This window comes from Pieris napi, chromosome 16 (assembly GCF_905475465.1).
Source record: "Pieris napi chromosome 16, ilPieNapi1.2, whole genome shotgun sequence".
NCBI lineage: Eukaryota > Metazoa > Arthropoda > Insecta > Lepidoptera > Pieridae > Pieris > Pieris napi.
Window position 1 is genome coordinate 4,011,286 of NC_062249.1, and position 231,482 is coordinate 4,242,767.

At 33.6% G+C, this 231,482-nt stretch overlaps 1 protein-coding gene across 1 annotated transcript; it reads left to right on the top strand.

Annotated features, from left to right (window-relative positions):
* Positions 1-1,382: 1,382 nt before the first annotated feature.
* LOC125057396 lies at positions 1,383-158,598 on the top strand. The gene is made up of 7 exons (XM_047661063.1): positions 1,383-1,573; positions 145,693-145,907; positions 147,039-147,174; positions 150,517-150,650; positions 155,916-156,109; positions 156,525-156,670; positions 157,595-158,598. Exons 1-7 carry the CDS (start codon positions 1,516-1,518, stop codon positions 157,660-157,662), a joined length of 951 nt encoding a protein of 316 aa, XP_047517019.1. The 5' UTR covers positions 1,383-1,515; the 3' UTR covers positions 157,663-158,598.
* Positions 158,599-231,482: the final 72,884 nt, after the last annotated feature.

Sequence of the window (231,482 nt, forward strand, 5' to 3'; positions counted from 1 at the left end):
ACATTTTGATATAACCAAGAGAAAAGGAATTTTTAGAACCTAGTTTTCTAATGGGTAGATATGTCAGACCTGCACTTGCTACGGCGTTTATATGCCTCTCTTGCTTCCAGCACTATCAAATACTACATTTACGACATTATTACCTTTTCAAGCAGATTTTGATTGATCCAGAAACATACAAGCAGGTCTACTAACCCCGACCTACCATCTACACTCGCCACACGAGAGAAATATAATGACAGGAAATGATACTTTATTGACGTTAACAATTACAAAGCCGCGAAATGAATGATTATATTCAGTTTAGATGCGTCTTAGCGCATGCTTAGGAATGTCAAAAACGTTTACAAAACTCGCGAAAGAGCAAAACTACGCCATCCGTTCGCAAAACTACCAGGAGGCCTTGTTCTGGGAAGAACGGGCGGGTATTTCTTTCTTAATAAAAATAAATAAATCAGTGGCGCTACAACTTTTTTAGGTCTGTGCCTCAGATTTCTGTATCTGTTTCATGATCATTTTTTTATCTAATCGGCAAGTAGGTGATCATCCTCCTGTGCCGGACACACGCCCTTGGCTTTTTGGGTCTAAGGAAAGCCGGTTTCACGATGTTTTCCTTCACCATTCGAGCGAGTGCGAGTTTCGGAAACTCGAACCTACGACCTCAGGGATGAGAGTCGCACACTGAAGCCACTTGGCCAACACTCATCGATACTTCTTACTAATATTGACGAGAAAAGAGGTGGCTGGCTATCGAAAAAACTGCCTTGTCGTTCTTATTAGAATGTTGCTAACACAACAGCATCAGGAAATTATTACGTTGTTTTAAAGATAAATAAGCAAAATGTTTTATTACTTTAGTTTGATAAAATATCTAGTCTTTTATACTTAACTATACTACGAAATTGACCCATTAAACATCCAATTAGTAACAAATACTATACTAGAAGGTTTTGAATCTCTGGAGAATGTCGCACATTCTAACGAACTGTTCGCTGCACACGGCGCTAACTTTATTATACGAAATAATGCATCGACTCGCTCATAATGAGCACACACGAGCTACGCTAATACACTGCTCTAATAAGGCTTTTATAGGCTGTTTCTAATAGAGTGAGTTTTTAGTAAAATTGTGATGGTACTGAACACTATACTTGTTTTGTTGTCAGTGTTGAGTCTTATATAATACACAAAAATGTTAAATGGTTTACAGACATTAAGATAGACAATTGTGTAAAAATAATAGTCTGTTCAGGTAAATGTGAATATTTATTTATATTCTAGCCGCTAAAAGTATGTGTCAGCAAGCAGTCTTCAAATGCTGGCTGCGGGCTACAAGCTACGGTCTACGCGTTGTCTACGAGCTACGGCAGTCGCGGCCGAACGAGCGTAGCGCGTAGACGCTATTGTACTGGTTACGTTTGCATTATTTCGTAATAAATTTGTAACAATACTCAGCTGTTTCGTGTAACTGTCGTGTTTTGTGGAACCGTATTGTTGTTTAGTGTTGTTTCAGTAATGATCAAGATGAAAAGGATTTGTCACCTCATATTTCGTCTGCTATTTTTACTTGATGGTGAGAATTAGTCGTTAAACATTATAATTAAAATATTTATATTTAGATAAAAAAACTAATATATGTTTAGGAAAGTATTCTATATTTCACTTATGAACGTCAATAAAGAATGTCAAAGTAATCAAATAATATTCTAATATAAACGATTCCAAACCTATTAAATAAATTACATTAAAAAGGTCGGGTTTAAAAGAATAGATACAACAGATACAATAGATATAACATATTCAATAATTTATTATATGTTATATATAGTCTATATGTTGTAAATGATATACTCACGATCTACAATGCATGAAACCAGTTCAGTGTTTTGTGTATAAATTGTTACCTATATAATAACTAATCTTAAAATAAGAACACTAGATTATTTTTTTCTTCATAAAACATAAAATGTGAATCACAAAGAGGCGCGATTATTTGTTCTGTACTTACAAGCAATTTCGTTTAATATAGGAAGGGTGAGATTCTTTCCTGGAATCTATAATGTTATGCGATCCTATGTTAGAATTTTAATACAAGATTCACAGGCTTGAATATTTATAGTGATTATCATTAATTATTTATCGCAGATTATGACCACTAGGAATAACCTTGAAATTATTCAATCATATTTCTGGAAAACGTAATGTTTTACATTTCAAATTACAAGTATAGAAATTTTAGATTTTAGTGACTTAATTCAAATTCAAATTCAAATTCAAAAATCATTTATTCACGTAGGTAACACAATGTACACTTGTGATGCGTCATTAAAGAAATACATATTAATGCTTCTAATTTTACATTTACTGCCAGTTCTCAAATCAAGGGCGTAGAACGGAAGAGAAGAACTGGCAATAAACTCTCCGCCGCTCTTTTTTAATCGCCAGGTTTTTTTTTTTTTTTACACAACGTTTGTAAGGAGCTGCAACCATTACACCATGTTCCACATGACATCTTAAGTAATTAATAATAATAACATAAATTAAAAACAAAGACTTGTCCCCTATCAGCAGGGGGGGAATATTTTAAGATCATTTGTTAAAACGTTATTATTATTATTATTCACATCAGATATGTTGCTTTAAGTATGCTATAATATGGAACAAAAATATTCCATTTATATGAAACCAATTGGTATGAGCCACACGAACGGCGGTCGCAATAGGGGTTTTAAATTATTGCTATTTTGGTGACGTTCAGAAGTAGTGTAAATTTAATTTGTATTCCTGTTAATGGCGTGTTAATTCCGCGCAAACCAATTCAATAATTTTAATTAAAATTGAACGCTTGTAAGTTCTTGCTACAATTAACAATTTCAGCAACAATTTTGTCTGAATTATGAAAAGTGAGTTGAACCCTTTTCAGTTGAATTTTAAAGAATGCAAAGTTTCGCAAACGAATTTAAGAACTGCAAGAGCGCGCTCCCGTCAGTTTAAATATTTTTATGAATATTAAAGAAGTTATATTCTTGTACTTTTAGCTCGGAGTGAGCTCTATAATGTTAAGTTGAGCCACAAAATGTCTTACGTTTAATGAAATCCCGGAGAATGTACTTTTATAAATCTAAATGCTTAGAACTCTTTCGTTATCACATGTAGTTAACAAAAATATAACAGCTACATATAAACATTAAACAAAAATTAATGCTAAATATCACTGAATAGTCATTAATAATATGCGATAATAGAAGTTAAAACGTAAACGTTCATAGGTATAAAGTCGTATAAAGTCCTTGGTAAGTAATTAAAATTAAAAACACAAAACATAGTGCCAATATAGAATCGTGAAGTAATAGCTATGTATTACTTCACTCTATTTTAATCGATACCAGTAGATAGCATAGTAGTGTTGGTCTAGTCAGCTTGTAACTCTTTCCTTAGATCGTAGGGCGTAACCCCGGCTGTGTCGCAATGGACTTTCCTTCTATGAGTGCATTTAACAATAGCTTAAACGGTGAAGGGAATCATCGTGAGGTAATTGGCATGCCTTAGACCACAAGAGTCGACGGCGTGTGTCAGGCACAGAAGGCTAATCACCTAATTGCTTGTTAGAAAAAATGCTTGTAGCCCTACTGTTTTTTTAGTAGGTAACCTATGAAATAATATAACTATAGAAAAATACTACACTTATTCATAAAAAAATATGTCTAATTGCAACGTTTTATTGTACTCATCTAACTTACATTAAAAAGACTAAAGACTACGTTAGTTTGAGTATTTATTTTATTTAAACTACGTTACCTTATACAAAACATACATATAAAAAATCAGGTTGAATAAGTTATTAGGCAACGGGCGGTCTTATCGCTAACAAGCGATTTCTCCCAGGCAATCCAGGTATGGAACCATAAAAAAAATCATCTACAGAGGGTACAAGAAGTGCACAAATAAGTAACAAAAAGAGCATGTAACATATTTTAGTTATAGTCAGTATAACTAAAATAAAGTAAAATCTAATTAATAATAATAATATAAACAAAACTGTAAAAGCTAATTCAATGGTTAATCAGTCACAATTAATAAATATGTATCTAATTACGAGGCAGAAGAGTATTAGTAGACTGAATTAGTTTTTATAAAAAGGGGACTAGTTCTAATTTTGTATAATTAAGTTTAAACTCCGTCCAGATTACGTAGCATATTTCCACTCGTAGTTGATTTAAAATCCTTTATGTTATGATAAATTAAAACGTGTCCATTTTAAACCCTTAAGTGTCCCGACTGCCCGGGTAGAGCTCGGGTCGCGTGGACATTTACAAATGAAACGAATCCACGTTTATTATACTTTCATTTCCTCCCGACAGCTAAACAGAACCGGTTCCACTCGAACTTTATTTATTAACGCGCTACGTTAAACTGCCCAGAGTTTGTTACAACTGTGTGTTAGTGGCATGCCATTATGCCAGTACTATACAGTAGTGGGATTTGTTTCCTTTCTTTCTAGTTCATTGAATGAACGAAATAATCACAAAATGAGTGATTATTTCAAATAAACTTTTTAAAGGCATTGTGAATGAAGAAATTTGCTTCTTAAAAATGAAATATATATTGAGAATATTCTGGCAGAATGACCAGCGCTGTGGAACTTTTTGCTCCTCAGCATAATGCTGAGCCAGGGCCAATTACAACCACAGTACACACACATTGCACACTAGAAGCGAATCGAATGGCAAAAGGGAATTTTTAATTTGAATTTTTAATTTTTATTGTTTTTGATGTCATATTTTTTTTTTCTTTAAGTATTGTTATTTTGTGTGTTTATGTGTGTGTGTTTTCGTTTGTAATAAATGTTATATCTATGTATATGTCAAAAAAATTGGGGCCTAATTTTATGTATAGCGTAATTTTAGCTATTCGACAACTCCCTCCTATAATGACTTCTATATAGAACCCTATATTTAAAAAAAAATATATAATTTCTCCAAGCCTATCATTGCCGTCATTTATTCTGTTAAATGTTAGTTATATGAATTAAATCATAAACTAAATTGTCGGCTTCCTTCGACCGTATAGCCACAGTGAAAATATGAATAATTTAAGCAGTTCAATTATACAAATATTTATTACAAATCATCGTACAACGCAACACTAACATAATAGACAAACACAAAGTTGTGTATGTTACGTTAATTTATGTATTCCTCTATACGAGAACGCTTTACACAAACAATTCATATAGAACTCACAAAACTAATTAAGAGTAAGTAATAATACATATTTAGTGTTAAAGTTATTTCCTCAAATTTTGTGATTTTGCGTTTTAGCAAACTCCATGCTAAGTGTCTTACAATTCTGAGGCCGGCTTTCAAAGCCCGCATGTCCACCATAGTTTAAACCATGGTTTAAATAAAGCCGGACCAAAAACCAGCACGGTCCGCAAAAATCGATGACGTAGGTTAGCCACGGAAGGCTGATCATTTACTTGTGTATGAAGAAAAAAGATCAAGGAATAGAGATCTGAGGCTAACTCCAAGAGGTTTTCCGTCGTCATGAGTGTTGGCGAACCTTAGAGACATGATGTGTAGAACACTTAGAGAATATTGTGCTAAACAATAAAATGAACATTACTTCAACCAATATTCATATTAAGATTACCCTTGTAATTTTGATTCCTAACGGGAAAATCTTATTTATATAAAAAAAGTGTTTTTCAAAAAAAATATTCTACGTACGAAAAAACGACTCTAAGAATAGAAAAAACTAAAATGTTGACGATTTTTTGTGACGGTGTGCGCGCCCATCGTAAAAATTTACTCCCACCATTTTTCCCTAACGCGCTAAACGAAGTACTACTTCAAAAATGTGAAATATATTTTTATCAAATATCGAGAGACAATGCACTATATAACATTAGTCTCCTAACTTCCAAGAGTTTGATTACTCATAAAAAACCCTATTTACTAATACATAATAATACACTTTACAACTATCGGCTGTAATGTAATATAGAGGCAATCGATATCGAAGAGTTGTTAGAGCGAACAATAACAGCATTATGTTCTCGCAAACTGTTAAGATAATTTCCCTGCGGACTCCAGCGATGTTTGTAAAACTTAACATAAAATATTGCTCTATATCTTATTGGTTTTACATAGAGTTGACATGTTCTGATTAAGTTATGCCGGGTGAGGTCGGCCTCGGCGGTAATCTATAGTAGCATCCAAAACATTTGCGATATACATATTTTATTGACATCGGGTCGCGGAGATGTTGATAAAAAGCCGTGTAGAAGTTTATAATATCTTGATAATCGGGTTCATTGCGTTGTCTGTCTGTCGCATCTGTCTGACGTATCTTATTAACACAAGTAAGTATGAAATAAATCAAACAATGCTACACAATGCTTATTCTAAAGGTTTGCTTAGTATGCAAAGCTGGTTGCCATTTTCACCTTCCATTTCGATTTTATTTTTTTAGAATCCATTAAAAATGACTCAATTAACCTTTGGATTAGCTTTTACAATTTTGTTTATACATATTTTTATTTATTATTATTTTTTCTTTAGACTTTACTTTATTTTAGTTAAAGTTACATGTTATTTTGAGTATTTTGTAAATATTTATGCACTTCTTGTACTTTAGTCTTTACCCTGTAGGTACTGTAGGGTTGGCTGGAAGAAATCGCTTGTTCGCGATAAGGCCGCCCGTTGCCTTTATAACTTATGTAACCTTTTATTTTTTATACTCGTATGTATGTTTTTGTATAAGGTGACGAAGTGTAAATAAATAAATAATTTCGAAGATACTAAGAAATATGTTTAACTAAACACCTTTTAAACTCCTTATCCAGATTATAATAAAGACAAATCAAACGTATTAAAACAAAATATTTTAAAATTATTTTACATTTTGAGTGCACTAAGTTGAAATATTGGTATAAAATTTCAATTCTGTTTTATGACATGTAAATATTTATATAAAAATCTTCACAATAGACGAGAGCAATCTCTATTGTCTATGTCCTAACTAAATGGGGTATAGGGTAGATGCATTATTGCGTGTACTTAGTTATTTACATTTATATAGACAAATAAGTCCAATTAAAAAAATACAAATCAACTACTTATACAAAGATCTACTAGCCCATACAAATGTAATATATTAAACTAGGAAGCTCTGATAAGAGTTATTGTGTCTCTTGTGTCCGTCACCACTAAGTTGCCAACACTCGGAACTTGCTATTCTCAGAAACTGTGTCGACGTGACTTCAACAATTTTCTAGACTGTGGTGTTTTAAACTCTTTTGTAAAGTTTTGTTCTAGGAATCTAAACGTAATTATAAAAACCTACTATGGTCATACTACAATGTCAAACGTCAAAGTTAGTTATAGTCTGTGGAACGCGAGTTTTGACGTCATTCATAAATATGGCATCGGTTAATTAGATTTAAGTTATTCATTAGGAATTAAACACTCTAAGTGTTTCAATAACAGTTTCCTTAACTTGTTTTTAAAATTAGAATAGCTTGTATAATAAATGGTACATAGATAAATCAATACACGCTAATCTTCTGAAGATTTATAGTTTAGTTAGTTAATAGTATGTCCGGATATAGAGATGTGACGTAACAAATAGTATCCGTCGTCCGGATATGAATAAGTGACATTTACAAACTCACCGAGTTAGTATTATAATGTTAAGAAATTTCGATTGCAGACAAAAGTATTTTGCTAATAATATTCCGTATTTTCATGTAACAAAAGCGTTTCACTTTGTATGCTTAATTATTTTAAGTATAACAAATTATGAAATTAAGAATTATGTATTCTAGGGTAGTGGATAATGCAAAATAGACAAATTGAAAGAACCTTCAGTCAACAATGTACTAACTTTGCGTGCCGCCATTTTATTTGCCTATATGCAAACTCTATGGATTATTATTGTTTAATCTCACAATACAGACGTCGTGTGATTACATTCCAATACGGTTAATATATAAACGTAGTCTATGTCTACGGCATGTTAGGCATAATGTAATTAAAGGCAATACAAAAAATAATAATTGTACAAATAACAAAATACTATTATGCTTTTTGAAATACAGTACATATCTATATATATATAAAAGAAAGTCGTGTTTGTTACAACACTTATAACTCGAGAACCGCTGTACCGATTGCCATGGTTTTTGATTTGTTGGATTTGTTTCCGTCCCGAATAGCAGAATAAGCAATAAAATATCGGATAAGTTATCGAATAACAATAAATAAATAAATTAATTTTATGAATGCAAAAACCATATGGTGCCATCTGTTGATCAAACTACGCATCATTTTACGTCGAATTCGTGTCAGTTCAAGAAATTCCGATCTTGAGGTGAATGAGGAGATGCATAACCATGCTTTGATCCTGATCAAAAGATGTTGGATATCAGAAAGTGCTTAACATGCAGTATCGCCATATTGACGCTAGAGAGAAGATGCCTAATGTGTAAAACTGCCATTCTTCTTTCGCAATGGCAAGCAATAAAACATTTCTGTATTTGCAAAAAAGTTGTATTAATGTAATACTTAACAATAAAATCCTAAAATAAGTTAAATTAAAGTAACAACGATATTATAAGGTTGTAGGGCGGAACGAAGTTAGCCAGGTCAGCTAGTACACAAATAGTTCATGAAATGAAAATTTGCATTAGAAAGAGTGTTATAAATTTATCAGTTTATTTGTAAGGAGAGGTTCCCGAATTACTGCCTTGCGATTCTGTAACTCACTTTTCGAACTCACACAGCGGTTTTTACAGCGGCGGTCCCGCTCAAAACAGTCGTAAAGCAGTCATTTTACGATTTGGCATTCTGATAAGGTCCCTCCTTGTAATTTATTGTTTATGTGTGTGAGTTCGAAAAGTGAGTTACAGAATCGCAAGGCTGAACTTGTTTTAAGAATCGGCAAGACGCTTTTTTAATTTAGAAGTAATTAATTAAAATGATGTTTCTATTAATATATGCGTGCAAAGGCAACTGCAATTTGTTTTCAGAGATAAATTTTAATACAAAAAATGATACTGAATATGATGGCTATATTGGCTCATGTACGAATAACTCCAGGCGGTGTCAGCCGTCACCCGATTCAGTGAACTGGAACCCGCGTGACGTCTCCATCTCTTGTCTCTGGACACCCCACCTTGACAATAAGTTTGTCTATAACAGTAGTCAGAAATACAACTGGAATAGGATTTGTTGACATGTATCATACCTTTAGTTTGTAATCTTACCGTCTATAGAAAGAAGATGCTTTGCTTTTGGTGCTTATAATTTATCTAAATAAAGAATTTGATTTTTTCTGTGTAGAAGAAGACAAAAAGAGAATTATTTTTTTTAAGGGTCAGGAGCCTCACCTGATGTTAAGTAATACCGCCGCCCATAGACACTTTCAATGCCAGAGAGCTCGCGAGTGCGTTTTCAGCCTTTTAAGAATTGGTACGCTCTTTTCTTGAAGGATCCTAAGTCGAATTGGTTCGAAAATACTTCAGGGCAGGGCTTCTTGGGCAGTGTGTAATATTATAAAGTAAAAAAGGAAATAGGTATATCTCTAAAGCTTCAGGTGGTGTGTAGAATTGTTAAATGAGGGTTAAGAGTTGGTAAGAATCTAAGAAACTTTGCTGAGTAATTACAAGAACAAACGAGAGACGAGTTGAGGGAATCATTAATTATACTTGTTTATGAACAAAGTACAACATACGTTACTATTTGATATACAGTTTTATAATAATAAATAACCGGTCCTCATAAAAGCGAGTTGTCCTAAGCCAAATAAGTCATAGAACACATATATCATCATGATTTTCAAAATGAAATTTTAAATATCGAAGTGAGCACCGAATTTCTACTAGTGTCTGACTAGTGTTCAGTGTTTTTATTATTTTTTAACTCTCTCAAAATCTGTGAAATATGATTTTATTTTTATTTTTGGCACAATTGCAAATACTAAGTATGGTAGGTAATTATCTATGTAATCTATCTTTATATATATAATTCTTCTGTGAGTGTGTATGTCACTGAACTTCTCTCAAACGACTGGACCGATTTTGATGAAATTTTTTGTGTGTGTTCAAGGGGATCTGAGAATGGTTTAGATACACAATTCAGCCCGCCAGATGGCGCTGCAGTCGGTACTTTCATACTTTGCTTTACTAATCGCTTGAAATATCATGCAGGACAACGTCTGTCGGGTCCACTAGTATATTTATAAATATAGTACTTACTACTAACGTAACTACTAATAATGTAACATAATCACATATGTTAGGTAACAATATAGTAGGTACATAAGGATACAATTATTGCTAATTATTGCTTTGTAAACTAAAGCTAATACCTACACAATTACTGTAACTAGACTCTTGTTATTTGGTATAATGGTTGGAGATTCATAAAATGACCTCAACAAATTTCTTATATAATAACTTTCCAACCACTCAAATAATAGTTCTATAGAAAAATATTGTATGTAATTGGTATCGAATAAAATGTTATATATATTTTTATTTACTACATTCATACATATACATCCTCAGCCCACCGACCGCATCTGTTTATATTAACACTATAATCTGTGTCCCGGAATTTTGTGCTGTTTTGACAAACAAATAGTGTGATTTAGAAAGTTTAAGTTTTTCTTTGCGGTGTGACTTGACTGAAACTCAACGATGTTGAAGCGGTCGCAATCTTGTCAAAATATATGATTTTACCGAGGGGAGTTATGGAATTTAATTTTCATTTCAGTCGATATACTAAAATTAAAAATATTACTAAAAACAAAAGCCGTCAAACGATCACTTAGACTGAAAGTATCACTGGTGAAATCGAGTTTAAGGTCTTGATATCGGAAACGCTGCTACAAAGCTCACTTTACATACAAAAGGGAACATCTTTCTATTCTCTTAACCGATTCAGAACACAACATTATTTTCATGCAAATCTGACCATCACAAGTATAGGGCATACTTGAAATTTTCCCTATGAATGTGAAAATTTCTATAAATATTCATACTCGTTCGGATAAGATTGCATTGAAATAGTACAAGTTGTGCTACGCCATCTTGTAAGCGTCTAAAGACTTTAGCTGTCACTCTGCTGTGAAAAATTTTCAAATTTAGTTTGTACATAATATTATTATTTGATGGTAAAAAAATTAGACTAATAAAGCTAATTAAGTAAATATTAAATAAAGCTTTTTTATTACAGTACTAACTATAACTATTAAAAGGAACTAGGTACGGGGAAGTTCCCCGTAATAGACGCACACGCGAAATAAACAAGCGACGGGGAATTCCCTGTTCCGTTCGATAGTCGCGCATGGAGTTTATTGATCTCAGGAATTCCAACATTATGATTGGACTTTTTTAAAAATCAGATATTTTTTTAATTAAAAATATCACTTATTGTTTTCAGTCGGGAGTGGGGGCTGCAGGACTAATGCCCTTAAGTAGATCCGCCCCTGCCGGCATGTCTTAAATCAAAAAATACTTAAGTTACAAAAAGCCTATCAAAAACAAAAAAAAATTCAACAATTCTTACTGTAATCCGTGAATTTTGAAATAAACAATTTGATTTAAGAATAAGATGGGTTGAAGTGTTACCATTAATGAAACAAATTCAATTTGTCGAAGGGTTTATGTTAATTTGTAAAATACTTTTAAATACTATCTATTCAATTATTATTCATTTCAATATTATTAAGTAAATTAAGTATCTGACTGTTCGTATACTTAAATTAGAATGATAAAATGTACTTCTATTTAAAGGCTTACTTATAATTAGTGTATTTTTATAGGTTTAACTCGTTCTATATGCTCGTTATATATTATATATAGCCTATGACTATCCTTGAAAAATGGACTATCCAGTACGATCAAAATCTTAAATTTCAAAGTCAAAATCGTTGATATAGGTAAAACAATGTACACTTAGGAACGTCAAAAAAGAAATACATATTAAATGCTTCTAATTTTACATTTACTGCCAGTTCTCAAATCAAGGGCGTAGAACGGAAGAGATGACCTGGCAATAAACTCTCCACCACTCTTTAATCACCAAGGTTTTTGTTTTACACAATGTTTGTAAGGAACTGCAACCATTCAAGTCTGCGATTAATTAAGTTAAACAAAACAACTCAGATTTATATTTTATATTGATATACTTGATATTGACCATCTGTTCTCAGGTTTGCTAGGAATATATTAATAAAGAATATTAGTTAATTCTTATAGTAATCTGCTATATCAATATCGCCTCTGCAACAAACGCTGATTGTGAGTCTCGATAACTCTGTGACGTGTACCACAACAACATAGTTATAATATATCCTTTGTCATCGATACTAACAAACAAGAAACCTAATATATTCAGCGATATTTGATCCCGCTATCGTTTCAATTTAACAGGACGTAAAGGCCATTGTACATCGGCCTTATTTTAAAACGTGGATAGTAACGTGTTTGTTACCATGGTTACCAGTTCTACATTAACATCTCATTAAATCCGTTAACAAAGAAGCACAGATTTTATAATACGGCTGGGGTCCTCTCTCATTTATAAAATACTCCTGCATTTATGGTTGTTTATAATTCCTTAATTGTTTTTATGTTGGTGAAAGTAAATTTGCTTTAACTATGTGCTAGATGACGTTGCTTGGCTCATTCTAAATATAGAAACATTGTACGTTGTGATACGGTCAAATATTATGTCCGGTACTTTTCAGGTCTTTTAAGTGTTAATGCAATAAAGGCGTAGAATAGCGAAATATGTTGTATTCAATTTATAATGTATTAAGAACTTTTTTCTCATTACAAAAAAAATATTTTTATTTACATGAGAAAATTTACGAACGAGATACACGTCGCCATCAGCCGTCCTAATTTTAGTCTACTAGGCTCATTCTGATATGTATCTTTAATGCCCTTTTGAATTGGTTAAACGCGCTTATATTACGATTTTTAGACGGTAATTGATTAAATAATTATTATTAAGGAATTAAGCGGGCCATAGACGGACCGCATGTTGCAGTCAAGACCGACTGCGGTTTGCTCAGGAACTGCTCGAGCGGTCCGTGTATTGCGAATATGAATTTAGTATGGAAACTGCAGATCGCCGTAACCAAAAATAATTTATTCCAGTGAATTAATCTAAAATGAATTTTATTTATGGTTTAAAATTAAAGTGTGATAATACAATTTATGTCAGTAAAACTGTTGTTTAATAAATAACATTGAATCAATATTGTCGCTATAATCTAATCCACTAAAATTGTATTAAACAAGTGTATTTGAGGGCTACAATCGTCTGCGCAAATACGACCGAGATTAGAAAATAAATCAAACTCTAAGAACACTCAAGAGGTTGTAAAGAACCGAAGAATCGACAACAAATACGAGAGATTGAAGACAAACAGTAGAGCCCGGAGGAAGCAACAGTCTACAAGAGGCAGCCCTCCGTACTCGAGTAGAGGAGTGCTCTTGGGACAATGACTACTTCATCTGTACCATCACGACAATATAAGGAATTTAAACAATTCATTATCTCGCGAGAGCTTTAGTCCCTACGTTTCTTTCATTTGGGTGCGTTGTATATAAGAACGCATATAACGCAGTCCCTTTCATATACACTACATATACACTTGTCGTTCAGTCACAGAAAAATAATAAAAGAATATTATAAGCCCTGCGATTCTGTAACTCACTTTTCGAACTCACACAGCGGTTTTCACATCGGCGGTCGCTCTCAAATCAGTCGTGAAGCAGTCATTTTATGATTTGGCATTCTGAAAAGGTTGGAGCCTGTAGTTTATTGTTTATCAGAATGCCAAATCATAAAATGACTGCTTCACGACTGATTTGAGAGCGACCGCCGATGTGAAAACCGCTGTGTGTGTTCGAAAAGTGAGTTACAGAATCGCAGGGCTGGATTCAGATCATCCGTCTTATTAGGCCAAAAACATCACGTCAGACTTGTAAAACGTCTTTGTTTTCTCTTCGTAGACAGATCTTTGGAAAACACTCATAAAATACATATTAAAGGTAGGTGTTTCAATAAAGTACAAATATTTATCTGTGTATAAATAAAATGACGATGTTATTAATAATGGATAACGATTGAAAAATTCTGAATGCCTGAATGCTTCATATTTAATTGATTTTATATTAAAATATTTTACGTACTGCAATCAGAACGTTCGACTTCATGCAGAGGGGATATGTACGCCCTACGGTACCTACGAACAAAGACCTCCTTTTGCCCCTCTTAAATAACACTGAATGTAATAAGCGCAAGTGAAATCAATGGTAATCTTGTCAAGTTGACGGGTTTAAGGCGATTAAACGTTTATTTGTAACATTAATCTCGGCCGTAGCCGACGGACTGAGTGTAAATCAGTGCGCAAAGTGTGCTATTAGTTTAGCTTTTAGCAAATGAGCGAGCGAGGGATTACCGGCCCTCCGTACTCCGCAAACACTGTGCCCTCTTTAGATGAACGACCTCTCTTCAGAGCAATTAAGAATTTCGGAAGAAAAGCTTGCTAAATGATAATGGAAAATATTAATTAAACAATTAATGTTCAGGACTACAAGATATCGGCATATTTGTTTTATGTGTAGGTTCATTATATTCAGTATAACGTCATCTTTGCACTGCCTGCAAATGATTTGCAATATTTGATGTACGTAGAAACAATATTCAATATCGATACTTGAACACTAGCGGGTATAGCACATACAGATTTATTTAAAGATATGACACAGATTTTATTTAATAATATATTTATTTATTTACAGTTAGTTGCATTACAATATAAAAATTTAACATAATTAAATGTAAAGGAGGGCAACTGGCGGCCTTATCGTAATCTCTTCCAGGCAACCACTGTGAGGAAAGGAAAAAAAATGTATTAAATTAGATAAGGTAGGCAAGAAGTGCTAAAATACACATTACATATTGTTATTAAGAAAAAAAAGAAACTAAACAGGAACAAAAAACAAACTAAACTAATAAAGGATACATGAAAAATAAAAAGTGCACATGAATATAATGAATGAATAGTTAGTCACAAATTAATTTAATAGTCGATAATTTTTTAACTGGATTAGGGTAAATTACATTACGAGTATATATAGAACTAAAACTACACTTAATTAACTGTTGCCTAATAAGTTTATGAGTGAAAAAATTTCTCTGCTACCCCAGTTTTAATTTTCTACTCGACATATATCAAATATCAACCATTACTGATGCTGTCTGTGTCTGTGGTCTGTGCAATGTACTCGTTACATTGAGATGTGTCACAAATCCAATTAATGCGCAGGATGATAGACATGTCCTCACTTATAATTGTCCACCTGTGAGTCGGTCATCGTGTATACAGTTACAGGGAATTGTGCGCTGGGGACTGGCGACTGCATAGGGTATAGGGTACATGGGATGGGAAATAGAGGTCAGTCGCTAAGTGAGTTATCGCCAGAGTTACGCTAAGCACCAACTGACATCTCCCTCGCTGCATTCACCTATTTCCACTCTCGGTTTTTGTTTTTCAGTTCTGCGTCGAATCTTGTTAGCGTTCACGGAGTTTTGCCTTTCCGATTTTTCCGGTTACCGGCTGTTTTAAATAGGCTTTATGAAATTAATTAACGAAGCATTAATAAATCAGTGGCGCTACAACTTTTTTGAGGTTTTTTAGGCCACAGATTTCTGTATCTGTTTCATGATCATTTTCTAATCTAATTTGCAAGTAGGTGATCAGCCTTCTGTGCCTGACACACGCGTGTGCGTCTAAGGCAAGCCGGTTTCCTCACAATGTTTTCCTTCACCGTTCGAGCTAATGTTAAATATTGGGACGAAAGTCCATTGGTGAACAGCCAGGCATCGAACCTACGTCGAATCTAGAGTCGCACGCTAAAGCTACTAGGCCAACACTGCTGTATCGTACATTAATATGGGTATATTTTTATGAATTAACAAGTTTTAAATAAATAATTAGTTAGCTACAAGTGAAGGCGTTTTACTAGTCATTCAATTGAGTTATGCGCCGAAGACCTCGAAGTTTGTATCTCAATTTAAAATGTTTTTTTTTTTTTTTTTTTTTTAAACAATTCACACCAATTGACCTAGTGCCCCATGCTAAGCTGGTGAAGCTTGTGTTATGGGTACTAGGCAACGGATATACATACATATTATAGATAGATAGACATATAAATACATATTTAAACACCCAAGAAATAAATTAAGAAATAAAATAAATTAATTAACTTAATTTATTCAATTAAGTTAATAGAGCCTTTAAAAGATTCTCCCCTCTTTAATATTCGATTAGCTACTGTTGATACCATTCCATTATTCGTTATAAGTATTACCTTTTAGATCTTTACCTGAGCTTATATAACAAACAGTATGTTTGCCTCTTCACACATTTCCATAAAACATGTGTTGGTTATCATTGTGAGAGGCTAGTGCCTATAATTGGACTATAGACCATGGTAACAGGTCATCAGCTTTCCATCTCGGCTAGAAAAAAATCCAGTCGCACAGTTTGAACAAAAGAGATTCGCATGAATATTAAAGATACTCTTGCCAATATATTTTTTTGTTACTAAGATAATCTTGGATGGAGAAAGCAAGAGCAGATCCAAATGGGAAGTTCAGGAGGAGGCATTTACCCAAAGAAGTGGCCTTATTATTAATATAATCTTTTGTCACTCAAAAATTAACCCAAAAACAAAAGCTAACTTATGTATAGTTTTTAAGCCTTTCATCTAGTATAAAACTAAACAAAGCCTATTAATATACTCGTACTCATGTCAATTTACCAACCTTAACTGAGCACTAAGATTGTTAGGTATAATCTTGACAAAATCCCAAACAAGGAAACCTAAGGAATACGATATGAGCTCTATTGTAGCGAGTGACACGGTGACGTCACGACACGAGCCACGTGTCGGAGGGACAGCCGGCACGATGAATAGCGGCGCCAACGTGACTGCCATTAGATTTGTTTTATGACAATTGACAACGCGTGACGGATTTATTTACGAGAGCTTAGAAAGGTTTTGTTTTATTGCGAGAGGTGAGGTCTCAATGTAATATTTAGATTGCGAGCTGGCGAGAATCACTGTGCAATTGTTTCTTGTTGGTAGCTTGTGAATATTATATGTGTTGGATAGCTACAATTGCTTATTTATTCGCAGATCTAACTAGTATGCATGTTTTTACAAGTGTACATTTTGATCATATATATTTTACAATATATATTAATTATATTTAAAGCATGCAAATACAGTGGTCTAGGCTCTGAATATGATTTTGTACCTTTCGGTGTCGAGACCCTTGGTCCGTGGGGTCCTAGCGCTATAAGGCTTTAGCTTAAGAATAGCTGGCAGCTACCTCGGACAAAGATTTAGTCCAGCTATTCAAAGGGGGAACGCTGCTAGTATCTTCGGAACCTTGCCTAAAGGGACTCCTCTAAATAATATATTTTGAAGATTAGTTATTGTTTTTCTATTATTTTTGTTATTTGTAATATATTAATGAAGTTATTTTATATTATACGTTAACCATGCCTGATTTCTTGTTAAACATATTAAAAGATTACCTATAAACATTAACAGGGAAACACAGAAATGAAGTTGCCTTGTCCACTATTAGAACGGGAATCAATATTCTTAAAATACTTGGTTCTACTAATTTAATTGATATAAGAAATAGAAAAATATTACACGATTTAATCCTCACTAGCTCTCAGTGGCTATACACTTCATAGAACCTTATAAAAGTTTGGTCGCGTTAGCAGGAAAAATAAATAATAATGTTAATAAAAGCGTTCAAATGATTTAGACATATCGACAAAACAATTACGTGTCAATGATTGTGGTGGAGAGGTGCTGAGATGAGGGTCTGATCGAGTTACGCTGCGCCTGAGTGACAGCTCTCTGCTAGAGATGTACGTGACGGAGTACTTAACTTGTAAAGATCTATTAGCTACAAAGTAATGAAGAGTATATTAGGAATACAGTTTTATATAAGGATATATAATAGAAATGATACGGAAAATAGCGGTTCTTTTCTATAATAGTGTGATTTTATAAATGAATTGATGCATTACTTAAGATAGCGCGAACATTCAGTTAACGCTTTTCTGTCTTGTTTTAAGATTGAAGTTATTAAAGTTGCACAAAGCGCAAAGTTGACGCAAGCATATTTAATTTTTAAAGTCCAATTATAATCTCTCTCTTTAATATATAAGTTAATCATCCACTCGGGTAGTTTTTGTCAGTGGTCTGTAAACGTAAAATTAAGTGAAGTTTAATGTCATAAAGACAGTAATTTGACTTTGAATTTTATGTGGGGACTGATGAATTGTGAATAAAAGTTTGAATTTATCGTTAATTTAACCAAAATGGATAACTTCGCCAAAGCTCATCTAGCGGAAGTCAACTAAATTATCATGAATTAGTGAAGACAAACCCTTTCTCGAGAGATCCCTCGCGTTGTGATAACGGCGCCAGTATAACGTTATCGTTACGACGCAACCGTTAAAATAACGATGTTAGGCCTCGCTCATATACTGCGTCGACTTGGCTCGGGGCTAACGAATTAAATTTGAATAATTCCGCAAATTTTGGATATTCAGACTCCGTGATGTGACATTACTTATTAGTTATTACTATATAAGGAGATTCCCATACGTAGTTTATTTTAATTAATGTATTATAAAGGGTTCGGATGTTTGAAAGCTTTTAAATTGGGTCGTTATTTTGCGTAGATCATTTTAACTATATTATTTGTGTCAGATATTTGCGCTATGCTGATGGTACTTAAAGTATAGTAACGCATAGCTAGAAACTCGTGAACAACGTGAATTGGTCAAATCAATGATAAGTTTATGACGTCATATCATACTAATACTTTTGTTTAATTATGATGTGAGGACACTAAGTTTGAATAACGAATGTTTTCGGTTTCATGAGGAAGGTAATTTTTATTTGCTATATATTTATTCATTATGTTGTTTTATTAATTTATACCAGTATATTTTTAGCTTGATACATTTAATTACTATGAGTGATACCAAGTATTATACTGCCTCTTGCACTAGTGGGTACACAAAATTAGCGAGTCGGTATTCCGACGGCGGATGCTCTAAGTTTCGTTATTTAAACTTTACCCTCGTCTGTCTCGAATTAACTCTTTCATACACCTCGTTCAGTGTACATAAAACTTTGCCTTGGCTAATTATTGTTGTTGACTGTTCTTTATCACTGTTCTCTAATTATTTATATAGTTTCTTACTCTCATCTATATATATTAAGTTCACGAAGTTTCGTTATCTACCGCGCCATTTCATCGCAGCCAATAGACACCCATTTTAGTGGGTGCGTTGCCGGCCTTTGAGGGAGGAGTACACTCGAATTTAAAACATTTGGAGGTCGTATCTCTGAGGGAAGACCCCCACCGGGAGTCGATTCCACAGTTCGCTAGTTCGCAAAAGAAAATGCCTTGTGAAACGGACTGTGGAAGACCTCCAACCATCAAGATGATGTTGGTGAAATTTAGAGCTCGTACGGCTCGTACGGTGTTGAAAAGAGGCAGGAGGGATCAACCCAAACAGTTCTTCCGAACACTCTCCGTAGTATAGGTACTTTGTAAAAAACGCAGAGACGCAATGTCTCTGCGTAGCGAGAGAGAATCAAAAATCTTTATTAGTTTAGTTTGTTTGTTTGTTCCTGTTTAGTTTCTTTTTTCTTTTTTAATAACTGTATGTATATGTATTTATGTACTTCTTGCCTACCTTATCTAATTTAATACTTTTTTTTTCTCACAGTGGTTGCCTGGAAGAGATCGCTCGAAAGCGATAAGGCCGCCAGTTGCCTTTCCTTTACATGTAATTATGTTACATTTTTATATAATGCAACAAAATGTAAATAAATAAATACTTTATAATGTATGTTGTGTACGTTGAACGTAAGCTAGCTGCAATAAATAAAAAATACCGTTCATTGTTAAGTCGTTTTAATATCCATTTATGGAGAATAATATTGAGGAAGAATAAAACTAACTTTACTGGGTAGTCGGAACTTGTGAGCACGGTAAGCGTGGCAGATATAATTATACCCCTTATTCATACAAAATAAATAAGTCTAATTGCTTTCTTTCAACTTAGTACTCATTTGTCTTTTTCTTTCAAATTGTATTTACACTATCATGAAAAGAGATAGATGAGGGCTTTTTCAAGTAATTTTCCTTACCTAAATAATATTGGAAAGAAGTTTATACGAAACGCTTTTTCTACCCGACATACCTTAAATAATAAAAACTTCATGACAAATAGGTTGTGACAAAATTTATCTATCGCTAGTCCCCACACTGTAGTCCCTGTGTTGTGGGTAACTAGATAACGATTAATACGTGGTACATGTTTTTATAACAAGTATTTTTAGTGTTACAACTAATCAAACACAAGTCTTATAAGACATTAATTATGTGTGAGTGTGTGTAGCTGAGAGTTGTTATTAGTTATTAACTATCTTATCTTATGTTAATTTTACTTAACGCATTGATTTTGACAACATTCTGGTGAAAATTTATAAAAAATTGCATAGTGTCCGCTTAATTGATGGCTTTTCAACTCCGCTACTATATTCTGTTTTCTTTTAAAAATAGGATTTGGCCACCGACGTCGTTGTCTCTTTTTTCCTTTTTATCAGTATTATAATAGCTAATGATGCAGCAATTATAATCAAAGCTAGTGTCGACCGACATCTTCGAAAATACTAAGCCAGTAAACGGAGCTGTAAGCGCGTAAATAAATTGTTATAACTTTTGTTACTTTGTCCTCTAGTGTGGGCTGTGTCAGTGTTAGTTTTTGGAACCTCAATAGATAGATAGATTAGAGTTTTAAAAATTACCTAACAAAAACATTCTATTGGGAGATACCAAAACATAAACATGACCTAATAAAACCCTTCTACAGTATTATCTACTGATCTATGCAGTTAATGGCGAACCGTATTTCTGATTCAGTATCACAACGATTACTCGCCGTAAACAGGTTATTAGTAAAGTTTTGGGATCTAAAGTTGGTTTCCGCTCACGTGTTGGAACACGTCCAGAGTTGTTAGTCCACGGTCTATCTGCTGATTAGCTGCGAAAGGATTCTGCTTAATTGATTAGTTTCATCGTGTTGCCAGCTCCAAATTAAAGGACTTATCAAATTAAGTGAGTACGAAAAATTGCTTCGTTATTGAATAAAAACTGATAGTGAATTTTCTTTTAGGTTTTGTATCAAAAATCGTGAGGTTTTACATTATTATTTTAAATACGTATTTAAGATGTATTTATTTATTTTATTTATTTATTTATGCACCAACAAAGTAGACACTGATACAAGCATGTAACACAAACACAAGCCAAGTGCTACCCCAATTATAGGCGCATACATTCTAAATTTTTATACATTAAAAAAAAGAAAAAATTAAATCAAGATAAAATAAAATGTATGCATGTTAATAATACCGTGGACTGTGAACAAATACATCGATACTGACCCAACTCCGCATACAGACTGTCCTATGCCGACAACATATTATATCATATTTCGACCAATGTGCAGAGGCGATTAGAACTTGGAGAAACTGATCGTGGTTGGTAACACAGAAGGCAAAAGATCACATTGCAGTTCACCAAACAGGTGGACCGATCAAGTTTTCAAGGTTTCTCGGCGCTGGACAGAAACCGATGGAAACAGATTTTCCGCTCCAGATGCTTCCATGCTGACCACGACGCTTAGAGATGAACTACCGACTGAAGAGAGAGATTTTAATCACATTTAAACATAAGAACTCCTTAAGTATTCGCGAAACATATGTGAGTAGAACATGTTTTTTTTACTTTAAGTTATTATTTATGCTATCTTAGCATATTTACTATCGATATTCTAGAAAACAGCAGGGAATATTAGAGGTAAGTGGAGGAAGCTTGGAAGGAATCCTTCGGGTTGGCGTCCTATTTCCTAACCATTGACATAAAATATCATTTGAAAGGCCAACAAATTAACTTCTTAATGAAACATTCACAGATATAATTTGAAGCTTATACGGCATTCCGTTAATTTCGTAGAAAAAACAGCGAGGAAACGAAAATATTGAAAGAGTTTTCCCCAAGTTGACGTGATAACGTTTCTCTTTAATGAAGATTTTAATAGAACTTCGTCGCTAGTTTAATCAGATCGTGGCGGTAAAAAAGCTTAATTAACGAGTGAGATAACCGATCTGCGACCGCGGAGGGTTGGAGAGAGGTTTATCAAAAAATTCAATCGCTGTCGGGTGTGGCGCCAATATATCACGTGGTAGATTGAGATCGGCGCCGATTTGCAGTGTCCAAATAAATAATAATACGGCGCTGGCACATCGTATTTTTCGTTTAGATTGTAAATATAGTTAGTATATTGTCATTGGTTAAACATCTCACTGATCACGACTAATTTCAAACAAATTGTTAGTAATATTGCTAGTTAGCTTAACTTAACTTATAGCAAATGTTAGTTGTTTGATTATAATGTTCCCATCTACATGGAACCAACAACAGAGCTGATGTAGCTGAAAGAGCTAAAGCAAACACTAGGCTCCGAATATGATTTTGACCCATTCGGTGTCGGATCCTTGGTCCGTGGGGACCTAGCGCTATAAGGCTTTTTAAGGAAATAGCAAAAAGGTTAGTCGACATCACAGGTGACCGAAGAGCTGGCAGCTGCCTCGGACAAAGAATTAGTCTTGCTATTCAAAGGGGAAACGCTAGTTGGTTAGTTGTTGTTTTCAATAAGATAATCACATAATCTAAGCAGTGGTTGTCAGATATCGTACATTGATTTGACGGATGACACTTGACATTGCCATATGTGGTAATATGTTCGTCGCCTGTGGATATGGACTCCTCTTGGATGAAGGCTCGAACCCTATCCAGATGTCTCATTTGCCAATAGGCTGCTAGTCTTTTCCTGCTATTTCTATCATGTTATCAGCGAGTCGAGTTAAGTATTAATGATTTTTGCAATTAAATGCGTTAGAAGATTTTAGCGTGAACTCTTTTGTAACCATCACTTAGCACCCCGATTTAGATTGTTACAATTCTGAATGTGATAAGTAAACATTGCGTCTCTTTGCGTTTTTTACAAAGTTTATTACGGAGAGTGTTCGGAAGAATTGTTTGGGTTGATCCCTCCTGCCTCTTTTCCACACCGTACGAGCCGAACGACCTCTAAATTTCACCAGCATCATCTTGATGGTTGGAGGTCTTCCACAGTCCGTTTCACAAGGCATTTTCTTTTGCGAACTAGCGAACTGTGGAATCGGCTCCCGGGGGGGGGGTCTTCCCTCAGAGATACGACCTCCAAATGTTCAAAAAGCGAATCTAGTCCTCCCTCAAAGGCCGGCAACGCACCCACTAAAAATGGGTATCTATGGGCTGCGTAGAATGCCCTTTTTGGTCGTCCCGCAAGCTCGTTTGCCCCCCTATTATAAAAAAAAACATAGGGTGAAGGAAATAGCGATATGACAAATAAAGTTGGTGTCGAAATATGTCTGCCCCATTCCCCGTCATTTTCATGTAACTGAAAATGCAGTGCTACATTACCTGACTATGTTAGCATACAATTTATAGACTGTTAATAATTAATAATTGACGTTATATTGAAAAAGCACTGAATGTTTTCTGATTCCTGTAATTACAAACTATTCAAACTTTATACGGTAATTATTCTGGGAAAGTTCGTTGTAACTCTCTCGATAAACATGAGCAGCGTAAACAATGCCTGTTATTCCCGTACAGGGCCGAGTGAAATCAATCCGAATCCACCTTTAGGTATATCAATGGTCTACACTCGCCTTACTGGTAGAAATGTACACGATATGCACATTGCTTAATTTAATTTCGAATGGTAAGCTGTATATACTAGTCGGCCAACGTTTGTTTTGCTGTGAATATTATTTCTAGGAAACATTTTTTTGAGTTCAATAAAAATATCTATCAATATTAAAAAATAGGGGTTGATCGTAGAGGGGTGAAAATTAATTTATAGGTTATACGTATTTTGTATGATGTATCATAAAAAAATAAAAATAAAAAAAATTGTCAAAAAAATAAAAATATAATTTTGTGGAGTAGATATTAGACGATGCATAAAAAAATTCATAAGAATCGGTCGAGCCGTTTCGGAGGATTTTAGGAACGAACATTGTGACACGAGAATTTTATATATTAGATGACTTAGAAAGTAAACTTTTAAAGACAACCTCGTGACTTGGCACGGACATCAACATAATAGTTTAAGATTGTAAACCTAATTAATATGCTTCGTTAAAAATTTTAATCTGGTTAAATTTTAGTAGTTGATTTTCAGCTTATAATATTATTATTGTAATGAATGTCGACGCTTCGTTGGACATTTAATTAGTAACCTATTTATGTTCTATCGTTACATAAATTTCTATTGTATTGTTTTAAAATAAATATATATCCATTAGTATTTCCACTAGTACTCAGAGTCAAGATTTATTAGGAACTATGACTCTTTCAAAAATGTTATAGGAATTCAAATCAAAAGTATTACAGTAAAGTAAAGAATTGTAAGTCAATTTTATGTTAAAGATCAAGTATCACGTGTTCATTCAGTTCTGCCCTGCGATTCTGTAACTCACTTCACGAACTCACACAGCGGTTTTCGCATCGGCGGTCTCTCTCAAATCAGTCGTGAAGCAGTCATTTTATGATTTGGCATTATGAAAAGGTGGGAGCTTGTACTTTATTGTTTATCAGAATGCCAAATCATAAAATTACGTGAAGTGAGTTACAGAATCGCAGGGCTGTCTTGTCCTGTTCAGTCATTGTACGAAAGGTAACTCGAAGAATAATTATTTCTTAAGACTACTTAACAAACTTTCTTGGTTTCCTTATTTGAATCATAATAATAGTATTTTTAAATCTAATGTTTAATTTTTATAAAATATATGCTGGACATTTTTAATAATGGCAATATTTTATTAGTATTCGTCCACAAGACTAGGCTCACTTTCTTGCAATGTGATGGCTACCGATAACATTGTCTCTTAGTCGAACCAGCCATTAATTTATTTATACTGTCCCCTTTACTTATTGAAGTTATACCTATTTTGGCGCGTTAGGGAAAAATGATGAGAGTAAATTTTTACGATGCGCGTGCACACCGTCCCAAAAGACCGACCCTGAATATCTGTTCAAACGTCGATAAAACAGTCTGAGCCGCTAGTTGGCGCTTGCTCTGTTTTATCGACAAGTTGCATTGTCTGTCATGGCGTAGAGTTGTTTAGAGTCGTGTATATTTAAACCAAAATAATGATTTATATACGAGAAAACCCGTTCCAATTATAATAAACATAGTGTTTACTGTAAAATTTTATGACTAGTACATATTATATCGCTTCAATTGAAAATTCAATTATCAAATACATTAAAATGGACAAGAAAAATGCAATTCGAAGAGGGAAACGTCCCTCTAAAGTAATTGAAGAAAATTATAACGCCAAAGAACTATAACTTCTAACGCGGTAAATAAGTACACACACGTTTTATTACTTATTTATTAATAATATTCTGTCAACCTGATAGTCATTGGAATAAGGAGGTAATTATTACTTACAGAAATAATTAAATCAAAAGTCGTTTCCATTCCCCGGCGTACACAAACTGTATATTATTTCATTATTCCGCCACGACCGCACTGAATATTATTTAATGAATCAGCTGTGCTACATGTTAAAATATTTCTCTGTAATTATTTTAAGATCAAGCGATATTTTCACCGTTTAATATTGCCGTTTCCAATAATTAGAGCTATAACTCAGCGCGATTATTCAAATTTAATAAAATTAAATAAATAGAATAGTTCTAAAGGCAACCAGCATAAACATATATATTATATTAGTTTTATATTTTAAATATGTTTAATTAACATAATGTGTCGTAACATAAGCAGTCCGAACATTCTAGTTTATTATTATAACTTAAACAAAATCTGAGCATGTTTTAGAAAATATTACTACTCCCTTTTAAATAAACGCGTTCTTTCTTGTTTTGTTCGGTTATATGTTCCATTTTCCAATGTTGCATCATCCCATGCATTTTTCAGATTTTTGATTGTTACAAAAAAATTAAAACGTAATATGAATATATACAAAATAAAATAAAAATACCAGCAGTTTTTGTATATAAAAAAAAATACTAGCAAAGATTAGGATCTAAATATAGCATAAAAGATTACATATTATCTGTCACGTATGAATTTATAAATCGTCTCATTACGAGAAATAGGTAAAAAATTGCTGCGTTTTTTATCAGTACGAAAAGGAGAAAAAATATTGCTTCCTTATTTCTGCTTTCAATGTGATGTCGAAAGTACAAAATATTTCACATTATTTTCATTCAACATTTTAATGAGGGACGGCCGGCATCAATAACACGGAAATTTTTACTCATTAAATTAACAACAATAATTTTCATTACGAAACAATTATTCGTAAATGACGCGTGTAATGGAGCCTACGGTATAATTTTTATTTTTCCGGGATAATAAAAGCCTTTTTTCGTTTCGGCCTGAGATGGCTATCTCTTTCATTGATAATTTCAATCATAGTGTTCATTCAGGCATGTCTATTTCCTTGCTATGTTTTCGTCTACCATTACAATATGTATCCTTTCTACTAATACTAATAGCACACATTAAAAATCTATTTCTCTACCGGGACTCGAATGCACGACCATGTTGTGATTTCGCTCTATCATTAGGCTAAACGGATTTAATTTTTTCTTTAATTATGACAGCTTTCTTAGTTCGTTAGTTATTCGTACGTCTTCATACTACGAACCTGTCAGGCACGGACACGAACAAAACATGGACTTCTATACACATTGGAACATTTTATCTGCGTTACCAAAAGTTGTGTAATGGGTTCAATGGATGGTGGCCGTAGCATCTGCCTATCCGATGATTTTTATATGCAGATATATTTGTCGGAGCAATGGCGCTGGTATCAGCTGCCATTTTCATTATAATTTCATAATATCACAGTCAGATTAGTTCAAAACTGTTATATGGTATATTTTATTTACCAATATTAGTAGATCTACAAATTAGCGACCATTGAATAGTCGTTAGTTTATAGATTTAGCAACATTGATTTACTGTGACGTTATTAATTAATAATGACAATGGCAGCTGACACTAACACCATTGCTTCAAGATAAATAATAAAGACTATTAAATGACCACAAACTATCAAATAGTCGTTAATTTGTAGATCTAATAATATTGGTAAATAAAATAAACCATATTATAATAGTCAAATTAGTTTTGAACTAATTTGACTGTGATATTATTAAATTATAATGAAAATAGCAGCTGATACCAGCGCCATTGCTCCGACATATACATTATGCGTATATATTACAACAATTAGAACGTGTTACAAAAGTGCGTGCCTACGATCGACTATATCATCTTTGTCTAACACGGTCCTAGAACGGCCGTGGCATGACTCTGTGCATTGTGAAAACTCCGTAAGGGCTAAAACTTCCAGCAATAGTCGAAATTTAAACAAATAACATTAAGTTTCTAATCCTAGATTAATTAATAAGGCAGTGAAAACAATATTTCGTAGAGATTGAGTAATATGTATGCATTTAAAGGACTCGTAACTAAGCAATCGTGATTAGTTAGAAGTGGAATCTAGTTTGCGCCAAACAGGGACGGCTGTGGCTGTAAAAATGAATTAGTAAACTGACTGCAGAGCTCGGGTGCCAACACGCCTATATACTTTGATATGTAATAGTGTCCCAGATTGGATAAGCCGTTTATACAGTGCTCCTAATACGTAGAAATATTTGTGCGATAATAGACTACGTATTTTTTTTCGAGTATCGAACAATTATATGCAATTCTGTAATGCAAAGTTGAACTTACCTACCTAACTGCTAGTAGTGGAGAAGAGAAGCGCGTGACAGAGTGGAGAATGGGGGACTATGAGATACACCAAAGCACGTGATACGTTTAGGACCAAGGAAAAATGCGATTCAATTTAATCGCTAAACTGAACTATATCCCAACTAAATCAAACATTGATAATACTAATTATTATATACGAATGCGATAAACCCAATTAAAAAACTTAATCTTCGTGTTTTAAGTCTATCTAGTCTTTACACTCCTTTAGGAAGACCGTGAGTTTGTATAAAAAACTTAATAGATAATTCAAATATCTATATATAATCGCTTACGTCGAAGTTATTGGAGGACAGAGGCTTTCAAAGTTTATACAAGCAGTTAATGATCCCCCTGATTACACGTGCTTTCAAACTTATCATACAGACCTCCAATTTGTGTCGAAACTTTGCGAAGCCTTTGTGCTACTTAGAACCAATTGAGAATAAATAAGTGCCTTGTGTTTGTTGGCGTTGGAAAAAAAAGTATTTATTTCAATACATTTATTTACGAAAGTGTTCTGCGGAAGCAGTGTTAGCCTAGTGGCTTCATCGTGTGGACCAATGGACTTTCTTTCTATGTGCGCATTTAACATTCGCTCGAACCGTAAAGGAAAAAAACGTGAGGAAACCGACTTGTCTTAGACCCAAAAAGTCGATGGCGTGTGTCAGGCACAGGAGGCTGATCACCTTAGTGCCTATTAGATTGAAAAAAATGCGTAAATGCGTACAAAGTACACATGTCAGAAGTGAATCTTCTTTGTAAATTAATTATTGAGTAATTAAGCTGCCCAAATCTCATAATTTAATTCTGCTAGTCGTTCTATATTAATGATTGATACTAAGGCTAATTAAAAACCCGAACTGAAATTAGTTGTTGTTATGTATATAGAAATACCAACATTAATTAATATGGTAACAATTACCAAATAATATAACAAATTCATTATTATCATAATTGCTAACTTATGTCCACATTTTCTAAAATAGCCAACTGGGTCTTATCAAAACAGGTCTTGTTTCTGTGCCCTTATAAAAATAACCAACAAAAATAATGGTAATTTAGTTACTTAATAAAATAATAATGATATTGATATGTATCGGTCTCAATCGCTCTCTCCCTTTTCTTCGACAAAAACGCTGCACATATTCGTGACGTTCCGTAAAAATTTTACGCTCATGCGCCTTAAGAAGTTTCACTTCCTGAAGCAGATTCAGAAATCTGAGGCCCAGACCTAAGGAGGTTGTAGTGCCACTGATTTATTAAATTTTTCTGCGGAAGCGAATAAATCAAACATTTTTTAAAATTAATACGCATAATTTCTGTTCTTTTAAATAAACGAACAGATTCGAGCTTTAACGTTTCTGCTATGGACTTATTTTTAACGAATCAAAGAAAATTTATCATACGATGGATAGTAAAGGCAATTTAAGCTGTTAAATTATTATAATAACAAGTAATAAAGGTTTCATTTCAAAAATCCTTATTAGTAAATTAGGTTAGACTTAAATTACTTATTAGTCTTAAGTAAGGCTAGATTGTAATGTGCCATGATGTCTTAGTAAAGACACATGTATATAAAAAAATAATTCATATGCGTAAAGAGAATTTCGTAAATAAAAGAAAAATTGCGGTTGTCGATCATTGTCAGCGGGTTTAGTAAATCACTTATTATTGACAGGCCTTGAGAGATCCTTGGGGATTTTATCTCGTTATATACCAGTATATATAACGTTATATACAGTCGCTATAAGCGCTATCTAATTACATCGAATCCTCTTCGTTAAACTGAGTATTTAAATAAAAACATTGTTATAACAGAACAGTCCTTAGAATCAATTAGTGAAAGTAAAATTAGTTGTGAATTCTTGGACTGATATTAGGTTTCCCCTCCCCCATACCCCCTGGTGGGAGATCTAAAAGGGGCGCAGGTTATTTTGCTAAGTGTTTGCTGGTTTCAATTGAAGAGATCGTTGTTTAGATTATAAAACGCCTGAGCAAATTTATACGGTGATTGTAATATCATTAAAATGTCATTGAAAACAATTGTGAAAACAAGTACTAGTACTGCGCTGGTACTTTGTTACTTTCAATGCGATGCCGATGTTTTTGTATTGAATTCTGATGTTCTCTCAACAGCCGTAGTCGAAATCGCAGTTTTTGGATCATAAAGGCACCGATACTGTCACTGGCCGAACCGGTCACAAGTTCACTCTAAATTACGAATACGAAATTCCACCCGTATCACGTCGATTTCCATCGTTCCACAACTGAGCGTTTTTTTGAGGCAGTTTTTGCCGCGCACCGCCACTATGTGGAACCAGCTGCCCACTGAAGTATTTCCGAACCAATTCGACTTAGGAAAAGAGCGTACCAATTTTTAAAAGGCCGTTGACACACTCGCCAGCCCTCTGGCATTGAGAATGTCCATGGGTAGTATCACTTAACATCAGGTGAGCCTCCTGCCCGTTTGTTCTATAAAAATTGTGACAGAATAGCAAATTCTGCGCATTTAACAAATCTTACATACTTTCTTGAGTTTATATTCCAACCAATATGAGATTATGTTAGCAATTACTATCGTAATACAAATAATTAAGTTGTATGACGACAAGCATGTAGGTAATACGTAGGACAAACGTACTTCTTTAATTTTGTCACTTGTATTATGATTGACCTAATATTGCATATACATGCTAGTATTTAAATAATTTGTTATGATTATGGGATGGTAAAGAAAGTTCCCGTAGGCCTTTTTAATTATCGAGATAAAATGAGTTTTAATAAATAAAAAATTGTTTCACAATGGAAACTCCAATTCAGAGAGAAAATACCACTTACATTACTTATTTAATATATAATTACAATTTCTGTAAACAGCTTTAACAATTTTAATTCGAACTCGATACAAAGTAAAAACTAAAATTAAAGTGAAGCGAGGTGTAGCGACGTCCAGCTAAAACAAAGAAGACACGTAAATTGGAAACTTTTCGTTTCGCCCGATCGCGCTACGTACGAATAACATTGGTTTTTAGTTTGACTACAACACTTGTTAAAATATTTATTTTGTTTTCTGCCTACCGATTTCGGGAGAAGCGAAAATTTTAGAGTAAAATTCACAGACTAAACACATCTGAATACAAATTGGTATTGCCAGATGATGGTTTCTTTTTAATTTAAAAAAATTGGTTATGGCGTAAAACTGTTTCAGATTTCTATATGGATTTTATTTTTTTTGTGCAAGTGTTACCAAACAGAAAACTAAAGCCCAGATCTAAAAGATGATCACTGTCTTGGTTTAGGTAGGTGATCATCCTATTATGTCTGCGACGGCAACAGCGTTTTTAGTTTTTCTCTCGATACTTTTCTTCATCCTGTCAGCAAGTATACATTGTAGACTCTTGCTCTTCGTAGTCTTAATTAAAGCACCAGCTCTGGGGTCACCGGTACTATCTACCAGGCGCCAACCACCAATAGATTGGTAATATTAAATAATTTATTCAGATTTGTGTACATTACGAAACAATTTTATTTAAAAAACCGTCTTCATTCAGCACTTTTCTGCGGTTTCCTCTTCATTTACTGAGTTCAGTCGTGCGGCAAGGCTGACCAATATTCGCTTTTGGTACGTGATTTATATGGCTTTAAATGAATATAATCATTTAGTAGCACATTTGTCTACTAAGGTACAGTTCGTTTATTCAATACCTGACATTTTGGGATCCGGAAAACAATTGCTGACTTGAAGGGCACAGAATATTCCTTAGTTCCATATAAAGAACAGTCTCTATACTATAGTTTCCAAAGTTGATGATTAAATAAATAATAGTTTAAAAAAACTAAAAAACACGCTTTTAAAGCACATCAAACTAAAAAGTGAAAAATAATTCCTAATTTAGGCTGAAAATGGTAATGAACAAAAAATACTGGTATTATTGTGAAAAAGCGTGGGTTGCTCTATAGACGAAAAATATGGCACAAATTTTTTGATTATTGCATTGTCATCGATCTTTGACAGGTGCGCAAAATTTTAATAAAATCTGTCCGTTTAAAGTGGGTCAAAATCGAGTCCGAAGGAGTCGGTTACATACATACATACAGGTGAAGCTAATATAAAGCGTGTAAAAAGACGTTCTTCTGTGTTACGTGAAAGATGTTAGGTACTAACAAACAGTCCCGTTTTTAATATTACAATCGTTAATCATTACGAACTTAGATCAGACATTCTACGTCACATTTCTAGGTCGGTTTTATTGATTTCTTTTGAAGGCACATACATATACATTATACATACTGAGTTTAGTAGGTATTTTGTATAGCAAATATAGGCATGAAACAAAAATATAAAGCAATATTAAAGTTGTATCGACAGTAACAGCTGGGCAATCCCACATGACGCTTAATTAAACAGTTAGAATATAATTAAACTCAAACAAATGCAGTTAACTGTGTGTAAAACAACCAAATGTTCGGATAATGCCCCTTCACTCGGGCCTGACCGTCATAAAGAAGGCTCGCGGCTTCACCCGGGTTTAGGTCTCGTTTCCACTATACATTATATCCTAAATAGATTTTTGAAGTTATACTTCTTTAGGCGCGTTATGAAAAATTTATGAGAGTGAGCGCGCGCACCGTGACACAAAATTAACAGAATGAAGTTGCCCACGGAAGATGCTACGGCATTGGACATAATTTAAAAATAACATTCGAATAATAATAGAATTTATGTTACACTTAATGTAAGAGAATAATAATAAATATTTATTGATTTAATTTTTCAAATGTAAACTGAACTTAATTGACTATAATGACTCCTTTTCCAGTCTTTGATTATTTAATTGTAATTAATTATTTGCATGCAATCAAAAGCTATTTTTAATAATGCCAAAGAAGTATAACTTCTTACGCGCGTACATAAGTACACGCACCCTATTTTAAAGCTTTTATCCTTTCTTTCTCCGCCTTTGACATCAGGCTTTCACTGTTTGGAGTATAATAATAATTTATTTGTTGCAAGAATACTGAACATGGTATAAAAATGTGTAAGGTACAATCTTAAGTTCGCATATTCTGCCACACACAATGCGCCCAAATTTGTCTTAAGGAATTTTACATTTTACATTATTAATTAAAGTCAATTCTTATATTATTTATGCATCTATTACAAGCTTTTATCATAGATAAGGGTTTACACGATGGAACAAATAGATTTATATTTCCTTACAATAAGCGAGCGAACAAGATTGGCATTTTACTGTGGGCGAATATTATTATGTATTTTCTATAGTCTAAAATTCATTTAATGTTTTTGGCGTACATCTTATTAAATAATTATTAATAAACGTAGGGATTTTACGTAAGAAAACAGGTTTTAGCGATATATGTTACGATAAGGTTTTTTTTTAATAATAGTATAATAAATTACTAGGAATTATTTCGCTACGGCGATTCGGCTACGTTCGTAGCTTAAGCATCGCTGACATCCTGGAATTTGGGGCTAACGCGAGTGATCCTAACAGCCGGATCAAATAGTTCTCTCAGTGCTCGGGGCATAGGGCGGGGCGTCCGCGGTTCAGAAATAATCAACGCAAACTATGGCAATTGCGACCGCTCACCTAATTGAAACCCGCCTAACCGGCTAACCGAATACCCGGGTTCACCCTAATGAACGTGTTTTTGTTTCTTTTCCACTATAATCAAATTTCGCGTATTTTGCCTAGGTTTCTGATTAAGGAACAACGTGCATTCCTTGTAAAATGTAGCTAAGAATAATTATTTAAAGCAGACTGTAGAAGTGTAGATCACAAGAACAAAAAATGTTGGATAGTTATAAAACAAGAAATGCAAAATGAAAATAAAAGTTTCTATGGTAGGCAATGTCTAAAATTCCCAGATAATTATCTGATAATCTCAAAAAGACAAGTTAATCGATTAACTGTCGCCCTTTTATATTGGTCTTCATGATCATTTTTAAATGTAATAGGCAATTAGGTGATCAGCCTTCAGTGCCTGAAACACGCCGTCGACTTTTTGGTTCTAAGACATGTCGGTTTCCTCACGATGTTTTCCTTCACCGTTCGAGCAAATGTTAAATGCGCACATAGAAAGAAAGTCCATTGGTGCACAGCCAGGGATCGAACCTACAACCTCAGGTATGAAAGTAGCACGGTGAAACCACTATGCCAACACTGCTCTATCACATATAACAGTAATAAAAAGTGCCCCTGGGTCAGCGCACACACCTGCACATTGTAATAATCGACGCTATGGTCATTCGTAGCTGGCCAGCGTAGCCGACATAGCTGATAAACATTTTATAATTATCCCGTTTTAATAATATATTTTTTGCTTTTTATTAAGCTAAAAGAACTATACTCTAGTTCTTTTTCTATCCATCCAATTAAATTATTATGAATAAATCAATTTAAAATGCTCTAATTTGACGAACTGTGGACCGTTTAAATGTTAAGAATCCCCTTTTATTAATTTTATCTATAAATAAATATCTATGATTAGTTTGAATTAATTTCTCTATAATCTAATCTAATGAACATCCAACTAGGCAACAATAACTCATCAACTCATATAATTCAACGAATAGTATTTAAGCGGTGAGGTCATAATAACAGTGAACTGCATTCGAGCCAGCTCCAGGGATGTTCAGGAAGTAATAAATCAAACTGGTACCTCACACCTCCCTATTGTTGGATTAAATGTTTAACTTATGTTGTATTTATATCGATAGATTTATTAATATTAAAAAGTATTTCATTTTTGACGTGAAACTGAGGGTAATTTTTTTTCGGATGAAACGCAATAATAATAATATTAGGATCACGAATATGTGCAGCGTTTTTGTCGAAGAAAAGGGAGAGAGCGATTAAGATAGATTGAGAGAGAGTGAGAAGAGCGCAATACCTTATATAAATTCTATTTTTAAAATAAAAATTTCGTATAGAGAATTTATAAAATATTAGAGTATTTTATATTTTATGCAAAATAATTTATTGAAATCTCAATCTTCAATTAATGTACACACTAAAGGTCGTTAACGAATGTAAAAGCCTCCCGGAGCTGTGTCGTAAACAAGAAACAAGAGAAAAGGTGGTGTCTCCCCATCTTTTCTTAAAAAAACATTCATTAATCGCAATTGTTCACTATGTATAACATCACCTGTTTTCCTGAGTATGTTCCTATATTTTATTCCAATTCATAATATATAAGCTATGGAAGAAAGCTCCAAGTATCGGTATGCTTTTAGTAGACTAATAATTTCTGTGCATCTACGATTCTTGCCAACTTGCCGGGCACTAACCATTAAAAAACCAAACATACACACATTGAGATAAATATTTGGCTACAGTTTGCTTCGTTTACTTTTTAAAGCGTATATTTCACGTCAATCTTCTTAAAAGGCCGGCAACGCACTCGCGAGCCCTCTGGCATTGAGTGTCCATGGGCGGCGGTATCACTTAACATCAGGTGAGCCTCCTGCCCGTTTGCCCCGTTCTATAAAAAAAAAAAAATTAACGATATTTGCACTTCGATAGTTTTGCACACCCCTAGGGAGCATAAACTTTAGACACTCAGAATAATTATTACACTTCATGATGAATATGAACTACGCGATTAATAGTTGAAAACTTTCCGACTGTTATTCTATTACTATAGCTAATTAAGTTTTCCACTGACTTTAATACAATATTAAATTCCTTCTTGATAAGTTTATTAATTTATGGTACTAAATTATTTTTAATCATTATTATTTTATTTTTTTTGTAATTTAAGTCTTACCTTATTTACTTAAGAAAGTGTCCAATACTACTTACATTCTCAATTAAGGGGAAGACACTCTGTTCTTTTGTCTTTCTGCTTCCTGAGTGTTTTTCTATATTTCATTCAAATTTTAATATGATAATTCATAAGCTATCGAAGAACAGATCGATCGCACCACAGAGAATATATATAAATGTACAATTTTTTTTTCACTTACCTAACGCACTCACAGTAATTCACAAATTACAACGGTTTTGTCCTTTTCAATCTTCTCACTTGGCCCGAGATATCAAGAAGTTGAATAGCCTCGACATTTACGTGTATAAATAAAAATAAAAATATCATTAGTTCATATAGGTAGCTCAATTAATGAACGACGGTAATAATTAATGCTTCTAAATTTCCATTTACTGCCAGTTCTCTAATCAAGGGCGTAGAACTGATGAGAACTAGTAACTCTCCGTCATTCTTTTAAAACAAGTTTATTATTATGCACTACTATTATTTATCTAATGGCGCCAATATAGGAGATAAAAAGTACTGAACCATTAAATGAGCATTATTAGTACAGAAAAGTCCCAAACCGTATTTATATTTAAAAAATAACACCGGATAATAAATAATAGATAACACAAAATTTTATTTTGGTAATTGATTTAGTTTTTTTGTTTGTTCAACAACAACAACAATTACCGTTAACAAAATACTCCCCAATCCGGCTGGTCCCCGTGGGGAAAGCGATCGTCACCCCCATTACATATGAAAAAAGGCGATCTACGTCTCAACAATTAAAATTATGCACTTTTAACGTAAGATCCCAAAACAAGATAATTAGATCTGAACAATGCATTGAGAAAAATCTTAAAAAAAGAGAAATGGAAAAATATGGAGGAGGCTTTTATCGTAAAAGGTTGTTTTTTAGGGTACCTTTTACTAGACCACTAAAAAAACTAACACAACTAATACTCATATTAAGAAATATTAACTAACCACTGTTTGTATGGATTCATTAATAAATCTCTAATAATAATAAAAATTGTTTTCGCCTTTAAATTCACTAAAATAAACCACCAAACAGGGATTTGTAAAATACACTAAAACTCTCTAAGGCTGTATTTTAAATTTTTCTAAAAATAAGGCAGAATGCATTAGCAACAGATTATCATTTCAATTGCTTTTGTATTTGATCAACCGCTAGCTTCCGTTGGTTGAAATTCGTTAAATTTTCAGGAATTTACATAGAAACGTGGCTTCATGTTGTTATACGGGACAGGAAGCTCGGGAATAATTCAGTGGTTTGTCCCAGGTTGGGCCATTGTGCGCTCACTTGATACATCGGAGTGATATATGACAGCGTACTCTATTATGTTTAAACGCTATCGAGAATTGCTTTTGGTTCAGCAACTCAGAGTTAGTAATTAAGCGTTAGTTTAACCATTTAGCAAAGATTTAAAATACTCTACGTCGTATGTCGTGACTAATTGGATATTAAATATTGTAGCCAAGTTCATTTTAAACGGTATTTTTAAAGTGAAAGTTCTTTAGTGCGCCTAAAAAGGTAATATTTTTACGGAACGTCACGAAGATGTGCAGCGTTTTTGTCGAAGAAAAGGGAGATAGAGATTGCGACCGATTGAGAGAGAGTGAGAAGGGTGAATTACCTTATAGAAATTCTATTTTTAAAATTAAAATTTCGTAAAGAGAATTTTGAAATATTAGTATAAATATATATATTTTATGCAAAAAATTTATTGAAATCTCAAATGACGAATTGTAAATTAAAATGCCACGTGTTTTTTTATCGAAGAAATGTATTTAAAAAAAAATTGTATTTGTATTAATTTAATTTATATTAAAACACTTTTAATATTTTAATGACAATTAAAGTCATTAAATTCCTAACATATTTTCCTTTTTTCCCCCCTATAAGTCTCGGAAATCTAAGGTTTTAGATTTGTATAAATATGAACAACACCTAAAACTTTTTTTAAAATAATAAACATTAAAAAATTGTTTTACCACAATACTTACAAATATTTATATCAAGTTTTCAAAAGTGTGTTTTACGACTTATGAATTTTTTTTAGCAGTTAGATATTTACTATTAAAAATTTAGAGAACTTTCTAGACGTTTAAAGTTCTTAATAATAATTAATTAACTTCTCTCAATGTGTAAAATATATTAAAAGTAATAACGTTTAATAAACTGTCAATTTTATAATTTTATTAATTAGAAAATCTTAAGAAATAGCTAATTTAAAATCCAATTTTCAATCAAATTCTTCTTTAAATCTGTCAAAGATTTATAAATTAGTTTATTCGCATTCAATTATTTTTACTAAAGGTCTTGGCTCGACGCCAAGCTTCGTAGTACGTCAACATTTTTTTATTTCAAATATTTAGATCCTGTTAAAATAAATTTGCTTTTACATTTGCTTACCCTTGTCTTAGTCCTTTGGCGGGACAAAGACTGTGTAAAACTCAATTGACTCTGCATTGTATCTATGCATTGTAATATTATTCTTATTTTTAACATTTAATTTTATTTTATTTACTATACACCCTTACACACGTTTTTCATTACTCATACTGCTAACTTTAATATTATTATTTTCTACTTAGTATTATTATTGTTTTTTTTAAATTATGTCAAACAATTGTAAATTTATAATAATACATAACTTTAATCCGGTAAAAGCTTTTTTCTTTAAATATTATTATTGTTCTTTTATTATTATTTTTCTTTGCTACTGATGCGCAAACTAGCTGCTGTGGTCTCAGGCAGAATGACCAGCGCTGTGAAACTTTTTGCTTCTCAGCATAATGCTGAACCAGGGCCAATTACAACCACAGTACACACACATTGCACACTTGAAGCGAATGGCAAAAGGGAATTTTTAATTTTAATTTTTATTGTTTTTGATATGTCTTATTTTATTTTTTCTTTGAGTATTGTTATTTTGTGTGTTTATGTGTGTGTGTTTTCGTATGTAATAAATGTTATGTCTATGTATATGTATCGACAATCAATGTCTACTAAGTCTCTGTTCTACATTCTACCATTCTATGTCTACCCATGAGTAAAACGGGCAGTAAACCAACTCTTCAATTACAGCCATAACAGTTTAAACAAAAAATGGGCTAGTTTTATGCCACAACGCCAATGTTCGGTAAGTTTGGTGTGCAACAAAAAAGCGCTTATAAAGTGTTTTGAAGCGCTTTATGGTGTGTACCGAGATAAAAGTATTATTTGCAGCGAGCGCTGAATTACCGCGATACGCTGGAAATTTGAAAATTTACTCAGAGGTACATTTGCATAAAAAGAGTTGCGAATGAAACAAGATAACGTCAGATTTGTTTTACGCTAAATATTATGTAAATCTGTTGAAAATACAAGTGAAAAAAAAACCGGGCGCGAAGCGAAAATTGTATTCGTTTTTTATGATTTATGGCTCGTCATTTTTGAGTTTATGAATTTGTCAATAGTTACTCAGGCTTTATAAGATTATAATTTTTGATGCTTTCACTACGTATAGCTTTTAATTATTCATATAAAGGCTTTTAACGTTATTTCCAATGATTCGTATTTATGGTTGGCTTTAGTATAACAAAAGTTACACAAATAAGTTATTAGAATAATTTATCTGCTATTCTGTATAATTAGTAAAAAAATTGTAGGGGTTTAAAAGAAATTAATAGGAATGGAGGAATGAACTAAAATTTTAGTTGTCTTGTTAAAATTTATAGCATATTTAAATATACAAATAGTATCTGTTGTTATATGTTTTCTAACATACTATAATTTTAGCAAAATGCTCATCAGAGTCGAAGACAGTTTCATCAAAAATTCGTATACTATATAGTTGACTACTACTTATGTAGTAACATACATGAAATCTATTCGAACGAATTATTTCGTGTTTCCTTTTAATTACAAATTCCCACGGAGCGTTGCTTCAGTTGTTCAAACTGTTTGTGTTATTATTCTATTACGTTAACTATATTTTGATTTTACATTATTCATACAAACATATTCAACAACTTATGGACATAAACGTCAAAAGATAACAAAATATAGAAATCTTTAGAAAAGTAGAACTAATAGCCGAAGGCGCTCATTTGTCCATACTATAAGTAGTTAACTTAGGCTTTTCAATCATTTATATAGTTCATACATTTGCTGTTCAATTTTTATTGTTCTTAAAACCATATATTTTCGATTGGGATCAAACCCAGTAACGCTGGCAGAGCTAGATCAGCCCTGCGATTCTGTAACTCACTTTTCGAACTCACACAGCGGTTTTCACAGAGGCGGTCGCCTGAAACTGATTTCTTTAAATTGAATTAACTACCAGTGCCAGACTTCCACGGTTATTCTAATGAAGTTACACAGCTCATGCATCCATTTGCCTAGATCCAACTTACAAATAATATTTTAACTTGAACCAATGGTTCACAAGCTCAGTGAAACAAACTCTTTAACTTTATTATTTACACTAATCTAATATATAAAATCTCGTGTCGCGGTGTTTGTGGTTAAACTCCTCCGAAACGTCTTGACCGATTCTTATGAAATTTTGTGTGCATATTGAATATAACTGAGAATCGGACAACATCTATTTTTCATCCCCCTAAATGTTAAGGGTAGTCCTAATTTTTTTTTATTTTTTTATTTTTATGATACAGCATTAAATAATACATACAACCCCTTATTTTCACCCCTCTACGATCAACCCCTATTTTTTATTATAAATGATAAATATAAGCTGTAGAATCTAAAAACTCGAAACTATCGACAATTGAGCAAAGTGTATGTAGTTTTATATAATAAATAACAAAAAAGTCCAGGATACCATATGTCTAACTATTACATATGTATTATATACGAGAGTGTAAGTATAAATATGTCTCATCTGTGAGCAAAAAATAACAAAAGCTCACATTCTCGTTTTAGAAGCTTCCTTAAAAATCTTATTATGTATTCCATTAAAGCCTAATGGAAACGGATTACTTATATAAAGCTTCTTACAATATATTTCACTTCTCCACTGATATGCAACTTCACGTCCTTTATCAATATATCCACGTAACGGTTCATAGCTGTTACCTACTGCGGCACAGTAAATAGAGGTTACATAAAAATAGATAATAAATTATGATAATAAAATATAAAATATATAGATAATACGATATATATTAGATCACTTAGTCCGTCTTTTTCATCACCTGATTCTATTGTACTCGTAATTTAAAAAAAAGGCTGCGTGTACTTATGTACGCGCGTAAGAAGTTATACTTCCTTGGCTTTCTTTATTTTTTTAAATATTAAATAATTAATAATAAATATTGAACGTTAATAATTTAATAATATTTAATATTTAGTATATTATTCAATTATTAATTAATATTAATTATTATTATTATTTATTATTTTACTATATTATTCATTCAATTTAATAACTAGGTATGTTTCATAACCTTTTAACGAAGTGACAATAGGTGTTTGCAATGCTTGCTAAATTTCTTTGAAAAAATAATTAAAACTCATTTGTTTAAAAGGTACTACTACAAAGGTCATTCAAAATTCTTGGCATAGCTGCTAACTTCACGCATATTCTATTTCTTTTTACTTGTAGATTGTCTTATTCCCATCTCGCTCGCGCCGGCTATAATCATACTGATAATGTTGTATCTCAGGTGCGCGCGCATCGTAAAATTTCACTCTCACCAATTTTTCATAACGCGCCTAAAGTAGTATAACTTCAAAAGACACAAATTGTGAAGAATCTCCATTTGTTCAATCCTACTTGTTTAGAATGACAAACAAAATTATGTTCTCGTTCTCCACATGACAAAGTTTAAAACCTACGAGTATCAATCGAAAAGTTTAGCATGAAGTGATGTGTGGGGGCGATTCTTAATTAGCCGAGTTATCTAACCTTAATACCTCGAGTTTGGGCTGATTTAATTAATTTTCCATTGACTTGTTAACGCTTGAATAATTGTCGCAGCTGACAACTTTGCGGGTTTACGACGTACAATTTATTATTTATTACGAAATTGTTGATGATATTACTGAAACTGGGATTTATTATTTTAGGCTAAAAAAATCTCAAATAATCCTAAAGAAACAAAGCTAGTCTGCTATTTCAATTGTCCAAAAAATATACATTAGAGGCGGAGAACTATATTTTAATATGTAGTTGTTTTCAGTGTATACTCATGTAGAATGTACCTAAAATATTATTGCAATCATTGACCTGTGTTCGAAATTAGAAATTTATGTTTTCGAATTTTATATATTCCTAGAATGACCTACTTTTGATTAGTTTGTATTATGCTCTAACAAAATTATAGATGAATTTAAAACCATTTCTGTTAATAATTTTTACTAGATAGAATAGTAACCAGAGTAAGAGACAGGACCGAGTATATTATTAACAAAATTTCACGAGGAATCATTGTAATTAAAATAATGTTTTAGGAACAATCTAAAGCAAGCAAAAAACGCAATATGTACTGTGATTTATTGATACTTTTAATTGTCATTTGAAGGAAGGAACTCATTGATTCAGACATGCAGTTATAACTTATTATTATTTTAATAGGGTGTAGTCATCTTATCTTTATTGTCTAAGTAATATTATGTTCTAATACTACTAATCTAGTACACACATATAAATATGGCTCGACAAATAACACAATAGTGACATTATGGTTAATATAAAGTGAAGATTATTCACTATAGCGTAATTGTTATTAGCACACATTATAGTGGAGTGAATGGCACGCTAATCACCGAGTTGGGGAACTCTCACCTCATAAATACACAAATTATCTGAAAAGCTTGTTTCCATTGAATTACCGGTAAAATCATCGACAATTTCCCGCTTAACCTCTGTTGTTTTTATGCAAATAGCCAATTTGCGTTTCGCCTTTGTCCATTTTGTACTTATGCCGTTATTCAAAACAGCGAATGTTTGGGCTCGGTCCCTTTATAGTGGCCTGTTTTCAGTTTTATTTTCTTTTGTCTGTGATACGGCCTCACCTGTTTTTCTGAAAGCTTTTGCCGTCACTCATTGGAGTTTTCATTTCGATAGTTTTTGCTGTTCAGAATCAATTTTTTTATTGTTCTCACTGAATTTATTTAGGTCATATTTGATGGCCTAGAGAGTTTTCATAGTTGTCAACTTTCACTTCAACGAATCCTCACGTCCATTCTCTTAACACAATTTGAATGCTCAAAATAACTGTGTGATTTGTCGCCAATATTATATATATATAGTAAATTGAGCGCGTTTCTAGTTGAGTTCCGAAGCAGTAAAGATATCGGTAGATTATAAACAGGAAAAGTCGTCGTATCAAAGTGATTTAAGAACAATGGCGCGGAAAATGCGCGGGAACGCGGAAACTACGACGGAGTTGTGGAGTTATGACGAAAGTTGCGGATGTTTAGATGTCACTACGAGAAATGCTTTTAGTGCTAACGAAAATATTGCTTATTTTCGTGTTATATTCCGTACGAGATAGTGTTACCAGCTTTATTTACTGGCTTATTTATTTTAGCGGCGGAGCCGGGATTGCGGTACTTGCCGCTACAATTCGGCAATTGTTTTTATCTTGCTTATCTGGAAATAAATCTCTCTTTAAGCTTATCGTTAGTTTTATTACTGCGAGACAGTAATTTGCAGGCTTACACTGGCTGGCGTATAAGGTTATGTAGAAATAAAAGGCTGCAAAAATGTCTAAGGGTAAAGAATATTCTTGAGGAATATTATAATTTAACTTAATCCTCTCAGTACAAAGGAGAAAATGGTGCCTCGATTAAATCACCTAGTCTAGACTTTAGAATTGCATAAGAAGATTATTACTTGCACTTTGTTATAACGCAATTGATATTTATATACGTAAATAAATGCGTGAATATTTTATTTTGTACTCTATATATCAACAATAAAATTTATGACGCTGCAACCTTTTTAGGTCTGGGCCTCAGATTTCTGTATGTTAGAGTGAGATTTCTGTGTGGTGATGGGCCTTCTGTGCCTGACGCACGGTTTCCTCACGATGTTTTCCTTCACCGTTAGAGTGAATATTACATGCGCTTATAGAAAGAAAGTCCATTGGTGCACAGCCGGGGCCCCAACCTACGACCTCAGGGGTGAGAGTTGCACGCTAAAGCCACTAGGCCAACACTGCTCTGTATAGCCAACAATAATTATAGTAATAGTACTCTTCAAAATAATTATGCGTAAAAACTAACTTCTATATAACACTCTAGTGATACTATTTTAATTATTGTTTGTCTTATTTTAAAGTAAAGAAAACTCAAGTTAAAACAGTTGCATTAAACTGATTTTCGACTTTATAAAACGGTTATTAATAACCGCTAATATAAATAAGGTTGCTGTCAATTTCCTTAAACACATAAATTGTGTGTATCGAAACAAGGTGTTTTGGAAGTTATGAAATCACCTCCAACTTGTAATTAATGTCATGGGTGAAATGCTAATTCACTCGGAGGTTTCACAGCAAGCTTAAACACGCACACCAAGTTGTGTAGAGCTTTAGTTGTGACGTCTGACGGACTTGCTTTGCCTGAGTTCAGTATCAAACGGTATTTTAGTAACCGTACTTTGAATATTAAACTTATATTATGAGTGAATAAGTCGGTGTTAGCAGAGTCATGCATTTGAACTCCGACTGTGTACCAATGGCTATTTTTAATTGCTAATGTAGTAAATGCGCACATCCTTCTTCATCTTGTACGAACCGAAATTCGAAGTGTGTCGGCTTAATAAAAAAAAGTGCGTGCGTACAAAGTACACATGTCAGAAGTGAAACTTCTTTGTAAATTAATTATTGAGTAATTAAGCTGCCCAAATCCCATAATTTAATTTTGCCAGTCTTTCTATATTAATTAATGATACAAAGGCTAGTTAAAAACCAGAACAAAAATTTGTTATGTATATAGAAATACCACCATAAATATGGTAACAATTATTACCAAATAATATAACAAATTCATTATTATCATAATTGCTAACTTATGTCCACATTTTCTAAAATAGCCAACTGGGTCTTGGAAAATAAGGTCTTGGTTCTGTGCCCTTATAAAAATACAAAACCAACAAAAAAAAAAATGGTAATTTATTTACTTAATAAAATAATAATGATATTAATATGTTTTAAAAACACCATCGGTGTTCAAGTCTCAATCTCTCTACCTTTTCTTCAACAAAAACGCTGCACATCTTCGTGACGTTCTGTAAATTTTTTACCCTCATGCGCCTAAAGAAGTTTCTGGAGTGAAATAGGACAGCTATCGAAGGAAAATTCATACTAAAAATGAGGCAACCCATTGTTGTTCAACTGAGTTTAGCTAAAATCAATAATTTCTCGTTCATGAGCTGTTTCACCTCATTATGTATTAATTACATGTTCACAATGAACGACACATTACATATTCGTATAATTATAATATTGTGTCGCGATCTCTCATATGTTATTAAAGCTCTAATATCGTTTGTGTCAAGCGATAATTAATCATTTTATATTATATTAGTATAGGAAATAATTTAAACTCGAAATAGATCCTGTATTAGTAGTTTTAAATTACTTCCTAATGTTTACAAATATTCGAATATTTTCCTTTCAGAATAGTTGACTATTTTTATTATTCAAACACATATATATTCTGTAGGAGAAATAAAACAGTAAAACAAATGTACTTTTACGGGATCAAATACATTTTTAATAGAAAAGTAAAAAGTACTTATTATTAATCTTATTTCATATTGGCTGGTGTTTTATTTTGTTGACTATTATGTCAGTTAGTTAAATCATATTTAATAATATACTATTAGTATATATAAGTAATATGTCTTAATTCTTATTTTATACTTAGTAATCATACGAATTTGGCGTTTAATATTTTTTATATTACCATTTTTCAACTATTAAGAAACGGTTATCGGCCTAGCGATCCAAAATAACAAAAAATGATATTAGACTTCTTTTGTCCGCTTTATGAATTCGGTCGAATATTTCTGTCACGTCGCTCGAAAAGGGGAGAAAATCTCGCAAAAATATATTCGCCTTTAGAATAATACTTTTTTATTGTTCGGGGTGGAATAAACAACGCAAAACAAAGGCTACCCCTGACGTGATAAGTGTTAGAATCTTTGAGATTCGCTCACTTAATAAATTGTATTTGGATTCGGAGTGTTTCTGTGGAATTTCAGTTTTTTGATGTTGACTTTCTCAATGAGTTTGTTAACGAAGGCTTTTATTCTCTAGCTAAAGCCAAGAATACCAGTGTTACCCCCTAAATGAACATTGTGAATTCAGCCACGGTTCGCGTTACCTCTTTTAAAAACGTGTTAGATTTTATTAAATACATAATGATGATCGAGTCAAAATTGGTTCTAAGTATCGACTCTAAATCTTACTTTCTCGATCGGTTCGTGAAGTATACGTCTATACAATAATATCAGGTAACAACTCGAACGCACCATTTATTTATTGCACGTAATAAAATTTAAAAGAAGCGCTTAGCTCTTATATTTTACCCTTATACTTAATATATACTTACACTTATCAATTAAAAAAGGGGGTTGTTCAAACACATATAACTCGAGAACAACTGGTTAATGGTTTGGATTACTTAGAATAGCAGAAAAAAAAATTAATATTCACAAAACTTTTCGTGGGTTTCGTAACTGTCAAACATTGAATATTCATCCCGTCGATACAGTACTCTTCCTTCAAAAGAACTTATTTAAATTAAGGTTTCGAATCGAAATGATATATCCAAAATATTCGGATAATGGCGTTCAGACGCTTACTTCTTTTTGTTTTAATTTCTGAATAAAGTAATGAAGTTTATATTCATTGCACTACTTTCATAAAATCGAATATAAGAAATAGTAACACGACATTCATTGGCTGTTTGGCTATACGAAACTCGCTGGGTCAGCTAGTTAAGATAAAATTAGGTAACATATTTACTTACTTTGTACGTATTGACATATAATATGTTTATATCATTGCGATAATAGCCCTAAATGTAGCCAAATCTCTGGCCTTGACATTTTGTATTAGCTTTGGCAAATTTCCTAGGCCAATATGTTTACTGTCGGCTTTATTCCACAAATGTCAAATAACTAACATAATCTCCGCTACTAACAAAATAAACACATTATCTCATTTAACAACATAAAACCTTTTCTTATGTAACGCTTATTTCTTATTGATATCACTCTCATACATTGAGTCTTTTTATTGAATTGTTTGGTAAAATATATATGTTTTAATGTTCTATTTTTAGTAAATACTAAAAATGGAACCTTAAAATATATATATTTTTATATTTTTGTAATATTGTTATAGCAATAGAATTTATGATTAGATGTAATCATCTAATTTATTAGTGAAGAGGGCAGGACAACATTCTCAGAGAGTTATTACTTTCCCATTAAATTATAGCTAATTTTAGATATATCTAAGGAAAAGTATTACAATAAATATATAAAATATTATACCCGATTAGTCGATGAAAGTGAAATCTATTAATCATCCCATTCGGTCAAAATAAGTAACTTATTTTTATGTTATTAAAACTAAACTTTAGTTTTAATAAAAACAATGAAGTTATTAAAACAAAAGCTGTTCTATTTATTATAATCCATAATTATTTTTTATGCTCATATTTTGTTGTAAATATATAAATTTGCTTAATTATTTCAATGTATTTTTTCAGGTAAGTACGTGACCGCGTGGGTAAGTGCTTTTTTACTATGATTATTGACATTAATGTGACAGGCTAAATGAAGAGTGTGCATTTTTGTTTACGTACTATATTCTTAGTTATAGCTTTATATATATTCTATATTCTATAGAATAGCCACTGTTGAACTGCGTAGGAGTTAACTTAATATAAAAACAGACTTATCGAAATCGACCACGCCAGAAATCACGGATGCTAAGTATGACAAAGCTTAATTGTAATTAAGGGTTGATAAAGGGCAATAAAACATTCCATTAATTACTTGATTCACTACAAATCACTTCTTTTACTTCACTGATTATAAATAACTACTTGAAAGACCATGCCCATACGCAAGTGCTACAGCTAGTTTAGTTAAATTAGGAGCATGTTCGACGTAAATTCGTAAATAATACCGCGGGTATGTTCAGACTCTTAAGAACATGTTTATATTATATTAATTTAATTAAGTAAATATAAAAGCTAACACTTGATGAAAACGACAAAATACGACAGTGAGTAGTGGTAGGTAACATTCAGAGTCTTTACGGAAGTCTGACTTCCGTATAAATAGATTTGACATAGTTCGCGCTAAGTTTCGTTTCTGAATGTAATAATTCTTGAAAGGCCGGCAACGCACTTGCGAGCCTTCTGGCAGTGTGAGTGTCCATGGGCACTTAACATCAGGTGAGCCTCCTGCCCGTTTGCCTCCTATTACATAAAAAAAAGATAAGAGTTAAATTACTTCGAATTGCTAAATAATTTTTGAATATTGTATGCCGAATTAGCTGACTAAAAACTGCCAATAAAAATAAAAATTAAGCGTAATATATAGTAGTAGTCAAAACACAAAAAAACACAAAACCTTGGTTTTTAATCGCTGAAATAATAATAAATATATTATACTATGTTATGCTACACACATTTTCTATTACGGTTAAACAAAAACAAAATTGTTATTTTGTTGTTATGAGATAAAAATATTAGATTTAATTAAAATATATAAAGCTTTTTATCTCATTCAAAAATTTAGAAGTTAATTCTGACATTCAGTGCATTTCAAAAGGCGAAGTTAGAGCGTGAAAATGAAAAGTTTGTGTGTGGAAATAAGGTTTGTGGTTCTTTGAAGACTCCAAAGCAGAGAACTAGTTAGTTTGCTTCAGTGGTTTTTTAGTCATTAGCTGAATTATAAGCTATATTATACGATATATATGCCGAATAAAAATCTACTCGTTCTTTGCTGCTCTTAGGAAATGTGCACTTGCCAATATTTATCTAGCCTTGCATACATTTTATTCACTGGGACCAATGTTTAGTGGTAAATACCGGGACTGTTTCTGCCAATAAATTTGATAACTCATCCTTTATGTCTTAACGTCCATGCTCTATGTTTAAATCTCTGGATCAGCTGACTATGCTGGGAACGATATCCTCTATATTACCATGTTATTGATCCTATTTTATTTATTTAACTGTTTATTAACCTTTACAGCTTTTAAAAAAATATAATTTTTAAAATTTTAAATGTAGCCCTTCTTACACCATATATATGACTAAGATTGATGTAATTTGTTGAGGTGTGTGTAAATGTGCAATGCATGTGCGTGCGTTTTTGGTTGGTAATCGATGTCTGTCGTTCTACAAGTGAGCGTTTGACGCATATTGCGCACCACCGATATGTGGAACCATTGGCACGTCGAGATATTTCCGAATCAACAGGACTGAATCCTAGAAATGTTGTCATACAAATTCTTTAAATGTAAATAATAAATAAATACCCGCAACCGGAGTTCGTGGGCGTGGAGCGTATATAAATATATATATAAAAAACGCGTTGAGAAATAATATAGATAGTCGAGATTCCGCGTACGTCTTATTTATTTATAAGTTTAAAAAACAAATTTTATACACTTACACATAAATTATATTAGAACATAAGCAAGCTAGCAAGGGAAAAAATGAAATAAGCAACCACAAAATATATATAAAAATGAATCCCTATTTCCCTTGGTCACGGCATCACGCGGGAACGGCTGGACCGATTTCGCTAATTCTTTTTTTGTCGTGTTTGTTATTGTCAGGAGAAAGTTCTTTAGAAAGAAAAAAAATTAAGATATAATAATTGCGCGGAAAATATAAGAATACTTTACCACCATATTAAGTAATCTTGACTTTTGTTACGATGGCAATTTTTTTTTTAGTGCATAGCGCTTTTACAATTCTAACTTTTTTGATGTAACCTTATGGCGATTGACATAACATTGACATAATGCGAGCTGCAAATATCGTCGAAGAGGATGTAAGAAAAATGAATATCGTTTAAAAGAAATGCTTCGGTCGGAGTTATCAATTATTATACCAATTCATAATCAATATTCATAGGTAAGACAGGACGACGACTGTCGGGTCAGCTACTAATAACTAAAACTTAATAGAAACTTAAACATCATTAAGAGCATGAGAAACAAAGTTATGGTAAGTTGGAAGATTGTTGTAAAATATATCATACTCGTATATCAATATTTTCACCAATGTTAGTAATTAGGCTGTAAGAGCGTGATAGCCTATTCAATGGACCATTAAAAGTAGCAGATAAGCGAGCCGTAGGTACTTATAGAAGACGTTTCGTTCTATTAGATAAGTTATACTGGTCTCCTCGAACAAGTGCCGTTATGTTCAAATAAATAAACACCAATACCTTTCGATTATCAGACCATGATACTATGTCCGTTGTCCGTTGTCCGCAGGGTAACTGCTGAAAAACTTTAATGACTTGTTATTGAAAATAATTAAAAAGCTAGCGAACTTATTACAATGTTATTATATCCTGGTAGAGCGAAATATTCTATAAAGATAAAACCGAAAAAATAAACGAAGAAAATTCAGTTTCTTTAGACTGTTAGAATGTTTAAAACAAAAAGTTTCCAGGCGAAGGATACGAAAGGACCTTATTATTTCTTTGTGCGAGTTCATTAGCTGAGACTTAAATAAATACGAGACTTGAGACACGATGGAGACATTCAGAGGGACTTCGTTAATCATTTCAATGTGGTTTTTTGGTTTTTCGTTTCTACCTTTACATTTTACGTTTGGTTTTTATTATATACTTGCGACGTGGACCGCGTGAAATTCAATTCCTACCCTAGTACGACAAATTGAAGGATCTTTGCTTCTAATACTATGTAAATAATAAATGCTTAAGGATAGGCTCGTGTTATGTAATAAAAAGTAAGTATATACCATATAACCTTACTTTGTGTGGTGTGGTTAAGTGCCTTTCATCTCTATGGACGTGTGTTCACTGGCTGGGCACCAATGGATTTTGCTTACTATATGCGTAATTAAAACTTGCTTAAACAGTGAAGAAACCAGCATGTCTTAAACCTCGACATGTTTCAGAAACAGAGTGCTACGTAGCACTCTGTGATCTGTATAAAATATGACAACAGTTCTGCAAAAATGTCGCCCTTACACACACGAAAGTACGCTGACAATTAATTAAAATAATAAAGCATTCTCCTCTTACAAAACCCGCGGCATTACAGCGTGAAGCGACACATAAACCTTAAACAGAGCGTTAAGTCTTCCATAAACTATTTCATTAGGCGGCGCTTAAGTTAATCTTGTCTTAGCGCGTTACCGGAGAGAAGGGTGAAGGGCGGGAAATTTCAATTTAACTCATGTGGGTTCCTTAAAAGCTTTCTAAATTGTTCTAGACGGCCCGTGCTTACACTTTATGCAATTAAACCGCCAGATACAACCTCACCACACCTACTAGATATTTAGTCATAAGAAAATTTTGTTCAGAATGTTATTTAATTTGTGATTCTAGATTTAATTAGTTAGGATGTAATGTTTTCCATTATTCTTTTATTTTATATCCAAAATATGCTTCCCTGGAACAGATTACGTATTAGCGTTTCGACCTTTGCCCTTCTCTTTGTTCAAACTTAATTGTTTTGTACTTTTTAACAACGCATTGTTTTGAGAACATACTTCTACTAAAAAACTTTGAATTATTAGAAGTAGTACATAAATTAAAACGCGTTTTGAGCTTTGTAATGTATTTTTGAAGTTATACTTTTTTAGGCGCGTTATGAAAATTTTTATTAGTGAAATTTTACGATGCGCGCGCGCCGTGACACAACATTAACAGAATGAAGTTGCCTACTGAAGATGCTACGGCATTGGACATAATTTAAAAACAACATTCGAATAATAATAGAATTAATGACTCCTTTCCCAGTCTTTGATTATTTAATTGTAATTAATTATTTGCATGCAATCAAAAACTATTTTTAATAATGCCAAAGAAGTATAACTTCTTACGCGCGTACATAAGTACACGCACCCTATTTTGTATCAATTCATGAAAAATACGTAACATTATATTCAAAAAAAGCAAACCTGGCCGAGTTTCTTGGGTCTCTACTCGTAGGTAGTTTGTTTACTTGTTTTTGTGATCATTAATATGTTTCGGTTAAAGTTTGTATCTCTTATATCCAGGAGAGACTGTGAACTAACTTAAGAGACTAAAGAGAGAACTTAATATCCATCCATTTAAAGTACAAATGATAAAAATTATAGATAGAATATATTTATAAGATAGATATTAAATAAATGTAGTGCCTGTATACTATAATAATGAAGTTAGTGAGTGTGAGTGAGGGCTAAAAGCTCGAATAATTATCTCTTAAAAGCTCCTCAGTGATAAATTAATTTACTCAGAACGCGACGAAAAACTTCGTCGACACAAACGAAGCGTGACATTAATATTTTCGACGCGTACATATATATTTCTTTCAATAAATCTTAAAAGCCTTCAATAACTAAGTTATTTTGACTATAAAGGAGAAAATTAGACATTTTCCAATAAAATCAATTTGTAACCTTTAATTAGGTGCAATTTATATAAAACCTATGAAATTTTAATAAATTATTAGCTGTTAATGTGAGAATCGATACGCTCCATGGAATCCGTTTATGTTTGTATAACACTTGAAATTTTTTATATGATTTTGTTTTATGTACGATTTTACTATGTTATGGCGTAGGCATGAATTACCTCATGGCCAAATATGTCTGAATTTCATATAAATAAAAATTTCTGGAGTCCATGGGCCATTTGCACTTTAATATAAGTGACCACCTACAAAAACTTGCTCTTGAATGTCTAAATAAAATAAATTAATATTATATTATATATTATATAAAGATCAGGTAGAGTGGAAGAGTGGTTCCCTGGAACAGATCGCAGTTGCCCTCTTTTTCATTTAATTATGTCAATTGTATTATATTTCTGTATGCAACGAAGTGTAAATAATTAAATAAAAATCTAAACCAATGCAATGTTTTCAACTGAGAATTTATAAGTTATTTAAGCAATTCCCTTTATGTATCCGCCAAGTCCTTTTAATTGTTTCTGTAAGTCACGTTAGCAAATAGCTTAAAAATTATCTTACAACTTGTAATAATCTTATTCGCAGACACATCTAGATTACTTAAAGCTAATTTATTCAACGGTACTACTTCAATGGATTTTTATTCCTGTAGCACGTGAAAGTGTCGTCGCACCATCCGCATATCGGAATCGTAATATACTGTATATACGTTAATAATAAATTGGCGGATTATTTGTACATTATATAATTATATATATATTTTTGATATGAGTTTATCATTAAGAAGAAAAAATATCAGGTAATAAGCCCAAATGCATTGACTTTATAACGTTTTTCTTAAATTTCTTTATCTATGAGCGTTATGTTTGTGCTAAAAAGAAATTTAATATTTTCTCGCCGTTATTGAAGACGCCCTTAAGTTACCGACCAGATTGCGCGTAAAGCTTAGACGTATTTTAATTAATATTTTCTTTTTTACGTGTAAATAAAATAAAACTTTTAAGGTTATAAACGAGGAATTATAAATATATTGCGTCCATCCTGAACTATTTACAGCACTTGTGGTAAGCGCAAGACAATGGCATCAGCAGTAACTATATATATCCGAAGCGTACAACGAATAATATGTGAAAATATACAACAGTACATATTTTAAGTAGTATGATGTTCCTTATATGGGCTTGAGAAAATTAGTTAGATCCCCAATTAAAGTTCAACAAGAGCCTCGTGGTATTAATTTAAAGCCTGGCCAGTTTTGACTATGTTAAGCTAATTTAAGCTATATATATATATATATATATAGGAATTATAATGTCAATGTAGGACAAATAATACGTTCTCTTTGATGTTATTTTTCATTGAAAAGCTTTCAAAAAACCACATTTCATAATATTATCGGGTAAGCAGATTTGGAAGTCCCTTCGCTTGTTTACCCTGAGGCTAATGAGGAGCGACAAACTTGGGAATAAGGATGATTTTAACTTACCTGTTTCTGGCTTCCTTTCTTCCCCTCTTAATTGTATTGACTTGAACGTAGCATTAAATTTAAAATATCTCTAAGCAGATTATTTAAATCGTTTTGGAAATCAAGATACACTGTCACAAACCAGCGGAGTATGGCAGTGGCGTAACTATACCATCTGGGGCCCGTGGGAAATCTTCTTTCGTGGCAATTCTTTTGATGGGGCCCTATCAGTAAAAATCAAAAACTTCGAGATTTTCAGCGTACTCAATCACACGTTGTATATGTTCGACTAATGGCCATAGGCCTCCTCTCTTTGGCGAGAGGGATCTGGTCTGTAGTCCCCACGCTAGCCCAATGCTTATTGAAGACTTCACATACTTCTATAGAACATAATATGTCTAGGGCAGGGGCCCTCTTGGGTCAGGGGCCCGTGGCATTTTGCCAGCCCTGCCACCCTATTGTTACGCCACTGAAGTATGGGATTTAAAAAATATATATAATATATATTTCATTAAATAGTTCTACATAATTGTTCATCCATGGCGTCTAAATAATATTTATACTTTAACTGAGATCACAGGAAAATTTCTGTGTGGATATAGATGCACTCTTTGTTCCATATTTGTCATAGTCCGATGACACGGATGTCAGACACGACAATGCTAATCCATTATTAATTATGAAATGGTTAGCTTGCTGTTTTATTTAAAGTTAATTTACATTTGCATATATTTTTAGCAATATTTATATAAAACTAGCAAACCCGGCGAACTCCGTTTCGCCACCTTGGCTTCGTTTTATGTAACATTTCGTTCGGTGATCCCGCTTTTCTGTTGAAATTTTCTTTGCTATACCTATACCTCACGGAGCTCGAGACCTTTCCAACGAATGAAAAACCGTGGAAATCGGTTCGTCCATTCTTGAGTTATAGCGTCAGGAAGGAAAACCCGACTTATTTTTATTTATATAAAATTATATGAAATATGAATAAAGTAGTTATAACCCTCTCTGTTTACGAGAATAGTGTTATCGTACAATGTTATATTCAAAAGGACGCGATGTTTACGTCTAAGAGGGCAACCCACGTTATTTGTTGACGTCAAGCGCTAAGTGGTGTCAAAGGGACGGTAATAAATAAATCAATGTCTGCCAAATGCCACACATTAGATCTATTAGCTTATGTTTGACTGATTTTTAGTTTGCGTTTGATTCGGACTCATTGTTTGTGGACTCAGTTACCGCACTTTGACTCTCAATAGGTCCGTTGTTCGTAGCGTCGGACTCATTTAAAGCTGATTGCAGAATTAAAAAAAAATAGTTTCACTGCGAAATTTGGAAGAGTCCAAAACTGCTATAACCACTAAAAGACGAAGGCAGTAACTAAGTTAAAGGTTAAATTGAGTATTAGATAAGTTACCTAATACTCAATTTCTAAATTAAGATATGATGTCTCTTAAAAAATCTCTCTCACCACATTTATTAGTGGTATTCTTTAAAACACGCTTCCAATATGGTTTTTATAATTTTAGTTTGATAGTAGTTATTTAATTATTTGCTAGGTAATATCTGTGTACGTCAAATAAAATAAGTAATAATAAGTATTGCAATACAGCGTACACTGACACAGGAACCTTTTAAAATTTGTTTTAATTTTATTTTATAAAGTTTTAATTATTTTTATTATTACTATGTAGGTTAAGAAAATTGCAAATACTGTATATTTGATTGCTATGTTTAGGTTTTAATAAACGGTAATATAGATTTAAATTAAAAATTAACTGCATACTAACTACACTGAGTTAGCTATCGTGTCGCTGGTTTATAGATCAGCTTTGCGTGTTGTTCCCATGAGAATGTAAGTGCGTGCTCCTATTTCACCATGCTTGCTGCTGATAGAGGACAAATCTTTGTTTTTAATTTATTTTATTATTATTAATTACTCAAGATGTCATGTGAAACATGGTGTAATGGTTGCAACTCCTTACCAACGTTGTGTAAAACAAAAAACTTGGCGATTAAAAAGAGTGGCGGAGAGTTTCTACGCCCTACGCCCTTGATTAGAACTGGCAGTAAATGTAAAAATTAGAAGCATTTCTTATATATTTATTTTTTGACGTTCATCATTCACATTGATACCTATATGAATAAATGATTTTGAATTGAATTGAATTGATAATAAAACTTAATCATTCAAATCCTATACTTTTAACTAAAGTTCTCTTTCATCACGTTCTGTCAAATCGTGTCAACGCTGTGATGAAAAGAGACAAGCATTCTAAAACGGTGCAATTAGAGTGATTTAGATTTTGTGAACAGTGGAACATTCCCTTAGAATCCGATTGCCAAATCTTGGACTACGTGCCTAAGTGGATATTAATCGTTAGAGGTGAGATAGTATCGTGATGGATGTCCGACTGTCTGCCCCTGATCGATGTACCTCTACACTAACAACTCTGATTTATTGCTCAATGTTTTTACTTCACCTACAATTCACTATTACACCTGTTCTTAATTACTCCTGAGATTTGTGAGATAATCAACCGACCGATCTTTAGTATAAAAAGAAATAATGATCATTTTTATCCTACTCCAAAAAACCTTCAGGGTATACATACAAGTTGTAGATATTTTTTTGTATATTGACAAATTCAAAACACTTTTAATAAAGAAATTTTATTTAATCGATTAGTTAGGAATATGTTATAAATATAGAAGAGAATCGGGTTTTTATAATGTAGCTTTATCAGTTCGTTTACTATTAAAAATAGGCGGTTTAAATAAAATATTTTGTAAAGTACAGTATAATAATTCGATATAAGTCTTGAAAGCGTGCTCTTTTATTCATAAGAACTAAATCAGTTTTATTATATTGAGAGAAAGCGACCGAATTAAAACAGTTCAATAAGACTAATTTAGCTTTCAGATTTAGATTTAAAAAATAAAGCATTCAATTTTTATAAAATTAATAACTTTATTATTTTATTAGTATAAAAGAAAATTAAAATAACCAAGAGTACCTACATACTAATACATTAATCTTTTAACTAGTTTAAAATACAATTAAAATAAACAAAACAACATTAGAAACAACATAGCATATGAATGAGGGTGAAATTCCAAAATTATAAGCAACATTAAAACAGCTCTGTTTTTCTTCTTAAAAAAAAACTATTCTATATAACATATTTATATAACTAATTTATTAAATTTACTATTGGTTTATAGTTTTTTAGGACAACGTAGGTACATGTTTTGTGTGTTTCTATCATCTGTTATTGGCTTGACTCCTTTTCTTCAGTAATTATACAATATTTAAAATAATTGAAAATGAAGGCTGCTTAACAATTTCGATTCTAAATAAAACGAATTTTAGCGGGATTTTAAGACAAAATAGTAATTTTATTAAGATAAAAGCATGAAATACAGAGTGGCGTTTCATCTGGGTTTATCCGCTAAGCCGGTAATTGTGGCACGCGGGCGGGCGGCGCATTAGGCGAAGGGCGGGCTGCGGAAGGTTCACAGACTCTGTTACCCCACGTATTAATTATTCCGACACGCGATGATTTCCCATTTTATTTTAATATGTCATCCCGTTTTTGTTTTTAAAATAAGCGTAAGAAACGGATATTGATCCGAGTTATCTATTCAATCATAATCTAACCTATATCAATGGGTTAGGTATCTATATGTTAAATGGTAATTTAACCTATGAAATTAGTTTTTACGTGTACAATTAGTTGCATCTAAGCACTAACAGGATACAAGGTTATGAGGTTCGGTGACTAAAAATACGCATATTTTGTCTAGCGTGATCAATTATAGAAATATAAAATTATTTGGGAATGACAAATATACAACATGGAATATTTAAGTCAAAACCATCATACAAATATAATGTGAGAGTAGACGAAGAAAGAGAAAACTACTAACAGATTTTCGCATTTACATTGATAAATGTCAAAATTCGATCTGTCGAATTGAAAGATATTTTACAAAAACGATCCATCGATCGGTTATTGAAAAGTATTTTATGAGAAATGGATTTAAATATCAATCTCTAGTAGTTAAAAATTGGATTGGGATTGAGTATAGAATGCGGCCTAGGTATATATAAGTGAAGGTCTATGACTAAAAGGCAAAGTATTATACTACTATGGAGCTATTTCACCGTTTTAGGTAGCATTTCAATAAATTAACTCTAATTGTGAGAGAGAATGGCGAACGTTGCTACAGCAGTATTGCATTGGTTGTGGTTAACGGAGATTTGTGCTCACCTGAGAGATAGACTTTGCTATGGCAATATATTAAAGCTAATTACCTTGAATAAAACAAATCTTTTTGAATAAAAATAACATAGGAGACAATTGTTTGTTGAAATTGCGTTGTTTTTTCCTGTTTATATTTAAGAAGCATTAATTAAATTATTTGCTGAAAACGAGAAATGACGAACGCAATTGTAGTTAACAATGTTTGATTACTAATTACCGAATTTAAAAACAAGAAGGTTAGTGTTTTTATATGCCCATGTGTAATTGTGTCTCAACAAATTTTAATATTTAAGGTATCACAGGATTCAGATCCCTTGCGAAATAGTCACATCAAAGTAGATGAATTATGATTATTATAATTTAATAACTCTTACGCACAACGGACCTAATGAGTCCACCAACCAACTAAATTACTCTAATTGTTCTCTATTAGCTAAGTTATAATTGTTTCTCTTTCAGTCAAATCCTGTTTTTTGACGTGATAAAACCACAGAGAGATGGGTAATTTATTTTTATTTTTATTTACTGGTAGTTTTTTGGATCTGAATTTACTCATTACCAAATATCTTAAATAGAACTAAGTATAGCCATATATATATAAATGGTACGCAATAATCAACAGCCTAACATATTAAACCAATGGAAAATCGATCAAAATCTGATAAATTATTATAACACACGAAAAACCCACACTCAATAGCTAGTGATGTGAAGTATGAAATTTTAATGAGGTGAGCCGTTGATTAAATAATAATCCATTATTTCGTAATACGTTGTTTGGTACAGACACCAACGTGATTTTAATCATTAAAACTTTATAATTAACATTCTATTCTATCTGCCTCTTTACTCTGTAAAATCTATATGAATTGAATCAAATTAGCTGGAAATGGAGTATCATTCTAAAAATTATATTATGAGGGAATGAGCCAAGTAGAACCGGCATAGTTTACCACTGCATCGAAATAGTGAAGGAGGGCCTGCTACAGCTGAAAGCCAGCAATTGGCGGGAGGTGGAATAGGACAGGGAGTGCTGGAAGACTCTTATTTCGGAGACCAAGACACTTTTTGTGTCGTGGAGCCTGCTGAGTGAGTGAGTGAGTGGCATTAGGATGAAACGACGACGTCAATCTATGGCTGACTAGACTTGGATTTTTTTTAAAAAATAAAATATGTTTATTATGGAACATAAGATACATGTATCACTTATTACAACGTGGTACAAAATGTTAATATTAAAATCAGAATCACTATTGCGCAACTTATTCTGGAGCCACCACTACCGTGACGTTCCACCTAGACGTATGGCAAGAGCTTTTTAAGACGCTTTACGGAACCAGCTGCCATTCCAGGTACTTCACCACCGTTACTACTTAGGGGCCTTCACGAGGAACTTGCAAACCACCTGGTGTTGAGGTAGCCTGCTTGTTTCCTCCTGTCCCATTTAAAAAGGGACATCTATTATTTATTAAAACACTAAAACTAAGAAAAGAGAATGCAATTTATAAAAAAAAAACAAGAAACCCTAAAAGAAGCTGTTGATTGTGTGCGAAGTCCAAAAGTAATTACCACAATAAGGCAGTAATGAGCAGTTGAATTTTCCGGCAATTACCGCCTCCGACCGGCCGGCACTGATCCTCCCGGCAGACAACCCTTCACGGAAATGTTTTTCTATCAGCCGATGGAAACTGATGGACCGATTTAATTAAATAGAAGCTCGAGACGAAAATCTAATTATTTTAAGTTGATTTCTTTATATTCCTATATTATATTTTATAATAAATCTTCACGCCTTTTTCCCGAAGGCAAAAAGAGAGAAGAGAGACTATTTTGTTGGTAGGCCCCCGGTTTTCCGTGCTACGGTCCTAACATATCAATCAATCTAAAAAATAAAATAAAAAAAAAGTTGTTTAAGGGTGGTCCTTGTTACTTAGCGATATAAAAATAGTAAACGACCTATTCTTTGTCTATATTAATAAAATAGAATCGCAAAATACGCCTGGAAAAATGCCGCAATTTTTGTTTAATATTCCTTGAACTATGAGGAGGTTTGGAGAGAAAAATATGAAAATATAAAATTTTTGGTTTATTTAGTACGTAGGTTTTTAATCCGGAAAAACTAACAATCTCTATGGGTAGCATAGCAACATGTTCCATATGTTGATATGTAGCTTCTAACAAGGTAGGCTAAGTAAAATTTAAAATTATTGTGAAACAAAGTACTCGGCCAGTACTTGATAAAAATTGGTCACGCCGTTTCAGCAGAGTTCGACAAACACACGAAAACGTTATATTTATGACAGTGCAATGGCGCTGGTATCAGCTGCCAATTTCATTATTTAGTAACTTCAAAGTGAAATTAGTACAAATCAGTTAAGATCTACAAAAAACAGACTATTTGATAGTCTGTAGTAATAATTTTGTCTTTGTTACTTATGTTGAAGCAATGGTGTTAGTGTCAGCTGCCATTGTCATTATCATTTAATAACGTCAAAGTCAAATTAGTGCAAAACCGTTAATACGAATGGTTTATTTCCAAACGACTATTCAATGGTCAATAATAATAATGACTATTACATTACTACATGCTATCAAATAGTCTGTTTTTGTTGATCTTAACTGATTTAACTAATTTGACTTTGAAGTTACTAAATAATGAAAATGGCAGCTGATACCAGCGCCATTGCTCCGACATTTATTATCTGACTGTAGTATTTTAAGCATTTTCAGTACTAAGTTTTGTGGACTAAAATACAGGCTCCGCTAAGCTTATTTTGGTTTCTCGTAATTGATGCCAATTATAACAAGACGCTAGATAGACAACATCGCCTCAAATTGTTTTGCTTGTAAGAGCAATTACTTTTAGTCTAGACTTGATTATATTTCTAAAAGAAAATGAAGTATATACTAAAGTTTTTGTTGGAAGTTAAAACCTCAGATAAACATATTGAGTGGCGCTGGACAGAAACCGGTGGAAACAGATAGTCCGCTCCAGATACTTCCTTGCTGACCACGAGGCTCTGACATGATATGACGATGAAAGAGAGAGAGTATAGATGGCATTAAAGCTCTTGAATAATTTAAATAAAACAATTTTAATTCATCTACAAGTTTGGGAGCGTTCAAGTATTACGTAATGTATTTTGGTAGGGGGGGGGGGGGGGGGGGTCCTTTTGTGAAACGTTACGATGCGGGGCGGGGATTAAATTACGCGTTATTGTTAATATTTTTTTCGACTTACACCACATTATAGTAACTAAAGAGTCACTAGGTGGTCCCGAAACGTTTTACTATACTTGGGTACAGTACTGTACTTGGGTACTGAAAAACGTTACGACGAGTTACATGGGGGGGGGGTCAATAATCTCCAAAAAATGCGTTACGTAATACTTGAACGCTCCCTTTCACAAATTAGAAATATCACAATTATTAACCCTAGCATCGTGTTGTAGTGATATAGCCGTTTTTTTCCTTACTTCCCCAATTCTGTTAATGGCTCGGTACAAACGCGTGTGCTTGCCCTCATATTGTTTGTCAATAAATATCTTATCTGTATACCTTTATGTTTTAATAACTCAACCATACGAGCTCGTACAAATATAACTACAGTTAAAATCTGTTATAACGGACATCGACGGGACTACTTATATTTGGTCGTAAAAACTAATAGTCGTAACAGCCGATGACGTTGTTATTAAGTACATAATACATAGAATTCAGCCGGGACCTTTGCTTTTGTTCAATATAACCGGTTTGTTGTTCTTAACGAAGTCTTCGTAAACGGTTTTGACTGTACTGTTTTGTTGTAATTGTCAGTACTATTTTCAAAATATAACCTTTTTTTGGATAACCGAGAAGGATATGCTATTTTCGCATTCCCCGCAGTTCAATATGGGAATGTATACGAAGATATTATGTGGGATTTGATTCACAAATCTTTGGGTCCATCCCGCCTTGCCGCGTAAGGTGACTCGCGTGGTGAATTTCGAAATCTACAAGCACCAAGTATATAAACCTTAACTACATACGATAGCTATTAAAATAGCACCATCATATTATTTATATTGTATTCTTCAAAATGCTTAGAAAGTATAGATATAATTACCGCTAGCGATGACATAGAGGCAGAAACGCTAACGGCGTTACAACGGTGTCGTTAGAACGTCACGAGCTCGATGTGTGGCGAAGCGTAATAATTACACGAGCTTACACTCAATACGCATGTTGCCGTTAGAGTGAATACTTATTTATTGAAAGAAGAATTTATTTTAAATTAAATTCATAAAATTCTTGTAAATTCATGAATATAGGAAGTTTCCCTATATCTAGGTTACTTCTTGTTTTGTAAGCTTTGATTTGCTTCCTCTAATTACCATTTATTTATTCTTAATTTTATTAACGCGTGTAAGCCCAAAACTTGTTTTAAGTAATGAAACTATATCAATTATTCTATATCTATATTGGTATTATTCCTTTTTAACATTCAATAATACCAATTACAAAAATTAAGTTACAACAACAGAAAACAGAGTTTTACACCAACTATTACATAACATATTCATCCGAACATAATATAATATTAAAAATAATTCTACAAATATAAATAAGGCGGCTTGTTTCGACATCCATAATTCATGTTATTGCTGTCAAAACTTTTATGTTTGTCTGAAGGAAGCAGCGAAGCGACGTCGTTATTCTATGCTTTTATTCTTTAAGTTTCTCTTAATATTCTTTAGGAATTATATTTTGAAATAAATTGACTTGTGTTTGTTAAATAAAGGCTACACAATCGATAGAGTGTTGGCCTAGTAGCTAAGTTCGTAAGAGCAGTGTTGGTCTAGTGGCTTCAGCGTGCGACTCTCACACCTGAGGTCGTACGTTCGATCCCCGGCTGTGCACCAACGGACTTTCTTTCTATCCTGGGTTGAATGCCTTGTGCGACCACCGGGGAATTCAATGCGGTGCCAGATGTCATTCATTCAGAATGGATGTGTCGGGCACTGCAGGCGATATGGAGGGCCTAGGAGGAAATTTTAGTAGGTCGGGTTTCTCCCTTCTGGTTAGCAGAGGGATAAGAGATAACCATCCCCACAGTCCCCGCGGTAGTGATTGCATACGCCCGCGGGCCTGCATTTGTGCATTTTAACCTCCTTTATAAAAATAAAAATAAAGTAGCTAAGTTCGTAGGTTCGCTCTTGGGCTGTGACTTTAGTGTATGCGCATTTAATACTCACCCGTAAGAAAAAAATACCGATGAAACCTTTAGACCCAAAAAGTCGCGTGTATCAGACACAGAAGGCTGATCACCAACTTGCCTATTAGAAAAAACAAACGATCACGAAACAGATACAAAAATTTACAAGCTACAAGATGAATAGTGAAACTAAGTTTTTATATATTATAAAGATTGATGTATATGTCCATAATATCAATTATCGAAAGATTGTTTAAGCTGTTTTCTTAATAATATTGTGATATTTTATTTTTGTAACGGACCTAAAACTTGAGAATGACAACTGATTTGGCTAATTATGATCTTGAAATATTTGTTGAAGTTTAGGGTAGGTTTAAACGGTGGGAATAATAAGTAAAAATACTTAAATCGATAACTGAATTTTCCACTAAAAACTGTTCATAGCTAGGAAATATTGTTTTTGTCTGTTTAGAAATAAGAGATTGTCAATTAGTTGTCATACATTAACACGCCTTCATAAATTTGTGTTTATAGTATTTTGGCATGACTCTGAGGTTCCAAAAACTAACACAGACAAAGCGCACGCTTATAACAACTGTCAACTTCACTAATATAGTCCGGTCAATTTAGACATCCAAGGTTACAGTAATTCGCACTTGGCTGAATATTGGTAGGATTGCTCAATACACTATTATAAAGGAAATGTGAAAAGTCCTCATCGATCCGGCACGTGCAAAAAAATTTACTCCGGGTCAAAGATCACAAAAATGGGTTTTTCGCGATTTTCAGCAAAATGGTAAGTTTTATCATAAAATTAGTTAGACAATAATTGTAGATCAGATAATTATCTATAAAAAATGTCCGAATACTTTTTTCCTAAGAGCCACCGTTTTTGAGATATAACGATTCAAAAAGTTGAAAGAGTTCGTCATCGTCGAGAAATCGTCATAATATGCACACGTTTCCACGCCACCTTTGAGGTAGTGTACTTAGTGCTTTTTTTTACTGTGGTTTCCCCGGTAGGCCTATTCCACTGATCTTTTATGATTATGTTTAATTTGAAACTATTGAATAACTGTAGATATTGACAAGGTTTGAAAATGATGAAAGGGGTGTAAATTACAAAAAATAAGAAAATTTATACGTCTGAATCTAAATCATCATTAACTTCTGCTTTCTCTTGTTCTTGTTCTTCTTCTCTTCCTTCTCCTTCTTCTTCTTCTTCTTTATCTTCTTCATTCTGGGTGTTAATAAATTGTCCCAATAATGACACATCGCATGTCTCTTCGTCAACATCAAATGAATCTTCAATTGTTGGCAATTCAACATTGGAGCATGACCGGCCTTGACAGTTAGTACATGCTACAGAACAAAACAGTCCAACTTTTTTTGCAACCACATTTAGCACTACATCCCTTTTTACAGTTGCAAAAAATGGTGTTTAGTAGTTTTTCTGGTGCAGGTGGAAGTAAAGTCTGAACTGGCTGTAATGATTGTCGACCAACTTCCAACCACAGTCTTTTCCAACAGCACGAAATAGGTTAGAAAAAATAGGTTACAATAAACACGTGTTTTCACTCCAGATCGATGTTGCTGAAGGTTACACTGGCGTAGAAAATAAAGGACTGGTTTTTTTTTATCCGAAATTTTCATATTTTATATGTGTAAGTCACACTGACCGATAGAACGATATTTTTGCTTGTATTACGGCCTCAGTGATGTATATACGTGGTGTACTTATACATAATATGACGATTACAACTCTTTTAACTTTTTAATCGTGATATCTCAAAAACGGTGGCTCTTAGGAAAAAAAGTATTTAGACATTTTTTATAGATAATTATCTGATCTACAATTTTTGTCTAAACTAATTTTATGATAAAACTTACAATTTTGCTGAAAATCGCGAAAAACCCATTTTTGTGATCTTTGAACCGGAGTAATTTTTTTTGCACGTGCCGGATCGATGAGGACTTTTCACATTTCCTTTATAATAGTGTATTGAGCAATCCTACCAATATTCAGCCAAGTGCGAATTATTGTAACCTTACCCCTATTTTTTAGTCTAATTTGACCGGATTAAATAAGGTATTACGACTTGTTTCATTAAAAGTAACACTAAGAATACTTTTTTTTAAATTGTTTTAAACATGCATCATGTACCACGGAATAATTGTAATCTAGTTACCCACAACACAAGGGACTAGCGATTGATGAATTTTATCAAAACAATTTTTCAAAAAGGTTTTATTGTCTTTGGCCTGTTTTAAAATTTTGACACAAATATATGTAGGTGATACGAAGTTCACCGAGTCATCCAGTAACTAATAAAAATCACAGTTCTGTTTCGAAAGACTATTTGAACGTAACTCAAGTATATCTGTTGTCTTATTAAAATCTCATGGTTAATTATGATTAGAATACGTGTAAAAAATATTAGTTTTATTAATTTATTTTCATCTCTATATTTTTCAATACTCTATTGTATATTCATACTTTATTGTGCGTAGGTACCCGACAAAAGTTTTTCCTCCCCAGTTTTTCCTTAGGGTACATTTAAACCCTTTTCTTATCGCTCGTCACTTTCATAACTTCTAGGTATAGTGAAATGTGTCAGTATGACAGACTAAGTTATCCATCAATATTACAGAAGTTTGCTTAACTTATTTGCCAAGTATTGCTGAATTATATGAATCCTGAAGTATTAATTATTTTATTTGAATTATTTTTATTAAACTTGGGAAAACTGCTGAAACTTGGAAATGTTGAAATATATCTGATTTAATAAATAGAAAACGTGTGTTTACTTACACGCGTTAGAAGTTATACTTCTTTGGCATAACAAGATGAAAATCTTTTCAAAAATTTTATCTTTCGCCTTATTTTACGTTTGCAGAAAAAACGACAATAACAATAAAAAAAGTTTACTCTCATCATTTTTCCCTAACGCGCCAAGTACTTCAAAAATAATTCCAATTGATTATTACGTTCAGAGGAATTTACGTACGAAATTTAATAAAGCTTTGCCTAAATAAATCAACATACTCAAAAATGATGAACCTCCTTTTTCGAATTCAGTTAAAAATATTTTATATGCACAACTTTCATAGTGCTAGCAAAAACGCTTTACGCTTTAAAAATTCACAAAAACAGAATATTGAGAGAATCTCTTACAATATGCAATATGCTAAAATGTTGTAAAATATGAAAGCGGAAGTAATCGCATGCAAGGCCATGTATCCCGTATGTACATACAATACATGACATTCCTAAATCATGTGAGGCATTCCCGCTGAGAGCGAGTCCACAGAGCAATGTATATTGTACACAAGTGGCACAGAGCAATGCGGAGCTCGCACAGAGACTGCATTCGTTTGCCAAGTAGCACTCAGAATTATAGTTCTAATTATAGCGAGGAAGTGTTATGTCACAGAACATAACACGAACAAATTGAAAATAATAATATTCGAATGGTTGCTTGCGAAAATGCTTACCCGAAAGGGCACGACGAGCATAACTGTCGTGATTTGTATAGCTTTTAAACCATTGATATACAAAAAACCCAAGATGCACAGTCTCGAATAAAAGTAACGCTCGAAAGTGTCCCGAACATTTTTTAAACTGATTTTTTTATTGTTAAGTAAAATCTTTTTAGAACTTTCGTTTCATAATTTTATTTTTCTTAGCGGTTTTAAATAATGTAAGTAAGTTACTGATAAAAATAATAATGATTTTGTTTCATTTATAATAGCTGTGTGAATAATGTAGAAAGAACAAGCTATAATATGTTAATTATATTTTTATATAATAAATAGTAAGTATTACTTACGTTAACAAATTTTAGGAAAATGTCTGTTAGGGTACAGAATCGAGACAGCGTTAAGTATGAGACCCGTTTGTCAAAAACGAACTGGCTTTTGACACACGGGAGTACACACTTAGTTCGTGCTAAGTCTCGTTTCTTCACCTTCACCTTAACTTCAACCTTAAATAATCCATAAGTTGTGTAAAAATTTAACGGCTAATTCCCTTCGCTATTAAGTATTTTTGTCCACTAACATTGCCTTCATAGCATTCACCACTGTATGTTCATGCACTGCTTTGAATAACATTATAACCCGTTAATTATAACGATTCACGTTATAATCGTTAGAAGTTAGTGTTGTAGCGCGGCGTGCGTCATGAAGGCATTTTAGCGTAACATGCTGAATAATATAGCCCTGTTTGCCCAAACAGCTTTGTTGCAAAGTGTGTTTTACATACAATATTAATAAAATGGACACTATGAAGTGAATGTGTTTATTACAAGATGACTTTTTGTTATATAAGTTTTTAAATAGGCTCTTTGACAAAATAATAAAAACATGTTCAGATTATTTCTTATTGAACCTATTCAAATTGTTATTTGGAATTCTGTAAAGTAATAATTTTAAATAGCCCGCCAAAACGCTTCTTTAGACAAGATGGCGTCGCACCAGTCCCTACGACGTTGCATGATTGTAAGCATGTTAACAAACCTCTACTTAATTATTATTCGTAAATTACACAGCTACACATAATATACGAGTATATTTCCACCGGAAACGGTCTCCGACAATATTAAACAAGCTGGTATAAGGAATAGACATGCGAAGACATAATCATGCTACGTCAATTGATTATCTATGGATTTTTCTGTACATCGACAATTACAATTTATTTTACATGCTTTATGCAGATTACTCTCAATAACACTTCAAATAGCCCATTAAGTACAATATAGTACCTATGCATTGTTTTTAGATTATTTAATAAGTGTTCACTATAATTTAAATAGCACCACGGAGGCAAATTTTTTGTGATTTCAACTGTGATATTACGCTTCATCGCAATACATGCAACTAATAGGTGCGACATGTAATAAAAAAACCTGCATACAGCACGGAATATTATTTTTTTTATTTACACGCGTTTCTGGCTGGATAAAACCATAATGATTGAGTGACAGCCCTGCGTGACAAATCCAATATAGAGCCGACACCCGACTTCGGCTGACACAAATTGAACCGCGCTCGTTAGGGCCTTGGGGGAGGTTCTTTTTTACCGTTTCAACTCTGATTTGAAATTCAAAAGTGTACCGCTGTTACGGATTCACAGGCGTCCTTTGAATGGCTCGTGTTTGTGTTGGTGGCTTTATCATTCCACTTTGTGCCTGCTGTATCTCTATCTTGTTGAACGATGCTTTTGGTAACACAGTTTTTCCGTAATTTATTAAAGGGTTCATATGTTGCACTTTTTAGATAGGTAAGGTTTTTTAATACATTCATATTTATCACCCAATATTTTGGGGAGTCCTGAGTCAACGGGATGCTTTAAATAATAGAGGATCTTATTGTCACTCTATATTACTCAGTCAACAAAAGGATAAATGCTAATTTATTAATTGCTATTAATGCTATGAATATAAATGCTTAAGGGAGTGCCTGCGTCCCGCTATACTTTCGGGGCATAACTCCGACGATTTAGGTAATCCCCACGTTTATAAAACTAAGAAATCATGAGCGAAAATGCATGAGTGATGAATTCGTGAACCTCCGGCGTTTGATCATACGAGCCTGCCAGCCTGGGTTTTAAGTACTTGTTGCTGTCGAAATTTGATCCCAGGTACTCTGCCATGGACGTTAAACACTAAGCCAGAAGCCGCTACAACACTGTTTTATTAATTAAAAAGATATGATACTACAAAAGGCGATTATATTCATTGCGACAAGATACTTACAATTGTTCCACGTGCCTCGTACGAACACGAATTACCTGCTTAATTCTCGAATGTTTCGGGTTTTATCTAACTATGACACTAATTATGAGGATTTTGATATTTTCCACCTCACCATAGAGGATGTGAGGAATATTAGAATAGAAGATATAATTAGAAGAATATTTGAAGAGGCGAGACTATGACTTTGTTTAGCAGTAACAATTTCGATTATTCACTTATAATACCACAAGAGCGTCATGACGACTATATTAATTGTTTGCAACGAACCTATCGGGAAATACCCGATAATTTTGAAGCTCGTGTGGTATTCGGGGGATTATTTTTCCGACCCAAATGTCGGCCAATACAATTGCACCATGAGACGAAATGTACAGTTAACAAATAAGAATTTCATAATGAATAAAACAACTACTTAATACTTTTCTTGAAGCAACGACCAGAGAAAATTTTCACAAAAAAATTTCAGTATAATACCATGTAGGTTGTACCACGTGACGTCGAATGGTGCAATTCTATTGGCCGATATTTGGGTCGGAAAAATAATCCTTGAAATATTAAATATTAATTTTCGTTTGTTTAATGTCAAATTTCAGTTTTCTTTAATTTATTTTCTTTTTGTATCAAGTCAAGTCAAAGTCAAAAATCATTTATTCATGTAGGTAACAAAATGCTTTTAATTTTACATTTACTGCCAGTTCTCAAATCAAGGGTGTAGAACGAAAGAGAAGAGCTGGCAATAAACTCTCCGCCACTCTTTTTAATCGCCAAGTTTTTTGTTATACACAACGTTTGTAAGGAGCTGCAACCATTACACTATGTTCCACATGACATCCTAAGTAATAAATAATAATAAAATGAATTAAAAACAAAGATTTGTCCTCTATCAGCAGGAGGCATAGTGAAATAGAAGCACGCACTTACATTCTCGTGGGAACAACACGCGAATACATAGTCGAAACAACTAACCTCACCGCATACACGAATTCAAGTACGACCAATTAATGTACTCACTTGTTTTCTGTTTCAAATATGTTGTTTATCTATGTAATCTGTTTTCGCTTTGTATATTGTTTCATAATTTGACGACTCATTGGTCTAGTGGTTAGTACCCCTGACTGCGAATCCATGGGTCCCGGGTTCGATCCCCGGCTGAGGCGAACATCGATGTGATGAGCATTTGGTGTTGTTCTTAGGTCTTGGGTGTTTAAATATGTATTTATATGTATATCTATCTATAATATGTATGTATATCCGTTGCCTAGTACCCATAACACAAGCTCACCAGCTTAGCATGGGACTAGGTCAATTGGTGTGAATTGTCTTTAAAAAAAAATTATGTAAGCTATAAGATTAATAAATAAATAAATATTTAAGCCTGTCCAATCCTCATAATATAGTAAACATGGAAATTTTAATTTGTTAAAATGCAACTGTGTTAGCGATTACACCTAACCATATAAAGCTAGTTCTTTAATACATTCAAGTCGATGTATTGGATCTCCAATAGTCTTAAAACGAGTTGTTCGACATTTGTACATATGTGGTCTTGTATTTTGCCTCGCTATTTTCGCAATACCCGTGGAGTGTAATAAGTTTAGACACTTTGTCGAGTGGTGACGTCACAAACACTCCACTCACGAGAGAGCTATTCTTGCTCCACGCTATATCTTGGATACTTTAACGAAAGCAGCCACGTCAAAATGCAACTCCAAAATAGTTTTCTGCCAACCGTATGTACATTGTCTTGAAATTAAAATTTTATGAAAGAGATTTTCATATTAACTCTCTATGTCTAAGCGTTTTACTATCTATTTCTTTATTTATTTATATGAAACCTTTTCGCTAACAAACTTCACATTTGTACGATGATTCTAACGGTTATACTTAATGATAATATACTGACTTTTTTGGACACATCACACAACGCAAACCTATATAAAGGGTATTTCAACAAGAAGTTTGTTTTTCAATTGTGGCAACACCGAGAACGTGATAGTTTTGACATTTAGTTTTTGGCGGTATTCGTAGCAGGTGCTTTGGCAATTATTACAATGAATTCAATTTCGCTCGAAAATCGCATTAAAATAATTCAAATCCACTATAAAAATGGTGGTTCTGTTAAAGTTACATTTCGTAAAATTCGTGATATTTTCGGCCAGCATAATCGTCCTTCTGAGACCGCTGTTAAGAATTTGGTCGCGAAATTTGAGTCGACAGGCTCGGTACAAAATGTGCCAACACCAACACGTGTTCGACCGGGAGCCACAGTGTTGAAGAAGATCAAAATTTGTCAATTTCACGACGTTCTCAACAATTGGGGTTATCCAAAAGCACAACATGGCGAATTTTGCGAAAGGATTTGGCTTTGAAGCCTTACAAGATTCAACTAGTGCAGGAATTAAAGCTGATCGACCATTCAAATCGCCGCAGATTCGCTCAGTTCATTCAGGAACAACCTGCTGGTTTTTCTGAAAAAATCATTTTTTCAGACGAAGCCCATTTTCATTTGTCAGGGTACGTCAACAAGCAAAATTGTCGCATTTGGGCTTCTGAAAATCCTAAAGCAATTATTGAGAAGGCTTTGCATACTCAACGTGTTACTGTGTGGTGCACTATGTGGTCTGGAGGCGTGATTGGGCCGTTTTTTTTCGAAGATGAGGCTGGAAATGCGGTAACAGTCAATGGATCACGGTATCGCGAGATGTTAACCACTAAATTTTGGCCTATTATTGATGACATGGATATCACTGAAATGTGGTTTCAACAGGACGGTGCCACATGTCACACAGCCAATGAAACGATCAATTTATTGCAAACCAAATTTCCCGAGCGCATAATTTCGCGAAATTCAGCTGTTAAGTGGCCAGCCAGATCGTGTGATTTAACACCACTGGATTATTTTTTGTGGGGCTATGTTAAAGACAGAGTCTATACGGAGCCAATCGAATCGATTGCAGCCTTAAAACTCAAAATCCGTGATGTCATTAACGAAATAGACCCTCCATTTTGCCAAAAAGTGATTAAAAATTTTGATGAAAGAATCAACATCTGTCAGCGTGGTCGTGGTGGACATTTGCCAGATATCATTTTTCATTCATAATTGCCAAACTTTTCTCTTTGTAATACAATAAAAATTTTATTCATTTTCCTCTAAATTCTTTGTTTTATTTTGTTTTAGAAAACAAAGTTCTTGTTGAAAAATATATTTATATATATATATATATATAAAGATGTCGATAGCGTATCTGTGTAATGTGTTTTTGTACTCATTTACTATACTATAAGATTTAATAGGAGAAGACATTGCCATCTCCTACTGTGTGTACTGCACCGGAAGTTTTTGAGCGTAACATGCCGTTGAGGTCCCGGTAGAATGCGAGAGCGTCCCCAGAGCCTGTAACGCGGCTTTGTAGGAATAACTCGTGGTGGTTTTATTGGGTATTTGTCACCCAGTCTCGGTATTGCAGAAATTCTGGTGTGGGTCGAGTCCACTACAAAATTCGGAGGCAGGGGATGCGTTTCCACTTTAGATTTAAAATAAATATATACTCTATAGATTTGAAAATTACTGTTATAAATATAAGTTAATATTTTTCACGCAAGTGTACTCAAAGTTCCGTAGCGCCGTCACGCGTTGTACTCGCCGATAGCTACTAATGTAACACTTTACATTTACACTACTATACACTTATGTGCATTTACAAATAGTGTCTCAACAAATTTTAATACAAAGAATATGCTTTGTAATTTATTGTTCTATGAACGTTTTTTGTATGGGTTCGTTTTTTCGGTTTTCTAAGTGGCTTTAATCTGTTTATAAACATATTAGATGTATGTTTGGAAATTTTGTGAGCCCTACTTGGGGTTTGACCCATTTTATGTTTAGTATGTTTAGTTCTAGTAGTTATCTAAATAGGAAAATAGGTGGAAGAATAATTGTTTCGCTGACAATTAATACTTTGATCTGACAGTTGTTTCACAGTGCAATATCAACTTAAATTATGAATTACAATGAGTTATTTCTAACTAAAAGGGTTACACTGACCCTTTAATATAGGAGTAGCATTTGATAAATAAATTAGCAGGAATTTCATGTCTCTAATGTCCCAATAGCAACAACCTTCCAAAACCTATGTGACCTTGGTCCAAACACTCGCATATCTTAAGGCTAAATCAAACACTGAACATAGATATCTTCGCCCAGACCTATTATCAAAAATATCATCTTTCATTTAAAAAGCAACTTTAATTTCTGGTATTAGGTTCTATTTTGGAGCATCCGGTAAAAGATAGTCTTGCTTCAATAGAGTTTGCGTTTTACTACGTCAAAATAAAGTAGGGTTTCGTATAATATCTCGTAAAGGGTGTGTTGTGGGCTCGCTGAGAACGTCCTCTAAGAAATAAAAGTTGGAGAACTATCATTCGGTGTAATTATTTATTATACTTGTACAATTATTTTGTACTAAGTAGATAAATAATTTTATCAATGGTATCACTACCAAAAAATTAAAATGGAAATTAACATTGAATAATATTAAATAGTCGAGAGCATGTGTCATCTGTATGTATATATATTTATTATTATTATTTATTTGTTCAGACAAAATAATCCATTATTATGTTAGTATAAACTTACAGACTAGTCTTAGTAAATTATTATTAAAAATCTAAACATAAAACTCATGACAAAGTCTATGCATACACTCGACGAGTGTGCGCACAAAATGCCTCATGATAGGAGAAGACAGGTCATCTCCCACAGTCTTCAAGATGCTGTTCTGACCGCTCCGTATCAACAGAGATCTGCCCTGCGATTCTGTAACTCACTTCACGAACTCACACAGCGGTTTTCGCATCGGCGGTCGCTCTCAAATCAGTCGTGAAGCAGTCATTTTATGATTTGGCATTCTGGAAAGGTGGGAGCTTGTAGTTTATTGTTTATCAGAATGCCAAATCATAAAATGACTGCTTCACGACTGATTTGAGAGCGACCGCCGATGCAAAAACCGCCGTGTGAGTTCGTGAAGTGAGTTACAGAATTGCAGGGCTGGTTTTAATTGTAATAATAGCCCAAAAATCATTTGTACGGACTTGGGTGAACATCTCCGAAGCAATTAGCAAGAGCATCCTGAAAGCATTATTGTATTGAACACGCATGGCATTATAGGAGAGTGTCAGGCATAAAATGGGATACTCATAAAAATTGTATCACCGTTTGATTTACGATGTAAGTTTTCACCATACGACCAAGATAAATCTAAAAAATCTAAGCATGCGGGATTTGAATTCATGACCAGAGAGTGAAAGATCGAATGCTTGATCACTAGGCTAACAATGCCTGCAAATTATAAAAATGGTTCGATCCATATTATTCCAGAAAGTAAAAACGTGTATCGCGTTTCGTTATCTTAGATTTCATCGCAAGTTGTGCCAATACTAAGCCCTCGTAAGGTATCTATCGAAGTGAAAATACCCTAAAAAACTTTCTTCACGCAACGCTTAAACAAGGAATCCTAAAATGGTGTCTAGTGCACCTTCTCTTTTAACTATACATCCTCATTTATTATGTGTAATAAAAAGAATTATTTTCTTTCTTTTTAATTAATTAATGAATAGAATAAAATATTGGTGACAAAATACACCTATACTTAGTTATCAAGTTATACTGTTTTGGCTTATAATATGTATTCCATTAATATTTCGTTGTGTCTTTAATTTAAACTAGCTGTAGGAGCACAAAATAAATGAAGATAAACAACGAAACACTAAACGGTTTGCAGGGTCGGATTTACCCCCGGGGCCTTTACAAAAGAGGGGTCCCCACAATAGAAAATGTTTTAAATTCCGACTAGTAAACAACTTTTCGTTTGATATATTTTTATATTTTTGATAAATACTAAAATAATCTACTTGGTCTCACAATAAATTATTGATTGAAAAACTCGACTGCAAAAAGTTGTTGATTTTTTGTGTAAAATAATTTGGGGCCAGGGGCCTCCACTCGTTTGTTGCCCCGACGCCTCCAGACTTCTAAATCCGGCCCTGACTGTTTGATCAGGGAAATATGATAATTTAATTATTATTTGTATCTTTAACTGGAAACTAACTCAAATTGATAACGATCAAACTTCGAAGAAAATTTAGTTATTCATTTAATTAATGTTGAGGTGTTTCTGAACGAATACTAATTATTGTTTCTCAAGAAATATGCGTACCGAATATTAAATGTTTTTTTAGAAGTTTTTTGTTGCCAGTATTGGTGTTATAAAACATGCGATGAGTCTCTTGCGTACAAGAAGTCCGAACTGACCTTTAAATAAATAATAATCGCAATGATATTCTTAAGTTTTAAAATTATTAATTACTATGTAGAGCATTTTATATTTGTGTGTTACATTTAATTATTTATTAATAATGTTAATAAGTTATTCGATACAGATTTTGGTCAAGAAATTTCAGATTCCGGACAGTAGTTGTCATCATGTTATCTCTATATATATAAAATTATCGTGTCACAATGTTCAATCCCATACTACTCCGAAACGGCTCGACCGATTCTTATGAAATTTTTTAAGCATATTCAGTAAGTCTGAGAATCAGCTAATATCTATCTTTCAAACCCCTTACTGATAAGGGGTGTCTACCCCAATTTTTTTTATTTTTTGGATAAATTATTATTTTTTTACTATGTGACATTAATATATATTATACAACCCTTCATTTTCACTCCTCTACGATCAACCCCTATTTCTATTATAGTAGATAGTTATTTTATTGAACTAAAAAATGTTTCCTAGAAATAATATACATGGCAAAACGACGTTTAATTATATATTTTATTATACGTAACTTATTATACGTATCTTTGTGTGTTCTCCTCTTATAATTCATACGCAAATCAATCATTATATATACAATCTCTTGAAATCGACCAATTAATCAAAATAAAGCGCTACAAAACGGTATAGGATTGACAATATTTAAATTTGCAGCTAAATGCTTCAAAATTATTTATTAAAGTAACAAATTGCACAACAGTTGTGTTCGCTGTAAAATATCCATTTTAATCAGGAAAAAATACTGGTGCAGGCAAAAATGTTTCGGTCACAAAAGCGTATTTCGAATGGCTTTCAATAAGTAAAGCTTCGAACTATCACGGTTCGGAAAAACCGACCTGTTCACACCTCGCTGCTAGGGTTGTCACTCCAATGTTAATATTTATTTCAAGTCAGTTCTTCCAATTCAGTGACCTAACAAGAATTTCAACGCGAATAAAGAAATGTGCACGGTGTTATGTTATGGTCTTACGACGGCATATAATATATAAAGCAAGGAAAACATATGGGGCAATAAAAGTATGATATTATTAGACGAGGTTGAATGGTATAGGATAGGGTGGGAAAAATCTAAATGGCGACATTTAGGGGTTACCTCGTTACTTAAAAAAAAAAATTATAGGTTTAGAGGTCGTATATAGTACTACTTTCTAAGCTTTAAATTAATATGTGGTGTAAGTGTAAGTCTACTCGTTAATATACCTCGTGTTCGGTTAACCCATAATTTTTAAGTTTAACATTTACAAGTAGTAGCCAGCCCTATCGTCTATTCCGCGACCCCCGCGTAAGTCCCCCAGTTGGCCGACGCCCGTAAAGTAAACTGAAAAATTTGCGCCAACCCGAGTGGCCAGTGAAGATTTATTTAAAAACAAATTCGAGTGAGTGCTAGCAAATAGAAATTGTGTGTGGAACTCGTTCATATCGAAACATACATACAACTTTTATTCTCGCTAAAATGTGTCCAAACATATATTGCTTTAATACGATTATCAAACTAATAATATCAGCTTTGACTCCTAATCAACTAAGGTAAAATGAATGAATAAAATTTTGTGGATGACCAACTCGCAAAAATAAAGAACATATTAACAAATCTTTTTTTTGTCAAACAAATCAAATTCTTAATTTGGTATATGTACTTACTGTATGTAATATATGACATTTAAAAAAAACTCTTTTTTAACGGATTGAAGCTATGTATTATTATAAAATTATAATTATTTTACATGATTTTAAAGTTTTCCCGATGTTTCGCGTGCTTTACAGTTTAGAATAATACATAGCTTCAATCCGTTATATATGATATACATATATATGATTGGACAATTCACACCAATTGACCTAGTCCCATGCTAAGCTGGTGAAGCTTGTGTTATGGGTACTAGGCAACGGATATACATACATATTATAGATAGACATATAAATACATATTTAAACACCCAAGACCCAAGCACAACACCAAATGCTCATCACATCGTTGTCTTAGCCAGGGATCGAACCCGGGACCAATGGATTCGCAGTCAGGGGTACTAACCACTAGACCAATGAGCCGACAAAAAGGTGTTTTCTTAAAATGTGTAAAAGTTATGTTAATAAAAGACAATAATATATGACATATAACGCATTGAGGTATTTCCGAACGAATAGGTTCCTAGTCCCCAGTAAAGTAAAAGTAATACACGGCCAAATTGATATGATGAGTTGCGTATTTAGTATTTCTGTGAAGTGACCCGTGTAAGGGGGGTTGGGGGTGGGAGGAGGTCGGCCGCGGAAGAGTTGTTCCAAAACAAATCCCTCTGAGTGCAAGCAAATAGATTCAGCCGAGTTTATTTATATTGGGTGCTACAGTTTAACTAGAGTTGTTTATTTTATCAATATTTATCATATGTTCAAAATTCAATTTGATATTTGGGAATCACTGTTTATCTAAAAAGTCAAATATTTTATTTCAATTAGGCCTATTAAAAAGGCACCTTTGAAAGGCCAATTTACAATTACGATATTTTTAAAAAATACTCTAGTTGCCCCTTCCAAATGAGAAATTCCATAGTTACTCTTTTAAAATAGTTTTTACAATATTTTGTATACATTGATTTGATAATTATACCTATGTGAAGACCATGTACCTAGAATAAAAAAACCTAATGTACTAAAATAAAATAGGCGCATGGTGTTATAAAAACAATGTAGTAGATAACTATATTATTATGTAAAGTTGGTGCTCACATATTTACAAAAAATGCAGTGTTGGCCTAGTGGCTTCAGAGTACAACTCTTAGTCGCAGGTTCGCAGGTTCGGTCCCCGGCTGTGCATCAATGGTTGACGACTCATTGGTCTAGTGGTTAGTACCCCTGACTGCGAATCCATGGGTCCCGGGTTCGATCCCCGGCTGAGACGAACATCGATGTGATGAGCATTTGGTGTTGTACTTAGGTCTTGGGTGTTTAAATATGTATTTATATGTCTATCTATCTATAATATGTATGTATATCCGTTGTCTAGTACCCATAACACAAGCTTCACCAGCTTTTCATGGGATTAAGTCAATTAGTGTGAATTGTCTTTAAAAAAAAAAGGACTTTCTGTCTTTTCGCGCTTTTAACGCTCGAACGGTGAAGGAAAAACATCGTGAAAAAACCGGCTTGCCTTAAACCCAAAAAGTCGATGGCGTGTGTCAGGCACAGGAGGCTGATCACCTACTTATATAAGTCAAAATCAGATTGTGAACCAAATACAGGAATCTGAGGCCCAGACCTAAAAAGGTTGCAGCGCCACTGATTTATTTAATTATTTTATACTACTACCTACTACCAAATATAATTAACAGCTAATATTTGAACGTCAGTTGATATAGAAAAATAGCAACGGAGTTAATATTTACACTTATAAGCTAAGGACGATAAATGGTGCTATAATCACCATACACACAGCCTTTATAAGGATTACTCTAAGGAGATTTCGGCCCCCAGTCAAGGGTATAAAGGTATAATCGCCCACGCGGACCACGAGTTAAGCGGATGTTCCGTTCATTTTAATTTGTTGGCGTCATTGATTCTATTTGTATTTCCTTCACAAAATTTAATTGCCAGGGTTTGCACAGTTTTAAGATTGATATTACACGTTTTACCACCAGGCTCACGAATATAATGTCCCACTATGTGGAACCAGCAGCCCACTGATGTATTTCCGAACCAATTCGTCTTAGAGTCCTTCAAGGGCGTACCAATTTTTAAAAGGCCGGCAACGCACTTGCGAGCATTCTGGCAATGTGAGTGTCCATGGACAGTAACATCAGATGAGCCTCCTGCCCGTTTGCCTTATTACCTACATAAAAAAATAAAAAACAAAAGCAATCACTGTAAAGATCATAATAATATAAAAGCAATATAGTTTTGTCCAGTTTTTGTCTCACGTTTTAAGTGACAAAGGGACAATTGCGGATTGTAGATAGAGAATCGCATTTGAAGCCGTATATTCTATCCCACACAGTCATGTGCCACCACTGACCGCTTTGTCCGCAAAATGTATTATAAGCGAGCCATTGTTTCACTATAGTACTCAACTAGTTTTACACAAAACGATTACGACTAGCGATTTACTTTTAACGATTTCAGACCAGAATATTTGTGGAAAGATTAGAACGAATGCTAGAGGAATAAATATTGTAAGATTAAGTTTGTAACAGATTAATTATGTTTTTTGTATATGCAGTAGTAACTTTAAATGTTTTGTTGTTAAATGTTCTGGCAGTTCCCTTGTTTTTGCGCACACCAATTGTCAATGCTACTCACGGTATTGAGATGGCTAGCATGATAAAAAGCTTGAATATTTATTGAACTGATTCTTTAAGTGAGTTTTTATTACCCGCGTAAATTTAACTCAAAATTTATTGTGGGCTGACAATAAACAGTATATTATTTCGGAAACCTTTAAAAATACAAAATACCAGGAACTATTTTTTTTCTTTCTGTAAACTTTATCACATTACATTACTTGTTTGAAGTAAGTTTAATTGTGTGTTACTGTCGCTGTCGTTGGAGAAATTTCATTTTATAGAAGAGCATGTTCTGTGCTTCATCTTGTATTAATTGTCAGCTTGAGTTAAATTAAAAGTGCAGTCAGAGCTATACTTTTCCTATATATATCCTTCACAACATATGTATGTAGGTTACAAGGACATAAACACTGTCAAAATTTGATTTATTTCAAAGCTATAGTAAAGAATGCAATAGTAAAGTTTATAAATATTGCAATGCAACATATCTTAACTAACTTATCGTGTCGTGTGGTATAAAGAGTTGTACTACAATCGACACGTCGAGATAGCGAGATGTGCACAAAGGGCTGTTACGGCCAACAAGTAACAATAACTTCACAAAAACCTCACTAAACGAGCTCTCTGTTGCCCCTACATTTGCTCATCCACAATAGATTTTGTAAATCGAGTACAGACTGTTTCATAATAATTTATCTAAACGTATTCAATATTATATTAAATTAGTCACAATTTATACTAGAGGTTTAGTATTAGTAACTAAAGTTGCTATGACATTGTAGAGTACTATTATCCACCGAGGTGCTGAAAAAAAAGAGGGGAAAAAAGTTCAATATTATTTTTTTGTGTATGTGCTTTCTTCCAAACGATCATAGCTAAACCGATCTGGATGATTGGGGACTTTCAAAAATTAGACTAAGGGTATTAATATCCCGTATATAAAGAAAAATATATAGTATAAATATTATAATGTAATCGGTGGACTGAAAAGTTCGTAGGCTGATATACATTGGCTACTTGTGTTCAATTAATATGATTTTTAGTTAGCCTTATTCAATAGGCACCAATGGACTTGCTCCCTATGTGCGAATTTAAAATTTGCTCGAACGGTGAAGGAAAACATCGTGAGGAAACCGACATGTCTTAGACCCAAAAAGTCGACCGCGTGTGTCAGGCACTGGAGGCTGATCACCTACTTAGATTTGAAAATGATCATGAAACAGATTCAGAAATCAGAGGCCAAGATTTAAGAGGTTGTAGCGCCACTGATTTCTTTTTATTAATACAAGACAAGAACATTGTTATTTTATACTTTAAGTGCAGTTTGGAGTCGGTTCTATTACTTAAGGAATTTATTAGTAGTGAACAATTCCGGACTTTATTAGAGCTATCTCGATCAGCAAGCAAAATGCCACATTTCAGAATCATGGGGATTAAGTACGATTCCGCTTCCGCAAACATACTTCTAATCTCAAGTACAATAGCAAAACTGAAAGTATTGATTACAGAGTGTATTCTACGCCTTCTGGTTAAATCAGGCCTACATGCACGTGTTGAATGATTGGAATTAAGTGTTGAATGTATGTCTAACACAGATTATCATTGAAAACCAGCTTATTTTATGTCATTGACTTTTTAATGTGTTCACCTATAAAATTTAGAGTTTTATTGTGTATTTTTTTAATATAACTGTTATATAAAAAAAAAATAAAAAAAATACATAAAATTAAATGCGAAAAAATGAGACGAAGAACAAAACATGCCTTATATTCTGCCCTAAAACAGAAGTGGCAATGAGCGGGGCATATAGCAAGATACACACATAATAGGTGGACCTTAAAGACAACTGTATGGAAAGGACCAAGAGGAAGAAGGAGAAAAAAGGAGGAAGAGGTTGCCCAAAAAAGGTTGATAGAAGAAATAAATAGAAGCGGTAGCAGGAAACGAATGGAGAAAGAGAGCCATAGACAGATTCAATTGGAAAAAGCTGGAGGAGGCCTTTACCCGTGACGGGGTTCTGATCGACGGTACTGAAGAAAGCTAGGATATAGGGTAACAAGCAAAAGAAAAAAAATATATAAAAATGTGAAATAATCTAAGATGTATATTATATTCTTTTTGTCTTGATTGGAAATAAAACGGGCATTATTATTATTAATATAACTGTTATATAATTTAACTTACATATATTAAGTCCACAAACGTGTATTAATAAACTTTGTTATATAATTTTTTGCCATGATTGTTTTAAGTCTGTCTATTATAAAACATCAAGAATACCGAAGAAGTTATTATGTATGATTTTTAATTTCGTATCTGTGTTTATTCAATTACATTGAGAGGTCGTCGAATAAATTTCGCATCAGTACTTTAATTATTCTTCATTAGTCTGGAACAATTAGTTGTAAACAGGTCTTGTTTGCTGATCCTCTTTGACGTTTACCATCTTGTATATGTGTATACTGTATATTGGGTGCAATTGATTGTGTTGGTCGTCTTTGTTGCCCTAATTGCATAACTTTGAAGCCCTATTAGAGTTTAGGACATTATTAAGCTGGGTACAATATACAATGCATATAAATTGTATAATGCACATAACACTTCTAATTTCGTAATCTTTATATATATAATTCTACTGTAGGTCACTGAACTCCTCTTAAACGGCTGGACCGATTTGAATGATTTTTTTTGTATGCGTTTAGGTGGCGCCCTGGATAGTTTAGATACACAATCAGCCCGGCAGATGGCGCTGCAGTCGGTACTTTCATATTTTGTTTAATATCCTAATCGCTTGAAATATCATGTAGGACAACGTCTATCGGGTCCGCTAGTGATTACCGCAAAAGCTTTCAAAAATAATTATCTTTGTATAGTTATATTTTAAAATCTTTATAGTTAAACATTTTAGTTAGGGTACGCCTTGGTTCGGTTCGTAGTCGGAGAGAAAATTATTATGAATTCTGTAAAGTTCTCCGCATCTGGTAGGTTTTAGTGGAATGATAGATCTTACATGGATTCGATGAAAGATTTATCAATGACGTTACAACCTTTTAGTTCTGGGTGGGGATATCTGTATATGTTCCGTGATCATTTGTTTTTTCTAATAGACAAGTGATCCTCCTTCTGTGTCTGACAGTTGACTTTTTGGGTCTAAGTCATACCCGGATTCCTCACGATGATTTCCTTCATCGTATGAGTAAGTATTATATACGCACATAGACATAAAGTCTATTGATCCACTGCCGGGGATAGAACCTATGACCCCTGCTATTACGATGAGATATAGTTTGGCAATTTCATTGTCGGTCGTACGAAAATTGCCTTGATCGAGGTCTAAGCAGGCTAAAACAGCTGTAAAGCACGCGAAACGTCGGATAAATTTAAAATTATGTCAAATAGTTGTAAATTTATAATAATACATAACTTTAATCCGGTAAAAAGCATTTTTCTTTTAAAACAGTTTTTTCAAAGATTTAAACAATAAAATCCAATAAGTATTTATGACATAAAATGAGTTAAGCGAAAGTTGTGTGAGTTCCAGGCAAATTAAATAAAGTCTATTAAAGCTCTAACTCGTTTAGTGAGGTTACATCACCTCGCAACTGGCTTTTGGAAAACTACTCCATGAGACAGAAGATCACGGTACTGCGATACTTTATTTATTTACAAAAAACTAAATCTTAGCATAACAGGTGATCTTAAACAACAACAATGCATATCCTATAATTTTTTTTACACACGGTATACAAAAAAATTAATTTTAATTAAAAAAAAAACCATTTAATTTTTAATTTTCTTTTTAATAATTTTTTAAAAGTCTAAATTACAAGTTAATGATATTGAAAAAAATACAAGTACCCCTTCCAAAAGGTAGTTTTGTATTGAGAATAATGGTCAAGAAACTCCATACTTACTCTTTTAAAACAATAATTTGTATACATTGATTTGATAATTGATATGTGAAGGCACTATCAAATAGTAGAACTTTTGTTAGTTCACTTAACGGACAATAAAAAAGGTCACTTAACCTATGTCATTCGTTGACGTTGTTAAGTCCTAGCTACCACCTAAATACGCTACTTAGGTAGAAATTGATTTGTTAAACTTCTGAGAAATGGTTTGGCAGTGGACTATCAAAAGTGTTTAAGTATAAAATTATCCGCGAAAATAGAGGACGCCGTGAGCCATTTCTGCCAAAACCCTCCATCTTTTAGTCGATATACAACTTTTTCTACAGCTGTGATACTTTTTTGACATTCAACACCTTTTGTCTTCAGTCACCGTGACCACGCACGCTGTAAAGCACGCGAAACGTCGGTTAAATTTAAAATTATGTTAAATAATTGTAAATTTATAATAATACATAACTTTAATCTGGTTAAGTGTTTTCTTTAAATATAAAATTATCTACAAGTAAATATTACGTTATAAATTTACAAACCTGTAAAATAATGTCTTAAAGTTCCAAACTCTCAACATCGTTATATAAAATAACTCAGTCTGAGCAATGGTGGATTTACAAACTATGTTCTGAAAGCTAAAAACTTCGTATTTATACTTCACAAAACAGAGCTCATTCAGTAATGAATTCCACGAACTGGCGAAGGCATTAGTACGGTTCTTGTTGCTGACGTCACATCCGACGTTTGCACCAATTGACAATCAGAATGAGCGGGAAAATGCGCCGCCAACCGTATAGTCAGTTAGGTGCTTTACACCAACATTCAAAAAGAGATTCCAACGCGGTTTTCTGTATATTACGGCTTGTCTATTGCAGAATGTTTTTATCAAAGTAACCACTTTGATGTTGGTAGTAAAATGAAATAAATAGTTCTTAGTTATATATTATATTTGGTGTAAAAACTTTTCTCTCTGATTGTTTTCGTTTCGCTTTTGTTTTGATTGTATTTTTTTAACCTCTTTGATCTGTAAGGAGTTTAAAGGAATTTGTTCTGTGATGTAACCCTTCAGGCACTAAGGTTAAACAATTTAGTGTTTTTTTGTGTAGATAATTTTAGTTTATTCATAATATCATAATAAATAAAAAAAAATAAAAAAAGACTAGTAAAGGTCAAAATATATTTTAGGACCCAATAACAGATTTTTATGTACATCTTATATACAGAGATTTTGTTTCTGTTTAAAGTAAAGTTCATAAGTTAATCAAGAATCAACAAAAATTAATTGTAATATTTTAGTAACAGAGGGTCTATTACGATAGGAGATAAAAAAACAGCAGCGGTTCCTTTTAAAGTCTGAACCTCAGATTTCTGTATTTGTTTTTCATATAGGCTAGTGTCCGATCGGCTCTATGTGCCTGAAACATGTGATCTTCGTGGGACTTTTTGAGTCGACGATGTTTCCTTTACGGTCCGAGTGTTAAATGCGCACAGAGTCCATTGGTGCACAACGGGCATTCAAACCTACGACCACAAGGATGAACGTAACACGCTGCCACTGCTCAAGTATAGAAATAGACACATTTGTCTATGAAGTATGGTATAATATCCTTCTCAAGAATAAACCTAAAGATTCATTGATTGTGTATCACACTGAATATACAAATTCCCAAACTCACCACAGAGTAACACCGGACAAACATCGTGATTAGTTAAACCGAGCCAGGCGGTCAAATTCATTTGCCCTCGTAAAAAAACAACAAATGGACAACGGAATGGCAGCCCCGGCCTGGAATGAAACAGCAGTAAATTTATTGGTGTCCAACTGTCAGCCCCTATTGATCCCGACAATTTATTGCACCTAATAGATAGCTGACTCGTGTATCTGTCTGTTCTGTCACGATTGCATCACGGATTGCTTTGTCAGATGAGTTATGTTAAGAATGTCATCTTTGTTATAATCGTTATTAGGGTCTGTTTTACAATGTATGGATAAAGTACCAAATAGCTATGCAACACATAAATTAATTGGAATATAAATTGTGCTATTTGACATTCATCGGACTCATAACTTATGATGGACTTTATGTGACGAATAGCGCTATCTGACAGTCGTGAAACGCAACAATAGTGTTTATCCTACCAGTAAGTAATAAATAGCTAATTTGGAACTTATGTAGAACTTATCCGTACATTGTGAAACAGGCCCTTAGTGTCCTAAGTCTCATCTCACCGTCCGCTGAAACGGTTGTTCAGAACACCCATTAACTAGAACGATTTGAGGAATAGATTTATATAATATAATACTACTCTATTCTATTATATACTATTCTATTATACTATATTTCACTCGCGTAGATACTGATCTCATGGTAGTGGAAAGTTTTTTTTTACTTAGATTAGATACACAATTATATTCATAATCTCATCAATATACAGATTTTACTTTACATATTCATATTTAATACATTTTTAAATTCGTAACATCATTTACGCAGAGTTTCCAACATTCGTAAATTTAAAAATACTGAACAGGTATTGAAAAATTCCTGATTTCAAGTAGGTAATGGAATATTTTTTTAATAGTCCAGGAATTTTTAGCTTGATTATTATAAATTGTTAAAAATAAAAACAAATATTCGAAATGTAAAACTTTCTCGTATAATATTAGAAAAGAGATTTATTTGTAGAACTTTAGAGACAACACAACATTTGACGTAGTTTTGTCTTGTGGAAGTAAAATAATTTCATGTTTTGGAGTTCCGACTCGGGATCGGCCAACATATCTACTATACATAATATATACATAACATACTATAGCCCATGGGTTATTATTTTTGTAGAACTTGATAGATACGTTCTATAATATGTACTGTACAACATTTTTTTGTTCTATCATCAATAGTTTCCACAGCGCACGCGATGACGGATTTTTTAAGGATATTTTTTTGACACCTTGGGACATATTATTGCATTTTAATTAGGGATCTCTATTTTTTTGAAATCGTTCCAGTAGTTTTTATGTGAAAACATTACAAGCATACATACAAAAACACAAATGTTTCCTCTTTATAACATTAGTATTTTAGAAGTTATTAGCGATTAGCGAACCCTACAGTTGTTGTCCGGTACACACAAATATATTAAGAAATCGAATAGTAAATTTAAACCATTCTCAAATCCACTTGAACTTACAAAAAAAATCAATTAAATCGATTTGAGCCGTTCAGGAGGAGTTTACAGATAGTATTATTAAACAATATTATCAATTTTAGGTGGTTTCATAGCTAGCTTAGCGCAAATTACGAAACTGAACGAAAATGTTAAATGAAAAATCTTAGTTCTGTTAATTGCAAAACTAAGCTTTTCATAACAACAATTCCAATCATTAAATACTTTGTAGATACACTGTAATAGTAATATTTTTTATTATCATAAATGTATTACTTATATATAAGAATGTTTTCAGTGAACCATAAACTGAAACTAACATATCTCAAGCCCGTAGACGTTTAAATAGGAAGCAATAACGAAATCGTGTGTTAGCATCGGGCGTTAATGGACGGACCCTCCGCTCCATAGCTAACACCTGTTGAAGCCTTTATACACGACATATGGTATGGTAGAAATATAGCTATATTACGATGGGATTATACTCCCGTACAAGACGATAAAACTAACCTAATGCACCATTTTTTGACTATCGTTCCCAAAGAAACGATGAACAACCTTTTCGTAGCATAATGCATAATATTCTTTTAAGATAAATAAGTCGGAGGAGTAGGTAATCGCGTCTTATGGATTCTTTATTTTCTTATTCTTTATTAACTTAGTAACTCACGATTCTTATTTATGTTTGAATTATAATTCCCTTAAGTATATTTTAACAGCGTCCTTAATGTTTTATTAATAAAGAAAGTATAATTAGCATTCATTAATTTAATGTCTAATTATAGTGAAAAGATTAGTTTTTAAAAAACTGTGAAACGTGAAATGAAATAAAAAATGCTTAATATTCGTGCAAATACTACTAATAATAATCTTGATATTAAAATTAAAAACTAAGTTAATAGCTTGTAAAGTAATAGAGGAACGATTAAGTGAATTAGCAACAAAGTTTGGGAGCGATTGCGATACAACAAGAGAACAACAAAACAACAATATCAATGAAACATCATTTGCATATCGAACTCAATTTGCCGGCGACACTTCCATTCCGTTATACTTAAAGCTCAAAGTGCGGTACAAATCAGTGAGGACAGCGATGTATAATTAAAATGTTTAAATTTAAATTGAACATAGTTAAACCACTAGAGTCAGAGCAACAGTTTCAATTTGTACTTCGTGCATGGATCTAAGTTAAGTACAATACAAAAATGGTATCGCAATTCCTTGCAGTACTTCCTAAGATTAGCTTTTTCAAACAAACAGACAAAAAATCACTTAAAAATACCTGAATTCTGGCGGATTCAGATTCAAACGGGTTGGGCAGAGATTTCAATAGAGTTTAAAGTTTATTCAACTTAGGGAAAATAAAGTGCTAATGCTAATAAATAAATTAAAATATTACAAACACTATTGCAGTTTTAAATTTAAAGTAAGTAGGTAGTTAAATTGCTTGAGATTTGAGATTAGTATGCCAAAAAAAAATTAATTCCATCAATTGAAATTTTTATTTATTACACGATAGTATAAACCTTTAGTTCTTTAAAAATAAGTGTAAAATATTCTCTATGAACTATTACCAGCTGACTTTGCTGAAACAAAATCGTTCCATTTCCGTAGAACCATTACCATAACGTATAACTTGGGCCACTCAGTTGGGGTCGGGAAGAGAATCGAACAAAGTTGAGCCGAGTTCAGACAAAAGCTCTGTATTGGAGTTTGAAGATGTCTTTTATCTTCACTGCGATAACCGAGCTAATAGTTTGTACTTGCGACGCTCATTGTACGCTTAGATACTAAGTAAATTTATTCATTGGTGAATTGATTGGAGTAGCAAAAAGTCTATAGTCTATAGACTAGTCAAGGATAAATTACAAAATAGTTTAAAAATATATGCTTGTAGCAAAGCGCTTGCAGATATTTATCAACAAATATACGTTCTTGGTGAGGAATGCGTCTGATTGAATACTGGGAAAACTTTAAGATTATTGTAAGAACTTGGTATTTATAATCTACTGGACAAATAAATATATATAGATAATAATTTTATTTGATACGATTATTTATATAAAAATATTCCTCTATATACGGCACACTCAAAGAAAGAATAAACAACACAAGAGATAATAAAAATGCCTACAGTCAAATAGCAAATTGTTTTGCCCAACTATAGAAATACATAACATATGGTAATAACACATAAGCAAATTGCCAAAATCGATCAAAACTCGCGTAAAAGACTTTTTGAAAAATTCCAATCAATTTCAGAATTACTCAGCATTGTTTTATTTTTTTTATTTTTTTTTATTTTTTTTATTTAGTTATCAAGCTTACGACATCACACACAGTCCTAAATTTACTAATTATTGTACAAAATCTTACATCTAAAATGTGTGAAAATTAATGCAAGCATAAGTTTCTCAAAAAAAAAAAGAAATAGAAATTAAAAAAAAAATACAACTAAAACACACACGACAATACAAGCACCCATTAAAATAAAATAATATTTTTAACATAAACATAAAATAAAATGTTAACAAATTTCATTAAAATGAAATTTGTTGGTACTAAGCAGAAAAAAAGAAAAATCATCAGAAAAACAGCGAAATTAGGTTCGAGAGATATTGTTTGCTACTTTGTCAAGTGACATCGTCTATTTCTTTATATAAAAACCCATTAATATTGTATTAGTGATGGCTAAACGAAATCCGAAATGTTACATTAAAAGTAAATTAACGTTAAAAGCTTTCCGAAAGTATTGGGATTGAGGCCCTGTAATAACATTGAGAGATAAATATTTGCTTCATTTAACAAAGAAACCAAAAAATAAGCCACTTGTACTACAATAAGGATTTGTATAAATAGAATATTTCCTATCCGAAAATAACTTAATACTACTGGATTATTAATTATGCTCATTATGAAAGTTGTTTGCAACACTCGTTCTTATATACTAACGACCACTTCTAATGAATGTGTATCCAAAATACCAGTATATTTAGTATTTACGTCTACTATTATACTATGTAGTTGTACTTATTACTAATTTTTATATATTACTAGCTGTCCCCGCGAACTTCTTTCTTGTTTCTGTGATTTTACTTAGCCTACCTTTTTAGTACATACCAACTTGTAACATTTTGCTATGCTACCTCAGAGACTGTTCGGTTTTCTGGAATTAAAACTTTTTAGGTTTTTCTGTGAATTTTTCATTAAATAAACCTCAGAGTTCAAGTCAAAAGATTTTAATTAAAAATAGGGGTTGATCGTAGAGGGGTCAAAGTTAAGGGTTCTATGTATTTTGTATGCTGTATCATAAAAAAATAAAAACAAAAAAATATCTAAAAAATAAAAATAAAAATTTAGGGTAGGGCTCACCCTTAACATTTAGGGGTTTGAAAGATAGATAGTAGCCAATTCTCAGACTTACTGAATATGCACAAAAATAAGAAAAACAAGAATCGGTCGAGCCGTTTCGGAGGATTATGGCAACGAACATTGTGACACGAGAATTTTAAATATTAGATTGTGAAAACAGTACTTACAGTATATACATATCGTAGCATTTAAAACAGATGTTTGTGATATTTTATATATTTATTGTATACATAATAAGAAATAAAAAAAGAAGATTACAACAGTATGGTCGAAACAAAAGCTGTACAAAGTTTTTCTGTCCACCAGGACGTCGAGTAGAACCTTAGAATAAGTGGTTAATGTATTTTTATGCTAGATTGTTATAGTGAATTTGTTTATTTGAGCAGCGTTGGTTTCAACATGCGATTCTCATACCTGAGGTCGTAGGTTCGATCCCCGGCCATGCACCAATCATAGCGTTCTGTTTATGTGCGCATTTAACACTTGCTCATACCCAAAAGGCTTGCCTATTAAGGAATAAATTATCACGAAACAGTTTGAGAATTCTGAGGACTGAACGTTGTATAGCTTTTGGTTGTTGTTTTGTGTTTGATAGAATACGCTAATCTTATTAACTGCAAAAAATGTAGATATAATTTTTATATCAGAGTACGTTTATTAAAAGTAAAGTAAAAGTAAAAAATCATTTAATCACATAGGTAACATAATGTACACTTATGACTTGTCAGTAAAGAAATACATATTAATGCTTCTAATTTTACATTTACTGCCAGTTCTCAAATCAAGGGCGTAGAACGGGAGAGAAGAACTGGCTATTAACTCCCCGCCACTCTTTTTAATCGCCATTTTTTTTGTTTTACAAAATGTTTATAAGGAGCTGCAACCATTACACCATGTCCCATGTGATATTTTAAGTAATTAATAATAATAACATAAATTAAAAACAAAGATTTGTCCTCTATCAGCAGAAAGCATGGTGAAATAGGAGCACGCACTTACATTCTCGTGGGAACAACACGCAAACACATAGTCGAAATAACCAACATCACCGCATACACGAATTTAAGTACGACCAGTCACTATTGAGGTAGGTTATGCAGTATCACACTATGATCTATTTAAAGCGAGTAAACGGGGCGGTATGCGGGCTACAGCTTATGATGTATTATTCGAAAGCCCTGGATTTTACCCAGCGACATTTTTAGCGGTTTACATTAAAACCAAACCTGTTAGCATTGTTTTATTTTGTAACAGTATTTTTCGTCCATAGTAGACTGATTGTAACCACGTCTGTGCATTCTAAAAGAAAATCTTTGCCGGATATCAAACCTAGTACGTCCGAATACCCGTTTACTTCAACCCACGGTTCTGTCATAAGTATTTATTCATATGTAAGGCGCTTTTCTTCAAAGAAAACCCTTAAACCATTGAATTACGAAGTCACTTAATTTGTTTAAAAGGATCCATGTTTTTGAGAATTACCGAGTTCTCTGTTTTTGTAGCAAAGTGAAGATGAAAGCTTGTCAAAGGGTGTCAGATTTCGCGTTTATTCGCTCCAGAACACACATGTAATGAACTCAAGATTACTCGAAATTATTTTACTTTCAGTTAATTTTATGGTTATTATATACTTCAGGAATGACTTTAATATAATATAAAGTATATACTTTTGGTTTGGCAGCTCCTTGTAGAAACATACTTGACACACAAATTTGTCAAACACCAGGTTCTTTATTAAAGCGGTAATTATGTATTAACAAGTGTTCAATGTTTCTAAACTACTATTTTCTAGAGACTTGAACAAGTTCTTTATTTAAATAAATATTAATTCTATATTTGAACCACCACCTCTTATCATCAAACTATGCTCGACTGAGTTCTAGTCTCGAACGAATCAAAAATTCTAAATTCAAAAATAATTTTAGAATTTAGAAAACCCATTATCATAAAACCTTATGAAAGTCACTGTTCAGATTTTTCTTGAACTCTAACCTGAACTGCTGTGTCAAGCTCACGTGGATGTTCTAATTCGAAATCGAAATTTTAATGGCTAAAGGTGCGAGATAGACCGCCTTGCTCACGAGGGTAATTTTATTTTTGTGTGAAGTAGTATTTATAACATATAAATTTCTCGCTTACTCTAAACGTGGCGAAGACTCTTTCAAACCCTTAATTATCGTGGTGCTTGATAGCTTTGAGATAATACCACCATCTTGATCCTACCCGTAGGGCTCCGTCTGTTACCTAAGGTCTCTTGGTGCAGACATCCATTACTTATATTTTCACAATTTATTAGCTACATCTGTAGGGTTTAGGGATCCGTAAAGTTGTTAGGTCTCACCCTCTAATATATTTAGTTATCTAGTGTAGCTTGCTTATACATATACTATGCTAATACTCTTGACATTTATTACATATAAATTTAAATACACATTTCACAGTCTAGTGGCTGGCAAGCTGTACAATCACTTATATAATTTAAATGCTGTTCGACAACGCACTTTTATCTAATGAAGTTTACTGAAGTTAAGTTAATTTAATTAGCATTATTGAGACTTAAGGCACAACCAATTACTAATAATAACGATAAAGTCTAAATATAGTACCATAGAATATTATCGACCGCGCTATTCGACCTCAAGAAGTATAGAATCTAAAACAATGCAGACATAACAAGCAAAGTTCAGTTAATTAAAGTGAACGATCGCGAAAACAGCAGACTCTCTCCACGCCTCGCTACTTCTTTATAATTACTATCTATCTCTATTATATACTGTGAAACTAATTGTGAAGTTTTGCTCCCTACGTCGCTGGATACTTAACTAGCAGATAATAACTACCACTTCTACGTTTCTTATCTTATAAATTGGTGTATGTAAGATTCTTATACAAAAATCATATATTATTACGAATATTTAGGCACAATATTAAATACATAGACACAGAAATTAAATGACAATATTTTTATTTATTTTATTTTATTTATTTACACTTCGTTGCAATAAAAATAAAAGAAACACAAATAACACAATACATAAAAATTATAAGGGATGCAACGGGCGGCCTTATCGCTAATAAGAGATCTCTTCCAGGCAACCCTAGTTAAAGAGAAAAATTAAAAAAAGAAACATGATGAGTGCGAGAAGTGCAGAACCAAATGTTATATAAAAAAATATGAATGTGATCTTAATTAAAGTGGGTTTAAATTTGAATTTCTGTTTAAATGCAAAGTCATTTATAAATCACTATACAATAAATAAACAAATTTAAAATCGCAAATCCGCTCAGCCCATAAAGGAATCGCCTAATGGCACAAAATGTATTTATTTACCTCCGCCGAGCATAGAACCTGCGATAAACACTTCAGTGTACGCTGTTTATTTGATTTATACTTGAGTTTCAAGTAAGTTTTAAATGCATTGCTCAGGTAGTTTGTGGAAAATATGGAGATTTCACGAACTTCCGGCAGCTACTGTTTATCATATTTTTGATAGTCTGAACAATGTTATTGTTTTGAATCCTATATTATGTCATGAAGCAAGTTTCAGCTAAGACGTGCATATGTTAACGTAAAATTGTAAACACCGTTAGATTGTAATCTATCTCGCGAGATTATAAACTGTCGAAATATTGTGAACCTCAGCGTACTGCTTACAATTTAACGTATTATTATTCGGTAGATTGTACTTCACTAACTTAGTTATCATTCAAACTTCTTTGGTCAATTACAGATTAATTTTCTTCCCAACAATTTCATATAACTACCGAATAATAATACGCTAATTTGTAAGCAGTTCGTTGAGGTTCACAATCTTTCGACAGTTTACAATCTCGCGAGATAGATTACAATCTAACGGTTTTTACAATTTTACAGTGACACATATACTCAATATTGTCTCCAATTTTACTTCCTTTATTCCCATTTGAACGGGTACTTTTTAATGGAACTGTTAACCGTTGCTTCGACACTAATTGAACGTCCATTATCAGATGATATATGTTTTATCACATACATTGAAGGTGAAGTGTTATAATTTTGTAAAATTTAATGACATATTTGTTTTTGCTAACCATAAATCAACAATTATTTGCGGTAGATTACTGTAAACAAATTACCGTTTTAATATAGTTGAAAAATTAATAAAGATAGCTCAGAATGATATTAAAGGTTAAAACAAAAAATCATGAGAATGAAGGTTTCAATATATAGGTATATATAGTTTTATTTATTTTCACATTAGCTGTAGCTTATATTAGAGTAACTAGGCAAATAGCAGTTTTTTCCATTATTGGCACCATAGCTTAGAACATTTATTTCTTTATTTCGTAATCCTACAGCTAACAAAAATTATATATAATATCAAGCAATTACACTTAATATATAGCCAGAGATGGAATACATAATATTTACTTACAAAAAGGTTCAAAAATTTACAAACTGTGTGTTCCCAACAATCAAAATTATTCAATAAATTTAACTAAGTGGTACCTAATTTGGCTATGTCGTGTGATGGTGGGGGCAAGTAGGTACAAGGTATTATGATTAGTGATTATCATTACTTACAATTACTTGAATGAACGCGGTCCCGATATCAATTTCGGAGTTTTCAAAGTCAAGTATGAAACCAAGCATAAGCAGGTAACTTGAATATACTGATCTCCCGTAGCAATATAGTGCACTGGGCTCTTCACTCAAGAAGCCAGCCAGCCACCACCACCGAGTATGTGTTCTTGTATCTTAAGTTCCCCTTCAAATGCCACCGGATCGGTCCCATAGCAAACTCAAACTCAAAATATCTTTATTCATGTAGGTAAACAAGTACACTTATGAATTGTCAAGTTAAATTAATTATAAATTTACATTTACTACGAGTTCGCAAGTCAAGGGCGTAGAGCGGGTAAGACGAACTGGCAAGAAACTTTCCGCCACTCTTTTAATCGCCATGTATTGTCATACAAATTGTTTGAACTGGAGCAAATCAATCCCAAGGATTAGGATCATTTAAGTATTCCTCAAATTTATAAAAAGCTTTATTGATTAATTTTCGTTTATATATATTATTTCGGCTTTGAATTTATTTAGTGATAATTCTCTAATTTCGCTTGGGAGTTTGTTGTAAAAACGAATACAATAATTGTTAGTTGCGATAATAGCCAACGATATACGGATAGGTGAAATAACGAATAGTCGCGAATAAACGATGCATACGTTTAGCAAGAAGGTTACGTAAGCTGTATAAAAAGCGATAAAGCCAGCTGCGAAGAAGTCCGTAAAGTAATCACAATTTCAGCGGTACTAGAGAGAAGCGAACACGTAAAGAAAACCGCGCTTTGCATCGCCAATGCCGTATCCTAAGCAAATAAACATCGACACTATCTATTTCTAAATTAAACTCGAATAAAACCCAGCTACAGAACATTCCGCCAGAGGGAAAATTCGAATTGACTTTTTCTAATATATTTTTGACGGATTGAAGAAATATTCCTTTTCAATGCCAAATATCTTTTCATAGCAAGAAAAATATTTAATAAACTTTATTATGTACGTTATTACTTTATATTTTCATTTAATGTTTTTTTTGCTTGAATTAATATTATTATAGAAACGGTCTTCTAGGCGCTAAATTTGCCCGACTTCAAAAAGGGGGAGGACATCAAAAGGTTTACCGTTTGTCGAAATTGTTTTTGTAATGTCCACGATTACTCAAAGAAGCATGGACCTAATTGGAACTTTTTGTTTAAAAAGGTCCACCACGGTGTTGGGATTTGATCATGGTAACTCGGAAAAAAGCGTTATTTTTTTATTAATAGGTTTTCGTATCTTTCTAGTGCTTCGCTTGTACTCATGCTTCAAGAAAAGCACAATTTTGCTGGATATTAACTGAAAATAGACACACATATAAAATTCGTTGTTGCAATACCTGCTTTTTGCGCATTTTAAAGTCGGTTATTTACAGGAAGGAATTTCGTATATTTGAATAAGACGTTACAAAGTTGTGAGAACCTGTTTGTAAGTACAGATACAAACGGTGCAATCTAGTTCGAAGCTTTTATAGCAATTCTTGCAAGGATTTGATGTAAGCGTTTTAAAAGTAATTCTGTATTCGAATGGAAATTTAGCTTAAGAAAAGTTGACTGAAAGGCAACGCATGTTTAATTTAACAAGATAATAACTCTTCTATTGAACTCTGATTTTTATCGACCTAAGCTTAATTTATTCTTAACTGCAGTCACACGGGAGCATATGCCGCTGCCCAATGAAAATGAGGACAAAGTAACATCATCTTTATCTAGAATCTGAATTAATTTATTAAATAAAAAAATCTATCTGGATTTGGAAATATTAAATTTTCTGTATAATGTAAAATGCGTGATTAAACTTTGTGTTGTTATGTGTGATCGATAATTAATATTTCAGATATAAGTATATTAGGTATGTCTTGGTGCTTTGAAAAGGTGCGTACAGACTATATATAGGACAATATGTTATACAACATGTTTCAGATAATGTGGACACTGAATGTTATAAAACATGTTATTGATATGTATGCTAGGACGAACCCGGCATCTACGTTTTTTTTTGTTTTTCTTTCGTTATTTAAAATGGTTTTATAACATTGTTATATTGCATTGTTATTCTAATGTGTACAGTATTGTTTTATGTTATAATGTTGAATAACAAGGTTACATAATGTGGACGTGTTATAAAACACAAGTTATACAATATGTTACATAGTCTGTACGCACCCTAAGGTATTTGCACTATGTTTATGACAAATACATGACATTTGACATTTATCTAGTCAACGACAATATTAAATTTAATGTTGTAACGTTTAGCGGGAATGTTTACTGATAATTTAGGGGCCGTTATGAGGAAAAACTCTATCTTTTATACCCTATTGTGACTTCGTTATTCATAAACACAAATATTTTATTTTATGGAAAGTTCTTTTGTCTCTAACTGTCAAATCGTGTCGTCAATTGTAATTGTAATTAAGCTTAATACTGAAAATGAAGACAATAACTCTCTTGTGTAACAATATTTTCCTTTTCTAGATAAGTGCATCAGCTTTCAGACAATTTGCAGTTAAGTGCGCGTCGAAAGAGAAATATTTCACGAGAGCTCTCCGACGGAGATGCCATTAGTGACCTCTCTGGACACATGTCACATATTAACGTGAAGTATTATTTTATTAAAGAGTTGTAGACTATTTTTTGGATATAAACCTTCAATGGTTTGTTACACTATGTAAAGACAATAAAAAAAATATGTGAACAATTACCGTATGTATATGTCACCGGAATATAACAAAATCCGCAAGTTTATAAATTTCCTAGGAAATAAGTAAGCGATAACCAAACGCCATGTGCGCTCTGATTGGTTGAATAAGTCACCTAACCTAACCGTTAAGAATCTTACGATTGTATATTCGTTAGTTTATACATTTACCACGAGACTTCGCAAATTAATAAATTGGTACAAAATGTGGGCGTAAAATAATATAATTTACCTCTCGTTTAGAATCCTGCGAAAGTTAAATAAATTTCCTAAGAAATTTAAAAACTTGCGGATTTTATTATTTTACGGTGACATATATAAAGAATACGCAATCTGTGACTATTAATAGATAGTTTAGAATTGTGATAGCAATTTTTTTTCATAAGTTTTTTTGTACAAACAGGATAGCTGCGGTTGAAAAAAATAAAAATAATATCAACCGTTTGGCGACTCTTCACTTCTTTAAACTTTGTACTTACAGATGACTTGCAGGGGCCCAGTTGGTCCTTTTCGAATCGGCCATAATGGGTTGTGGCACAATAACTAGTAAAACTCTTAAATCTACGTTTTTTCTTTCAGTTTTCTGAATAAGGGTAACATTTAAACTAAAGTTTCATTACAATAATTGAAATCGATACCACAAATGAACTTAGTGTTCAGTATCCAGCCCCCTTCCCACCCTCATACTTCCGGCGACTGGCACCTTGGCTCTCGCCACAAAAATTGTTATTCCGCACAAGATTGGAGACAGGCCAATTTATTCTGTAACGAAGTGAACTCCGTATGAGCCTCCGCCGTTAGTCCCAATGTCGTATAAGACAAAAGAGATGCTGATGTCTTTTGTTTTATTTTAAGATTCCCTCTTATATTGATGACCACAGCAGAACAACTAATTATTTGTTAATTTTAATTTATAAGAATAAGAAAAGCAACTAGTGTGTCTATATGACTATCTAATCTGTGTTTCGCGCGATAGCTTGGCCGTGGCGCGTCATCTGTCATTCTAATTTTTTTTGCGTAAGTTTTTTGTAGCCTAGAACAAAAAGGAAGTATGTTGATCCTATATTTTGTCACCCCAGTCTCTTCTTTTGTCAATATTTTTTAGCAGTAGTAATAAGTATTAACTTTTTTAAAATAAAATTATCATTTATCATGATTATGGTTTATGCTTTTTTAATACTAAATAACTTATAAAACGTTTAGAACACCCATAAAAATAATTAGGGATGTTGATTATGGATATGGGATAGGTATAGTAGTCGGAGAATAGAACAAACAAAACAACAAATTAGGATAACTTTATTCAATTATTTGTGATACTGAAATGAAACTGAAAATGTACTGAAAATATAGGAGAATTCAAAACATCACATTGTTAGCTTCCTTTACGATTCTGATATTCTTATAAATTCATACTAAAGAATAATAGATAGAACGGTGCATCTGTTAGTTATCCTAGAACCAAGCAGGATTCTGTGTTGAATCTATATTAATATACGTTTGTCTAATAGATTTAGACAGCCAGTTGCCCTCTTAATCCTTTAATTATGTCAATTATATTATTTTTGCAACGGAATGATAATAAATAAGAGAAATAAATATTTTATTTATCTATAAATCATTTGAACCGATTTTCATACAAAGGTTGTTGGAACAGTTCGTTCCCAATCGGATATAACCGGATATGACAGGGACCGGAAGGAACACTTTTTATATAATAATTTACAATCATGGTATTTTCAATTTACAAAGATGGTATTTTCAGTGGTTATAAAGCAATCAAAGAATGTTATATGATGCTTTTGTAATCAAGAATTATCATTCATTAATATAAAAAAAGGGTATAATCTTGACCTAAGCATTTTGTTAATGTTAATAAAAAAATCTATTAATAAAATACGCCGTTTATACAGTTTTATTTATAGACGTTTCCATCGTTTTTCTATAATATTTTTTATGAATTTTTCTAGAAGCAATTCTTCAAAAGACCGCTATTAAAGATATACGAAATTACTCGATAAAAGGTGAATTACTCCATATGAAGTGCCATCCATCAGGATCAAATTGATTGATCCCCATTTGATATTATGCCGATCGCACAGAAATAACAAGCTAAAAGGCCGTCGTACACATTGAAATAGATTTGTTAAGCCGCGCACGAGTTTGTGTGAATATGAATAGGTCTTTATTTTGTGTATTCTAAGCTTATAATCAATAAATCTAGCTCCGCCCACAAGGCAGTTCTAAAACTTTATAATAAAGTTGTTTTTAACTTGATTATTATTATTATTTTTAATAGAAATGGGGCACACGGGCAGGATCTGATGTTAAGTGATATCGCCGCCCATGGACACTCAATGACAAGGCGCGAGTGCGTTGCCGGTCCTTTATGAATTGGTACGCTCTTTTCTTTAAGGACCCTAAGTCGAATTGGTTCGGAAATACTTCAGTGGCCAGCTGGTTCCACATGTATTTCAGACAGTACACATATTAAAAACAAAAGCAAAACTAATTAAGGATTCCAATTTACTTACGATACAACTAAAATACATTTCGTTATAATATACCTTACATAGTGTGATGAATGTATACCGTATTTATTTTTCTAAAAAGTATTATATAGTATAGTAAGTGTAATAATAACGGAATGGAAAACCGAGCTTACGAGAATTTAGCTTCATTGTAAACTTTACCTTTTGAAATTCCATTAAAAGCATGCATGTCTTCATGTAGAAGATTTATTGTTAATATGTAAAATCATACCAGTTCTACATGTTTTAATCTATTACATGTTCTAATTTTCTTGATAAATATTTCAATCAAACCATCTGAGATTTCGAAATGAAAAAAGCCAATATAGCCACATCGTTGTAATCTGAGTTCATAAATATCCGGCTATTGTACTGAGGCAGATTGCTTGTTAGAGAAAAATATAAGGAAATGTCAACGTTAAGGGGCAGTCTGCGGCGATCTCCGGGAAATAATACGGGATTCGATGTCAGTTCCCGATCAATAGAATACGTAATATCGCTGGCTTATTGGGTAAGAAATCACACTGTTTGCTATTTATATATTGGTTACCACAAATAAGGTTCTATTATAATTGCGACTGAGTCACGTCCAATATTTCATTAAGGAATATATACTGAAAACTTTAATATTCCTTTCGTTCTTTGTCTCTAGGGCGCTAAAAATCTTTATGGTATGTTCTCTTTGTATTCGCTAACTATTGCTGTGATTTCGATGGCACCTCGGTCTACGCCGAACTATTATACTATTCACATACGCAATGCATCGCGGATTTAACTGATGCATTTAGACACTGATCTATGAATGACTGCTAAAGTGAATCACTTTTAATAATATTATTGACAAAGAAAATTGAGGTCTAGTCCCATACAGGTTCGTGTGCTATTGAAAAAAATTAATTTGATATAAAATGATATAATATAAGTCTTTCCACCAACTTCGATTTTGTTCCCTTTGGAGTGGAAACTCTTGGGCTGTGGGATTCAAGTGCATAGGCGCTAATTAAAGATTTAAGTTGGCGCCGGAGTGCCGGTGACCTCAGAACTGGTGCTTTCCTAAATGAATAAGTATCGCAATACAGTGAGGAAATTCTGCCAGCGTTATACCCCATATGGACCAAACTTTTAAAATTTGTTTCAATTTTCTATTTATTAATTTTTAATTATATATTTTGATTATTATTAAGAAAATTGTAATACCTAAATATTAAGTTTTCATTACGATAATAATAAATTATATAAAATACACCGACATTTTCCTACAAGTTTTAACTATTTTAAAAACCCGCTTAGAGTAATGTAATGTATATTCCAGCACCGTTCCACATAATTAGCGAAACAAAAAGCGATTTTGGTAAAAAAACTTGAAATAAATAGCGGTATTTCCTAGAAGTTCCGGCAAGTTGCGCGTCCATTCGACCGGATTTATGTGCTTGCCCGGTTTTTAATAAAACCCAACAAATGTTCGCGCTGCGCGATCGATTGTATGCCCTTTTCATTCGGCCGCTATTAATGACTTAATGGAATCCGTTAAACGAATTTCCTACTCCATTGACACCATTATCAGCTTATATTATTTTCGTACGATTGCAAGTGTTTTAATTATTGCTATTTGTTATTCCTGTTGTATCTTTAAGGAGGAAGTTTGTCTTAGTAAATACTTATGCGGACTGTTTATCAAGGATAATTTGGTTTAGGTTTGTATGTAAAAACTTTGGCCGTTAATGCATAATTTATATTAATTTTTTTTCAATCACACGATCGGATAAAAACTAATAGTTTACCGTACTGCAATGGTTTATTATACAGATGTAATTAATGATGACATAAATACAGAACATATGTGTTGGGAAATTACATGATTTTTGAACGGCCGGCAACGTACTTGCGAGCCTTCTGGTAATGTGAGTCATGGGCGACGGTATCACTTAACATCAGGTGAGCCTCCTGCACGTTTGCCACCTATTACATTAAAAAAGTGAAAAAAGTGACAACAATGTAAAATGTTCAGTAGTCAATTACACAAATAATAATCATATAAAATAACCAATGGCGCTACAATCTTCTAGGTCTTTCTTTTTTCTGTATCGGATTCGTGATCATTAATATTTCTTAGTAGACAGGAAGGCCGTCTATGTCTGAGCCTTCTATGCCTGGACCGTCAGCCTCTTTGGGCTCTAAAGCATGCTGTTTTCACGACGTTTTCCTTTGCCGTACGAGCGAATGTTGAATGTGCAAGGCCGAAAGGCCAATGGTGCACAGCCAACGAGTATGATCTCAGGGATGTGAATTGCACGCTGAAACCACTAAACATAAAGCAAAACAAAAATGTAATATAAGTATTACCGTAATTCAAATTACTTTGTTTTGTTATCCGCAAGCTATGTTTATGCTTGCTTTGTTTTGGTTTTTTTATTTATGTTTTCTTGCAAATAAATTATTTATTATTATTATTATGTCGTGGAAACGAAACGAGTATAAAATTTAAAACAATGCTCGTTCTAACGACGACGTTAAATAAATCAAGATCGATGAAAACAAAACTAATAAAAACGAAATCCTCTTTTCATCTTAATCATTCAGGCCAAAACTTTTCTCTACGGCTTTTCAAAATTCCAATTTTACACACTGTAAATAAAAAGTGATATTCAAATTTACAGCTTTACCTGAAAACTTTCGCTGGAGCAAAAGCTTTAATAACATTCTCAGAGCACACTGCTAATTGGCAACATAGATTTTTAAGTTGACACTTAGCTGTAGATATAGTTCTACGAAGTAAGATTTAGTTAATTAGTGTTTGTTGGGAACACAGAAATATTCACAACAACATTGTAAGAAATTCGTATTTTCTTGTGTGCCTTCGGACTAACGATTTGACGGCAGTATGCGGTTTGAATTTCTGAGAAAAGAAATTCAATCATACTAAATTTACAAGCTCACTTTTTGAGCAAAATTTAAAACAAAACGATGACGCATTTACCTTGAATCTAATTGGTCCACAGATCTGTATGAGTTTTAGTAATGACAATGTCCATGTGCCTGAAAGACGTAACCGTCGGTGGTTACGAGGATATAACTGTTAGTTATACATTTGTATAAAAATTTGATACAAAACTAAAGTATTTTACAAATAAAATAATAATATGTATAATTTTTATCGCAAAATCTATAGGCACCTCATCCCCTTGCAGCTAACATATATGCCATCCATTGAACATTACAGTCTTGGTAACATCGAATTAAACACATTTCTATATAAATATTATTTGTCTAAGTAGATCCAAAAATGCGTATATATCCAATTTGGTCTGTTCATTAAGTCACCATAACCATTTTGCTTTGACAGGTTTACCTTTAAGGAAATTTATGGAAGTTTGTCCATAAAATACACATAAAATACACAAACACTTACAAAATGAAGCACGTGCTTGAGAGCGTAAATCGATAATTTCACTCAAATTTTATCTCCAATAAATTACATACCGATGACTACATTTTCAAGTCGGAATAAAACACAAAGTTTAGTTCGAATGTTTTATCTTTCAAAGACCACAAGTATTGCTTACGAAGTCAAGAGTCTCTTTTCTATTTTAAAAATCACGTTAAAAATTTACCATTTCCCGGTAAGACAACATGGTTCGTTGTAAGGAATAAAATATTATTTCAAAGCGAACCTGCGAAAAAGTGAACCTTTCACGAGTTTGCAACTAGGAATACTTTACAATACTGAGTTAGGAAAACCATATTCTACGAGAAAACTTTGCAATTACTTAGTATATTTAATTAAGAGAATATTGAAGACAGATGGAATATTATTGAAGACTTTTATAATATACAGTCTATCTGTGTAACATAAAAAATAATTAGTAATCTACTACTCATATTTGGTAACATTTTGGTTGTGTTGTGTAGAAGTAAAATATTGTATTTTTCGTACTTTTAGAAATTCACCTTATAATCATTATAGTACCTACAATATATATAATTTTAAATAACACTTCATATTATTTATTGGTTGGCTATCTTAATTCGTCAAATAGAAAAGAAATTCATTTATACCTAATTAAATTAAATTAGTAATGATATACTTTTTTGAAAATTAACAATTTTAAAAATTGGACAATTTTAACATCGTACTTTCTTATGGCGAATGCTACACGCTCGATATTTATCGTGATATTTATCTTGTATTTTTTTAGTATACTACACACTCGATACGAATCGCGTCAGTACGACGGTAAATTTCATTGAGTACACTCGTACGTTTCGTATTATAATAATGAGTAACAATATTAAGAAAGCTTGCGTTGCTATTATATTAGCGATAGCATTGAAAAAACGTATAAAGCGAAAGAAATGGGCGAAACATTGGTTTCAAGATAGAGAAAAATATACACATCTGAATTTATTAAATCAAATTCGGGAATACCAAGAAATGGACGACTATGACAATTATTTTCGCATGGCCGATGCTCGCTTTGAACATCTGCTGGAATTGATTACACCATATTTGATTAAAAAAAATACACTAATGAGAAAGGCTATTACTGTGAGGGAAAAGCTAGCTCTTACTTTACATTATCTATCAACAGGGAGATATTTTAAAAATATGAGATTTGCAGGAATAATGTCATCTGAATCTGTGAGTCAAGCAATCATAATACTTCTTTAATCCCAAGACTTTGGATTGTATACATTTTCAGCTGCAGCACCCGATCGCTTCGAATCTGTTATTTTTTTAAATTCTTTTCTATAGTTCGATTTTAATGAATTGATCTTGGCAATCATGTCTTTAGCTGTCGCGCCTGGTTTAATTTTCTTAAAAATTTGAAGCAGCTGCTCATACGCATTCACCCTTTTCACTTTATTAATTATGTTTGCATTTGAGCTGTCCCATATCTCAGGTAGTGTTTCTAATACAAGTATAAATTCTTTCAAGTGTTTTTGGTCGTTTGTTTGAAGTGCGGCGGGCGCCGACTCAATATGCGCGTCCTCTTCCATCGCTGGCAGAATTAATTGTGACGCGATAAATATCGACCAGAGACTAGACGCTCGATATTTATCGTGATATTTGGATCGTGATCCAGAATCACGATGTGTAGTACAGGCGCATCACGATACGTGATACGGATCGCTGGATTTCTAGAAATCTAAAAATCCACGATCCGTATCAATTATCGTCGATAAATATCGAGCGTCTAGTAGTAGTCTCTGGTCGATATTTATTGCGTCACAATTAATTCTGCCAGCGATGGAAGAGGACGCGCATATTGAGTCGGCGCCCGCCGCACTTCAAACAAACGACCAAAAACACTTGAAAGAATTTATACTTGTATTAGAAACACTACCTGAGATATGGGACAGCTCAAATGCAAACATAATTAATAAAGTGAAAAGGGCGAATGCGTATGAGCAGCTGCTTGAAATTTTTAAGAAAATTAAACCAGGCGCGACAGCTAAAGACGTGATTGCATAGATCAATTCATTAAAATCGAACTATAGAAATGAATTTAAAAAAATAACAGATTCGAAGCGATCGGGTGCTGCAGCGGAAAATGTATACAATCCAAAGTCTTGGGTATTTCATATGCTGAAATTTTTGAATAAAAATGAAAAGCCGATTGATAGTCGTCCATTTCTTGGTATTCCCGAATTTGATTTAATAAATTCAGATGTGTATATTTTTCTCTATCTTGAAACCAATGTTTCGCCCATTTCTTTCGCTTTATACGTTTTTTCAATGCTATCGCTAATATAATAGCAACGCAAGCTTTCTTAATATTGTTACTCATTATTATAATACGAAACGTACGAGTGTACTCAATGAAATTTACCGTCGTACTGACGCGATTCGTATCGAGTGTGTAGTATACTAAAAAAATACAAGATAAATATCACGATAAATATCGAGCGTGTAGCATTCGCCTATGAAAATTACTTAAGATTTACTGTAAATATGAAATGCTTTTATTTCGCAGGTCTAGAGTCTGTGGACAATAAAAAAAGGGTGCGTGTACTTATGTACGCGCGTAAGAAGTTATACTTCTTTGGCATTATTAAAAATAGTTTTTGATTGCATGCAAATAATTAATTACAATTAAATAATCAAAGACTGGAAAAGGAGTCATTATAGTCAATAAAGTTCAGTTTACATTTGAAAAATTAAATAAATAAATATTTATTATTATTCTCTTACATTAAGTGTAACATAAATTCAATTATTATTCGAATGTTGTTTTTAAAATTATGTCCAATGCCGTAGCATCTTCCGTGGGCAACTTCATTCTGTTAATTTTGTGTCACGGTGCGCGCGCATCGTAAAATTTCACTCACATCAATTTTTCATAACGCGCCTAAAGAAGTATAACTTCAAAAATATAACGACAGTCCTGTAAACGTCAATCTACATCTCAGTCAACCCACGCTCGCACTACGGTGACATCTCACCATTTCTCAAATTTATGTTTTTTGCATTTTGTATGCCTTAAATAACATTATTATTAAGCGAATAAAAACATTTAAAAATTAAAAAATACTTCTAAATTAACAAATATAACTAAGTATAAGACTAATGTTAACCTTTTATGAAATAAAAAAAAAACAAAATTAAAATGAAATCAAAATCAATCTATTAGTAAGTATGGTTTCGTCTCATTCTGACAAATTGACTTTTCGCAATTATTCAATTAGACTAGTTAAGTTTCCATAAATAAGCAGCTCCTCAGAAACATTTAATAAAACAAAAAAAATAGCGATTAAAAAGAGTGGCGGAGAGTTTATTGCCAGTTCTTCTCTCCCGTTCTACGCCCTTGATTTGAGAACTGGCAGTAAAGGTAAAATTAGAAGCATTAATATGTACTGCCGAGTCATAAGTGTAAATTTAATATGTTAAATGATTTTTTACTTTACTTTAAGGAAAAAAATAAAAGATTCCATATTTGACTTTAAATACTTAACAATGGAAAGCTAAGTGTTGATTAGCCTTAGAATTAGAGGCAAAGTAGCAAGCCGGTGTCGAGACATTATCATTTGAAGGCGGCTTAGCGCTCCCGCGGGAAATTATAAACTAACAGCTTCCACACTGTATAATTAACTCTTGAGATACTTACAATAATATTGAAATCTATTTTATAAAGAAAAAAAGGATTGTGTGGTTTTATAAAACCACGGTAAAAGTGAAACTTTTTTTCACAATATAGACATTTAACTAAAAATTTTTGGAATAATATTCATTAAGGGTATAAAAATCGCTTTATCAATCTTAATTTTATACTTGGAAAATTGATAATGATAATGGGAAATAATAAAAGTAGACTAAATCTCCAACTAATATTTTTATTGGACTGTATCTTAGAGAGTTCGACATACATAATACTTTACAATTATTTAGATTATATACACATATTAAATAATTATCTTTATATACACTACACGGTCAGCTGCTGCGAACTATAGGCGCCGCCATATTGGCCTTGGCTGCTATGACGAGCGCCTTTCACTTTATCCCTACTCCGCGGCCGACCGTCACGCGACATGCAACACACAGACGAAAAAGTTTGAGGCGATGTCATAAAAGTTTCACTTTAAAAACATTTCGTATTAATTGGTTGTCAACATTGATTTTTTCCTCGATCTTCGGCAAGCCTTCGTGCCTGTATGGACCTTGATTTGGTCCAGCGAATACGATATCTCAAGGTCTCGTGTCTTCCACTCTACTGATCACCAGTGGTTATGGTATCTCTATATCATCAAAGGCATTCTTCTACTTTCAGATGCTAGCGGAATTGCGCGCCGTATAAATAGAGAACACTATTGTTGCTAAAGATGTGTGAATGAACTTTGAACTTTGTTGAAAAGCTAGAAAGTAGCGTTCATTTCAAAGCTCTTATTGTATTTTATTGATGCGACGGCTTTATCGAATAATTGTTACAGCCAATTGTTCCATTGATAAGCAAATTTTAGCTTTATTGCTCGATGATAAAGTCTTTTGTAACGCATCGCCTGAAACCAAAACAAAACATTTCTTTATACTAAAGTAACTTAGTTCATTTTATTTTTTAAGTTATGTAATTTTTAATACTCTTAAGTATGTAAGTAAAATTATTGTTCGGCATGTAATAATATGCTGGAAAAGTGGAAAGTCTAAATGTGCAAGCCATACGCTCCGGAGGGATCCAAGTCACATTGCCAAGGAAGCCAAAGCCAAGCGACTGGAAGGCAAAAAGAAACGCAGCCGCCCAAAACAGACCTGGCAACGAAGCATCATTGCAGAGGTGAAGTAAACTGGAATGACATGGAGTGAAATTAAAAGTTGCCCAGGTACGATCAGGCTGGTCTTCTAAGCTGGATGCCCTATGCCCTACTTAGGAGATATAGGTATGCAAATAAAATAAATATGTCGAACTTACTGTTCGTTTATTAAGTTAATGTAATTAACCTACAACTATTAAAATTTAAATATTCAAAATGGCGAACAAGAGCCTGCTATTAACATGAGAAACAATGTTATGCCCTAATTATTATTGGCCATAATTAATGTACATAGTTTACAAGTCGCGACCGCAAGGCTCCACTTATATAATCTAATATTATGTGTTCAGTAACTACTACAGTAGTTTTGAGAATAACGCTCGGATCATAATCAAAATACCTTCCTAATTAGAACGAGAAGTGGATTGTACTGTAGATAATGTTTCTCGAAAATGCACTTTCTATTGGATATCCGGTTATTGAATCCGGGTGTGTAAGTGTTTAATTAGAAGAAGCTTCATAAAGTAGTTAGCACATACTTTTACAGGACTACAATTATTGCAAAAAAGGAGGGTAGGCAATAACATACTCTTGACGTATCTCGGATAATTTATGTTTTTTTTAATTCTAATAATAGTTAAATTCGAGCAGTGTTAAATGCGCACACAGAAAGAAAGTTCATTGGCGCATAGCCGGGGATCGAACATACGACCTCAGGGATGAGAGTCGCACGCTGAAGCTACTAGGCCAACACTGCTTACACAAACAGCGCGCGACAAAAACTGCCTTAAAACACGCTCAGTTGAGTCATTAAATAGCAGACGTGAGCATACAACCCGAGTATTAGGCAATGATAGTGATTTTCGTTAATATAAGTTCGAGCTCTGTTCTAGTAATCCCGACAGATTAAATTATATTCAAGTTTCAGTTTAATTTCGCATAGAGATTATGCTAATATTGGATTCGGAGTGATTCTCATTATCATTAGTAGATATTCAATTATGTGTCTGTCTGGCGAGTTGGCCGTCGGATGCTAACGTATGCGTGCCAATGCGGGTTCTGGCATATCGCCAGGTAGCGTGATACGTTTTGTTACAGAAATCGTTTGAACGTGGATTATTGTTAATATAAACAGAATGATACTTAGCTATCTTAATTTATCCGTACACGAACACGTTCTACAAGCATTCATTAATCTATTTCTCTGACAATCGATTGTGTATACGATGTTAGTTCTAAAATGTTCAAGATAACCAATTAAAATACTCACTCACCTAACAAAGGTAACGAAAATACTACCGTAATAATTATGACTGTCAGAAAACTAGGCAAATTAATTTTAATTAATCAAAACACGCTCCGTGACCTTCGTTCGTTTTAACCTATTTAAGACAATACGGAACGGAGAAAAACACCTTTTGTGTTTTCAAAAGGGGATTTCAAAGAATTCCGTCAAATTCCGAGAATTAAACACGTGCTGGCGTATAATTAAAACGGAATTCCTAAACAAGACGTCATTATGCGATTGTTCACAAGTCGGCTGCGCGAACAATGCCATGTGTGTTCGGGGTTCAGGGCTGACACACGATTATAAAGGTACACTTTTAAAATTTCTGAAAACGAATTTCCTTTCACAATTCAGCTTTTAGATTCAAATTTTTTTCTTAAACTCATTCTAAGAATTATTGTTATTGTAAACTGTGCGGCATGTCCTGCAGGGCATAAAATATATTTATAGAATATGCTAATTCTTAGTATATCTTGTTTAGCACCTTAAACTTGAGAATTAAAAACTTTTAGGGATTTTCGATTAAATATTTAAGAAAACAGATAACGTTGTGAATATTTTTGTTATTAATTACTTTCCTCGCCTGGTAGTGAAATGAACTTTCTACCGAACTTTTTAAAGCCTTCAAAGATAATTTATTGAGGTCATGACTTTATACGCTTTTGGTAAAAAATCAAGGAAATTAAAGGTTTAATTCAAATAAGTTTTTATACTTTAAAATAGGCACGTGGCGAAAACCATGGCGCAGGAATATTTTTTACATACATTTTTACGAGGTAGATAATCCATTTAACAAAAGGCATGTAAGGTATCAAATCTACCACATTTGGTAAATACATACAATTGGAGAAACAGACACAGACAGACACAGAGACGGTAAATAATATATATATGTTGTTTGTAATTCTTCCTAGAAAGATATTAGAGCGACTCATGGCCACGTGTAATACCTTTTCAGAATCCCTATTAAATGCGCCAAAATTTGTAGCATAGGGTCACTTTTCGGTGGAGTAATTTTTTTTCACAGTGGTGGTTAGTCCAAAGTAAAAATTTATATCGTATCACTTAATATTATCTTGAATACACTCAATAAACAACTATAAATAGTATGTCTAACGCAAGAACTCATCAGTACCAATCTAGTGGATATTATGAGAAAGATACAGGATGTAGATATTTTCGAATTTTAAGAGGAATTAGTAAAAAAAAGTCAATTTTCATATAAAAACCAAAATAAATCATAACTCTGCAGGGGTTGACCTTAGAGACCTCCCGTAGAACAATTTTTTGCCGCTGATGACCTCATCTATCCCCTATTTGCGTTTGATCCACGACTTTTTCGCCACCCTGTATATGTAAATTAAGTCTTGTGTATGTCAATTGTGTGTCAATATATTTCTTGAAATTCTATAAATTGTTAAATCTAAAGATTCAATCAGGTGACGTTTAGTTTGCTTATTTATTAATTTATATTTTTTTATTTAATTACAATAATAAAATAAGACCTTGGCGGTTTAAAAGTGGGCCGTAGAGTTTATTGCCAGTTCTTCCCGTTCGTTCTACGTCCTTGATTTGAGAACTGGCAGTAAATGTAAATTTAAAAGCATATTGTTTTCTGTCATAAGTATACCTAGATTAATTGATATTTTGATTTAGTTGGAATAAATCTTATTATGTGAGTTTATGAAGTATCTTGGCTTGAAACTCTGCGCATTGGCATTTTTATAACAAAGATAATTTTTTGCGGCTTGATCCCTTGGCGTTGCGTAGAGATGTGGGATCTCGCTGAATCTTCTACCGCATTTACCATGGAGGGTGTTCAGAGAGTTGTTCGGACTAATACCAGCAGCTGAGTTTCATCATCGGAAGTCAAGGCAGAATACAAAATACCATCTGTATCACCTCGACGTCCATCGTTCCACAACTCAGCGTTTCATAAGGCAATTTCTGCCGCGCACCACTACTATGTGGAACCAGCTACCCACTCAAGTATTTCCGAACCAATTCGACTTAGGGTACTTCAAGAAAAGAGCGTACCATTTTTTAAAAGGCCGTCAGCGCGCTGCCTTCTAGCAGTGTCCATGTGCGGCGGTATCACTTAACATCAGCTGAGCCTCTTGCCCGCCTGCCCCTTGTAACATAAAAAAAAAATAAAAAAACTTAAAGGATATACACCAGCGTGCAATGCAGTATTATTTAGCCACGACTTTTAAATAACAGAATGGTGTGATTACAATTCCGTTTAGTAATTCCTAGTGTACCCGTGAAAGCGGGTCAGCTGTCAGCCCTAATGAGAAAGCGTCCCTTTGATCGCAGGCTTCGATCAAGCAATTTTCCGGCCACAAATTCACAATCAATCGGTGACAATGCCCTGAGGCGGTACGTTTTTCATTTCGAGAACCCTAATAAATGTTCTAACGCTCATTGAACTCGACAAATCAACGAATTTCAACGAAATTACGAGTACTGTTAGGGCTTTATTTTACGCCGCAATTTTTATTTGGTAATTATGGAGGGGGAAAGTATCCATGGAGAACATCTTGTTTTTACAGATCAAATAAATAAAATAAATCAGGCCTCAGATTTCTGTATCTATTTCATGATCATTTGTTAATCTAATAGGCAAGTAGGTGATCAACCTCCTGTGACGCTCGCCGTCGACTTTTTGGGTCTAAGGCAAGCCGGTTTCCTCACGATGTTTTTTTCACCGTTCGAACGAATGTTAAATGCGCACATAGAAAGAAAGTCCATTGGTGCACAGCTTGGGATCAAACCTACTACCTCAGGTATGAGAGTCGCACGCTAAAGCCATGAGGCCAACACTGCTCTATAAAACTGTTTTTTTAGATTGGGCTAACATAACTAAAATTTTTTTAATTATGTATTAATTTATATGTTTCCTTTTGATACAGCAGTTATCGTTGCAAGAGTAGAATATATTTGAACAGTGTTGATCATTACTCAGCGTGCGATTGAGCCTAAAATCCTGCTTTCGAACGACTGTACTATTTTACTTTATTTGTCCACAATGCTCATATAGTGAATGAAACCGGTCATCAACCCAAACGTAAACGAAGTGTGTCAGGGAGGACAAAATTCACATGCGTAACTCCGAGCGGCTGAAAGAAGGATCCTTACTTTAATATTATCATAATACATATAAAAAAATTAAAAAAGTGTGTGCGTACAAAGTACATAATACACATGTCAGAAGTGAAACTTCTTTGTAAATTAATTATTACTAAGGTAAAAGCCCTAATAGATGAGCATGTACCAGTACATGATCACTCCATGTATTTGTATATCTACATTCACACTGTTTACACACTGTATACGTGCTAATGATAAAAGAATCTGCGATAACTGCACAAGACGTTATGCGACAGAATTGCCATCTAAAGTTCTATGTAACTACTAAACGAATACATCAACCAATAGCGTGTATTTTTTCTCGATCTCCCTTACTCTCTCTCTCAATCTTTCTCACTACAGATCTCTCCCACCTCTTGCTCCATGGCACTGTGCGTGATGCGACGTTCGCTCTATCTCGCTCACTCTCTCGATCTTTCTCACTTGCTTGCACCCTACTCTCTATCCATGGCTATTTGCTTCATGCTACGTTCGCTCTTTCTTACTCTCTCTCAATCGCTCTTAATCGCTCTCCCCCTTTTCTTCGACAAAAACGCTGCTCATCTTCCTGACGCTAATATTATTATTATTACGTTTCATCCGTAAAAAAATTGCGCCTCATGCGCCTAAAGAAGTTTCACTTCAAAAACGAATTAAGAGATTCATTGGAACTAATTAGCACTGACAAAGCACAATTCTCATCGTCATGTTCATAATGAAATAAAACCTTAAGGTTGTATTTATATACATTACTTACCCTTTTATATCTTAGCATTCAAAGCCCGTGTCTGACTTAAGTCCCAGGGTACCTCTGTGATTCTGTTAAGGGAAATTTATATTTAGAATACCGAAGAAAACTAACTCCTACGAGTAACTCTATAATATAGAGAAATGAACAATGCATTTTATAACTATTGCAAAGGATTTTAATAGTACAAAGTTTGTTTCTATAACAACGAAGAAATAAAAATATGTTGACTACTATAAATATTGGACATATTTTATTAATTTGTATTTATATAACTAAGTTTCTTTTGTCTAATACGTACTCCCCAAAAGACATGCAACACGCAGCCTGGGTTTTTATTGGAGTTGTCTCAATTGCATATTTCTGTAAAGGCGAGGTATCATTTTTCAATCTAATAGGCAAGTAGGTAGTCAACTTCCAGTGCCTTCACTTCTTCACTTCACACACGCCGTCAACATTTTGGGTCTGAGACGTGTCGGTTTCCTCACGATGTTTTCCTTCACCGTTCGAGCGAATGTTAAATGCGCACATAGAAAGAAAGTCCATTGGTGCACAGCCGGGGATTGAACCTACGACCTCAGGGATGAGAGTCGCACGCTGAAGCCACAAGGCCAACACTGTTATATTTCATAAAACAAGGTATTGGTGATAACTCACACTCACACAAAATCTAAATATATAAGGAACACGACCACGCACGCTGTAAAGCACGCGAAACGTCGGATAAATTTAAAATTATGTTAAATAGTTGTAAATTTATAATAATACATAACTTCAATCCGGTCAAAATAGTGTTTTATTTAAATGAGTTATGTTAATCAAAGACAATACTATATAAGGAACATAAAGGGTTCATTCCGAATTCGTAAAAATATTATTAGGTAAACCAATTTAAAATTAATAAACACTATTCGTTCAGGTTGAGGTACATTCGCGAATAAAATGGCTGCACTTTAGATTCAGGCCGTGGAGAGCACGCCAATATTATTATCGTATTTTCCTTACGACTGTACTCAGATGCCAAATGGTTGTAACGTTGAGATGGTCACGAAGAAATCATTATTTAAGCTTTTACTTAAAGTGTTTGCAATTTAATATTTTTACTCTTCATGATTGTTCCATTTATTTTATACTGTTACATGACTTAATATTCTTTAATATCTAGTATTCGCAGGCTACTAATCTCTTCATTCTTTCTCTATCCTTCACAATTGAACAGAAAGAGACCTGATTATCATTTGTCACGAGTACTATACATTTAAATAAAACTTCCTTTACTTGATCGTGTCAAAGTGTATTATTGCACCAAAATAGCTTTGTAAACTGTGTTCCCAGAAACAACAATAATTATAGGTAACTAGCGGACCCGACAAACGTTGTCCTACATGATATTTCAAGCTATTAGGATATTAAACAAAGTATGAAAGTACCGGCTGCAGCGCCATCTTTCGAGCTGATTTGTCCATCCAAGGCGCCACCCAAACGCATACAAGAAAAAATCATTCAAATCGGTCCAGCCGTTTTAAGAGGAGTTCAGTGACATACACACGTACAGTAGAATTATATATATATAAAGATAATCACGTATACGTTCTTACCGACGCTCTACCGTTACAAAATTTCACTTACGATCATATGAATTCAAAATAAAAATAAAATAAAGTTTATCCTATACTTTTAAGTCCAATAATAAAAAGTAAACAAGAAACATAACTATTCTTCCCCCATGCGCAGTCGGCGATGCCCAAACTAAGTTCCCAAGGGTGTGGAGTTATAGTGTAAGTTACTCGGAATATTTCACGTTGAGCGAACACGTTCTAATTTGCGAGATTCTTATTAAGTTTTCATCGAGTTTGTGGAAGTCTCGCTTTTGCTTCGTGGTCATGCTTTGTTTTAATTTAAACTTTTTTAGGTCTATTCAAAGTGGTTTGTAAGTGCCCTAGTTGTTTAAGTCTCACCAGGTCGTTCAAATCTCGGTGCCAATGGATTTTTCTTTCTACGATGCATGATCGTACGTGAGCCGTCGTCAAATATTGTCTAAATGTATCAGGCGCAAAAGGCTAATTGCCTAAAAGAGAAAATCAAAGATCAGATGCCATCAAATACCAAGATAAGTGTGAGCTATTGGATTAGTTTCATTTCTAAAATATAAGTTAAATTAGCCAATATTCAAATGAGACAATCAAACATGTTAATAGAAAATAAACAAAAAAAAGAGTTGTCCAATTAATATAGTTATATATTTTATCATTTCTTTAAATTAGTTAATCTAATTGAGAATATTTCTTTACAGAAAAGGAATTCCGCTTAATAATTTTGTTATAAAAGAAGTTAAAGATGTTCCATGCTGCGATTCTGAGGTATTTCTCAAAAATGCTCCGAAATAAGGCGACTCACGTTGCGTTACTCTGTCTGTTAAGATTTACTCACTGTACCCGAATACAATGTATATAATTATAAAATACTAAGTAGCCGTGTTATTTGATGATGATTAAATGCTATTTAGCAAAGTATTAAACGTTTCGTTACGTGTAAAATATATTGTATGGAAAATCTTAGTTTTGCGCGTAAACGCCAGCCAAAACCATTATCACGAAGATTTAGGAATGGTATCCAAGTATCTCCAGGTATCTTTGTCATGGGTGAGTTGCATCCAGCTCGAGCCAGCCGTTTTGGTAATGTCATCCGCCCATCTCGTGAGCGGTGGTCATGGTCCATCGATCGTCTGACAGGCTTTCTACATGCCCAACTAAACATACTGATACTCTATTCTCGAGGATACGTATGCATAGAGACGTAAGCCTATATTTTCAATTCACAGAATGTATTCTATGAATTGAATGTTTATTTCAGCGAAGATATCTCCGAGAAGTCGTTTTCATAAGAAACGATAATGCATCCGATCGTTAGAGTTTCAAAAAGAAACCAAACAAAGCCCTTACCTACACAACAATTGCGCACAATGGCGTGAACAATGTAGCGATAGAAGATATCGATCATCACAGTGGGTAAGGCCGGCATTGTTATTCTGGCGACAGCTGAACTCAGCGCGACACCTCCACAAAGAAATGCTTGTGAATTCACTCGCGATCCTTATTTTATTGTAAATCTGTGACCGCACTGCCGAACGGCTAAAGCCGAGTCATACACGAGGGCTTTGTGCCTTATATTCGCCAAAATTCCAATACGATACTTTGTTATGAGATTTATGAAAATGTTATGTGTATAGGTTTCGGTAATATTGACCATATATAAGACCATATATATCTACTAGAAAATATAGGATTAAATATGCCTAAGGGCTTAGGCTATTAAACAAAACACTTTTATCATGCAACAAATCTATGACAAAAGCATTTGTTGGTACTGAGTATTATTAACTATAAGTAAAAGGATTGTGGATTTATAATTATTAAAATACCTACATACCACCAAGAAAAGAAAAAGAAATTAAATATTCAGTATGTAAAGGGCCTTAAAAAGCTGATCTCACAGAATTGAAAACACAGCCTATATCCGAGTAATTTCAATGAATGAAAAGTTTAAAACGCACGAATCAGCCCAGATTGAAATTAAATTTTTATGTCGCGAGTGCTTCGTGGGATTTTGATTGATTTTTTGAAGAACGTATTGCACTTATGATGTTTTGTGGTTTTTCTATAATTATTTTCATTTTTCTTGGAACAGGAAATGGAGTCTCAACTGTTGGTTAATTACACCGCCGAGATGAACATTCAGATTTGAATTGATAAACTATTAAATTAATACAATTGATCGGAAATACTAGGTAATACGAATAAAACAAAACAAACAATAAAATTATTATCTTCAACAGTTTTAAATATTTATTTATGTGTCATGAAATATTCATACTTAAAAATCAAAAATAAATAGATTTTGAAAAAGAAAATGGAAATCACATAAAATAAAGAAATATATATGTCGTAGTGAGAGGGAAATGGATTTAAGAGAAGACAGTCAAAGGAGTGAGGAACTAGGGCGGCACCTAAATAATGGTGTTGCAAGTTCAAAGATTACGCGAGGAGAAAGGAAGGTAGAAAGTGAAGGGTAGAAACTGATAATGAACGATAGGAATATTGTCGTCTGACAGCAGGAAGGCAAAGACTGGGAACGATTGTTGACAAAGCAACAAACGATAACTTGAACTCAAAAGCGCGACCTTAAAATAATATTGTTGGCATCAGCTGTTTAATTTCGACATTAGAGTCTACTTTTGAAAGGCTTCTGATTAGTTTGACAGCCTGTATTTATAGCAACTCGAATTTAAGTTTCGTAAATTTGTTGAACTCGTTCCGCGACCGAACCCAAATCGACTACAGAGTCAAATGGCAGTAGTAGGAACGAGTGTCAAAGATTACTTTAATATTTATTGTCATCAAGTTACAAATGTTTAAAGTTATGATGAATTACTTTTAATAATTACAACTGTGTAGTCATTATTATTATAGACTATTTAATTAATTTATAGATCTAGCAACATTGACATATCAAATAAACCACTAGTATTAACGGTTTTGAACTAATCTGACTTTGTTGTTATTAAATTATAATGGCAATGGCAGCTGACACTAACGCCATTGCTCTGACATTAGTAATAATGACTGACGTTACTATTTCTACAGACTATCAAATGTGATATTGTAGATCTAGTAATATTCGAAAATCGAATAACCCACAAATATTAACGGTTATCAACTGATAAGACTTTGTTGTTGTTAATTTACGAGCTCTGTCACATATTATGACAATGGCAGCTGATACCAACGCCATCGCTCCGACATATTTGTTAGCAAAACAGCACAAAAAGCAACATTAAATCTATGGTAATGGTTATGTTGATGTTCGTTTCACTACTGAGCGTTTTAGTTCACTTTTTAGCAGACACCATCCTTATGTGGAACAAGCTGCTCATGAAAGTGTTTGCGAACTAATTTGTCTTAGGGTGCTTTAAGGAAATTAACAATTAAAAAGCTGGTAACACTCTTTCACCTGACAATGTGTATGGGCGGTGATATAAGTCCCATTTTCCCCGTGTTCTAAAAATGTATAATATAAATCACAGCCACTCTCTATCTTATTTTAAATACGTCGCTCATTTTCCATACAAAATGTCGCACGTGGATTTAATAAGGCAAAATAAAGAACTTTTACTTATTCTATATATTAAAATCTTGAGACGTCTTTTGAATAGCATATTAATACAAATATTATATACAAATAATTGATATTAAAATACCGTCCTAACTTTTTCGCCCGTCACTGCGAATCAATTATAACTTTATTTGAATTTTTAATATCATCAAATGTTTATTCATAAACGTGCTGAAAAGACTTTGATGACACTTAAAATATATGGAAATAATATTTTAATTCATTTATGTTTTTAAGTTATTCTTACCAAATATAAAGTTTGTTTTCTCTCCCGTAGATCATTTATCGTTTGTTTTTAATCTAGTAAAGTAGGATCATGTGTCGTCTCCATTTAGCTAGGTTGCCTTTTTTATGATACATTTATTTGCTACCATATACGCACGTTTCCCATATAATATTCTGCTTCCACTCAAGCAAATTACATTTGATTATACAAACTTAATTAATATCTCAAACTTCATTATTTTTCAAAATATATGTCATATGTAAAAGAACTCACTCATATCATTTTACTGTTGTTAACTTGTTCGGCTTGATTCTCTGTATCTACGCATCGCGTGTCTCTATGCTAGGTTTCTGAGGAGTTTTTTGGTTTGATCCCTGCTGCCTCTTTTCCTCATCGTACGAGCCGTATTAACTCCAGATTTCATCAGCATCTTTTTTATGATACATTTATTAGCTACAATATACGCATGTTTCTTATATAATATTCTGCTTCCACTCAAGCAAATTACATTTACTTATACAAACTTAAACAAAATCTCAAATTAATTTTTTTTCGCATCGTCATGATAGCTGGAAGTCTTACACGATAAGGCATTTTCTATTGCAAACTTGTGAACTGTGGATTTGACTACTGACATTAAACATTTGTTTAAAAAGAGACCATCCTCGTCAAAGGCCGGCAACGCATACACGAAAAAGGGTGTCCATGGGCGGCGTTGATTCCTCATTATGCCCCGGCTAGTTTGCCTTCCAAACAAAAATGTTTCTTCTCAAATAGTGTTAAAACCAAACTGTTCTCTTTCAACTAAGATTAGCGATTACAATGAACTGAAGTTTTTATAGAGTACTGAAACGATACGGAGATAACAATAACGATAGACCGGAGAGGATCATAAAATTAATTAGCAACCGCTTCCCGCTCCGCTAATTGCTTGTAATATTTTCATTAATTACCCTTTATATCCCTCCTTACTACTGAGTTATGTTTAATACGCGCCCTACATTGTTATTATCTCAACAAGAAAGTTATTATTAAAGTAAAATTAACGTGCTCGTAGACAATTATTGTACAAAGAAAATATACTATTGAATTTGATATAAAAACTGCTATCAGAATTTTAAAAATGTAGTTTTGTGTTACCATACCACTTCGGTCACATGTCACTCCTATTTGACCAACCTAAAGTCTTTAACAATGAAACGTCAACAAAAATTGTATTTTACATGTTTGTTATCTGAAGTAGTATATACTAAACAATCTGAATATCTGTACAAAAAGCTCTGGCGTAGTAATGTCAACAAGAACAAAGTTAGGAGTACTCACGAGCTCGCCATTCCCCAGCATCGGACGGCATCATTTCGTGGGAGTTTTAAATATAGTGCGACGAAATGTTGAAATAATATCCCTCCTCAGTTGAAAAATCAACTAAAATCAAATTTTGTCGCAGTTATAAAGTACATCTCAACAAAAATCCTAGGATATCTAGTTTTTTAATCCGCCCAAAAATATTTATTTATCTATTTCTTCACCATTATTTTTTTATTTACTTTTACACCAGACTTCTTCACTTACAGAGTTAATTTTTACTATTATTATTATGTCTATGTCTAAAATTCATTATGATAATTAGGGCATTTTTATACGGGTAAAGTTTTTCTTTGTCTGATCGCGTTAACAGATTTTATGAAGATTTTTAGGATTTTGACTGCTTTTTTGTACGGGTTTTTAATCAGGTAACAGCCTTGCGATTCTGTAACTCACTTTTCGAACTCTCACAGCGGTTTTCGCATCGGCGGTCGCGCTCATATCAGTCGTGAGGCAGTCATTTTACGATTTGGCATTCTGATAAACAATAAACTACAAGCTCCCACCTTATCGCAGGGCCGAAACAAAACTTATATCACTGTGGTCACAATAAGCTCAAGATGTAACTGTATTTTATAGCCTATCTCATGAGCGCAGTAGGATCACCCGGCTGACGAATGTTTAACTTGCCCTTATAAGAAAAGTTTATCTTCCAACCTGTATAGGACTGTTTGTTTCCATGGGGTATATTTATCAAAATTTTGATGAAGAATAATTAATTAAAGCCACTTTAAGATGAGAAAACATGATCGTGTAGTGTTTTATGAGAATTTTCTTTATAATTTTAATTAAACCGTAAAACTTGGGTAAGATCGAATCTACCTCGGCTTTACGATGTCTCCGGCGTAAAATTGTTTATGTGTTATCTCCGCAGAGTTTTATGTCCGAATGTTGAGGCGGAAATGTTTTAAAATTCGTTTTTGATGGTCCTTTAATACCTATATTGATCTTTTTTATGACTGTTAAGTTTGACTGTATATCGAATACTTTTTATTTTAGGAGGGTTATATCATATATTCTTGTGGAAAGAAGCCTTCGAATTTCTCCTGTTTTCTCAATTTATATATTTCTATAAAGGTATAATGGAACGGTGTTAGCCTACTGGCTTCAGTGTGCGACTCTCATCCCTGAGGTCGTAATGGACTTTCTTTATATGTGCGCTAACATTCACTCGAACGGTGTAAGAAAACATCGCGCGGAAACCAGCTTGCCTGATGCCGGCTAATCACCTACTTGCCTCTTAGGTTAACAAATTATTATGAAACAGATACAGATATCTGAGGGCCAGACCAAAAAAGGTTGCTGCGCCACTGATTTATTTATTTTCTCAATTAGAACATAAGTAATCCCATGAGTAGTAATTATAACCTAAATCATAGATATTAACTCCAGCGTCGCTCCTGTGCACATTCATTGGTAATAAAATAAACTTCATTAACTGCCATAATTATTAATTAATTTTTGGCTTGTCTAGAAGTTTTGTTGTGTCGGATTATGTTCTTCTTATTCATTAACACGAATCATTAGAGGAGTAGTTTTACATATTAATTACACAAGCAAAATATAGAGCAGTTTAGAGTTTTAGACTTGTCCCAAATATAAGTTATGAGGCTTTATTGCATAATGAATGGCCGGGACCCGCGTCAATCAGCGTCAGCCGTCCAGACTGCCATCGCCTGTATCAGTGTAATTGTTTAACTGAGGTGCCAGCCCTTCGTCAAGCTGTAATGAATATAAAACGTCAGGTGAACTCAATGATCTGCCATTTAATAGGCAGTATAATATTTGAAGGGTATTTATGAAATACACAGTTTTGCACCTTCCTAAGTTGTATAATACAGGCTGCAAACTACTTAAAGCAGTGTTGGTCTAGTGTTTGAGTTTGGGAGCATTTAAAACGTTCACTGCGGCAAGTAAAATAATAATATTTCATCAGGTGCGGCGGCGGGCCAAAATGCGCCCCCAATGATATTTCCGCCGGTGCGTGGCAGGTCTTTCTAGACCCAACAGCACTAGGATAGATTAAATTGCTATAACTTTGTGGAAACATAATGTATAAATTTTTTTTTAATATTGTTAGAATGACCTTGAACCCAACTTCCTTAGGTTTGATTCGCCCCGGGATCTGGCAAACAGGAAATGAGAAATAAAGCAGGAAAAGCGGCAGGCCGATATCGACCTGAACCGCACTAGAATATATTTTTAGTAGTGATGGGACAGAGAAATATCGAAAATAAAACAGAATTGTCGTAAACTCAACTCAAACTCAAACTCAAAATATCTTTATTCAAGTGGGTAACCAACTACACTTTTGAATCGTCAAGTTAAATTAATCGTAAATTTACATTTACTACTAAAGGAACTGAAAAATTTATTTATTTACTTATATATACCTGTCTTGGAAACAGAAATACTTTTTATTTTTCTTAGTGGAAAATATTTCTTCACTGCTGTCACTATCACTGTCAATAACTGCAAGGCGAATTACTCTATTTTCCAAAATTTGTATTTTTCTTGTATTGCTTGCCATCGTTGATAATATCGAACGCTATGTTAGATCAGTTAGATAGCACAACACTAACTGGTCGGGCGCGCGCTCTGTGCGGTATCGGGTCGCCAGCTGCCTGTTGGGTGGGCGGGCTGAAATAGGCCCACTGCCGCACTCAGCGGATGCAAAGCAGCGTCAGTGCGTGGTAGGTCGATAAAAGCCTGCCGTTATGTTTTGATGGGGAAAACCTACAATTTTGACCGCAAGATGAAATATATATTTGTCCCTGTCGAATTTTTACAAACACCTGAGATAATCGTTACGCACCAGCGAGAGGGACATAGATTTCTTCGTCCGCACCAGCGGAAATACCGCGGCAGGCTGATATCGGCCTGTTACGCAGTGAACGTGTTAACACGTGCTCGTACAAGGAAAAATGGTAAGGTAATCGTCTGGTACACAACCTGAAATTAATTATCCACATTGCCATTTAAAAAATTTTCAAAATCATTTATTCATATAGGTAACACAATGTACACTTATGACGTCAAAAAAGAAATATATATTAAATGCTTCTAATTTTACATTTACTGTCAATTCACAAATCAAGGGCGTAGAACGGAAGAGAAGATCTGGCAAAAACTCTCCGCCACTCTTTTTAATCGCCAAGTTTTTTTTGTTTTACACAACGTTTGTAAGGATCTGCAACAATTACACCGTATTCCACATGACATCTTAAGTAATTACTTATTGATTAATAATAATAATAAAATAAATTAAAAACGAAGATTTGTCCTATATCAGAGGGGGCAAGGTGAAATAGGAGCACTCACTTACATTCGCGTGGGAACAACACGTAAATACATAGTCGAAATAACTAACATCACCGCATGCACGAATTCAAGTCCGACCAGCCATCACAAGTAGCACCCGTTCACGAGTATGACGCATGGCCAACCATAAAACAAATGATAACGAAACAGATAACAACATCTGAGAACAATGCCAAGGGTGGTTGCACCCCTAGTATTTTTGGAGTACAATTTTTATGAAAGTATTATTTTTACAATCTACATCTAAAATCGTTATCTGTATCCCCTATCGGTTTGACTAAATACTACGCTTTAGGGCCTAAATCATAAAAAGTTATATTGACATAAAAATAGTTATTATTCTATAGTGTTAGGCTATATATGGACACAATGCCGTATCAATAATGGAGGCAACCTGGCAAATAAAATATACAATAGCACACAGCCACAGCCGTCACCATGTGATTTAATAATATAAAATAGCTCTTCTTTTGGGGTGAAAAATGCCTAATATATATAAAATTCTCGTGTCACAATGTTCGTTCCCATACCACTCCGTAACGGCTCGACCGATTCTTATGAAATTTTATATTCATATTCAGTAAGTCTGAGAATCGGCTACTATCTATTTTTGAAACCCCTAAGTGATAAGATAAATTTAATTTTTAATTTTTTGTTTTATTTTTATTTTTTTATGATACAGCATACAAAAATACATACAACCCCTAATTTACACCCCTCTACGATCGACCCGTATTTTTTATTATAGTATATAGTTTAATTTAACTAAAAAATGTTTCCTAGAATACATAGCAAAATAAACTTTTACCGGGTCAGCTAGTATTTATATAAAAAATCTTAGTTTTAAGTGTGATCGTATTCTAGGTGCGATATTTTTTCATTTATTCGTATCCGTGTCAATCTGATAGCTTATACCCATAGATTTTCTATAGATTTGTATTACTAAACGAATTCTATTCGATTAATGGCCCATTTCCATCCATTTAGGTCCAAATACGTCAACGTACTCACGAACGTACGTACGTTGAATACAAAAACTTACTGTCACTCTTGTATTAGATATTAGTAGACTACGATTTAGTTCAATATTCGTTGCAACATTGGGGCCGTGCAATCTCCGGGATTAGAAGTTACAGAGTATCGACGGTGGTCACTACAAAACTTGATTGCTCAGTCAATACATGAAAGCAATCAAACTCTTCCGTGGGGGTGATGCCACCCCCTGGCTAGGCCCCGTCAGGTAGCGACACTTGTCTTCAATTATCTGAAGTGGAACGGATTAACCTGCACTGGAATCAATTAGAGCTTGTCCATTGATCTTGGATTAATGGAATTTTAAATTTTATTTGATTGCCTCGCGACTTAATCGAGGGCAGAGGTAACTTTGTTTTAATTTTTTTCTTTAATGAAATTGGGTCATGTTTATGAGTTCAGAGTTTTTTTTTCGGAGTTATAAAGGAAATTTGGAGTCATTAAATTATGGTTTGCTTGTAGCCTTTATTTATTTATTGGCACAAGAATTAAATCTATAACAACTTTAAGCAAAGAAAAGCATGGTGCAATGGGCGGCCTTACCACTACTAAGCAATCTCTTTAATGCTAATTAAAGAAAACAATAAAAAAAAGAAAAAAAAAGTTAAAACACGCAGCAGTGCGAAACTTAAATAATACAGACAACTATTAAACTAACTTATAAACTTAACAAAACTGGAAAATACAAAATACAAAATTATAGTTAAAAACATGATTATAAAAGTTATTAAAAACTATGACAGCGACACCAAGTTATACAGATCAAGACGCAACTGACAGGAAGTGCTTATATATCAGAATTTTAAATGACGATAGTGAAGAATGCGAACGTATATAATCTGGCAGGGAATTCTAAAGCTTTAAAATGTTATATACATTTCCTAAAATAGTAAAAATTATTTCTTTAATAATAAAATTACAAATAAAAAATTTGCATTTTAATCTAATGCACGCCAAACATACTCTGTTGATCTTTTGTTTAGGATTTGGTATTTTAAACCTTTACCTTAAATAAAATAACTACACCATAATATTTCTTCTTATGCATTACCAATGGAACAATTTTACGATTCACAAAGTTACAGTACAACTTCTTACGAGAATAGTAACAATAAAAGCAATATAAATGTTTCATCTTCCATAACATTACAATGTAAATCATATTTTCTTTGCATTAAAATATGCAAATCCAACAAAGAGATTCCGCTAAAGTAAACGCAGCGAGAGCCGAGTTAGCGCTCTCATTTCCTTTTAGCTAATTGAATGTGTTACAGAGGACAATGAAGCTTAGGACTTAACCCCCAAAAGGAAGCCGCGGGTTGCGAACAAGGCTTTCAATTTTATAATTATACAAAAGAAAAACTCTATGTTTACGACTTTAAAACTATCGGTAATAATCTAAATTACATTAAAAGGATACAGTTTCAATCAAATATACAGTACCTACATAGTAATAATAAAAATTGTTAAAAATTAATATAAAGAAAATTAAAACAAATTTAAAAAGTTTGGTCCCTGTGGCAGCTCCTTTAACGCTGGCAGCGTTTCCCGACTGTATTGCGATACTTATTCGTTGAGCGATGAAAGCACCAGCTCTGCGGCTTTAAATTGTAAATACTGTATATTTGATTCTTATGCTTACTATTAAACAATATATTAATACTAAATGTACCAATTTTCAGAGAACTGTATGCAGTATTACAAAACTTAAAAATAAAACCTGCCCAATCAAAACCGTCCCGACTGCATTCGACATTCAAAATTTCAAAGCAGTATTCGTTACGCAAACGCCTAGTATTCTGACGAGCGACAAACGTCACGCGGCGTTACTTAACACGTGGCACGCGGCCAAAACGACCCCCGCTAACTTAAAAATGGCAAGTTTGGAGCCATAAATTGCCACATAGTTCCACATTTCACTGCGCCTCCGAGTACATTTCGGGGTTATAATGTACCCGCTTTTTCTGTTTTTTCGTTTGAGGTTTCCAATTCAAATGCAAAGCTTTTGTCCAGAATACTTTAAAACAAGTGCTGGTAAAATAGAGGTTTTGCGTTGGTGTAAAGCGATAGCATTTTATAACTGAAAAGACCGTTCTAGTATTAAAATGGTTTCGAATAAAAAAGGGACTTCTGTTCTCTTTTATTCGCTAGTTACAAGTTTAGTGTTCAAATACAATCCAGGTAATATTACGTAGTTATCATATTTTTGCTACAATTGAAACATTGGAACATTGCAGGTAATCAATATGAAAGTTTGTATTGAAAATAGTGGATACTGTAAATTCAATGACGTGAGATCACGATAAGTTTTCATATTCAGAGGCAAAGCCGCGCTGATTGGGAAAGATTAAAATGTTACAGTTCACACAATTTGTTCTGATTGAATGTAAACTTCGTTAATATTTTAAGTGCTGCGTGTTTCAATTTTTGGCAGATACCAATTAAAAAGTTTTCATATAAAGTTCGAGTTTTGAGAGTATATGTAACGGTGCCTCACGGAAACTGCTATTTTATATTTTATTTTTAAAATGTGACTGTTTTAATAACGCTTTTGGAATTGATTGGCTAAACTTTGTGTAAAAATCGATAAGGTTATTTTTGAACTTTGTTCAAAAAAGGTTGCGCGAATATATACATTAAACAGCCTTATAAAGGTAATAGAAGTATTTAATAAAACACGAGTTTATACAGAAACTATTGTTCTACCAAGTCGTAGGAGATCTTGGATTTTGACAAACAGGAGTCATTGTTCTCGCTTTGACTTATATGACATGTACGAGAGTGGACGAAGACGGACAGCTAAAACTAAAAATAATGTAAATGTATAGTATAGTCATCAAAGCATACATATCTAATATATAAAATTCTCGTGTCACAGTTTTCGTTGCCATACTCCTCCGAAACGGCTTGACCGATTTTGATGAAATTTTTTGTGCTTATCCGGTATCTATGAGAATCGGCCAACATCTATTTTTCATCCCCCTAAATGTTGAGGGTAGTCCACCCCTAAACATTTATTTTTTATTTTTAGATATCTTTTTCTGTTTTTTATTTTTTTATGATACAGCATTAAAAAATACAAACAAGCCCTAACTTTCACCCCTCTACAATCAACCCCATTTTTTTTAGTATAAATGATATACATGGCAAAACAACGTTTGCCCGGTCAGCTAGTCTTATATATATAAAATTCTCGTGTCGCGGTGTTTGTGGTTAAACTCCTCTGAAACGGCTTGACCGATTCTCATGAAATTTTGTGTGCACATTGGGTATAACTGAGAATCGGACAACATCTATTTTTCATCGCCCTAAATGTTAAGGGTAGTCCACCGCTAATTTTTTTTTATGATACAGCATTAAAAATACATACAACCCCTAATTTTCACCCCTCTACGATGAACCCCTATTTTTTATTATAAATGATATACATGGCAAAACAACGTTTGACGTTTGCCCGATCAGCTAGTATATTTTATAAGAATAAAAGCTTAAGGGCGTACCTGTATAGGGCCTGGCATACGCCTTCAACTTTTGGGTCTAAGACAAACCAGTTTCCTCACGATGTTTTCCTTCAGCGTTCGAACGAATGTTAAATGCGCACATACTCGTAGACAGAAAGTCCATTGGTGCACAGCTGGGGATAGAACCTACAACCTCAGGGATGAGATTCGAGAGACGCTGAAGCCAATAGGCCAACACTCTCTTTTTTCTAGGATAGGCAGTATTTTTTTAATTATTCTTGGTACTTCATTCATGGTATTTAACAAACGATTACAATTTTCTTTAGTTAGGTACCGCGGGTATTTTACCTACCTAAATCAAAATACTTCTTTTTTTAAACAGATTCTCTAAAAAATTAAATATTTTATATATGTAAATATTGAACGTTGTAACATAAAAGTGCGGTATAAAATATAAACAATAACGGAGGGCGCTCTGCCGACGAGAGCTCTCGAGCCGCAATCAAAACTTGCACAACTTCGCATTTTGTGGTTCGCTCAACATCCTGACAGAGTTGCTAAAGAAAATTCATAAGGCTGTTATGAATTTTCTGCCTTTTGACTTGAGAGCCGCTAACTTTTAAGTACATTTGTTTTAAATTTTACCTTCAATATTACCTTATATAAATAATAGATAATATCTAGATATAGATAATATATCTTTTTTCAATGAACATTTATTTAAGTAACCTTAGTCAACGATTGCTTAAAACATTACACTGGTTTAACAAAAACTAAAATATTGGATGTAATTAAATATACCCACTACTGCTTCATAAAAATAAATCAGTGGCTCGAAAACCTTTTTAGGTCTGGGCCTCAGATCGGTATCTGTTTTATGATCATTTATCAATATAATAGGCAAGCAGGTGATCAGCCTCCTATGCATGACACACGCTGTTGACTTTTTGGGTCTAAGGCTAGCCTCTAAGGTTTCCTCACGATGATTTCCTTCACTGTTCGTGCGAATGATAAATGCGCACATAGAAAGTCCATTGGTGCACAGCCGGGGATGAGAATCGCACGCCGAAGCCACCAAGCCAACACTGCTATACTTTATTAAATGGTATTTCACTATCTTTGAAGTTCCCACTAGTTTTCAAATATGTACTTAAACTAATTAAAATTACTGTATTGGAAATATATTTTATTTTGTTTCGAAATTCATAACAACCTTGGAATTGTGTAGACAATTTAAAAAAAAAAAGTGTTCAATTGAATTCATAATGGATACATGAAATTCTGACAGAGCGAGAGCATGCGAATTTGCTATCAAAGGACATGGATACAAATCGAATACGTTCGAGTTCATATTTTACACATACTATAAAATTCGTATGAAACTTGTATGTTGCATAGATTTAGTTATAAAATGTAATATTTAAAAAAGTAATATAATCGAGAGATATGTAAAGAAAAATTTCCTTTATAGTAACTCTATAGTAACAAAAATACTCTTCTAATAAAAGACATCGCCAGATGGTAACAACTCTTGTCGAAGGGAAAAATTTATTGAATTCCATCACAATGTAAAATCAATTCTACTCTCATATCGTAAAGTCTGATTTCCAATATTGGTCAAGTATAACATTTACCAATGAGTTACATAAATTTAGACCGTAACACCTTGTAACAGGGTCGTATTTTGATATAGAATAGAAATAGGTCGGGTTAAAGGAACGGTTTAAAGGATGAAGTATTGAGTTGGAAGTAGATATATTTTGAGGCGTGCGATTTGAACGGAGCAGTGAGATTAGTATAGGGTTTCTTGGAGCTTTGCGTCTAATCATTGTTATTATAACTGGTGAAAGGGATTTTCATAATAAATAATAGATTATAATTGAGCTTATCGAATGTGTAATGAAACTCATGTTTTCGTAAGACCTTTTTTTTGTGCGGTTTCTTTTCCACAATTAGACCGCGGACCAACCAATGTAATTAACCTAAGCTAATGCAAACAAAACCCTTCCTGAAGCTTTCTTGCCCTGTCTTGGAAAACTGCAGGCTTATTGTTTATGCTCATTCTTAATTTGAGTCCATTTGTGTATACTCTCACTCCAAAATGACGTTATTCAGTCCGATAACATAATTTGTTTAAAAAATTTATTTGTTTAGTTTTCCGAAGGTACATGTTTCCTAATAAAACAGCGTATCGCTACGGTAAAGCATCCTTGAAGTTTTTAATCAATATCAGCCGGAATTTGCTTAGACGCCGGGAATTTAATCTTTCCTTTGAAGTCTTGCGCTTTTTAGCATTACAAAGAAACCGATCACTTAATGCTTACGAAAAACGAATAGTGGTAACACTATCACCCTTATTGACAGTTGAAGAGCAATCGACTTATCCGCCATTTTAATGTTATAAATTATACTAAGAGTCTGTTTCACAATGTACGAATAAGTTCTACATAAGTTCGAAACCAGCTAATTATTACTTATTGGTAGGATAAACACTATTGTTGCGTTTCACGACTGTCAGATAGCGCTATTCGTCACATAAAGTCCATCATAAGTTATCAGTCCATCTTTCAAATAATTTATGTCGCATAGTTATTTGATACTTTATCCATAACAGACCCTAAGTTTAGCTGATCTAGATAAGAACCTACGGACTACTGCGACCGCTTAGCCTTAAGTGCCTTTATGGATGGACCGATCAAGTGAAAGACTCATTCTCTTTAAAGCTCTACTAAGCTGTACTAATAAGAGAGGCGCTGGACAGAAACCGGTGAAAACAGATTGTCCGCTCCATATGTTTCCTTGCTGATACAAAGCTACCGACTGTAGAGAGTGAGAGATAAGGACCATGAGGCTAGTGGATCGGGTTCTATTCCCATCGAATTTAAATTATGATAGTATTTCTTAAATTTTGTTTTTAATTGATAATTTCTTCTCAATTATGGTGGGTTAATAATGACGTGTCACAGTCGTATGTGAAAGACTAAAGGTGGTAATTGTGCTTCAGAATTAGGTACCTTTTGGCCGTTTGGTTGAATACTGAAAGCGACCCCAAATATTCAACGCGATAAAACTTAAAAAATCTGAATATGTCGTTTCATGTCAACATAGTCAAATCAGACGATTGAAGAATAATTTAAATCATATCAATATATAAGATAAAGGCATATACATTTTATAATTTTCTCTCAGGTGAAACAAGAATGACTTTCCACAGTATATGCGAGCTGTCAGCGACACACGCTACATCTATTGTACGGGTTATTGCTTTCTGATCACATTCTTAAACAGTTTTCTTTCAACAACACTTCAAAAGACTCAATTGACATTCTGGATGATTACTTCTATACACTACAGTCACTTGTCATAAAGGTTTCAAAGAAAATTTGATATTCAATCTTCAGACAACGGGAACATAAAGATTTACAGGAAGGATGGCGTACTATATTAAAACATATATCCGTGGGGATGAAAATAATAAATGAAAAACATATTATGGATAGTTAAGTTCTGTATATTATAACAACCATAATTATTGACATTTATATGTGCTTTGACCCTATATAGATCAAACACTTAATGCACAATAATTCACTAGTATCATTACTAATTCTACTACTTTCGTTTGATCTTGGCATGAAGATCTCAATAGCTTCAATTACCTAGTAATTATTTTGCTTTTAATAATAAAAAGGGGAAGATTTCGTGTATTTTAGTTAGTATAAATCCTACATTATTTTAGATTGCCTGTGATAGAATTTATGTATTACTCTCCTAATTTTACTAATGAATGCATATATTTTATTCAATTCCAACTAACTCTAACATTAATAATGTAATGTGGTTTAGCGTAGCTATTATTTAAACCTGCTATAATCGCAAAACGATGTTAGTTTAACAATTAACGATTTGGTTTTAATGAAAATGTGCAGTAATCTACACTAATGCATAACTAATTACTGTACACAATGAGTACAGTTTAATTTTTCTCAAAGCCTTGGGGCAGGTAATTATACCTCTGTTCTACTTTATCGGTATTATGTGCACCCTACTTGTTAGTGACGGATAATTGCGGTCGGATACTCTACGAACAACGAGACGTAAAATTTTGTGATTGAACCTCTTTGTAATATGACCTTAGTTAACGCCTTAACCAAAATAAATAAATCAGTGGCGCTACAAGCTTTTGGTGTCTGGGTCTCAGACTTCTATACCTGTTTCATGATCATTTGTCAATCTAAAAGGCAGGTAGGTGATCAGCCTCCTGTGACTGACACACCGTCGACTATTTGGGTCTAAGGAAAGCCGGATTCCTTACGATGATTTCCTTCACCGTTCGAGCGAATGTTAAATGTGCACAAAGAAAGAAAATCCTTTGGTGCACAGCCAGGAATCGAACCTAAGGCATGAGAATCGCACGCTGAAGCCACTAGGCCAAAGCTTTTAAATAAAACAGTTTCAACGGATAAACGACAATTTATTACATTATTTACATAACTACTAGTAAGATCGTTAAAACAATGTTTCCAACCAGTGAATTATATTTAGATAGACATTAGATAGTGTTAGTGCACGTCAATGTCAAGTAGTAATTAGTAATATGCAGAAGAAATTAAAAAGAACAAGAGCAGTGTCTTTACCTTAATACAACCTAATTAAGGATGTTTCGGTCAAGATTCAATTCATGAAAAAAAAAACATTTTTTTAATGCTTTACAGCAATTTTGGTCAGAGTGGGACCCTAACACAGGTCTGAAGAGAAATGATAGATGCAAGTACTTCAGTAATGAGAGTTTACGAATGGAGATTACAAGGAATTGCAAAGAAGATACTGTTATATGATAGCATAAAAGTACATTATCAAAGAAACGTAAATTAATATGAAATAAGTGTAGGCACACAAACGTCGACTAATTTCTTTCATAAACATTGAAAGAAAGACCTTAAACTTATTTTTTAGGTGTCAAAACAAAATTATCATGTTAATGATTTTTAAATTAACCATCAATAAGTTACAAAACTAAAAATCTTGATTAAAACCATTGTTTCCTAGAAATTAGTACCGATTTGAAAAATAATTTTCCTAACTCATCAACAAATGAATTTAAAAATCGTACTCGCAATTTGAAGCTGTAAAGTGAATTGTATGAAACGTTTCGTAAAGGTTTCCTTTTTTCTTGTCGGTTCGCTGCGAAGCGATAATATTTTGTTTTTTTTAATGTCACCATTTCTTTTCAACTATCTTTGCCATTCTAAGTACCACTTCAATGGCCACTCGCTTATTAAAAAGGTGTGCGTAAGCTCAAAAGAAGTCATTTATTTTGCCAATCAATGCGAACATAAAAGAGTTATTTGCTCATTTTAACACCGTATTTAAAAAATTGCAGGAAATTTTTCTCTATCGAATGAATGAGCTATATTTATTGGAATTAATATTTTGCCGCATTTCGCGTCGAGTTCCCGTTCAAAATGTTTATTCTGAATAAGTGAATGGCAAATAGTGAATATATTTGTTAGTTCGCTCAATGAAGCTTTGAAAATCTATATAAAATGTTTTAGATGAATGAACACAGAGAAAAGAAGGTTTAACGCAGTATATTATATAGCGTGTGATAAAGTATGTATCAAATATAGGATTGGCCTACTCTATACTTTTCCTTTTTGAAAATTGGATTATTCTAATATTCAATAGACGTCGATGGATTGAGTGTGAACAGAAACTGATTATAATTTGATCTATTGTTACTCGCGTATGTGATAAAGCTTAGTCGTAAATAGTACATATTGTATTTACTTTTGATTTGTAGCTAAAGGAATGTTATGAATTCTTTGTATTTTTTATCCAATGCTCCATGCATAACTAATAGACGGAAACCTTGATATAGTTAATAGACAAATAGGTAATCAGCCTTGTGCGTCTAACAAACCCCGTAGACTTTTGGGTCTAAGATGTTCCGGTTGTCTAACGTTGTGTTTACCGTATGAGAAACGCCCATATCATAGCCAGGATTCAAAAGCATTATTTCAGGGTCTAGACCTCGGACTAGCTCAAACTGCTGTACTACTGGATTATTATTAGATTTAAAAAGCAATTAAAACGTTGCTCAATACTTGTAAAGGCATTAGCACAAAGCAAGCTGTTATCAAACTGACGATCCGTGGATTATAATCTATGTTCGAGAGGGCGAATCTCTAGTATCAGCTTAACGCGTAACCATATTAATTATCCGTAAAACCGATATATTATATAATCGATGTGTTTGTTGTGTACCTGTCAATCTGTCTGTTTGTATGGCGCGTTAGCTCCCAATTAACGCTCGCGGCTAATTACCACTGATTATCGGATGCCGCCTGCTAACCTTATTAGACAGATATTACTTCAATATTGACGTTTCTAATACATTTGATTATTCACGCGTATTATAAACGGTTTAAGGTTTGACGGGATTAGATTAACATTACGCAATTTTAGCAATTATAAATAAACCTCAAATAGCAATAGAATATTTAAGCATTATCCTCGTCACGTTCAAAATAATTAAGCGTCATTAATGAATAATTTAGTTTTGTAGTAAGTTTATAAATTACATTTTTAATTAAAATTTGATTAAACGTCACACGCATTTCGTGATGTTTTTACTTTTACTAATAAAAAAATAAATTTTCAGGAGAATTTTATAATATCAGTAACTCTTCGTTTTAACGAATACTAAATATCACTTATTCTGGACTTTAGAATAAGTGATATTTAGTATTGAATAATTAAATTAAAAAAGTAAATATATTGATTTCAAAATCGTCGACTTGACATCCTTTTTTCTTTCAATATTCTTTACTCACGGTTCCTAGGCTAACGAATAAAATACTAAAACCATTTCCGCAAAAAAAACTTGCTTCGAAAATGTCAGCATTCGCAATTACCCCGATAAGGCCAGCCTCTGATTGTGCTGAGTCAGCGTCCTCCACTCGCGATCCTATCTCAACTACGAGCTACACTAGTTAATGAACCGACGATTACCACTTCAAACTCTTCTTGGCTTTAATCTGATCAGATTGCTAGTGATAGCGGGCAACGTTTCTTATCCTTTTCTTAGACTTTTATTTTAAAATTGGAATTTGTAAGCTGCTTTCTATCTTTATTCTTTTATTTATTTTTAGCTGTCATTTGTTTTATGAACGTCTACCAGTCTTGATGGTCCCTTGGTATCTTTTCTTCGTTTGTAATTTCATATTTAAATTCAATTAAATTTTAAACTTCAAAAAGCTTTATTATCCAGCAACCCTACTATTGAGCTGTGGCAAGATGGGCCACTTTTTAAAACTAATATATCAACATCGTATGAAATAAAAGATAAGTCATCTCGATTGATCAGTTGATCAGTGTTGGCGTAGTGGCTTCAGCGTGCGACTATCATCCCTGAGGTCGTAGGTTCCATCCCCAGCTGTGGATGCCCACCAACGGTGAAGGAAAACATCGTGAGGAAACCGGCTTGACTTAGACCCAAAAAGTCAACGGCGTGCGTCAGGCACAGAAGGCTGATCACCTACTTGCCTATTCAATTACTAAATGATCATGAAACAGATTCAGAAATCTGAGGCCCAGACGATCATTTTAAATGTATGCAAGCTATTTTCAATAAAGATTCGAATTGATATAGGTATAAACACCATAATAACATATTTTGATATATTCTAGAGCAGTAACCACTACAACTACACTTTGTTGTATGAGATAGATAACACAAGGATTGTATTAATATAAATTTTGTAATTTTGATTTCAAATCATATATATCCTCAAATATTTAACTTTCACGTGAGGGTAATCGCTAAACTCAATCAAATCTGAGCATTAAGATCTTAGTTAATTGACTTGACGTTGTATGTAATCTAATTTGAACCTTATAACTGTGTCGTTAGCTCTGAAGTTGAGTTATTAAGTTATGATGTAAAATTTGGTTGGTACAGTAGATAGAATTGCAGTGGTAAAATTATTGACACAAGTCGAACTCATTTATGCATATAGAACATACATGAGTGCTTGTGAAACTCAATCTTAATATATATAAATTACGTGTCACCTTGTTTGTCCGCTATGGACTCCTAAACTACCGAACCGATATCACTCAAATTTGCACACCGTGTGCAGTTTGATCTAACTTACTATATAAATACAATATGCATAGTTATATTCTGCAAGTTCTACTATTTTATTAGGACATTTTTTTTTTAAATTTAATACTCAATTAATATTTTTTTGGTTTCACCATTTTTATTCAAATCTAAACTGTGGATTTGCCATAGTCACTAGTCTGTGGCAAGACAAGGGTTCAAATTTGCGTTAGTCTCGATGATGTGTGGCGGATTTCATTAAAACTATGGAATTAAGTGGGATACGACGGTAACACAAATATTGGAGCGAGTTTAATCCCAGGAATTTTAATGGAAAGATTTCTCAACACACCGTATGTTACTGGAATATCTTGGAGAATGAAATTATTACAGCAGTGTTATGTTAATTATGTTGTGGTGCGTAAGAATTTATGGTAGAGAGAAATGTTCAGTATAATGTCTATGTCATAAATTTAATAATTACCTACTTTAAAAAGTAGGTTGATGAGGCAAGCAGGTAATCACTGAAGTTTAGTCTGACATGCTGTGTGTATAACAATTATACGTTTGTTTGAAGTCAGCTAACAATAGCAGGAGCAGGTATGGGCCTAAAATTTTGAACCCAGTGTCGTGAGTTTGAGTCAATCAAAATCAAAATACGTTTATTCAATTTAGATGCGTCTTAGGGCATGCTTATGAATGTCAAAAACGTTTACAAAATTCGCGAAAGAGCAAGACTACGCCATCCGTTCGCAAAACTACCAGGAGAACTTGTTCTGAGAAGAACGCGCAAGAAACTCAGCAAGTTTTACCCTCCCTCTACATTACAATTATTTAAAAAAAAATGTCATAATCTACAACGAGTCCTAGGTGTATGAGGTTAGAATTTAGATTTATATAAAACCAACGTACCTTTGACTCAAAAATGGCGTATGATAGGTACAGCTAATAGACTATAAAGAAAAGTGAACAGATTAGAAATTGAATTATTCTTATTTCCATTAAATATTAATAAGTATGTAAATAGCACAAAAAAATAAACTTGGTACATCACTTACAAAACCTCACATGATTTTGTATTAAAACCGCAATGTAATAAAGCTCAGGGCAACACAAAAAGGATCAGAACGCTGATTTTATGCGGGAAAAGTTATTATTTATTAAAACCGGCGTAAAGGATACACTCATAAAAGCGAAGATGAATGCTGACACAACCGGCACATAATAATATCCGTGTGACGTTGCGCGGGGACACGCTGTATAACAAGCACACATTACTCATAATGCGAGTTTATTTTTACAGCGAAAGAATGTTGACATATTATGGAGCGTTTTTTATATCACAAAAAAAATAAACCTTAGGAGCTGTATGTACTCTAAACAATTCTGCGAGAAATTTTGACGTTGCTTTATTTCGGTTGATCGGTCGGCGAAATTCAGAGTCGCAAAAAAAAAGTGAATTTAATTACAATATTTCAGGCATCTATTCTTCATTTTAAGTCTAAACATGAAACATTGTCTACACATGCTTCTAAATTTTACAGTTAAAAATTGTTATGAAAACAGTCTGTAAGTAGGTAGTACTTTTAGACTTTGTGTACCTTAACCTGCTCGTTTGGTCCTCCACCCTACTGAAAAAATACCAATATCATGATATTGTATTATTTTTTCATTGTTAATATACGTACAAACACTTAAAGAGATGAGGTTTTAACTGCAGCATTGTCCTCACATTTACCTCGCCACAATGAGTCATGCTTATTCGTAGCCCAAATATTACAATAATAATAAATAATTGTTAAACTCGACGGCTGTTCGTCCCACTTACTCACTTTTATTTAGTTTAACGAGTTTCTTTTGTTCGCGCTAAACGTTTTTAAGTCCTTTAAATTACTAGTGTTTGTTCAGTTTGGCCTACTTGCTGCTTTTTGTGCGTTGCCGTGGAAATAAATGCCTTGGATGAAATGTTTGTCACATTTCGGTGACACGTTTTGAATAATGATAGTGACTTACGAGTGTAAAATATTAGTTCAAAATTCTATTATAAATCTCGACAAATACTAAAAAGTTTGATCAAGCGCGGTTAGTGTCACCTGGTCGAAATTGAAAAATCCTTCTTGGTTATGGTGTTAGATTGTTTATTTATAATTCATGAATATATTACCGCAGATAATCGCGGGGCATAGAAAGTTAGAAATATGTTATTTCGAATAGTAATCGAAAACCATCTCTCATCCAGAAACATTAAATGTGTAATAGTATCAACATATCTCAGGACATATAAAATATTTAAGGGATTAAGCAAATAAAGAACCGCAAAGCTTTTGTAAAGTTTATACGCTATATATTTATAAAAATATCAAAGGTAAAGCTTTTGTGTATTGAGATTTAAGCTTTCGTAGCCACTTCTTCCGTGTACTACGCCGTAGACGTTTCATAAAACGGGCTACGCGAGCAGCTAGTGAGATTTTTGGGTCAACAAATTCTTAAAAGATTTTTACCTAAACCGATTGCTTTATTTATTCAAAAACGTTATTATAATAAACACAAAATTGTATTTTCTAATGACGTCATTTTTCAGAAAATATTCATATAGCGACTCTCTAAGTTTCTTGTTTATCTATCACTCATGCAAAAGCAGGTAAATTGTAACAAAAACTCGGCGTTGCTCAAGAATGCCAAACATATTGGTGGACATTATGAACGCATTCCCTTATTGCCCCTGCTCGTTATTCTGATGGGAACCACTCACGCACACTTATACAATTAGGGCTGCCATTTTGCTAAATATTCCATACTAATAGGGAAGAAAATGAAAAAAGTTTAGAATTATTATGAAGTTAGCTTTTTATGAATAATATTGCTTAGTTGCTCGATAGAATAGACTTTATAGATCCGTTATTTATTAAGTCTATCTATCTGGACTTTTCATATTGTTTTTGGTCCACTCTAGTTCTACACATTTAAATAAAACTTCTTTAAAAAAGTATTATACTATTTACATATCACGACTGTTTAAGTGCTTTTCAGAAATAAGCAGACTTAACTCAAATAAGTAACTAGTTATTTATATTTTAAACTAGCAATGCCCAGTGGCTTCACTCGCGTAAATACTGATCTCGTGGTTGTGGAAACTCTACTTAGTCGAACTATACATAATATACTCGTATTTTTGTTAACATAAAAGTTGTATTATTATATTTAAATACGTAATATCATTAGTCCATTTAAAAATACTCAACAGGTATTTAAAAATTCTTGATTTGAAGTAGGTAATGAAATATTTTTTTTAATAAGTCCAGGTTTTGCTTGATTATCATAAATTTTTAAATAATTTTTGCACGCCTTGTGTTATATTATTGAAATTTTATTAGGGATCACTATTTTTTTGAAAATGTAATATAGCCTATCAGTCAGTCAGTCAGTCAGTGAAGATGCAGCTTTCTTATGGTGAAAGAATTTTTGAAATCGTTCCAGTAGCTTTTGTGTCAAAACATTAATAAACATACATACAAAAACACAAATGTTTCCTCTTTATTTTATAAGAAGTAAGGGCCGATTATTATTAATATATTTGGTATAAATTGCAAAAAATATGGAATACTGAATGATAAATTGATTTAAATTAATAGCAATTTAGAGGTAGTAACCCTATTAGAATGCTATTTGCAAGAAACATCAGAACTAACTAGCATCATCTAGACATCAGTAGATAGCTGAGTCAGTGTCGTGATGCGCGGAACTTATCGGAAAATACTTGGGTTTATTGCCCATTCACCTGCTCGCAGTGATTTCGCTAATCTTTCACGAATCACTTACCATGCTATTACTTTAATATTCTTACTAATATCTGCACGTTGGTCTTTTATTATCTGCAATATGTCAGTTTGAGCTTCCCGTTTGAACTGATTCTACGGACCTTTGTTATTACAAACTACTACTGACTATCTTTATATATATGTTAACGTAAAATTGTAAACACCGTTAGATTGTAATCTATCTCGCGAGATTATAAACTGTCGAAAGATTGTGAACCTCAGCTTACTGCTTACAATTTAACGTATTATTATTCGGTAGATTGTACTACACTAACTTAGTTATCATTCAAACTTCTTTGGTCAATTACAGATTACTATTTTAATTTCCAACAATTTCATATAACTACCGAATAATAATACGTTAAATTGTAAGCAGTTCGTCGAGGTTCACAATCTTTCGACAGTTTACAATCTCGCGAGATATATTACAATCTAACGGTGTTTACAATTTTACGGTGACATATATAATTCTTCTGTGAGTGTGTATGTCACTGAACTTCTCTCAAACGACTGGACTTTTGATGAAATTTTTTGTGTGTGTTCAAGGGGATCTGAGAATGGTTTAGATTCACAAATCAGCCCGCCAGATGGCGCTGCAGTCGGCACTTTCATACTTTATTTTACTAATTGCTTGAAATATCATGCAGGACAACGTCTGTCGGGTCCACTAGTATTATATATGAGAGTTCAACTACTGGCGACACAATAATTGTTTTGGCTTGTTAAATTAATGTGAAGAGATGTATTAATTAAATTTTAAAGTTCGCAATATAGGTCTCTTAAGCTAATAAAACACTTGCTATCTTGAGAACCTGTGCGTACCCCAGTATAGAATATCATCAACATAAGATGTTACATTTGTGTCACAATGGCCAGAGTTGTAAGTAGGGCGCGTCGAGTGGGACTCGATTCCGGGCAATTTGGCGCACGTATCCAAACCAAATGACATCGATTTCACTCATTTTATATCGAGGCATTATGAACGATTTCGTTTTTATGCGGAGTGATATGAGAGCTAATGGTTTCATGTGGATCATTATGCTATTCGAGTTTAAGAAACGTTATATTGAGTATAATTTACAGAGGTGAATGCTTCATTTGAAGGAGACTGAAAATATTAAAAATGCTTCTGTATTTTTTTTAAATACGTTATGATAGCATAGCTTATACATTGATAAATATTTGTTACAATATTCTCATATGTCAATGTAATTGATGTTAGTTTTCAACACTTAAGATACATACTTCACTGTATTATATATTTGTATATAATTAATAATCATTTTTTACTAAATCAGACAAGAAACACTACAATGATATATAAATAAGGAAAGGTATAAAAACATATATTTGATTACTGAAATAGTAAACATATAATTATTAAATTATTTATTATCATCTAATTATTTATTTACACAAATATATAGATTCAATTAAAATACTTCAATATTTAGTATTTGGCGTTAGAATCGAGTTAAAAAATTAAAAACTATATAATAATTCAAATCAAGAAACGGTTCTAGTAATGTATGCATTTAACATTACTATATTAGTATGACTACGTACTTGACGTTACTATGATCGTTTTACTGAAGGGTTTAAGGTGATGTCGTTTTAGGAACACAATATCCTAAAACTCACCTATTCACGTCTAAATGAGTGAAATACCGAAGCTTCACCAAGCTCTCGTTAACAAACGAATCTGACACAGTATTATAATAACAGGTCGTGTACTGTCATCTACAGGCCTTTGATAATTTGTCACAGAATTACTGCCTCTAGTCCTATGAGATAGGGTGTGTTATGGATTGTAGGTGGAGATATTGGTGTATGCGGTGAGAAGGCGTGCATAATTTGCTAAGTGTCGGTGCGACACGTCCCTTGTGGCCGAAGCCGATATTAAATCCTTTGTGACTAAATCGTGCTGGATCCGAATGTAATTATAGTTCGTGTGGCTCAAAGTGTTTTCTTAGGTGATTGGGTTTGATACATGCGGAGTGCTTCAAAGTGACTAAAAATGTCATACTTTAGTTGGTCACCTCTACAAGGCTGAAGTTCCACTTCATATGGAATACTGCTCAAATCTCTGAGCCATTACTCCCAAGTACCAGCTTCTTCCATTTGAATAAATTTTTATTTATATTTATTATAGGCAATGAAGTATACTTCATTGCCATAATACACATAATTAAACATATAGAAAAAATGACAAAAAGTAAGTAAGGGAACGTTCAAGTATTACGTAACGCAATTTTTGGAGATTATTGACCCCCTCCCCATGTAACTCGCCGTAACGTTTTTCAGTACCCTAGTACAGTACTGTACTCAAGTATAGTAAAACGGTTCGTGACCACCTTGTGTCTCGTTAGTTACTATTATGTGGTGTAAGTCGAAAATAATATTAACAATAACGCGTAATTCCATCCCCGCCCCGCATCGTAACATTTTACAAAAGGACCAAAATATGTTACGTAATACTTGAACACTCCCTAAAGTACCATGAGTTATTAGGCAACGGGCGGCCTTATCGCTAACAAGCGATTTCTTCCAGGCAACCCTCTTACCCTAAATTCAGTGACTGGCTTGTCGATTGTCAATCTATAATGTACCTATTACTGATCGGCTTGATTCAATCCACGCGTGAGCGTAGTAATGCGTTTTCACAATGTGTACTATGAAGACTTTTCTGAAGAGTTGGAATCCCTCATAAAGACACATCACACATAACTATGCTTCAGTTCTATGAATCAATACTATTAAAAAAAAACATTTAATCACATAGGTAACATAATGTACACTTATGACTTGTCAGTAAAGAAATACATATTTATGCTTCTAACTTTACATTTACTGCCAGTTCTCAAATCAAGGGCGTAGAAAGGGAGAGAAGAACTGGCAATAAACTCTCCGCCACTCTTTTTAATCGCCATTTTTTTGTTTTACAAAATGTTTGTAAGGAGCTGCAACCATTACACCATGTCCCATGTAACATTTTAAGTAATTAATAATAATAACATAAATTAAAAACAAAGATTTGTCCTCTACCAGCAGGAGGCATGGTGAAATAGGAGCACGCACTTACATTCTCGTGGAAACAACACGCAAACACATAGTCGAAATAACCAACATCACCGCATACACGAATTCAAGTACGATCAGTCACCATATGGTTATATATACAACCTGGTATGAAATATCCGCAGTGAAATTCCCAACGGATATTTTTCCTGCTATTATTAAAACTGCACAATAATGTAGGCTTAAAAAAGTCTTGTCTGGCAAATATTATGAAAGTTTACAAGACAACAGTCCCTTGGGTATATAATCCCGGAAATGGCAACGAAAAAAGGCTTTCGTGGAGAAATCTTAATGCTACGCTCTGCCGGAAACAATATTTCAGCTGCCTGGGACATAACTGACAGGTCTTGTATTAAATTTGATCTGTCTGATAAACTACTTCCTTATATAAAGATGCATTTTTATATTTTAAATGTATTAAAAATATTAAATTAAATTTTAAAATGCTTTATTTAAATAAACAAATTATACAATAAAGGTTTTTTTTGTAATGTGTTTCATATTTAAAGAAAAAACTTTTTACCGGATTAAAGTTATGTATTATTATAAATTTACAATTATTTAACATAATTTTAAATTTATCCGACCTTTCGCGTGCTTTACAGCGTGCGTGGTCACGGTGACTGAAGACAAAAGATGTTGAATGTCAAAAAGTATCACAGCTGCAGAGAAAGTTGCATTATCTGTATTTATTTCCCCGGAGTTGGTATCGACTAAAAGATGGAGGGTTTTGGCAAAAATGGCTCACGGTGTCCTCTATTTTCGCGGATTGTTATATGTAATACATAACTTCAATCCTCATCCCTGAGGTCGTAGGTTCGATCCTGGGTTGTGCACCAATGGACTTTCTTTCTATGTGCGAATTTAACATCGCTCGAACGGTGAAGGAAAACATCGGGAGGAAACCGGCTTGTCTTAGACCCAAACAGTCAACGGCGTGCGTCAGGCACAGAAGGCTGATCACCTAATTGCCTATACATATATATATATATATATATATTACCAAATGATCATAAAACAGATACAGAAATCTGAGGCCCAGACCTAAAAGTTTGTAGCGCCATTATTTTTTTTGTTTAGATAATATTTCTATTGAATTTCAGTAATGGCATAATCAGCTATATTCCTTTGTGTATTATGAGGACCATCTCAAATTCCTTGGAACATATTGCGTGTGATAACATAATAGAATGTGCTAATAATAATCAACTAATTAGTATGTGGCCATTGTGATATCGCGTTTTGTCTACATATAATCAAATATATTGGATACGCTTACAAATATAAAATCATTAGCATTAATGTTGAAAAGTAAATCGTACCTTTATACCTTTTTTTTTACACTCGGGCCCTTAACTCAAACCTATCTATGGGCTGTCAATTATTCTCTATTAACTTTGCCTGTACATACTCTTATATATATATACGTAGATTGTGACTTGAGCTACAAATCGCAATCAATTGCCTATGGTAAAAATTATAGACATATTTCATATTAATATATATTTTGACTATTATATGTTAATCTGCAGGAAATACAAGGGAAACACACAGCCATTTCCGTTTCATGTACTAAGCAAATAATTTTTCCTAACACAATCACCGTAACATTTAAACCGTGAAGTAAATGTTACACCAGTGTTAATATGGGTAATACTAAATTATATAAGGCTCTAGTTTACTGAACAATGACTGTGACAAATAAAATGTAACAAATCCGTGATATTAGTCGCGTCGACCCGCGTCACCGCGACGCAAGACAGGCGGCCGCAGGGCAACTAATCGTACCGCACCTGTGTTCACTCTTTGAGTTTTGTATAAATAATACAGGTAACATTTTGTTAAAATTGCTTTAAAAATTTCTAAAAAGGGGATTTTATTTAATAACGGAGACTTACGCTTGTATACTTTAAAGCTTTATTATTTTAGTAGACAAAGTTATCAGCCTTGCGATTCTGTAACTCAATTTTCGAACTCTCACAGCGGTTTTGGCATTCTGATAAGGAGGGAGCTTGTAGTTTAGTGTTTATCAGAATGCCAAATCGTAAAATGACTGCTTTACGACTGATTTGAGCGCGTCCCCCGCTGCGAAAACCGCTGTGAGAGTTCGAAAAGTGAGTTACAGAATCGCAAGGCTGATAACTTTGTCTACTAAAATGAATTTAACTAATAATTAAACTTGAAATAGAAATTGTATATCTATTTTTTCTGTAAATACGCTTATAAAATTAAGACTAATTTAGAAATAATAATTGAGAGTGCCTTGTTGAAAATAAAGCTTTACTATGACACTAATGCGATATATTAGTAATAAATACTAAAATTCGGTAATGTTTAATTATGCTAAATATTAAACTCCCAGCATTACATTTAATTAATTTACGTACTAACCTAAATAATAAACAAACAGTATTAGTGCAACTTTCACAGCGATCAGCGAAATTCAGTAGTCTTACCACGATATTCAAAATATCCGACTTTAGCGCTACGGAGACTGAAAGAACCATATCAAACTTTGTTTGTTGGCAGGTGACATATAGGTTCATTGTTTGGGGCCAATTAACTATTAACAAATTTCTGAGACAGATATTTTTTGTATCTCTTGTATCTCTAGATAAAACTCAATTCGCAGATTTTCATAATCTTATCGTCATTCCAGGTGGCGTGTGGTCCTTAAGAAACTTGTCAATTTCGGTCCCTCGTGCAGTCCTGTCTGGCGAGGGTCAGTCGGCGGTCCTACAATGCTCTTATGACCTGGAGGGTGCTGCCCTTTACTCCATACGGTGGTACCGGGCGGAGATAGAGTTCTACAGATACGTCCCGAGAGAGATGCCACCGTATATGATCTTCCCGCTGCCCGGAGCGTCGGTTGATGTAAGTTTTCGTACCTGCTTGAGCGAAATAGTTTTTAGTAATATTAAAGAACTTCTTCAAGTTTAAAAAGTATAATATTTAGAAGATATCGTTTTATATATAGAAACTAGCTGACCCGGCAAACGTTGTTTTGCCATGTATATTATTTCTATGTATACATTTTTAGTTCAATAAAAATAACTATCTATAATTATAAAAAATAGGGGTTGATCGTAGAAGGGTGAAAATTATGGGTTTTATGTATTTTTGTATGCTGTATCATAAAAAATTAAAACAAAAATATTTGTCTAAGAAATATATTTTTTTTGAGGTGATCACTCACAATCACTTCGGGGTATAGATAGATAGTAACCGATTCTCAGAGTTAGTGAATATGCATAAAAAATTTCATAAGAATCGGTCGAGTCTTTCGGAGGAATATGGGAACGAACATTGTGACATGAGAATTTTATACATAGAGTTTTATGTTACCTCTCTCTAGTATGTTAGTATGATATAATGGTTACAGGTGCTTACAAACAAATCGTAAATCCTTAAAAACAGTGACACAGTCTTTATTGGCAGTTCTATTCATCCGTTCACGTCCTTGATTTGTGAACTAGCAGTAAATTTAGAAGCACAGATTGTTTCTGACGTTCATAAGTGTATATTAAGTTACCCACAGTACAATGGTTTTTTGATTAGATTTAATTTAGTTACACTTAAAGAGTGCGTTTATCGACCCTGGGGTCGTGGGTTCAGATCCCTGCTCTGCACAATTAACACTCATGATGACACCTTGACAACGTGTGTAACAAAGAACGCCTATTGACTACTGGCCTCGAAGAAAATGATTTAGTAGAACCATGTAGAGTTATAGCGCCACTTTATTATCAACCTTAAAAAGGACGTGTACCTATAGTAAAGATGTGTCTGCCTCAATATATCTATGTAGGTTCACATTATAGTAATTCGTAATAGGGCTATTCGTACTACTTTAAATATAAGCAAATGTTGGTTACATTTGTTTATATTTAAAGTAGTACTTTGCTCTATAATACCTCTACAGTACCTCTAATAATGTCAGCTTCTTTTTAGTAATGTAGAAGAAATTCTTTTACTGAAAATTACAGCTGATATATTTTTCTGCAGCTAGCTCAGTCTGATCACCAACAAGTCCGAATCGTGAACCTGAACCGGCGACTAAGTGGTGACTACCAGTGCGAGGTGTCCGCTGACGCACCACTCTTTCATACTGACATACGATCTGCACCATTAACTGTTGTTGGTACGTATTTATAGTAAAATTAAATTAACTGTTATATGTTATTTTGTCCTTTATTATTGTCCTTTTCATTGACTACATATGTTTTAATTGCTTTGTTTTGTTCCATTATTTATGTCTAAGGTATTGTACATATTATGTAGTTTTGCATTTCTTGTTCTCGCCTTATTTTTTTTCCTTAAAGTGGTAGCCTGGAAGAGATCGCTCGAAAGCGATGAGGCCGCCAGTTGCCCTCAAATAAATAAGTCCATTCATAACCAACTAGACATAGTAACTTGTGCTTAAAACGGGTGCTTGTATTTTTTCGCCATATTGCCAGGAGAGAACGGGATAGGATCTCAACAAACTACTAATGGTAGTAAGGATGATGGCAGGAGAAGTCGAGGTTTGGACCTGGCCAAATAAAGACAATTATGGGTCTCAAAACCGTAATGATCTGATCCAAGACATGTGGATGCAAATCGATGTATCGTTATTTTATTTTTATTTAGTTATCTTAAAAAAAATTATAATAATATAATAGATAGTGTTGGACGGTTCCAATTTGAGGGAACTGGGCTCTGGAGGGGCTATTTTAAAACACTGAGTTCATGGTTAATAATATTACAAACATTATACTATTACACATTTATAATGATTTATGTTTATAAAACCCTAGGATGTTTCACTGTCCGCGTCTAGAAGAGAAGTAAATTTTCGTAACAGAAAACAATCATCTGTTTAACATTTTTTTTTAAATTGAGTAAAGATTACGGAATTTGAAAAATAATTTCTTCACATGGCAAGTGTTGCCTGCCATTACTTATACATTCAACTCCAACGATTAGGTGAAAAATAAGTGTTCATTACTAAAGACTACGAAGAATAAATTAAATATGTGGTAGTAGAAATGTGGGTGTAGGTACTGTAACTCACTCAATATTAAATAACGTGTTATTCGTTTAATAGGTTTTTCATATAACATAATCTATTCGGTAGATAGCAAGTGATTTCGAATACTCGATAATGCTTTTATTTTCACAATTCATTTCATAAGTATTTCAAGTTAATTGGTAACAAAATGCTACCCGTATATAATTACAGAGATTTTATATTACTGTATATAATGGTTATTTGTCTGTAATTTGAGCATTAAAAACCATATTGGCTTATTGAACCAATGCAGCATGGCATTCATAATTCAGTTAACCACAGAATTTAGTAAACGCTTGCAATACTTCAAACTCAGACTGAATGGTAATTCAACGGTAGTGCTTTGTTCTGAACGGAAATTTCTTTTTTGTTGGCTGAGATAAATTACGTGATATATCAGGGGTTTAAAAAGCTGTATTTTAAAGATTTTCATTTGGAATCTGTTAACTTTCATTTAATAATCGATTGGTTCAATAATCTATAAGAACAAGCTTTATCCAAACTGAGAATATGTTTTATTTAATAATTTATACTTTATTACCTTATTCAAAAACATACACATAACAAAAATAAAAAACAGGTTACAAAAGTTATAAGGCAACGGGCGGCCTTATCGCTAAGAAGCGATTACTTCCAGGCAACCCTAAAGTGGGACAATGAAAAATAAACACCTACAGAGGGTAAAGTAATTCAAAAATTATTAACAAAAAAAAACAAAAAAACTCAAAATAACACGTTACTATATCTAAAATAAAATAAAGTAAAATCTAAAGATAAAATAACAGTAATAATAAATAAAAATATGTAAAAACTAAAATTTAAAATACAATCAAAAGGTTAACAGAGTCACAATAATTAATACATATCAGCAGATATGTTTTAGTTTTAAGGAAAATTATGTATATTGCGTTACTTTAATGGTATTCCATAGTCAATGCCATAGGGAGACAGCAAGACAATCTAACGGGTGGTGTCTGGGGTTACACTTCTATATTTGTTTTTTTTAAACGTAAATTGGATTGTGAGCAGTGTTGGCCTCGTAGCTTGAGCGTACGATTCTCATCCCTGAGGTCGGAGGTTTGATCCCCGACTGTGCACCTATGGACTTTCTTTCTATGTGCGCATTTAACATTCGCTAGAACGGTGAAGGAAAACATCGCGAGGAAACCGATTTGCTGGTGTGTCCGGCACATGAGGCCGATCACCTACTAGTCTATTAGATTGACGAATGATTATGAAACAGATACAGAAATCTTAGGCCCAGACATTAATAGGTTGTAGCGCCACTGATTGATTTTTATTTAAATTGGATTGTAAATAAAGGCTCTGTTTCATTTTATTTATTATCTGTGCATTGTAAAGTTCGTGGGTACTCTATGAAATACTCTTTACGTTATTCGGTACAATAACATCAAAATATTTTTTTTTAATTTGCCGTTTTCAAAAGTATTTGAGTAATTCTTTTTACAAATGTTAACTAAGTATTAGCTTATTAAAAAACATGTAATCTTTTCCTTATAAATGGATGTCATATTAATTGATAGTCTGTCAACACAACAAATATTCGTAGTCTAACATAATGCCTGTATAATTTTCCAATAGAGTCGAGAATTTCAGCATTGAGAACGGTCGGTGAGAAAGTGCTGAGTCAGCATTACGTCACGGAAACTGTTATTACTTGATATGAAAACTTTAGTGCCGCACGCGCACTAAACTCAGTTGCAGGATGCAAACAGTCTGTTTGCCCTAATTTGGCCTTGTTTAAATAGGCTGTGTGTTTTGGACGCTAAATCCAGTTGTAATTTTGAGTTTGAACTCTGCAAATTACGTATTAAATCGGCAATTACCTTGCAAATGTTTCATTTTGCAAAATGGAATTGTACCATAGGACTTCCATTTAATATATATATAAGGAATATTATTAAGGATTTTTTCTAAATGAAAACACAAAATTGTTTCTCTGAAATACAAAGTATTTATTTTATTTATCACACTTTATAATATAATGCACTTATGTTCTAACTATAATAATTATTCTTACCTGAAATACAAAGAAACGACATTTAATGTTCACTTATCCTTTAATCTATCTTTTTACACTATAATCCACTAAATTATTTACACGTCATCCGCCATTTTATCGCGTGTCACTCCGACGCGTCAAATTTAAATTAATGAAATATCATTCCATTACATATATATGTCTAGTTTAAATAAATATAGAAAAAATAAACTATTTAAATAGTTTGGTTTTAAAAAACCGGCAACGAACCGTGATTTATAAAACAACTCGGCCCGTGCCACGTCGAAGGCTGGGTTATGTGACTAATTTTAAACCTTTTTTAAATAGACTGAAAAAACGTAATTACTTACTCTCTTCATAGCAATAAAATATTAGGGTTAATTCATTTATTTATTGGTTTTTACTACCAGATCCGCCGTTTCGGGCGCCTCGGATCACAGTTGCACAAAGAAGCTACTCCCGAGGTGACATCATTCGTGCCAACTGCACCGTTGATGAAGCATATCCTGCTCCCAACATCACGTGGATACTTGATGACCATAAGGTAACTAATATTATAAATGTACTGAGAAAAAATATGTTTTTATGCGTGTCTTTATTTATACTTTTTTATTTTTTTTAAATCACATCGGCTCACCTGATGTTAAGTGAAACTGCCGCCCATGGACACTTACATTGCCAGAAGGTTCGCAAGTGCGTTGCCGGCCTTTTAAGAATTGGTTCGATCTTATCTTGAAGGACCCTAAGTTGAATTGCTTCGAAAATACTTCAGTGGGCAGCTGGTTCCACATAGTTGTGGTGCGCGGAAAAACTGCCTTAAGAATACATAAAATACCTTAGACAAATTTATTGTAACGACTTGTGTAGAATTTATTCAGATTATTATATTATATATATATTATTATATTATTATTATATTTAATCATTATTAAAGATTTAACGTACTCAAGCATCGTGCAGGTCATAACCATACGGTGTTATTAAAAGAACATTCGCCAACTCGCTGTATACCCCAGGGTTGCTGGGAGTATAAGGTACCCGAGGCGCGAATACATTTCACTTACTTACAAATTGCTTAAGCTTAACAGTATTCTTATTTAGTCGTAATACCTTTGAATATTGTACTGTTCCAGTAGCAGGTTTGCTAAATTAAATTATCCGACAAAATATTAAGTGATAACTTATAGGTATGTTAACTAAAGCTGGCGGCTTCAACACATTTACACTTTGTGCTTGTGTAGTGTCTGTAAATAAGCGCGAGACGTGATGTCAAACTGAAATACAATCATAAATACATCATGAATAGACTGTCCGTCTCTCTCGCGCTCGGTCAAGCTTATGAGTATAAAAGAGACAGTTATTGTTTTTCTTATGCTACTGCTTATGTTGATCTTTACTGTACATGTTGACCTTTTTTCAAACATTACCTGGGCTATCTCGTGAAATGGTGCACAATGTTTTTAATTATTTTAAGCATCTTAATAAAAAACAGTCTAATGAAAAAATGTTATATTTAATTTGACATCAGATGCGACTGGGGTTTCTAAGAGGAGTATTGAAAGAATAGTTAGTGAAGTAAAAGTGAAGTGTGTTAAGCTAGATGGAGCTTATGTCGAAAAATGAAAAACTATTTACACAAACTACTCTTTTACGTTCTTGGTCGGGCTTAGAACTTTTGGATCCACCCTCGTATGCACATAATATTTATATGTATTTGACACATTTTTATTTATTTACAACCCACCCAACCTTACTAAAACCAGAGTAGACTAAAATATATAGCTTGGCAAAAAAGTCATATTTTTAAACATACTGTATAGTGAAATTGCATTAGTATGAGTACTGTGAACGCGCCAGCTTTCGATAACCGACCTATACATAGGAAAGCTTTGACTTGACATTAAATATTATGAATGTAAGCGGATGATCACCTGGTGATTTAATGTTATTATATTTAATTTAAGTAACTGTATACAAAAATATAGTTGTTGGGTAGTAGACTTACATTTTTGCCCGGAAATGTTGCATATATATATTCTAATGATTGTTGATATAAGAGTTTCCTTCGATTATGATTGGTCAAATGGAAGGACGGGTTATGTCGATTGAATTAGACAAATCATTATTTTATTAAAATGACATTGTTTAATCTTTTATTTTGCATTCTAAATCTTATAATACTTATATTATTAATTATTTATATTAATTTTTATTAAGAACGCTTTTCACATCAGGTATTCGACATAAATAATATTGAAATACTAATATTAGTAACAGAGTGCCGACGCTTTTCGACGTTATTTCAAGTCATCGATTCCAACGATTTTGACAGTTGGCACTTTAAATTAACAGCTTTTGATTTTACAAATATAGTAAACGTATTTTATTTGACCAACCTATAAATGTTTCATATATTCTGGAACATTCTTTCTGCAAGAAACATTTTTCTGTTTACACATAAACCCTAAATGAAAAGACAAAAATATGTTCATTATATTTATGTTCGCTAAACGTTCACAATTCTAGTGATTATTGCGCCCTCGCAATAAGCGGTACTTCATCAAACGATTCGACCTCTTGTTATACGAGGAAAACAAAATAAATATCGTAAACAATTGCTTTATGTTTTGAAAACTTACGCGTAATCCCAAAAGAGATTCAAGAATCCATATTTCTCAAAACAAAATCTCATAAGCGAGTGAAAAAGGGATAATAGTTTATCATCGGTTATGCTTTCATAAATTTATTTTCCAGCTTTTGAGTCTGCGGTGGATTTACAGACAATCTAAGATTTCCCCAGAGGGCTCGCTCATGCAAAGGGTTTCATTTTTACTTCTGCTTAAGAATTATTATTCATAATATTTCAAGTCCAGTAACTCTTATTGACGATTGTAATCATACTTTATTATGATGTAACCGGCCCAAAATTATTGATGATAATTACATTAACGTTTGAATAAAGTCATAATCAAAATGCTTCATTAATTTATATCACATATATCTTTTGAACGCGTGCCATGCTTAAAATTGTGACTTTTTAAATTGTATTTCTTATTATTTTGTATAGCATCGCAATTCATGAATGAGTGAGATTGGCTTTTTGTTCATTTTATTAAGGTTTAAGGATTCAAATTTTTTCATAAGATTTGGTTCTGCTGCTATTCCCCATCATACTTATTTTTCTTAGTTTATTTTCCTTACTAGTATTACTTGGAAGAGATCGCTTGTTAGCGATAAGGCCGCCCATTGCAAACCTTATAATTTTTATGTATTATGCTATTTGTTTTTCTATAAATGTAACGTAGTGTAAATAAATAAACCCACGTACAGGCTATTCAAGAACGCACCCCTATCTGTGAAGGCCAATAAACTCATTCTATTATCTATCACACATAAAGTAAAGATACTGTAACTGGTTATATTTTTGTAAAATAATACCGAGAGATAAATCAACAGGATGAGAGTAATAGTAAAATACTGGACAAAAACGAACTATTATAAATACCATTTAACATTAAGTTAAACGTTCTTCAAAATGCGATCAGAATGCCATTCGGTGCAGTTTGATTAAAACGCCTTAGTTAATATTCGCAACGCGGCAGATTCTGTAGAATTGCTATTTAAATAAGAACCAAACTTGAGATGAAACTCACAATTCGCTACACTTAATTATATTCGAAGATTTTCCATTCAAGAGGGTTTTGTAAAGCGGTCATTACTTCTGTCTACGTAATCAGAAACTACAGCTTATTGTAATGAGTAGGTATTTAATGTTTAAACAAAAGATCAGTTAAATAGTATTGTTTTTAAATAGTTTACACATAACATGTTTTTAACCTGAAATTTTACTACCGAAGTAAGCCTCTGAAACAACGCTATCTCCGCCGCTCTTGCCAATGAATCACTTGGAGCTTGCGATTAATTTCCAGAATGTCTTTAAAGAGATATCTGGTCGGTGAACAGTCGATATTTCGTGAAATGCAAATTTTTACTAACAGAAATACTTTGACAAACCGTACCGTATTCCAAAATCAGGACACGATATTTAACAGTAACTGTCTATAATATTCTGTGTCTATGCTAATATCTTTTGATTCGCGAACAACTTATGATTGTTCATGAATTTTAAATACCCTGTTTTCGAATCGAATACATTAGTCATTCCGAGTTTCTCGTTATTGTTGAAAGTTTCAGACGTTTTCATTTCACAGTTTTTATCAAGCGACTTATTTAGAACACAATTACTCACTAAAAGTACTTTAAAAATACTCAGTTTGCTTTTCATTAACTTACTTTTTGAAGCGAACTTTTACAAACATCGCTTGAATAAGGCCTTAATGGAAAATTCAATTAAATTAAGAATAGCTGGAAAAAAACTGACCTAAAGCACCCCGATTACAGCTTGTACTAGTAAATACAAGTTTTTTAAAAGATAATTCACATATTTTGCAAGATATTTTATATTCAATATGGCGGAGCAATGGCCGTTACTCTCAGCTGTTATTGTCTTTATACGTCACAAGGGCTTATAAGTTAACATCGTCAAAGTCAAGACACGACATGTTCAAAGCTGTTAATTTCGACCTAGTTTATTTCGATAGTAAATAGTAATACTGACTTCATAATAATAATTATTATTAAAAGTAATTAGTTATTAAAATTAGTAAGTAATAGTAAATCTTAGATACTTAAAGACAATATTAAATAATAATTTGAAACTCGTTCCGTCGACCACCGTTCATCTATGGTTTAGGTTTGGTTTAGGGTTGGATTTAGTCGCGAACCAGGTAAAAATTGTTTATCACAAATTCGGCATGGTGCGGTCCTCAAAAACGTTTATTCGGCTGAACTAAAACAGCTCGAGCTGAAGCTGTCAAGATCCTTCAGGCAAACGGCGAGAATTCACAAAATAAATGCTGTCTTCAGTACAAACCAAAGTCTTTACAAAGTCACCTATAAAACCGAATTGAAATGAGGCCAACAATCTAATTAAATATTTAAGTTGGCATCTGATAGATAGTACCGGTGCCCTAGAGCTGGTGCTTTCAGAGGAAATGCTGCCAGCGTTAAAAGTACACTGCTACAGGGACCAAACTATTTAAATTTGTTTTAATTTTCTTTTTATTAATTTTTAATTTGTATCATTACTATGTGGGTTAAGAAAATTGTAAATACTGAATATTTGATTGGTTTATTAAATCATTCCAATAAATATTTAATAAAATAATCTGCAGTTTGTTTTTGATAACACTCAAGGCTGGTCTTTGTTCAGGTTCTCGTGTGTTTTGTCAATAATATAATCGGTTCCGGTCCCTGCCCTCCAGTCATTCATTGTCAGTTTCTGCCTTTAACCTATCTGTTCTTCTCGCTGATAGTCATCTCTTGCATGCTTGATGATTTGACTTGATTCTACGCTGTGTTATCCTCTCATTCCGTCACATACCAATTCATGCACATGAATATGGAGTTGTTCTAATTGCCTTAGTCTTATCAATATATATGTTATAGGTTGGTGGGCTCAGTTTCCGCACCTAGACTCATAATTGGTCCGTTGTGCGTAAATTCCTGGCTTATTTAGCCAGCCAAGCTCTTTCCAGAAGCACAGTCTCCTGGGCACTTCACAGGCTTCACGGAGCGACCTCACTGCTCCAAGAATTTCTGCACATTGTTTAGCCACAGCCTCGCATTCCAGGACTACGTGGGTGACTGATTCCTCTGCGCTGAAATAGCCTCTGCACAAGGGACTATCAATATATGATAACCATCTCTAGGATTTTCATCATAAGAAGGTGTATTTTAAACATTTCAGATAGCAGAGACCATATCATGGCGATCATCAGAAAATGACTTCAAGGAACGGGGAGCCTTTAGCCATCTGGAGCTGACGCTATTGGAAAACCAGCAGTACCAGGTGGGATTGACGTACACCAGCGCGGGCCTGCATCGGGTGTATCAGGACCATGCCGTATATGGACAGCAGAACGAGGATCTAAATGTTGTCAGGTTAGGACTTTCATAGTGATTTTAAAATAATATTATGACAATAACAGTGAGCCCAAAGTTAACGGTTCTTCATTTATCGGAATTTGTTACTTTTTAAAGTTACAAATATAAAATTAAATACGAAAATGTAATGTCTTTAACAATAATAATTTTACTGACTTCAAAGAACACGAAGTTCTAAATTCATCGGGATCTTTACTTTTCCAGGATAAATTAATTGAAAGAATAATTATTAACTGAATTTAGAGAGTTACCTAAAAGTATATACAATATAAACAATATTTTCGCTATTACAAAGACAAAATGAAGCAAAAATTATTAATTTTTCTTTAGCTACAGTATGTTAGTGATTTTGCTTAATATAGAATAAACCAATACTATAGCTTACTTTGAATTGAAAAATTTTATGCAATAGATACACATTGGTACCTCCGGATAGCAGTCAGTTCACATTGGGATGTGTGGCAACTATTTTTGACATCTATGCACGACAGAGCGAGCCCGTCTATATTAAGGAAGACACTCCCCATCCCGCTTCAGTCACGGGAGAGGACTCCTCAGGTAGGTTTTTGAAGGTATATAAAAGAAGAAAGTAGAAATTAAAGAGAATATGTTTTTCTTAAATAATTTTGAATTTATCGAGAAAAAATATTAAACCTAAGAATGATACAATTAAAACTAGAGGACAACCATACATAAAATAAACCCTCAACAATTAAAAATTGATCCTTGTGGCATGATAATAAATTATATTAGATAAAATAACAATATGAAAAGAAAAGCAATTCGATGAAAAGCCGCTATCGGTTTTATAAAGCTATATCAAGATCAGATAACCATGATGTTTGTAGAGTCACACTCAGAAAAGGTTTTATAACAAGCATTCTTGCCTTACTAATACCTTTTTATTATGGAGGGCCCGTAATAGCCTACACAGGCACGCGATCAGCCAGATTTGTGGCCGAGAAGCTGGGGAGCGGGGAGTTTTCAATCCCCCTGTCCTAAAAAGGGACTCTATTTGCTTTATGCTTAAACTAGGGGCTTGGCATCTCCCTCCGGGCACGGGCGACAACTACTCCGGAAACATCCTCATGTTATTTATGGCCATCGTAGACCGCTGGCCGACGGGACCAGTGTCACCTCTTGTGCTATTCTTCTTACTGACATATTTGACAATTCTATGGCAGATTTTTTCTAGCTGCAATCTGTGCTCGAGCAACACGTCGTGCCAGTCACTATCGCTTTAGACTATTTTTGATTATAATTAAAATATAATGTACTACTCATATTTGTGTTGTCTATGCTGTCTACTAACAATCGAATTTCAAATTTTTTTAATTATTATTTTCCTTCCTCCTTTGTGCCTTCTACATATACACGACACTGGCGAAGTACCTTGTGCCCAGTTGGCACAAATAAAAGCCATTAAAAAAAATAAAAAGAAATATAATGAAGACATAATTTTGTTTGTCATATTTTTTACAGGTGCCAAAATTACGAGCAGCCTCCTAGTAACATCTCTTTGGACCATGCTATTGGTGCAAGCGTTATGATTACTGCATCCATGAAGAAACTCAGTCGATTTCATGTTGTGATAGTTGTACGACCGTGAAGCAAACCTTTATAATCATTCCCAAGTACAGCGTCATTCGAAAATTAACATTTTAAACATTTTTGAACTGATGAAAGTAAATTAAGTTGAATAATTTGAAAATCAATTTGTTAAAATGTTTGTCGGTATTAGTACGACGCTGTACAATTTGTGCCAAACTATTATTGTTAAGTTTATTATGGCCATAATTTAATTGGCTATGAGAAAAGTCCAGTTTAAAATAGATTCTCGTTTTCATACTCGAAAATAAATTCGCAAACAAAATGTGATAATAATAGAAAATATAAATCACAATGAACAGTAGCAACTAACTTAGATCGTTAATATTTTTTAAAATTCTTTGTTTTAATAGGATTAGAAGCCAATTAAGTCATTTTGATATTACGCAACACTTTAAAAATTCATACAGACACAATAAAATTAATACTTGTAAAAAACGGGTTTTAAAGTTTAGTCGTTAAAGGGAGGACATTAAAGTAAGAGAAAAGATCACAAAAAGGATAAATTGTGTTATCGTTGAAACTACCACAATAGAGAAAAAAAAGTATATTATAGTTAAAGTATATGGTCCTTAATAAAAACCAGAAGGCAGATCTTAAGTGCTTATCAAAATAATATTTGATTTAAAACTTGTTTGACGAGTATAAATTAAACGATTATTACCACGCCTCCAAATAAAGATTTTTCATTTACGCAGTTAAAATAACAGAGCTTATGTCATTACGTACATTATTAATTTACAATAAAACGTTTGTAAATGAATTTGTACTCCATTTAACGCTTTGCCACCTGTTTTACATTAAAGCTTTCTTGTAAATAACATGTGGTATCTTCAGTGTTTTTGCTGTTTGTAAGGGTATACGGTCAAATAGTTCATGTTTTGTACGAATCTCAGGTTCTGCTAAGTAGAAATAAAAGAAACATAACCTCATTTTAAATTAATTTCATTTTGGAAAATAATACGTGTATGTTTCGCCAAAGTTGTACGTGATCTTCTATATTTCATACTCAGAGTCGTTCATTAAATATATTTAATACATGGATAAATATAAGTCATCTTATCTATGAAATTTATGCTCGATTAGTTAAGAAGGCAGTAATCTTTTTAGCTTCCAACTGGATCCACTGAAGCTACACAATAAACCGTAACTCAGAGTACCGCATTAAAATACATACTCATTTAACTTTTGTTTCATAGATGTAGCATAAATATAGTCTATCGATGTCGTTATATGGATTTTCAATATTAAGTTCTATCACTTCAAGTAAGTTCATCCAAAGGCGATTGTGAATAGCAACGATTTAGATTTGTCAGTAGCAATTTAACAGTGTTGCCAAGTATTTTCATATCTAATTTTTCTATTAGAATGCCCGTTTTTTTAAATTAGAATGCCCGATATAAAGCAAATGATTGAAGCTGAAATCTCCTCAGCCAGGAATGCATTTATAAGAAAATATTAATATGGACAATATTGTTGAAATGTCAATTTACGTAAACCCTGTCGCCAGTGTACTAGATAAGATATGTATTTAAATGTTATTAAATAATATACTATATGTGAATATGTAAATAAATTAGTTACTCAAGATTTTGTTTTATTTCAACCCAAATGTTTTATTTAAAAATTTACCGATTGAAAAATATAGTTTTTGACTTCATATTGTCTCTGGTGCATTACCAAAGACAATGATGGATGGATGGATGAATATGACAGAGGTCTATAAATAAACTTCTTTAGTCTTTCTAAATTTTCTCGCTGACTACGATTGTTACTCGACACATCGACCGACTTAAATCATTTAATAATTAAATATATAAATATTGAATCATATCATATTTGGTGAGACAATGTTTTTATTATAATATTTGACATATTAATAGTAAACCTAAACTATAAATATAAAACATTAAATCGATAGCCAATGTGCAGAAGCTAATAAAAATGCAAAGTGAACGAGAGAAAGCTTCAACTCATGTTTCATACTTTATGAAAAGCTCTATTTATTGCAGTAATGGCTTTTTATATTTCTCTGTCTTCAGTCAGAATCATCTGGCGCGGACTGTTCCACCGGTTTCTGTCCTGCGCCTCTCTTATTACAGTGCACAGTTTTGAAGACGATGAGTTGTTCTTGAAAGGTCCATCTGGTTGGTGAACGGCCTCGTGATCTTTGCCTTCTGTGTTACCAACCACGATCAATATCTCTAAGTCCTCATCACCTCTGTAGGTGAATGAACAGTCATTGTATGGTCTTAATATGAGATAATTCGTTGTCGGCAAATGGTAGACAGGTGAGTCCATATGCGGAGCTGGGTAAAGATCGATGTATTGGCAGTCAACGGTATTCTTAACTTTCGCCTTCAGCACCACATCTCAAAGGCATCAATTCTTTGCCTTTCTCGAGCCAGGATAGTTCACGTGTTTACTCCATACAGGAAAATAGGGAAATATACTGGAGCCCATATTCATCTGATTTTGGTTTTGATACCAATTCCTATTTTCTTTCAGATGTTGCTCAAATGTGTCATGGCATCTTTAGATAACTTTAGATAACTAACCGATTTCCCTTTTTACCTCGGGGACAGTGCTGCCGATGATAGACATTTAGAACTTGGTCAAGAAAATAAATTATAACAGAAGTATGCATTAAGGTTCTTCTTCTTCTTGAAGTGCCTCTCCACTACTGGAGGTTGGCGGTCAGCTCGTCATACTCTTATTTTCGCCAAGTCTTATTTTTCGCCAAGCGCATCAGCTGTTCTACGCTGGCCACTGCCGTCCATTCTCTAATTTTGCGGAGCCACGACTTCCTCCTTCTGCCAGCGCGTCTTTTCCCCTCTACCTTGCCCATCATGATAACTTGAAGAAGTCGTTTGTATTAAGGTTACAAATATGCATACCTTAATATTTTTCTTTTCTTAACTCTCTGAGTAAGATTCAAAGTCGAGATGTTTTAAAATCATTCTTAGTACCGTTTCATTAATTTTAAACTATATTCATTTTGTAACCAATAGTATATTTAAAAAGATAACTACTTTTTGTAAAAATAACCACCTAAAAGCTCCATCTAAGGAAACACATTTGACAAAAGTCAACGATTTTCCACACGTAATGGTAAGTCTATCTAAGAAAGCAATTTCTAAAACTTCCGAAAGCCTATAAAATAAATCTCCTCGAAACTAACCAAATAATCCTAATTTGTCCAAATTGAAAACTCGCAACTCCAATAAAACGTATACATCCGAGACTAGTGCTGCCTCCTGGCGACGCTCCAACACTTCACACGTAACGACTACCTCATCTCTACGATACATAAATAACTAAGCATTTGAAGAAAATTCAATATTCTAAGCTGAATTAGAAACTTGAATTTAGTGGCGAATTAAAAGCACAGGAAAATCTAATAAATATTTATAAAAAATATATACTTTGCGTAAAGTATACGTACACAAAAGAGTTTATAAAAACTGAAGTATTTATAGGAGTGTAGTTAAGTCAGCACGCAATTCACACGTTCGATTTTATAAACTATTCAGTCTTATGTCATATCAAAAAATATGAGCTCCTTCAACCAATCAAACAAGGCAAAGTGGCAGGTAAAAGGAGACCTGGCCGCAGACACACGCACGTCTTTCTTGAAAAACTTAAGACAATGGTTTGGTCAAAGCACCAAGTTTTCTTTAGAAGTGCGGCATCCAACATTGAAGTAGTCATGATGATCGTCGATAGTCGGCACTATAAGAAGAAGAAACTATTCAAAATTATGGCTCCAAATATCAGTACAATCCTACTGCTACTAGGTATATCTACTGTCCACTATAATGTTTACATAATTTGGATTAACCTTGAATCAATACAGAGCAGTGTAGGCCTAGTGGCTTATGAGTGTGACTCATTCCTGAAGTCGTAGATTCGATTACCGGTTGCACCAATGGACTTTCTGTGTCTGTATGCAGCGCATTTAACATTCGCTCGAACGATGAAGGAGTTTTCATCGTGAGGAAACCAAAAAGTCCATACCCAAAAAGTCGACGGCGTGTGTCAGGCACAGGAGGCTGACCACCTACTTGCCTTTTAGATTGAAATGGTGAAACAGATATAGAAATCTGAGGCCCAGACCTAAAAAGGTTGTAGCGCCACTGATTTATTTATTTTATTTTGTTGAATCAATACAAGGGTTACAATAAGCATATTTAACATGAGAAAGTGTCCAATAACACTACCTACAGTCTCTATTAAGGGACACTCTGTTCTCATAAAAAAAATGTTCCTAATTAATGAAAATATATTTATTTATTTTTTAATTATTGAAAAAAAATGAGCTTAATTGCCGATTTTTTAACGAAACTATTGATTCGCTTAATTCATGCGGCACGCTTTCGGTGTCCACCCTTCCTCCCTCATTTATCTATTCGGTGGTTTAACCTACATCTTGTATAAACATACTAAATCTGTGTCTATAAACCCTCTCATAACTTATGTGTACAACATTGGCACAAAAGTTCATTAACTAGAGTATATTCACAACATCACTTAGCGAATAAACCAAGCTAACGGTCGCCATTTATATTTGTTAAACGATACATTCGTATTGCGTGAACATTCGGACACGACAAATCGCCTTATTCATGTAATATTTCATTTTATTTTTATTACGGATGAATGTGTGATGTACTTTTTCGATGTCTCTGACCATAGTGACTGTCATAGACAAAAACAAAACGTTGCATGTGAAGGCGATCCCACTGGCATATTCTTATTATTATTATTAAGCCTTTATTGCTTAGGGGGCGTCCATAAATTACGTGAGGTGTTTAAGGGGGGGAGGAGGTCGAGCCAAATCTCATTTAATCTTACGTTGGAGAGAGGGGGGATCTCGGCAAATATCACGCATTATTTTCTGATTAAAAAATTTTTTTAGGAAAACGGTTGACCCTAAAGACCATCTCTGCAACTTCCCACTAACTCCATACCTAAACGCTCAACATTTCACTAATTTTGTTTTAGTCGAAAATAAAAGCACGAAGAAATTTTTTTTTTCTTTTTACAATAACAATCCAACGCGTTTACTTAAGAAACCCACATTTTGAGAAATCTCACGTGAGATTGGGGTTTGGGGGAGGGGGGTGAATAAAATCTCACGACATCTCACCAGGGGGGGAGGGAGCTACAGAAAATTTAAAAAAACACCTCACGTAATTTATGGACGCCCCCTTACACCCAGTATAATATATTAACACTTATTTAAGTAAGATAACCTAAAAACTAATACTACCTCAACTTAATCTAATACATCATATGACCCGTTTTTGGTAATCAGTGTGTCCTGTGACACATAGACCTCTTCCAGCTACTTCCATTATTTTCGGATATTAGCTCTTCTTGTTCAAGTTGTGCCTCCCATTCTCTTTATATTATCAGCCCATCTCTCCCCCTGTCTTCCTCTTTTCCTTTTTCCATCACGTGGTCATTCTGTAATAATTTGTCAATTTCTACTTGCATATAAGGAATCATAGTTAATTCAATAAAATCAGCTAAAATCAGAGGACAAGTACTATAAAGAGTAAGCAGTAGTAATTCTGTAACGGTCACAATCTGCTGCAACTGTTTATTTTAAACAGTTCTCATATGTTAAGCATAACTCCAGACTTGAAGGCACATAAAACGTCCTAATCTAATAAAGTAAATAATATTTCTCCATCTCCCGTCTCCCTACACACAATTCAGTGAGTACAGTATTTTTATGACGCCATTGAATAGATAGTAGCCGAGATAAATAAAAGGGTTAACAAGCGTGACATTTATGAAGAAAATCCAATAAAATATCGAAATTGAAATCGCTAGGCCGTGATCCTAACTGAGCCGAATCGATAACTGCACCATAAATGTGTCGAAACACTCACTTTGTATTGGCAAAATTCAATCTTCGCATTCTATATTTCATTCATAGTTACGTGTGTATAGTCCGGTAAATTTAGACATCCAAGGTTACAGTAATTCGCACTTGGCTGAATATTGGTAGGATTGCTCAATACACTATTATAAAGGAAATGTGAAAAGTCCTCATCGATCCGGCACGTGCAAAAAAATTTACTGCGGGTCAAAGATCACAAAAATGGGTTTTTCGCGATTTTCAGCAAAATTGTAAGTTTTATCATAAAATTAGTCTAGACAAAAATTGTAGATCATCTATAAAAAATGTCCAAATACTTTTTTCCTAAGAGCCACCGTTTTTGAGATATAACGATTCAAAAAGTTGAAAGGGGTGTAATCGTCATGATATGCACACGTTTCCACGCCACCTTTGAGGTACTTAGCGCTTTTTTTTAATGTGGTTTCCCCGGTAGGCCTATTCCACTGATCTTTTATGATTCTGTTTAATTTGAAACTATTGAATAACTGTAGATATTGACAAGGGTTGAAAATGATGAAAGGGGTGTAAATTACAAAAAATAAGAAAATTTATCCGTCCGAATCTAAATCATCATTAACTTCTGCTTTCTCTTGTTCTTGTTCTTCTTCTCTTCCTTCTCCTTCTTCTCCTTCTTCTTCTTCTTCTTTATCTTCTTCATTCTGGGTGTTAATAAATTGTCCCAATAATGACATATCGCATGTCTCTTCGTCAACATCAAATGAATCTTCAATTGTTGGCAATTCAACATTGGAGCATGACCGGCTTTGACAGTTAGTACATGCTACAGAACAAAACAGTCCAACTTTTTTTGCAACCACATTTAGCACTACATCCCTTTTTACAGTTTCAAAAAATGGTGTTTAGTAGTTTTTCTGGTGCAGGTGGAAGTAAAGTCTGAACTGGCTCTAATGAATTGTCGACCAACTTCCAACCCCAGTCTTTTCCAACAGCACGAAATAGGTTAGAAAAAATAGGTTACAATAAACACGTGTTTTCACTCCAGAGCGATGTTGCTGAAGGTTACACTGGCGTAGAAAATAAAGGACTGGGTTTTTTTTACCCGAAATTTTCATATTTTATATGTGTAAGTCACACTGACCGATAGAACGATATTTTTGCTTGTATTACGGCTTCAGTGATGGTGCTTCAGTACGTGGTGTACTTATACATATTATGACGATTACAACTCTTTTAACTTTTTGAATCGTGATATCTCAAAAACGGAGGCTCTTAGGAAAAAAAGTATCTAGACATTTTTTATAGATAATTATCTGAACTACAATTTTTGTCTAAACTAATTTTATGATAAAACTTACAATTTTGCTGAAAATCGCGAAAAACCCATTTTTGTGATCTTTGAACCGGAGTAAATTTTTTTGCACGTGCCGGATCGATGAGGACTTTTCACATTTCCTTTATAATAGTGTATTGAGCAATCCTACCAATATTCAGCCAAGTGCGAATTATTGTAACCTTACCCCTATTTTTTAGTCTAATTTGACCGGATTAGTAAAGTTAATGACATTTCGTAATGTAGCAGGTGAATTTCGTTAATCTTTTATCAAAAAAGATTTTAGTAACTATGTTTAAAGTAAAATAATCAATCAATTTTCCTTCTTTAAACTTCCCATACTATTGAGTATCTGATGACGGGCATCTCCTGCAATAGTACCCTCAGTACTACTCAGTAGCAAATAATGAGGCAGTTCGTCATACTGGTAGTGAAAAGTGTACGCGTAGGCTGTTTATTTATATGAGCCAGTAATTACTACTTAAAAATTTATTCTAATATCTTCAACATTTAAATATAACATTTTAATGTTATTTATTTATTTTTATTATTAGTAATTACTAACCAAAATGTATATAGTAATTAATTATGTGATTTGTTTTAATATCTAATACCAGTGGCACTACAATGTTAGATCTGGGCCCCAGATTTCTGTATCTGTTTCAAGATCATATGTCAATCTAATAGGAAAGTAGGTGATCAGTCTCCTGTGAACAAACGACGTCGACTTTTTGGGTGTAAAGGCCGATTTACATTATATTAGTGTTTAGGAGAGTGCTTTTGGATAGGACTTTAGTTGAAACATGTAAACGCTACTTGTTTTAGTAAACGCTACGCTAAAGAACTTGCCTTTCAAGTTGTACTAAAGCACTCTCCTAAACACTAATATAATGTAAATCGGCCTTAAGGCAAGTCGGTTTCCTTCACCATTCGAGCGAATGTTAAATGCGCACATAAACAGAAAGTCCATTGCATAGTCGGGGATCGAACCTACGGCCTCAAAGATGAGAGTCGCACGCTGAAGTCACTAAGCCAACACTGCTTTAATATATATACATAAATAAATAGCTTCAGAAAAAAAGCATACAAATTAAGAACTTTGGGTAATTTCGATGAATACAAAACATCTGATTTGACTTCATCTTCAAACTCAATGTTTAATGCATTGTGTCCGCAATCAATATTCTACAAAAGAAAAATCAACAGTCTGAAAGTACACGAAACAAATTTAAATTTCATGAATGAAACAATATCGGGAGTGCGCGCCATTAGCCCAGGGTTCGATTCCCATTGGCAATACGCCAGACGCGCTGACAACTATACTTAGCTCGTGTAACAACCAGCGAACTCACCAAGATTTTAACTTGAGAAATTGGTTTCAATAACGATACACCGGATCCTTATTCTAGTTATTATGGTTTTAACTAAGCGATTACCATATTTAACTATTTGTTATTAGCGTTAGTTTTAAAGACATTTATTCTCATAACAGACAATAGTCACTTACATGAGAACTTATATACTAATGATACAATTTATCACGTCGTGGGTAATCGAAGAGCTCCAAGGATGAATTAGTAGTAGAAGTAGAACTTTCATTTATGTAGATAACTGGGATCACTCAAGAGATGGTCTTTTAGTCGTAATTTAAATATTGAGAGCGTTTACATGCCTCTTTATAGTGGTAAGTATGTTCAATAAGAGATCGTGAGGCTTCAATTCCTAGGTGGAGCTAAAAATACGTCACTAAACGACAAAATTTGGAAGTTTAGAAGTTGCCGGTGTTTGAACGCTTTGATTCGCATGAGCACGTAAACAACGTTATACAGTCTTGCGCCTGCTCTGGTGATACTGCGCTCCTGTTAAACATCTGCCCCATTATAGCATGATAGTTATGCAGAAGAAGTGTAAATGTGTAAGGCGTAGAGAGTGGTATATAATGGTATCTATCACTATAATATCTTCTGCATACATAGTTAATCTCAATATAGGTAAATCGCCATGAACTAGTCGGCCAAGTGCGGCCATGTTATTTGCATTATGTAGCAAAAATGTTATTACATTCTGAGAATCGCAGACTCGCAACGATATATCCGTGTACTAGAATAAGGAAGTTGTAATTTTAATAAATTCTTTCTCTGAAAGCTTAAGTAAAACATGCACTTCCAGAAAGCACACAGTTCACTTTGTATAAACTTTTATATAGTACTTCGTTTTGTATCACCTCAATCTCAGTTTTAATTTCGCTAAAGCACATTTGGATAATTAATAAAATGTGTAATTGCTATTTTATATATCTAAATGTATCAATGCTTTCAATATTAATTTGCAAATTTAAAAAGCTCAATTCACTTCCAATAAAATTATATATCATTTAATTACCTTATGCTTAATAACAAACAATATGTTCGATCTATATTTAACCTTATTTTTTTATGTAACCGGGGGCAAACGGGCCGGACGCTCACCTGATGTTAAATGATACCGCCGCCCATAGACACTTACTCTCTTTGCCAGAGGGCTCCCAAGTGCGTTGCCGGTTTTTTTTTGTTTTAGTGCACTCAATATCTAATATAGTGGTTGACGTTTAGGGTCCCGGAGGTACATGATTCAATTCTCAGAGTAACAATAGTTTTGTCTACATCAATGCCCCACTTTTCTTAGGAGATGCAGAAATTCGAAAAACCACCTTATAGTTTGCAATATAAGATATTTTAAGTTTAAAGTTACCAAAGAAAATTAAAACTTCCTTCCCGCTTTAAATAACCTGATATAAATTCCGAGTTTTTATAGTTTAAATAAAAATAAATTATGATAGAATTTTTAAAGAGTACAATAAAAGTAATAATATGAAAATATTATCGCGAAATAAAGTAACGATTATCACGAAAGCTTTTTAACGGCTTTTAATATGGCGCAAGAGACAAGGGGTTTGGGGATTAATTATTAGTTATTTTTACATTTTTTTTCCATCTTTCACCAACAAATTTTACTATTCTTCTAATATTTATGAAGTAATAAGGATGTGGCCAAAGGCAAGATGGTAAATGACACATGTCAAATTTAAACCTATGGTATTGTACGGTAAGGTCGGTGGACTCCGCACTTAGACTCATACTCGGTCCGTTGTGCGAAAAGTGCTGGCTAATTAAGCCAGCCTTGCTTCTTCCAGAAGCACAGAAGTCTCCTGGGCACTTCATAGACTTCACGGAGCGACCTCACTGCACCGAGGATTTCAGCCTCGCATTCCAGGACTACGTGGGTGACTCATTCCTCTGCGCTGAAACAGCCTCTGCATATCCCATATCCCCCCCCTGTCTGTCGCGACAAAAAGATGTTTATTAAGGAGACAATGGCCCGTAATTGTCCCTATCATTATTTTGAGATTAGTTCTGTTTAGGCTTAGAAGTCGCTTTGTCATTTGTGGGTTTACTGCTGGTAGAGCCATTTTGGACTATCTGCAGTCCGCGCTTCACGACCATTTTTGATGTTGGAGTTCAGCGGATCTCTGGCGAATCCAGAATTTGTTCCTAAAGTATGTTGTTATCCTTTACCGTAAGAGTGTATGTACAAACATTTATTGCGCGTATAGGTATAGAATATGTTAGTGTAGAGCCCAGCTTAGAATGCATAAACTTAATGTTGAGAATCGACTGCAGACGGCAAACTGCTTCTATATATGTTATTGTGAGAGTTTGTTACTTGCTGACCGCTCATGACACGAGCCAAGCGCCACCGCGTAATATTTCAGGGTTGATGTGAAATGCTTGGTATTATTCATTTGAATGTTTTAACGTTCGTCATAATGACTGCGAGGATTGTTGTTTTAGCGAAATTATTAACGCAGAAGGGCGCTAGTACTGAGGGACTTAGAAGCTTAAACATAGACATAATTTACTCTCTGTTTATTAGTATTGTCTTAACGTATTTTCATAAAACATTTATTGGAAAAATTAATTTTATTTTGGTTTTGGTATTAGTAATGCTATTGCTATTAGATATACATTTTATTCCTCTTTTATCCTTTTAAAGGAGTAGTGTAGGCCTATGGCGTGAGAGTCTCATCCGTGAATTGGTAGGTTTGATCACCTGCTGAGCTCTAATGGAAAGTCCAGAACGTTCGGTCGAACGGTGAAAGAAAACATCATGAGGAAACCGGCTTGCCTTGCCAAAAAGTCGACGGCGTATGTCAGGCACAGTTCACCTACTTTGACAACTGATCGTGAAACAGCTGATAAAGAAATCTGAGGCCCAGACCTAAGAAGATTGTAGCGCCACTGATTTATTTTTTATCCTTTTGAGATTTATTACCTATTAAGTAATGTATTATATTTTGCTCAAAGTAATAAAATAATAAATGGACTGGATTTCTTTAAATATAATTTCACGAATACCACATGAATACAAAGTTGTCTCTTTTTCTTTGGAGGCAAGATTCATTGCATAATTGTAAGGGTTCTAATCTGTAACACACGCTACTTTTTCGCCCTAACCCCAATTTGCCAAGCGAGTGAAGCCTACATCTGTCTAGGAAATTACCACGAATAATTTTGTAAAGGTACTTATAAAACCTGAATCTTTTATGCTTTTAAATATTAATACGATCTTGTTCTTATATTAACACAAAATATGTTGGCTAATTACGTGATAACCACTTCTTAAACAAACAAAACAAAAGAAAACCAGTGGCGCTACAACCTTTTAGGGATGACCCTCAGATTTTGTCAATTTCTGCATCATTTGTTTTCAATAATGGAGGAAAAAGACTTCATGGAAATGTGAGTCTAGTTAGAAATCAAGCCTTCCTTGGAAATAGATTGTAGTGCCGGATACAGAAACGGTAGAAATACAAAGAAGATATGATGACGAGGTTGCAGCTGAGGATTTGCGTTAAGTCTGTTTTTATAAGGTTTTTAATTTTTATAAGGTGATATTTAGAATCATCAGAGCAATAAAGTGCCGAAGATACAAAGGAATGGGCTCTTCAATGTTAATATCAAATACTATTATATAATATTATCTTAGCTACACTACATCCATGACTTCGAGTCACAAGTTTAATAAAGTAACTTTTTTCGAATCGCTTATTCTGTCATAGTTTGACGGCTAATAGTCCAATTTAGGTTCCCTCACGGGGTCATGACGTGAAGGTACGAATTTTCATACTAACGAACGAAATCTGATTGAGGTTATGTGGAAACGTAAACTTACTGGTTTATTCGACGTCATGGTATAACTAAGCGATGCAGTTTAGTTGTCAATAGGCGAGCTGAGGTAGGCCCTCAGGACCTCTGTCATCAACTGTATCTGACAAGTAATCGGAGTATTTCCTCAATTGGTTGTTATTGATTTCTGAGCCATAAGTGTTGATGAGGATATATTACTAACTTTAATTGTAGGTATGTATATTTATATACAACGCGTTCAAAAACATCATATTTCTTCCGATTTTTGTTATCATGAGCAACTTTCCATGCCTCGTGAAAGAATCCAGTAGAGAGTGATTTGTTAAACTGGGATACATGGGTGTAGATAGAAGATTGTGGCAATTTGACAAAGTGAGACGGAATTCCCATCTGGAATTCAATCCAATTGGCATTCTGATAGACAATAAACTACAAGCTCCCTCCTTATCAGAATGCCAAATCGTAAAATGACTGCTTCACGACTAATTTGAGTACGACCGCCGCTGCGAAAACCACTGTGAGAGTTCGAAAAGTGAGTTACAGAATCTCAAGGCAAAATCAAACTATATATAAAATTAGAATATTATTTACTTCATCTTTACTTACTTGTCACCTATGTGAAAGCCAGTCTAATCAACACGAACCAAATTTTCGTCAGTGCGAAAGATTGTATTACAAGCGACTGATATGATTCGTTAGACTTGTTAAAGGACACAAGCGCGTGTCACGAACAGGTTCTCAAGAATTACATTAGTGAGATGAAGTCGCAACAAAGTATTAACTTCACTAACTACAAACTAGAAAACTTCGAAAACTATTTATAATTTAGCTTTGATGTTTTAGCAAGGTTCACATTATTTTATTGCTAGTTATCAGCGTATAGCCTTTTGACAAATAGGAAATTAGTATTTTGTCTTTTCTAGTTTTTAATCTACATAAATTTAGACGACTCATTGGTTTAGTGGTTAGTACCCCTGACTGCGAATCCATGGGTCCCGGGTTCGATCCCCGGCTGAGACGAACATCGATGTGATGAGCATTTGGTGTTGTACTTAGGTCTTGGGTGTTTAAATATGTATTTATATGTCTATCTATCTATAATATGTATGTATATCCGTTGCCTAGTACCCATAACACAAGCTTCACCAGCTTAGCATGGGACTAGGTCAATTGGTGTGAATTGTCTTTAAAAAAATAATAATAATAATATATAACATATTTTGAAAAATATTCCCTATCCCTATCGTACTACATAGTTAAGCAGAATATTCTTTAGGTACTTGAGGCTTAAAGTTCGTTTATGAGACCTGATTATATTTAACTTTAACTCTTACAATATACCTAGAGCTTAATTTTCTCTAAAAGACATTGTGTGTACCAAATTATGCTCTGTAATTATGAGGGATGAGCATTGTCATATTTTTAAAGTAGCCCTCGGGACGTAATCCATTGCAGAAAAGAGACAGACATATTTTTCTCTTTTTCTATTAATAAATAAAATACACAAAAAGCTCCAAAGACAAACGCTCCTAATTGCTGTCTCACACACCCACTGACCCGAGAACTTTAAAAATATAGGGGCAATTAATCACGCGCGGGTTAAAACTTTCATACATTACGACTGTTCTTAACCCTTTTTAATCTGTGGTGCTACTTCAAAGTCAGATGTTTTATTAATTTTCATTATATACGTCTTGGGACTTCAGTATAATTTAAGAAAATGCCCTTTATTTTAAGCTCTGTACGCAACTACATTGAATGTTAAGTTATTAAACTAATAGATATTGGCTTAAACTAGAAGCAATTTAAAAGAAAATTTGAGATCGTTAAGATTTCTTATAAAATAATAATAGCGAAAATCATTTATTGCAGGTATGTACTGTATATATCAATTGGAAGTATTAATAGACTGACAACAGAGCAGTGTAACTCTCATTCGTGAGGTCGTAGGGTCAACCCTCAGACCCCAACCAAAGTGGACTTTCTACGTGTGCATTTCGCACTCGGTCTAACAGTTGAGGGAAACATCGTTATGCAACCGGCATGCCTTAGACCCAAAAAGTCGATGGCGTGTGTCAGGCTCTGAAGGCTGAAGGTATACGACCAGCCTTGCGATTCTGTAACTCACTTTTCGAATTCTTTTTATTCTGATAAGGAGGGAGCTTGTAGTTTATTGTTTATCAGAATGCCAAATCGTAAAATGACTGCATCACGGCTGATTTGCGATGGCCGCTGCAAAAACCGCTGTGAGAGTTCGAAAAGTGAGTTAGAGAATCGCAAGGCTGTAATTTATTATTTGATGCTAAGACAAAGTAAAATAGGTAGCACAATGTATACTTATGAACGTCAAAAAAGAAATACATAATAAATGCTTCTAATTTTACATGTACTGCCACTTCTCAAATCAAGGGCGTAGAACAGACGAGAAGAACTGGCAATAAACTCTCCACCACTTTTTTTAATCGCCAAGTTTTTTGTTTTACACAACGTTTGTAAGGAGCTGCAACCATTACACTATGTTCCACATGACATCTTAAGTAATGAATAATAATAAAATAAATTAAAAGCAAAGATTTGTGTAGATGTCCCCTATCAGCAGGAGACATGGTGAAATAGGAGCACTCAGTTACATTCTCCTGGGATCAACACACAAATATATAGTTGAAATATAGTTATTTACATTACCACATACACGTATTCAAGTCCGACCAGTCACCACAAGTAGCACTCGTTCTATGCCGCATGGCCGGCCATGAGCCCCCTCGCTATATTTTAGGGAGAGAGACAACCCGACGCATGGACGCTAAATTCACTTTATCCCAACGTTTATAATTCAATTCATCTGTAGGAGCCATTTGCCTTTGCAAAATCTCGTTTTCCAGTCGTTATAAATTATTATAACTTTTAAATATTATAATTTTACATTTGCTCATTGTATATTCATATTAAAGCTGCATTCCATGGATTAAAAGTGTATAAATCGATAAAGCATTCACAATATTTCCAGTGAACAATAGTCATTAGTATTCAGCTCGTTAGCTCCGAGTAAATAAAAGTATGCAATAACTGCGGGCAGATGGCGCGGGCATTAAGACGCTCGTGACGTCATGAACGAATAGAAAACACACGGCACTGTAGCGAGAATTATTCAGTCTGAAGAAAATAGAACAGTATGAAAAGACGTTTGGACTTTTGCATAAATACGATTATTTTTAATAAGTTTGACCTGCCTTGCGATTCTGTAACTCACTTTTCCAACACTCACAGCGGTTTTCACAGCGTCGGTCGCGCTCAAATCAGTCGTAAAGCAGTCTTTTTACGATTTGGTATTCTGATAAGGAGGGAGCTTGTAGTATATTGTTTATCTGCTGCGAAAACCGCTGTGAGAGTTCGAAAAGTGAGTTACAGAATCGCAAGGCTGCTATAAGGAGACATCTCTGTTACCTATGATAGTTTTTTCTTAAGTTCTTATGATAATAATGTTCTGTGGGTTGATTCAGCTACGGTAAATGAGACTGGCCATGCACGTACGGAATATGTACACAAGTGTCCGCGCAAACTCAACTCAACTTTCGTCTAACTTTAGTCATACGACGCATAACCAACACGAATCCTGAAATCAATTAAGACTTTGTACCACTTTTTAAGGTTGTTTCATTAGTTAGACGAGGTTACGAATATTGAGAGATAAAAATTACTTTTGGAAGTTACTGAGTACCGACGCAGGCGCCGCAAGGACCGTGCTTGTATGTGCGTTCTGAGCGCTTCTGTTTCCTATGTTCACGTAGCCATAGCTTGCTTGATACTTAAACTACTGTAATGGAAAAAGTGCTTATTATTAATTATGTGTAACAAACATGAGGTATTTCTAATTAAAATCTAAGATGAAAATTTTATAGACGTAAAAAACAAACAAAAGTCTTTTCTAAAATCTTATCTACATTTTGTTAGCATTTTAAGTAATAATGATTATAATAAACTAGTGTTAACAGAATATAGTTACCATGTAATGTGCACGCTTTGCTCTCGACGCATAACTTTGCCGTGTACAAACACAATTACGTGTGCGATGCTCCTATTCAAACACACGACTGAATCTACTTGTGTTACATACATTACTCGTTACCAAGCAGACACAAATTGCTTTCCACATTTTCGGTCACTAAGTTTTGCTTTATAGAACGAACTTAATTAAAATATATTGATATTCAAGTTGCACAATTTTAAATTGTTTTCAAAATGTATTGGTACAATTCAAATAAACTTATTTTAATATTGCGTTTCATTTTAAAGTTTCATTGCGGTGAAATTAAAAATGAAATGAACAGGATTTAAAAACATACTTCAATTGAGGGCATATAATAATATAAAAACAGGTGTAATTTCGTAAAACACAGCAATGTACACTGAAAATAATTTACATTTACGTTCTGTTTAATATCCGCTAAGATATTACAGGTCGTTAGTGATTTCCCAAACAAGTTGACAGAAGCGGGTGGAAATTAGCTACGGATATACTAGGATGTATTCGGGTGTACTCGGATGTACCCGGTGTTGTGAGAATCCGTAAAGTCATACTGCGCGGGTTATAATAGTGCACTTAGCACGATAATAAAGCTGAAGTTTAGGGAAGGATCCAGTTCTGACTTAGCACAATCTATGATTATGGTATAAAACTTTTGAAGAAGTCATTATTAGATTAAATATTATGTCTCAACAATAATAAATAATAATAATAATAAAAACTTTATTTATGACAAAAAGGTTTGTGACAGAATTCATATATTGCTAGTCCCCAATGTTGCCCTTATTTTAATACCTAGTAATATTAGTTCCTTACATATGAAATTGACGTTTTGTCGCACTGGCCACTTTGACCTCAAATATCTCCTCTTTGGCTAGGAATTCCATATTCAACTTTCACAGCTATTTACTAGTGCATTTTTTTTTCGAAAACCATGATTCATTTCATTATCGTGTTTTTTTCTTTGCGTCACTCTATTTATAAAATGGAAAACATTAAATATCGCGTTATTTACGAGTACGAGTTCCACAGTGGTCAGCAACTGCAAACCATGATGGAAAAATAGCTGCTAAACAACCATGGCTGGTCAATCGCTCTAGGCCACTGCTGTTTCACGACAACGCTAGACCACATACGTCATAAGTTTTTAAAGTAAAGGGATCAACAAAATACCTATAAGATGGTTAAAGTACATAGATAGCAATGGTACTTTGATTAATTAAATATATTCTATTTAAAAAAATCTACTTTTTGTTCCTCCCTATATAAACCCCTTATTTGAAGTTATTATAATTAAAACACCGTACCAATACATGCTTTCGCTTTTTTTAGTTTTATAATATCACAGACAATTATCTAAATTAATAGAGTCTGGCATTAGCCAGAAGAAGAAGAATTCATTAGAAAGAAGATAATTGAATTATTTGAAAATGGCAACACAGAATGTCATTGAATTTCTTGGGTTAGTATGATTTATTGTCTTGATACTTCATGCAATTACTCATTTTTATTTCCATTATATATTTTTTCCGAATAGTTAACAGCTATAATAGCCTAAACTTTGTTTTATTGATTTTTTGAATTCTGATTTTGATTATTCCGAAGAAAGTTTTATAATAAATATCGTTTTAGTTTTCCATGCAATGCTCGTGATTTTAAGTATCAATAGTAAAAGACTAAAAATATTTATTTGTTCACCTTATTTTGAATTAATATCGAAAAAACACCCTAATTTTCAATCGAAAATTCTCACGTCAAAATTTCAGCTTTTTTCAAAAAGTTAGTATGCTTTCAGTTCGTTGAAATCTCTACTTTCCTATGGTAAAAAAATATATATATATTACCATAGTAAATCTTCTCAGAAAATGCAAAAAATCGTATGCAGTAACGCCCAGACCTGTCATCCCCTTCCTTACTTCTCTATGAAATACGAAAATTTTAGCCCATCTAAAGGCTAAATTTTTTTTTTAAGTCACTCAGGTATATATAAGTTATCTTAAAATAGTAATAAATAGGCATCTGATTATAATTTAAAGAAGATTCATAGAGTTTTCTTTAGGCGCGTTATGAAAAATTGATGAGAGTGAAATTTTACGATGCGCGCGCCCCGTGACACAAAATTATCAGAATGAAGTTGCCCACTAACGAATTCTTCTTAAACCAGCCGGGCGCCGAGCGTGCGCGTGCGAGATGGGAATAAGACAATCTACAAGTAAAAAGAAATAGAATATGCGTGAAGTTAGCAGCTATGCCAAGAATTTTATCTATAATCTATAATGACCTTTTAAACAAATAAAGGAGTTTTAATTATTTTTTCAAAGAAATTTAGCAATGCTTTTTCACAAAGACCTATTGTTACTTAGTTAAAAGGTTATGAAACATACCTAGTCATTAAATTGAATGAATAATATAATAAATAACAATAATTATTATTAATTAATAATTGAATAATATACTAAATATTATTAAATTATTGACACGCACCCTTTTTTTTAAAATTAAAAGTACATCAATAAAGTACATGATTTGGTCTTCCGCTATCTATGGTTCGACTTTTAGCGATTTGATAAGATTGATTTGATTTGATAATTTGATTGTTCTAGCTTGGTAGGCACAGGAGACCGATCGCCCTCTTGCTTTTAAATATGGTTAATGAAACAAGCTCAGTGATGCCGTGGTTGCCGGTGGGATTTTAGGGCATAATAATGTCGTAAGGTATTGCATTTTTATTAAAATATCGTTATTACTAAGTTATTAGTGGATGAACTTTAAATATAAGGCACATTCGAAATTTAAATACACTATAACTTATCTTGAGTCACAGGCAGCAACAAAATAAAACAGTGTAAGACAAGAATCGTGTCAAAAACAAAGAAAGTTTTCACATAAATCGTATCGTATCTCAGATCACGCAAACACACTCGTAAACTGTTACATTTGAACAAACAATTTTTATTTGTTAGTAGTTGGGACATCAAGACATATACTTAAATAAGAGTACTATGTACATGCATATAATAATATATACTAGCTGACCTGGCAAACGTCGTTTTGCCATGTATTATTTATAATAAAAAATAGGGATTGATCGTAGAGGGGTGAAAATTAGGGGTTGTATGTATTTTTTAATGCTGTATCCTAAAAAATAAAAAAAATTTTTTATCTAAAAATTAAAAAAAACTTAATTTAGGAGTGGACTACCCTTAACGTTTAGGGGGATGAAAAATAGATGTTGTCCGATTCTCAGAGATACCCAATATGCACACAAAATTTCGTGAGAATCGGTCAAGCCGTTTCGGAGGACTTTAACTACAAACACCGCGACACGAGAATTTTATATATTAGATTAAAACTAAATTGCAGAACTGTATAACTGTATTATTGTCAAGACATTTGTATTACCTCTGAAGTATTTCCGAAACAATTCGACTTAGGGTCCTTCAAGAAAGGAGCGTATCAATTCCTAAAAGGCCGGCAACGCACTCGCGAGCCCTCCGAGTTCCGACATTGAGTGTCCATGGGCTTGGTATCATATAACATCAGGTGAGCCTCCAGCCTGTTTGCCCTCTGTTCTATGTAATATAAAACTAAATCCAGTTAGGTTAATTATAATAGAATATTAAATGATTATCAAAATTAAAAAAGTGAGCATATGAGGCAGAAGACTGAGAGATCTTCAATATAAACTAAATAAAAGGCGGTAAATTTATTGAGAAAGGCTATATCTAATATAATATGAAATTCTCGTATCACAATGTTTGTTCCCATACTCCTCTGAAATGCCTCGAACGATTCTTATGAATTTTTTTATGCATATTCAGTAAGTCTGAGAATTGGCTATTACCTATCTTTCAAACTCCTAAATTTTAAGTTATATTAATAAAAAGATTTCATTCCGGAAAACCGAACAGTCTCTGGGGGTAGCATAACAAAATGTTCCATGGGGGTATGTACTAAAAAGGTAGGCTAAGTAAAATCATTAAGGACAAACGCAGGGCCGCGCCGCCCATGTGTGCGAAGTGTGCGATGCACACAGGCGCTAAGACAATAAGGGCGCCGCCACCGAAATTATTTATACTACAATATTCTTACGTACAATTGAAGTTTCATTTTACGCTTTGGGTTTTAGTTTACATTAATTACTCAGAGCTTAGCGAATCAAAAGAAAGGCCGCTGCGCCGTGATTGAGTGTGTTTATGTCTTATGATTTCAATAATATGCCGACATACCTTGATAGAATCCAAAATGAACTAATTTTTATACTCGGTAACCAAATTCAACATTTTATTTTAAATTTATGTCTAATTAATAAATATTTTTCAATAATACTGGATTGTACTCCTGACGTTTCACACGAAGAGCAAATTAGTATGATAATAATATTTGTCAACTTTAACATGGAAACTAGAAAGTTGGAAATAAGAGAGCATTTCCTAGCTTTCTGTCAATCATAGATACAACTGGCGCTGGAGTAAGGTCATTTATAATAGAAAAAGTAAATGACATTAATTTGGACATAAACAACTTAAGGGGACAAGGCTATGATAATGGCTCAAATATCCGCGGTAAGAATATTGCGGGATCTAAATCTCCGCGCTTTTTATGTACCGTGCGCTAGCCATAGTTTAAATTTAATAGTAAACGACGCCAATCTCATACACGACTGGATTTTTTAATATTGTGCAATTATATAAATATTTTTCGTCCTCTACTAAAAGATGGGATTTATTACAAAGATATATCATAAATCTGACCTTAAAAACGGTTAGATATAACATCGTAAATAAACTATGTAACAATTTAATTCGCGTTTTATTTTTCACGGCAATTGGCAAGCGGACGTTTTACCTATTTAAAAAAATAATATTTAAGTAGGGATATTAAACTAAAAAAATTTTTCTTTCGGTAATTTAAAAAAAATAATAAAAAATATATTGAAACTTGAAGATTCGTAAAAAATAGGCCGAAAAATATAAATAGTTCCCTCAAAGGCCTGCAACACACCCGCTGAAAATGTCTATGGGCTGCGATGACTGCCATTTTTGTCCGTCGCTCAGGCTCGTTTGCCCCCTATAAAAAAAAAGGAGGCGCTTCGTGGGTTTCGCACACAGGCGCTGCCGGGGGTCGGCGCGGCCCTGGACAAACGAAGTTCCCGGGGGTAGTTAGGTATATATAATATTATTACGCTTCAACCGAATTAACGTGGGTGAAACTAGAGGACACATCTTATATAACACATTACCACATACTTTTAAAACACAGACGTGTTTAATAAAATAAAATATTATTCTACACGCGTTTATGGTGTACACGGGCCTTTAATTAACACTGGTAAAGCCCCGGCTAGTATAAAATATTCCAAATAAGTGTGAGTACAATCATCTAAGTAAGTGTGATTTCTGTATCTATTTCGTTATCATTTAATTTTTTTAATATACAAGTAGGTAGCAGTCTGTCCTTGACACACTAGTTTAATATGTCATTCGATATTTGATACGATTGCTAAATAGCTCCCGAAACTTCGAGTAATGTAAACAAAGCATTAAAAAAGTTATTTTTTAATTTGGAGCACGAAAAGTCAAGACGATATTAAGACGTACTGAAAATCATATGTTTTACTTTTTTACACGCTTTATATTAGCTTCACCTGTATGTATGTATGTATGTATGTAACCGACTCCTTCGGACTCGATTTTGACACACTTTAAACGGACAGATTTAATTCAAACTTATGTACACTTATAAAGAATCAGCGACATTATAATAATTTCATAGGTTTATCTCGAAAAAACAATGAAAATTTTTTTAAGTCCACAAAGCAATACGATTAAATTGAGACAACACGTATTGCTGCTAGGACTAAAAAGTGGAAAATAAATATAGTTTAAAAAAACTATAAAACACGCTTTTAAAGCACATCAAACTAATTCTGTGCCATATTTTTCGTCTATCGAGCAACCGAGCGAAAATCATATGTTTTACTCTTTCTTACATTGTTCTCATAATACAGTTCTCTAATCGGATGTCTGTTTCTATATTGAGACTACAGCATAATCATTTATTTCGTGAACACGTTGCTGACACAAACTATCAAGCTGTACAGTGCTCCACCCGCCTTTAAACGCAGCCATAACTAAGCTATAGAAGAAGAGTTAAACAAAAACATCATTAAAGTAGTATTTAATTGGTAATCAATTAAAATTGTGATATTAAGAGGTTATAAAATAAATAAGATTAAAAAAAAGCACTTTTTACAAATGTTTTAATAAAAATTAAGATTTTTGACAACCCGTATGAGTTTGAATTCTAAGGGTAGAATTATATCTCAGCTTGGAGTACCTTTGATTTGTAATTGTAACAAATAAAAGTAAAAAGACTGGCGGCTATGTACGAGTAACTTCAGAAGACACTAATGGAGGCGATGATAATTTTTTTTCTTGAAAATAATTGCTGGATCACAACAAGATTAGGATCAAAATCAAATTTCATTTTTTTAACGTACACGTTCCAATAAAAAAAAATGTGTGCGTGTACTAGGTGTACAGTGTACACACGTAAGAAGTGAAACTTATATAAAACCTTTGTTGTACACAGAGCCATAATTGGTTTGTTTTAAGTTTAGAGGTCCGAAACTATTTCTTTAAACACAGTAAATTTTGATACACTGCCTAGCATACAATTTACAAATTAATTGCTCCGTTGAATCCGTTAAATCCGTTGTCAACTTCAAAGTCAAAAACATGCTATATGTCATATTTTAACGCCGATAAAGAAGTTTGACTTCGAAAATGTAATCCGTTGTCAAACTTCAAAGTCAAAAACATACTATATGTCACATTTTAACGCCGATAAAGAAGTTTGACTTCAAAAAGCAACATGGCGCGTAACGGAAAAATGTGACGCGTAACGCAAAAATGTTACACTAAATTTTTTTCCAACCCCGATAAAGAAGTTTCACTTCAAAAATGTTTTGCTTTAATTAATATATAAAATCTTTACCATTCACGACAATTCTAGCTGTACAATTTGCATTCTGAGAAATAAATATCCTTTGTAAAGATCGTTTAAAAATATTTTGGCTCCTAGTCTAAATCGCCATTCCCATAATAAATAACAAAGCTGCCGCCCAGAGACTGCAATAACTCAGCTATTATTGTTGCTAATTGCCTATTAATATCCTCAGCAGCATATTATGTCCACATTATGTTTCTTCTAATATTGATACATTTATGACAATTTTTATCCGAATTGAATAAAATATACGTATTTATGTTGTCACATTCTACATGTAATTTATTTATAAGAAACTTATAACAGTGATTTCACTCTGCTCATTGTGTGTCAAAAAAATCAATCAGACGTGTCATTGATCTGTCGAAACTTTAGTACTGTTTTGTTTAGTTTGTAATAGTGACAATAGGGTTGAAATATATTGATTTATTCTTTCTACATTTTGTTAGCTATACTGGTTCTGCCCTAAGATATAAGCTTTTTAAATAAAACTTATAATTTAAAATTATTCGAATTTACAAGTTGTTATGAAGTCTCTGTATTAGTATAGTATTCAAACCATCTCCGAACGCTCATACGAATATCCTCTTTACTATTGAACGGTGAATGGTTTTTATTGTATAGAACGTAAAAATAGATACGTTTCAAAGGTGTTGTGTAGGTGTAAGAGGTCTGCGCGGTTTAATACAACTGGTGAGCAAAAACCAGCAGCTAAAATTAATGAAAACGAAATTGTTGTAAAGTGTAACACGATATCTGTGTAAGCGAAGAAGTTCTCATTAAAATTAATTCAGAGCAATCGATCCGCAATTTGCCAAGTTTCACCCTCAAACTTGTACTAGCTGGCCGACCCAGAACGGATTCAATTACTTTAAATAACTTAGATGATGTGTTGCTAAACAAGGTTTTATAGAGATTCTTGGGATTTTGTCGATATCCATAATTCTAAATCGTTAACTTTAAAACAATTCTCTATGCATTTTCGATATCTGTTCTATTTTAGTTATTGTTCGTGCTAGTTAGGTAAGTTCACTTTTTATTACGGTGTATATTTTTTTAATACATTTTCCCTGCACTAAGACACCATTTTACATCAGACTAATTTACTAAAAAGTATATATTTTAACATAAGAAAGTGTCCAATAACATTTCTTTCCGCCTCTATTATGGGGAAGACACTCTGTTCTTGTGTTATTCTATTTCTTCCACTTACCACTCTTTAGCACTAAAGCCTTGACGTGAACTTACACTAATTCACTAATTCGAATGGTTTTGTCCTTTTCAATAGCGGGATGTAGAACGGTAAAGTTAATTCGATCGGTACTTAACAAACTGGGTAAATAGAAAAAGTGGGTCCCTTACATTTCATCTCCTGCAGGTGTTGTCTGGACATGGGCGATACTTGCATGACATCGTTTAGCAAGAGCCAACACTGAGCTGCTCCTGAGTGTGGTGCAAATGATGTCATGGCACATAATACGTTGGAGGAGTGTCCGCAGTGGTATCAGCCCCGTCATAATCTTTGTTCTGTGGTGGGTAACAACTTGTTCTTGTTGTCGACAAAATGGTTGGCAGTGTCGAGATATGGAATGCAGTGGTATCCTTCTGTGAGCAAAGAAATTTCAAAAAGAGGCAGCAATACGAGATAGAGACGAATTAGAAGATGCGGAGTACATAGGTAAGATATGCTCATCTACCTATGTAATGTTCACTGCAGAAGAGGTTTTGGGTGTAACAAGTAGGTATGCTGTTGAGACCCCACTAGAATGAACGAAACCCGTCTCTGTGTGCCGGGCATATTCCGGCACACAGAGACGGGTTAGACCGGCATATCCCTGCAACTTTCGGGGGCAGGGGATGTGCTAACGCATATCCACCTCGCATTTAAAAATAAGAAAAAACCACACGTGACAGATTTTTTTAGTTTAAAATTCATAAAATATCGGAAATACATGAAACTGTACCTCATGAGCAATTTAAGCAATACATTATTATATTTTGAAAGATAATTTATATAAATTTACTTCTCACTAATTTCTAAATGGAATAATCAGTACAAAGTTGAAGAAAATTTCTAAATGAAATGAGATTCGTTGTCATTAATATTACCTTTCAAATTATATGAAAACCTTCAAACTAGAAACTTTGAATTATATTCACTTTCAAAGGATTTCAGTGTCTTGGGTTTGCAATATCATTGCTCTGGATAATTGGAATTTAACTTGTTCAAATTATTATTTAAATCGTGTTTCGTTAATTACTTTTTAAATTAAGTAAAGATTTTTTAATTATATTTTTTTACTTCATTTCTTTATTAACTTTTTATTTGATGACATATTGACTTTAATTTAGAATATCTAGTCTTTTTTACACGCTTTATATTAATTTCACCTGTATGTATGTAAATAACTCCTTCGGACTCGATTTTGACCCACTTTAAACGGACAGATTTTATTCAAATTTTGCGCACCTGTCAAAGATCGATGACAATGCAATAATCCGAAAAAAAAAATTAACTAAAAAACACGCCTTTAAAGCACATCAAACTAAAAAGTGAAAAATAATTCCTAATTTAGGCTGAAAATGGTAATGAACAAAAAATACTGGTATTATTGTGAAAAAGCGTGGGGCGCTCTGTGCCATATTTTTCGTCTATAGACCATTTTTACCATTTTCAGCCTAAATTAGGAATTATTTTTCACTTTTTAGTTTGATGTGCTTTAAAGGCGTGTTTTTTAGTTTTTTTACACTATTCTTTATTTACTTTAATTTTGAATATCAAGTCGATTTGGTTACATGACTTGAAACTATAAAATATTTCTAGATAATGTCGACTTCCATCTATCTGCAAACAATTACTGTTACGATTTCATCTAAACCTAACAAAGCCATGTGCTGAAAACATTCTTGAAGTATTTGAAATGTGCGATAGGGAGGCAACGCATAAATAAGTGCAGTAAGTGTAGGTAAGCGTATTGAGTGCAGTGAGTCGCGTCCTTCCACGACACTGCTCGCGACTTTACTTGCATCTCAATATTGTTTGTTTACGCGGTTCCATTGTATGAATATTTTCATAAACGAGTAAAAAAGCGTACCATATGAACGGTAACAGCTACCACTTATTTAATATCTTACATGACTATTGTAATCATTTATCCAAACTGTAAAATATGATTACAATACCAACTTCACGATAGATAATGGCAAATTCTGAATGTTAAAGTTACGTATCAAATTGATGTGGAAATCTTTTACTGATCACGACATAATGAATTCACGTATATATCTGTTTAAGATAATAAATTAAAACTAAAAATGTTTAGCTACTGGTTAACTTAGAACTTACTACCTATCTTCAAATTCAATATAGTATTTTGTGTCCAAAATATAGACTACAATCACCAACCTTAGATAGGTCAGACAATTTGGATATCGGTGAATACTTGACTTGGTACCGCCTTCCAAACAATAGCTATATACTTCGTTCCCCGTGTAAAAATAAATCATCCATACATTTAATTCTCTACATAATAGAGACCAATTGTTTGAAATAATAAATATTGTTATTAAATACTTTAGGTGCAATTTGAAGTCGGTTCTAATCGAATAAGAATTTAATAAACAGCTTGTAAACACTAAAATCAGTCATGTTATGATTGCTATAATCAATAAAAATAAAAAAAATAAAAAATATGTTTATTATGAAACATAAGATACATGTATCACTTATTCCACGTCATTAAATTTGAATTTGTAGGCATCCGTACTAATAATTTCACACTTTCTTCACTACTTGACTCAGAATATTAAACAATAGTTCCACTTATGTCTCAATATTGGGTACATGTAGAGACGTGGACCACCGTAGCAAACGATTTTCACCATCCCGTGGTGCAGTGGAGACTGTATCATTATTGATGCAGTTGCAGCGTGCAGCGCCCTCTAGCAAATGAAACGTGTTTGTTGTGTAAATGTCGCATTTCATATTACTGCGCTTTGTTCCCGTTCAATCACTGATTTCTTGTTTTTTTGTAGTGTATAAATTATCGATTGTGATGTGAGGCTGTTTATTCACGTTAAGAATGTTACTACTATTAAGCTACGTGGTTATAATGCAATATAATATTTTGCAAACGAAACAATTCAAAATACATATAAAATAAAGAGCATAAAACGAAACACTTTGTTCATTCTCAAAACCAGCTTTTCTTCTTCTCGATGTAACGGTTAATTATGTTTACATGTTCATTTACCAAGGCAAAAAGAGGTTCCTATTATCCTTTTATACTGTTAACTAACCGAAGTGATGAAAGCTGGATATATTGCTACGAACACAAAACTAAAGATAAAATTCCGGTATTCGCTATACGAGCCCTGAAGATGCGGTGAAAGCGTACGAAAATTCCATAGAAGAGTAAGAAAGAATGGGCCCACTGCTTTTCTCAGTGGTTTCATCGAATGCGACGATGTGTTGAGAGGAACGGAGATTACTTCGAAGAACAATAAAAGTATTGGCAACATTCTACATTAAGCCGTTTCTCATTTTCTAAACATTTACACTTTAGTATATTTTGACGAGTAAGACTACGCCCATGAAAAACCCGGGTGCCATTTTCTTAGGACTGTGAAATATTGCCATTACCAAAATATTAAAATGCTTATATTATATATTTTTGCTAACAAATTCTACTGTGTAATTAAATCTATTTATGGAAATATTGCACGAAAATCGGTTGCGTAGTTCAAAAAATTCACGCTGATCGAAAGCGTTAACATCTTTTAATAAAAAATAACTTTATTATTTTCGTTCCTACCCAATACTAAAACTAAATCTAAACAGGATTCCTAACAGCACACGTCGCGTGTATTTGCAAAGTAATTTACCGCCGTGTGATGTCTGAATTTGTACAACACTCGGCGCGCTGACGCCACCACTTATGCTATCTCCATTAAGAATATTTTTATAAAATGAATTGTTTTATATAAAGTTTCCACGTTTACTTACATACCTACCTATCTAGATCAAGGGCTTGACTCTTGGCGTTACGTAGAGATGTCGGGTCTCTCTGCATCTTCTACCGCATTTACCATGGTGAGTGTTCAGAGGAGTTGTTCGGTCTAATAACTGCAGCTGAGTTTCATTATCGGACGTCAAGGCAAAATACAAAATACCATCCGTATCACCTCGACGTCCGTCGTTCCACAACTGAGCTTTTTCGCCGCGCACCACCACTATGTGGAACAAGCTGCCCACTCAACTATTTCCATACCAATTCGACTTAGGGTCTTTCAAGTAAAGAGCGTACCAATTCTTGAAACCGGCAACGCACTTGCGAGCCTTCTGGCATTATGAGTGTCCATGGGTGGCGGCATCACTAACATCAGGTGAGCCTCCTGCCCGTCGACTTTATTCGTAGTTTGTTTTATCAACAGACGACTCCAGAATACATCTAAAAACCATAAATCAATAACTGTTTAATGTAATGCAATTGTTAACAATTGTGGATAGTTATGGTCATCACAACAGCCCCCTGGCATTACTCCAGGGATACCAGGGGTTTCATCTGATGTGTGTTTTCAGCACAGGGTAGCGAAAATTTAAGAGATATTAAAGCCAATTTTGTACTTCAGTTCACGACTTTGACTGAACTGTACAAACTGTGAAGATATTCATTTATATTCGTGTGAGTCAGCACATTATGTTCGGGCATTTTACGTTGCAATTTCCTAAGAGATATTTCTTATACAATCTGTTCATTTACATTTACAAATAATATTTTATTTTCAATCAGCTTGCCTTGCCGTAACGATTTAAGAACACCATTTGTCTGAAGTGTACAAAGTCCAGAATATTCCACTATAAGAATTATTCACATCACATAGTGAGATTAACAGTAGCAATAATCGTAACTAAACTATATCCTACTATTTACGATCGAGCCGTTCGTGACGTCAACTGTTTACACAAACAGTAAGCTTATAGCATTTCTCGCAAACATTGATTTCTCAATGTAGGGGAAAATATTCGGAAAATACTCTTGTGTTTCCGCCCAATTTACGTAATGTGATAGTTCGCCCCCTGGCCCCTTTCCCTGCCCTCTCTTCTCCCATTCCCCAGCCCCCTCTATTACCATAAAGACAGAGGAATTCGCATGCTTGCTTTTGGCGGCGGATTGTTTTTGATTTAATGTCTTGATTTAGATTATCTAGATGTGAATTACATTGCCTTATGTCCGTTTACATGATTGTTGGGGCTGATTGAATCGTAAAATAAGTTTATTGCTAACTCTATAAAAACAAAAAGTTTTATCAGATTTACTCAAGTTCACATTAAAGCTTTATATATAGTAAAAATATATAATATACGACCATTTGATATTCCATTAACGCAATACATATATAAACGTAATATCTAGTGTAAGATGCATTTTAAACTTTATTTTAATGTTCACTTAAAAAGAAAAAAATGCTTAACTAATCAATGAAACGCTCAATTTTTTTATTCATGCTAGAATAACGTAATAAAAATTCATATTCCGATATAACATCGTATATAGCGTATAATAAGCTTTACGACATCGCGATCTCATCGATTTTACCGCATTTATGGCACTTCCAGTCGTATAACATTTTATATCCGCGTACGTATGATGTTTATGCAAATATGTAGTGTAATATGTTTGTTTGTGATATTTCGTGTATCACTTTAAGACGTGGCGAAACGAAGGAGAACTAGGTTTGAGGCGTGGGTATGTGTGGATATTAATTTTGAAGTTGATATGAGTTGTATATTTCGTAAAGGTTCTTTTTTAAGCTCTGCGGTCCTTGTGGATGTGTTCTATGCGTTTATTATGAAATTTTTGAATGAGCTTTGAATGTAAACAAATCTGTCTTGCCATTCTGTAACTCACTTTTCGAACTCTCACAGCAGTGTTCGCAGCGGCGGTCGCGCTCAAATCAGTCGAGAAGCAGTCATTTTACGATTTGGCATTCTGATAAGGAGGGAGCTTGTAGTTTATTGTTTATCAGAATGCCAAATTATGTATCATAAAAAAAAACAAAAAGTTTTGTCTAAAACATAAAAATTTAGGGGTGGGACCACCCTTAACATAAAGGGGGAAGAAAAATAGATGTTGTCCGATTCTCAGACATACTGAATTTACATAAAAAAATTCATAAGAATCGGTCGAGCCGTTTGGGAGGAGTATGGGAACGAACATTGTGACACGAGAATTTTATATATTGGAGATTATTCAAATTATTATTATATGAGATATAATTTTTTTAAGGAAAAAGCAAAAAGATTATTCGACATCACAGGAGACCGAAGAGCTCGCAGCTACCTCGAACAAAGAATTAGTATATCTATTCAAAGGGTTAACGCTACCAGTATCTTCGGAACCTTGCCTAAAAGGAGTCCCTTCCTTTTAATAATATATTTTAGTTATTATATTTTAAGATTAGTTATTGTTTTTTGTTATATTAATTTATGTTAGCAGTATTATGTTATAATTATAAATTAATCCTTTTATGTGGATATGATGTGCGATGTGAATGAATTTGACTTATGTGTACGACAATTATGATAATAACATTTTCACATTTTTTGACATTTGTTATTCAAATATATAAATATTATTATGCACATATAAAAATATCTGCATATATTTTACAAAGTGATCAACCTGTTTTAAACTATTATTGATTCACTAAGAATGAGAATCCAGACCATGAAGCTAATCGCTTACTATACTTCGTGGATCGTATAAGAACAAATATTGCACATTCTCGTAGCACGTATGATTTCCTAGTATTCTTATAAGTGGCTATTTTCATAAATTCACATAACTGTAACCTGCAACTTACTAACAAACAATGTTATGTTACGTGTAAACCGTCACTTGGACATTCAAATGTGGTTGTTTCCTTTTAAGTATTGCTATGCCAATAAGGTACGTAGGGCATTAGAATAGGGTGCATTTTAGCGGTGTTATTTATAACTGTGCAAAGTGTCGATGTCTTGCCTGATAAGGGTCGGCCTGATGTAGGTACAAGTATTTGACACTGCTGAATCAGTAATTTTGAAAAGTGTCCAGTTTGTAAATGTTGGTTTAGGAAATATTTAATAATATTGCTATCGGATGAAAATTAGCAGTTTTGCGTCGGTTTTATTATTAACAACGGACTACGCCGGTATAATCAAATGAGTGCTGGAGTTCACGGACGCAGACGTACATCACGTGATGGTCGATATAATTATCTGTTACCGCAGTCTAAAGATATTAAAAACGAAATAAATAAATAGCGTGTGTTATAAGCTAAAATAATGTGTAAATAATAGAACAGAAGAACAAAGTGTTTTTGTTATGTGATATCTACTTGTGTAAATAAGAATTGAATGATAGTCTCAAACAAATATAAAATTTGCTTTCATGAATCGTGCAACAATGAATCAATAAATAAATGTAATGAATGTTGTTTTGCTGTGGGAAAAAGTATTGATTTGTCCGCGCTATCATAAAAATATCCCGATCTATATTTGTATATATTTGTGGATAATCAACTAATTTTTAGATGAATCTATAGCTTTATTCAATTCAAAAGGGAATGTTCATCTATGAAATATCTCGAAAATATTTATGAGATTAACGCTCTATGATGACTTAAACACAATTTGAAAGAAAAAAATATTTCTTTGATTAGAACAAGAACAGAAAAAAATACAAAAACAACCTTTTCAATCGAAAATGGGACCAACCAGCAACACTGATTTTCAATGCTAACACTAGTATATTTTTTTTAATATCTTGTTTTACTGTTGTTTAACCAAGGATTATTTGCCTATAATAAAACGAAAAGTGAAGCTAGTGTATGTAACACTCAGTGTGTTGCCATGGTTACGATGTTTTTATAAAAATAATGGTATCCATAGTAACAAAAACAGTTCTAACTTTGCTCTTTTAATAAAGCTGACAAAGTTTATGTACGAAACTCTTGAGTGAACAGTGTAATAGCTGTCAGCCTGACAGTGTATTTACACCTTTATTGCTTCTCGAACGTTTTCGATAAATTAAGAAAGAACATCGCCTAGTTAAAAATAGAAATTATTAATTCTAAATAAGGACAAATTTATAACGCTGATTCGGAATAAAATAATCTCTTCCTCATGTGGTTGAGGTGCCAGTTAGCATGTTTAAATTCAGATCATGGGGTATCAGATTGATGAGAGTGCACGAAAACATTATTAAAAAAAGGGTGCGTGTACCTACTTATGTACGCGCGTAAGAAGTTATACTTCTTTGGCACTATTAAAAATAGTTTTTGATTGCATGCAAATAATTAATTACAATTAAATAATCAAAGACTCAATAAAGTTCAGTTTACATTTGAAAAATTAAATAAATAAATATTTATTATTATTCTCTTACATTAAGTGTAACATAAATAATTCTATTATTATTCGAATATTCTTTTTAAATTATGTCCAATGCAGTAGCATCTTCCGTGAGCAACTTCATTCTGTTAATTTTGTGTCACGGTGCGCGCGCATCGTAAAAATTCACTTTCATTAATTTTTCATAACGCGGGCCTAAAGAAGGATAACTTCAAAAATAATAATAAAGTTGATTAAATTAATATAACGTTACTCGTTTCTTAACAACAATTTGAAAAAAAAAAACATAAGCCAAAGCAATATAATCAAAATGCAAAATTACTAATAGCTGGATTTATTCAGATGATAAACAAAAAAAACAAAATGAAATAAACTATTATCTCCATTCAGAAGACATTTTGTCCCTTTAATATTTCTCATACGAATATGATATTTGATTTTAAGCTTTATAACTATGACATAGAGCTGTAATTCACTTGCCACTGCGTTATACCGGTCGCCTTCTGTAGAATAATATTAATTTCCTTTTCTTGAAATAGGAATTCAGATTGTGTATTTGATCAAATGATTTTTCCGAGTTTCGTATAGAGTATTTTACAAGCAATTTCGTAATACACTCACTAAGAACAAAGCGATATTTGAAGGTATAATATATCCTTAAGTGTTTGATCTTTTAATTTTGGTAAAAATCAATAATGTATTAACCCAACAATTTGTGTCTTCTTCCTTGATGTTTTTTGACACAATTAGGTGAATTCAATGGAGCCTTATATTCTTCTTAGAGGGCATTGATTGATTTTACCTATTACCTAGAGTTTACGAGGATTTTCAATTACATATAAGTTCGGGTACTGGCCCAATGTGAAATTTTGTGAATTGAGTAGAATCTACACTTTTTTAAGCAATTTAATGGGATGACTTGTGTAATTTACCTAATTAAAGTTGAATATAAATTATAAAACAATGTGAACATTAGGAGCCTTTGTAGTTACGACGGCAAAAAAAAAACGGACCGGAACTTTTATACCATTAAAGCAATATTTTTATGTAATAATAAAACACACCCTAGCGTTAGAGAGAAACATCTAAATGGAATATGTTACATTAACGTCAATTGCCCTTCTAGCAATTAATTCATAATGTCACTAGCATGTAGAGTTTAACATAATACAGATTGCATATCGAATCATTACACAAAGCAACAGGCGGTCAATTACCACATAGACTGGCGGTCAAAGATGTTAAATCTATAGCTAACTCCGTTTTCATCTCAAACAGTTTTATATTACAAACAATACCACAGAACATATAAATAAAATAAATCAATGGCGCTACAACCTCTTTAGGTCTTGGCCTTAGATTTCTGAATCTGTTTCATGATCATTTTTAAATCTAATAGGCAAGTAGGTAATCAGCCCCCAGTGTTTGACACACGCCGTCGACTTTTTGGATCTAAGACATGTCGGTTTCCTCACGATGTTTTCCTTCACCGTTCGTGCAAATATTAAATGCGCACATAGAAAGAAAGTCCATTGGTGCACAGCCGGAGATCGAACCTACGACCTCAGGTATGAGAGTCGCACGCTGAAGCCACTACATGTACCACAGAACATGTAATTTTAAAAATAGACAGAAGATGTGCTAAGTGCAGTTTGTTACAGACAACTCAGGCGGAGGGTTGCTAAAAGAAGTTACTTTAAATTATTAAAAGACTTTGTAAAATTAAAATCAACACTTAATACAAAAATACAATTTTAAAGTATAATAAAATTGTAAAAAGGTTTACGTAGTTGCTCTAAGCAAATTTAAGATAAATCTTGCTCAAAGTGCTCCTTCAGCAATTCCATGTATTGATTAGAAAACAATTGAGAGTACCAATACATAAAATATCTTCACATGAATAGATTGTGATCGAATTTGTTTATAAATAAAACCATGACAGTTTAATTTTTGGTTAATCACAACAATAAAAATATTACAGGAAAATAACCCGTTTCCAAAGTATAAATACGAGTTGTATTTAATTATTTAAATAACGCGACGTTTTGATTACTTTAGAACAGATGGCGAGTAATCGGGTAAATTAAACATAATTTTAAATCCAAAAATAATAAAAAATTAACACGTTAAGGGTCTGTTTTACAATGTATAGATAAAGTACCAAATAGCTATGCAACTCAAAAATTATTTGGAAGATAAATTGAGCTTGACACTTCATCGGACTCATAACTTATGATGGACTTTATGTGACGAATAGCGCTATCTGACGGTCGTGAAACGCAACAATAGTGTTTATCCTACCAATAAGTAATAAATAGCTAATTTGGAACTTATGCAGAACTTATCCGTACATTGTAAAACAGACCCTTAATGTGCAAATCTAAGGGTAACTTATACAATAAAAATTGCCGCTGTCTGACATCTGTCAGTATATATCTATGTTGTCAGTTGTATATCTATACAAACTATAATCTCCAGAATCACAATTTTGGGTTGTGTGTTTGTGTGAACCACGTAAATATTAACACATTTCCTAATTACGTATTCATCGTAGGAGCTCGCGTCATGCGTTATGTAATACAGGTACACTTGTGAAGATAGGAGCATCTAAGAGTAGACTTCTAAGAATAATTTATAATAATATTTGATACATTTTCTGGTAATCGTGGATTTATATCATATCTTAACCATTAATATATTTGAAGTCGGTTAATATGCAATTTAAAATAATTTATGTATAAACCATAGAATATTTGTTATGACTCATCACACAGTTAAATTACACTTAATGAGATTAAAACGTTTAAAACATTATATAGTAGAAGAATGAATGACGCTAAAATTACCTTTTCCAATATATTCTGTGTTTAATAATTTTAAGAATTATTTAGGATATTAAACATTTTACTTGATTAATTAGGTAGTTATAATAAAATCTTTTCAACGCAATTGGAATATCCTAAAATATAAAAATGGGGGCCTCATAGCCTTGCGATCTTATTAAGTGGCAGCTAGGTGAGGGGTACCGGGTTCGATTCCCGGTTCGAGTGCAAGTTTTGTTTTAATTTAATTTAAATTTGTTCTCGGCCTTTGGGAGGCTTGTGCGGTACCGGGCGAGTGCTTAAACCGTACATCGAGGACACGGTCGAATTTCTAAAGACAAGCACGAATTATAAAAAATCCTATACTTGACGCTGGCTAATGCACAAATCGTGCCAGAGCCATTAAAAAAAAAAAAAAAGATAAAATAACTTTATGTAACTCTCTGTACATCACTCGGGTTCCGTCAAATGTTGCTTACTTATTAAGACGTATAAAATTTTAAGCAGACACGACTTGGGCCGAAATGAAACGTTACGTGTGTTCCTTACGACGCTCGCAATATCTCAACATAAAAGTATTAGTACATGGGCTTTGAGTAATCACACTTATCTTTATTCACTAGCAACCTTATTTTTGCAATCGTCACGCATGTAAGTGAAACATAATGGTTTTTCTTGTCAGTTGGTACATATATGCATATCTATAATCTATATACTATATATTTGGTATACTACTTGCGCCTCAGTAGATTCTTTTTTATATTTCCTAATTGCTACCTCCTACTATTGTTACCTGGAAGAAATGACTTGTTAGCGATAAGGCCGACCGTTGCCTAATAATTTATGTAACCGGTTTTTTGTATGAATGTTCAAGGTGTAAATAAATAAATCAAAATATTGTTATTACTCAACTAATAAGCAGGGCCACCAGTAAAAAATAACAAAATTTCTAAAAATAACACATTTGATAGTCGGCCATTTATGATATAAAATAACAGTTTTTTTTGTATATAAAATAATAATATTTAATGTTTTTAAAATTATAATAATTATTGTTGAAAAGATCATTATTTTCAAGAGTAATCGTTCTTCAACTATTAAAAACTCTTGTAGTCTAGTCACATTTGAAGTATTTAAACATAAAGTATGTTCAAAAATCAAAAAATATCAAAAAATAGTTATAGCTCCACAGATTTTTCCTACTACAAACTGCCTTTATTTTATAGCTTGAGAATATAGCAACAACTTTATTGCATAATATTGTGTTCAAGTTACTTCAGAAAATACAAAGTTAACATTATTTTGAGCATAACTATGTGAGCGGATGCTACGCGTTGCAACGCGGTGGCTATTCCGTAGCCGCTGGCCCGTAGCGCGTATTTCGTAGCAGTTACGTAGGTGTAGAGTGAACTACGTAAAAGCTTTCAAACTAAGAGCTTGTAAGTACTATTTTGAAACTATTTAAATGAACAGGATTCAAGCAGTAGGTTTATTTGCATGAAGACCAAGCCTTTTATATTTACAGAGATATACAGAAGACGAGAGAATGGGATAGTCATCTTTGTGTATTCCCTTATAATATTTTAAACTACGAGCACATGTTAACGTACATGCGATATTTATACAAATACAAATAAAAATGTTAAAATAATTATTTTATTATCATACAAAATTATCCTTTACTATGAAGCTAGTACGAAGAAGGCTTGTTACAGTTAACTATTGTGTGACAATGAGGTTACTGTTCTCTTGTATTCATAATACTACATTCTCGCTTATGTATATATTATTTCTTATAGAACAAAATTTCTAATACCTGGTATTTTAATAACTATAAAAAAAAATCAATGGCACTACAACCTTTTTAGGTCTGGGCCTCAGATTCGTGTACATGTTTCATGATCGGTTGGTAATCTATTTGGCCAGTAGGTGATCAGCCTTCTGTGCCTGACGCACGCCATTGACTTTTTGGTTCTAGGGCAAGCCGGGTTCCTCGCGATGTTTTTCTTCACCGTTCGAGCGAATGTTAAATGTGCACTTAGAAAAAAAGTCCATAGGTGCACAGCCGGGGATCGAACCTGCGACCTCAGGGATGAGAGTTGCACGCTGAAACAACTAGGCCAACACTGCTCACTAATGTTTTTTAATTGGATTAATTTATATTGTTCAGCTATCATGACGAAGGCACTTCTTTCTTTATATATATTTGAAAATATTTTTACATTTATTCCACTTAGATTTGATCTCCTAATATGGGACGCTCAACTCTAATGCTTAAACATGCTTCACCGAGAGCAGAAGTGTGTATCTTGTTAAATTATTCATTATCATTACTCAGATAACATTGTTTGATAAGACAACAAAAACAGAAATAGCATTTTATAAAAAGTAACAGAGGAAAAACGGGTAGGAGGTGGTTCATCTGATGATAAGTGATACCTCACGCCCACGGCCACTCACATAGCCAGAAACATCGTAAGTGCGTTGTCAACATCGTAAGTGCGTTGTCAACGTCCTTTTAAGAAATGTTACGCGTTTTTCAATACGCCGGACCGTCCAGAAGCATGTGCAGCCATTTTTCAGTCTTGTTATTGCAGTAGTATGTAGCCCTGGCCCGAAGTTTAATCAGTGTAGGTTGAATGTTTGAGGAAAATTATCAAACATAAGCTTAAGCAGTATAGCAATATAAATATAATTAACTTATATTTTATATACTTTAATTAATGACATGAAATTATAACAAAACCTTAATTATAAGGATAAAAACCGAAAGTACATATATATAATTTTAACTTTACCGTCATATGTATTCTGTAAAATATTAATTAAAGTAATAATTGTGTAGTAAGTAATTATTTTAGTTTTCGGTTGAATGAATGTATTTGGAGCATTAATTAAATGCATGCAAATGATATTTACTAACTCAATTAAACTGAATATTAAATGAAACGTATTTATATTTATTATAAATGACTGTTGAAAACAATGCTATTATGACTAATTTAATTTGAAAAATATAAACTTATATTATTATGAATAAGTTTGATTACGCTAATTTAAGAGACTACTGGTTTGCATTCTACATATCATTTTGTGTTGGAGAGATCCATCGGGAAACCCTAAGGGGTGTTTTACATTACTGCGAGAGTGGAGTATGAATAATAGAAATTTAGCAAATATGGGGATTATTACTGATTTCAAAATCGAAAAAAATCAAATACTATCCTTGTAATTAATAACATTATTCATGTTTATAATATAATATTGGGTGTTTTTTTTAGAGGTATAGAACTTTAAATTGCAATAAAACAACGATGGATTATTGGACTGACATGATTTTTTTTTATTTGAAAGATAATCTTGTGGCAATACATTTTAAATATGATTTCTGGCATATAACTGCCACGGCTGGCTCGGATATAGTCCAATCTGGACGTCCAATTTTCCCGTCCGTTGTTCCCGATTTTCATAAGCGAATTTTGTTTAGCGATGAAGCACACTTCTGGTTAAATGGCTACGTCAACAAACAAAACTGCCGCATTTGGAGTGAAGCTGATCCTCAAGTGTATGTCGAAACACCGTTACATCCAGAAAAACTGACTGTTTGGTGCGCTTTATGGGCTGGTGGCAGCATTCGTCCATACTTCTTCAAAAACGATAATGGCGATAGGTATAGAGACATGATTACTAACTTTTTCATTCCTGAATTGAACAATCATGATGTCCAAGAGCTGTGGTTTTAACAAGACGGCGCAACATGTCACACAGCTCGTGCCACAATCGATTTACTGAAAGACACCGCCTAATTTCACGTTTTTGACCTGTGAATTGGCCTCCAAGATCTTGTGATTTAACACCGCTAGATTATTTTCTGTGGGGCTAAGTAAAGTCATTGGTCTATGTGGATAAGCCACAAACGCTTGACCATTTGGAAGACAACATTCGCCGTGTTATTGCCGATATACGGCCACAAATGTTGAAAAAAGTCATCGAAAATTGGACGTCCAGATTGGACTATATCCGAGCCAGCCGTGGCAGTCATATGCCAGAAATCATATTTAAAATGTATTGCCACAAGATTATCTTTCAAATAAAAAAAAAATCATGTCAGTCCAATAATCCATCGTTGTTTTGTTGCAATTTAAAGTTCTATACCTCTAAAAAAAACACCCGATATATATATAAATTACTTTTTACTAAACTAAACCATTGCCGTAACTGCACGCGCGCAGCTTGCAAACGGCTCGCGAGTTGCACATTCGCGGCGCATTCTCCAGATGTGGACGCACCCCAAAATTAAAAAAGGTTATTACCTATTAGCCATTTGTTTAATAGTGCGCGCTTGGGCGCCCACTAAAGCAAAGCATACTATAGGTCTACTATATTATTTTCTTCCCTATTATATATCTATGGAGCGATGTATAAGAGAGAAGAAAATAATATATAAAATAAAAAATAGATAATAAAAAGAATAGCTAAGGTAGCAGTAGTCACAATTAAAAAAAATAAACTTAAGTGGAAGTCGGTGGCACACATGGCAAGAGAACAGAAAAGTGAGGCAAGAAAGTATTAAACTGATGCCTAAGGTACAATAAACGGATAGACCAGATTAAAGAAGGCAGGTAATACATGGCAGAGAATGGTACAGTGCAGACAGAAATAGCGGAGTTGGGAGGAGGTCTTTGCCAAAAATGGGCACACGGATATCTAGAACGAGATGATAGAAATATACATGTTTTTAAATGTAAAGTAATGTAAATTCAGATATTAAAGACTATTATTATTATTAAAATAAATATGCCTTACAGCCTTGGTTTACGCAACCGAAATAAATGAATTATTTACTTTTACTTGGCGTTTCTGGAAAGTGAAGTTTACTTCACTCAGTATTGTGAATCCTTTGAAATGTTAAAAAATATTTTGAAAAAGTGTTTAGAAACAAATTATGCACGGAATAAGAAAACCAAAAGACCCAAGCGATTATCAAGTTCCTTAAATTGTACCAAGATAAATAAAACATTTGTATTTCATCCTTAGAGTTTTAAATATCCTTCGATTGTATAAAGAGTTATTTTATCTGAAAAGTGTAAGAAGGCACGTCGACACTGTGACGTCACGCTAAATCGAAATAGCAAAATGCCTCCGATTCCACTCTCGCGAATATGTTCAAAACACGAGTATTAAGGCTCATTAAACTATACGACATTTTGTTAAAAGTTAAAATAAACGTTTAACCTTTTTATAAGCCACAGATTTTTAAAAGATAAGGGGGCAAATGATCCACCAGGACTGCCATATAAGGCATACAGCACATAGATTTACATGTAAGTGGGTGCTTTGCCGGCCTTTGCTCCCAAAGCATGCTTAGCAAAAGGAAATGCTTAGCAAAAGGTAATGCTTAGCAAAGAGGACTACTCTGGAAGAACACTAGTTGATAGTATTTTTTACAGTGACTTAAATAACTTTAGTGAGGTAGCAAACAAAAATATTTTTTATGTAGGTACTCGACTGGATTAAACATTTCAAACAGTTTATAAGATGAAAATTACATCAAATTTCATAAAATTTCATCATAGTTAATAATGAGAACAGAAACTTGCAATCAACGTCTGCATGAGGAACGAAAACCCAATTCACAGCTAAATTTATTATAATTAAGTGTTGATATCATATCGCGATGGCTGTAGATAACAAAAAAAATAATTGTGGAAAACATTTAATAAATTTAATATATAAATAAATTTATTTTATTATTTACTGTTAATGTCTTGTGTCATATATATGCTTGTATTTTATGGAATGAAATAAAACTATTAATTTACTATCGTATCGGTGCCGTGTCGTATAAATGTACAAAGCAGTAAATTTGTCTGGTGCTCAGCGCGCAGTGACGTCACATCCGTAGATATTTATCATCTCACATATCTTGATGTTACTGCTATATCTGAATATACAATTAGGCTGCCGTATATCTTGGCACACGACGCCAACCGACCAACTACACTGAAATATACACATTTACATTTGTTACATTAAACGTTCGAATTTTAAATGTATAAAATATTCATAAACATATTTAATCCTCCAATAGACATATTTCGTCACGTTCTTTTTTCAAAGTGGTGTGGGAAGTATAATAGGCCCCTATATACCGCTATATCGGGATTTGAGTAAGCAATGTATAATCTTTAGGACCCTGAAAATACAAATACAAAAGCTTTTGTAAATCAGGATTTTTAAAGCGCTGAATACACAATAGTTGCACAGGGACCGCATCAGACATGCAGCGCGGTAATGAAGGACTCCTCAAATACTGTCTCGTATACAATCTACATACAGATATCCAGAGCCATTGTATGAACGTTTATTGAGTGTTGTGTCCATGAAGATTTTACGAATAATAACTTTGTTACCACTTAATAAATAAATCAGTGGCACTACAACCTCAGATTTCTGTATCGGTTTCATGATCATTTGTCAATCTTATAGGTAATCTAATAGGCAACTAGGCGATCAGCCTCCTATGGTTTCCACACAAACTTTTCCTTCACCGTTCGAGTGTATGTTAAATGCGCACATAGAGAGAAAGTCCGTTGTTGCATAGCCAAGGATCGAACGTACGACCTCAAGAGTAAGAGTCGCACGCTGAAGCCACTAGGCCAACACTGCTCATTACCATTTAATACTATAAAAAATAATATTACAATTATAAAGTAAAAATAAAAATTACAAAGAGGCAGCTTATCACTAATAAGAGATCTTAACATAAAGAAAGAGTTATAGAAATCTCATATAAAAAATCATCATACAAATAACCAAAAGAACAAAATTTAGTTCTTAATATTGTTTACTGTTTAAACTTATCGTATCTGACTTGGTACTTCTTAAATTTAGATGCAGTCTTAAACAGTAGAAAATAAGTGAATTGTAAAAACTTTTTCCGAATATTCTATTATGACAATTTATTCGTACTTCGAGCATTTAGATATTCAGAGACAGAAGTCAAACTCCTGCCAAGACTCACAATATGCAATCATCGCTTTTCCAAGTATTTCAATTTTATTATAGTTATATAGCTTCTTGATATTTAAGCATAGTTATTGCGTTTCACTACTTCTAAATAATTGTTTGTAAACAAGTCGACTTGTATTTTATCCCCTTACTATGTAGTAAAATAGTTTTTTTTTTTTTTTTTTTTTTTTTTTTTTTTTTTTAATATAAATTTCCCGCTATCCCCGACTCTTGTGGTGCGGGACCTTATTTTGTACATATATTTTGTAGAAACATATACATACATACATACACTAAGAGATTTCCTAATATACATATATATCCATATATAAAAATACACATATTTCTATTTTATATTCATGGGCCAGTGGGGGCCCGTCTCACCTCTGCTACGCTCTTGTTGCAGCGAGTGACACATCTCACTACCCTACTGCAGAAATCTTCCAGTTGCGATCTGAAGTTTTTTAATATATCCGGTAAATGCTCGGTTGTTACCTTTGTATTGATTTGTTGCTCGAGATCGCACCTGGAGGCTCCGAATACAGGACATTCTACAATGAGATGTATCACTGTCTGACTCGTTTGTGAGTCGCACGTACACGACGGATCTGACTTCAAGCCAAATCTGTGCAGGTATTCAGCAAACGCCCCATGTCCTGTTAAGATCTGCATCATTTGTGGGCTAGGTCTTTTTTGTCTAATAATTTTGTACCCGTCTATAACACTACTTATAAAGAATTTTGTTGTTTTAGCGGTATGGGTATCTTTGTACCGTTTGTCCCACTCCGATATCGTTTTCTGTCTAACCTCTTTCCTGATGTAAGAAAGCGGTATCTTTACGTAATCCACTTTTGTCCCCAATGTTTCCGCCGTCTCCTTTGCTAAGGCGTCCGCTCTCTCATTTCCCGGTATACCGATGTGGGCCTTAATCCAATGAAGGTCTATGTTGATGCCTTTTTCTCGGCTTGTTCTTAGCTTATGACGAATTTCAACTACCTGAGGATTTAGAGAGCGTTCGCCCGTGACGGCTACCAGGGACGCGCGTGAGTCACTATAAATTGCGGCATGTTTTTTGTTTTTGATGACATCATCGACTGCACTGCGGATGGCTATTAATTCAGCTTGGTATACAGTACAATGTCGTGATAGCTTGATTTTTAGATTTTCCGTTTCGCTTCCATTTTCCCATTTAGACCAAGCCGCGCCCACTCCGAGGTTAGTCTTGCTACCATCGGTATACATTTTTAGGATTTCTTCGTTATCCAGCCGTTCGTGGTTATCAACGATGTTAAAATGTAGGCCTGTTTGTTTTGCAGGGTGTGGTAGATCCTTAAATGATGACCTTCGTTCTATCTTAAGATCCTCTAATCCACTCGGAGATAAACCCCTTCTGGCTTCATACATAGTAGCTTCCTCTTGTACTCTTAAATCCAGAGGCAGTGTGCCTGAGAGTAGTATGGAGGCGTTCAGTGAAACCGTCCGGTAGGACCTACATATTTTCTGGGCAAAGCCTCGTTGTAGCTTGCCCAGTGTTTTGCGTACATAAAGCTTTTTCACAGATGGTGCCCAGGCCGCAGCAGCATAAGTAATAATAGGTTCTATTACAGTGTGATATATACTTGCGATAATATCCGAATTTAGTCCCCAGTTAATTCTGGCTGCTTTAGATAGCTGTTTGTAAATTTTGATTGCCTTATTACAAACGTTTTTTATATGGCCGTTAAATGTAAGTTTTTGATCTATTTCAAGTCCCAATACTTTAATTTGTTTATCGATGCTGATTGGTTCTGAGTTCATGGTAAGGCGTGGGGTATAAAACTTATGTTTGCGCGTTACCACCATGGCTTTGGTCTTGTGAGGCGCAAATTTAAGTTTGTTTCGGGCACCCCACTCGTGTACGAAGGCAAGGACACGGTTGGCTTTCAATTGAATCTCCTGCCCACTGTTCCCTTCAAATATTATCAGTACGTCATCCGCGAATGCCTGCATATATTCCGTTCTATGTGCCAACTCCTTAAGAAGAGGGTCAATTAACAGGTTCCATATGGTAGGGCCTCCGATAGAGCCTTGGACGCACCCTTTTGTTGTTCCCTTGCTTATCTCTTCTCCAGCATATCTTAGTGTCACCTTCCTATTTTCTAAATAACTATCCATAACTCTTCTGAGGTTTACCGGACAGCCTTCTTCTGCCAGACGAATTTTTATTTTGGGCCACCACGTGCTGTCAAAGGCGCCCTCTATATCAAGTGAGACGAGAGTAAGTATTTTCTTTTGTTCCAGTTTTTTGCGTATATATTTCACTGTAGTATAGAGAGCGTCCTCGGTGCTTTTCTGAGGCATAAATCCGTATTGGTGCTTGCTGGTTTTCGGTATAAGGTGCCACTTAAGTCTGCTGACCAACATTTTTTCATAAATTTTTCCCAATATAGGCAGTAGACCGATCGGTCTATACGACTTTGGGTCACCGTAGTCTACTTTGGCTGGCTTTCTCAGTACTATGGTTACTGCTTCTTTCCATTTGTTTGGAAAGTAACCTGCTTCGAGACACTTATTTATCACAGCTAAGAATATATCTGGACTTGCATTAATTGCATGCCAGCAGATATCTGCTGTAAGGCCATCATTTCCCGGAGCTTTCTTCGGATTGAAACTGCAAGCGGCGGTGTTTAGCTCCTCCAACGTAAACGGTGGATCGTGGGTTTCATTATGTTCCACTTTGTTTACCCTACTTGCTGTTTCTCTGACTCGCCTGTGTTCTTCAGTATCATTTTCCTGATCATCGTCCGGAAAGAAGGTTTTGACAAGTAATTCCGCGGATTCTTTGGGACTCTTGTATTCACCGTCCTTGAGTAATAGTTGATCTTCGTATCTTTTGGATGTTCTAGTGATGACTCTGTATATTCCTTGCCACATATTTTCTTTGTCTTGTTTGCTACAGAAGTTTTTCCAACTGTTTGTTTGCGCCTCCCTAGCTTGGGTTTCGTATTTTTCTTTCGCGTCTAGATATTCTCGTATTACTTTTTCTTTTCGAACAGCAGCTGCACAACGAATGCGACGTCTTTTTGTTGCGACTGCTTTTTTGAGCGTGTCCAAATCTTTATTCCACCATGGCACTTTTGTTTCATTTTTTGTTTTTATTTTGGGTAATATACAGTGACTGGCTTCTATTATTATATCTGTATATTTTTCCACGACTTGTTCAATATCTTTAGTATCTATGCTTTCCGTTACATTTTCTCTATTTATTTTGTGTTCTGTTAGTAATTGTGTGATTTTCTCTTTAAATAACGACCAATTCGCTTTTTTAGTGTTGTATATCCTAGTTGTTCTCTTGAATGGTGCGCCTTCAGATTTTGTTAATTTTATCCTGAAGGTTATTGCGTTGTGATCAGAGGATATTAGATCTGGTTCGACTTTCCAGTCATCTATTCTGCCAAGGATGTCTTCTGTACATGCAGTTACATCGATGAAGCTCGTGAACCTTTTTCCGTTTCTTATGGTGTCGAAGGTAGGGACTTCACCATCGTTTAAGACATGCATTCCAAGTTGATTCAGTTTGGTTTCTACCTCCTCACCTCTTGGATCGGTTTTTTGGCTGCACCACCAGATATTTTTAGCGTTCGCGTCTCCTGCTATGATAATATTTTGCTGTAAGGTCTCATGTATTCGCATCAGATGACTCATGTACGGAGTTAGGTTATGGGGAACGGGTTCGAAGTAATACGACACCAGAACGATTTCCAAGTCACGTGTTCGAAGCCCTACCACCACGACATTGGGGGTCGTCAATTCAGGAAATTGAGTTATATCGATGCCGCTATCAAAGACAACCACCGCCGCCTTAGTTGTCTCTCCCTCATTACGTAAACATTGGAAAATCCTTGCCCCCTTGTAACCCTCTACTTTTTTATCCGGTCCCACGTACGGCTCCTGGATCAATGCTACAGCGATCCTTTTCCGTTTTGCCTCCATTAATAATTCACTCGTCGCCAACCTCTTCCTTTGTAGGTTAATCTGACACACTAGACACCTATCATCTACTTTCAATATCGCTTCAGCCTGTGCGGGAACCTTAACAATACGCAACCGATAATCGAGCCAACGCATCCCACTTATCTCTGGTTGGGCACTGAGCATCGAACGCATTGTGGTTAGTTTTTTCTGCATTTGCTTTTTTGCAGTTAATGCATATTGGTGCGCTACCCTCTATGTGTTTTGTGCATTCATTTTTCTTATGGTCTCCACCACAGTGTGAGCAAACGTCTTTTTCAATTTCGCAGAATCTTTTCCCATGTCCAAAGGCAAGACATCTAGAGCACTGTATGAGTGGGGACTGGTCCTGGGCTACAACCCTTTGCAACTCAATATGAAGCTTCCCAGCCTCCGTAATAACTTTCCAAACTTGTGGTGAAACCTGGAGCACTATATTATTTAAAAGTGGATTCCGAGCTTTCCTTCTAAATTTTAATTCAATTCTCTTTTCCGATTCGTCTATTTTATCGAGAAGATGGCCGTTTTGGGCTTTGATGTAATGCATTATGTCTTCATCTGAGTGCGCCTGTAGGACTCCTCGTAAGATTATTAGCGGATCCTTATCCTTTGTCGGTTTAACTGTAAGGGTATTGTCCCTTTTTATTCGTTCTGTTACCTCGTTTAGACGTTGTTTTGTGTCACAACTGATAACAACTTTTTGGTCTTTTGCTTTCCTTAATTTATCGATTCTTAGACCAGTGTTCTTTGGGTCTACAGTGACTTTAATTCGTTCCAAAATCTCTGTGTTCGTCTCTCGTTTTGTGGAAGAGATTATAATGGAGTGCATTTGCTCTGTGTCAGTTTTGGTCGGTATGTAATTTTTTCTTGCGGGTTCGTTTTTGTGTGTTGCGAGCACACTTGCGTAGGTCTTAAGGTGTGTTCTTATTGTTCGCTCGATTTTGTTTTCCATTTCTAAATTTATTTTTTCCCAGTCAATCAGTCTATTTTCTATTTGCTCTAATTTTTCCATTTCTTTGCTATTGTTTGCAGTGCTTTGTTCTTTGCTCTTGTTTACTTGTTCTTTGTTCTTGTTTATTTGTTCTTTTCTCTGATCTTCCGCTTCGCATACTAGGTCGTAAAGTCTTTTAATAGCATCCAGGACCGCCAGTTTTATTTCTCCTCTAAGATTTTTCGATGCTTCGATATGTTTTGTAGCGCTTTGTGTTATATGTGCGGCTTCAGATATTCTGTTTGGAAGTGTTTGTGTTGATTTTGGAGCCCCTGGACTTATTTCCATATAATTTAGTTTTTTCTGAACTATGCGTTTCACAGGGTGTTCCATTTTTGTTGCAGACGTCGCATCTATCGCGCTTATTTTGTTGGTTTTCATTGATGTTAATGGAATATTCTGGTTGGTCTCAGTTGCCTCCCGCTTATCTGTACTATCTCTGACTTCAGATCTTGTCTCTTCTATTCTGGTATCTTTTCCTGCTTTAACTACTTCCTGCTGATTACTCCTTTTCTTTCTTGTTGGAGTATGCATGGCTTGCATGTTTGTTTTGTCTGTTTCGTTTGTTGTGCCCAATATCTTTGTCAAAGTCAAAATCACTTGTTCGCTAATATGGCTCTAGGAGTATATGGTAATTTAGTCAAGTTTAAGATATAAGTAGTGTTTTAAATCTTTAAAAAATTAAGAAAAAAAATGATGATAATAATAATAATAATAATATATATATATATATATATATAAATGTATATATATAATAATAATAATAAATATAATTAATAATAATACAAAATTTAAATAGTTGCCTAATAAAATAAAAAGACTTAATGATTTAATTTTACAGTTTTGCTAGTAGTGACAATACTACAGTAACCAGTACTACTAATACTACAGTATTTCCTACATAAATTACTATTACTGCCAATAGGCCAGTTACTTTGTCAGGTTTCTTTGGGACAAAGTTATGTGATTTACAAATGTTTTAAACAGACAATTTAAGTTTGCATGCATAACAACTTTACAATTTCACATTTATAACTATAACTTTTTGCCAGTAACTATCAATTTTAAGTAAGATGGATATAATATACAACTTCATTCAATTCATGTGTTTAAAATGATGAACTCTAATTTGCAAACCTCACAACAACATAATACCTAATATATTGCTATTTACAACCAACAGGGCTAAGACTTAGCTTCCTGTAGAATATTTACATTTATATTTATTTTACATAAAGTATCTTTCTAAAACATAAAATTTCACAATTCTGCAGTGGTGTTTCCGTCACTGGGTGGCTTGTAGTCTTAGTACTTCGGTTTAAAAAAAAATGATTTATTTGAATTTTCCTTTCGGCTACTAGTTAGTCACGATTTCCAAGTTTGTTCATAGTAGGTGTATTAATCTTAAAACAGGTCCTTTGATGGTTTACTTTATTCTGGGCTCTGTCTCTTCATGGAATCTTTGGGCGTATCTTAATCCCTTATGTGAGTGTGAGTTTATGCTGACATCACAAGGGTTTCCGTTTGTTTGTTGTGGTAGTTTATGCACTACCACCAAAGTTCACTTTAGCAACAATTTTATTTTATTTTTCTAATTCCAACTTAACATATGCTATTTGTACTTCCAATTACATACAGATAGTGTTTTAGTGAATATGAACTAATTTTTAAGCTCGCAGTTTCTTATGATGTTGACTTACGGGTAAAATTTTTTGTCGCCAAATTAATATCTGTGAGGGTATTTTTGTAATATAAATTGTTCAGTATATGTATTTCACTAATTTCTCAATAAATCGGGATGCATGAGAAAGAACTCCAATGTATGTTGTTTACAGTACCTTTTCAAAGTAATGGATGCACTTTTTAATAGGATTCACTTTGTATTTACTAGGTTATTGAATTTAATAATACTTCACACAACCGCTCGCTTCGTCCTTGACGTTAATTCTTAATTTGCGTAGTAAAATAGTTACAGTGAATCAAATCACTAAGAGAAGGCAACGTTATTTTAATTATGTGTTTATATATTTAAATGTATTAAGAATCTCCATTGATGTTTTATTTTATCTGTGGATGTACGATGCTTTTTTGTTATTGTGACCGGGAATTATTAATGATGTGTAAAGTTTTTGGATAATATGTTTTATAATTTGCATTATTTAAATATATGAATCACTTCTGTAACTGTGTCTATTCTAGAAACTTTTTTATAAAAAGTCTTTATCTTGCAATCAGTCAGCTAGACTATGAGCAGATGTGTTGAGAGCTGTTAGGCGTTCAGAGCACAATCTCCATCGAGACTGCTCTTTTCTTTCAACTTTCTGTCTGTCAAGACTTAGGATTTGTCGCCTTTTAAGCCTATTTATTAGGTCCAGTATGGTTAGTTGCGTGGCAAGTTTATTAGGATGCATTTCTAGCAAAGGCTACAAAAAAAGTTTTGTATTTCATACTCCAGGTCTTGATCTCCTCTTTGACAGTCCTGATTTTGAGGTGCTTATGAATCTCCGATGTTTTTATAAACCACGGACAGTTGGATATTTGTTTCAAGGTGTAATTTTGAACCCTTTGTATTCAAATTCAAATTCTGATACTTTATTCTAGAAACTATTAAAATAATATTTTAATTATGTATTAATAACCAACATTGTACGACCTAAACAAACCAAGTTCACATTACATAAAGTGGAGTGCTGAAAGTTGTGAAATTCATAAATCAATAGTTCACTCGAGAACACCTCAAGTGGGGCATAAATAATAAACTTTTAATCTTCCCCGTTCGTTACAAACTAGCGCCCTCCCCCAGCGCCGCCTGAATAATAACTGAGCCCTTGTAAAACAGTACACGGCTCAAATCTCGGCTTCCGTCAGTTCCTAATCAAATATTAACCGGGCGCTTTAACACAAGGCGATTATGAATTTATTAGTTTATGGGAATTTAATTGAAATCTTTTTTTAGTCGTACGATAAACATAATTCGTAATCGGTGTTTCCTGATAGAGCATGGAGCAGAGGCCATCTTTTTTTCTGGGACAAATGCGTTACGCAAGTCGTCGTTTTATGAGTCTTAGACTTGCTGGTTTGAAGTATGTATGAAAAGTATGAATTTCTTAAATCAAGAGATTTAAGAAAGCACATAGATAAATACGAGGACATAGATAATATAAAAATACGAGGCCAAGATCCAGGGCTGTTGCGGTGTTTTATTTTGGTACAAGAACTCACTAGACACCTCAACTGTCTGACATATTCTGACAGACATATTTTTGCATGGGTTCACAAATAATAATGTTCTATTTTATTTCTTAAGCTATATTGCAAATTTTCACTCTTTAGGGAATGACTGGGGCCGGGTTTATAGAACTCTTTAGACTTTAGACTCTTTACATATATTTTATGGTATGGTATTTATGGTCAAGTACAATTAGAAGTGATGGCGCACGTCGCACCTTACAATAATAATTTGAAAATGCGCCTGATATAAAACTTGCGCAATGTCGCAACAGTAAAATAATGAACTCTTGTATATATAGTTAGTTAATAGTTTTATCAGTTTTGTTTCTTGCTACATTTACTGAAAATAAAATCATAAAATTTTGCGTAATATTTTCAGAAATACTGTCTTCCTTATGCTTTAAAAATCAAAGTGTACGTTTGAAATATAATCTGTGAACGCGCAGTGCCAAAACGCAGAGTTGGCAGGACTCACTGACACTGGCGATACGAGCACTCGACTTATGTAAAATATACTTAAATTATTTTGCTACAATTATTTTTATTATAACAGCCTCCACAGCACAGTTGGTCACGCACTAATTCTCATCTGCAACTGTATTTTGGCAGGTTTGCTTGGGACTGCCATGCTTCCACTTCCTTGCAGGTTCCAATTAAGCGCCTAACTAGATTTAGCTTTTGTAAAATACCTCAAACGTCATAAATGTCGTATAGAGAACCGATGCGATGAGAAAGATAGTTTATTGTGCAAGTTTTGTAATAGTCGTGCATACTGAAAAGTTCATACTTCATCAGTTTAATTATTAACTTAGAACCTGGATTCGGCTGTCCACATAACAATTATTTGATCAGCTTTGCGATTCTGTAACTCACTTTTCGAACTCTCACAGCGGTTAAGATGGGCCATACTTATCTCTTATTAATCGGCAACGCATCCACTGCTGTGGGTGCCCATGGGCTGGGCAAGCTGCCTTTTACTGTAGGGTCTAACACATAAAAAATTAAGATTTTAAAATCCCGTTCTCGTCCAAGCGTATGGGATGGGAGTATGGGCGCTATTTTATTTATTGTTAAGGCAAATATCTGCCTTGCGGTTCTGTAACTCACTTATCGAACTCACACAGCGGTTTTCGCAGCGGCGGTCGGTCAAATCAGTCGTGAAGCAGTCATTTTATGATTTGGCATTCTGATAAGGAGGGTGTAGTTTATTGTTGGATGGATTTTTGACTATCCTACCAAACCGTGGTTAAAAATCACCACATAAAAAAAAGTTTTCTACTACCCTACAGCAAGACACGTCATTTGAGCTTAAAAAAATGTTTTAAATAACTTAAAAATAGAAAATTACCATTAAGAAGTTACAAAAAAGAATTGATATAACACAAGAAAATAGTCTAGTCGACAAGTTGAAAATGGAACAAAATAGAGATACTGCTCTTAAAATTATGGGCGATAGCTCATTCGAACCGGAATGACGCCTAGAAAAATGTGCTAAAAGCGTGTATTAGCACATAAAAAATTGCAAAAGTTATAGACAATTAAAGATGAAAAAAAAATGGCATTTAGTTTTTTGCCAATATTTAATAAACTATTAATATTTAAGAAATTTCAAATAAAGATTCTGAAAGAAGAGAAAATTTCCAATAAAAAACTCCTAACTCTCGGAACTCTATCTCCATTATTTATAACTTTAATTTAACGCTGAAAATAGGTCTGCGGGTGACATTTTTAGGATTCGCGCATGGCGTCAAAAGCGACTACGGCACATTAATTAATTTATTTAAGGTATTGAATGTTTTTTTTTAAATTTGAAAAAATTATGGTGTGTTCTGAACACTATAATTAATTTATTCCCGTTGAAAATTTTACTTAAAGTTAAATTTTTCAACAAGTTAAATAATTGTTAACAAACGAAATTTTCTCGAACGACCGTCTTAATTGCAAGTGAAAAAAAATGTTTAAATAATGGTCGTAAAAATATTTCGCTTCGTAGAGCCTTTCTTACATACATACTTAACAAGATCGTGCCATAAAAGTTAAAAAAATATTTATACTTTGTTTATAACATTTTTTTTACTTAAACAAAAACTTAAAAATCCATGTAATGTTGTTAAAAAAAAATTTTATTTTCTAAATCATCATATAATCGTTTTTTTATTAATACAAGATATTTATTGATTTACAAAAAAAAAATTCCCGCCATTTGTTGATAAATTTTTTTTTAACAAATTAAATAAATAAATATTTTTTAAAAAAATTTTAACACAACTTTATTACGTTAAAAATTTTATGATTTTTAAAAAAAAATTTTTTCCTAAATAACAATTTTTAATTGTTTATAATCGTTTTTTTTTAATTTTCTATTGTTTAAATAATTAGTTAAAAAAAATTTTTTTTCTAAAAGTCATAATTGACAGTCCTCTATAAAGTAGCAGAAAAAAAATTTTTTTTAATCAACAATTCTATTGTTTATTAACTTACCAAGTTGTTATAAACAAATATTCAACTTTTTTTTATTTTTTTTCTAAAACTTCTAAAATTAACAAAAACAACCATATATAACAAAGTATAGAATTTTTAATTTTAAATAAAAGTAATATTCATGATAATCAAAAAATTTATAAAAAATTTTTTTAATTTTTTTTAATTTTTTTTTCTGTTACTTTATAGAGGACTGTTAATTATGACTTTTAGAAAAAAAAAATTTTTTAACTAATTATTTAAACAATAGAAAATTAAAAAAAACGATTATAAACAATTAAAAATTGTTATTTAGGAAATTTTTTTTTTTAAAAATCATAAAATTTTTAATGTAATAAAGTTATGTTAAAATTTTTTAAAAAAATATGTATTTATTCAATTTGTTAAAAAAAAATTTATCAACAAATGGCGGGAATTTTTTTTTTGCAAATCAATAAATATCTTGTATTAATAAAAAAACGATTGTATGATGATTTAGAAAAAAAAAAATTTTTTTAACATCATTACATGGATTTTTTAGTTTTTGTTTAAGTAAAAAAAATGTTATAAACAAAGTATAAATATTTTTTTAACTTTTATGGCACGATCTTGTTAAGTATGTATGTAAGAAAGGCTCTACGAAGCGAAATATTTTTACGACCATTATTTAAACATTTTTTTTCACTTACAATTAAGACGGTCGTTCGAGAAAATTTCGTTTGTTAACAATTATTTAACTTGTTGAAAAATTAATTTTAAGTAAAATTTTCAACGGGAATAAATTAATTATAGTGTTCAGAACACACCATAATTTTTTCAAATTTGAAAAAAAATATTCAATACCTTAAATAAATTAATTAATGTGCCGTAGTCGCTTTTGACGCCACGCGCGAATCCTAAAAATGTCACCCGCAGACCTATTTTCAGCGTTAAATTAAAGTTATAAATAATGGAGATAGAGTTCCGAGAGTTAGGAGTTTTTTATTGGAAATTTTCTCTTCTTTCAGAATCTTTATTTGAAATTTCTTAAATATTAATAGTTTATTAAATATTGGCAAAAAACTAAATGCCATTTTTTTTTCATCTTTAATTGTCTATAACTTTTGCAATTTTTTATGTGCTAATACACGCTTTTAGCACATTTTTCTAGGCGTTATTCCGGTTCCAATGAGCTATCGCACATAATTTTAAGAGCAGTATCTCTATTTTGTTCCATTTTCAACTTGTCGACTAGACTAAAACAATTTAATCAAGAACGTCATACACGGCAATCACCGTCCGTGTCCGTCACTACCCTTAACCTATTAATGTGTTCCTGTAAAGTGGTGTTAAATGCAGTAATCAAACCTTTAATTATAATATTTAATACTTCATCGATACAAAAACAAACATTAGCAAGCTATATTAACATGTAATTACAAACTATACTCGGTGCTCATGCCTGTGACAATGCATTCCTATTTTCCCATCTAAGACGAAACTTACATAAACAGCGAGTGACGAAGTTAAAACATTAAAATCTCTTTTGTGTAGTAATATATTCTGTGGCTTGCGTGAACTGTAAGTAGAGAAAGTTGAGAGAATTAATTCAATGGTCACAGAGGTGAAGCCGCGCTCACAACTTTTTTCATTTAGCACTTTTGTTGCTAAAGTATTCTCCGCGGAACTGTATATTACACGCGTTTCGGCAGTTTCTTGAGGCTACAGCTTAAAATACGTTCAAATCATTATTTTCTTGATGATAGGAATTATATAGTGATACTAGCTGATCCGGCAAACGTCGTTTTGCCATGTATATATTAAAAAATAGGGGTTGATCGTATAGGGGTGAAAATTAGGGGTTGTATGTATTTTTTAATGCTGTATCATTATAAAATTAAAAAAAAACTAAAAATTAAAAAAAAATGAGGAGTGGACTACTCTTAACATTTAGGGCGATGAAAAATAGATGTTGTCCGATTCACAGACATAGGTACCCAATATTCACACAAAATTTTATGAGAATCGGTCAAGCCGTTTCGGAGGAGTTTAACTACAAACACTGCGAGACGAGAATTTTATATATTAGATTATGTTAGTTGATTTCAGTGCGTGAATTAAATAGGATACGAATTTAAAATACAAAGAAACTAATTAGAAATATCTGTCAACGGAGTAGAAGGAATACTAAGCCATATAATAATAAAGGGTATTTCAACAAGAAGTTTGTTTTTCAATTGTGGCAACACCGAGAACGTGATAGTTTTGACATTTAGTTTTTGGCGGTATTCGTAGCAGGTGCTTTGGCAATTATTACAATGAATTCAATTTCGCTCGAAAATCGCATTAAAATAATTCAAATCCACTATAAAAATGGTGGTTCTGTTAAAGTTACATTTCGTAAAATTCGTGATATTTTCGGCCAGCATAATCGTCCTTCTGAGACCGCTGTTAAGAATTTGGTCGCGAAATTTGAGTCGACAGGCTCGGTACAAAATGTGCCAACACCAACACGTGTTCGACCGGGTCGTTCAACAGAAAACATCGCCGCCGTGAGCCACAGTGTTGAAGAAGATCAAAATTTGTCAATTTCACGACGTTCTCAACAATTGGGGTTATCCAAAAGCACAACATGGCGAATTTTGCGAAAGGATTTGGCTTTGAAGCCTTACAAGATTCAACTGGTGCAGGAATTAAAGCTGATCGACCATTCAAATCGCCGCAGATTCGCTCAGTTCATTCAGGAACAACCTGCTGGTTTTTCTGAAAAAATCATTTTCTCGTGATTGGGCCATTTTTTTTCGAAGATGAGGCTGGAAATGCGGTAACAGTCAATGGATCACGGTATCGCGAGATGTTAACCACTAAATTTTGGCCTATTATTGATGACATGGATATCACTGAAATGTGGTTTCAACAGGACGGTGCCACATGTCACACAGCCAATGAAACGATCAATTTATTGCAAACCAAATTGTCCGAGCGCATAATTTCGCGAAATTCAGCTGTTAAGTGGCCAGCCAGATCGTGTGATTTAACACCACTGGATTATTTTTTGTGGGGCTATGTTAAAGACAGAGTCTATACGGAGCCAATCGAATCGATTGCAGCCTTAAAACGCAAAATCCGTGATGTCATTAACGAAATAGACCCTCCATTTTGCCAAAAAGTGATTAAAAATTTTGATGAAAGAATCAACATCTGTCAGCGTCGTCGTGGTGGACATTTGCCAGATATCATTTTTCATTCATAATTGCCAAACTTTTCTCTTTGTAATACAATAAAAATTTTATTCATTTTCCTCTAAATTCTTTGTTTTATTTTGTTTTAGAAAACAAAGTTCTTGTTGAAAAACCCTTTATAATTTAATATTTCCTTATATTACACATGTCCCCAAATACGTCATAATATACAAATAATACCTTAAAAACTACAGGACTGCTTTTGATGAAACTTGTTTCCTTAGATGAAATATAAACCAATTAAATTAATATTGGCATAACGGTTCTACAAAGTTTCGGACCAACACAAGAAATTTAGCACACGTGGAAAAATAAATAGATCATGATACTAAAATATAAACCTATTTCAACAAACCTCCATAAGATAATCTTCCTTTTTTTAAATCGCTTAAAAATGCCTAGCTCAGTCGTCCACACCTTTAATATAATTTAGGCAACTTTGTAAATTCATAATAGGCGTTTCTTTGTTGGTTCAAAATAATTCATTAAAAGGTGTTGAACTCACCTTGCTGACTTTACGGGTTAAAAACGGGTTGAATTGTCAAAAATTCACAATTATTTATTTTTAATTAACTAACATACCAATTTGCTAAAGAAAGACCTTCATATCAAATTTGTTTACAAGCTTTAATGCAGTAATTTCTAGGCATGTACACTTTATAAATTAAATCCCGATATATGAGTTCTGGAATAACCTAGATGAAGTGGTGGTAATTAGTATTTAAAAAATATAAAGTTTTCCATTCACTAATTATATATATAATACCACTAGTATGTAAGCTGTTTTTTGACCTATCTGCTGCATTGCTTAATTTGTAAGTAATACTTTGGGCCTATTTTAGTATAGTAGTTTTATTCTAGGAGTACATTGTCTTCACATATTATTATTTAACTAATGTATACAAAATATTGTAAACCCATTTTAAAAGAGTAAGTGTGGAGTTTTTTTGCTCATTCTTTTCCACACAAAACTACCTTTTGGAAGGGGCAACTAGAATCATATTTATATTTAATTCAAGTCGTTCAAAAGTGCTCTTTTAGGTGGTCTAATTGAAATGAATGATTTGACTTTGACTTGGCTTGACTTTATTCAAGCCGGTAAATTACAACTTGCACTGTCCACTTGTGTGTACATTTTAGGAAAATCGATTTTTATTTAACCCGAAGATTGAAGACGCGTGTGAGGCTTACTTCTTAATAGCCTTTGGACATTTAGCATAAAGAGTTCCCTATAACTTGGAGAAGTTTGTGACTGATAGGTCCCGATGCCGATCCCCTACTTGTCCAAGTTAAGGTCCTTACAGACCTTAGGCCACAGGCGCTGAAGTTTGGGCGAGCTATGCAACAATATCTTCAATAAGAAAGAACTATAGGAAGATCGTGACTATAGAAAGAACGTGACTATAGAAAGAAAGAAAAAGTAGGTATGTGTGGTATTGGTGCGTGGGGTAGGATGATTTAAGAATCGTCCTAGTTTTATTAATATTAGTAATATATATAATATAATGTATACAGTACGTATACACTATACATTATAATATAGATGTTTTATATTATAACGTATACAGTGTATAATCGCTAATTGCTCAAGGCATTGTTTATTATACTAATTAAGACATCACCCCGCCTTATTGTTTCGCTTTATTATAATTAAACACTTATGTTAGAAACTAATAATTAATATTTTCTTGGCCAAGGTCTTTAATCTGAAATAAGGCTTGTTATGACAGATTTTTAGCTTGAGGTCTTGTTTTTTTTATTTATATTAGTCTGATAGAAGATAAGAAGAAGATATAAGATGTTTTTTTTTGAAAATTAACCCTTCAAATGGTATAGCATGTTCTGAAGATCGTGGTTTTCATTTTATATAAAGAATAATTTAGTTGGGAGTTATGTAACCTAACAGTAATTAAGTTATATTTTAGTTAATAATTAGAAGCTCACACCAAATGTTAGCAATTATCCCACACTTGAAGCCAAATATACGATTTTCCCACAGTCATAAATTATAATATAACATTCTTTTTCCGATAATGTCCAATAGCTTGATTATATATTGGTTATTCTTTATAGAAAACATAAGTGTCAATTAGATTTAAGAACCCTGAAATAAGTTAGTTTTTTTGTTAATCCAGCGTCGCAACCCCGCTATCCCTTTAGTTATAAGCTAAACGATTAAAGCCTGTTCAACTTCAAACCAAGAGTTTTATTTAACATATATTTGAACATCGCCACGACAACCGCCACCGAACTTAACTCAGGTCAGGGACGTATAATATTAATATTTCACTTAAATAAATAAAACAATGGCGCTACAACCTTTTTTGGTTTGGGCCTCAATTTTCTGTATCTGTTTCATGATCATTTGTTAATCTAATAGGCAAGTAGGTGATCAGCCTTCTGTAATGAAGGCATCAAATATTTTTTTCTATGAGCTATACGCTAATAAAATGTTATGAAAAAATTCTGTACCGAAATGTACGTTCAAACATATTTTAATCCAAAGAACTTACTTCTTAGAAACTATTATGTACGGATTAAATCAGATTACAAACTGTGCTTCAATATTTTATCAAATTGAACGATAATGTTAAATGATATAAAATACGTTTCTGCTCAAGTATGATATTCTTAAAGAGTTGGAGTTCAGAAGGAGTAATGTAAAAGTCTACAGTACTTTGTACGAGGAATAAAATTGCGCGCTAACTTTTAATACAAGGCTTAACATAAAAGAAAGTTGAAGTTCCACTATTAGCGGTTTATTAGTAACAAGAATTCAGGGATTATTAAGTTTTATACACCGTGGAGGATTTCAAAAGAAAAATTACTTTTGTTTCTCAAGAACGTTGCTCGGAGTGCTTTCGAAGTTTGTAATGGAATACCTACCTACCTATGATGCAAGTAAACACTGCAAGATGTTATATTTGGACCTACCTTAATAATTTACTCACACCGTTGACTATTTGGGTCTAAGGCAAGCCGGTTTCCTCACGATGTTTTCCTTCACCGTTCGAGCGAATGTTAAATGCGCACATAGAAAGAAAGCCCATTGGTGCACAACTGGGGATTGAACCTACGACCTCTGGGATGAGAGTCGCGCGCTGAAGCCACTACACTATTGCTTTTCTAATACTCAGTATTATTTCTATAAAATATACACGAAACTTAGTGAATAGTTGTGTCGAGGCTATATTATAAGTTCTAATGTAACAATAAGATGATATTTTTTTAATATCAAGTATCAAAAATCGTTATCTACTTGTAATAAATTTATCTACTTAAACACAATTAAAACATAAATGGCTTTAAATGTTTGGTTACGATAAACGCTCCTGCTTAGAAGACGATTATCGCTATAAAAGTAGGCACCCTCATATCCAAGTCATCACGTAGGCTCATATGAAAACGTATTGTTGGTTCAGGTAAGTTGAGAACACGAAGATTTTTCTATCTTTTGTATGGTTTTACTATGATATGTTTATTTTTTATCTAATATTCGCTATTCTGACGAAAGCCAAATTGGTAATAAGGTTAAAACCTTCTTTTCTCTCTGTCTTTTACAGACATTTATTCCATTAAAGTGATATAAAAAAATCACTGTCCGTATCACGTAAAGCTATCATTCTAATGTTTATGTCACCGTAAAATTGTAAACCCCGTTAGACAACAAACGAATTAACAAACAAATATGGTGGCGCGGGGCACATTCCTTTCAACCAATCAGCGCGCGAGGTGCGATCCGTTTCACAATTTGACGGTTTCACTTTGATAGATTACAATCTACCGAATAATAATACGTTAAATTGTAAGCAGTACGCTGAGGTTCACAATATTTCGACAGTTTATAATCTCGCGAGATAGATTACAATCTAACGGTGTTTACAATTTTACGTTAACATTTATATACCGCTAGATACTAGATCGAAAATCTCTGTTTTTAATACGTTTTTTCTGCTGGAAGAACAGCCTTGCAATTCTGTAACTCACTTTTCGAACTCACATAGCGGTTTTCGCAGGGCCGGTCGCGCTCAAATCAGTCGTGAAGCAGTCATTTTATGATTTGGCTATCGCAAGGCAGTTTTCCACTCGTGATCAATCGTCAATCAAACCGTTATGTGAAAAATAAATACGAAAACGTTCATCCAAAAAATATATAGTTATAGCCAAAAATTTCATTCAGCGCGTTATGCAATGTATAAGAAACATTAATTTGAGAGCCGTTAACGCATCCACTTAAATGGTTGCCCATGGGCTGCGATAACTGCTCATTATGAGCGTCCCGTATGCTCGTTTGCCCTCCTATCCCATAAAAGATAAGTCTTAATAAATAATATAACCTATGTTAAAGCAAAAATGACAACGGCAACATTAAGATGAATCAAACAATATTTGTTTTTTTCATCTATTAAATTACTACTAGAAATATTTTTCTAGTAATAGTGAACTAGTCAGAAATAATATTGTTTTAATTATAAAATAAACAATTTGGCGTTTTACTTTTTTATGATTTAATGAATATAAAAACCAACGGATAAACATTTCCAACAGTTTTGGTCTTCTCTGTCATAGCTGCGGTATGCGAAATTTTATTTAGTTATGGTCTGTGGACTTTCACTTACTGCCTTAGACCCTAAAAGTTGACGTCGTGTGTCAGAAAAGAAGGCTGATCGTATTAGATAAAATATGATCACGTAACAGGCTGTTAATTAAACTTTGCTCCATTATTTTAAAGTTATTATTTAAACCAATAAAAAAAAATTAAACTTCGCTTCTAAGAAAGTTTTTTTTATTTTTTTACTGCATACAAAACTTTGAATAAAAGAAGTTTATTAGCTACATACAATAGCTAAATTATATCAACAGACATATGCTTTATAACTGAGTCGGAAAAGCAGGAGGCGAACTCGATACAAGTATTCCAAAGCTAATGTATGAGACCTACGCGAGAGATATATTTCAAAAAGACTTAGTAACTTTTAGACGATAATAATATTTATTTTCATGCTAAAATTAATTTTGCCAAATTTGAAATTATAGCAAATGTTTTTAATATAATACGTGATGTATACGTATTACTTACGTTGTACTTATTTACAAATCTACTATGTACATTAGTGTGCAATTTAGATTTTCATCTTCATGTCATAAAAAGCTAACAGGTTCCAGAACACAAATATTTTGTTTTGCCTTATTTAAAATTATATAATTGTAATATGGCTACAAAAATAAACGGCTTTAATAATAAAAATTCTCGAATGTATTACGGAAGGACCAGACATTCTATGTCCGCGACAGCTGTAAAGTACTCGAAAGTCGTCACGTAAATAATGTTTTAAATTTTACTAACTAGATTTTAGAACAATTCAATTGTAGAACATAAGTATGTATGGTATAGTACAAGTTGTATGGTGTGTATATAAAGACAGCGACATATTTTCTATAACAATATCGCTGTTGCGCTTCCAATATCCGAGAAGTACGTATTTATTAAGTTACAACTTGCAACTTACAATAGAATCAAACCGCCAACTTTACAACGTACCAACAAACACACGGGAATAAAATTTGTTCTTAAACGATCTTTTAAAACAATTTTAAACTATGTATATGTTGTATACAAGCAAAACAAAACAAATAATTAAAAAACAAATGGCTAAAGCACAATGCACAATTAGGATTGAAAAGGGTTCTTATATCTTGCAAAGAATTCTCTTCTAACTCTTAAAACTCCTGAATTACGTGTCGATCTATTGATATATTGTGTATTGCTACAACACATTTATTTTCCATCAAGAGTCCAATTTACTTATTAGATAACATCTCTTGTGGAACAAATATGATATATCAAAGTATTTATTATAAAGTATTACATCTTTTGTAGGTTAACATATATAATTGCTAATGAAAACAAAAGGTGACTAACAAGATCTAGTTAATTGACGGTTGATCCAGTTAATAAGACGCATACATTCGCAATCACCGAGGTCGCACGCAATATCGGCGCGTACTTCCCAATCTATTAGACTTTGTGCCGACATCGGCTGAGTTCTGCACGCTCCGATGAAAGTTCGTGATATACGATCAACTCATGACAATGTTGTCTAAGCTCCCCCCACTCCCACTACAATTAGCGACAACTAATACCAACTTGTACTTTAGCTTCTGTACACCGAAGGTAGATTAATAATAGTTTTATTACCCCAACAATGTCTGAAAACTTTCGTGAATCTAATCCTGTTTATAATTTATTTTTATTTGTTATTTAGTATAGACATATGTGAGATTGTAGGTTTCATCCTCGGCTGTACACCAATGGACTTTTTATGTGTGGTGTACGACCCATTTAAAAAAACATCGTGAGGAACCGCCATGTCTCAAAACCCTAAACATGACGAAATTTGTCAGGCTGAAGAAGGCTGATCACCTACTTATCTATGAAATATATACCTAGTGAACAAAGAAACAAATGCAGTCTGTGGTCAAGACTATTATTGGAAGAATAGATTATCATTTTGATTATGTGTTATGTTATAACTGATCTGATCTGAGGTACATCGTACGTACGTACAAGTAATTATTATATTTAAACACAGGATAGCTGAACTTAAAAAGTCAAAACAAAATACTATCTACATGCCACTGACTCTATAAAAATACTCCCGTATCGATGCATAGACGACGCGAGTGGCGAATTAGATTTCAGACGCAAGCGATACCGATTTATCTGTGTTTATTGCGATATGCTTGTTTATTTCTAACTGAATTTTTAAAGCAATTTAAAAGTATTGATTCCTTCAACATCTTGCTTTAATTAAAGGATTCAAAATTAGAATTAGACTTTTAAACAAAAGGTAAACGTATACGTATAGTTATGAGTGGAATTTGCTACAATTAACAACGGAGGACCTGAAAATGTTACACAGTTAGCAAGGTTCCGTCCAGTGTATGATCGATATTAAAAAATATCTTAGAATGGGTTAGTGTTGTATTAGAGGAATATGTTATGTTTTTTGGCATATTTTTACAGGATAAAAGGCGAACGAGCCCACATTTTAGTGGGTGCGTTGCCGGCCTTTGAGTGAGGAGTACCTATACTCTTTTTTTAAAGAATTTGGGACTTATCTTCCAGAGAAGTCGCCCTCAAAGAGTCGATTCATAGCTCACTAGTTCGCAAAAGAAAATGTCTTCAAAGTGGACCGTGGAGACTTCCATCCATCAAGGTGATGCGGATGAAATTTTCGAACAAAGTCGACGGCAGGAGAGGCATATTAGTTTTATGATATAAACCACTTTATTACGTACAACAATTGTTTATTTATCAAGAGAAAATTATACAATTCGCAAAGAGAAAAGATATCATATTTTTATAATAGATTGAACAATATTTTTACACTCCACATATAACAAACAAGGCTCCGGAGCTTAACATCAAATGAAATAAGAAGTGTCATATGAGTGCTCTTGGGGATACTGGCGGAAAGCGTTTTGCAGTCTAGGTACTTCATAAAAAAAAATTGAAAATAACATTATGATTATTCAAAGTACGTTAACCTTTGATAAAAAGCGCGCTGTTAAGCCCATTTGGGCTTAACAGCGCGCTTTTTATTTTTTTTTTTTTATTTAGAAATTTAGGTGTTTGTTATCGGATTCTACTAGTCATCGTTTCCTAATACCTTCTTTGAGTTCTCTAACTAATATAATTAGTTTTTATTGATCGTTACTTTTGGTTCTGGGTTCACATGATAGAGGCAAGACTCCAATGATACCATTAATTAATTTTATTTATTTGCTTATTACTATTCCTAGAGATACTTATTATATAATTACATTATACACAAAATCCAAATATATATAATAAAGACAGTCTTTAGTTGTGATAAAAACTATCGATAAAGTTAAGAAAATGGGAATTGATTCCACTCTCACTCAACCACTAATAGTACAACATGCCGGGATCCCTCATTTAATTCGACCTTTAGACTGGTTGAGATGAAAAAGATATCTTTTCTTTAAGTCTTGCCTGATTTTATTTCACGTTTATAGCCAAGTAGACCTATGTCTAACACGCCTGAGAATCACATATAATGGAGCGTTCAAGTATTACGTAACGAGTTTGGGGGGGGGGTCCTTTTGTAAAACGTTACATTACGGGGCGGGGATTGAATTACGCGTCATTTTTAATATTATTTTCGACTTTCCAGTACTTTACACCACATAATGGTAACTTTTAGGTATAAATAAACACTAGGAAAACTTTTAGGTGGTCGCGAAACGTTTTATTCTTGGGTACAGAAAAACGTTGCGGCGCGTTAGGCCAGCCGTACACGGACTGCTTCAAGCAGTTATGACCGACTGCTTGAAGCCGCGACCGCGCTGTGAACTATAGCCATTCATTCGCTGCCGTACACACGACTGCTCGAGCAGTCGCGACCGCTTCGAGCGGGCGTACACGGACTGCTCGAGCAGTTAGCGGCTGACCGACGTACACGGACCGCTCGAGCGGTCGGCGTTGACTGCTTGAGCAGTCGGTTGTTGACTGCTCGAGCAGTCTTTACCAACCGCTCGAGCAGTTGAATTTCTACCGCAGTCTAGTCATGGATTCAGACAGAGAGACACTAGACGCCGCGAGGCCAGAAGAGAAGGGAGGGGGAGGTCGTAGAGCTGTCGACTGCTCTAGAGCCGCCGACGGCTCGAGCAGTCAGTGTATGCCTCGCCACTGCTCGCGAGCGGTCGACAGCACGATGGAATTTCATCATGTAGTTGACGGCTTGAAGCGGTCGCGACTGCTCGAGCAGTCGTGTGTACGGCAGCGAATGAATGGCTATAGTTCACCGCGCTTCAAGCCGTCAACTACATGATGAAATTCCATCGTGCTGTGGACCGCTCGCGAGCAGTCACGAGGCATACACTGACTGCTCGAGCCGTCGGTGGCTCTAGAGCAGTCGACAGCTCTACGACCTCCCCCTCTCTTCTCTTCTGGCCTCGCGGCGTCTAGTGTCTCTCTGTCTCGTCTCATTTGTCGACTGATCTTTGAAAATGGAGGGTGTGTGCGATAGTGATGCGCTTATAAGTGCAATTAAAACACATGAAATTATTTGGAACTATAAGCTTAAGGAGCACAGCGACAAAATAAAGAAGAAAAATGCATGCTCTTTTGACGTCGCCGCCGTCCTCTCCGCTTGAGCAGAAGCAGCAAAAGCAGTGCTTCCTCGTCAGAATCCATGACTAGACTGCAATAGAAATTCAACTGCTCGAGCGGTTGGTAGAGACAGCTCGAGCGGTTGGTAGAGACAGCTCGAGCAGTAAACAACCGACTGCTCAAGCAGTCAACGCCGACCGCTCGAGCGGTCCGTGTACGTCGGTCAGCCGTTAACTGCTCGAGCAGTCCGTGTACGCCCGCTCTTACACGTTACGCGGGGGGGGGTCAATGATCTCCAAAAATTGCGTGACGTAATACTACAGATCAGGCTTGAACCGCCAAGACCCTCACGTTTAACGTAAAAGCCTCTAGGCCAATATGCAACATTATAACAAATATATAATCGCTTCTTGTGTAAATGTAGTCAGACCAGAATATTTTTGTTTCTCTACATACATTTGCGGTATTTATGTGTACGCTTGATATAATATCAAACCGTGTTTTTCCATACGAGTATTCAAATTTAAATATTATATTTTTACTGAGACGTGATGACAGAATCCATAATTTGTAACGCACAATTGTAAAAACAATAAAATAATAAGAATTAAAATGAAAATAGCGTTAAGATAAATAGAAAAATTTTCATACCGGCATCTCCTTTATAAATAATTTTCTTCCTATAGTGTCTTAGTTTTAAAGATCTTGAGACAATGTGTCAACCAATATTTGAACAAGGAGTATACACTAGGGACGTTTTCATCTAGGTCCATTCTTTATAAAAGGCTAAAGGTAGTCGTCTGGTTATAACAAAGCCTTTTCAATGAACTATCTAGAGGCCACTGAATATTATCCTAAAAAGGTTTAAAAAATATCCTTAAATCCCCACTGTTTTAGTCAGTATCGGACCAACATTAAGACCTTATAAAAATAAAATGTTTTAAGTAAATTGTATTATATTAATTAAAAGTCGAAAGGCTGAAGAAAGGATACAATAAGTACGTCGTTTCGTGTCAAAAGCCTACTTTTAGTCATACAACTGCAGGTCTATTTTTTAATAACTTAATATTGAGGGGAAAATTTACTCTATGACAAAATGTGTGTGTTCAATAACTATGCCATCATCTAACGACGAACATAAACCTAGTAAGGAAACGCAATATTAAATTGGAAACGATATGGTACGGGTAAGTCTTTCTATATGGTTTCAGTACATCCCACCATCTCATCACATAAACCGTGTTCCGTATGCAAGGCCCCATTACGCGTGCGTCATCTGCTCAAATTTTCTTTTATCTCAACCTTGTTTACGGCTAATTTACGAGCATAATGTTGGCCTTGTGGAAGTTTACGAGTTGTACGTTTATGAAAAATGCTAACGGTGGCTCCTTTTATAGACCTTTGTTTATTGCCGTAAGGTCCCAGTTTTAGCGATAGTATGTTTTGAATTAGGAATTTAATCTATAATTTATTAGCTTGGTTTTAATGTAATAAATGAATGAAAATGAAGAGCAGTGTTGGCCTTTTGGCTTCAGCGTATGAATCACATGATGTCGTTGGTTCAATCCCCGGCTGTGCACCAATGGACTTTCTGTCTATGTGCGAATTTGACATTCGCTCGAACGGTGAAGGAGAACATCATGAGGAAACCGGCTTGCCTTAGACCCAACAACACATGAGACTGATAAGCTATTTGCCTAGAGAATGACAAATGATCATGAAGCAGATACAGAAATCTGAGTCCCAGACCTAAAAAGGTTGAAGCGTTACTTGTTTTTTTAAATATCAGTAAAATGTATATCGAATTTACCATCCGTTTTAAACTTGAATTGTGTAGGGTTATTTTGCACATTAAAATTTGTATTTAAATTATAATCGCCATTCACTGTTCGCTACTAATGAACTTGTTGAAGAGTACGCAATAATATTATCAGAGAATGCAGTTTACAATATATACTTAGTATTTGTACCAATGGTTTAAGTCTGTGAGAGTTAATTATTAAATACGTATCCGCTCTAATGAAGCCAACCAATTATTTATTACTTTAATCACATATATCTGTAAACTGTAGCCGTAAATTTACGGCGTAAAATATCCCATATATTAATATTATACAAAGAAAACATTTGTATTTTTGGATTAAGAACATGGAAGCGAAGAACACGAAGTTGTACATGAAGTTAGTAATAAATAAACAAAAAGTATAAGGATTTTTATAAAGAATTTTTAAAATTAATTATGGAAGTAAAAAAAAAAACAAAATCTTTAAACTGCTGAGTGTAAAAAGTGACAAAAGGACCCAGTCTGGCTTTGAAGGCTTCTTAATAATTCAGGCTGTTTCTTTGTTGGGCGCCGCATCAATTATTCCTGCGAGCCGCGATCTCGGGGACCTGAGCGGGTGACCATATGTTCAAACATATGTCGAATAATACAAGTTGATAAAGAATTCTTTACATAACAAATTTGTGAGCAAGGCTACGTGCATTTTATATTTTTGTTAGAATAAATCAAATGTTGATAAAAGCACGTTATGATATCCTGATATCTTCCTTTTCGCTTCGTGCAGCTGCTCCTTTTCTTCCATTCCATCTACGCCATGTTCATTCTCTGTCACACACTATCGCCAAACACTTGACTTCTTCATCAACGAAACCTTAGTTCCGCTGTCAAGTAATTCGAGGATTGTTTGTTAAACCAATGTTGCATCTGGTTTTCAAATATATAAACCGTTTTCCACTCATTCATAAGTCTTTGAAAAGTTCCTCGCTTAAATGTCGTTGCTTGTGGCGGCGTCCATGCGTCGGGATGTCTCTCTCCCTAAAATATGCAAGGGGGCCGATGGCTGGCCATGCGTCATACTCGTGAACGGGTGCTACTTGTGGTGACTGGTCGTACTAGAATTCGTGTAATGCGGTGATGTTAGTTATTTCGACTATATATTTGCGTGTTGTTTCCACGAGAATGCTGATAGAGAACAAATCTTTGTTTTTAATTTATTTTAGTATTATTAAATAACTATTAATTACTAAAGATGTCATGTGGAACATGGTGTAATTGTTGCAGCTTCTTACAAACGCTGTGTAAAACAAAAAACTTGGCGATTAAAAAAAATGGCGGAGAGTTTATTGCCATTGTTCTTCTCTTCCGTTCTAAGCATTTGATTTGAGAACTGGCAGTAAACGTAAAATTATAAGCATTTCATATATATTTCTTTTCTGACGTTCATAAATGTGCGTACATTGTGTTACCTATATGAATAAATGATTTTGAATTTTGTATATAAGAACATAAAATTAAAATATTTTAATTATGATTATAAGCATACGTATGCATCAGTAACAATGATTTTTTTTAAATATATGTGTACAATTTACGTTATTATGTGTCATTAATCTTTACAATCTGAGGATATTAAAAGATGTGGAAATCCACTTTCGACAACCTCATATCTACAGGGGCATGAGGTCCACCCATACCAGGCTCTACCACATAGAGTTGGGTGGTTGGGTTGCCCTTAGTTGGTACTGAAAAATTAAACAATATACTCACCCTAAGCCTTGATGTCGTTAATGATGCACGATCCACAGTGATTGTGGCGTGATGGATGTTTTAAACTCTTTTGAATGGCTGCTTATTTTATTATTAGTGAAGGTTGGAAAAGGTACAGGTTTCTTCAGGGCTCACCCAATAAATTAAATGAAAGACGTTGAAAATAAATATAAAGCGCGAATTTGTGTTTGCCTTTCTACAGTTTGTATTACTTTTACGTATTAAAACGTAAAATTTATTGACTAGACTGAATTTACGGATGGCGTTTAATCTCACGAAGGGTCATGTTATCCCAGGGATAGTAGTCCAAAGAATGGTGGAAGCTGACAATGACGGTCCTTGGAATTCCTTCAAGGCTTTTTGTGAGGCCGTCATGACTCAGAAAGAGAATGCGGAGCGTCAGCGTGAAAATAATTCTGATGCTCCGCCGGTAAGAAAACGACGACCGGGGCAGCGACGCCGTGCTTTCGCACGTCTGCCCTAAGTTAAGATGCTGAAGATTTGTTCGTGGGAGGAGTCATGGTGGTATTGTGGCATTCGCGTTTGGCGGGGGTAAGGATAGGGCTCAGCTGTTACCTGCCTCCGCCCTATGGCGAGCTGAAGGCATCCGTCAGGTTTTAGTGGGTAGGTGTGTAGATATTATGTCTGAGTCCCACATAATCCCTGCTGGAGTAAAATTCAGCAGGGATATGCGTAAAAGCATTTCCTACTTTCGTCTCTCGTATAGCTTTTCAAATAATATATAATTCTACATTATAACGCTCTTTAATTTTTTAGATTTACATTTTTTTATACATATACTTTAAATTATCTTTAATTATGACCGCCATCTATATACTATATATTACCCAAAGATTCTTTTCAAAAAACGTTATTTTGTGTTGTAACATTTGTAAAGTATTACAGGCTTCTAAGTTGACATTGGCTACAACGTCCGGGCCACATATGGCGGAGCGAGGCTCGTTATTTAACTGTCAGCCATTCCTGTCCCGACACTAACCCACACTCCACCCCCCACTCCCCGCAGGCAAAGTTACACGGAATTAATTAGAATGAACATTATCCTTTGACACCTTTGCGGTTACTGAACATTTTTTATGTCCTAAACAAACAAAATAAGTAACAATAAATAAAAATATTTTTCCCGGAAATGATTTTGTCAGAACAGCATTTAATTTGAAATTAACATTATAAAACTACTGTTTCGGGAGCTTAGTAATCGTGATTTGTGAATGTGTACAGATGTTCACGAACTACACGGGTTTTAATTTTAATATTTTCATTTAACAATAACCAGTAAGAAACTAATGTGACAAGTGACAAATTACAAATAATCTCGGATTAATCTGGTAAAAAGAGAATTATATATAATAAATATTATATACAATATAATAGATTAAAGTTATTCCGTTTATAAACGTTAATTAGGCATAAGTTTAATATTTACTAATAAATAAAATAAATCAGTGGCGCTACATTTTTTAGGTCTGGGCCTCAGAGTTATGTATCTGTTTCGAGATCATTTGTCAATCTAATAGGCAAGTATGTGATCAGCCTGTTTTGTCTAACACACGCCGTCGACTTTTTGGGTCTAAGGCAGTTTAATTACGATGTTTTCTTTTACCGTTCGAGCAAAGACAAATGCGAACATAGATAGAAAGTCCATTGGTGCACAGCCGGGGATTGAACCTATGACCTCAGCGATAAGAGTCTCTCTATTACAATGGTTATAAGTAGGAATCAAAGCATTCCATATAAATCTCACTAGTAATTAAATTATTCGGCTATTATTTCATAAGACGTATATTCATCTATATCTAAAACGGTAATTCCCACTTGAATACGACATAATATCGAAGCAGTAAATATCATACAAATGCTCCTCATAGATCACAAGTACTTAGTTTTCGCTTAATTGCTTTCCCCGGAAGACCCCAAATTACCTCTTCAAATAGTGGCTTACATCCTGTGAGATAACTAGTAATGAACTTTCATTGTGTCAGCAGTGTATATGTATTATATAGGCTACAATAGGAGTGGCTTTACTTTTATTTTTCATGAATAAATTGTCTTAATAATCAACCCGGTTCTGTATGTAAAATATTAGTATTATTGTCGGGTTTTAATAGAAAATAAACACGATCAAATTGATTTATTTGTTTAAAAATTGAAATTCGTAAATATGTAATTAAGTTTATCGTTTACAGGGTCATAGGGTATGCCTATGATAATTAAAAATGTTCAGCAAATATTGAATCGATAAAACTATTACAACTTTTATAAATTATGAAAAGGTCATTTACAATATATTTTTCGTAGCTGAGTTGCACTATTCGTTACATATTAAATTATAAAGGGTTTTTCAACAAGAACTTTGTTTTCTAAAACAAAATAAAACAAAGAATTTAGAGGAAAATGAATAAAATTTTTATTGTATTACAAAGAGAAAAGTTTGGCAATTATGAATGAAAAATGATATCTGGCAAATGTCCACCACGACCACGCTGACAGATGTTGATTCTTTCATCAAAATTTTTAATCACTTTTTGGCAAAATGGAGGGTCTATTTCGTTAATGACATCACGGATTTTGAGTTTTAAGGCTGCAATCGATTCGATTGGCTCCGTATAGACTCTGTCTTTAACATAGCCCCACAAAAAATAATCCAGTGGTGTTAAATCACACGATCTGGCTGGCCACTTAACAATAACACTTTGCAATAAATTGATCGTTTCATTGGCTGTGTGACATGTGGCACCGTCCTGTTGAAACCACATTTCAGTGATATCCATGTCATCAATAATAGGCCAAAATTTAGTGGTTAACATCTCGCGATACCGTGATCCATTGACTGTTACCGCATTTCCAGCCTCATCTTCGAAAAAAAACGGCCCAAACACGCCTCCAGACCACATAGTGCACCACACAGTAACACGTTGAGTATGCAAAGCCTTCTCAATAATTGCTTTAGGATTTTCAGAAGCCCAAATGCGACAATTTTGCTTGTTGACGTACCCTGACAAATGAAAATGGGCTTCGTCTGAAAAAATGATTTTTTCAGAAAAACCAGCAGGTTGTTCCTGAATGAACTGAGCGAATCTGCGGCGATTTGAATGGTCGATCAGCTTTAATTCCTGCACCAGTTGAATCTTGTAAGGCTTCAAAGCCAAATCCTTTCGCAAAATTCGCCATGTTGTGCTTTTGGATAACCCCAATTGTTGAGAACGTCGTGAAATTGACAAATTTTGATCTTCTTCAACACTGTGGCTCACGGCGGCGATGTTTTCTGTTGAACGACCCGGTCGAACACGTGTTGGTGTTGGCACATTTTGTACCGAGCCTGTCGACTCAAATTTCGCGACCAAATTCTTAACAGCGGTCTCAGAAGGACGATTATGCTGGCCGAAAATATCACGAATTTTACGAAATGTAACTTTAACAGAACCACCATTTTTATAGTGGATTTGAATTATTTTAATGCGATTTTCGAGCGAAATTGAATTCATTGTAATAATTGCCAAAGCACCTGCTACGAATACCGCCAAAAACTAAATGTCAAAACTATCACGTTCTCGGTGTTGCCACAATTGAAAAACAAACTTCTTGTTGAAATACCCTTTATTAGTATAGCTATTAGATAATTCAATTGACTACTTCGACTTGTTAGTATATCACATTTACATTTTTTTTATTTAGATAAAGTAATATAATATACATTCTCTATCTAAACGCGTGTCGTTCGACAAAGGCCTACTCTAAAGTTGTCCAATAATGGCGTTTTTAAGCGGTAAAAATTCTTTACCATTTCTGCTCATTCTATCTCATTAATTATTCATCATAATTATGATGAATAATTATCATTATTATTTGCTTATTATATTTTTTATATTTTGTGTTAAATTTATTAGAAAACATCACGCCACTGTGAATAGGAGCTGAGTAACAATTAAAACAACAGGAAAAATTATTTCCTGTTCAGCTACTGTTATTTGCACTGCATAGAGATTTAAAGTTACGCAAATCATGCACGATATGTTAAGGTTGATCCAGTTTAACGCTATCTGTGGTAATCCAATTATTTATATAATATTCTCTCTCTTTATTTGCGAGTTGAGCAGTGTTGGCCTAGTGGCTTCATCGTGCGACTCTCATACCTGAGGTCGTAGGTCGATCTCCGGCTGTGCACCAATGGACTTTCTTTCTATGTGCGCATTTAACATTTGCTCAAACGGTGAAGGAAAACATCGTGAGGAAACCGACATGTCTTAGACCCAAAAAGTCGACGGCGTGTGTCAGGCACTGGAGGCTGATCACCTACTTGCCTCTGTTAGATTTAAAAATGATCATGAAACAGATTCAGAAATCTGAGGACAAGACCTAAAGGCCTGACCTTTTTTCATTATTTGCGCAGATTTTCATAAAAATAAAAGAGCCTGTGCGGAAAGTGAGCCGTCGAAGTTAGGTAGCTGAATTTAGTTTTGTTTAAAATAACTACGCATCAAAACAATGATGAAGTACCATTATTGTTTC

Bases quoted from the DNA above. Each gene is read 5' to 3' on its own strand.
- LOC125057396 (XM_047661063.1), top strand. From the start codon at position 1,516: ATGATCAAGATGAAAAGGATTTGTCACCTCATATTTCGTCTGCTATTT. The intron at 147,175-150,516 runs GTACGTATTTAT...TTTTACTACCAG, and splicing joins TGCACCATTAACTGTTGTTG to ATCCGCCGTTTCGGGCGCCT. The intron at 156,110-156,524 runs GTTAGGACTTTC...TTTATGCAATAG, and splicing joins GAGGATCTAAATGTTGTCAG to ATACACATTGGTACCTCCGG.